The sequence below is a fragment of the Dromiciops gliroides genome, chromosome 2, assembly GCF_019393635.1.
Source record: "Dromiciops gliroides isolate mDroGli1 chromosome 2, mDroGli1.pri, whole genome shotgun sequence".
Lineage (NCBI taxonomy): Eukaryota > Metazoa > Chordata > Mammalia > Microbiotheria > Microbiotheriidae > Dromiciops > Dromiciops gliroides.
This window is the reverse complement of record NC_057862.1, coordinates 350,386,769-350,675,126: the sequence shown is the minus strand read 5'-3', so window position 1 is coordinate 350,675,126 and position 288,358 is coordinate 350,386,769. Positions and strand designations below refer to the sequence as shown.

General features: G+C 39.2%; 1 protein-coding gene across 1 annotated transcript; it reads right to left on the bottom strand.

Annotated features, from left to right (window-relative positions):
* Positions 1-46,340: 46,340 nt before the first annotated feature.
* JAKMIP2 (janus kinase and microtubule interacting protein 2) lies at positions 46,341-287,295 on the bottom strand. Its single transcript, XM_043987296.1, is given in 27 exon segments — positions 46,341-50,082; positions 67,253-67,323; positions 73,502-73,567; positions 79,885-80,088; positions 85,307-85,384; positions 86,866-86,934; positions 90,899-90,964; positions 92,455-92,508; positions 96,126-96,224; positions 97,370-97,468; positions 105,846-105,908; positions 106,623-106,706; positions 112,315-112,443; positions 115,481-115,600; positions 116,745-116,801; positions 120,724-120,864; positions 122,094-122,240; positions 126,879-126,977; positions 128,343-128,417; positions 128,419-128,451; positions 128,453-128,511; positions 128,514-128,538; positions 135,079-135,093; positions 139,519-140,016; positions 148,075-148,373; positions 182,433-182,589; positions 286,965-287,295. Coding segments are annotated over 24 exon segments (2,460 nt in total). The 5' UTR covers positions 148,204-148,373; positions 182,433-182,589; positions 286,965-287,295; the 3' UTR covers positions 46,341-50,082; positions 67,253-67,272.
* Positions 287,296-288,358: the final 1,063 nt, after the last annotated feature.

The window sequence follows — 288,358 nt, the reverse complement described above, 5'->3', positions numbered from 1 at the left end:
TTGTGATTCTGTGCTTATATGTCCATAGACACAGAGCTTTATGATTTCCAAAGCACTTTCCTCATAGGAGCTCTGGAAGGTTGGTAGTGCAGATATTATCACCCCATTTTACAGATGAGGAAACAGACTCAGAGAGGGGAAGGGACATCCGGTATCATTCTATTAGTCCAGCAGAGGGCAAACAAGATGGCAAAGGGACCAGAAGATGTCATATGAGGATTGGTTGAAATATCTGGGGATAGTTAGGCCATAGAAAAGAAAACTTAGCAGGGTTTATGCTTATTGTTTTCATGTATTTGAAGGTGAATTATGGGAAGAAGGATTATCTCTGTTCTGTTTGGCCCAGCAATAGGAGAAAGTTGCAGAAAAATAGCTATGGGCCTGGAGTATTTTAGTGGTTGAACGGGCCACTTCAGGAGGTAGTGAACTTCTCATTATCAGAAGTTTTCAAATGAAGGCTCACAATTTACTGTGGATGGTGTAGAAGGGGATCCTACTAGGGTCTAGTTTAGACTTGATAACATATCAAGCTCATTTCCAGTTCTGAGGTTCTACAGCTCAGCCCTTGATTTCATTATATCTCCATGCTACAGGACAGGAATTTTATCCTTATCTTAATATCAGGTAACTGGTCCAAAGGTACACAGTAAGGTAGCAGTAAAACCAGGGCTAAGACCCTCACCTTTCATATATTTCTTAGGTCCCCTTCTTTGCTTGCTATCTATTGTGATTGCTTTTATAAAATAATAATAATAATTTTATAAATTCATCCATAGTAGTTACTTACCTAAGGTCACATAGGTGGTAAATAATAGAATCAAGGCTCAAACTCCATTTTTTCTCACTCCAGATCCAGTCTCCTTTACATGTTGCCCCCTTGCCTTTCTTAACATTGTGGGAACCACACTTGTTCTATGCAGCACATGTCACAAAAGCTGTTATGACCTTCTCCAAGGGGTAAGGAACTCTGAGGATAATGAGAAAGTCCAATTCACACACCATCCTCCAGAGGGAGGGTGGGAAAATCTGATTTAGGTCCTGTCCCCAGGGAGGAATGTGGAAAAGCTGCTTCAGGAACCATTCTCCAGAGGGATAGTGGGAAGGGCATCTTTCCCTTGGACTTTCCTGCTCTTGTGTGTGAGAATTGTGTGCCATGATGAGAATAAAGTGCTGAACTCTTGCATTGTGTCCTGTTTCCTTCTTTAAAGGCTTGGGATCTTGGAATTATTGGGGTATTCTATTCCCTCTATTCCCTCCCTTTCCCAAGGTGCTAGGTGAGAGAAAACCTTGGGGTGAGTGTGTATAGATTCTAAGAGATTCTAGAAGGCATATTGATAATCTGGGCAACCCAGAGTGACTGCCAAAGAAATTTGGGGTCCAAGTTGGAAAGGATGCCTGGAAGGTCTTCAGGTGCTTATATGCAAATGAACATGCAATAATAATAACTACATAGCACTTTAAGGGTTGTGAAGTGCTTTGCATATATTATCTCCTTTGGTCCTAACAATAACTCTGTGTAGTACGTGCTCTTATTACTTCATTTTGTAAGTGAGGAAATTGAGGCTGACAAGTTAATTGATTTTTTCCAGAGTCACAACTATTAAGTGTCTGATTCTGGATTTGAACTCTGTTCTTCCTGACTTTAAATTCAGTACTCCAACCATTCATTCATTCATTCATTCATTCATTCAAGAAATTTGTATTGAGTACTTACTATGTATAAGTTCCAGTTGAGTGTTCAATGTAAACCAGATGGGAAGGTACTTTCTCAGCCTGCTTAAGACAGACTCATTTGGAAATGGAAGATGTATTTAAACCTTAAATGAATAGGTTTTTGAAGGTGGGTGGTATTTGCATGTGTGTGTGTGTGTATGTGTGTGTGTGTGTGTGTGTGTGTGTTGGTGGTGGGTGGTGGGTTTATTTTAAATGTCGCATATTACCCTGGCCATCTGGCTAACATTCTACATTAGTTGCAACATTATTCTATGGATAGTCATGCATAGAATACTCCACGAATGCCTATCCTTTTATCATAGCTAAAGCACGTATATCCTTAGCTTTCATATTTACTAGATCTTTTCTTCCATTTTAAGAATAAAATCAAGAAAACATTTCCCTGGATGATCTCCCTCCGACTCATTCTGCTGCTGGTTTTTGCTTTTGTTTTTGTTGTTCCTGCTGCAAAAGAGAGACCAAGCTTGGCCTCCCTTAAACTGAAAGGGTTCTAAGCCCTTGCCTTTTCACCAAAAGGTTAAACTGAAGTCTGGTACCTGATAACACACACACACACACACACACACACACACACACACACACACACACCTACCTCTGAAGCAGTAACTGCTTGCTGGCCACCTTGGGATTCCCAGGCCCTATAGGATGTTCAAACCTTCCCATTTAAAATCCCTGATTTATTCAGTGTAGGTCTTTGCTCCACTGATTGTAGATCACAGCAAATTAAATCAAAGCAACACCTCCAGATTATCTACTAAAGTGTATGCTTTCATTCATACATTAGCAGCATTGATTTGATGAAAGTCTTATATCCTGCAGCAAACTGGGTGATTTACCTGTATCTGTCATTAGAAGACAGAGTCCGCAGCTTCTGGTACTCAAAACCAGACCTTTAGTTCTGCTGGCTCAGCCTTATGAACGTGCATATTTAGCCTTGATCTGAAATTTAAAAATTCCTCACAGTCAGAGATGTTTCAATATGACTGCTCGTAGGAAGAGTTTGTCTCTAGAAGTCTTCAGCAAAGGATAGTTATCCATTTGTTAAGGTTGGGGTAGAGTCTAGTTCTGTTATAAGTTAGACTCTGTATTTTACTATGAGGTTTTTTAGAGCAGTGGTGTCAAACTCAAGTAGAAACAGATTCCTTTGGGCTTCATATTGGCTAAGAAAACCACAAATTAACATTTTCTAGGTTTTATTGTATTTTTGGGTTTTTTTTTTTGTTAGACATTTCCCAAATACATTTTAATTTAATTTGGCTTTTGCCACATGCCACTAAATTTGACATCTGCCCTAGATAGACTTCAGAGGTCAGTCCAATTTACAGATGAGAAGACTAAGGCCCACAGAAGTGAATTGACTTGCCCAAGGTAACACAGGTAGTGATTAAGTGGTAGAGGTGGGATTTGAATGTAAGTCCTTACTCCAAATCCATTGCTTTCTGCTGTCCCATACTTGCCCTTCTACAACATTAGAGAGGCAGCATGTTGCATTGGACAGGTTTGACTCCAAAATGTGATGAAGTGTCAGTCAGTCAACAAACATTTTTTTTTTGTGGGGCAATGAGGGTTAAGTGACTTGCCCAGGGTCACACAGCTAGTAAGTGTCAAGTGTCTGAGGGTGGATTTCAACTCAGGACCTCCTGAATCCAGGGCCAATGCTTTAGCCACTGCGCCACCTAGCTGCCCCCCAACAAACATTTATTAAGAGCTCAATATGAGCCAGATACTGTGGAAGACCTGGAGATACAAAGAAAGACAAACAAACAAACAAAATGATTCCTGCCCTTGAGGAGCTCACATTCTAATAAGGGAGATAACATGGAGATAACTGAATGCCTACAAAATACATACAGCATAGAAGGAAAGCAACTTTAAAGGGGAAAACTCTAGCAGTTTAGGGACATGGGGAAAGGCTTCCTGCAGAAGATGGGCTTTGAGTTGAGTCTTTTAAAAATATTTATTTATATATCTTCATTTATCTGTTTATTCATTCGTTTATTTTTAATATTCATTAAAATTTTTTTGGAGTTCCAAATTCTCACTCTCTAGCCCCTTGGTCATGCACTGAAAAGGCAAGCAATATGTTATCAATTATATATGTGAAGTCACGCAAAACATATTTCCATATTAGCCATGTTGCAAAAAAAAAGCAAGAAATAAAAGAAAGTTTAAAAGTATGCTTTAATATGTACTCAGATTTCATCAGTCCTCTCTCCCTCTCCCTCTCCCTCTCCCTCCCTCCCTCCCCCCCCCTGCCCCCCCTCTCTCTGGATGTACATAGCATTTTTCATCACAGGTCCTTTGGAATAGTCTTGAATCACTGTATTAATCAGAGTAGCCAAGTCATTCACACTTGATCACCATCACACACTGTGTTTCCCTGGTTCTGCTCACTTAACTTAGCTGAGTTTTGAAGGAAGCCAGAGAGACTAAGAGGAGGGGAAAGGTTAGGAGTTAGAGCTTTCCAGTTATTGGGAACATCATAGAAAAAGTTTGTTGAATACCAGTAAATAAGTTGTGTTTTTATCCATTATAAATGACTACACACTTCCCTCAATTGCATGTGTGTGTTGGGATAATTTCCAAGCAGTGTCCTGTGAATAGTAACTATTCTACATCTTTAGCAAAATTAGTAAGTCCTGGCACTGTCCTTGCAGAGTCTCTTTGGCCTTTAAGAGCTTAATTACTCACTAAGAGGTGGCATAAATAGGAGATTTTGCATCTCCAAATTCTAGACCCCCTTGAGATGGAGACTTATGTTCAGGTCGCTCGGATCCCTGCTTCCCCCTGCAAAGATTCAGGGTCTAGGGAGCAATGTCACAACTATGCCAGGGAGGTGGCATGATGTAGGGGATGGAGCACCAACTCTGCATTTAGAGGCCCTTGGTTCAAATGCCAACTCTGATGCCCACATGTGTGGCCTTGGGCAAATCCCTTTTTTCCTCTGGACCTCAGTTTCCCCATCTGTAAAGTGAAAGGAGTGGGCCAATTGGCTTCTGAGATTTCTTCCAGCTCTAGCTTGGAGATCCTGTGTTTATAACAATTATCCCTCTTTCTCCTGTTATCAGGAGCTCTGCCACTCATGGGCAAGATCCCACAGGGCTCTAATGATTGGGTTCCTGGTCTGGTGAAGAGCCTGTCTTGCAAGACAGTGAGATTAAATGTGATTTTGAGGGTACTTACAGATGCCATGGCAGGGATCAGGAGAACCCACCAAGAAGGCACTGAAGCATCTTGGGTCTACTATCCCCTCTCTTTACATCTCAATTTCTCCATCTATAAGATGAGAGATTTAGGCTACATCAGGGGGTTCTTAACCCGGGTCCAGAGTCCCCAAAGGTTTTAGGAGGCCATTGAATTTGGATGGAGAAAAAAAATCTTTATTTTCACTAGTTCCTATCTGAAATTTAGTATTTTCTTCAATTATTTAAAAACATAATTTTGAAAAGAAGTCCATGGGTTTCATAGGTCTGCCAAAATGGTTTGTGACTGAAATAAAGGAGGGGAATCCCAGGAGTAGATGTTCTCTAAAATATTTTCCAAAAACAAATTCTTTATCTGACCTCTCTCAGTTATCCACGCCTAAGACATTTTTACTCCAAACTTTTATCTACTAATTTGACCAAAGAACATTTTTGGACTTAGTATATTGATAGAACCCCAAAATCCTGGTCTGGAAGGTCTTGGGGATAACTTGTGGTGGGAGAGAATCTGAAATATCCTGGGTATAAAGGGTTAAAAGGAGAACTTTGGGCAAGTCCTCTATTTTCATAGAGAAGAGACAGTGTGATTTAGTAGCTAGTGTGTTGAACTAGATTTGGATCCTCCCTCAGAAACTTGTCACAGCTTCTCTGAGCGTCCTTTCCCTTATTTGTAAAATGAGGAGAATAACAATACCTACTTTGAAGGATTGTTGTGAGGGACAAATGAGAGACTACATGGAAAAATGCTTGCAAATCTTAATGTACCATTTAAATGTTACTTTTAGATATGTAGATAGAAAACCCATTATGTGTAATTTTGATAATGCACTATTTCATATTTTAGAGGGATATTTAGAGAAACATTTAAAATATTTCATATTTTATCTTTTACTGGCATCAACATTTTCTCACAGAAGCTTAACCAAATAAAAGTGTTGGGATCATTTCCTCACTTCATGTTCAAAGTCAGGGTTCATGGAGCTAAGCCTGGGAAATTCTAACTTCCCTGGAAGACCTCTGAACTCTAACCCAGGATGCCAGATTGAACTGAGTGGTAGCTACTGAACTTACAGGAAATGCGATGGAAGCCATTACTTCCTTTGCCATATACACACTGTTATGGCACCCCTCCCCCCTCCCAGGCCCCATCAAAGCAGGGGTTCTTAATCTGGGGCAAGTAGTCTGTCAATAGATTTCAGGGGTCCCACAAACTTAGATGGGGAAAAAAGACATCTTTATTTTCATGAATTTCTCACTAAATTGAGCATTTCCATCAATTAATTAAAAACATTATTAGATTCCATCTGACTGCCAAAGGGTCCCACATCATACAAAGGTTAAGGATCTCTGCTCTAGAGGATGTTTCGCTGAAAATTAGTTTTATTACCAAAAGAAAAGAAATGTAGGAAGATCTGATCTCTAGGAACTGCCTGGTTCAAACCTATTAAGAAGCATAGAATTCGGGGCAGGTAGGTGGAGCAGTGGATACAGCACTGGCCCTGGATTCAGGAGGACCTGAGTTCAAATGTGGCCTCAGACACTTAAAACTTACTAGCTGTGTGACCCTAGGCAAGTCACTTAACCCCAATTGCCTTACCCCCCCCCAAAAAAAGAATCATAGAATTCACACACAATCCTAGTTTAATCTTTTTTTTTAAATTTTGGAGCTGGAGGAAAACTTAGAAATACCTACAGACTCATAGATTGAGAATTGGAAGCTATCTGGTTCACCCATTTAGTCATTTTTGCAAATGAAGAAACTGAGGCCTTGAGAAGTGAACAGATAGCAATTGTTACAGGCAGGCTAAGACTTCAGACTTCAGAGTCAATGATTATACACGTACAGGCACACACACACACACACACATCTGCTCATTCTACAAGTGAGGAAAATCACACCTAGAAAAGGGGTGTGGCTGATCCAACATCAAACAGTGAGTGAGTGAGTGAGTAGCAGAGCCAGTCCCAGGGCTTTATTCAGTCCTCCATGTTGCCTCCTTTATCTCCATGCCACTGACATGGTGGGAATGCTGGAGCCTGATGTGAAGCCAGGGCTGGGGAGAAACATGCTAAAGAACAACATCATCTTGCTTCTCTTTCCTGCACTGCTGGTCCAATGGTCCTCGTCTTGATCAAGCTGCTTTCTAGCCTCCTGGACAAGTGATTTAAAAATGGGCAAATGTCAGTGTAGTATAATGGACTGTATTTGGTGTCTATGGATCTTGGCTCATAGTCTGGTTTTTCTTCTTTTTTTTTTTTTGGTGAGGCAATTGGGGTTAAGTGACTCGCCTAGGGTCACACAGCAAGTAAGTGTTAAGTGTCTGAGGCTGGATTTGAACTCAGGTACTCCTGACTCCAGGGCCAGTGCTTTATCCACTGCGCCACCTAACTGCCCCCATAATCTGGTTCTTCTACATAATACCTAGGTGAAATTAGGCAAGTCCTTCCTTGGGACTCAGTTTCCTCATCTGTAAATGAGGGAATTAGGTTCAATTATTTCTGAGATCTCTTCTAGAGCTAACCTTTTATTCTATGTTGCAAGGTCCATTACAGAAATTTTCTAAAATTTCTTTCAGCACTAATATTATATGCTCTTACTTACCTTCATGGTTTAAACCCTATGACTCTATGAAATACACCTATAAGATTTAAGGAGGTTTTGAAGGAGCTGCTCAGCCTGCCTCTAGTGGTTATACTCAGGAAGAAGAACCTAGGAAACTGATAAAGTGAGCAAACCTTGAGGTCATCAAGGCCAGCACTCTGCCTGAGCAGATACCACCTAAGAGGTGAAGGTGGGAGAAATGGATGGTCTATTTGTGTTCTTTGAGCTCTTCCTGGGGGATAAGTGCTATCTTCACAGGACAGGTTGGGGGAGAAAATCCTAAGAGACCTGGATCTTCCATGGAACCTCCTGTTAGCTTTTTTTTTTTTTTTTGGCAGGGCAATGAGGGTTAAGTGACTTGCCCAGGGTCACACAGCTGGTAAGTGTTAAGTGTCTGAGTTCAGATTTGAACTCAGGTCCTCCTGAATCCAGGGCCAGTGCTTTATCCATTGCACCACCTAGCTGCCCCTAACTCCTGTTAGCTTTTTTTTTTTTCTTAGTGAGGCAATTGGGGTTAAGTGACTTGCCCAGGGTCACACAGCTAGTAAGTGTTAAGTGTCTGAAGCCGGATTTGAACTTAGATACTCCTGATTCCAGGGCCGGTGCTCTATCCACTGTGCCACCTAGCTGCCCCACTCCCGTTAGCTTTTAAAAGCATTCAGATCCAATAAAAACAATCACAATTGTCATGTAGTTATTTCCACATAACATTACAAAAACAAGTGTTTTCCCATCTCTTTGTCAGAGAGAGCTGGGTTTATATCTTACACCTGACATAGCTTAGCTGCATGTCCATGGATAAATCATGTGACTTTTCATCTGAATTTATCTTTAAAAAGTTGATTTGTGAGTATTTTTCATGCTTCTTACATGGAGTTTCAGAATTCCTAGTTACGGCTCTTGGTCAGGTTTCTAGGTTTTGGTCTGCCGCTGACTAGTTGTGTGACACAGAACCAGTCACTGAATTTTTCTGAGCTTCTGTTTCCTTATATATAAAGGAGTAGGGATTGGATTTGTGGTTTAATTGATAGAGACAACTCCTTTATGAAGAAACCCTCTCTACCAATGCAACTCAGAAAGTAGGGATCATACTTGCATTATCTATATCATCTTGTTTGGTCTAGATCAGGGTCCTTAACCTTTCTTGTGTCTTGGATCCTTTGGGCAGTCTTGTGAAGCCTGTGGATCCCTATTCTAAATAATGTTTTAAAATGTATGAGATAAATTACACAGGATTAGAAAGGAATTCAATTATATTGAAACAAAATTATCCAAAAAATATTTTAAACCAGGTTTAGGAACCCCAAGTTAAAAACTCCTGGTCTAGCTTTTATCAGTGCATAGTACTTTGGATAAGGAAATTCCCTCCACTGAATGTGTGTCAGCAACTTATCCATAACTTTGAGAGTTAGTTAACATAAAATGGCTATAAACATGTGGGTTATTATTATTATTATTATTATCATGTGAGTTATCTGATTTTTCTCTGATTATCATCCTTGCAATCATCCTGTTCTCATGGGTAGACTTCCTCTCTGCTCCCATGGGACTTTTCTTAGTTTGAACTGCCAAAGGAAATGCTTCTACCTCTGGTAATTCAGCAGACTTTTATTAGATTGCAGCTGTTCCAGTCAGTTTAAATTCAGATCTACTGAGAGGAGAAATATTTTTTACTATTTCTTATATATGGATGGGTTTCACATCATTGTAAGGAAGCCAGGTTTTTTGTTTTTTTTTTGTTTTGTTTTTGTTTTTTTTTAGTGAGGCAATTGGGGTTAAGTGACTTGCCCAGGGTCACACAGCTAGTAAGTGTTAAGTGTCTGAGGCTGGATTCGAACTCAGGTACTCCTGACTCCAGGGCCCGTGCTCTATCCACTGCGCCATCTAGCTGCCCCAGGAAGCCAGGTTTTTATGGGGTAGAGAATATAGGTACACTGGCCACCTCACCTATTATTGAAACTGGAAGGGATCTTTCTCATTTTATAAAGGAGGAAACTGAAACCCAGAGAGGGGAATGGACTTGACCAAATCATATATGTAATGTTAGAACAGGACTTCCAGTGCTCTTTCCACTACCCCATGAGTTGAAGGACTAGGGAAGAGAGTGTCTTCAGGGTTGGAGCAGGGATAGGAGGTGGGGCAGGGAGGAAGGACACAGGATGGGGAGTATGGGGATGAAGGAGAGGAAATGAGATTATTTTATCAGTAGTGCAATAAAATCTTTTTCATGCATGGAGGCAAGGGAGTGCTTGTTGATTGATTAGGAATATTTAGTTCTTTCCTCTCTATACACTTACAAGGTAAAGGATACAACCTTAGGCAGTTTGAATAACCCCACAGGACCTTAAGGGAGAAGGGACAATGTGGGGGCAACAGGAGGTTCTACTGATCTTTTGGACCTCTGGTAGTATTAATGCTTGCTGGTGGGAAAGATAGAAAGATGATGCTTGGGCACTGGGGTAAAAAGGATATGAAAATGTGAATTTCATTCTGGCTCATACCAGTGTCAGTGACACAGATCAATTGGAGGTATGAAGGATAAGACGTGTCTCTGACCACTGGGTATACTTCTGTAAAACTAGGTGTTAGCAGAATGGCAGAACTATAGTTTAAAAGAAGAAATTCAGAGCAGATTTGGCACTATGTTAAGGACTGGATGCAGGGTGACCAAGATGGACTAAGTGACTGTGAGGACATTCATAGGAAGAGGCAAAGGGAGGAAGCAATGATCAGTATATCTAACAAAGAGCAAACCTTCCTCAGAGGCCATTATAATCTCAGAAATTTGTAGCACTTCCCAGGGTAGGGGTCCCAAGAGCTCTATCTCTAGTGTAGTTCCTCAGCACATGTCTTTTACTACATAGCCCTGGTTATATGCCTGTGGTCATTCCTAGTCTGGGTTTCACATGTACTTCTGGCTGTCTAGGCATTGCTATTTTGCCTAAAGCTCCCCATTAGCTGATGCTAGTCCTCTTCATGGGGCAGGTAGGTGGCAAAGTGGATAGAATCCTGGGCCTGGAGTCAAGAAAACTCATCTTCCTGAGTTCAAATCTGGCCTCCGATATTTACTAGCTGTGTGACCGTGGACAAGTCACTTCACTTTGCTTGCCTGTTTTCTCATCTGTAAAATGAGCTGGAGAAGGAAATGGCCAACCACTCCAGTATATTTGCCAAGAAAACCCCAAATGGGGTCACAAAGAATCATACACAACTGAAAAACAACCAAAAGTCCTCTTCAGCCATCCTCTAAGGTTCCTCTCCTCTATGTCATTCCACCTATAATTCTCCTTAGTTACCGGTATATGCTACACATTGCTTCCTTTCTCCTCTCCCATGGTTCTCCTTTTAGCCATATTATACAACATAGTCTTCCTGTGGCTCCCTGTGGCTCCCTGTGGCTCCCATACCTATTTTTCTTTAGCTCCCAGACGGTGATGTCTCACTCCTAGGCTTATTGCTAAGATGGTAGGGAGGGAACTTTGGGCAAGGCACTCTCAGATGGTGAGAATAGGAAAGGCCTTGCATGGAAGATAGCATTTGAGCTGAGTCTTGAAGGAAAATCAGCTTTCCCAAGAGGCAAGAAGTAAGGAAGCATGGGAGAGAGCCAAGCAAAGACATGGAGAGGAATGTAATGTGTGAGATCAGCAGGAAGGTTGGCATGCCTGGACCATAGAGTTCTGGAAGGGAAATGTGTAAGAATGCTGGAAAGGTAGGAAGGGGCCAGGTTCTGAATAGCTTTGTAAAGAATTAATTGTTATTTGAGGTTTTTATGCCTCAGCAAGCTGAGGCCTGGAGCTCTGCAAACCGCACTGGTTTGTAGCCTTTGCCAGGGCTCTGGCACCTCACGTCATCACCACTCCCGACACCTACATGGGCCTGCCAAAATTATAATGATTGGAAGCCTAGTGAGGGCAGTCATGTGACTGTCAGAGTGGCCATCCCATTGGCTGGGACTGTGTGGGGTGTTTCTAGGTTTGGGGGAGGAGAATTGGGCATTCTAGGTGGAAGCTGGAATTCGACAGGCGTTCTGCTGCGTATTTTCAGCTGATTCTTGGGCGGTGGTATTTTTCAGGTATTATAATTTCCCTTTCCCCATTTTATTTCCTTTCCCTTGATCCTACTGATCCTGTTTGTGTGGTTTTTTTTAAGTTCATTCTTGTTAAAATAATCTCGTTCTGTTATGGCGGAGGCTGCCGGTTTCCTTCCTTGCCCCAATATTGTGGCGAGCCGCTTAGCTAGCACTCCCCAATTAAAAATTGGTCCCCACAGTTTTAAACATCAAACAGGAGAATTTGTATGTGATTCTAGAGGCAATATGGAACTTCTGCAGTTTGCTTTTGTTTTTGTTTTTAATAGGGGAGTAGCAAAGTCAGACCTGTTCTTTAGGAAAATCACTTTGGCAGTGTGTGGAGAATGGCTTGAAATAGGTAGAGGTCTGATACAGGAAAACCATTTAGGAAGCTGCCTCGATGGTCCAGGAAAAAGGTGATAAAGCCCAGAACCAGGATGATGACTGTATGAATAGAGGAAAGTAGTGAGAAGGGAAGATTGGGTACTGTGTTAAAGATTTGGTGGAGATAGAAGCAGTAAAATCTGGTTACTGACTCAATGTGTGGTGTGAGCGAGAACGAGGGGTAGAGCAGGACACCAAAGTTGCCAACTGAGGTGATTAGAAGGATGTTTCTCCATAGAAACAAGGAAGTCTGGAAGAGGGGTGGTCTTAGGGAGAAAGAGAATGAGTTCTTTTTTTTTTTTAATATGTTGTGTTTGAGATGCCTTTGAGACTTGGGCTGTTTATAGGCATTTGAAAAAATGCTCCAAATGTCTATTAATTAGAGAAATACAAATTAAATCAATTCTGAGATTCCACATGATACCTATCAAAGGGGCAAAGATGACAGAAAAGGAGAATGGTGAATGTTGGAGGGACTGTGGAAAAACAGGCACATTGATGCACTGTTGGTGGACATGTGAATGAATACAATTATTCTGGAAAGCGGTTTGAAAGTGTATACAAAAAGTTACTAAACAGTACATGTCCTTTGGCCCAGCTATCCATCTAAGAAGCCTATACCCAAAAGAGATCAAAGAAAGAGGAAAAAGATTCGTTATATACAAAAATATTTATAGCAGATCTTTTTTGTGTTGGCAAAAAAACATTAAACTAAGAGGCTGTCCAACAATTGAGGAATGACTGAATAAGCTGTGGTATATGGATTGGATGGCATACTATTGTATTATAAAAAATGAGGAAACAGATTATTTCAAAAAGACATGGAAAGACATATGAATTGATTCAGAGCGAAGTGAGCAGAACCAGAAGAACAACTTATACCATAACATAAATGTTATAAAAATGAAGAATATCAAAGACTTTTTATAAACTGATAGTGAAGGAAACTGAACAGTGAAATGAACAGACAGGAGATCAATTTCTATAATACTGTGAAAACAAACAACTTTGAAAGCTTTAAGTAATATGATCAATCCAATGATCGTTCATGACTAGACAATTGATGATGAAACATTATCCATTAGGGAGAGGTCATGGATTTAGGATGAGTAATGTTATTTATATATATATATATTTATACACACACACACACACACACACACACACACACATACACACAAATATGTAAAAGGAACCATTGGGGGAATTTGTTTTGCTTGACTGGAATAGATATTTGTTACAAAAAATTGTCTTTTGTTTTTTTTTTTTTTTAGTAGAGTGGGAGGTAGCAGAGAGAGAGAAAATAGATTTCTGTTAATTTTTTTTAAAAAATAGAGGGGCAGCTAGGTGGCTCAGTGGATAAAGCACTGGCCCTGGAGTCAGGAATGCCTGAGTTCAAATCCGGCCTCTGACACTTAACACTTACTAGCTGTGTGACCCTGGGCAAGTCACTTAACCCCAATTGCCTCACTAAAAAAAAAAAAAAAATAGAGAGGTGGGGGTGCCACAGTTGTGAAACGTTACAAGTACTTCCAGATGAGCTTACTGTATTATTAGTTTTACTTAACCATTTTATTTTGTTACAAGAGAACTCTCACAAAACAGGAATAATTGGTAAGTGTTTGTAATGTCAGAACAAACCACAACAATATAATATTTATAGCAGCTCTTTTTCCAGTGGCAGAAAACTGGAAGCTAAGATGATCATCAATTGAGGAATGGCTGAATAAGTTCTAATATATGAATGTAATGGAAAACTATTATTGTACTGGAAAAAATGGCTAACTCAAATTGCCTAACGGGCAATATGTTTATATGTATATATGTATGTATTTCTTGTTGTCATGCAGTGGTTTCAGTTGTGTTTGACTCTTTGTGACCCCATTAGGAGTTTTCTTGGCAAAGATACTGGAGTACTTTTGCTGTTTCCTTCTCCAGCTCATTTTACAGATGAGGAACTGAGGCAAAATGTAAAGTAAATTGTGCAGGATGACACAGTAGTAAGTATCTGAGGACAGATTTGAACTCAGGAATATGAGTCTTCCTGACTTCAGGCCCAGCACTCTATTCATTGTGCCACCTAGCTGCCCCATATGTATTTGTACATGCATATATGTGTGGATTTGCAAAGATCTTTCTCATTCTAGAATCAAGCTGGGATATTGCTTGGATTCCCTTTCCAATTCCACCTAAGAACCTATTCTATTACCCAAGAGGCTGAAGGAAGTACCCTCAGTAATTTAGATAACCCTCTCCAATTTGCCCTAAAGGAACTTGATGGCCTAAAGGTAAAATTTGGTGGTGGTAGAGTGAATGGGAACTCTCTCAATATTCCAAGTGAAGTACCATAATAGAAGAATTGGGGGAAAGAAGAATCAGACTCTAAATTTCACCTGGATCCAATGCAATATCAATGAGAGAGAACTAGTTAGAGATTTGAGGGTGATTTGTGTTCCTGACCAATGGGCACATTTTATAAGGTCAGAGGCTGCACAAAAAATTTTCCATTTCATTTGGAAGTAGAAACAGGGAAGCCCCTGAAAAAGATTTCTGGAGAATGTCCACATATTTCTCCAAAGTTTTCAAGTTTACAATTCATAGATTTGTTGGGGTAAGTATGATCATCCCTATTTGGAATGTTAGCAAAATGAGGCCTAACTAATAAATGGCAAAGCTGGAGATTGAACCCAGGTTTTCTTGCTCTAAGTATGAAGCTATTTCTATTATACTATAGTGGAAAGTACTCTTTCCCATACCTCAATAGTGAAGATACTTGGGGATAGCAAGATATAGGAGACAGCAACTTCTGAAAAGTTAATGCTTTTTAGAAGCTGATTGTGTCATTCTCTTAGTGTTTCATTTGCCAACATACAAATCAGTCTTTTTTTTTTTTTTGGATGGGAAAAAAATGACACCTTTATTTCAATAGAATTTGTTTCCTTTGTAATCCTATGTAGTTTATTTTATGCATTTAAAAACTTTCTTCTGAGAAGGGGTCCTTAGGCTTCACCTGACTGACAGAGGGGTATGTGACACAGAAAATATTGAAGAATCCCTGCTCTAGACCAACCTATAACTAATCCCCTCTATATCTTTGCCATCTATCCTCTACTCAAAGACTTCCACTTATGAAGAACTCACTACTTCCTAATGTAGTTCTAATTATTTAAAAACATTTCCTCATGTGGAGCTGGAGTCAACTGGTCTGCCAATGTCTACCCATTGGTTTGGATTTTGTCTTTAGGGGCTTAGCAAAGCAAGTCAGATTTCTCTTGCTCCTGACAGCCTTTTAGATAGTTAAAGAAAACAGTAATGTCCCACAGGAGTATTCTGGAGCTCCCTACTTCCTTCAGCTGATTCCCATGTGATAGAGGCTCTAGTTCTTTCATTATTTGGATGTATTCCACTTTGTAGGTGTCTTTTCTAAAACATGGCACCCAAAACTAATTCTAGGTGTGGATTGACTGAAGAAGACGTAGGATAGGATGGGTACTCTTAACTTCGTTTGGTTTGGTTGTCTTGGTTCTCTCTATTCATTCAGCCCAAGACCACACACCAACTCATTTGGCTATATTATTACAATATTGACTCGTATCAAACTTCCAGGCCACATGATCTTGTCATGCTGTTCTCCTCACCATACACATTCAATTCATTAATCTTATTTTTGAACCGGCTTTTGGCTTTTACATTTACCCATTTTCTGTTTCCTTTGATTGGATTCATCTGTTATCCTAGCCTGCAGAGATCTTTTTGGATCTTGATCCCCACCCCTGACCCCACTTCAACCTTTCTAGTTTTGTGTCATCATATAAGTTTGCCATCTATGCTTTTATCCAAGTTATCAATAACAGTGTTAAAGAGCAGAGGAACAAGGGCAGATGCCTGGGGGGTACTTCCTTGGCAGTCTTCCTTCCAGAATGGAATCCATTGCCTTGGGAGGTAGTGAGTTCATGCCCATTCGAGAGCTTCAGGCAGAGGTTGGATGTCAGGCATGTTGCAGTTTTCAATTTAGCTCCCTTTCAATTCTTTTTTTTTTAAATAGAATTTTATTTTCCAAAATATATGTAAAAACAAATTTTTAATATCAATTTTTAAAAAACTTTGTGTTCCAACTTCTCTTCCCCCCTCCATTCCCACCCCCCACCCACAAGAACTCAAGCAATTCAAAATAAGTTATACATGAGTAGTCATGGAAAAATTCCCATATTAGCTAGTTGTGAGAGAAAACAGTCAAAAAAACCAAAACTTCAGATTAAGGAATTGTCAAAGAGGAAACGAAAAAAAAAATTTAAATGTCTTTCCATCTGTTTTCAGATACTATCAGTTCTTTCTCTGCAGATGGGCTGCAATCTTCATACATCTTTCAGGGTTATATTGGATCATTGCCTTGCTGAAAATAACCACATGCTTCCCAGCCGATCATCCCCCACTATTGCTGTTATTTTATAGACAGTACATTTCACTCTGCTTCAGTTCATGTAGGTCTTTCCAAGTTTTTCTGATAGTATCCTGTTCATCATAACCATTATATAGTACCTTAAGATTGACAGAGAATTTCCTTCATAAAAGCCCAGCAAAGTAGGTACCATACATTTTGCCATTATAATCAATCATCATAACTATTTCCCTCTGTCCCACTCCCTTCTCATGACATTTACTCTATCTTCTTTTTACCTATTCCTCCTCAGAGGTGTTTTACTTCTGACTATCCTCTCCCTCGCTCTGCATTCCCTTTTTTCACCCTTCCTTCCTTATCCTCTTCCCCTCCTATTTTCCTGCAGGGTTAAATAGATTGCTCCTCCCAATTGGGTATGAAAGCTGTTCCCTCCATGAGCCCACTCCAATGAGATCAGGGTCCCTGAGCTAATTCTGTTTTCTAAATTTTTCTTCCTCCCTCCCTCCTCAACCCTCCCTATGAGATCAAGCAATTCAATATGTCATACTGGTGCAGTAATGCAGAACATCTTCATCTTCCTTGAAAGCATTTTGCTTTTTATTGCTCTCTCCCCGAATGTGTCCTTTCCTCCTTCCCTTCCCTTCCCCCCACTCTTTTCTCCCTCCCCCCCTCAGGGCAAAATATATATTACTATACCTACTTGAGTATGTATGTTAGTCCTTCTTTGAGCCAATTCTGATGATATTAAGGTTCACTTACTCCCCAACTCCTTCCCCCTCTTCTACTTTCCTCCATAAGCTTTCTTCTCGTTTCCTTCATGTGAACTACCTCTCCCCAGACCATCTCTCCCCTTCTCCCTTCCCCAGTTTATTCCTCCTACACCTCAACATTTTATTAATGATGCCATCATGGATTAGTTAGGTGGCACAGTGGACAAAGCACCAGCCCTGGACCCAGGAGGCCCCAAGCCCAAATCCAGCCCCAGACATAAGACACCCCACCCTGTCTGCCCTACAAAGAACAAAACATAAATGCTTTACAGATATCATCCCTTCATATTCAGTTCAGTCCTGTCTTCCATGAATTTCTTACTGAGATAGTTCTTATGATTTCAAAGTATTATCTTCCCATGTAGGAATGTAAAGTTTGATCTTTTAATATCCCTCATGAATTCTTTTTCCTGTTTACCTTTTTATGCTTCTCTGGGATCTTGTATTTGAAAGTCAAATTTTCTATTCAGTTCAGGTCTTTTCATCACAAATGCTTGAAAGACCTCTTTCTCATTGAAATCCCATTTTTGCCTCTGAAAAATTATACTCAGTTTTGCTGGGTACATGATTTTTGGCTGAAGTCCCAGTTCCTTTGCCCTCTGGAATATCATATTCCATGCCCTTCTGTCCTTTAATGGCTGCTAGATCTTGCTTTATTCTTACTGGGGCTCCACAGTATTTGAATTCCTTTTTTCTGGCTTCTTGCAGTATTTTCTCCTTGACCTGGGAGTTCTGGAATTTGGCTATGATATTCCTGGAGGTTTGCCTTTTAGGATCTCTTTCAGGAGGCGATTGGTGGATTCTTTCAATTTCTATTTTAGCTTCTGCTTCTAGAATATCAGGGCAATTTTCCCTCACAATCTCTTGGAGGATGGTATCTAAGCTTTTGTTTTGGTCATGGTTTTCAGGTAGTCCAATGATTTTCAAATTATCTCTCCTAGATTTATTTTCTAGGTCAGCTGTTTTTCCAAGGAGATATTTCACATTGCCCTCTATTTTTTCATTCAATTGGATTTGCTTTACTGTGTCTTTGTTTCTCATAAGGTTACTAGCTTCCATTTGTTCAATCCTAATTCTTAGGCATTTTCATCAGACAGTTTTTTAATCTCCTTTTCCATTTGGCTTTTCAAACTGTTGACTTTTTTCTCATGACTCTCCTGCATCGCTCTCATTTCCCTTTCCATTCTTTCCTCCTTTTCTCTACATCTTCTTTCTATTTCTCCTACTTTCTCTTCAAAGTCCCTTTTGAGGACTTCCATGGCCTGAGACCAGTTCATATTTTTCTTGGAAGCTTTGGATGTTGGAGCTTTGACCCTGTTATTATCTTCTTCTTGAGGTTGCATTGTGGTCTACCTTACCCCCAAAGAAGTTTTTGATGGCCTTCTGCTTTCTCTGCCTACTCATCCTGGCTTACTATTTCTTAGCTTTTAACTCCTTATTAAAGTGTGTCGCTGCTTCCAGGACACACTGTTCAAGCTACAGTGTGGCCCGGGGCATGGTTGGGCTTCTTCTCAACCTGCCTGGCCTCACTTTCATTTGATTTTAAACTCTCCACTGGGGGGTGGGGCTGCTTCTGGGCTCCACTCCTGATCTCAGCTTCAGAGGGTCCCAGATATTTTGGGTTGAGGGGAGGCAGGCTTTAATTTCACCTGGCCTGTTCTCAGGTCCGGAGATAACATCAGGCCTTCTTTACTAAGCAACTAACCAGCAAGCTTTCTGTGGTGTGGTTCTCAGCTTCTGATGAGATTCGTCCCCTGCTCCCCTCCCCCAGCTGGGTCTCCCACCACTCAGGATTTCTTCCTGGTTGCCCGCTGGGGTGGGACAGTTGAATCCTTCCCCCCAGTCCACTGGTACCCCTGCACTTACCACCCCGGGCCAGCCATTCAGTCCGATCGCGCGCTCGATTCCAGAAGACTCCAGTGCTGCTGCCAATTCAGAGGCACTGGGGCAAATTTCTCCGGCGGGTGTCTGGTGTGTTGGCCCAATTGCAGGGTTAGGCTTTATTCGTGGCCCAGCACGGCCCCCTGAGATCTATCTATAGCTGGAGAAAACTCTCAGCCCATATTTTTGTGTGTTTTTCTGCCCCAAGGGTTCTTTTATTGCTATTTTTGGGGTGGTTGTATCAGGAGCCCTGTGCATTTAATGTCTTTCCTCCGCCATCTTGGCTCCCTCCCTTTCCCAGTCTTTTTTTTTTTTTTTTTAAATTATTGGTGTGGTCCCTGGCAGCAAGAAATGGTTGCACTTGAGTTGATAATATTTTCCTTTCAAACTCTTAATTTCAGGGGCAAGCAAGCAGTCCCTTAGGCTCTGGTGTGGCTGTCCAAAAAGCCTGAGACACTATCTTAATTTTACTTCCTTTCAAAAAGCTGTAGCCTTTAAACTCAATTCATTTTGATGAACATTATTAAGTACCACAGTAGTGTGCAGGACACTGGACCAAGATTTGAACTCTAAATTTAATTTAATTCCAATTTATTTCATTTCACCTAGCACTTAGTATAAATCTACCATGTGGTAGGCTTTGAGATTTGAACTCATTTTAACAAATATTTATTATATCTATGAATAGTCTTTCAGTTTTTGCCACTCTGACTTAATTTCTTCCATAGTTCCTAGGCTCTTCACAGACCCATTCTTCCTTTATAGCCACTTCCTGTCTCTCTCAGATCTGCTCAGCTTCCCACAGTGTTTTCTGAGAGAGGTGGCACTCACTAACCCCTGGCTCATGAAAGATAACCCCAGGAAACAGACCAATAATAATCTTTTTTTAAGGCAGGGGACAAGTTTGTCACTCAACTCAATTCAATAGCTATTATTTTGTATGGAGTTGGTGGAGAGTGAACCGAATTTGGAGTCAAAGGTCCTGAGTTCAAATCACTACTCTGCTACTTACTACCTAATGTGACCTTGGGCAAGTCATTTAACAGAGATATACCTCAGTTTCTTCCTCTGTGAAGTAAAGCAGTTGTAAAGCATTACTTCTAAGGTCCCTTCTGTCTTTCTAAGATTTTGTTATCTACAGATATGTCATATCCCCATGAAAACAAGAATTGTCTCTTCCCTAAGACATATCTAATCCAAACTCAATTCAGTTGGGTAAACATTTGTTATTGTGTTTAGAACCTTTATGTTCAATACAGTCCTCTCTTAGGAATATGAGCACTGGCACGAGGAAATGGATAAATTCAAGCCCATTTAACCACTGGTGAAATTGCTAGCCTTTATCCTGACCTCATTCACCAAAGGTACCAGGCTGAGAAGTCCTATGTTCACTTTAATATAGTTTCTACAGCAATTTTTTCGGTTCTAGATTTTCCCTTTTGTTTATCTTTCTCTTGAGCACACACAAAACTCAAAGGGGAACTCTGAAAATTCCTGCAATTATTGTTACTGTCTATTTCTTCTCATAGTTTAGTTAATATTTCCTTTATGCTAAGGCATTTAGAGCATTTGAGTTTAATATTGATATTGGTTTGCTATCTGTGGTTCCTTTCAGCATAATGTGGTTTCCTTGTTTATTCATTTTTATGTTTTGAATGTGTGTTTTGGCTTTGCCTGATGGCGTGATTGCAATTGCTGCTTTTTTGGATTCACCTGATGCATAATAAATTTTGTTCCAGTCCATGGACATGTTTATATGTCTTTGTTTTTTTTTTTTAAATGTGTTTCTTGTAAGCAACAGATTGTGGGATTTCATTTTCTGTTCCAATCTGTTACTTCATCATTTTATTGAATTGTTTAATCAATTCACATTTAAAGTTATGAGAATTATGTTTATATTTGTCTCTATTTATTGTTAAAACTGTTTTTTTTTCCAGTTTAGGATTTTTCCCATCTTCCTCTGTAAACACAGTACTATGTCTCTTCAGTTATAATGATTTTTTTTTTAAGGAAACCCTTTCGCAACCAGGTTCCGGGTTACATTGCTACTACTAAGTCTCTGACTCTTACGTTTAAGCTCTTCTCTCTCCCATTTGTTAACTGTACCCTAGTTTTGGAGTTTTTCTTCTTGGGTCCTTTTTATTTCTTGCTTTTATGTTGTTGTTCAGTCATTTCAGTTGTGTTGGATTCTTCATGATCCCATTTTGGGGTTTTCTTGGCAAAGATACTGGAATAGTTTGCCAGTTCCTTCTCCAGCTCACTTTACAGTTGAGGAAACTGAGGCAAACAGGGATGAGTGAATTGCCCAGTGTCACATAGCTGGTAAGTGTCTGAGGCCCGATTTAAACTCAGGAAGATGAGTCTTCCTGACTCTATACCTGGCACCCCATCCACTGTACCCCTCTTGTTTTTTCTATGGTTATTTAATTCTTTCCAACTTTTCCCTCCAAATTTATGATATGAAGGCCATATACCATTCTGTTATTACTATCTTTCCAGTAGTTTTATCTGTCTATGATCAAGGTCATAAATTGAATTTTCTTCTTCCTGAGATCTTTGGGACTTGGTTTTTTATTTTCTTATTTTACTTACTGTACACTTCTGATTCCTTCTTTGAAGGCAATTTTTTTTTGTGAGGCAATTGGGGTTAAGTAACTTGCCCAGAGTCACACAGCTAGTAAGTGTTAAGTGTCTGAGGCCGGATTTGAACTCAGTTCTTGAATCCAGGGTCAGTGCTTTATCCACTGCGCTTCCTAGCTGTCCCTTGAAGGCAATTTCCATAGGGGCTGAGACTGCACCATCTCAGGCTCTTCCCAGGTTGGGCAGTTTATGGTTCACCAGCCTTGCTCTCTACCCAAAATGACTCCAGTGAGGACAGAATTTAGCCTGGTTGGATGCTGGATACTCTGTGGAGTGCCACACAGCTAAACACATATATTCTGTCCCAATTCCTTTTGTTCTCTGGTTGAGGTCTGTTGTAGATTAAGTTCTAGTGCACTGTTGTTCCAGTCTAAACAAGTTTCTATGGTTTGGATTTGCTTGGAACTGGGGTGAGGAGATAGAGTTAAGTTTTTCTTTAAGCCATTGGGTTGGCTTGTGCAGTTATGCTGATGGAGCATGATGGTAAGTGGGTTAAGGGGTGTTCTGTTAGAACATTAGGGATTAGAAATTATTAGTTTTCTCTGTTGTTAGTTCATTGGGCTTTTATTTCTTTTCAGTTCTTGGTGTCCTACACCATGGAGAGATCTTACATTTCTTTATCTCTTATGCATAATTATAATTTTGGGGCTGCTGGAGAGGTCATAAGGATTGGAGAAAATGTCTAATCCTTTACCTTGTTGGTCATATGATATAGAAGTACCTGATACCATTAATTCTTTTTTTTTTTAAAAATAAACATTTTTATTTACAGTTTTGAGTTTCAAATTCTATCCCTCCTTCCCTTGCTCCCCTCCCTGCTCCCTGAGGTGGTAAGTAATCAGATATGTGCAATTATGTAAAACATTACCATATTATTTATTTTGTATGAGAAAACTTAAAAGAAAAAATGAAAGAAAGTGAAAAATAGCATGCTTCCGTCTGTGTTCAATCAATATCAGTTCTTTGATAGCATGCTTTATCAATAGTCCTTTGGGGTTGTCTTGAATCATTGTATTGCTGAGAAAAGTTAAGTCATTCACAGTTCTTTACAAACAATATTGCTGTTACTGCACACAACATCCTGGTTCTGCTCATTTTGCTATACATCAGTTTGGATAAGCCTTTCTAGGCCTTTCTGAAATCATCCTGCTTGTCATTTCTTTGTAAAGCCCTTAGCACAATGCCTGGCACACAGTGGGTGCTACACACACACACACACACACACACACACACACACACACACACACACACACACACACACTGACGCATGCGCGTGTGCACGCACACACACGTATATGCGTTCTCATTTTTTTTGCAGGGCAATGCGGGATAAGTGACTTAGGATCACACAGCTAGTGTCAAGTATCCCTGCTTGTCATTTCTTGTAGAATAATAATATATCACCATCATATACCACAACTTGTTTAGTCATTCCCCATTTGATGGGTTTTCCTTTGATTTTCAGTTCTTAGCCACCACAAAAAGAGCTGCTATAAATATTTTTATACAAACAGGTCTTTTTCTCTTTTTGGGGATGTCTTTGGGATATAAACCTAGCAGAAGTATTGCCCTTTCCATTTTTTTCCTTCTTTTGTCAAATTTTTCCCTTGTGCTCTGATTCTTCTTTCATAATATGACTAATGCAGAAATATGTTTAATGTGATTGTACATATCTAAACTATATCAGATTGCTTTGTGTTTTGGGGAGGAGGGAGGGAAGGGAGGCTGGGAGAAAAATTTGGAACTAAAAATCCTATGAAAACAAATGTTGAAAACTATCCTTACATGTAAATGGAAAATAATAAAATACTTTAAAAAAAGTATTGCCTATTCTTTTTTTCTCTGGTTTTTTGTTTGTGGGGCAATGAGGGTTAAGTGACTTGCCCAGGGTCACACAGCTAGTAAGTGTTAAGTGTCTGAGGCCAGATTTGAACTCAGGTCCTCCTGAATCCAGGACCCGTGCTCTATTAACTGCACCACCTAGCTGTCCCCCCATTAATTTTTTTTACTTGAATTCTTTCTTTTTGCCAGCTTGCAATATTTTCTCCTTGACCTGAGAGCTCTGGAATTTGGCTATAATATTCCTAGGAGTTTTCCTTTTGGGATCTCTTTCTGGAGGTGATCGGTGGATTCTTTCAATTTCTATTTTAGCTTCCTCTTCTAGAATTTCAGGGCAATTTTCCCTGAGAATATCTTGGAAGATGGTATCTAAGCTCTTTCCTTGATCATGGTTTTCAGGTAGACCAATAATTTTCAAATTATCTCTCCTGTACCTATTTTCCAGGTCAGCAGTTTTCCTCAGAAGGTATTTCACATTGCCCTCTATTTTTTTATTCATTTGGATTTGCTTTATTGTGTTTTGGTTTCTCATAAAGTCACTGGCTTCCATTTGTTCAATCCTAATTCTTAGGCAATTATTTTCATCAGAGAGCTTTTGTACCTCCTTTTCCATTTGGCCAATTTGACTTTTCAAGCTGTTGACTTTTTTCTCATGTCTTTCCTGCATCACCCTCATTTCTCTTTCCATTTTTTCCTCTACTTCTCTAACTTTATCTTCAAAGTTCTTTTTGAGCACCTCTATGGCTTGAGACCAATTTGTATTTTTCTTGGAAGCTTTAGATATAGGGGCCCTGATGTTGATATCTTCCTCTGAGGGTGCCCCTCAGTCTTCCTTATTACTGAAGAAACTTTCTATGGTCCTCACCTTTCTTCGTCTGCTCATCTTGCCTTTCTTTTACTTGACTTTTAGCTCCTTAAAGTGGGGCACTGTTTCCAGGCTGCAGTATCCCAAGCTTAAGAAGTCCTAGGTGGAATGATTTAAGGAGGATCAGGTTCTTCACTTGCCCGGCCTGTTCCCTGGTCCTTAGATGACCCCAGACCAACTTGCTAATCAACCAGCTTTGTGTGTTGTGGTTGTTAGCTCTGATGAGCCTGTGCCCTTCCTGCACCTGGGCCACTGATACTTGAGCCTACCTCCTGGTTCTCAGCAGGGGTGTAAAATCCAAGTTCTGCCTTAGCACCAGCATAGACCCCTGTAGTCTCCCCACTGCCCAGGGCTCAGCCCACTCACCAGACTGTGAACTTAGTTCCAGACAACACTGGCACTTCAGCTGATTCAGAGGCTCTGGGGGTCTGCTTCTCTGGTGAGGACTTTCTGGGACTGGATCTGTGTCAGGGTGACTGTGGGGTTGGGCTCAACTCCTGTATTAGCACAGCATCTCCCTCCTTCTGACCTTCCAAGCTGTTCTTGGTTAGAAGATGATTTCAGCACATTCTTCTGTGAGTTTTGCTGCTCCGGGCATTTTCCTATGGCGTTATTTGGATGTTTTTTGGAGAGATCGTCCCCATTAATTTTTAAATATAAAACTAACTAAATGATAAGAAAAAGCAAGCATAATCTTAACATTTACTCAGTAGAAGGTGAGAGCACAACTAATCAAAACATGCTACCCTTTGTCACATTCTCCTACAAATGCAAGGTAGGCACACATTTATAGAAATCTAGCAAGGAGGTACAAGAGTAGGCAAATCTGTGTGCCTAGGGCAGCCTATGACTCTGGATGGCAGGCCTTGATGTCCTGGGTCTCTTCAGAGAATAATCTGTTGTTTGTCTTTGTCCTTCATTTCAAAGAAAGACCAATGACATTATGGGCTATGTCTTGATTAGCAGGCAAATTGGATTTAAATGAGGCAGTTGCACAAAATTGTCAGCCTCACTCTCTCTTCCAGAGCCATCAAAGCCTAGTGGCAAGACAAAAGTCAGGATGACTGGTCATGGCAGGGGATGTAATGAATGACCTTGGAATCTTTGATGCCTGACTGAACCTCTACGAGCTCTATAAAGCCTGCTTTAGCTGCCTTCATAGCTATTGGGGATTTTTTATTGTTTGTTTGTTTTTTTTTTTGGTGAGACAATAAGGGTTAAGTGACTTGCCCAGGGTCACACAGCTAGTAAGTGTCAAGTGTCTGAGGCTGGATGTGAACTCAGGTCCTCCTGAATCCAAGGCCAGTGCTTTATCCACTGTGCCACCTAGCTGTCCCCACCCCCTCCCTTCATAGCTATTGTAAAGCCTTTCTGTCAGCTCAGCTCTGGTCACTTTTTTCATTTATTTTTCTAAAAGCAGTTTTTTTTCATGGCCTTTTCTTCCAATCTTCTTTTGATTTCAGTTTTCTCTTTCTTTCTTTCCCATCTTCTTCAAACTTCTTCTGATAACTTCTCTGGTTTTTAATGATTCAAATCAGTTTTTCTTTATAAGCAGTGACTAATCTCTTACTCATGTTTTAAAATTTAATAATTCCATTTTTCTGTCAATATGACCCCCGCAGACTCTATAGTCTCCCTATAGTCTCTAAGAGGTCTTTGATCTATAATTTCTCTGTTATAACCTTCAGAACTGTAAAAACATCACATAAAAATGAACTATGGACCACAATGCCCTTCAGTCACCATTATCTTAGTCACTGGTCTATTTTCAAACAGGTACATGCATCTTATGGGCAGTTCTCTATCTTGTTCATAGAATAGTTTGTGTCATTTTTATCTGAAAGGCTATAGTTCAAGTTTTTTTTTTCAGTTTCACTTACCCAATTTCCCCCCCATAATTTTCAAGAATCAAACTGTTTACATATGAAAGGAGTGGTACTTTGTACAGATATGAAGGGGGCTTAGGAGAGGTTGGTGTAGTTAGGTTGGAAGACCCCACTAGGAAGGGAGCTGTTCTCTCAAATTTTAGCCTACTAATGGCCCTGTCTGTCTCTATCTGCTAGATTGAAGTAGTTTTAGAGCCAGTTCTTCAAAGAATATGCATTAGTTCATAGGCTATGGAAATAGTTTGGTGAGCATAAAGCCTTACTCTTAAGCAGAACTTCTAAAACTTTCTCCACTCATAACTCCATTTCACCCAAGAAATTTTTACATGACCCCCGATATATAGGTACATAAAATAGGTATACATAACCTCTTACTTTAGGTTACTTGACATATTTTCCATGACCCTCACATTCAGTTACACAAGCCCACATGGGGTCACAATTCACAGTCTAAGAAGCTTTGCTCTAAAGTATATCCAGATTGCAACCTGGTAGTATTTGGGTGATAGAAGAGAGGATAGTTCGACTGAACATATTCAACATGAGATATGGACTTCTGGCCCTGATTCCTGAAAAGTGTGGACCTAGGTTCAAGATGCCCAGCTTAGGGAAGACAGTGCAGCATAATAGGAACGGCATTGACCTTATAGTCAGACATGAGTTTGAACTCAACCTCTGCTATGGATGGATGATCTATTTGATCCTAGAAAAGTCACTCAACCTTATGGGTCTCAATTTCCTCTTCTATAAAATGAAGAAGTTGGATAAGAATCAGGCCCTCAGTCCTTTTTGTGTGTATGTAATAGACCAATTTGATAGCTTGGTGAAACCTATAGACATTCTTCTTAGCAAAAAGTTTTAATACATATATATGTGTGCATGGTATGGGTATATATATATATATATATATATATATATATATATATATATATATATATATATATATATATATATATATATATATATAGTAATAGTATCTGCATGTATATGTATTTGTTGTATATGAAACAAGTATATGGACCAAGCCCTGGGTTAGATGATTTTTAAGGTCCATTCTGGCAATAAATTTTATAAACCATACTTCCCAATCCTATGACTGGACAATGCTGCTATCTTGTGGTCATAAAGTAGAATGCAGAATGCTTGGAGGCAAAGCCAAGATGGCTGAGAGAAGCCAGGAGGTTGCCTGAGCTCTCCCTCAGAAACAACATTAAATCAAGCTTCTAAATGGATCCGGGAACTACAGAACCTACAAAAAGACGGAGAGAAACAATATTCCACCTTGAGATAATTTAGAAGACTTCAGGAAAGGTCTGTCCCACTTGGGCGAAAGGGGAGCGCAGTGCAGCTCAGTGTGGAGGGTGTCTGGGCAAGTCTGTAGGAGGCTTTTGGCCACAGCACAGATCCGCAGCTGAGGCCCCTCAGCCCTAGCTCAGGAGGCTAGTGGTAAAGCAGGCCAGTTGTAAGACTCCCCAGCCCCAGCTGAGAGGGCAAACAGCCAGCTAGAGAACCACCCACAGGACAAGTGTGACTAGGTCAAGCTGTCCCAGCACCGAGAGCAAGTCCAGAGTGGTGAGGAATCTTTGAGCCCCAGAGGCCTCAGGGCAGAAAACCATTGATTCCTGGCCCCTAGCACAAGAAGCTTGCAACAGCGGCCTCTGTGCCCCAGGAGAAGACCTCAACTTCAAAAGTCACAAAATAGGCTAAAATGTGAATAAGAAACAAAAAAGAGCCCTTACCATAGAGAGCTTCTGTGGTGACACAACTCAGATGAGGACAACACTATAAAAATGCCTCAAAGCAGAAGATGAATTGATCTCAAGACCAAAAAGTCTTCTTAGAAGAGTTCAAAAAGGATTTAAAAAATCAAATTAGAGGGGGCAGCTAGGTGGCTCAGTGGATAAAGAATTGGCCCTGGATTCAGGAGGACCTGAGTTCAAATCCAGCCTCAGACACTTGACACTCACTAGCTGTGTGACCCTGGGCAAGTCACATAACCCTCATTGCCCCCCGCCCCAAACAAAAAATCAAGAGAAGTAGAAGAAAAAAAATAAGAAGAGAATTGAGAGTTATGAAAAAAATTATGAAAAAGAGTCAACAGCTTGGAAAAAGAAGCACAAAAATTGATTGAAGAAAACAATTCCTTAAAAAATACAATTGCCTAAATGGGAAAGGAGGTACAAAAGCTTACTGAAGAAAATAATGCCTTAAAATTTGGAATTTGGAATAAGGTGAAAGGGACCTCACCATTCTATTGCTGCATCTGGGAAATCTGACTCGAATTTAAAATTTTATTCATTTACATTTTAAATTGATACAGCTTATTTGGACCCAAAAGACAAATCTACCAGTAAATGCCATTCACCAAAACAGTTTAACACTGGTAACAGAAAGGGGAGTTACATCCTCCGACTTTGATGTATGCTACTAACATTGGCTGTTGTATTTGACAAGGGTTTTGTTGCTGCTCTGTTATTGTAGTCATTGAGTATATCATTCTTGTGGCTGTGTCTCACTCATGTAAGCTTTCCCTTGTCTCTCTGAATATTTTCCTTACATTTGACTTTATTCAATTATATTTGTATTCCTCAGTTGTTGGGCAAATATTTTGTTTTCAGTTTTATGTTATCATAAATAATGCTGCTAAGATTGTTTTTGTAAATAAAGATATTTTCTTACCATTGATAACTTCCTGGTGTCAGAGTCTCTGTAATGGTATCTCTGGGTCAAAGAATATGAAAAGTTTAGTAACTTTTCTTGCATGATTAAGGCAATGAGGTGGAGTAGTGGATAGAGCACCAGACTCGGAGTGAAGAAGATCTGAGTTCAAATCCAGTCTCAGATGCTTATTAGCTATGTGCTTCTGGGCAAGTCACTTAACCCTGTTTGCCTCAGTTTCTTCATTTGTAGAATAGAGATAACAACAGTACCTGTGCTGTTGTGAGGATCAAATGAGATAATAATTGTAAAGCATTGAGTCTAGTGCCTGGCACATAGTAAGCATTATATAAAATGTTACCTATAATCATCATTATGATGATGTTGATGATTCCAACTTATTTTCTAAGAACAGTTCAATGGATTCACAACTCTACAGCAGTGAAATTTCATTTATTTTCCAAAATGTTCTTCCTATATGTGTCAAGTATCTTTTAAAAACAATTTCAGAGGGCAGTTAGGTGGCACAGTAGATAAAGTTCACTGCCCTGGATTCAGGAGGACCTGAGTTCAAATCTGACCTCAGACACTTGACACTTACTAGCTGTGTGACCCTTGGCAAGTTGCTTAACCCTCAATGCCCCACAAAAAACAAGAACAAACAAAGCCAATTTCACTTTAAATGCTGCTTTTCCATGATATCTTCCCTGCTTGAGTTGTAGAGAGGCAGCGTTGTATTGGGGAAAGCACTGGGGTTGGAAGCTAAGCCTCAGTGGTCTTGTGAAAATTCAGTGATGTTTCTTCCATTCTGATGCTCCTTTGCTCCTCTCCAACAATGTTGATCACCCTCTCCCTTAAACAGTCTTTCCTTTGAAGCTTTTTCTGACATTACCTCTCCCGAGCCTCTTCCTTCCTGTCTTATCACTCCTTCTTGGCTTCAAAGGAAGCCATGAATGTTTTCTCCCCATGTATGGGCAGACCCCAAGGCTTTGTAAAGGACCTTCATTTTTCCTCATTTGACTTTTCAAGGAAAGGATTGTTGGTGTGTTAGCCAATGAAGCCAGTCCTCAAATTGTTCTGGTTACCTGGATAATTGGGGGGCTCAAGCAAATCAAGGTAGCCATTTTCACAATCTGTCTATATCTTGTATGGCAGATAGGGATATGGATTGGACTTGTGATTTCTTTGACCTGAGAAACTCCCAGTAAGAAAACTTCTTCTACAAATGAAGGTTGGCACTTTCTCTGCAACTTATAGTCTTAGAGAATTGGCTAGAACACTGAGGAGTTAAGTGACTTGTTCAGCGTCACACAGCCAGCATGTGCCAAAGGCTCTCACCTTGAACCTAGATCTTCATGGCTTTGAGGCCAGCTCTGTAGTCATTATACCATCATGATGGTATATGGTGTGTTCAGGGAGGAATAATACCTCCAGTGTGAGGGCTTGCTGAGTGATGTACACCCGATTTGCCCAACTCTTGCCTGTGGCTCCAAGAAGCTGTAGCATGCACAGCAGCCATGCCCCAGCAAACCATTTCAGCAGACTGTAACTGAGGGGTTTCAAACCTTTTGGTGAGCTGGAGGGTGATGTATCTATTCCAAGGAGGTGAAGACGCCCCTTGGCAGAGACATCCCCCATAGCATTTTATCATTTTACCTAACTCAAAGTCTTATGGTGACAGGCAAGTGATGAAGTAGCAGGTGTGGATACACGGGAGGTATAGTCACAACCTAGCACACAGGCAGCCCAGATCATAAGGTTGTTTTTTCACTGGAAATAGTAGTGAGATTCAGGAGCCCTTGGGTGTCTGAGCAACCTTTTTTAATTACCATACTCCTCACCTCTTGGTGTAAGGAAGGGGCTGGAAAAGGTGCCTTAAAATTGCTTCACCCAACACTGGGCTGCTTACCTTAAGAAGCAGGAATCCCACCTTGTGGTTGAAACAAAGCTCTTGCAAAAACAAAAGCTACAAAAACTTTTGCAAAGATGATTCCAGTCAATATTGGTACATGGGATGGTGCATGCTTTTGGACAACCCAAAATCCAATAAACCTGAAAGATGAACAGCTTTTGTTGTGAGAAAACTCAGTAGGTTTTCCATCCAAATAGCAGTCCTGAGTGAAACAAGGTTGGCAAATGCAGCCGGCTTACCAAAGTCAGATTGGATATACATTTTTCAGAAGTGACCACAGTTAAGGGGAGTGCTATGAAGCTGGTGTAGGTTTTTACAATCAAAACAAATCTAGTCAAGGGGGCAGCTAGGTGATGCGGTGGATAAAGCACCAGTACTGGATTCAAGAGGACCTGAGTTCAAATATGGCCTCAGACACTTGACACTTACTAGCTGTGTAACCCTGGGCAAGTCACTTAACCTTCATTACCCTGCAAACAAACAAAACTAATCTAGTCAACAAGCTTGTATACCTACCACAATGAATGAATGACATACTCATGGCAAAGCAATCACCACTTGCAGGAAAGCACCATGCCACCATCATCAGTGCATATACTCCCACCATGATGAACTCTGATAAGGTCAAAGAAAAAATTTCATGAAGACCAGCTGGAGAACATCATCATCAACATGTTGAAAGAAGATAAGCTTATAATTCTGAGTAACTTTAATTCAAGAGTAGGCATAGGGGGCAGCTAGGTGGCGCAGTGGACAGAGCACCGGCCCTGGAGTCAGGAGGACCTGAGTTCAAATCCGGCCTCAGACACTTAACACTTACTAGCTGTGTGACCCTGGACAAGTCACTTAACCCCAATTGCCTCACTAAAAAAAAAAAAAGAAAAAAAAAGAGTAGGCATAGACTATGAGACAGGGAAAGGAGTCCTTGGGAGGAGTGGAGCCAGAAACAGCAAGAGCAATGGTCATTTACTACTGGAAACTTGTGCATCTCAACCTTCTCATTAGCAACATTGTCTTCTATTTACCTAAACGAACTTTGTGAATGCACCCTTGGAGCAAACGTTAGCATTTAATAGACTATATCATTGTAAGAAGAGACAGGATGTGAGAGTGACAAAGGCAATGTGTGGCACAGAGTGCTGAAAAGATCATAGATTTATCCTTTCCAAGCTAAATATTTGCATTCAACAAAAGCAGTGGCCCCAAGGCAAGATGACCACCAGAAGACTTAATGTCAACAGATTAGAGTGCTTCTCCTAGGGAAATAGTTCACTGCTTACTTGGAGAGAAAGCTGAGCCAGCACATGGTTGGCAACAGTGGAGCAGAAAAGGAGTGGGATTTTTGGAGATTTAGTGTACAGCACTGTATTTACTCATTTGGGCCAGAACATCAAGATTAGTTTGACAAAAATTATGAGGAAATTCAATGAAATTTGAAATGAAAAATGAGAACTCCACAGGGTTTGCCAGCAGAATAGTTCTTCTGTCTCTAAGTAAAGTGCAAGTGAAGCCTAGAGAGATGCAGGATTCTCAGCTCAGTAAGAAATCAGATGAAATTCAGTTTTACACTGATGGTAATGATCCAAAGTGCTTTTATGATGTCCTGAAGGATATTTATGCACCTATGGTGCATCTCAGTTATTGAGTTCCGATGTAGCCACATTGATCAGTGATAAGGGCATGATCCTCTAGAGATGGGCTGAACATTTTCATAGTATTCTCAACAGAGCATTATCAATCAATGCTGAAGCAATTGACTACATACCTCATGTTGAAGTCAATCCCTCTCTAGTCAAATTTCCAACCAAAGAAGAGGTTTTGAATGCCATTAGGCTCCTCTTGTATGGTAAAACACCTGGTGCTGGTTCTATTCTAGTTAAGATTTAACAAGGCCTGGGGTGTGTGTGTGTGTGTGTGTGTGTGTGTGTCCATTGCTCATTGTGGAAATTTATTTTGATTTGGGGACCCTACCTTTGGGCTGAGATTGGAAAGCCTTAGGCCCTCAGGGTCTCTTCTGTGTGAGAGGGGCTGGTGCCCCTCCCCCTCTGCTTCAGCTGAGCCCAAAAGCCCCGTGGGCTATACAAGATGCCAGGTCAGACAGCTGGGGGAAAAAAAAGCCCCCAGCTCCCTCCGACCTGAGCGAAGGTATCCGAAAGATCCCGGATAGCCTGTGCTGAGGCACGAGCTGCTCGAGCACCCCCCTCCCCACCGCCCCAACCAGCCACAGCCCTGGCTAGCAGATTAGCTTGGTCTGTGGGGGCGCAGGAAGCCCCGAGATTTGAGTGGAGAGAAGAAAAGGTATATATAGACCTGGGGATTAGACTCAGGGGGGTTCGGACAAGGACAGGCGAGAGAGGCTGAGAAGAGGTTCAGACAAGGAGACGGGGGACGAGACGAACAGTAATGCAGGACTAGGAGCAAGGAGGAAAGGCTGGCGGAGAAGATTAGAGGGGCAGCAAAGGCAGAAGAGGGCAGACTGACGGAGCAGACAGACAGAAGGTTGGTGGGAGAAAAACACAGGGGTTCAGCGGTGACAGTAAGGAGAGGAAAGTTAGAAGCAAGGGGATTTACAAAGTGAAAGGGGCTTGGCTAAGGCCCTTATTATATTAAAAAGGTTACAGGTCTTATTACAAACCAGGGAAAGTGTAAAGTGCCCTGAGGCCTCTTGCAGTCAAGGCCCTTATTGTATTCAAGAAGTTCCAAAGAGACATAGTGGAAAGAGAAGTGCTGCAAGGCAGTCAGGTTGTACATTTTATTTCCCTGTATTCTTTTTTTTTTTTTTAATTTTTTTTTTTTTTTAGTGAGGCAATTGGGGTTAAGTGACTTGCCCAGGGTCACACAGCTAGTAAGTGTTAAGTGTCTGAGGCTGGATTTGAACTCAGGTACTCCTGAATCCAGGGCTGGTGCTCTATCCTCTGCGCCACCTAGCTGCCCCCTCCCTGTATTCTTAATTTAAATAGTATCTCACAAATAAACTCTGCTTTGATTATTTAGTTAAGAGGCTTCTTAATATTTTGCTTATCAATTTGGGAGTGGAGCAGTGTGGTGGAACTTTGTATAAACAGCCCACATTCAATTAACAAAGTCAGATAGCCAAATAGTCAAAAGTCCCCAAATTAGTCCTCCAGTCAAATTAGCCCCCCAAATTAGGCTAGTCATTTAAAAATATTTCTGGGGACAGCTAGATGGCACAGTGTATAGAGCACCGGCCCTGGAGTCAGGAGTACCTGAGTTCAAATCCGGCCTCAGACACTTAACACTTACTAGCTGTGTGACCCTGGGCAAGTCACTTAACCCCAATTGCCTCACTAAAAAAAAAATATTTCCATATCATATAAGAGTTGAATAAAATGTTCCAGGTTATATGGCTAAGAAGAGGTTATCCTCCAAGAGTTCAAGGATGCCTCTATTGTTCATCCATAAAGGTAAAGGAAATAGATTGTCCTGTGACAATCAAGGTGGTGGGGGAGGTCTCTCTCTTAGTCAATGGTGGCAAGATTCTTGCCAGAGTCCTCCTTAATAGGCTGATAACTTCACCTAAAAGGTGATCGTTTACATGAGAGCCAGTGTAGCTTCAGGAAGGGTTGTAGAATGGTTTGTATGATGTTTTCTGCCCAACAACTCCAGGATAAATGCCAGCAGCAGAACAGAGTTCTGTACACACCATTTGTATACCTGACCAAGGCCTTTGAGTCTGTCATTTGAGAGGGCTTGTGGAGAATTATGTAAAAATTAGGTTGCCTGGAGAAGTACATTAGTATTGTATGCCAGTTTCATGACAGCATGCTTGCCTGGGTTCTGGATAATGAACAATGCTCTCATGCTTTCTCAGTCACCAAAGGAGTGAAGCAGGGCTACGTGCTTTGTTCCCATGCTTTTTAGCATGATGTTTTCAGCAATGTTGTCAGATGCCTTCAACAAGGATGAAAATGGCATCAAGGTCAGCTACCACACTGATTTTAAATTACTTAAATTGAAAAGGCCACAGACCAAGACAAAAGTAGAGGGAGAGTTGGTGCATGATTTTTCATTCACAGAAGATTGTACACCCAATGCAGCTGCTGAAGTTGAGATGCAACAAAGTATGGATGGATTCTCTAATGCTTGTGTTAATTTTGGCCTAACAAAACCAAGAAAACAGGGTTTCTACCATCCAGCCCCACACCATCCATTTGTAGAATCATCCGTTACAGCAAATGGAGAAATTTTGAGTATTGTGGATAAGTTCACTTACCTTGGCAGTATACTTTCCAGGGATATACACATAGATGATGAGGTTAATGCACACATTGCCAAAGGTAGCTCAGTGTTTGGGAGGTTCCAAAGGAAAGTGTGGAGAGAAGAGATATTAGATTGTCTACAAAACTGAAGTCTACAGAGCTGTTGTGCTGACCTCATTGTTGTATGCCTGTGACACCTGGACAGTCTACCAGTACCATGCCAGGAAACTTATTCACTTCCATTTGAATTGTCTCTATTGCAGAGAACACAACTCTGATGGGCTGGCCACATTTGAATGCCAAACATATGTTTGCCTAAAAGACTATTTTATGGAGAACTCATGCAGGCAGGCACTAACATAGTGGTCAGAAGAAGCAATACAAGGACACTCTCAAGGCCTCGCCATAGGAGTTTGGAATCAATTATGTGACATGGGAAACACTGTCAAAGGACCACTCACCATGGCATGCCCGCATCAAAGAAGGCTGTGCTCTAATGAGTGAGCCAGAATTTCAGTATCTCAAAAGAAACCCAAGACATGTAAATTTAGAGACATCTTCCTCCCAAATGTTCATATGGACTACTTGTGTCTAATCTGCGGTAGAGTTTTCAGAGCTCATATTGGTCTGGTCAGCCACAGTTGGACACACTGTATCTTGACTCTAACATAGTGATGTCATTTTGGTCTTCTTTGAGAATGAAGGGGGACAGTTGGTGACACAGTGGATAAAGCACTGGCCCTGGATTCAGGAGGATTTGAATTCAAATCTGGCCTCAGACACTTGACACTTACTAGTTGTGTGACCCTGGGCAAGTTACTTAACACTCATTGCTCTACACACACACACACACACACACACACACACACACACACAAGTTTCTTGAGAATGAAGGACAACAAGCAACCAACAAATACCATCATGATATGAAGGATCACTATACCACATTTCCTCTTTCTGTTATCTTGTATATACCTATTTACTTACATGTCATCTCCGTTAGAAAATGTAAACTGGGGCAGGTAGGTGGTTCTGTGGATAGAGCACCAGCCCTGGAGTCAGGAGTACCTGAGTTCAAATCCAGCCTCAGACACTTAACACTTACTAGCTGTGTGACCCTGGGCAAGTCACTTAACCCCAATTGCCTCACTTAAGAAAAGAAAGAAAGAAAATGTAAACTGCTTGAGTGATGGACAGTTTTAAACTTTTTCTTAGAGCTAGGACTTAGAATGGTGGCTTACACGTAGTAAACACTTTATAAATTCTTTTCAATTGCTTGATAGACACTTCCTTCATTTCAAGTTTTTGCTACAAGAAGAAAGTATTTCTATGCATATTTTTAAACACACATATCCTTTCCCTCTTTCTTTTATTCTTTGGGGCTATATGTCTAGTAGTGGTAGGGATGGGTCAAGGAATACGTGTAGGTTATTGACTTTTGAGGTATTTTCCTGAATTGCTCTCCAGAATGGCTAGACTAATTTAACAATTTGCCAACAGTGCGATAGTTTGACTATTGTCCCATAGTCCATTCAATAATTGTGACTTCCCTCTTTTTTGCCATTTTTTTATGTCATCAGATGATTGAGATGTGGAGGCTCAGTTCTTTTAATTTTCATTTCTCTTATTATTAGGGTACAGCAATCAACTTATTTTGAATTGCCTGTCATATCTTTTGACAATTTATCTATTAGGGAATGCCTCTTGTTCTTATGCGTTTGATTCAAATCCCTATATATATTGGATCCTAAACCTGCAGAAAAGCTTGGTGCAAAGATTTTTTTTCCCTTCCAATTTAAATTTTAAAATTTTAATTCTAATTTTGCATTGTGCAAAAGATTTTCAGTTTTGTGTAATTAAAATTGTCTACTTTACCTCCTATAATCCTCTTTACTTCTTGTTTGATCAAGAAGTAAACTACTCCCCTATTCATAGTTGTAAAAGGTAACACCTTGCCGCTCCTCTTACTTGTTTATGATGTTTGTGACATGACCTACATCATGTCTACATCACATATACATTTGGAGCTCATTGAGGTATATGAGGTGAGCTGTTGGTATAAATCTAAATAGAATTTCTGACAAAATTGCTTCCCATTTTTCCCAGCAATATTTGTCATATAAGGAGTCCTTCTCCTGTTACCTGCAGTATTTGATTTATTATATATTATGTTACTATGTTTGTGTGCTTCTGGATCTTGTGTACCTAATCTGTTCTACTGATCAACCGTTTTATTAATTAACCAGTATTAACTGGTTTATAATATCATTACTTTATAATATAGTTTGATATCTGGTACTGTTAGGTCTTTTTTTCCATTCCCCCCTCCCCCATTATTTCCCTTGAGATTCTTGATCTTTTGTTTCTTTAGATGAATATTATTATTATTTTATCTTACTCTACAAAGTAATCCTTGGGTTGTTTGATTTATATGGCATTGAAACACTAAATTAATTTAAGTAATATTGTCATTTTTTTTATCATTTTGGCATACTCTAACCATGAACAAGTAATATTTTTCCAGTTATTTAGATCTGTCTTTTTACCTGTAAAGATAATTTTATAGGTGTGTTCATATTCTTCCTTTTTATTGATAGGTAGACTCCAAAATAGTTTATACATTTTATAGTTATTCTGAATAGAATTTTTCTTTCTCTTTCTCCTGGGTTTTGTTGGCTGATGATTTATATTAATAAATATATGATGATTCATATTCTGATACTTTGCTGAAGTTTTTGTTTTAATTACTTTTTTTTTTTTAGTGAGGCAATTGGGGTTAAGTGACTTGCCCAGGATCACACAGCTAGTAAGTGTTAAGTGTCTGAGGCCGGATTTGAACTCAAGTACTTCTGACTCCAGGGCTGGTGCTCTATCCACTGCACCACGTAGCTGCCCGCATTTTAATTACTTTTAATTGAATCTCTAGGGTTATCTAAATATACCATCAAATCATCTGCCCAAAATTATGATTTTTGTTTAACATTCTCTCCATGCCTATTTCCTCAATTTCTTTTTCTTCTCTATTTGATATAAGTAGTATTCTAAAACAGTATCAAATATAGTAGTGAGAATGAATATTCTTGCTTTACCACTGAGGTTACTGGAAAGGTCTTTCATGTCTCTTCATTATATATCATTTTAGCCTTGGTTTTAGATAGATATTATTTTCCATATCAAAGAAATGTCTAATCCTGTTCTTTTTAATTTAAAAAATTTTTAAAATTATTATTATAAATTATTATAATTATAAATAATTAAAAATTATTATTTTTAAATGCCAGAAATGGCTATTCTATTGTGATAAAAAGCTTTTTCTACATCTGTTGTTATAATCTTATCTATTTTGTTTATAGTACTAATACTCAACCAATCCTTCATTCTTAGATAAGTCCAGTAGGAATAATGTATAACATTTTAAAAGCTGCAGCCTTTTCATTAGCATTTTATTCAATTTTTTGTGTTGATATTAATTTATTATTGTCTAGAGTTTCCTTTTTCTACTTTGTCTCTCAGAAATTTATGTTTCAAGACTCTCTCTCCATATATATGTGCATATATATATGTGAAGCATCCTTTCTTTTCCTACATTTGTGAACATTTTATATAATATCTGAATTAATTGTTCTTTAAATATTTGATGGAATTCACTTACAAATCCATCTGGTCCTGGATTTTTTTCCATTGGGAATTCATTTAAAGGATGTTCATTCCCCTCCCCCCAACAAGGTTATAGAAATGGTATATTTCTTGTTCTGTTAATCTGTATATTTTATAAATATTAATTCCTTTCATTTGCAGTTTAATGGGCAAATAACCAAGCAACATAGTTGTTAATAATTTCTTTTATTTCCATTTATTTGTTGTAAATTCTACTTTTTTGGGTTTTTTTGTGAATATTTTGATTTCCTCTTTTAAAATCAGATAAGTTAATGGTCCATTTTTATTAGTTTACTTTTTAAAAGTTATTTTAAAATTTAAATGAAAAATACTTAAATTATTTTAAAAAGTTATGTCTTTTTTGGGGGGGCTGGGGTGGGGCAATGAGGGTTAAGTGACTTGCCCAGGGTCACACAGCTAGTAAGTGTCAAGTGTCTGAGGCTGGATTCAAACTCAGGTCCTCCTGAATCCATGGCCGGTGCTCTATCCACTGCGCCACCTAGCTGCCCCCCTCATTTAATATTAATATTCAGAGGATATTTCAATAAAACTAGTACTTGTCAAGGATTCTTACATGATTTTAACATACACACAGAACATTTCTCGCCAGAAAAGAACTTTATTTTATTTGCTCTCCCAGGTCAAATACCATAGACACAGCGGAATCTTGTATCCTCCCTACCTTTTAGCCAATTGTGTGCCTGAAAATCTGATCTAGTTTAGGGAACCATCTATGAAAGTCTGTCTGATCCGTGTTATGTTTAGGTCATTCTCATAATTATTTCATAGAGATAAGAAAGGGAATTACTGGTGCCCTCTTGATAATTTTTGGTAATGTGATTTTCCTAATCATTTATTTATATTCTCTTTTTAATCTTGAAAAAAATGGCCCATCAAATTTTTCAAAGCAGTGGCATCTCCAACCCATATTTCTTTTGGGGTTATTTGTTCTGGCCACTCCTCCTGGCTCAGTTTTCATGACTGTTATTTCCACTTAGTGATTCCTTTACCATCAATAATGAAATTAGATAGAGAAAGCCAGCATATGTTCCTTTTTCTACCAATGTTTAACCATCCTTCTAATGTTATATCTAAATCCTTTTGGGATACCTTGACTTAGTTGGATCTCATGCCAAACATTCTGCAGACTCATCTCATTTTCCCTTCCATTACGTTACACTCTTGTGATGTGTACTTATCATTAGCTTTCACCATTCTCCTCTATAAATGTTCTACAAATGAGTTTGCACTTTGTACCAGTGCTGCCCTTTTCTTCTGAGTATCTGCGTGGCAGGGAACTCATGTTCATTGACTAGGACATTTTCTGGGTTCTTTGGACTTTTTCATTGTGGTGAGGATTTAACATTGTTTAAGCTTTTGTAAGAAATGGAGACCATCAGCTAATCACTCAGATTCTCCTTTCATCCTTTGTCAATGTCTCACTTTTAAATCGGAACAGCTTGAACTGTTGTATCTAAGAGTCTTCTTATCTTTATTGTTTCTTCCAATTTGGTATTGAAATCAATCTTTCCAATAACTAGTTGGTGGTTTGAGTGAAAACAAACAGAAATGACTCCCACATCAGTAACTAACCATCTCCTGTATGTTAAGATAAAGTAAAGAAAGTATTTAAGATATTTAGTCTTCTAAGCAGTTTACATAATTTGGACTCATTAATTTTTAATCCCAAATATTTTTTCAACTTATTTTTCACTATCTTCCCTTGCTCATCAAAGTGCGTATTGACCCAGTTTGGAGGTGCTTATCAAGTTATTTATAGAATCTTTCTACTTTTTTACCTTGTCAAATCAAGTTAACAAGCATTTGTTATCCACTTATGTGCAAGGCTCTGTAATGAGTGTTGGCACATTAAATTCAATTACCTTCATGGTGGTACTCTTGTTTGTCTTCATCAATGGTAATATAAGGTAAAAGGACCCAATGTCCCATGAAATGATTTTCTTACCTCTTTAAGGAACATTATAAAGACAGTTCTCTTATATTCCTCTCCAAGAAGAGCATGTTAGACATTAAACTACAACTTCCTTATCCCTTCTGGTTTATTTTATAGTGAGAATGTCAGTGTTGATATGGTTCAGTTCTTAAAAACAGATCTATGAATGCAATAAACAAAGACTCACATTTAGAGTATTAACATTTGCTTCATTCAGTCATTTCAGTCATGTCTGATTCTTCATTACTCTATTTGGGGTTTTCCTGGCAAAGATACTGGGGTGGTTTGCTATTTCCTTCTCCAGATCATTTGATAAGTGAGGAAATTGAAGCAAACAGGGTTAAGTGTCTTGCCCATAATCACACAGCTAGTAAGTGTCTGGGGCTAGATTTAATCTTAGAAAGATGAGTCTTCCTTATTTCATACAGGGTACTCTATCCACTGTGCCACCTAGCAGCCCTATAATAACCCAAATTAATGTTAATAGATGGAATAAAACCTAAATGACTCTTAGTACCCTCTGTACTTTTTTTTCTATCAGTTTGCTACCATCATTTTAAACCCACTTGAGGGCATCTCACAGGACCAATGTTTATTTTTGTTCCTTTGATGTATTATTATAAATAAAGAATTCATGACCTAATGGCCAACCTGTGGGTAGTGAGCATCTTCACATTTAGACTGTCCATTTTCAAAAGACCACCCTAGCTTTCATTGGAATTGTACTTGAAATATTTCCAGCTAGGATATGTATATAGATAGCAAATATAAAATCACAAATGTAATGCATATTTCAAAAGGAATGGGGAAGAAGCCCCCAGTGGTTTTCTTTGTTGGGAATACTACCTTGCCTTACAGAGTTGTTGCAAAGGAAAGATTTTGCCCCACTAACATCTAGATACCACAATATCACTCATCCCTGTGGAGTGGTAAGGGAGAATTTGTTGATGCTAGCAACAAACTAGTCTAAGGGCATATATTTGTTCTCCTAGTAATGAAATTTGACAGGAGTCCTTGTATTTTTACTAGATATGTCCATAATGTGTTTGGAGTTCTTTGGCAAAAGATGCATAAGGCACTATTGATAATATGAATGCTAGCTCCTCCTCAGCCCAGGTTTGGCACAAACCTATTTGAGACATTATCCTATGAGTACCTTGTCTTCTTTTTCCTAATCAATGTCAGTTCTTTCTTTGAAGGTGGATAGTGTGCTTTATCATGAGTCCTTTGGGATTGTCTTAGATCATTGTATTGCTGAGAATAGTTAAATCATTCACAGTTCTTCATTGAATAATATTCCTGTCACTGTGCACAATGTTCTTCTGGTTCTACTCAATTCACTATGATTCAGTTCATATAAGTCTTTCTAGGCCTTCCTGAAATGGTCTTGTTTGTCATTTCTTATAGCACAATACTATTCCATCAAAATCATATACCACAGTTTGTTTAGCCATTTCCCAATTGATGGACATTCCTTTAATTTCCAATTCTTAGTCACCACAAAAAAGAGCTGCTATAAATATTTGTGTACAAATTGCTCTTTTTCTGTTTGGGGGGATGTCTTTGGGAGATAAACCTAGCAGTGAATACCTTGTCTTAAACGTTTGTTTTCTTTTGTTGTTTTTTTGTGTGTGGAAGTCAGCTTCCCAATGAGACCATAAGCTCTTTAAAGGCATTACTGCCTTTCTATTTTTAATGTCTTCCATGGTAATGGTGAATAAAGATTTTAAGATTTTTAGTTCTTTATTTCTGGGGTGGGATAAGATGGGGGAGGGGAGAACTCTTAATCCAGTGGTTCTAGGAAGAGGAGCAGGAATTAAATGGAGTTCAGGAAACTGAGTGAAAAGGAGCGCCTCAGAAGTATTAAGGAGTTTGGCCACAGACAAAACCCAGAAGTTTGATCTGTTACAGCTCAAATTAGGCATTTGCCTGACATAGTCAGCCTTGAACAGATTAGAATCTAATTACAGACAGGCAAGAAATGTAAGCTGAGGTTTTAAAAAAAATGCAGCAGTTTTATTTTTATACAAACTTAAACACCAGAGTTCATTGAGTCCTATAGTAAATACATAAATTAAAAATAACCATTCATAAAACTTTACAATAAGAAGGTTCCTTCTACATGTTAATACGTACAGTTCATATACATCTCCAGTGTACTTTAAAAGGGTCATTCTGCTGATGAGGGCAATTTACATTTTTTCTTCCATTAGGGGACAGAGGATGGGACCAGTTCATGTAGGCATGCGAATGAGAAGGATAAGAAAGAACCCAGTTGGCTCCTCCAGCCTCCCCTTGAGGCAGTTGATTAGATGGAAGCTCTGAGAGGTCAAACCAACTGGCTATTTCAATGCAATAGGCACCTGCGAAACCATAGTTTCAAAGCAATGGAAACATGCCAGAAATCTCCTGTGTGTATGGGATGTGCAAACATGCCAAGACTTCCCTGCATTTTGAGGATTTGGAAGCCTGTGGGAGGAGCTATGGGCATGCTGACCTGCGCCAGACCATCTAGTTTTCCTTCTGAAAATTGCGACCTTCCTCTTGTACCTCCCCTAAGCATCCAAAACACTGGCAAGGTCATCTGGTCGATAGATACGGTTGGTTAGGGACATAATTGGCTGGATACTGTTTGTGTAACCCTCTGGGACTACCAGCTAGATGACAGAAGCAGAGAAAGGGATGGAAGGCAGGGTACTTACCACAGGAAGAAAAGGTTAGAGGCAAAAATCAAACTGTGGTTTATCTAGCAGCATCAGAAGAACTCTTTCCCTAAGTCCTTGACTCCAGGACTGAAGTACACTTTTGTAGGTGCTAACACCATCCTACTATTTACATCTGGACAAGCTATATACAGAATGGGTGTAAAAAGGGAACTTACTTCATTCTGGCTAATGGTAGAAAGTTAATACAGCTAGTAAGGACCAATGAATTAGAGGCACAGTTTGTGCAATGCCACAGCTAGGTAAAAATCTTTATTGTAGTTAGGAGCTAGGGCTCAATCTTTAGAGGATGATAAGTTTTTTTGCATTGCTAGCATAGATTTCCCCTCTCTCCAAACATACTGAATAAAGATGACCACATGCAAATGCATTCTCAGAGCACTATACATTTTGTGGTGCACACTGGGACGCTCTAAGTTTCTACGAGGGGCTAAATCTTAGACAAAATTATTTTTGTCACCCTTTCCATCTTCTCTCATTAAAGGTACCAGCAAATATCATAATTTAGCTTCTGCTCTAAAGACAACAGAAAATGGATTTAAAGAGAGCACCCAAAATGAAAGATATCATACGGGTGAAATTGTGTTAGGCAGGTGACCAAAATAAAAGCTTTCTCTGCCAAGGTCCCGCTATCCTGTCTTACCCTTATAAGCTAAGGCTACCAAGGAAGGATATAGTTTTATTAATGTTTACAAGGTTCCAGTGAGGAAGAATTAATTAATATCAAACTAAATCAAGATGGTGGTATTTATGTTGTTCTCCACCTAGAAAGGTAATTCCAAATCTGTAAAATATAGTATTATTTCAATAGACCTCATAATCTCATAAGTATGTAACACAAATCTCCCCCTTCTTTCCCCACCCTAGAGATACAGAGCATATACCTTACCCTCTCATCTCAAGCAACTCTTGTCCATATTTTTATAAATCTTTCATAAAGGATCTACCCAATGTGCTCAAGACCTTTTTCTATTTTGTGGATATCTAAAAGTATAAATGAAAATGTGAACAATCCGAAGTCACAGAATGAATTTGGCAACTGTAAATCTAGAATAGTACAAAGTAGTCTTTCAATAAAAAGTTGTTGAATGAACAAAAAGATGTATAGTGGATCATACAAAGCCTACTTGAGACAGATTTCCCTTCTTCCTGTACTTCAGTGCTTTTCTTTTGCAGTAGGAATGGTATGTGATTAATGTTTAAAAAAAAAAAAAAACAACACCAGAATATGTACGATGCTAAATATTTGGAAAAGGAACAAATCACATACATTTCCATGCATCTGGGGATGCAAATTAAAATGATAACTCAAATAATTTAAAGAGGAATGTGAGAATGCTAAGGATATCCTTTATAGTTTCCATGAACATACACATATATTCAAAGGTGTGTTCTCATATTCAATATGGAAGGAAGAGAAACGCTGGGGATATACACAGACCACTTACAGAAGAGACACAGAGTTGACAACTTGAAAGAGACAATGGTGGGTATAAGAACAAGGGCACAAATTGTACAGAGATTCTTCCAAACTAGTTGAAAAGAAAGAAATACTGTTATCGGCAGATTCATTGGCAATTTACTAAACAGTCAGGCAGCTAGGTGGCGCAGTGGATAGAGCACTAGCTCTGGAGTCAAGAGGACCTGAGTTCAAATCTCACCTCAGATACTTACTAGCTGTGTGACTCTGGGCAAGTCACTTAACCCCAATTGCCTTAAACATCCGGGGTCATCTCCAGTCATTTTGATATATATCTTGCCACTGGACCCAGATGGCTCTGGAGGAGAGAGTGAGGTTGGTGACCTTGCATAGCCCTCCCTCATTTAAATCCAATTCACTACAAATCATGGCCCTCTTTAAAAACAAAGGACAAACAACAACTAAACAATTATTTATGTACTTCCCCTATCGATAGAGAACAAAACATAAACACACTGCTTACTGAAACCCATGTGCAATTTTCACTTGATCTCTGACACATGAAACTGGGAGAACTATGAATGATTGCTTCTAATACCATCTGGGTAATTGATGAAGGCATTGAGGAAGGTGGCATTTCAAACCAAACCAAACAAAACTAGTCTCTCTTTAAAAAACCAAACCCATGCTGCTGCCAATGGCTTTAGTCATATGGCACTGATTAAAGGAGACTTGGAAATTCTTTCTGCAAGCTCTAAAAATAGCTATGAATAGAATGATCTGGGTATCATTTTCAAATGGTTTTTGTAGGCAATTGATGTAATGTGAGCAATGCTTTTCAGTAGTGCAGTAAAGTGCAATTACTTTAAAAGGTTTTCCTCTTCCCTCACTTTAAAATATGCTGATTTGAGTGCTTCATTTATGTGCACGTGCAATGCTCCCTTTAACTAATTACCCCAGAGCTTCTTTTCTTTTCTTTTATAGAAAGTATGATTTGCTCACTAAGAAAAGAGAAGGGAATGAATGCTGAAGAGAAATGAATGCTGTGAACTCAGTGGCACACATGTCAGGAGAGTAAGAGATAAAGAAAAAGAGATGAGCTACAAAGAGCAGGGATAGATTAGATGATTTAAGATTGGATATGGCCTATATAACAAGAGATGAGAAGCATTGTGATATGGTGTCTAGAGAGTTGGACCCCAAAGTCAGAAATATCTAGGTTTAAATCCTCTGATACACATTAGCTCTGTGACCTTAGTTAAGTCATTTAAAATGCCAACATTCCAAGTAACTCTCTGAGACCATGAAGTTATAGAAAGTTACTGAGCTGCATCACCTAGAGTTCCCAACACTAATGAAATTATACATATGAACTTAAAAAAAAGAATGAAACCTAGCCAACTTAATGTAATTGACACTATCTCTCCACATTGTGGCAGAAGCACACATAGATCAAAGATTCATTTGGCCGTAGTGCACTTCTGTATTGCTGTGAGTGGCCAGGAGAGGCAGGGGGGGGGGTGCGTTGTGAGGTATGGAAAACAGGCTGGAGTTAAAGAGGCTTGACCAAATCTTTGGGTCATATATAATATTGTAAATTTAATTTCTGGCTTTCCAAGCAAACGTCTTTAAAGGGGAGACAATTTTGAGACCACTGTCCTGAGAAATTCCCTAGCTATGTTAGGGAAAGTGTCCTTTCTTGTGAAAACCTCCAAGTAATCCCTAGAAGGCTTGTGTGGTAATTTTCTATGGGCAGGTCTGATTCTACAATATCCATAGAGATAAATTCTGCATGTGAGTGTCTGTGTGTGTGAAAAGTCTAAGAAGGTTGAGACATATAACCATGATAATTTCTACACAGGAATAAAGTGGACTCATGTAGAAGAGTGAGGGAAAAGAGATGGATGACTTGAATGTCAGGCAGATATTCTAATATTCCAATGGATCCATGATCTCATCAATATGGATATGCCCACCATGGATGCTGATGGTAACTCATTCATAGCTGTCCATTTTGTGCAATTCTTGTCCACGACCTTCCATAAATTCAGTGGATTGCAGGTCTAATCAACATGGTCTATTCTTTAAGAGAGCCATGACTTTGTCCATCTGGACATTCTCTTCAAGAGATTGGAACCTATGCATGCCACCTAACCTTAGTGCAATGCTCCTTTATGTCTTTCCATAAATCCTCTATAAGATACATCTGATGCATTGGAGTATTTCCTCTCATTCATTTAATATTTTAGAGATGCCAATTCAAGATTCAAGTTTCCCATCTGCTATATACATATAGATGACCAAAATCACATTACTGATAGTATAAAGGTTAGAGCAACAGTACAAGGCAAAACACTGATTTTATTTTTTCTCCTTTTACCATAGTCTATCTCAACTGGCAAGGTCATTGCTTTGACTCACTCCTTGGTGAGGGCTTATAGTGGTAGACATAGGAATAATCATAGAATTAAAGTTGAGTGGGATTTCGCATATCGATTTTCCCCAAAACTCATCTTATAAATGAGAAAATTGAAGTTCTACAGAGAAGTAGAGTGACTTATCCAAGGCCACATAAAAGTAATGACTAGAAGTTCTGGGATTTGAATCCAACTGCCTTGACTTCAAGTTCAGTACTGGGTACAACTTGAATTTTCACTGGATTCTGTAATATCCTTCATGGATCAGTGAGAGGATAAAGGCTGAAAAGGAGTATTAAGATAATATCCTACTTTATTCAAACACAAATGGAATGAGGCATTACTAGGACATAGGTTCTGTTGAACAGAGAATGAATTTCTCCAATCCCTCATCCCCAATGATACATCAGCATCACTGAAATGGTCTTTCAAGTAGTCTAGAGAAACTACATCAACCTCTGCTATGGAAACCATTCTTTTGAGGAGAAGGGTAGGGTTGAGTATTTCCTTTCTTTGTATCCAGTATTACACATTACTTGACTTTCTAGGTCTGGTTCCCGCCTCACACAAATCAATGCTTTGTTTGTTTGTTTTTACTTTGTCTTATACAAGGTAAGTTTTAAAAAAAAAACTTTATGAAATTATACACACATAGCGAAGGAAGACTAGGGAATGAGGAAACTTATCATTATAGTGACAAGCTTTTCTATCCTGTCCAAGAACATGCATGGCATATATGTTATGGGTTGATAAGGATTCTGACATTGGGTCTCCCATAATTTATTGCTAGCGACACCCTTAGTCAGTCTCATGGAAACACTTCAGTACTACAGTACTTTGGCTGACATTCAACTGATGCTCTGACTCTAAAAAAGGCGCCTCCCTCTCAACCCCAAATCAAATGATATTGCATTTAGAACAATTATATAGCACTTGGTACTTTTTAAAAAGCACCTTTTTGTCCCAGGGACTGCAAAGGACTTGATAAACAAGCACAATTATTATCCCCATTTTGCACATGGGGAAACTGAGGCACAGAGAGGTTAAGTGATGGGCCAAGGGAGCCTGAGAAGGTGATTGAGCTGAGAAAAAAACCACAATAATAAACAAAAACTCCAGATTCTCAGGAATGAGCTCTTACTACTCACATAGCTATCTGTCCTTTCTTTCTTTTCTGCCTCTATACTGATCTGAATTAAAGCTGAGGAGCTAGACACTTGTCCCATGCAGCACTAGGAGAAAAGAGCATTTTGCAAGAGAATTCTGTAGAGATCTCAGCCCAAATATACACCATCTCTGTATGTGATGATTTTAACCCCTTAAATAAAAACTGGGTGATTTGAAAAGTTGAGGTTGTTTTGTTATATACAGTAAACAAACTATAAAATTAGCCTCTCAAAAGCATTCATGTGATTTTTAAAAAATACCAAAACCCAGAGCCCAGAACTATATGACCTGGAAGAACATCTTGATCATCTGTTTGTCTCTAGGATATTGAGCTACTTAAAATGTCTTTGAGAATGCATTTTTCCATACATTCTCCAAGATGGAGCCACCTGGAGATGGTGGCTTATCTAGGTGAAGTATCATCACTCCAAACAGCAAGGGAACAACATCTCATAGTTGAAGCAATGACGCTTTTAGAAGGGTATGAGTTACCTTTTCAAATACCTTGTTTCCTCTTTGTAGTAAATTCCACTGTGTGTAGAATCCCCTCATCCCAAAGGTTTTGTTTCTTTGCTTTTACTGAAATGATTGAAATTTCTTCTTAGCAAACTAGCTTAAACAAGTATCCTAACAGCCATCATTTGGGTTTCAGATACACTGAGATGATTTCTGACCTTGAAGCCCGTGCTTCCATGATCATATTAAATAGTTGTATTTCGATTATGAATTTTTTAAACCATGCTGGCGGAGTAAGGATTGGAGGAGTAAGAATTCAGGGTCTATCTTCTTTGATCTTTAAATCGGAGGTTCAGATGTTTAGTCTGTTCTTCCAGGAAGGGCAATGAGGCAAACATTATCAAGAATCCCCACACTGTAGCAAATGTCCCTCATTGGTGATGTTGGGGGTCTTTAGTTTGGTGGTGAGTTTGGCTGCCATTGCCTCAATTTGCTTTCCAGCTGTCTCCTACACAGAGTACAGGATCTGTCTCTTGATGTGGAAGGAAAAGAAAGATTGAGTTTTTCTTTATGTTCACATTGCAGCTGTCACTGTTCCTGAGTTTAAAATAAAAAAAAATGGTGGGGAGTGGGAAGGAAAGGAAAAAAGAAAAGAAAAGCAAATCCCTATAGTAAGAAACCAGACTTTTCAAATTTAATATTTTATTGTAAATAGCTCCTCATAGTTTGTAGGGTATTCGTCGTGCTTGTTACCTCCCCTCCACCCTCCCTCCCCTTTTTAAAATGGGTTTTTTTTTCTTAATTATTATAACTGGTTTTTCGTGGGGTATTGGTGTTACATTAAAACGACCTCCCTGCACAGCAGGGGAATGAATATTGTTCCATTGTAACTTTGGTTCCATGCCCAAGACACATCTTTGCTTGACCTGCTGAAAGTGGTTCCTTGATTTTGCTTTTTAAACAATATATGTTCATAGTTCTTTCCTTCTAGTTCGACATCTACAGTTGTCATTAAATGCAGCATATATTGTAGATTTTCGACAGGGTCATGTAGGAACTGTCAAGTAAGAAATCTTGAATAATGGCTTTAAAATACATGGGTGTAGTCTTGGCTACTGGGTAGTTCTTGTCTGATTTATTCCCCCATCGGTGTAAACAATTTTTTTTCATCTTCGCATGTTTGGAAGCATGTCTTGTCTAAGGTCTCAACCATGGTGTCTGTTACTCTGTAAAATAGAAAGAGGGAAAAATAACACTGAAAAATTATTTCAGCCAAAAGCTCCTCTAAGTGATTGATCTTTGTTCTTTATCCAAAGGGAAATTTTACCACTTTGATTTCCTTGAGGCATAATCTTTAATGCCCAGAGGAAGGGTTTTAATTTCCATACATAATAGGATTGTGGATCCAGAGCTAGAAGGGACCTCAAAGACAGAAATCCAGTTCAAGGATTCTTATCCTTTAGTCTATGAAATTGGTTTTTAAAAAATGTTTTGACAGATCCATTTCAATTTAGTTTGTTTCCTTTCTGATGCAAGGCATATTATTTCCTGCATTTAAAAATATTATTTTGAGAAGGGGTCCATGGGCTTCATCAGACTGCCCAAGAAATTGAAAAAAAAAAGTTTAAGAAGCTCTGCTCTTGTTGAAATGTCACTGGTATAAGTACTTCCTGCATTCATGCAGACTGTGACCCTCTACATGGTCTTCTAGCATGGTGGTAGAACAAAAAGTCATTAGGGTATAGTCAGCCTGATGATGAGCTTTTATAAATTAGGATTATTGATTTGGATCTGGAAGGGATCTTAGAGGTATCTAGGCCAACACTTGTTATATAGACGAGGAAACTAAGCTACAGAAAGGTTAGGGTCCCACAACTAGTAAGTGTCTGAGGCAACATTTGCATTCAGGTCTTCCTGACTCCAATACTAGAACTCTATGCACTTCACGACACAGATATAAGTCCAATAGAGGACCTGTCCTTGAAGCAGGCCTTTTTAGCTGGGCAAGAATTGCTAAAGCTTATACTGTACCATCTCATCAAGACCCCAGTGTCCTCTCCATACTATGAGGAGGCCTCAGAGTAGGTCTTTAAGTAAAGGTTCTCTCTCTCTCTCTCTCTCTCTCTCTCTCTCTCTCTCTCTCTCTCTCTCTCTCTGGCAATGAAGATTAAGTGACTTGCCCAGGGTCACACAGCTAGTAAATGTCAAGTATCTGAGGTTGAATTTGAACTCAGGTCCTCCTGAATTCAGGGCCGGTGCTTTATCCACTTCGCTACCTAGCTGCCCTGAAAGTTATCTCTTAAAGCAGCCACAGAGGGTGGCTAGGTGGTACAGTGGATAAAGCACCGGCCCTGGATTCAGGAGGACCTGAGTTCAAATTCGGCCTCAGACACTTGACACTTACTAGCTGTGTGACCCTGGGCAAGTCACTTAACCCCCATTGCCCCACCAAAAAAAAAAAAAGCGGCCACAAATGCTGTATTTTCAAGTATTCATTTGATAATCTTGCCTCTGTCTTTTCATGATCCTTTCCTTTTTCTCCCTCCCTTCAACCCAAACAATGGTCACCCTCCCCCACTGGACTGCTTCTATAAGGATGCTAGGTTACACAGTAGATAGAGCTCTGGGTCTGGTCAGGAAGAACTGAATTCAAATGTGAAATCAGTTATAATTAACTATCTTTGTGATCCTGGGCAAGTCACTTAACCTCTGTTTGTCTCATTTTCCTCAACTACAAAATGGACATAAGGTATTCTAGGTGGTGCTATGAATAGAGTACCCAGACCTAGAGTCAGGAAGACTCATCATCCTGAGTTCAAATGTAACCTCAGGTACTTGCAAGCTCTGTGACCCTGAGCAAGTCACTTAACACTTTTTGCCTCAGTTTCCTCATCTGCAAAATGAGCTGGAGAAGGAAATGGCAAACCACTCCAGTATCTTTGCCAAAAAACAAAAGGGGTCACAAAGAGTCTGATGTGACCGAAAACAATTAAAACAACAATAACAACAAAAAATATGGGTAGCAACAGCATCTACCTCTCAGGATTGTTGTGAGAGTCAAATGCGATAACATAAAGGCACTTAGCAAAGGGAATAGTACACAGCAGGCTCCCCCATCTCCCCTTCATTATACAAGCTTGTTGTTCAGGGTGATTCCTGCCCATGCATCCCTTTGGCCTTTACTCTCCAACTGGCTCTGCAGACATTCTTAGCTGCAAAGTAACAGCATGGAGAAGTTACAATGTGTCCTAGCTGGGAGCATTCTTGCCTCTCTGTCCTTCTTCAGGACTAGATCTGGGTTTGTGCTTTAGGCTCAGAAGGCTGAGAGAAATCCTTCCTTTCTGAGAAAGCCCAGAAAGCATGTTGAGGAGAGAACTGTTTCATGGGATTCTGAGAACCTGGTCTCCTCTCCTATGGAAGAATGGGCCTGAATATACAGCTTAAGAAAGATCTCTATGAAAAGATGATGTGCAAACATAAAACAAATAGTTTTCTTCCTCCTATAATTCTGTGAATTCCACTGATCCTTTTGGATAAATGAACTCACATTTTGATTGTATTTTAAGGCTTGAAACATGATCTTGCCACGAAAACCTTATGAGGTAGGCAGTATTAATATTATTATGCTCATTTTATAGATGAGGAAACTGAGGCTCAGAGAGATTCAGTGACTTTCCCAAGGTCACATCGATCATAAATGGCAGAGCCTGGGTTTGAAGTATGGTTGAATATGTCTAAGTTCAGAGTTTTCTCCATTGCACCATGCTCTTCAGAGAATGGAAAGGGCACTTGATGGCACCTTGAATGATATGACTTAAAAAGCTATTTCTCCCAATTGTTACATCTGTGACCTAGGGAAAGTTTGTCTCTCTGGGGCTCAGTTTCCCTATGGGTAAAATAAAGAGGTTGAACTAGATGACCTCTAAGATCCTCCTCAAGCTCTAGGTATGTGATCTTATGATTGAGAGTAAATGTACATTTTAGACATTTTATTGTCAATCTTCAAGTAATAACACATTACACTTCTACTACAATCTCTTTACACCTGTACATTACTTTATAGTGATATGGAGACTTGGCACAGTGGCAGTAATCCTACTTTTGATAATATTTGTTTGGACTTGCAAAGAATCACTTAATCTTTATGGGTCTAAGTTTCTTCATCTATAAAAAGAGGGGTTTGGACTACATAGTCTTTGAGGAAGCTAGGTGGCACCATAGATAGAATGCTGCACCCAGAGTCAGCAAGATCTGAATTCAAATTCAGCCTCAGACACTTACTAGCAGCATGACTCTGGCTGTCAGTTTCCTCGGTTGTAAAATAGTGTTAAGAATCGCCCCTGCCAGGGTTGTTATGAGATGATACTAAAGAGTTATTATGAATGTTAGCTATTTATTATCTACTTCATGGGAAATTCACCAATGTACTCCCTTAGGCAGTCCATTTTTTGGTTTTGGACAACTCTAATAATGAGTCAGAATTTGTTTTCCTACAATATTGTAGCTCTGTTCTCTGGAGCCAAACAGATTAAGTTTAATCCCTTTGAAAACCTTAGGGTACTATGTAAATATCATCATCATTAATTTGAAATCTCTTCCAGGTCCAGATCTGTGTTCTTATGGCCCGGAGTCCTCAAAGGCTTTTTCTGTGAAGTGCAAATTCTGGAAAATTCTGCCAAAATGGAAGAGGTTTAAGAGCAGACTCAGTCATGGGATGATTGTCTATCATCTAGAGATCAGGACTAATTTTGGAAATGCTCACTTCCAAAAGATTGGTGCCTACCTGATGGTGATTCTTGGTCATGGCACTCATGAAGGTTATCTACCAAGGTGTGGAGAGGTTGCCATTTATATCCATGGAAAAAGTAAGGACACTGATGAAATATGAACTACTTGATATATTGAAGAAAGGATTTAAATATTTCAGGGATTCATGATTGTATAGGTGTGGGTCTTCCCTATTACAGATTATAGAATTGATCATCTTATACCTTTCTGTGCACTCTGAAATGTTTGTTACAGAGGAAAACAAAAACAAAACCTCAACCTCCCCTAAATCTTGCTTTTTATCTTAGATCATTTCCTTTCCCACTCCTTCCATCTTTTGGTTCTCATTAAGACTTGACCCCAGGAGGGCAGCTAGATGGTGCACCAGCCCTGGATTCAGGAGTACCTGAGTTCAAATCCGGCCTCAGACACTTGACACTTACTAGCTGTGTGACCATGGGCAAGTCACTTAACCCCCATTGCCCCGCAAAAAAAAAAAAAAGACGACCCCAGTCACCTTTTTTTTTTTTTTTCACTACTGTCTTCATTTTCACTCATTTCACCCAATTCACCGGTCAAGGTTGGAGAATATTCTGTGCTCCCCATTGGTACTTCCTGGTTTTCTTCCTAAAACCATCACTCAATACTCTCTCCTTTGAGGTCCACAGAAGCTACATCTAGCCACTCAATCAAAGTCCTGATAGCTATTGTCTACAGACTTCTGGGAGACTCTCCTTCTCTCCTGAATTAGTTCAGTGCCTGGCTGACAATCTTTCTCTCCTCTCTAAATCCTGCCTTCTTATTAGGGGACTTCAAAACACATATTGATATTTCCTCAAACACTCTAACCTCTCAGTTCCTAAATTTACCCATTTCCCAATACATACTCTGCACCCCACTTTAGCTACACAGAAAGATAGTGATATCCTTGATCTTGCCATCACCCATAAAAGTACATCCTCCACAGTTATGAACTTTGAAATTCCATAATCTGATCTCAATCTATTGGATTTCCATCTCTCCCTCTGACTTCTAATACCAAACTCTATTATTTATCCATTCTGTTTGTTACCTTTAATCCCTTGACCCCTCAGTTCTCTCCTGGGCTATTCCCCTTACACTAGGCAAATTTCCCCCCTTTCCCCATTATGGTTCATTGGTGAGCCAGTTCAGCTCTATATGGTCCTTTCTTCCCTTGCCAATATCATAGCACCAATTGTGCCCCACAAAGCCTCAGCCTTGGATCACTCCCATAATCTGCTGCTTTTATTCCTATACTGTTACTGCTGAATGAAGGTGAAGAACATCATATAAAAACTGTCCTGAGTAGGTACACTTCCAATTTCTGTTACACAACCTCAATGGTGCCCTCATTGCTGTTAGATAATCCATCGATAAGTCCCTAATTAACTTACAATTCCATAGCAGCTCTTTCAAACTTTTTAACCCTCTTCAAACCTCCCATGGATCCCTTTTCCCCTATCATCTCATTGAAGAACACCATTTGCCAAGAGCTTCCTCTTTTCCTTTCCTCCTTATCTCACATCATCCAGATGTCTTCTCCCACTATATTTTCCTTCACCCATCTCACATGGTAAGGTGGCATTTCTCTTTGTCAAGGCCAATCTCTTTGCATGCACAAGTGATCCTCTTCCATCTGATCTCTTCCAGTAGATTGTCCTCGCTATTATCCCCATTTTCTTATTTATCTCCAACCTCTTCCCATGCACCAGCTGCTTCTCTTTGCCTACAAACATGTCCATGTCTCCCCCATCCTCCAAAAACCTTTACTTGATCCTATTATACCATATCTTTCATGCCTTTTGTACCTAAACTCCTTAAGAATGTCCTCTACAATAAGTACTTCCACTTCATCTCTCTCTCTCTCTCTCTCTCTCTCTCTCTCTCTCTCTCTCTCTCTCTCTCTCTCTCTCTCTCTCTCTCTCTCTCTCTTTTCCCCTCCCTCCCACCCCCGTCTCCATCTCTGTCTCTGTATGCCTCTCTCTAGTCCCAAAACCCCTCTGGAATTTGGGGGGGGGACTATCTCCAACAGGTTTCATATGTTCTAGAAGTGACCCCCCTCTTGTCTAGTACCCCCACCATGTCCCTTTTCTGGAACTCTCCGAATCCATAATCTCTCTGGTTGGAACTTCTATGCCCTCACCCTTATAGCCTTGTTGATTGGGATCTTCCTGGCTCTATCAGGCTGATAAACCAGTCTGATATACTCAAGGGAAACTACCCCTCTACTTATAAAACATTTGACCTTCTCTTGCATCAAAGAGAGTCACCCTGTTGTACAGGACAAACCAGATGATCAGCAATGAAGGACTAAGGGAGTCACCAAGAGCCTGGCATCTCCTGCATGCAAGAGCAGGAGGGTATTTCTTAGGAGTCTTCTTCTTCCTTCTGGTTCTAACTATCATCTCATCCAAGGCTCAGAGTTCCTGTTGATGCATACTACCTCATCCCAAGAATTGGTTATAGCCTTGCCTTTCTGCAGGAATGATGCTTGCTATATCCTTTGTCCCTTTTCCTTTTCCATTGCCATGTCTTCTACCCCTGATGAGGTTGGTGGATGGGGTAGAACAAAGCAGTAGAGTGGGGGGGGGGGATCCTAGGCTTGTTTTTGGAAAAGGCAAGTGAACAATTGTTCTCTGAATAAGACCATTGGCTGCCATATAAGATGGGGGGAAAGAGCCATTGTTAGTTAGCAAACAGTCTTGGCAACCACACTGAATTTTAGATCTATGAATAATTTTGATACCCCTGGTTGCTCCAGTTCTAAGACAGTCAGTTCTCAATTCAGAGACCAAGTACTTCAGAGTTCTGAAATGAGAATGACTGTCTAACCAAAGCAGAATTTTGCTCTGAGACTGACAGCATCTCAGAGTGAGAGAGGACCTCAGAGGGCATCTAGTCCAACCCACATTGGAACAAGTATAACAATATTAGCTAACATTTATATATTATATGCTTTATAATTATTATTTTATTTAATCCTCATGGAAACCCTGGGGGAAGGGGGGAGGGGGGCATTATTATTCCCATTTCACAGATGAAACTGAATTTAAGTGTTTTGCCCAGAATCACACAGCTAGTAAGTGTTTGAGGTCAGATTTAAGCTTAGGTCTTCCTGACCCCAGGCACAGCTCTCTGCCCTCTCTACTACCTCCCTGCCAAGAATCCCCTCTACAACATTCCCAATAAATAGGCACTCAGCCTGTGTGTGTGTGTGTGTGTGTGTGTGTGTGTGTGTGTGGCAATTGGGGTTAAGTGACTTGCCCAGGGTCACACAGCCAGTAACTATTAAGTGTCTGAGGCCAGATTTGAACTCAGGTACTCTTGACTCCGGGGCCGGTGCTCTATCCACTGTGCCAGCTAGGGGCCCCTCAGCCTTTTCTTTATGAATGACTTTGATAGATCATGGGGAAACCCTTTTAACTGAGACAATGGTTGAGTCCTAGCACTGAAGTCTGAAGATAATGATTTGGAGGGGAAAGAAACAATCAGAACCATTTACTTTACCTGGAAACATTTATTTAATGTTAAAGTTAAAAAAATAAACAACAACAACTCAATAAAAGTCAAAACCATAATTTCCGCTCCTCTGCCACTCCCCCCTCCTCCAATACTTTGAACATAGAATACTTAAAATGCTAACATTCATTTGGATGTGAAATTGAATATAGTCCCAGACTCTATGAGCACCACAGAGGACTACTTAGAGGCAGCGTGTGGTAGTAGATATACAGCTCTAGCCTCAGAATCAGGAAAACGTGGCTTCAAGTCCCAAACCTGGCACAAACTGGCCGTGTGACCCTAAATACATCACTCAGCCTCTCGGAGCTCTGGGCTAACTCTCTAAGAAATGATTTCAATCTGTATTGGCAGAGGGCATTTCCTCCCCCGCAGTTCTCTATACCAATGGAATCTTAGGCTCAGATTCCCACCCTCCCCCCAATTAAAACCACAGAGTCTTATACTTTGAGGGGCATTAGATGTTATCTTAATGTTTTAAGTTGTATTTCTTTCCCATCTGGGGTTTGATTTAAAATGACAGCTCAGGAAAAAAAAAATTAGGTTTAGCTGTTTTGGTAATAACCTAATTATGGTTGCTCAAGGCTTGGATCAACTGAATAGTTTTTTGCCACACATTTGGTATCAATTACTTGGTCTGATTTTCTGAACCTCAATTCAATTTGATATAACAAGCATTTCTTAAGCTCTTGGTATGTCCTAGGCTCTCTAGGGATATAAAAGCAAAAATTGACAATAATTCCTGACCTTAAGAAGCTTTCATTTCCTGTTTGGAAGGCACATCCTATTCAAGTCTTCCTTTGACAGCTCATTGGAGTGTGGAAGGAGTCTTGGGTACTCTAAAGCTATGTGAGCAAAGCCCTTGACAGGTCTCACCAAATTGTAAAGGCTTTGAGTTATTATTGAGTCATTTCAGTCATGTCCAACTCTTTGTGATCCCATCTGAGGTTATTTTTGGCAAAGATACTATAGTGGTTTGCCATTTCCTTCTCTGGATCATTTTTGTAGATGAGGAAACTGAGGCAAACAGGGTTAAGGGACTTGCTCAACGTCACACAGCTAGTAAGTGTCTGAGGCTGGATTTGAACCCATGTCTTCTTGACTCCAGACCCAGGTCTCTATCCACTGTGCCACTTAGCTGCCTAAAGTCTATAAGTACAAATGTATCTATGCTCTAGGCAATCTGTACTATCTATGGAAGTGCCTAGTAGCTAAGGGTACAGAAGATGATCAGCAAACACATTTTCTTTTTTTTTTCTTTCTTTTTTTTGCAGGGCAATGAGGGTTAAGTGACTTGCCCAGGGTCACACAGCTAGTAAGTGTCAAGTGTCTGAGGCCGGATTTGAACTCCGGTCCTCCTGAATCCAGAGCCAGTGCTTTATCCACTGTGCCACCTAGCTGCCCCAGTGAACACATTTTCTTCAGCAGCACTTGAAGACTGTTTACTAAGGTAGAGAGCAGTTCTTGACTTTGATCCCAAGAAGGAGTAATTACACTGATGCAATCACAGATGTTTGTTCTATTGGAATGAGGATGAATGCATAGGTGGAGGGAGGTAAAGTTATTTTAAACTACAGTAAGGGAGTTGCATGACTTTTGATTACCTTCCCTTCTGGCAGTATGTGGAACTCATAGGATCATAGATCTGGAGCTGTAAGAAACTCTAGATGCTCTCTTAGAGGACCTTAGAAAATGGAGGATTTTGATTGCAGTACAAATCCATCCCCTCATTTCAACATACTGGATACTAAATTCTGCTGTTATTATACACAGGCCACTTCTGTAGAGTGGAATAAAGTGGGTCTGAGAAGCACCACAGGTTAAAATCACCATGATGCCATTTTTCAGAGCCTATCTAGAACAATTATTATATAGGTATGGCAATGGGGTCAGCCACAAGTGATATCTTTAGTGACACCATAGGGGCCCTGGAGTCAGGAGGACCTGAGTTCAAATCTCACCTCAAACACTTACTAGCTGTGACCCTGGGCAAGTCACTTAACCCCAATTGCCTTAAGCATCAGGGGCCATCTCCAGTCATCTTGATAACATATATTGCCACTGGACCCAGATGGCTCTGGAGGAGAGAGTGAGGTTGCTGACCTTGCACAGCCCTGCCTCACTTAAATCTAATTCAGTGCAAGTCATGACATCACCCTGATGTCATGGTCCTCTTTGAGAACAACAAATAAACATAGTAACATCATCAAGTGAACAGTGTAATGATGGCCATAGCCTCCTGACATTGAGCAAGTCACTAAATCTTCTTGGGCTTCAGTTTTCTTATCTATAAAATGTGGTGACTAGCTGAGGTCCTTTCCAATTAGGGATTATAGGATCATGGATTAATAGCTGGAAGGGACCTTAAAGGCCATTAAATGCAACATCTCCATTTGTCAGATGAGAAAACTGAGACACAATGGGGGTATAGTGACTTGGCCAGGGTCACACAGCTAGAAAATGTCTGAGGCAGGATTTGAACCTAGGTGTTCCTGATTCCAAATCTAATGATCTATCAACACTACCATCTTGCCTCCTTCTACTTCTATGATCCTGTTTTGAGTGGCTAGTAAAACCACAAGAGAATATAGTGACATAAGAAGCCTTTGGGTGACTTACAGGTTGTTGAAAGTTCTCTCTTCTCACTCTATTTTGGAGTATCACCATCACACAGATATAAATATAGGAAGTCATAATACGAGAGAAAGGTGAAATGGAGAGCAATTCTCTTTGATGGTGCATTTCTGTTGCTGTTGTTCAATCAGGTGACCCTATTGGGGGTTTTCTTGGCAAAGATGCTGGAGTGGTTTGCCATTTCCTTCTCCAGCTCATTTTACAGATGAGGAAACTGAGGCAAACAGGGTGATTTGACTCATTCAGGGTCACACAACTAGTAAGCATCTGAGGCCAGGTTTGAACTCATTAAAAATGACTCTAGGCCCAGCGCTCTATCCACTGCACCATCTAGCTGCATTTATATGAACACAGAAAAGTCAAATGGCCACTTTAAGTCATTAGAACTTTGGAAGAAAATGCTCAACTTTGCTGGTGTAGAAATTCCATCACTGACTCTCCTTGTGACTAGGTTAGTGGGTACCTACTTCCCCAAGTATTAAATACTAACTTAAGTTAGTGTGGTAGACATTACTCAACTAAAACATAGTAGTTGAATAGTTTTGATAGTAGGGATGAAGGGTACCAGAGCCCAGATATTAAGGAACTATTATTATTTTTAGTAATAAAGAATTTGCTTCTTGATTTAGAGCTTGGGAGCTAGAGAACAAGCTATGTAAAGGGAAAAGTATGGGAATGGAAGGATCCTTGGCTTTGGGGTGTTAGTGAGAATTTAATAAAGTATGTTTAGAATTCTGAGCATTGTTTAATTCAAGCCAGTTTAGCAAACATTAACTAAAGCATCTTCTGGCTGGAAGACATTATTCTGAGTGCTGCTTGGCCCTGGGGATGCAAAGATGAGAAATTACACAGTCACTGTCCCCAAGTAGCTTATGATATAATGACCAGGGATGGGGAGGGAAGAGAGAGGAAGATAAGTAATTTCTGTTAATCAGCATGAGACAAGGTAGAAGGGATAGGGGCAATGTACTCTAAGAAAATTAGAAAAATCTAATTGATAGATTAGCATGTTGAAAACATGAACGTAAGGAGAAATAGAACTGGGAAGATAGGTTAGAATGAAATGATGTTTGTATTTTATAATTTTCCGCAATAAGAGGCCACCCAAGACTTTTGAGCCCAGGAGGTCATGAGCTAAGTGTAGAGAGCTCATGATCACAGGCCTGGAAATTGGATGATACGTTTTGTTTTTTTTTAAATTAAAAGCCATAGCAGCTCATGACCCTCTGCAAAGGCATGGGGGTAGGGTGCGATCTCACTGAATGAAGGGGAGGATGGAGTAAGTACCAACATTGTCATTTCTTATTCCAAGGCTTGTTCTTTTTATCCTTCAGAACTGAGCTGAACAGCAGAGCCTTTTACTATCAGATCATCCAAATAGAAGACTAAGGATTTTGACTGCAGGACAGGACAAGAAGCTACTGAAAGCTGGTCATCTAAGATTGGTTATCGATAATGAATAGGACAAGAGAATGTGGAAAAATATTCAAGATCATCTGGTCTTTGGTCCTTATTAACTTCAAGAAAAGCTTTTTCTTAAGTTGTCTCTTGCAAGACCTTATTTAGAAAAAGAGACACAAATGAGTCACTATCATTTAGCTGCAAATGGTAATATTTTGCTGCTGTTTTTGTTGTTGCTCAGTCATTTTTCAGTTATGTCAGACTCTCTATGACCCCATTTGGAGTTTTCTTGGCAGAGATGCTGGAGGGGTTTGCCATTTCCTTCTCCAGCTCATTTTACAGATGAGGAAACTGAGGCAAACAGGATTAAGGGACTTTCCTGGTGTCACACAGCTAGTAAGTATCTGAAGTCAGATTTGAACTGAGGTCTTCCTGATTCCAGGCTCAGTGCTCTAAACACTGCACTAAACTAAAAATGGTAATATGGTAAAAACTATTTGCTTATTTTCCCTACCCCCTCAATCCCAGCCATTGCTTTGTACATTCATCATTTGGCATGAAAGTGTTATTATAGTTGGGCTATTGATTTTGACCATTTGTTCTAAATTCCAATAGTCCTTTTGCATCTCTCATTGTACTTTTAAAAAAAAGTCTCATTGTACTTTCACATGACTTTCTTCCAGTGAAGTGGTAGTTTGATTGGCATGAAACTCCCTTCAATGATCCAGATAGCAACTCCTCCACAACACAGGATCATAGATCAAGAGTTGTCAGGGTCCTCAGAGGCCATCTAATTCAATTTACAGATAACAAAATAGAGGCCCAGAGAGTTTAAGTGACTTGCCCAAGGTTGTTCAGGTAGTAAACATCAGAGGTAGGATTTGAACATGGGTCCTCTGGTTCTAGAGCCAGTCCTTTTTCTAGTTCTGTACCACCTCATCCTTTGTCATCCTTTTTCATGTTTTTCCATGAGTTTTCTGTAGGGATCAATCCAATAGGGGAGGGGGTTCTTCAGGACCAATGAAAATGACACTTAAGCTTTACTATTTTTACCTTGTATGATAGATACCTGTTTTTGTCTTATAGCCCCCTCCGGACTATAAACTCTCTGAAGACGGCGATGATGACAATATGCATGTCTGCTACATTAAGTGTCTGCAGATGGGAGGTAATAGGTAGAAAGTTGGACATAGAGTCAGGAAGACATGAGTTCAGGCACCACCTCTGAACATGTACATGTATAATCCTAGACACATTCCTTAATGTAGTGCTCGCACATAACTGTAGGATTGTAAATCACAGAGCATGAGCCAACCTGCCTGACAGAGGGAGTTTCTTCATTGTTCCTTACACTAATGAAGCCACATGGGCTAATTTACATATATGCATGTGTATCATGCATAGACACATGTATTATGTATATACATAATGCTTAGGGAAATTATTCTTCCTGTTATATTAATAACTAATTATTAAATTAGGACTAAGGTTTTTTTTCTCTTTATTTCTTCATTCAGGGCCTAGCCCCTATAGTTGAGTCAGCCAGTCTCTCAAGGACGAGGCTGATAGATGAGATTGCGCAAATCCTCTGGGAACACAATCCTCAATGTTGGGTACCCAACTAGAAAACCTTAGTTCTGTTTAAAGTGTAAACAGAATCTCATTTAGGGAATTCAGCCCCAAAGCATTAAGCCCATGTCCTTGCACCCTTCCATTAGAGTTTAGGGTAACCCAACTCATGAAAGAAAAAAACAACCAAGTGGTCTGGGTAGAGATGTATTTCTTTGTCCAGATTTCTGGGGGTGACTTAGTCTCATGATCAGGTCACATTCTCAGCAGGAGGAGCTGAAGACTTTTAGCCCACCCCCTCATTAATTGTTCACCAATCAGGGTTAACTTCTCTTGCCGGGGCATTCCCTTTCTTTTTTTATTTTCTTTTTATTTTTTTGCGGGGCAATGAGGGTTAAGTGACTTGCCCAGGGTCACACAGCTAGTAAGTTTCAAGTGTCTGAGGCCAGATTTGAACTCAGGTACTCCTGAATCCAGGGCCAGTGCTTTATCCACTGTGCCACCTAGCCGCCCCCAAGGGGCATTCCTTTCAAAAAAATATTTAAGGCATTCAGTGTCTCCCTTAGGGGTCTTTGGATATCTAGAGAATCCACTGACCATTAGTTTATTGATTATCAGCTATTCTAATGAATAAATTGATTATTAATTATGCAGAAACTCTGTCTCTGGGGCTTTTCATTCATCTCAACACATACACATATGTGTATGTGTAGGCAACTCTAAAATTATAAGTTACCAAGCAGATACCAATTTGTATTGGTAGAGTTTCTTCATTGATAGTCCACTATGTTGATAAAATCACAATTTTTGTGTGTATATATGTATGTGTGTATGTATACACACATACATACAAACACATGAGTTTATACTTCAGTGCTTCAAAGGTTTGTGATTGGTACTACAGGGCCTTAGTCCAATGGTGCAGTTACTTATCCAATAGGTGACAAAATTTTCAGAAGCTACTCCAACATCACCACCACCCCCTCCCTCCCAATTCTAACTCTGCTTCCCACTCTGGTTAGAGAAGTTAGATTGTAAGCTCCTCGAGGGAAGGTATTGTTTTTTGCTCCTTTTTTATCCCTAGCATTTAGCACAACTCCTGACACTTTTTGTTGTTATTCAGTCATTCTGAGTTGTGTCTGACTCTTCATGACCCCATTTAGGGTTTTTTTGGCAAAGATACTGGAGCGGTTTGCTATTTCCTTCTCCAGTGAATTATACAGATGAAGAAATGGAGGCAAACAGGGTTAAGTGACTTTACCAGAATCATACTGCTAGCAACTGGCTAAGGCCAGATTTGAACTCAAGAAGATGAGTTTTCCTGACTCCACTCTATTCATACACCACCTAGCTTCCTCCCACCAGGCACTTAATACATGTTTATTGACTGAGTGATTGGTTAAGTGTCTAAAGGATATTCCTTTAATGGAAGCCTGGCAGTGAACCCATAATCCAAGCCAGAATGGCTTGGTGGGACCTACCACATCTTGGGCTTTTTAGGACTAGTATTTAGAAACCTGGGATTATCTCTATACCATAGTGAGACATCAGAGGAGGATTTCAGTGGAGGATCTGAATATACTATTTAAAATTTGGTAGACGAGCTAATTCACCAGGTTGACCATTTCTGTTCCATTTGCAGCAGGTAGAACAAATTCATTATCAGCAAGTAGTTAAGTGACAAGATTAATCAGCTTGCCCAAAGTCCCACAGGTAGTAAGTAGAATTTTCTTTCCTGAATTTCCTGTCTTGTCTTCATCTCTAAATGAACTTTATCACAATTGTTGGCAATATTTCTGATGGCTTTTCCTTTTTGTGTATGTCACTTTTACTTTAGACTCATCTATCAAGATGAACACCCTTGCCCCAGTTGCTATTTTGGAATTGTTGAGCAACTTCAAGGCTTAGGGTCCTTTCTTTTGTCTTTAGAGGATGTTAACAAACACTCTGAAAGGAGAATAGTAAATGTGGATAAGAACGTTCCTTAGAATGTATGAGTATAATCAGTTGACCACATGGGGAAATTATTTTCCCAGAATATTTCCAAGTTCTGCTCTGCATTTTTTTTCTGCATCTGGACTAAAAAACATCTCAGAATGCCCTCAGGACAGTTAATTCCATTTCCAGGCAGGAATGACATCATCCATGGGGTGGAGAGGGCATGGTTTTTCTCTTCCATTGTATAAGTCATAGACAAAGATATCAAACAGCATCCAACTCAGAAAAATCTCTGCCTAACATAATTTTGTAGAGCAGCCAAGATTGTTCCAGAATCATCATCTTAGAAGATGAGCCTTCAACCAGCTTGGCCTCCCTGCTTTATTCAATCTCGATTGCTCTATTGATGATGTCTCCACTAAAGTCCCTTTCTAGTGCCGCATTAAGTCATCAGTGGGACCCTGTATTCTCAAAATCAATCCCCCTGAAGCACAATATCTGGCAAGTCCTAACAAGTTATAACTACTTTCACTATTGGTCTCATGATTGGTTCCATGACTTTATTTTAGATATGTTTTATATTTGTTTTCCTGTTTACATGTTATTCTCCCCAGTAGAATGTAAGCTCCTTGACAGCAGGAACTTTTGTATTTGTCATTGTATCAGCTAAGTGATTAATAAAGGCTTTCTGAATAGAGTTACTAATCAAAAGAGTAACCCATCTAAGGGTGAGGAGGCTATTCACCAGTCTGGATGCTCATCAGAAGAGGAAATTTTTATAGCCATCAGTTCCTGAAATCATATACTTAGGTATAGAATAAATATGACTTGCATCAGTGGAAGGATATGTCCTAAGATAATTTCAGTATTGATTTTGTTACCATTATTTCCTTGACAGCAAGTCATGTGACTAGGTAGTGCTTGCAGAATTTAGCTGAGATCAAACTTTAGCTCTGGCAGTTTATTCATAAAAGAATTTCTGGCTCAGCTTTATTACCTCTATTCACTTAAGATAAGCAGGTCAAGTAATAATTAAGTATAGCTCCTTTGTTAATGGTGAGTCTGCAAAATAGAGTTTATCCCTTGTATTTACTGACTAGTTTATAATTGTACCTGAGTAGATTTTTCCCATTCTGCTATCAGTTCTTTCATGTATAAATCCTTACCTTCCCCTTCTGTCAGCTGTAAAATTCCATTGTATCCATCCTGACTATATAAAAGATATATAAAGATGCTACAGTGACTGCTTGGGGCTCACTGTGTATTTTTTTAATACCATGGGTCTTTTTTTTTTTAGTGAGGCAATTGGGGCTAAGTGACTTGCCCAGGGTCACACAGCTAGTAAGTGTTAAGTGTCTGAAGCCAGATTTGAACTCAGGTCCTCCTGACTCCAGGCCTGGTGCTCTATCCACTGTGCCACCTAGCTGCCCCCAATACCATGGGTCTTTGCTAAGTTAATAAATTGGTTATTAAAATGTCTCCACCTGATGATAAGTATTATTGACAGCAGTACCTATTAATGAATGTTTGCACAACTTTTATGTCAGTTTTATTAATGAAATCAGATTTTAAGAAAAAGGTCTTGAAAAAGTTATCAATAAATGTAGAATGTTAAACCCCTACTAAAATCACAATAACTATTATTTCCTCCATCCAGGTCAGTCAGTCAGATATAGGGGATGTCAATGTATCGCTATGACCAATTATTCTTAGAAGAGATATCAGCTTGAAATTTTGCCCCAGTTCTACTTCTTTATATTCCTAATCTGGAAAATAGCAGATAGGGAAGAAGAATAAGAAAATAGACATAAGATCTGTTCCCAGAATAGTGGAATTTGAAAGCTGGAAGGAAACAGAGATCATGTCAAACGATCTCATTTGAAAAAAGCAAAATCAGCTTGTTACTTATGGTGGGAGGCCTAGATGGGGAAACAGACTGGCAGAGATTAATTGTCTGAGGTTCACATTGGTCATGACTCCTTACTGTCAAGGAGCAGAGATACCTTTTGTCTATCTGACCTTCTTAAAAAGCTGTACTGTGTCATTTTACTTCCCAATAAAATGACTTGGTGTGGGTAGGAGCAGAAGAAAGAAGCACAACTAGGATACAACTCTTGGCTCCCATATCAATACTGTTTTCTATATACCACCCAATTACCTTGTTTTTTGGACATTACCTAATGGCTTTTCCTTCTGATTATAGGAAGTTCAATATACTAGGGCAGTGGTTCCCACCTTTTATTTTTCTGTGAAATTCTTTCAACAAAAACAACAAAACCTGTTATGAGCCTCCAGGGTAACCTAATATATTCTGCAATTATTTCCTACTTACAGTGCCATTAAAGACATTTTAGTGTGAAGCCCCTAGAGGCTCATGGAACCACTTGATGGGAACCACTGTAAGTGAGCAGCAATTTTTTTATCACCTTGCTGTTGTTGGTTAATAAGTATGAAGTTGAGCATCAACATCATAGCATTCAAATAGAGCTGAATTTCTCATCCACTATCCCCTTGGTACCATATTTTGAGAACTAAATAGCATCTTACCTTTAAGAGGCACCTTGACATCAAGGCCAAAGAATAAAGGCAAGAGAGAAGAACAAGAATAGGAACAGAAACTGTAGAAGAAAAAGAAGAAGATTATGTAAATCCCACTTTTTGCCATGCCTTTCAGGAGGTGTTAAATCTGTCAAAATTCATTTACTATGCAGTTGGCACCTTTGCTTAAGGAGATACCATCTTCCCTTTCAACCTGAGAGTATATTCTTTCATCTGCCAGCTCAAGTAGGGATATGAACACTGTGGGACCTTAAAGTTAGAAGTCTGATGTTTATTCACATAGAACAAGGAATATCAGAATTGTCAGAACTTTAAAAATCATCTGCACTTCTTAAACAACCTATTCATTTGACAGCTTGGAAAACTGAAACTCCCAGAGAGAAAGCAATTCATAGAAAGCCACTGTCTCATTAAATAGCAGAGCCAGGAGCAGAACCCAGATTTTCCTAACCTTTTTCCTAACCTCTTTTCACTTTGTCATTGATTAGCGTTTATTTCTATTTTCTTTCTAAACAATTTTTTCTTTATCTTTATTTTGTTTTTGTTTTTGTGGAGCAATAAGGGTTAAGTGACTTGCCTAGGGTCACACAGCTAGTGTCAAGTATCTGAGGCCAGATTTGAAATCAGGTCCTTCTGAATCCAGGGCCAGTGGTTTATCCACTGTGCCACCTAGCTGCCCCCTATCTTTATTTCAAATTAAAATTTTCACCATTCTTTCTAAATTCTAAACTGCACATCAAATAAAATGAGCATTTCTATACATTTTGTAGAACAGAAAATTTGTATGTGAAATTGAATCTCTATTACATAGACCTTGCTTTTCTTTTAAATTAAATATTAGGCAGGCATGGTGACTCTCACCTATATTCTCTGCTTCAGGGAGGCTGAGGTAGATGGATCACTTGAGTATGGGAGTTGTGAGCTGAAGTGGGTTAAACCTTAAGGTTATCTGCACTGTCTGGGACCAATATGGTGAGCCCCCTGGGAATAGGGCACCACCAGGCTGCTAGAGAAGGAGCAAATTGACCTGAGTTAGAAACAAATAGGCCAAAGCTTCCATGCCAATTAGTAGGAGGATAAATTGAACTTATAGGCTTGGAGAAATAGGAAGATCCAGTGTAAAAAAAAGTATATAATATATTCATCATGTAACTTTCAAAGCTGTCCTATTTGTCTGTGATTCCTTCTCGCATTCCTTCTATTCTCTTCTTATTTTTCTTTTTTTGTTGTTATAGGGGAAACCTATCTCTACCTTTCTCTTCCCTAATTGCTAAAAAAAAAAAAAATCCTTGTAACAAGTATGCTTAGTCAAAACAAATAAGGCAAGTACTGACTGTTCCAAAAAGGTATGAGCTCATTCTGCATAGTTCACGTCTCCATCAGGAGGTGAGTATTATTTCTGATTCTTAAGAGTTAGCCTATAGAACCAAGAACTAGACCCTTAGAAATCATCTTGTCTAACCCTATCCTTCCCTTTTATAGATAAGGCAGCTGAATCCCAGGAAAAAAGTGATTTGTCCAAAGTCACACAGGTAATAAATATCAGTCAGAATTTGAACCCTGATCTTTATCTATTCAGTACTGATTCCCCCCCCCCCCCCCGCCAAGGTGCTAGTGCCTTTCTCCCAAAATTTTCTTGTAAATGTACACACACACATGTATGTATGCATACATATTGACATACATTCACACATATACAATCTGTATATGTATATATGAATATAGAGATGTTATCTATTTCTATAGTTAAATGTATATATCTATCTCTACATTTAAATATCAAGCTTTACTTTTCTTTTTTCTCTATATACATACACAAGTATATATGTGTATATGTATACACACGTATATATGTATGTGTGTGCACACACATACATGTGTATGTACATGCACACATATACATATACATACACTATCTATCTGTCTGTCTGTCTATCTATTCCTATGTCCTTTGGCTAGATTGGAAAGCTCCTTAGAGTTAGGGACTGTTTTTGTGTTTTTTTGCTTTTGTATTTTTATCTCCAACACTTACTTGGAGTTTTGAAACTGCCTAGAATATAGCATGTGCTTAAAAATGTGGATTTACCCTGGCAAATAATCACTTGATCTTTATGGGCCTCAGTTTCCTTATCTACAGAAGGAGGCAGTTCAGTTAGATGGCCTTTCAGGTCCCTTTGAACGCTAAATCAATGAACCTATGATTCTGTGATCAATTAATTATTTGATTTTCTGCTTCACCACTAGGTATCAGAGATGAGGATAGGGATAGGAGTTATGTTAATTAACATTGTTACCAAAAGGCCACCAATTATAATTCACATCAAAGGTCAGATCAACATCCTCAAATATGCATCTCAGCCTTCCAAAGACAAATGATTCTGAGATTCCTAAATGATAACAATAAAGAGATATAGGCATTCACCAAAAAATAGTTTTAGGCTGTTCCCATTGAGGAACTTAATGCCTTACTAGACTGTCCCTTAGTTTTATACTGGACAAATATGCTGTAAAACACCCACTGAATTATGGCTCCATCAGGTGGCCTCCTATTCAGTACAAAATCTGTATTTTCCATTTCATACCGTGCCTTCCTTAACTCTTCACTTTGCCAGAATTAAAATGCCTGCTCCTCTTCCCTTTTCCCTGTCATTTTGTAAACATGTGATAAATGCCTCACCAGATGCCCAATTTTGGTGACCATTCTAATTATCTTTGAAGATGTCATGTCCTCTAGGGAAAGCCTTTGCTTAAGTTCTTTGGACCTCAAAGGAGTAATTTTGGTGTAGATATAGCAAACATTCCCTGCATTGCCCGGTTGTGGGTGGGATTGGTAAGGAATGTGCTGTTGTCATCAGTGAGGGGATCTGGAATGGGAAGGGAATTAGAAGTATTACCTACATTGTTCATCAGAAGATCAGAAGCTAGAACCACAGGTTTTGGAGTGGGGCTGGTGCCCAAATAGTTGTATGAGGATACAACAAGGACAATCTGCTTTATTTGAGAATCAGAGTGCTACATTGGAAAGAACTATCAGTCATTTTAGGCCTGGATTCAAAATCCCATTTCATCCACTTAATAGCTATGTGACCTTGGGCAAGTCTCAGCTTCTCTGAGACTTAAATTAAGGAGCTTATATGAGCCCTGGGGTTCTTTCTAGTTCTAAGTGTATGAACCTAGGTGCTGATGAAGCCCTTGGACATAACTGAGCCTTAGCACCCTCATCTGTAAAATCAAGAGACTTAATCTGCCAAGGCCTGGCAAATTACCTGGCCCTATCCTAGAGGGTGGTAATGCAAGCATTTGCCCTTGGACCTAATTCTTCAGTTCATGAGTTAAGAATGGTTTTTATGCTTTTAAATACAATTTTATTGTATTAAAAATATATATATATATTTTTAAAATTGGCCTTCTGGAGATAGTTTGGCAATCCTGTATTTCAGTTTAAATCTTATTCTCATATACCTTAGGGCATATGACTGAGTGCATATTGTTTTTTCTGTTTTTTAAAAGTGACGTCCAACTCTTGGTGACCCCATTTGAGGGTTTTCATGGCAAAGAGAGTGGTTTGCCATTTCCTTCTTCAGTTCATTTTACATATGATGAAACTGAGGCAAACAGAGTTAAGTGACTTGCCCAGGGTAACACAGTTAGTATGTACTAGAGGTGAGATTTCAATCCAGATCTTACTGAATTTTTTAGTCCAACCACTACAAATATATATATATATATATATATGTATATATGTATATATGTATACAGTATTCCACTGATTATGATGGATGAGCAAATTGAGGCTCAGGAAAGGGAACTGATATGTCTAAGGCTGCACAATTACTTGGAGTTATTAGTATATTATTATTATTATTATTATTATTAGTTATTAACAAAGGACACAAGATTTGGAACTAAGAAGACCTGGATTCAAATTCTGTCTCAGATAGGTAGTAGCTCTGTGAAAGCCTGGAAAAACCACTCAATATTTTTGGTCTTCTGTTGTTTTTTCACCTAGAAAACTTGGTGGCCCTTCTAGATCTAAAGCTATGACTCTCAATAGCTGAACAGGAATTTGAACTTGGGTAAACTTGACTTCAAAGTCAGAACTTTTTCTTTAACACTAGTATAGTTTCTGTAGTGGTTAATGGACAAAAAAATGCTAATCTTCTGCCAAACTTAATTTTCTCATTGCATTTTAGGCATGGAGAGATGTGGGTAGAAGGTGCTGTGGAATCAGATCAGTCAGTTCTTGGATTGGTCTAGGGAAAAGGACCTCCTTCTTCTTTGATTTTCTTAGGTGGTTATTCCAAGAATGTTTGGCTACCTGCCATTTTATGGCTATCAGAAAACCCATTTGACCTGTTGCTTTTTGAGTACAGAGAGAGACTCCTGGGGTAAAGGAACTTGATTGAGGTGAGAGGAGCTGACTCAGCTGTGGGCTCCCTCTCTTAGTCATTACATCGCCCATGGCCCTAAACCAGGCAGCGTAAGCTTGAACATGTGCAGGTGGAAAAGATGTATCATGACCCTGCTCCAGTCATGCAAAGGGAAGAGAGTGGGAGTCTTTCCCCTTCACCCTACCTATACTGTAAAAGTCTTCAGCAGGACCTGCCTTTCACATGCAAAGAGAGAGGGAGCTTCTGTGATTGGTGCATTGTCAATACTTTTGTACCATATAATTTTGCAGAGTTGAATTTCAAACATCTAGCAAAATATGGGCAAATCAAACTAAATATTTTATACAAATGACATACTTCTATTAGAAGTATGTGTTTCAGGGCAGCTAGGTTGGCACAGCGGATAGAGCACCAGCCCTGGAGTAAGGAGGACCTGAGTTCAAATCCGACCTCAGACACTTAACACTTACTAGCTGCGTGACCCTGGGCAAGTCACTTAACTCCAACTGCCTCACACCCTGCCCCCAAAAAGAAGTATGTGTTCCTGAGCTTTATGTACTAATAAAACCTTACCATCATTAAGTGTAATAACAAGAGCTCACATATTTTATAGCAATTCAAGGTTGACAAAGTGCTTTCTCTTCTTGTAAGACAGGGAATACAAGTATTATTCTCTCTAGAGATGAGGGCAAATGGGACTTAGAGACTTTCCCAGATCACAAAGGAAGTAAATATTGGGGTCAGTACTTGAATTCGTACCATTCAATAATTAAAAATTCATTAATCTCTACTCTGTTCCAGGGAATGGACTTTGCACTGGGGATAGAAAGACAAAACCAAAACAATCATTTCCCTCAGGGAGCTAGTATTTTATAAGAGGACATTAGGTATTTTTACCATTATATCACTTTTACTTTTCAATGCATTTTCATACACCTTGGTTCATTGAATTCCAGTGAAAGGGAGGAAGTGGGCACAGGCCCTTTTTTATTCCCATCTTACAGATGAAAAAAACTTTAAAAAGTTGGGGAATTGTGCCTTGTGTGAGGTCCCTCAGTTAGTGGCAGAGCCAATACTAAAACATAGATCTCCCAGTCAGCACACATTAGTTTTTGATATAAAGACCAACCTTAGCTCCTCATATGTGGGACACCCCCTCCTCTAGTCCCCCCCCAACACACACACACACACACACACACACACACACACACACACACACACACATACACACACACACACAAAAATGCAGCCTGAATTTTGGATGAGCTAAAGTCCCTGGGGTCAAAGCTCCTTCCTGGGCAGTTTGGTGCTTAGGAAGATGGATTCATTATTTTGGGCCACTAGGGGGAGCAACAGTCCACTACTTGCTTAGCCTAGTGCATAAATTGGGTCTCTTGTTCCTAAGGTGAAACAATTAACATTGAACTCTTGAAGTTTCTAACTTACTGCCCCAGGAGGGGAAAATAATATTTTATTATAGGTAATGGGAGTAGGGAGAGGAAAGAACGGATTAAAAAGGGAGGCCAAAATTATAAGATTCTGAAAAGCAAAACGCATGCATACACAAACATACATACAAAAATCAAATGTATAGAAAGCTTTTAAAGAATAGGAAACATAGGAAAAGCGAAGATTAGGGTGAAGAACTGAGTAAGGAAACAGTTGTTGAAAGGGATGAGTGGACACAGGGACAAAGTAAGGGTTAGAGAAGGGAGACTATTCAAAGGCCACAGGATAAACTCCAAAATCATAAGAAATGAGAAATTAGACAGGAAGGGGAATGCATATTATATCTGTATTGGCTAAACATATCAAGACCAAAGCCACTACAGAAATGAACACATACCTTTTCTTCTAAATCCTTTATTTGTCTTTTCTGGATATCAGTTTTGTCTTCTAAGTCTCGGATTCTCTGAAATCAAAGACAACAAGCTTAGCTCCAGTGAAGTTTAACAGTGCACATATTAAAACAATGCCACTCCTTCACTCCTGGAATTGTGGAGTAGGGAGGGGGTTCAGGGGACATGTCGTCCAATCCCGGAGCCCTTTTACAATATTCCTGACATCGTTGTCCATCCTCTGCTTGCAGACTTTCAGTGACCTCCCAAGGCAAAACATTCCCCTCTTGGACAGCTCCAATGATCAGGGACCTCTTCTTCACATCAAGTGTAAATCTGTCTCTGTAATCCTCACCTATTGCTCCTGGTTCTGTCTTCTCAGGACAGCAAAAGAAAGACAGTCTATGTTCTACAGAAGAACACTTAAAATAATTAAGGACAGCAATCATGTCTTTCCCTTCCTCCTCCTTCCTCATCTTTTCTTCCAGTTAAACACCCCCAGTGCCTTCAAACAATCCCTTTACCATCCTAGCTGTTCTCTTCTGGGCATGCTCCAGTTTGTCATAAAGTTATTAACAAAACCACAGCTACCAGCAGCTGGAAACTACTTAGAGCCACTGTTTCTCTACCTGGAAGGCACTTATTTGATGGGGAAAAAATCATGGTGATTATGAATTAGCACCAATTGGAATGGGTTGTCTCAAATGCACGGTGAATTCTCCATTCCTTGAGGTATTCAAATGTAGATGAGATCATACAATCATAGATTCTGAGGGAGAAGGAACCTTAGGAGATGCATAGCCCAGCCATTTTTATTTATTTTTATTTTTATTTTTTACATGTTAGGAGGCCCAGGGAAGTGAAGTGACTTCATGGTCAAATACATAAGAGCTTGAATGTCAGAAGCAGGGTTTGAAAGCAGGTCCCTAGACTTTGATTCAGTAATCTTCCCTTGTACCAGATGGCCTCTCAAATGTACAAGAAATTCTTGCTCAGATAGGGGACAAACTACACGACCTCTAAGATCCCTGCCAGCTCCAAGACCCTTTGAAAGTAGAGACAACAAGGCCTTTTTTTCTCGTCATTTTGTGACTTCCTACACTAAGCAGTAGAGGTAAAGCCTCATAATCCTAGGATTGGAGATATATTTATGGGTAAGCCTATAGGTGATAAGTGAATCCATGTGAATGGATATGTTTTTTCTGGGATAATCTCAGTACTTAATATCTGCAGTGTTCATGAGTAAGAAGAACAATTGATCTAACAAGAATTCTTTGCCTGGGGACTATGAATTTGCCTTTCAAAATATTTTGATAACTATTTCAATAGAATTTATTTTCTTGGTAATCCTATGTATTTTATTTTCTGTATTTTAGAATCTTATTCTCAGAAGAGGCCCATAGAACTGCCAAAGGGGTCCACGACACAAAAACAGTTAAGAACCCTTGATGTTCATATAGATGTATTATATGTGTATGTGTGTATATAGATGTATATATTATATGGGTGTATATGTACGTATGGGTATATATGCACATACATATATATTTATTCATATACATGTATACACACATATATGCATAGAAATATATCTACACATAAATAAGTAAATAGATAGATAAACAAATAAACAACCAAAAAATAAATAAGTAAACAACCAAATAATTAAATAAATAAATGGGTAAATACATAAATAGATGGGTAGATAAATAAATAGATTAATGAATGAATTAATGAATAACAAATTGGACTTTTTACTAATTAGGAAAGGCTCCCATCTCGATTCTGAATGGTCAAAGTTTTATCCATTAGAGAAGTCCATTCCAGTCAGAGAATTCTTCATCCCCTGATCCTGGGGGGCTGTGAAAAATTTCTGTACCGCCTGACCATTGAGGGAAGCTACAAGGGATGGGATGAAATAGAAGCATTCTCTCCTGCTATTTCTCCCCTTCAGCCTCTCTAGGAAAGTATCTATTGCTATCATCATAATGGCATTTTAATGTTTACAGAATATTTTCCATGCAACAGTTCCACAAGGTAGAGAGTACCTTATCATCCCCATTTTATAGAGGAGTTTATATTTTATTCTAGAATCAATAGCAATTCAATAGGGAGTGAAGGTCTATGAGCAGGGGAGCGGCATGCCTAGATCTGGGCTTTAGGCAGATTTTTTGACAACTGCGAAGGATGGACTACAGAGGGGAGAGATCAGAAGCAATAGAATCAGTTAGGAGGCTTCACCAAAAGTCTAGAGAGAGGTGACATAGACTTGAACTAAGTAACAATTTGAGTGGTGAGAGAGTGTATATTTATGTATATGTATGTGTGTATATACATATACGTATACATACATACACATGCATACATGTATGTGCATTGTAACAATTGGAATGATGCCACCTGCTGGAGACTTACTGTAGGAAAGCTCCAACATGAGGAGAGGGCCTCTGAGGGCAGGACCATGCGGCTTTCTTTGGCGTCAGGAAGTGACGTTGGCTTGTGGAAGGAGGAAGGGGGAGGCTGGCATGCTGGCTTGCTCTTTTTCCTGAGGACTCTGGTGGAGAAGGGAGCTAGAAATGCACTCTCCCTTTAATAGTTAGATGAATCTAGGCCTTTCTCTCTCTCTTTACCAAATTCTTATTCTCCTTAATAAATTCTTAAAAGTCTAACTCTTGGGGGCAGCTAGGTAGCGCAGTGGATAGAGCACTGGCCCTGGATGCAGGAGTACCTGAGTTCAAATCCGGCCTCAGACACTTGACGCTCACTAGCTGTGTGAGCCTGGGCAAGTCACTTAACCCCCCATTGCCCCACCAAAAAAAAAAAGAAAAAAAAAGTCTAACTCTTGCTAAAACTTATAATTTATTGGCGGCCACTCATTAGATATTTTAGACAGACTAGCTAGAATTTTAGCCCTTACAGTATATATTATATGTGTGTATACATATACACATACATGTATATGTGTGTGCATCTAAGTGTGTGTGTGTGTGTGTGTGTGTGTGTGTGTGTAAATCTCACTGTGGGCAGAACATTCTGTTGGGCACTGGGGAAAATAAAGATTGGATAAGACCGCCTCTGCCCTCATGAAGCTTCAAGTCTAGTAGAAAAAATGTGCTGTATACATACAAACAGATAAACACTCAGATCTCACAAAGTATCCCATAATTTTGCATTCTATTTATTTAGAAAAAATACATCTATAACGTGTGTGTGAGATGTACAAAACAAAGGGCTCTATAAATTCCTGGGCCTCGGAAGGTCATTCTCACACATTTAAGTGATAGTCACTTACCCGAGAGGGCCTACACCACTTCCCACTAAGAATTATTCACATTTCTGTGATGCTTTAAGGGGAGTGGATAATTTCACCTGTGAGTACCTGGATTCCTGATCTCCTGGCTGAAGATAACCAAGTCTCCTGCTGCCTAGAGCCTCCTACTTTGTCACTACCCATAATACCAGAAGAGAGAGTGATTACGATGATGATTAGTAGTTCGTTGATAATAGATTTGTCTTGGGGATTTGTGATTTATTTTTTCTTGGTCTCCCCTGTTAAAGTACTATTCCTGTATCTCCCTGTGCCATGGAATTTGCCCTGGCTTCTCTAACACCATGACAGAAGAATGTAATTTTGACAGATTTTCCCCAGATGGTTGGGTCCAGTGATGAACCACATATCTGTGACTGGAGTTCTAGACTAGGTGTTTGGGCTGAAGACAGTTGGCAAAGTGGTCATTGGTTGATGTATTCTATGGCCACAGCAACTCTCAAAAGCTGTCCATTAAGTGGTAAACAGATTGTGAAAGGGAATGAAAGGAGTACCCGTACCAGAAAAATTACAGCTCTTTGAAGTATTATTTATTGCTTCAATTACCCCCTTGTGTCACAGATATCTCAAATCACTTCTCTTCCTGGCCACAGATAAGAGAAAGATATGTCTGATTTTCTAACTTTCTGTCCCTGTCTCTTTGTTTCTCTTTTTCTCTGATCCCACTCAGATTCTCTGAGGCTCAAACTGGGCTTATGAGTGGATGATCATTTGCCAGGGAAGAAGAGAAGGAAGAGGTAAGGGAGAAGAAGAGAACACTCCCCCTGCCCTGTGGAAATCTCCAAACAACAGGGTTGGAAAAACAAGGCAGTGAATTTCAAAGACAATTTTACAATTGCTCACTGTATTTGGAGCTTAACTGGCAATGAAGACGCACAAACGAAGAGCAGCTTGGAGTGTTTAGTCTCACTGAACCATATAATCTGTGAGTTGGTGGAGTCCTCAAATTTTCCCTGTAATATTCTCAATAATACAAAAGTCATTGGCTTAATTAGTCATCTAGTTAAATGACTCGTCAAGCTGGTCATTTCGCTAAGGTCACCCATTCCATTTGAGGGCATGTCCAAGAGTTGGGGAGTTTTTCTTATTCATGGGGAAATCTTCCTCTCTACAGCTTGTGCTCATTGCTCCTAGTATCCCCTTAAGGATCAAACAAAATGAAGTCTAATCTATCTTTCACCTGATGGCTCTTTAGATAGAAAAGGCAGTTAGTTCTCTTATCCTACGCTAAGCCTTTTCTTCTCCAGGTACCTCCTCTCCTCCCCTACCACAACCCTTCACCAAAACATATTACTGGGGCTAAGACCCAGACTGGTAATATCATCAGTATCGGGAACTTTTAGATGAGAAATATCTTTCTACCAAATCAAATTGGTACCCACTCTGTGACTTAGAATCTTCATTGCCTAGAATATTAAGATCTTAAGTGATTTGTCCAAGCTATTGAGTAGGGCAGGATTTGAATCCAGGTCTTCCTGGCTTTGAAGACAGCTCTATAGCCACTACACCAATCATGCCTGAAAGAAATGGAAATGTTTAAGAAGAGGGGAGGACAGTTGGTGTGATCTCTTCCTTCATGTATTCGAAAGACCACCATATAGGAGATGGATTAAGACTCCTTTTGAGGGGGCAGCTAGATGGCGCAGTGGTTAAAGCACCTGCCCTGGATTCAAGAGTACCTGAGTTCAAATCCAGTCTCAGACACTTGACACTTACTAGCTGTGTGACCCCGGGCAAGTCACTTAACCCCCGTTGCCTGCAAAAAAAAAAAAAAGACTCCTTTTGATTGGCCTTAACATTGAAAAATGAAATGGAGTCTTTAAAAATGTATCTAAACACCACATATTCCAGAAGATTTTTTTAAAAGTATACTCATTTTCTCATTGGAACATAATAATTAATAACAACAATAACCATGACTGGCATTTATGTGCTATTGTTGTTTCCCCTTCCTTCTGGAAGAGGACCATGACATCAGGGTGATGTCATGACTTGCAGTGAATTGGATTTAAGTGAGGGAGGGCTGTGCAAGGTCACCAACCTCACTCTCTCCTCCAGAGCCATCTGGATCCAGTGGCAAGATACCTATCAGGACAACTGGAGATGGCTCTGGATGTTAAAAGGCAAATAGGGTTAAGTAACTGCTAAGGATCACACAGCTAGTAAATATCTGAGGTGAAATTTGAACTCAGGTCCTCCTGACTCCAGGGCAGTGCTCTATCCACTGCACCACCTAGTTCCCCTGGGGGCACTTACTTGCTGTATAACCCTGATGTCATGGTCTTCTTTGAGAAGGAAGGACCAACAACAACAACAATGAAAACAACAAGGGCACTGTGCTAAACACTCTACAAGGATTATTTCATTTGATTGCCATCATAACCCTTTGAAGTAGGTGCTATTATTATCCCTATTTTATAGTTAAGGAAATTTAGACTGATAGGGGTTAAGTGACTTGCCCAAGGCCACACATCTAGTAAGTATCTGAGGTCACATTTGAACTCAGGTCTTTCTGACACCAGGCCCAGTGCTCTATCCATTGAGCCACTTAGATACTTCAATAGTTTGGTATCTGCACTATGTAAAGAATACACATGAAATTATGGTCTTTTATTTCAGGGTTCTCTGTGTGTTTCTATGACTAGATAGTATTGTGGATAAAGCATTGGGTCTGGAATCATGAATACCCGAGTTCAAATTCAGTCTCAGATACTAACTTAGCTGTGTGATCTTGGGCGGGCCACTTAACTCCTGCCTGCCTCAGTCCTCTCATCTGTAAAATGGATTTAATAATAGTACCTCCCTCCCAGGGTTTCTGTGAGGATCACTTACTAGGTGAACGACTCTGGGTCAGCCACTGCACCCTTGCTGGTCTCAGTTTCCTCATCTGTAAAATGGGGATGATAACAACACTTTTCTCCCAGGGTAGTTGTGAGGATCAAATGAGACAATGCTGTTTCTAAAGTGCTTTGCAAACCTTAAAATGTCGGATAAATGCTAGCAGATCTTATCACTGTCAGTGGCCCTTATATGACTTAGGATCCTCGTCCTTGTCCCCCTTACCTGGTGGGCTTGTTGTAGCAGCTCCATTCTCTCCTGAAGTATCTGACAGTCATATTCTCTGCTCTTTCTCAGCATCTGCCTCCGTAACTTCTCTACTGCTGTCCTTAATTCTTCTTGTTGCTTTTCGCTCAGTAATTCCCCAAACTTGATCACAGTTTCTTGCTGCAAAGCATTATATAAAGTGGCTTCCAACTCCTGGATTCTCTGGTAACACAAGGAGAGAAGTTTGTTAGGCCTTGCTTGCCTTTGAGCAGCACGGGCTGGAGGTACTTGATGTCTATTTCTGAGACAGCTGTTTTGAACTTTATCTCTGTGAAATTCATCCCTGGGAGGAAGGAGGAAGCATCCTTATGCCTCAGGAGGAGAAAGGGGAGCAGGTGAGGAGTTCCTGTTGGTCTCAGCTTTGACCTGAAATTATAATTGAGGGCAAAGATTGCTTCTTTCTTTGCATTTATATACCTAGTGCCTGACACAGAGTAGGTACTTCATACTTGTTGATTGATTTGTTGATCGACCAGCATATCTTAACCTTTATAGTCAGGATGATATCACATGGTACTGTAGAAAGAGCCCTGTTTTTGGGGGCAGAGGACTTGGGCATAAATTCCAGCTCTGTCATATACTAGCTGTTTGACCTTGGGTAGATTAATGAACTTTTCTAAGCCCCAATTTCTTCCTCTGTAAAATGAAGAGTTTAAAATCGATGTCTCCTCTAGCCCCCAATCCAAAGACTCTAGGCTTTATTCTTGATGTGTATGACTTGAGTATACATACTTATAGTCCTTGGGAATGCTCAAGTGATTTTAAAGTTTCAGGGGTCCCCCTTTTAACTTGGGGATAAGAAGGGTAAATATATAGAGAGAATGGAAAACACACCTTTTTTGTGTGTTTTTGTTTTTGTTTTTGTTTTGTGAGGCAATTGGGGTTAAGTGACTTACCCAGGGTCACACAGCTAGTAAACATTAAGTGTCTGAGGCCAGATTTGAATTCAGATCCTCTTGACTCCAAGGCCGGTGCTCTATCCACTGCACCACCTACTGCCCCTTTTTGTTTTGTTTTGTTTTAAAATGACAGATTATCTATGTTTTCATCCTATTTTAAAATTTTATTTTGTTAAATATTTCCCTGTTACATTTTTTTTTCAGGGCAATGAGGGTTAAGTGATTTGCCCAGGGTCACACAGCTAGTAATTGTCAAGTGTCTGAGACCAGATTTGAACTGAGGTCCTCCTGAATCCAGGGCCGGTGCTTTATCCACTGAACCACCTAGCTACCCAGAAAACCCACCTTTTAAAAAATAATCAATTCTGTTCTATGATCCTCCCTTAATCTTTTCTTCATTCATGTACATATTCAACCTGCCTCTCTCACACAAAAAACATTATTCATAATTCACACTTTATTCACATTATACAAACCTAAACACATTAGCAGGGTGTGTTGCTATATTTATATCTCAGAAGTATTGTTGTTTTTCATTTTTTTCAGTTGGGTCTAACTCTGTGACTCCATTTGGGGTTTTCTTGGCAAAATACTAGAGTGGTCTGCCATTTCCTTTTCCAGCTTATTTTACAAATGAGGAAATTGAGGCAAACAGGGTAAAATTACTTGCATAGGGTCACGCAACTACTAAGTGTCTGAAGCTGCATTTGAATTCAGGTCCTCCTGACTCCAGGCCCAGCACTCTATCCACTGCATCATCTATTTGCTCCTCTAATAAGTACTGAACACCCATAAAGTTCTTCTCCAGTGAGTCATCGAGGTATGGGGGTGATTTGGGGCTCTAAAAGGCAATGCAAGTGAATACAAACTCTAATTGTTCTCACCAAGGAGGAGAGTATAGACATAGTTACAGGCTTGTGTGTATCTAGCCTAGTAAAGTAAAAGAGAAACTCCCTTTTCTCCACTTCTTAGAATTCCTAAGCTGACTTTAAGGCTCAGCTTAAACATCATGTCCTACTAGACAGCTTACCTTATTCTAGTACCTCTCCCACAAAATAATAACCTCTCTGTTTCTTGTGTGTGTGTGTATATATATATATATATATGTGTGTGTGTGTGTGTGTGTGTGTGTGTGTGTGTGTATAATTTCTGTCCCCAGTAGAATATAAACTCTGAGAGGCAAGGAACCGTCTCATTTTTGGATTTTTTTTCCCCATCATCCAGCAGAATACCTGGCCTATGGTAGAAGATTATTTAATAATGCATTTTGGTTGATCAGTGATACTTGCAGAGAAGTCTACCTCTCTACAAGAGGCTTCTCAGCCTTTTGGCAAGGATCAAGGATAGACCATTCCCATACCAATGAACAAATAAACCTGCAAAGCAAATAGTTCATCTGTAAGTTCCAGAGCACATAATTTTCTCCCCAGGAATTATTCAACCTACCAAGGAGGCAATTAATGGCAACCAGAGCTAATGGAGAGATCTATTTCAGACTGGCCCTCTTCCTTCTGAGTTGTCATGGGGCCATGCAGGGTCAAGGGAATGAAAAGAAGAAAGACAGAGCCCAACATCTGGAATTAGGTATCAACCTGAAGAAGGGGGGAAGATTAGGAAAAATAAAACCCTTCACTGCAAACTGTGACTATTAGTGTGGGGAACTAAGCAAAGTGGTCTCTTCTCCAACACTGGCATCTACTCAAAACAATTTTCTAGTAGAGTCCCAAACACTTGGTTGTCTTGAAAAGCTATCATTTGATTTCACTATTTATCCCATCGAATCACAAATTGTAAAGGCTAGAAGAATCCCTGGAGGTCATCCTATTCAACCCCTTATTTCACAGATGAGGAGACACATCCAGAGAAATAGAGTGACTTCCTAAATTCCCATAGCAAATGGCAAAGTTGTGATTCAAACCCAGGCCCTGGGATCATAGTTCTAACACTGGAAGGGACTTCAGAGGCCCATCTAGTCAACCCCCCCCCCCACCCACTGTGTGTGTGTGTCCCAATTACATGCTAAATCAGTTTTTAAACATTTGTTTTTATAAAGTTTTGAGTTCTAAATTCTATCCCTCCCTCCTTCCTTCCCCTACCTTCTCCTTGATGCAGTAAGCAATCAGATATAAGTTATGTATATGCAACCTGGTGTTATGGGCCCAGAGCACCCCAGAAGTTCTGTGGGGCACATCAAAGAACCTTCTCCTTGAGAAACTAAACCAGAGAACAGACATGCCTACAGAGATAAGTAGAACTAGATCAGACTGAGCTAGCTCCAGGACCCCCACCCTTCATTCTAGTCTCCCTTACTCCTGGGGAGATAAGTTTGGGTGTGGCTGCTGCCTTTGTGTCCTGAGGAGAGAGATGGCTTGAGAGATCTGCAGCCATCCCTCACCCAACTCCTCCAGCCACCACCAGTGGGGGATGATCCTCCCTCACTAAGGGAACTTTCCATAGTCAGATGGTCATCCCCATCAGTCCTCTATAAAAGTACCTGCTGGTCTCCTGCTCGAGGAGATTGGTATCTCAGAGCCATGCTCTGTGCCATGCCTTTCTCACCATGACGCATGAGAAGTCCAATGATTTCTCTCTTGGTTCTCCTTCTCTTCCTCTTTCTCTAAATAAACTACTATCTTATTCTAACTGCTTTTGTGTGCAAGAGAGTGTAATTCTTTGTTTATTTTTTTTTAAGTGGGGCAATTGGGGTTAAGTGACTTGCCCAGGGTCACACAGCTAGTAAATGTTAAGTGTCTGAGGCCAGATTTGAACTCAGGTACTCCTGACTCCAGGGCCGGTGCTCTATCCACTGCGCCACCTAGCTGCCCCTTGTAATTCTTTAAAGAAGAATTCCTATAGACTCCAAACCCAAACTCCTACTTCTATCCCCAAAACCCCTAACCCCTACCCCATCCAACCCCCCTACCCTATTTTCCCCACAACACTGGTAAAACATTTCCACATTAGTTATTTTGTACAAAAAAAAAAAACTTGGATAAAGGAAAAAGAATGAAAGTAAGAAAGTAAAAATAGCATGCTTCATTCTGTGTTCAAACAATATTAGTTCCCCCGCCCCCAGGCAGATGGTATGCTTTATCATTAATCCTTTGGCATTGTCTTAGATCATTGTATTGCTGAAAATAGCTAGGTCATTCACAGTTCTTCATCAAACAGTATTGCTATTACTGTGTACAATGTTCTCCTGGTTCTGTTCCTTTCACTTTATACCAGTTCATGTAAGTCTCATCAGGTTTTTCTGAAGTCCTTCTGGTTGACATTTCTTATAGTATAATAATATTCCATCACAATCATATACCACAGCTTGTTTAGCCATTCCCCAATTGATGGGTATCCCTTTTCTTTGACACCACAGTAAGAGCTGCTATAAATATTTTTGTACAAATAGGTCCTTTTCCCTTTTTTGATGTCTTTGCAATCCCCTTCATTTTTACAGATGATCAGAGTGAGGTGAGGAAGCGTAGGTGACATGTCCACAGTCATACATGAAGGATTAAAGGTAGGATTTTCTGACATTTCCCACATTTCTGACTCTAGATATAGAGTTGTTTCTACTCTGCCACAATCCTTCCATGTCATTAAGCTGTCCCTTCAGTTCTGTCCTACAATTCCATGTTGGATGTTTTTTCCAAAGAAAATGAAGTCAGAATTATACATTTTTTTTTTTGAAAACTAGTCTTCTGAGAACTTTATGATACTACTTGGTATAATTGTAGAAAAAAAAGATTTAGATCTGCAAGGGAGGGGTAGCTAGGTGGCGCAGTGGATAAAGCATCGGCCCCAGAGTCAGGAGGACCTGAATTCAAATCTGGCCTCAGTCACTTGATACTTACTAGCTGTGTGACCCTGGGCAAGTCACTTAACCCCAATTGCCTCACCAAAAAAAAGAAAAGAAAAGAAAAGAATAGAATAGAATAGAATAGATATGCAAGGGACCTTAGAGATAATCTAATCTCATTTTGCTAAACTCTGATGAATTTAAAGTGGTGATATCAAATTCAAATAGAAATGAGGGCCACCAAAAAAATACTAAGGATCCCTGTGGGCCACATATTGATTTAGAAAACCATATATTAACATTATATATATATTTTATTACATTTTTATTTATCTTGTAAAGTATTTCCCAATTACATTTTAATCTGATTCTTCTGCACTGTCATATACTAGTGCCTCATGTTTGACACCTCCAGTTTAAGGAATTGGCCCAACATGATATGTCACACAGATTAGTGATTATAAGGAAAAACAGGATTTTAATTCATATGCTCTCTCTCTCTCTAGATCCAGTTCTTTTCTGAGTATAACACTGGTATTATAAAACTGGGGTTGGGATTCACTGTTATGGAGAGCAAATATGCTCAGTTACATGCCACAGACCATCAATTATAGCAAAGAAATTAAGTTTTTCCTTTATTAAATGTGATTGGAAAACCATGACATTTGTCTGGCTGATTTATACTTACCATATAAGCTTGATCAAGTGCTTGTTTCCTATAGTCTAGTTCTTCCTCCAGGTAACCTTTGATCTTGCAGAATTGTTCCTATAATGAAAGTCCATTTCAATAAGCCAAAAGAGACAGGTTAGTTAGCTGAAAAGTGGTGGGAAATTATCAGCTTATCCGAAGATGATGGCAAAAAGAATGACCATATGGAGTCAGTGAGGGGATAGGGAATATTTCCAAATATAGCAATAGAGGACCCAACACACCCCTAAAATGCACAGAATGTCCCAAAGTATTATATAAACGATCAATATGAGTTCCTTTTCTAGATTCATAACTAGGAGATCATCTTAAACTCTTACCTCAGGCAATGGGCATGTTGTCTATAAGGGTTGTCATAAAGGGATTGTGAGGATCAATGAGAAGACACTTAGAATAATAGAATCATGGAACATCAGAATTGGAAGGGAATTTAGAGCACAGAGTGTTAAAACTAGAAGGAACTTTAGAGATCTTTAGTCCAGTGGTTCTTAAACTTATTGGTGTCAAGATCCCTTTATACTCTTAAAAATGATTGAGGACCCTCCAAAGAGCTTTTGTTTATGTGGGTTATACTTATCTGTGTTTACCATATTGGAAATTAAAATGTCTTAATATCGTTATTAAAATAACAATATTGACTTTGTGGGTCCCCTTAAAATGTGTTGTAGACACCTGAGGGTTTGGGGGCCACACTTTGAGAATCACCATTCTAAGTCCAAATCTCTCATTCTACAGATGAGGAAATTGGCTTAGAGAGGTTAAAGGTTATAAGTGGCAAAATGAGATCTGAACCTAGGTCATAGAGGTATCGATTCAGAACTTGAAAGGACATAGGAAACCATCTAGTCAAACCCCTTTCTTTTTACAGAAGATACCAAGACTCATAGAAGTTAAGGGACTTGACCAGCTAGCAAAGGACAGTTTTAGGATTTGTATTTATAAATTCTGATTTCAATTTCATACCTCTTTAAACTATACCATGGTTGTCTCACTTCAAATTTAGTTCTTTCCCATTGTACCTGGTTGCCTTTTTAAGTTGGTTAAATTTGACCCAGACACAATGTTTGCTGGGATGATGATAAAAATATAGAAAAAAGTATTGTTTTCTTCTGAAATCCTCTTTCTTGGGCTGAGTTAATAATGCTGAAGTTAATAGTGTCTGAGAAGTCTGAGGCTTTCTAAACTACAAAGTTGCTGAAAGTTACTTTTTGATAGGTAAAGAGGACTTGAAGGATAATTTTGCTCAACTATCCACAAAGACAACCACTGGGTCTATTTTCTTCATTTCAGTTTTTAGAAAAAATAAAAACAAAATTTTGTCTTACCTGAAAGGGTGTAACTTATGGTTGTTACAAATCTCTGCGTGTCTGATTCTAAGGTGGGTCCATAATCACCCCCATGCACCAATGCACATTATAAAGATAGAAAAATGTTCAACATATGTGCAAAGATCAGGTGAAACTGGCCAGGGGCTAAGCAGTGGTCAGCCATCATTTGATGATCTTTCTTGCTGTAGAATGAGCCATCTCTGTGCTTACCATGTCACTCTCCAACTCCATCATCTTCTGATGTAATGCAGCCTCTGCCCCTTCAATCTGCTGGATCCACTATAAGGCAAATAGGTTAGAAATCTATTACCCACAATGCCATTTGATATACTTCTTGAGCAATATGCTCATTCTTTTTCCATACCCCTCCTCCTATCTATCTCTATCTGTCTGTCAGTCTGTCTCAGAAACAATTCAGGGAGTACCAACTCATGTACATTGGAACTACTTTTTGGCAATGGTATCAACACCTTCCTTTAAATAATACAATAACCTCTAAATGGATACATGAGCTAAATACAAAAGATCACATCATAAAAAAATACATCATCAGGCAAGGATATGGATTTAATTACTGTGGTTAGCAGCAGAATTCTTAACTAAGGATAGCATTAAATGGAAAAGATAAAATAAATTAGAGTAGAAAAATAGAAAAGCTTTTGCACAAACAAAAAGCAGAAGAGAAGCAGTCAATTGGGATAAATCTTTGAGCAAACATCTTTGATGAAGCTCTGATATTTAAGATATATAAGGAAATGATAGGAATGTATAAGGAAAATGGTGTCCATTGAATTGCTAACTCTTAGAGGTGAAAAGTACTTCAGGTATCTCTAATACAACCTATACCTGAACAGGGCTCTCCTCAGCAACATCCTGAATGAATGATCATCTAGTTTCCACTTGATACTCAGGGCAGCCCATGCTACTTTGGCACAGTTCTGATAGGAAGTTTTTTTCTCATGTTGAGCTATAATCTGGCTCTCTAGACTCTCTGCCTATTGTTGTTCTTTCCTCCCCTTCTCACTGCAGAGTTGAATAAGTTCTATGTGATAGCCCTTCTTAAACACTTAAGGAGAGTGATAGTATCATATCCCAGTTACGTCTTCTCTACTCCAGACTAAATATCCCTAATACTTTCCACTAGTCCTCAAATAGCTTGGTTTTCAGTCACCATCCTGGGTTGAGCGATGGAAAGTATAATTTATTTGGCTTTTATGTGAAATGTACACAAGTATTCTTTGGGGCAGCTAGGCAGCACAGTGGGTAGAGCACTGGCCCTAAAGTTGAGAGTACCTGAGTTCAAATTTCACTTCAGACACTTACTAGCTGTGTGATCCTGGGAAAGTCACTTAACCCCAATTGCCTTAAACATCTGGGGTCATCTTTAGTCATCCTAATAATATATATCATATATATATACATATATATATATATATATACACATATTATAATAATAATATATCTTGCCACTGGACTTCCTTTCTGGAGGAGAGAGTGAAGCTGCACAGCCCTTCCTCACTTAAATCCAGTTCATTGCAATTCATGACATCTGTCGTCATCCTCTTCCAGAATGCAGGACAAACAACAACACAAGTACTCAATAAAACCACACGTCTTCTTGTTCTTGTTCTTGTTCTTGTTCTTGTTCTTGTTCTTGTTCTTGTTCTTTTCCTTTTTGCAGGGCAATGAGGGTTAAATGACTTGCCCAGGGTCACACAGCTTGTAAGTGACAAATGTCTGAAGCCACACTTGAACTCAGGTCCTCCTGAATCCAGGGCTGGTGCTTTATCCACTGTACCACCTAGCTGCCCCCCAACACATTTATTCTTTATGATTTAGGTGAAATGATTTCATCTTTGGAATCTCTAACTCCATTCACTAAAGTTCCCCCTCTAATGGCTCACATGACACAGGTAACTAAATTCTCAAGCGTCAGATTGGTGCAGGAAAAAGCTCTGAAAGTTGCTATCGGCTCTAGAAGCCTCCAGGAATAGGCCTGGTAATGGGTTGTACATCTTTTATCCGAAAACACACCTAGCAAAGCACAGACATAGGCTCATCACCTCAACGGTGGCTAACAACTGAGGAGCTTTTCCAGCTCATTTTACAAATGAAGAAACCGAGGCAAACAGTGTTAAGTGACTTGCCCCAGGGTCACAAAGCTAGTGCCTGAGCCTGGATTTGAACTCACGAAGATCAGTCTTCCTGATTCCAAACCCAGTACTCCACCCACACCATGTAATTAAAAAGTTTAATCATGGAGAGTTTGTTGAATTACACAACTTTTTGGAGCTAGAACAGAACTTAGAAATCATCTATTCCAATGTCTCCATTTTGCAGGTGAAGAAACGGAGACAAGTAAAGTCAAGTGACTTGTCCATGATCATACAACTAACTAGTAGCAGAGCTGGGTCTAGAATCAAGATATCCTATCTACTTGTTTAATGTCTTTTTAATACTATCAAGTCCTAACAGGGATAGAACTGTAATAAAAGTGAATTTATCTCACTAATCATTGATCTTTCTATATTCATTTGTGGTGTTTTCAATCATATCTGTATTTTAAGAGAAATTCCTCACTGACCAAAGTTCGCCTCTGTCTCAGGAAAGCCCAGAAGAATTCGAAGCAGTAGAATCTGTGATGTCACACAGTTTTGTGACATACCACACGTTCTCATGCCTGCAAAAGGACAAGGGTTCCTGTCCACCCTTTAGTGACCACAGCTTTGTTCCCTGTCAGGGAACCCGAGGGAGCCTTAGGGAATGTCATCCTGCCCCTGCCCCAACAGCCCCTCCTCTCTCTGTACCTAATGACTCTGACTTTTGGATGAATGCCATTGTGCCTATGTGGGGAAGGGGGGGTGGAGAGAGAAGTCCCTTCTGTTTTAGTGCATTTGAATTGTGCAAGGTGTCCTTGAAAACTCTCATCCTGCATTTCCCCCCCCCCCCTTAGCTAGTTCTTATCCCTTTCCAAACTTCATTCCACCTAGTCCCTTCTAGAGTATCACATTCAAATGCAACTTTGCATGTAGCAAATCCATTTCTATTCTTTTTGGCCACCACCACCACCACCAAAAGTGTACACATCAAATCCCCTGCAGTAGACTGTGTTTTTTGAGGGCAGGGGCTGTGTTGCTTTTCATCTTTCAGCTTATTTTACAGATAAGGAACTTAGGCAAACAGGGTTAAGTGACTTGTCAAAGGTCACATGGCTAGTAAGTGTCAGGTCAGATTTGAACTCAAATCTTCCAGATTCCAGGCACGGAGCTCTATCCACTGCACCAACTAGCTGCTTGTATAGGGTTTTTGTTGTTCAGTCATTTCAGTTGTCTTCATGACCCCATTAAGTTTGGCAAAAATATTGGAATGATTTGTCATTTCTTTCCTCACTGCATGGGGTGGATATTTAATTAATGCGTGTTAAATTGAACTGAATTAAACTATATCGTGCTAGTAACAAGGGGTCTTTTATCCATGTGACAGTTGCAATTATGTCTTTTATATATTTAGGGCTCTAGAAAATACCTTGAGTGTCCATACTCATGTGTGTACATCTAGTCAGTCTGTCTTCTTGATAGTATACCAATCTTGAAACACAGTGAATACAATTCAACAATTCTTGTTTCCTAATTCTACATTCACATTCAAGGCAGCTAGGTGGCTGGGTCTAGAGTCTGGAAGACCTTTGTTCAAATTTGGCCTTAGACATTTACTAGTTGTGTGACACTGGACAAGCCACTTAACTTCTGTCTTTCTCAATTTCCACAACAAATACTTAACAAATGCTTATTCCCTAGAAAGGTTCTATCATCTCTCCTTCTTAGTTACTGATTTTTGACACACAAGGGATAGAAGCAAGTTTGGATCTACAGATCTAAAATTTTAGTTGTGGAAGGGACCTTTAAAAGGTCATCTAGTCCAACCTTTCCATTTAGTTGAGAAATCTGAGGCCTGAAGACAGGAAGTGACTAGTCCAAGGTTCACATAATGAGTTAGAGACAGATTTTGTTCATCCTGTCATGTTATATTCCTGGCATTCTGAATGTCACTGTTATTTATAGAGTTAAAGTGGATGTATTAAATTTGTGGCATAAGTTTATGTTTTAAGGTCCAGTCTCTGCCTCTCCCATCCCCCATCCCCACCTCCTCATCCTTAGCTCCTGAATGGAGAGGAAAGAGTGTCCATTTCACAAGGTGAGACATTGAGAATATTAGAAAAATTAGCATGAGCTTTTTTTTTTACCTTTTCTGCAAGGGAAAGCACTGTGCTGGCCTGAATAATAGCCACTTGCTCTTCATTTCGTAAATTCTGCAAACAAAAGCAAGAGGGATTAGAAAGTGAGAAAGATCTAGCAGTACCCACCCAATTACTATGTAATTGACAACAACAATGGTGGCTGGAAGTCCTGGTTAAATAGCAAGGAAAGAAGGTCCAAGTGGGTTATGGAAACAAGCAGGATACCACAGGATCATAGCCTTAGAGAAGGAAAGATCATGGGATTTTGAGCTGGAAGGGAATTTAGGGAATGTATCTAGTCCAACCCTCTCATTTTATACATGAGGAAACCAGGGGTAGAGAGAGAAGTGGTGAATTACTTAAGGTTATACAGGTGGGCACTAGAGACAGGGCTGAGATTTAAACTCAGTCTTCTAACTCCAAGTCCAAAGCTCTAACTTCAAATCCAAAGCTTTAACTCCAAGTCCAAAGTTCTAACTCGAGGTCCAAAGTGCTTTTCCACTGTGTCAATCGCAGCTAAAGTCAATATATACATCTTCTGTTTGGGCCTAAATAACAATCTCTTGTTGAGATTTTGTCTTTCTTATTTTCTTTTCTTAAATTTTGGTTTGCATATTTTACCCTTTCTACTTGCTAACGAATAGTAAAATAAAATGTGTACTGAAATATAAAAATTCTGAGCAATGATGATATCTGTTTGCATTGAGCTCCAAAATACTACTGTTTGCATGTAACCTATTTATACACCAGCCTCCAGTTTGTACTGATCCTTGACAAAGACACAATCCGAAACATTTCCAAAGTGCCTTTAAAAGTGATTATCTTTCTATCTCTGGGATTTTGCCCTGGCTAAACAATATTCCATAAACTGACTTTATTAATAGTCGAAATGGAATGTTATGGGGAAAAAAAACAGAATGCAAAGTAAAACAAAGAACAAACATTCTCTTGATAAAAGACTGATATCGTTCTAATTGAATCTGCTTTCTCCTTTGACAATTTTTCAAGGAGAATTAATGCTGGTCTGGGGACCAAAGGGCATTATTCATCAACAGACGATTCAGTCCCCTTACAGACTCCCCCCAACTGAGCTAATTCCTCTTGACCTTGCCCAGAAGGGGTTTTCAGGAAGAAAAAAGGTTTACAACCTACTGGCCCATTTTTTTTTCCTCCTGGGGCTGCCATCAACCTGACTACTTAGTGTCATTTGCAGGGAGTACAGCCAATTAATTTCACACAGGGTGCCCGGAAGCAACTGTCAGATGGTAATTACCTTTAATCACTGCAAATGTGGCCCCAATCAAACACAGAACCTTCAGATGAAGACCTCTTTATCCAGAGCTGTTGATGCCACCATTCCCTTGTCTCCTGAGTACCTTCACCCCTCTCCTACTCTTGATTCTAGGGTTTGCTAAAAAGTAGTCTCTTCAGGAAGCCAAACTTCTCTGTGGCCAAACACCACGGATCTGATAGTCCTCTACCCATGCTCTCTTGGTAAGGTTTTCTTGCATATTTGTTTGTAAATCCTTACTGAATTTAAAAAATGAGTTGTTTGCACTTACCCCATTGTCACCCAGAATGTCAAGCTGTTTAATGAGGTCTGGGATGCTCACATCCTGTAATGACAAGACACAAAAACAACACATATTGTTGTGGTATTAAAAAAGGAGCATTCAAAGACCATACTTTCTTGAAGTCTTTTCTAAATGCATTTTGTATTACTTTTTTTCTTTTTTGCAGGGCAATGGGGGTTAAGTGACTTGCCCAGGGTCACACAGCTAGTAAGTGTCAAGTGTCTGAGGCCAGATTTGAATTCAGGTACTCCTGAATCCAGGGCCGGTGCTTTATCCACTGTGCCACCTAGCTGCCCCCTCATTTTGTATCACTTTACTTCAGTACTTTTACGAGCTGTAATTTCCTCAGTAACATTACTCTTTTGGCAGCGGGGAGTGGGGGGTGGGGGGTGGGGGAACGAGGGTCAAGTGATTCACCCAGGGTCACACAACTAGTAAGTGTCATGTGTCTGAGGCCAGATTTGAACTCAGGTCCTCCTGAATCTAGGGCCAGTGATTTAAATACTGCGCCACCTAGCTGCCCCCAATATTACTCCTTCTACAGAGGTAGATGACAAGCCCTTTGGCATCAGAGGATGAGCTCTGGGAGCTGCTGTGGCTAAAACACTTTTCGCCCTGTAGTCAATCTGTTCATGAATCTCTTAGTATTTCTATTCCTCTTTGGGTAAAAGGTACACTGTCCATCACCAAGGCCATATCTCATCTTTTCCATCTAGATGGGACCTGCCAAAGCTTGTGCTTCGTTGGTTTAGCCTTTTGAGATCCATAGAGTCCCTGGATGATATGATGAGCCATTGGAGAAGGACGTAATTGAGAGAGCGAGGATGGTACCAAGGGCAGAAATAGAGGGGTCAACCTTGGCCAAGAGAAGGGCCATTTCTATGTCAGAGATGAATAAAGGAGAGGATAGAAGATGACTAGAAATCCATGGATAAACATTCATCATTATCCTCCTCCTCACTGCTCACATTTACAGAAGTTTTAAGGCACTTGGTTGTTAAGTCATTTTCAGTCATGTCCAATTCTTTGTGACCCCATTTGGGGTTTTCTTGGCTAATGTAATGGAATAGTTTGACCTTTCCTTCTCCAGCTCATTTTACAGATGAAGAAATTGAGGCAAACAGGATTATGTGACTTGCCCAGGGTCACCCAGCTAGTAAATTTTTTGAGACCATATTTGAATTCAGTAAGATTCATCTTCCTGATGCTCTACCAATGGCACCATTTAGCTATCTTCTAGATGTAATATTATTTCATCCTCACAAACTCTGAGAGGTTATTCTTATTCCCATTTTTACCAAGGGGACTGAGAGGGGTTAAGTGACTCACCCAGGGTATTAGAATAGGGACAAGGGACAGATATTGGGCCTGTGATTTTATTGATATGAGGGATTCCCTTTGCCAATGCCAGTTCTCACCTTCTCTGCAACTTATAGTCTTATTGAGTTGTCTAGAAAGCAGGGGTGCCAAACTCAAATAGAAACCAGGGTCACTATACCATATACAAGGTTCTCTGCAGGCCATGTATTGGCTTAGAAAACCACATATTAACATTGTCTATGTTTTATCATATTTTTATTTATTTCATTAAATTTTCACAATTTCATTTTAATCAGATTTAGCAGTATTTGGGAGTGGTGTGTGTGTGTGTGTGTGTGTGTGTGTGTGTGTGTGTTGCTCTGGGCAGGTGTGTTTGACTCTTCTGATCCAGAACACAGAGAGGTTAGCTGACTTGTCCAGGATCACACAGCTAGTATATGGCAGAGGTAGGATTTAAACTCAGGTTTTTCTGGCTCCAAGGCCAGTTCTCTACCCATCAAGCCATATTTCATCTCATATGTGTTCAAGGTTACACAACTAGGGAATCAGGATAATATATTTAAACTTAGAAGGCACCTTAGAGATTTTTTGTTGTTTAATCATTTCAGTTGTGTCCAACTCTTTTTCACTTCCCACCTTTTGGAAGGGGAGGTTTCTTGACAAAGATACTGGAGTGGTTCACCATTTCTTTCTCTGGCTCATTTTGTAGATGAGGAAACTGAAGCAAACAGAGTTAAGTGACTTGCCCAGGGTCACATAGCTAATAAGTGTCTGAGTTCAGATTTATAACCTATATATATGTACATATATTTTTATTTCATATATTATACACATTATAGATCATATATATATATATATATATATATATATATAAAAAATGTTTATATATAACCTTAGCAATTACTAAGTCAAATTCCCTTAACTTAAAGATGAAGAAACTCAGGTTAAGGGAAATGACTTGTCCGAGACCACACAGAGAGTAAGGAAAAGAACCAGGATTTGAAGTGCTATCCTCTGCTTCTACATCAATACATTGCATATAGTAAACACTGAATAAATTATTTTCAATTTATTCATTACAAATTCAGTATTATCTCCATAGCACTCACCATGTGGCCGAATCAGAATTCAGGGTGGCTTTCCTGACTCAAGGCATAGTTCTTTGTTCACTCTCACACTGCCATTTTATTTCTTTAGCCTTTTGGCAAGGATGACAGACAGCCTGAGATATTGTACTTTTTCATTGGGTACTGGATTGCATTTAAATTCTGATGTTTACATAGAACTGGGTTAATTTCCAGAAAATGGCCACTATCTAAAATCAAAGAATTCTTATTAGGTTAGTTCAAGAGCCACCTGGGGCCTTGAATAAACATCTCTGGTAATTACTTCCAGTGGATTATGGGTTTTGTGGTTTACCCAGAGGAAAATTTGAAGAGGAAACAGCAGGTTGTTTTGACATTCAATTCGAAGTTAACTTGGTCATCTCTCCTTGGGTTACCTGCTCCCTACAGCCTATATTGATAATGGCAATAATGACAAAACAATAATAGATATTTATGTGGTATTGTAAGTATTATATAAGCATGGAGCATATATAGTTTCAGAGCATTTAATATCTGATCCTCATGATGATCCTGTAAGGTGATATTATAGGCATGTTTGTCCTCATTTTTTAGAAGAGGAAACTGAGATTCAGAGAGGTTAAGTGACTCGCCTATATTCAAATAAGTTGCAAGTGTCAGAGGTGGATTTTAATACCCTAGACTTCCCTTTTTCTATATTTTATCTATCTATCTATCTATCTGTTCTCATGAAGGTATGAGCTTATATTTTCATTGGAGTCTTTGTATTTCCAACACCTCTCTAAGACTATAAATTACAGAACATTGGCAGAAGGAGTTTTCCTCTATCATGAATGAAATCATAGATCTGAACCAGAAAAATAAATTCTCAGCACCTAGTACAATGCCTGGTAAACAGTGGCCATCTATAGAAGTGTGTGGAATTGAATCAAATGTATTAATGAATTCATTTGCCACTAGATGGAGTCATTTTCATCAGCTTGTATAGTTAGGGCTAAAGTGGCAGGCAGCAATTTAAAAGCAATAGAATCAACACAGATATGGAGATGGAAAAGACCCTGAAGAAGTTATGTGCCAAACATTACACTGAGAATGAATGGCAGAGCCAGGATTTTAACCCAGGTCTCCTGAATCCAAATCCAACCCTTTCCACAGTTCCTTGCTTCCCATCCTCATCATTTCCCCAAATTCCAAGTCCCTGACCTAGCCCCTCATTCAGTTTTGGAACAAGCAGAAAGGTCTTGAGTAGCATACCTTGACACCTTCTTTCATGCAGTATATCTGTAGAGCGCTTACGCCATCGGAGAATGGGTGAATTTGTAGATTAAATGGAGGTGATCTTCTTTCTCTTTCCTTAAAACACATAGGAAGAGGAAAAGAGGGAACATACATTGCAATTAATCAACTGATTAAACACTAAATCATCTGTGTAGTGTCTACAATCCTCTAGTAACTTATTGATATTTGCTTGTGAGAAAGTCTAATGAAAAAAAGCCTAGGATTTAATTTCATTAGAAAGCAAACAGCTAACCTATAAAGTGAGAGGGAGAGTGAGAGAGTGTGGGTGTATTTATAAAAGGTGACATTCATTCTTGCAAGGTCTTTCAATCATCCATATATATCCTGGAAATGCAGGGAGCAGAGTGGAACGAGGGCTCCAATTTAACTTGTATAAATATTTAGGGCCTTCCAACATCCCAGAGAGTGAGCTGTTATCCTTGAGAGTAGAGCTTTAGAGTAAGGGGAAATTCAGCTGATGGATCTACTCTAGCATATTAAATTGGTCTGACTTTCTGAGTCAGCCATGTGGGCTATATACAGGAAAGAGCCTAGCACTTAGACTTTTCTTTAGTGTAAGCTAATCAAGCATTAATGAAGATCCCTAGGCTAACGGGAAATAACCTTAGTGAGTTATTACTGGCCCATCACAGAAAAGTAGAGGCTGGGGTAGGGAAGGGTGTTTCTTAGCTTTTACATGCTGGGATGCTTGACATACCTGTCAAAGCCTAAGGCATATAGCCCATGGAGAGGTGAAAATCAAATTTATTCTTTATATTTAAAAAATATTGAACTCTGGTCAGGCTAACCAAGATACTTCCTGATACCTGACAATATGCTTCCCAGCATTCCCTTCCATAAATAGGTTCAGGACCAGGTGATTCTGGGGTTTCTTTCCCTGTACTATTTCTATGGCTTTTTAATTATAGAAAATGTTCCCGCATTCTGAACTTTTGGGGATCTTTGGATTATTTCCAATAAGATTCCCTCTCCCTTCTCTGCCTTGGCTAAATCAGAGATTTTCCCAGTGTCACACAGCTAATAAGTGTCTGAAACAGGATTTGAGCCCATGTCTTCCTGACCATATCCACTACCTCAAGCCACCCCTGTCTAAGGTTTATCTGAAAGACACAGAATGGATGGAATTGAAGTTCAGGTCAAGGACTTGAGTTATGTTCAGTGGTTCTTCCACTATGTGGGTGGGTATTGGTCATCCTTACCTCCAGCTCTAGGTTTCGGAACTCCAGCAGCTCATTCTGGTCTCTGGCATCCTGCAGTTCCTGTTGCAATCGGTTGTTTTCTGTCTCCTGTTTTTCTATCTAGTAGAGTAAAGGTTGAGTTAGAAGACCATCTTAAGAGCATTATTACTGCAAGTAGGCATTTTATTGTCCCTTCTGGTTTATAAAGCAGCTAACTCCCAAGGACCCTGTAAGGTGGTAAGTATAAGGATAATGATTTCTGTTTTCACATATGGAAACAGAGGCACAGAAAGGATGGGTGATTTGTCCCCAGCCATAAAGAGGGAGAGTCAGAATTTGAACTCAGGTCTCTTGATACCAAGGCTACACAATAGACCCTATTTTTGAAGAGTTAGTACTTTCACAGCATGCATTTCCTCCCCCTTCCTTAAAACAAAAACAAGCAAAAACAGGTGGGTGACTAGGAAGGAAAATTCCCAAATGATAATAAACTTTCTGAGTGTAAGCATGGATTTTGTTTGTTTTTGTTGTTGTGTATTCTTTTAACCCAGAACAGTGCTTTATACATCTTTTTGGGAGGGGAGTCCAGATTGTGACATCACTGTTGGGGGAACTCTTGGTGTGGAGAATCCTTACACAGTTTAAACTCATCTGTAACCTGCAATTTTGAGAGTTGTTAGGAGCACCAGGAGATTAAGTAACTTGCTAATGGTCACATAATAAGGAAGTCTAAGAGACAGAACTTGAACCTAGGTCTTCCTAAGTCCAAGGACAGACCTTTTATCTACGATGCCAGAAGTTCTCAAACTTTTTGATCTTGGGACCCTTTTACTCTCTTAAAATGATGGATGACCCCCTTTTAAGGGCTTTTCTTTACATAAGTTATATCTTAATATTTACTATGCTATACATGAAAACAACTTAATATTATTATGAAAATAGTTTTGATCTTGAGCACTTCCTGAAAGGTTCCCAGAGGTCCCCAGGGGTCCCTGAACCAAGCTTTGAGAACTTCTGCATTATGTCATGCTGTCTCTTACTTTGTTGGAATAGATTAGTAGTTATGAACACAAAGCATTTAGTTGTTTTTACATCTAGAAGTTGTTATTTTTGTGTTGTCTGTTGTTATAGAAGAACCAAGAATAAATCAATCAAGCATTTATTATTTATTAGGTTGTTGGCACCATGCTAGACTCTGGGAATACAAATAGAAAAATGAGACAGACTCTGCCCTCAAAGAGCTGATATTTTACTGAGTGGGACAACATGTGTGTGTGTATACACACACACACATACATATACATATATACATATATACATATATACATATATACATACATATATATATATAAATCTGAGATATATACAAAATACCAATCCAGAATTCCAGTGGACCAGAGAGGAAGAACTGGATCCACTTTCTGATGGAGAGGTGAAGGACTTAGGAAGCAGAACGAGGCTTATCTTTTTGTACACTAGCAATAAGGGAATTTGGTTTACTTGACAGTGCATATATGTTACAAGGTATTTGGGTTTTCCCCCAATGAGGTAGGAGACAGAAAATAGGTTTCTGTTAATTAAAAAATAACTCTCTCTCTCTCTTTCTCTGCACACACACACACACACACACACACACAGAGAAATGATTTGTGAGGGGATGACACAGTGGGGTTCAGTCAAGGCCTCATGTAGCAGATGGCACTTGAGTGGAGTTTTGAAAGAAACTAGGGATTCTAGGAAGCATAGATGAGGAGGTACTGCATGCCAGGCATGGGGCATAGCCACTCCAAAGGCATAGCAATGGGGGATGGAATTCTGCATGTGAGAAGCAGCAAGAGGGCACATTTGGTTTTTTGAGACACAGACCACCCTCTCCATTCATTGGGATGAACTCTAGAGGCAGAAGTACAGGAGGTGCATGCCAGAAGACATGGGGAAAGCAGGCACAATGACAAAGGCAAATCTGGAAACACTGTGCTGACCTTTGTTAGGTAAGTCTCATTAGCAATTCAGCTACAAGTTGATTGTACTTGATTGTATTTATATCTACTCTACATAATATACATCTCTTGCTTGGAGTAAAAAGGTATTAAGAAAAGTATATCTGCAGAAAGTAAACATCTTTCAGGAAGAGAGACAGAGAGACAGAGACAGACAGAAAGAAGAGACAGAGAGACACACAGAGGGAGAATAGAGGAGAGAGAGAACAGGGCAGAGAGAAGAGAAGAAACAGGGAGGGAGAGAGAAACAGAAAAGGAAAGAGACAGAGATATACATCTATATATATGTATTTATAGAATGACAGAAGAGAAGAGAGAGGGAGACAGAGAGAAGAAGAGAGAGAGAGAAGAAGTGAAAGGGAGAGAGAAAAAGACACAGACACACACACACACACACACATATATGTATTTATAGAAAGTGAGAAAGGACAGAGACAGAGAGAATGAATAGATCATTCTACTAATGGTGATTGTTGTCCTGGATTCCTGCATCATTGTCTATATCGGGTGGCCTGTACAGTTCATATATTCAAAAAGATAAGGAAGTTTCCTATTAAATAAATCTCATCCCTACTGTTCCCTGTTTGGTGCTCTTTCTATCATGAAGTAAAGAACTCTCCTTTTTACTGGGTTTCTGCACTTAACCTCTTCCCCTGGGAGACCCAAATGAAAATTTGTGCCTCACAAAAAATGAAGCCTGAGGGAAAGCTGTTACACTTAGGAAGGGCCCTGACAAGACAAGCTAGAGAGCATCCAGAGGAAGACTCTAAGGAGATGGAAAAAACACATCATATGAAGATTAGTTGAAGGAATTGGAATATTTAGCCTGGAGATGATTTCAGCTTGATGTCAGGCAGTAATCAGACAACTTCAAATTGGAATGCTTTGCTTTGAGAGACAGTTCCCTGATACTGAGGTTTCTAAGGTCCCTCCCAACCCTGAGGTTCTGTGACTCTGTGAAGGTAGCAGGTCTAAGCTCAGCCTTTAAGAGGAGATGGAAAAATGCACCTCCCTTTCTTCATCGTAGAGGAGGGGGACTATGGATGTGGAACACTGCACATTAAGTCTGATTCAATTGATGCATTGCTTAGTTTTGTTGAACTGATTAAACATTTTTCTTTATTATAAAAGAATGGTTCATTGGTTATGGGAGGGGGAAGTAGTATGTTCAGAAATGAAGCCGATGTAAGAACAGAAGATATCAATACTTTCTTTTTAAAAGGAGGTCTAATGGAAATCAACTATTGGGCTTAGACATACTCTGTCTCTTCTATTCCCAAGGTGAAACTGCGTGGAGAAACTCAGTGATAAGTAAGTAGCTGAAGCTTTCCTGGCCAAAAGAAACAGTATGGAATGTGTATAACCAGGAAGGATGGAAGTGGGAGTGTGAAGGGAGGTGACATTGAGTATATGTTAGTGGCTGTATTTGAGGAAATCAACAAAGTCTCACCTTTCAAGGCTGTGCCTGGACCGAGAGCAAGACTAAGACCAGAACCATAGCTACTGGGGAGGGTCAGAAAACCAACATCTCCTCTACCTCTATTACTACTAAGCTAGAGTCACAGGGAGAGCTGCTATTACTTCCTGGAAAAGGTAAGAAAATGAGCTGTTTTATGGCTAACAAATTCCCTCATCCACTTTTTTTTTTTTTAGTGAGGCAATTGGGGTTAAGTGACTTGCCCAGGGTCACACAGCTAGTAAGTGTTAAGTGTCTGAGGCCGGATTAGAACTCAGGTACTCCTGACTCCAGGGCCGGTGCTCTATCCACTGCACCACCTAGCTGCCCCCCTCATCCACTTTTATCCCCAATCCCCATGATTCAAGATTACAGGCTACCTAGACAAAAATCCTCTTAATTTTCTCTCTTCCTCTAAACCCTTCATTCCTACCCCTCTCAACCCTATTCCTCCAAAGACCCTCTCCCTCCTAAGATCTTCCCCTTCCACGGTGCCCCCCCCCAAATCTGTTCCATCATTAACAAATTGTCCTTTTTATTTAACAGCTTTGTCTCAATCTTCTTCCATTTACTTGTAATTACAGAAAGTTGACTCTCTCTAGAAGACACTGTAGACCTGTTCACACTCTCCAATACGGAATCTGCCCCACTCCAGCCCACTCTTTAGGTAGAGGAGACATTTTGCTTCTTTGTTCTCCCTGTCACTTCCAGTGGCTTCTTCTGCCACCAGTATGTATTCGTCATGTATTGGGTGATATTCTATATCACCCAATTCAGATTCAGGGTACTGTTTTCTATCAATTAACCAATCAATCAACAAATATTTATGAAGCATGTATGATGTTCCAGGCACTGTGTGTGAGACTAGGGACACAAGTACAAAGAATGTGAAACAATTGCTACTCACAATACATTTTAATGGGGGAGACAACTACACAAATATCTATATTCCTAAAAAAATAAAGTGGAAATACAGATACACACAAAAGAGTTCAAGGTAGTTTGGAAAATAGGGCATGTGGGGGGAGGGGGTCAAGAAAAGGCCTCATGCAAGAAATGGAGCTTGGGATAAACAAGTAAATCAACTTCTCTGCCCTCCACTATACCACCAAGATGGAGTCACAGATGCAGCTCCCATTGCTTACTGGAAAGGGCAATAACTCATCAGTTCTATATCTGATAATTCCTATGGCAAGGCCATTTTCTTCTCCAATCTCAAGGAGTTCGATATGGATGTCCCACTCTTCCTTTCCACCCTACTCCCTGAACTAATACATGGAAACTTTAATATACATGTTGATGTCCTCTTAAGCATCCTGGCCTCAAAAATCATCAACTTCTTCAAGTCCCACCATCTTTGCCTTATTTCCCCCTCTACACGCAGGGATGGTCTCATCATCACCCCTAACTGAACCACCTCCATGATCTAAAACTCTACTCTTCCTTTCTTAGATCACCATCTTCTATTTTTTCCATCTCTTCCTGTCCTCCACTCTTCCTAAACTTGTTCTTAATCCTTATCGTGATCTCCATTCACTCCGCCCCTTCCTTCTTCTTCCAACTGGTCATTCTGGCTCTGGCCTTATTTCCCCCTCTACAAAATCTTGATCCTTCAAATTTACACTGTCCCCTTACCTTAAATCCCCCCTGTCCATATCCTATTATAATCCATTTCTTGCCAAAGCCCAACCCTGGGCCTTCCCTGACATCCTCCTTCTTTTCCTTTACTCATTTGCTGTTGAATGCCACTGGAGGAAGTCTCACAACTAAATGAATCTGCTACAGATTTATGGGCTTTTCATCTTTTCTTTATTGATTTTTCATTCAATTCCCCACATTGGTTGTTCTGGACCTCTCTTTTTTCTCAAGCCCCCCCCCCCCCCACTGCTCTCCCCTTTCAGGAGAGAACTTTACCTCATATTTCATTAAAAGCAAAGCCATCCATTATGAGCTCCTTCTCCCAAATTCAATATCTCAAAAATCTCTCAATTCCCTCCATATTCTCCTCCTCTGTACCTCTCTGACAAAGAAGTGGCCCCTCTCTTTCCTAAATCTGACCCCTCTATTTCTGCCAATGGTACCATTCTCTCCTATTTCCTCTGGGAGCTTACCCTACCAAACCCTTCCCCCACTTTTAGCCTCTCATTATTTACTGAATCCATCCCTGTTGTTGTTGTTCAGTCATTTCACTGCTTTACAAATATTCTCTCATGTGGTCCTTACCCCAACCTTTCAGGGAGGTACTATTATTATCCCCATTTTACAGTTGAGGAAACTGAAATAGATAGAGTTTAAATGACCTTGTCCAGGGTCAGAGAGCTAGTAAATGTCTGAGGCTAGGTCTGGACTCAGGTCTTCTTGCCTCCAGATTCAGCACTCTGTCTACTCTGCCACCGACCTGTGGCTATAGGACTACCATGTTCTCATCCACAGCTTTGACTTGTACCTTTAAATGTAGACAGCTTGCAAATATGCTGTAGTGAAAACAGCTGTTGGTTTTGTAATCAGATCACCTGGATTCAAATCCTAGCTCTGCTATTTATTATCTGTGTGACCTTAGGTTAACTCACTTAACTTCTCTGGATATCTGCTTCCTCACATGTAAAATGAGGGGATTAAGTTGGATCATACATAAGATAGATCCCTTCCATATTTATTTTCCCTTCCCTCTCTGTCAGACTTACTCAATGGGTTTTAAGCTGCAATGAAAGGGGAAGGCAGAAAAATGCCTACATCTATCTACTAAGTTATAAACCATAGCAATAATGAATGAAGATAATTCCAAATGACTCATGGAAAATGCTCTTCACATCCAGAAAAAAGAACTGTGGAATCTAAATGCAGATTGAACCATACTGTTTCTACTTTTTTTTTCTTCTTTGAGGTTTTTTCGCTTTGTTCTGATTCTTCTTTCACAACATAATTAATGCATAAATGTGGTTTTAATGTGATTGTACATATATTGCTTATATCAGATTGCTTGCTGTCTTAGGGAGGGGGCAGGGAAGGGAGGGAGAAAAATTTGGAAGTAGAAATCTTATAAAAATAAATGTTGAAAACTATCTCTACATGTAACTAGAAAATAAATTATTTTATGATAAAAATAATGAATGAAGAATAGCAGCAGAGTTGCTCAGAAGTTCACAGAGGATAAAATCTAAAAAGAAATCTGGGAAAATGTGCATAGATATCTCTATGTAAGTATTCAAAACATGATTATAAGCAAAGGGCACTAACGAGTCTAATGCAACAGGAAAAAATGACTTCATAAGTAACCATGAGAATTGGATAAGTTCCATGATGGAAATATTATACTGGAAAAGTATACCTTATTCAAAAAAGTAGGGTAAATAAGGGGGGTAGGGAATAGCATTGAAGAAAATACAGTCATATAAGGAATCCAGGTACCAGAGGGGAGGAAGAATGATGGGGAACATTTCAATAAAGATAAATAGGGCAGAAGTAGAATTTATATAGTCATAGGAGTATATTACAGGCTACTTGGACAGAAAAAGGAAATAAATGAAGAATTCAGGAAATATCCCAAGACTTTCAAGATACATGGTATTGTACTGATGGAAGATGCCAATTATTTAGCTATCTGATGGCTGGCTGGCTGGCGCTCTCTCTCTCTCTCTCTTTCTCTCTCTCTCTCTCTCTCTCTCTCTCTCTCTCTCTCTCTCTCTCTCTCTCTCTCCCTGTCTGTCTCTGTCTGTCTGTCTTTGTCTCTCTCTTTCTCTCTCTCTTCCCCTCCCTTCCAAGAGGAGTCAATAATCACTATCAAAATGAACAACCTATGTATTCCACTGGTATCCTCATAATGTCAAGAGAAAGCAAGAAAGACATAGTATGTTGGGTAGATTCTCCATGGAAAATTTATGGGAGGACATTGGCAAGAGGCACAAAGGATAGGCAGCCATGCATGAGTTGGAATCTGCATTGTTGGAGGGAATATCCATATAAATGAGATAAAAAAATCAATGAAGTACTAGAGTATTAGAATTGATTTATATATTTTTTGTTTGTTTTTTGGTGAGGCAATTGGGGTTAAATGACTTGCCCAGGGTCACACAGCTAGTAAGTGTTAAATGTCTGAGGCCGCATTTGAACTCAGGTCCTCCTGACTCCAGGGCTGGTGCTCTATCCACTGTGCCACCTAGCTGCCCCCTAGCATTGATTTATATTTACAAAGTATAACCGCTTGTTGTTGAAAGTAAATGGCTCAGGGAAGCCAATGTCGGATTAAAAATCCACTCTGCTTAATATGCCCCCGATAGATCATCTACATGCTGATAATTGAAAGTTGGCTCCAATTATTTCCTGGCCTTAAGCCCAGATTTTTTATTTGCCTGATTTGGTTTCCTGAACATGCTGGCTTGATAATATTTTGGATGCGGCATGTATCAATGCTACCTCTGCAATATCTCTACATTTGTCCCTCTCAGTTTCCATCAACACCACCCTAGTACAAATGCTCTTTTCCATGAGTACTGGTCTTGCAGTCAGTTATCTATTTTTGTAGAAACTCACACTCATAATGGTCATTACTATTAGCAGAACCATCTTCAAATACAAACAGTTGTAGAATAACCAGATTTGAATTTATAGGACACTGAAAAGTTTGCAGAGAAATTCCTTCCTTCCTCTCTCTCTTTCTGTCTTTGTCTTTCTCAGTCTCTCTCTCTCTCTCTCTCTCTCTCTCTCTCTCTCTCTCTCTCTCTCTCTCTCTCACACACACACACACACACACACACACACACACACACACACACACCAATCAAAGTCCATAAGGTTTGGGGATTACATCTCTTCTAAAATAATCTGCACCATGCCCAGCAGAGAGCCATGCACACAACAGCATTTAATTAATGGTGATGATGGTGAAGGGGATGAGGATGGGTAAGTAGCCAGTAGACTAGCACTGGTACAGCCTCCCGCTTCCCCGAGGTCCCCTGTACCACTCCTGAGAATACCCCCTGCTGTTCCTGGATCCCTCATCACTTCCTTGTCTGCCCCCTCTAGGAAGGTGCACCCCACATACCTTTTCTAAAAGCTCCTGGTTTCTCTTAATGAAAAGTTGTTTATCTTCTACCCAGTGTGAATCCTGTTTGACAAAGAATAGTGTGCAGTCAGCATTTCAAAGAGCAGCCCTAAAGATCAGTGAAGCCAAACCCCTTTGTGAACCAGCCCCTTAGCCAGCTGTCTTTTCTAATCTGGATGCCTTGCCTGCCAAAGCTAAAGAATGGCTGACATCCCCCACCCCCATCCAGCCACATAATGAAGAAATTGGGGCTCAGCTAGCTAGGAAAATCTAAGAACCTTTCCACAGTCCCCACTAGTGCTTTTAAAAAATCAGTCTATAGAATCCAGGACCAGCCTTTGGGGGACTCAGTGGTGATCACAGAGGAAAGAGGTGAAAAGGGTTCATTCCACCAGGACAGATGTGTACAGGCTAAGGACATGGGGATGGAAAACATTGCAATGCAAAGCTATAGATGCAGCAGGTTCATAAGGAGCACAGTGGAGGGTCCTAGGTCTAGCTTCTTAGCAGGTCCCTGCAAAGCTAGTGTGTCTGTCAGGACTCTTCCTTGGCCATCATTTCTCTTGTATGGCCTCATCCACTGTTGAGGCCCAAACTGTTGACTGTTTAGGGGTAGGGGAGCAGTCCAACACAGCGTAAGAAAGGGCATTGGGTTCAGCCAAGCAGCCTTTGACCGGGTGTGGAGAATCATGTGTAAATCAGTGATTTGACAAGAAAATTACATGGAATAGTTTGAGACTGAAGGGAAAAAAAAAGTTCAGTGAACCCTTTACCTACCTGTCCCTTCTGAGCCAAAGTTGCCTCCAGGTCTTCAATTTTGGCTTTATACCTGAGCACTTCTGCTTGTAGCTGCTCCTGGGCCTAGTGGAATAAAAATTCCAGAACTTATTTAACAAAATGAATAGCCAGTCACATTCTCCCAATACGCCCTTAGTTTTAAAACTCAACAGACCAAACCAGACACAGAAGCAACTAAGTTTGCTGATAGATAAGAAATAATAATCTTAAACTACCACTTTCACCATGCCATATGCTCAAAAATTTTCGACACCTCCCTGATGCCCACAGGATGAAGCTGAAAGTACTTAGCTGGGCACTTAAGATCTTTAGTGATCTTTCCGATTTATTCCTAATTATCTTCTGTTCTTCAAATGATGTGGATATGCTCCAATCCATCTTCCTCCCAGCTGCCAAAATGATGTTCCTAACATGCATTCTAAGTGCTCAGTAAAGGTCTGTTGGTTTGAGTTGGATTGGATTGGATTGGGTTGGTTAGGCTGGTTGCCTGGCACCAGATCTGTATTCAAAGCAGCAATGTTGTTTTGAGAACAGCTTTGAGCAACTAAATCATTTTAACTATTATAAAGACCCAAATTAACTACAAAGCACATATGAATGAAGACACTGTCTGCATCCAGAGAAAGTACTGATAAATAGTCGTATGTATAAAGTGAATTTGCATATACATACATATGTGTGTATAATGGTAGCTATCTCTAGGATGGGGGAAGAAAGAAAAAAAGAAAAAAGAAATTTACATGATACCTTTATTATCTATTTAAAAGGAATAGCAAGTTGTACATAATAGATTTGCAGTTTTATGTGCAGGAATCTTTTTATTATTCTACTGTTATAGAAATGCTTCTTTGATGTTATACATTAAAAATAAAATAAATAAAAATTTTAAAATGGACAAAATACCAAAGTAATTCTAGTATAGGAGAACTTGCCAGAACTTGCCTTCTTTAGCATAGAATTCAAGGACCCAGAGTTGTTGCCCTACATGTATGTAGAGCATGGCTTAGTTAGCTTTGCCAGTACACCCAGTCTAAAATCTGTATAAGTCCATGAATTATTGGAGAAAGACTTTTGGTTCTGGAATCAGAAGACCTGAGTTCAAATCCTGCCTCTGACACTTAGCTACCTTTGGAACCCAGGTCAAGTAATTTAACTTCCTTCCCTAGGCTTCAGTTTTCTCATCTTTAAAATGAGATGTTGGACTAGATCTAACTAAAATGAGAGGGTTAGAGTGGATCAGTGGCATTGAACTCAAATAGAAATGAAGGTCGCTAATGTACACATTTTTTTTTAGTGAGGCATTGGGGGTTAAGTGACTTGCCCAGGGTCACACAGCTAGTATGTGTCAAGTGTCTGAGGCTGGATTTGAACTCCGGTACTCCTGAATCCAGGGCTGATGCTTTATCCACTTCGCCACCTAGCTGCCCCCTGCTAATGTATACATAAGGGCAGCTAGGTGGTGTAATAGGCCTGGAGTTAAGAAGACTTATCTTCAAATCTGGCTTCAGACACTAACTAGCTATGTGACTCTGTGAAAATCACTTAACCCTGTTTTCCTCAGTTTCCTCATTTGTCAAATGAGCTGGAAAAGGAAATAGCAAACCACTCCAGGATGTTTGTCAAGAAAACTCCAAGTGGGGTCATGAAGAGCCATACACAACTCAAAAATAACTGAACAATAACAATCTCTACATAAGGATCCCTACCAGTTGCATATTGACTTTTATAATGTAATATTATCAAGGGTTTCTTTTAAAATTTTTATTCATTCTGTTAAATATTTCCCAATTAAGTTTTAAAGTATTTTGGGCTACAGTCAGCTGGATCATATGTTTGGTTTCTCTGGACAAGATGACCTCAGGGGTCGCATCCAGTTCTAAATCTGTGTGTCTCTGATTCTCTGAATTTAATGCAATATTTCTACCCCTCACTCACCAGTACAAATTCTTTACTCCAACCAGATCCATTTGTTCATTGCCTGAACACTCAGTGTACATTCTTTTCTCTGTGTTTTTGTTCATACTGTTCCCTACACCCACCATGCCCTTGTCTGCTCTCTTTATTTATATAAATCTCACCCACCCTTCATGACTTTCTCCATGAAGTATTCCTTTGTCCACCCAGAACAAATTTTTCTCTGAACTCACATACTTGAGAGCCATTCATGGTATAGCAGAAAGACAGGCAACTTAGTGTTATGAGATTTGGATTAAAATCTTGCCTCTGACACTTACTAGTCATTATGTATGTGATCAAGAACAAGTCCCTTTAATTCTGTCTCAATTTTTTCATCTATAAAATGGAGGAGAGGTTATTTTCCCTGCCTACTTTATAGGTTTATTATGGGCAAAAGACTTTTATTGACTCCATCATTGTAAATCATTAAGTGTATTTTGAAGCCTTAGAGATCAACTACAAGAGATTTCAAACTTGGCCACTCCCAAATATAGTTAAACCACATTAAAATGTAATTGGAAAATATTTAACAACATAAAAATGCACTACAATATAATGTTAATTTGTGATTTTCTACATTAATATGCAACAATAAGGATTCATTTCTATTTAGGTTTGACACTACTGAAGATCAACCTCATTCATTAACTTACATACAAGGAAAATGAGGCTCACTGAGGGTATATGATTTTCCAAAAGCTACATAGCTAGCTAGTACATAGCAAAGGTGAAATTTGAACCCAGATACTCTGATACTAACAACCAGCGCTTATTTTCTTATATCAGAGAGGCTACATGCAGCCCACAAAACTCTCAAATGTGGCCTGAACCCGAGTAAAATGTAATTGAGAAATATTTAACAAAATTAATAAAAACACAATGAAAACCTAGATAACATTACATTTCAAAATTAAGTCAATATGCAGCCAAGGGCAGCTAGGTGGTGCATTGAGTAGAGTTCCCAGTCTGCAGTCAGAAAGGTTCATCTTCCGGAGTTAAAATCTGGCCTCAGATACTTATTAGCTGTGTGACCTGGAGCAAGTCACTTAATCCTGTTTGCTTCAGATTTCTCATTTGTAAAATGAGCTAGAGAAGGAAATGACAAACCATTCTAGTATATTTGCCAAGAAAATCCCAAATAGGGTCAAAAAGAGTAAGGCACAACTGAAACAGCTGAACAACAATGTACAGCTTGCAGGGATTCTTATGCATGCTTTAGTGGTCCCTCATCTTCAATCATGTATTTTTTTGTTCATATAAAATCATGTAGATTGAAGAGATCCACGAAATCATTTCATTTTTATTTTGCCAATTTAAAACAGAGACTTGAAGAGGAGGAGACATTGGAACAAAGTCATACCTATTGCCTTTATAGTCTGTATCACCAATTTGCCATTTGATGTTATTATCTTTTCATGTTCTGGTATTATCTCTTTACTTAGACCCTAAGCTCCTTGAAGGTCCTACACTTCTTAGTATGCCCTATTGATTCAAGCTGAATTGTTGAAACAAATTAATGGATTTAAGACTCATGTGGATCAAATAACCTTGCTTCATTACATATAGCTCAGTAAGCTTGCCCAAGGTACCCTGCCCCCAACACACAACTCTCTTCCAACTCTACTGTGACTATTGACCTCCCTGGCTTCCTTTGAGGCTGAACTAAAATCTCACCTTCCACAGGTAGCCTTCCCCAACTCCTCTTAATTTTTTTCCATCTTTTAGTTTTTTCCTAGTTATCCTCTATGTAGCTTGCTTTGTATATATTTGTTTGCATGTTGTCTCTTCCATTAGATTGCAAGCTCCTTGAGGGTAGGGACTGTCTTTTTGTATCCTCAATGCTTAAAAAAGTTGCACAAAGTAGGTGCTCAATAAGTGTTTATTAATTGATTGATTGACAATGGAAACCAGGTAAGAAAGAGTTTGTTAGTAAGTACAAACCTTTCACCACTATTAGAAAAGCATTAGAACCTACTAACACTTGACTTGTGTAACCTTTTTGTAGGTATACACACAATAGACACAGAGATATAAATTTTAAAGAATAGATTGCAAGTTCCTGTAGGCTACTTTTACAGTGCTATACTCAAAGGAATGAGGGAAAATATAAAATCCTATATTTGAGTTTTTAAAATATTAACTAGGCTAAGTACAGAATAGTGGTGGCTAGTGGTTGAACAGTAGTTTGTGTAAAAAATATCTGGGGATTTTTAAGGGAGTTGACTATGGGCAATGCTTGCCCCCAAAGCTAATAAGGTCATAGACTACAATAATGGATAGGGTCCACAGTAAGGAACATGCTTGTTCTGATATCCTCTGGCCTGATCAGATTATACCTTAGCTTGTGTGCTCCCTTTTGGGGACTATGTTTTAAGGATGCTGGCAAACTGGAGTATATCCAAAATAAGGTGAACAAGATGGGGGAGGGGATTGGAAATCACTTGGAGAAACCAGGGGTTCATTAGACTAAAGGAGGGAAGACTTGGCAGAACATGATTAATATCTTTAATTAAACCTATCTATAGGGCTACTGTGTAGATATGATATCAGAATTGTTCTGCTTGTCCCCAGAGGACAGAACTTAGAACAAGCTGGAGAAGTTACAGAGAGGGAGATTTTGGCTCAATGCAGGGAAAAACTCACTACTAAGCCGAGTTGACCAAATGTGTGATGGGCTGCCTTTAAATGTAGTCAGCTGTCTCTTACTATAGGCCTTCCAGTCTCAGACTCTTGCTAGCTGTGTGACCCTGGCAAGTCATTTAATCTGTCTGTCTAAGTTTCCCCAATTTTAATATGAGGATAATAATAGTGCTACCTCACCAGTAAGGACTGTTGTAAAGATTAACTGAGATAATATGTGTAAAGCACTTAGCACAGAGCCTGGTACTTAATAAATGTGCCTAATAAAATAGTAGGCACTTAATAAATGCTCATTTCCTGCCTTTACCTTCTCTCACATTTGCAGGATGAAGGATGACCACATGTTGGGAATGTTGTTGAATGTGTTAGAGATTGGAATTGATACTCCACCTCTAAAGTTGCTTCCAACTCTGAGCTTCTCTGAATGCTTAAAAATACACTTAGAAGACTTATAAAACTATTTTAAATGTACTCTAGGCAAATACAACTACCAAAACATATGTGTATTAGTAGTATAGAAAACCCATGTAATTTTTTACAATATTATTTAAATCACTGTGGCTACAAAAAATCTAACTATGGGTTCCTCTCTTATTTGTAAAGTAATTGAAGGTTAGCTAAAGATAGTCACTGATGAAACCTTTACCTTCAAGTAGCAGTGGTTGTTCCCCAACTGGAAACTAGGAAAGGTAGATTCAAAAATCCAACTTTGTATGAAAATATACATTTTCCATCAAAGCAAGGATGAAAAATGTTTCCTGAAAGGAATAAAGCCTCTTTTGACTCTCTGTCTCTGTGTGTATGTCTCTGTCTGTCTCTGTCTCTGTCACTGTCTCTGTTGCTCTGTCTCTTTCTGTCTCTCTCTGTCTCTGTCTCTGTCTCACTCACACACACACACACACACACACACTCAAACAAGCACACACACACATATATACACACACACATGTGCAGGCCTTAAAGAGAAGCACAGTATATAAGGAAGTTCTCTTGCTCCTGTGGTTTCCTCTCATAATGATTCTAGGCTACTCCTGGCCTGAGCCAACTTGAAGCCCTCTCTCCACACCACACTAACCTTTGCTTCTCTTTCAGCATCTATGATGCCTCCAGTCTGCTCCTGTAGAAGGGCATATGCTCTCTGGAGAGCCTGGTATTCTTTTGTTAACTGGCGAAACCGAAGTTCAGATTCTTCTGCTGCTAAACTCTTGAGATGAACAGAAAAATCAAAGGATTAATCACAGATACAGTGTACAGTTTGGTCAGTGGTGGGCAGAGAGGGCTGTTGGAAGGGGGCACTGAAGCAGTTAAAAAAAAGTTTAACTCCACATAACACTTTGCATGCACAGACAACATCTTGACTAGATTTTGTATGGTAAGCTTTGGCCTCTTGGAAATACTTTTTTTTAGAAAGGAAACATTTGATCATTTATTATTTTTAAGTATATAAAGTAATGTTTATATAACTATATATATAATTTGTTATCACTATATATAAACATATTTTTTTGTTATGTAGGTTATAATTCTGTTACACCATAGACTTTAGCAATTCTAAAAGTCATTCTTATGTATAAATTAAGAGACAACGTAGTAGTGTATGGAGAACTGACCTTGAAACCAAGAAGACCTGAGTTCAAGTCCCATGTCTAACCCATACTAGCCACGGGACCCTGAACAAGTCATTTAACCTGTTGGTGCTCTAGAAAACTCTGTTAGGCTATGAATTGCAGAAAAGGTGGAGTCTGCATTGGTAGAGGAAGTTTCTTCACATTAGAGTTTCCTGGGAATCTAGGTGGTAAAATGGATAGAACACTGGGCCTGGAGTTAGGAAGACCTGAGTTCAAATTCAGCCTCATAGACTTGCTAGTTGTATGATCCTGGGCAAGTCACTTAACCCTGTTTGCCTCACCTGTAAAATAAGCTGGAGAAGGAAATGTCAAACCACTCCAGTATCTTTGCCAAGAAAACCCCAAATGGGGTCACTAAGAGTTGGCCATGACTGAACATAACAACAAAGAGTTTCCTATGCTAATGACAACATAGCCCTCACACTAAAAGTCAGGGATTCTCACTCTAATTTCCTTTAATATCATTATTAACAAGGTGGGTAAGACCACAAATTTCAGCATTTCACTTGTACTATCTGATATATTTCCAGTATGTAGCATAGTGTCCAGTACATAGTATATGCTTCAAAAATGCCTGTTGATAGATTAAAGGAAATGGTGCTGACAGTTATGGCCTCACCCACTTTGTTAATGAATCAGTAAAAGAAGCAGATAGAATAAATCTCAGAGAATTAGGGGAATTCCTTATGTCAGAAAATGAACCTATGAGAGGACTTAAATCTTCTCTGCAATTTTATGGCCATAAAGAATTTTCTAGGGCACCAAGAGGTAAAGTGCCTTTTTCAGGGTCACATAACCAATATGTGTCAGAGGTAGGACTTGAACCTAGGGACTTTGGAAATATTTTGTCCTCCTTTCAATGATATGGTCCATTGTACAAAACTGAAAAGTTTTAAAATATGGTCTGTCACCTGAAGATTAGCCTAGCAAATTCTCAGGCTCAAAGCAATTCAATTCAGTTCATTTCCGTTTAATCCAAAAAAGATTTCTTAAGACTAAATCAGATGAGTAACAGTTTTCTTGGTCACAGTAACTTCTGAATGGGGATGCTATCTGCACTGGTGGAGGGAGTACCCACACTAATAACATGGTAGAATGCATTTGTAGACTGTTAGTACTTATAGTAAGTATTGCAAATATTTTAAGCAGTCACATTTTTACTATTTGTGCAGATGGAGAGAATGCTTTACAAATATTTTAAGACAATATATTTTAGCAGATAACCTTCATGATTTGCTTTGGCTAAAAAAATATGGTCAACCAGAGGTCAGTCATCTGGTGATAATGATGTACTTCAAAGTTAGCTAGTGTAGTCCTTAGACAACAAGCATCAAGTTCATTGGGAGGTCTGCACTCAAAGCCTTTCCTGATTGAAAGCACCTGCTAGGACTTAAGGCCTGCTTTTCAGAAACTGGTATCACCTACACACCACAATGGACATCAGAGAAAGAGTTTAGTAGAGAATAGTTCATCATACTTAGCATAACATAAAGATATCATACTGTGAAGATTTACCTTGGTAAAAAAAAAAGACCCCTATCCATTTTTTTCATCATATTCCTCTACTCATCTCCTTCCTGCTCCCCACTACATGCTAGGAATAGACAGCATCCATTCTCAAAGAAATTCCCACTAGCCTGATTTTCTCCTGTCTTCTCTCAGAGCCAGTTATCAGGCTCACATCTTTGGATGAAGTGTAGGGGAAATAACCATTTTCTAATGAAAGCAAAGTTTTCAGATGGCTGAGTTGAGGTCAAGGTGGTAAAAATTTGGCTCAACTCCAAGAAAGGACTTTCTATGGAGTTAGCAAGAGGTTAGAAAATCCACAGTGGCCTTTACATTTGCCACACATGTATGTTACTGAATATTGATTGCAAAGAAACTATAATAGATGATAAATGAAATTTTATTTTGGGGGGAGGCTTGAAATGCAAATTAATGGTGACAATCTCTTTAAAATGACAGAGCAGATTTTGTGTGGTGGCAAAACCCTGGAAACTGAGGAAATGTCCATCGGTTGGGAAATGGATGAACATGTTGTGGTATATGAATGTAATGGAGTACTATTGTGCTATAAGAAATGATAAGCAGGCAGATTTAAGAAAAAAAAAATTGCAAAGACATATGAACTGATGCTGAGTAAACTGAGTAGAACCAAGAGACCATTGTATACACTAACAGCAACATTGTGTCATGATAAATTGTGATAGAATTAGCTCTTCTCAGCAATACAATGATATAAGACAATTCTGAGAGACTTATGATGGAAAAATGTTCTCCATATCCAGAGAAAGAACTATAGAGTCTGAATGCCGATGGAGGCATACTATTTTCTTTTTCTTTCTTTCTCGTGGTTTTCTCCTTTTGTTCTGATTTTTCTTTTGCAACATGACGAATGTTGAAATATGTTAAACATGATTGTACACTATAACCTATATCAGATTTCTTGCTTTCTTAGGGAGGAGGAAAGGGAAGGGAGGGAAGGAGAAAAATTTGGAATGTAAAATCTTGCAAAAATGGATGTTGCAAACTATCTTTACATATAATTGGGAAAAATAAAAGAGTATTCAATGAAAAAAACCACCCCCCAAAAAGAACAGAGATAAGGCTTACCTCATCTAAGTCATCATCTGGAGTGGCTGGCGTTCTGTCTGTCCTAAAGGAGGCCATGGATGATGTCTCTGAATCCATGGAGTCATCATCATATCCAATAAATGGGTCCAAAATAGGCCTCTAAAGGAGGAAACAAAACAGCAGTTTGCCTACATGATTTGGGGAAAGTTAGTTTGAGTGCAGAAATATTTATTGTTATTATTTTCTCAAATACTGAAGCCTGAAATGAATAAATGAAAATATCGAGTATGAAAAAGTCATTGTCAGTGCCCAGATCTGTCTTAGGGGAATACAGATGGGAGGACAGAATGGGAACACCACTTTTCTCCCTAATATGTACCAAGCAGAACTATTGACTTGGGGTTGTTTACCTTATAGAAACACTGGTGGGCTCACAGTGGGCAGCTCAACAGGGTTCAAAGATTAAGTGTTTCATGCTCTAGTCCGAAGGTTCTGAGATCCCAGATGATCAATGGAAAGGGAGGGAACTCTGGACCTTGGAAACCTCTGAATTTAATATATGTAAGTAGTTGTAGGTTACTAACAGATCCAAAGAAGTATCTATTTCTATTATGGAACTTCTTGGCAAAAAAAATCATAATCATGAGATTTAGAACTAGCTTATTTCTATTATCTATTATGGGATCTCTCAGCAAAAAAAAAAATCATAATCAAAATCATGAGATTTAGAGCTAGGAGGCACCTTAAAGACCTTCTAGTTTGACCCCTTGTTTTTACAAATGAGAAAAGTAAGGCATAGGGAGAGGAAGTAATTTTTGCAAAGCCAATGAATGGCTGATACCTCAACCTGTCTTTCCAGTGTATGGCACGACTTACTCACTTTTTTTTTTTTTGGTGAGGTAATGATGGTTAAGTGACTTGCCCAGGGTCACACAGATAGTAAGTGTCAAGTGTCTGAGGTCAGATTTGAACTCAGGTCCTCCTGAATCCAGGGCTGGTGCTTTATCCACTGTGCCATCTAGCTGCCCCTGACTTACTCACTTTTGAACTGAGCTGCCTCTCAAAATTATGAGACAGAACGAACATGAATTAATGCAAATGCATTAATGAAAACATACATTTTTTTCTTCATTTCTGAAAAACGTGAAGAGGAGAGCATACCTTCTCCCCACTCCCCTAAGGCAGCACTACAGTTTTGTTCAACAACATCTGGCTTATCATATCAGTGCAGGACAATTCCCTGGCAACCCCAGTTCTATAGCAGCATGTGCCAAATACATAATAACCTAGTTTTCATTTTTACCTTAATTGGCTTGGAACTTCTTTTATGTTTTCGGCGACGGATAAGCTTTTCCCGGTCCTGGATAATAAGATTAAGGAGTTTGTCAGACCCACTTGGTACAGGTTGTCATATTGTTGTATTATGAAGACAGAATTATTGTTCTTCTAGCAAATTGAAAGCCTTTTTTTTTTTACAAAAGCTCCCAATATTCTTTGCAGTCATTTTAGAACACTATCCTACCTTGATAAAGTTTCAGCTATTTTCCAAGCAACAGAAATAAATATTCTGGCAGCAGGGATATGCTTCTTGCTTTAAATGGTTGTTCTGTATATAAATCTATTTCAGTTCCTTTATTTGTGAAATGATTGGGTCGAACTTAAATGACTTCCAAGGTTTCTTTGTTGTCGTTATTGAATTGTTTCAGTCATGTCTGACTCTTTCTGATTGTATTCGGGGCTTTCTTGGCAAAGATACTGAATTGGCTTGTAATTTCCTTCTCCAGCTCATTTTACAGATGAGGAAACTGAGGCGAACAAGTGATTTCCCCAGGGTCACATAGCTAGTAAGTGTCTGAGGTCAAATTTGAACACAGGTTCTACTGACTTTAGGCCCGATGCTCTATGGCATCTAGCTGCCCCAAGGTCTCTACCTAGCTTGATATTTTATGTGTTTATGTCACTTGCAGCTCTGACAATTAACATACTATGTTCTAAGGTCTCTTCTAGCTTTGGCATTCTCTATGTTCTAAGGGCTATCCTAGGGCTAACGGTCCATGTTTTCTTCTTCTAAAGTCCCTTACAGCTCTGTTTCATGTACTAAGGCCTCTATCATCTCTAATATTTTATATTCTAAGACCCCTTCTAGCTCTGACCTTCTATGAATTTGCTATGATAGTAGTGGCAGGGAGTAGCTGAAGGCTTCCCTGAGAACCCTCATTCCTGTTCTCACCATTTAATTCCTTCCCTGGTCCCCTTGCTTTATGGCATCCCAACAACCTCATTCTATGCATCTCTTGAACTCTGAGGGACAAAAATTGTAGGCACCTTAGAACAGGCCTCCTTACTTTATTTGTATTTTACATACTGCAAGGTAATTGCAGTATGAAGAACCTGAAGGGTATTTCATTGCAGGATGATTAATGATAGGTTGATTTGTGTTCTGTTGTAGCATTTTTGCTATTGTGAGAACTCATATACCCTGATTTCAGCTCTCCCTTCCACATCTCCTGAATCCAGTTTGGGCACAGACTAACCCTACAGCAATACAGAGTATGGAAAAGGGTATATGCATCCCCTAAGTTATCTGGAACCTCTGAAAGCATCCTTGAAATATTTAAGAAATTTTCAGGGAAGACCAAAATCAGCTTGGTTTTACAAGAACTGAAACAAGTTCTGAGTAGATTGATCAAGGAGATATATCAAGATGTCTAGAGACATCTTGGACCCTTCTCTTCCTGAAACTGAACCTAAAGATGGCCTCGAGGCTATAGAAAAGTCACTGAACCCCACTGAACTTCAGTTTCAGAAGTTGCAATTTGCACAAACTCTCCCATAGAATCTAATATGACTCAGGAATCTTCAGGCCCCTCTGGGCTGTCTGCTCTGTGCCAAGACAACCTTGGAATACATCTTTGAGCATTCCAGTCACTCCAAGGTGAGAGGTGGGAAGGGATCTCACAAGACTTTATTTACTATATAACAACTTGGCTTATACTCCAAATCACCGTAGCATCAAGGATGTAAGCTGATGAGAATAATTTTTACTGGTATGGATGGCCCCAGTCTTCCTAGGATGTATGTTTGACCCAAAGACTATGCATTCTTCAACACTCCCTTCTCTGTTCTCTTGCTGGATGGGACAGTTAAAATTAATTATCCTGTAACCCTACTCCCAATTCTTTACTCCTTTAAAAATTTAGAAAATGATCTCATGTTATTGGTCCCATCCATACTACTATATTCCTGTAAGGGTGATTGGGTAGTCTCTGATAATTGTATTCTTTTTTAAAAAATTTTTGCAGGGCAATGAGGGTTAAGTGACTTGCCCAGGGTCACATAGCTAGTGTCAAGTGTCTGAGACTGGACTTGAACTCAGGTCCTCCTGAATCCAGGGCTGGTGCTTTATACACTGCGCCACCTAGCTGCCCCCAATAAGTGTATTCTTTATCTAAAACGCTATATAAATTTGGGCCCCGAGAGTCTCTGGCCTTTTACTGGGCTGCAAATCCTATTGTGTAGTGCACATCTGAAGTGACCACCCCTAGTGTGTTGCCTGTGCATTATAGGCAATAGAGGCCACATATTAAGACTGTTCCCCATTGGTTTCTATTCTCTTCCTTCCCTTATAAGTAGTAGTAGAATGTTAACTGCTATCCCTGTGTGGTGCTGTTTGTTTATTTCAACTCTCCTGTACTACAAAGGGGTTCTCTAGATTTCAAGGGTTTGCCTGATTTTAAAGTAAATCCACCATTGCAATCGATCAGTTCTTTGCCATTCAACAAACATTTATCAAATCAAATACACTCTAGTAGATACTAAAGATATAAAGGCAGAAAGGAAATAGATTTAGGACTCAGGGTATCCAGTATCCTAATGGATGGTATAATATGGAATTGGGACTTATGAGATCTTCATTCTGCTAGCAGGTCTGTTACTAATTATAAGGCGTATGGCTCCCACTGGGGACAATGAGTGGTCTGCATTAATGATACCCCCAACCAAAGTTGCCCTAAGAGGCATCTAACACAAAGACCTCCTGACACAAAGACCAATGATCACACACTGAGTTAATGACTAAATCATCCTTTCTGAACTTTAGTTTTTTTCATTTTAAAATGGAGATGGTCATCACTGCCTTACCTAATCCCCCTGACAGCCCTTTGAAAATATAAGACATGGTACAAGTTAATTTATTTTTGAAATTGAGTTCTTTGAGTATGCTCTATGTTATACTAAGGCCTTACAAAATCACTTTAAAAATATTATAAGTCTAGGAACTCTGTCTTCTACTTCCCTAAATGACTTTAGGCAAGCTTTTTAGCTTCCTTTCCCCACCTAATATCTATATAATGAGGGCACCAGACTGGATAAGTCTCCAAGGTTCTTTTAAACTTTTATGACCTCCTCGGTCACGACAGAATAACAACTTTCATTTGCATAGGTAGTGCTTTAAGATTTTTATCACAATAATCCTGTTGAGTGAGGTAGAACAAATCTTTTTTGATACCCAGCTGACAGAGGAGGGGCTGGAGCACAGAAAGGTTCAGACACTTGCTTATAACCATGAAACTAGGAAATATAAGAACCAAGATCTGAACACGGGTCTCTCAACTCCTAAATCTGGTGCTCTTAGTATTATAGGAGTCACCTTAAAGCAGGTATTTAATAAATACCTTTTCTTTGAATGATAATGAGTCTGAGGACCAAAGGGCACTTCATGACAAGTTTGTGCTTAATGGTAGGAACACACTGACCATTGTATGCCATCTTGATGCTTACTAAGTCAGTGTGTGACCTCTGGTCTTTCTACCAGGATACTAGGTGAATCTTGGGGGTAAATTTGTTTCCAATTAAATAAGAATTTATTAAGGTCCAAGTGCTAAACAAGTGCTTGGGATACAAAGTTAAAAATGGAACAGTTCCTGCCCTCAGAATTTATTTTCTACTGGAAGATAACAATACAAACAGAGATTAGTGAAAACAAAATATTTAACAAGTAGTTTGAGGGAGGAGGATCAAGGCTTCTTGTACAATGTAGTCTTTGAGTTGACCTTACCATCAAGGTTTATCTTTGTAGGCTACCTACTCTTTTTTTTTTTTTTTGCAGGGCAATGAGGGTTAAGTGACTTGCCCAGGGTCACACAGCTAGTTAAGTGTCAAGTGTCTGAGTCCAGATTTGAACTCAGGTCCTCCTGAATCCAGGGCCAGTGCTTTATCCACTGTGCCAACTAGCTGCCCCCAGGCTACCTACTCTTGACAGGTAAGGTGTAATTATCACTTACCCTAGTTAATTCATCAATGATGTTTTGTTGCTCAATGACTTGAAGTTTTAAAAATTCTGTCTCCTGCTCTTCATTAGCTTGGTCAAGGTCATTCAGAGACTTTAACTTCTTCAAGGGAGGATGTGAAGTCATTTTATCCCTCTAAGTTAAAATTACAACACAAATAAGGTTGAGAAATAGACATTAATATTTTTTGCCTTTTGTTTTTACACCAAGGTTATTTCTTCTTAGACACCCTCCCCCACCTGCTCAACAAACCTTCCATTCTAACAAGGAAAACCATTTAAGCAAAACCAACTAACAAACTCATGTGGTCTAATATTATGTAATATATTTCACATCCACAGTCCCCTACCTCTGTCCTGAAAGGAGGGAGGAACATCTCATCATTAGTGAAACAGGAGACTTTTGAAAAACACAGAAAATTCATGGAGAAGGTAGATTCCCCTAGGTTGGGAGATCGATCCTAACAGACCCTCCTAACTATATTTTATCTGCTATAGAAAATGAAAAGCAATGCAATTATAGTTATTTATATAGTTGTAGTTTTTATTGGCCTATGTAGACTGTATTTGGCCTGGATTGTACACCTGTCAACTTCATGGTAGCATAATTCTTAGAAAGAAAGCCCTGGACATAGCTGGCTTAGGGGCTGGGCTAAAGTTTTGCTGGGGAAGCTCTGCTGGCATTGGCATTTGCCTATGACTCAGAAGAAGATGCTCTGAGTTTCCTGGAAACATTCTTATTGCTCTCAACATTAGAAAGGCCATGATCTCAAAGTGAATAATCTCCGGTACTAGCTTATATCACAGGTAGGTTCTGCTCAGTGTGAACAATGAATCCCCTGAAATGGTCACATTGTTCAAATCCATATAATGTATCTCCACTGATCTAGAGCCAAGTACCATATTTTACATAATTATAAATTCAAAACGTGCAAATTCAAATACATGTGACCACTTCAAGTGAGTCATTACTTGCAGTAATCTATTTGGGACTTAGCTGTAGAAGAAATCAGACTTGCAGAAAATGAGTTCATTTTTCTGCTTTGGCTAATGAGCCAACTTTATGGAGTGACATTACTTCTGTTTACTATAGCTATGGCTATTATGACTGTGGATGAAGACCACTTTGTATCTTATAAACCACTTTCCCTTCCTCTTAACAGCTCTGTGAGGGAGATTGTACAGTTATTGTCACTTCCATCTTCCAGATGTGGAAACTGAGGCTCAGGGAAAGGTAGTATCATGAGCTCAAGAAGCATCAGAGCTAGACTTGGAGCAGTGGTTTCCTGAAACTTAGAACCTCACCTCCTTTGCAATGCACTATTCTCAGAGAAAGTGCTATTCTGCACTTCTGGTGATACAAACCATTTCAGAGTTTTCCTTGGTGACAGCTTTTAGCTTTTCCTCCATTCGCTGAAGGGACAGCATCAGCTCGTCATTTCTCTTGGTGAGGCACTTGTTCCTTTCCAGGAGAGGCTTACACTGTTTTTCAGTTTCTCGTACACGTTTTAACTGCAAGAAGAAATAAGCAAGGAGGTTTCACTTAACTTCACCCCCACCTCTCCCACTAAAAAATAAAACAAAAACAAAAATAAACAAAAAAAACTAGACAAATAATTCCTGACTTTATCTTGGCTCATTGTCCTTGAAACATAATATTTAGTCTCATCTCCAAACCTTTGCGGATGTTATTTCTCCTACTTGACATGCCCTTTGTCTCTTCTTCCCTCCATTTAAGTCCTATGGATTCTTTAAATAATAGATCAAGTCTTATCTCCTGAACAAAATCTGTTCTGGCTCCTGCCCACCTTTCACTCATTCCCTCACACACATTCACATATGTAATACATAGATACACAGACACACACATTCTGTCTCTATTTCTTTTTCTCTCCAATTCTTTCTCTGCCTCTATCTCCTCTGCCTCTGCCTCTGTCTCTCTTTGCATCTTTCTTCTTCATCTGTCCGTCTCTGTTTATCTCTATCTTAGTCTCTTTCTTTCTTTCTCTGTCTCTCCGTATGTCTGATTTTCTCCCTCTGCCTCTATCTTTTTCTGCTTCTCTCTCTCTCTCTCTCTCTCTCTCTCTCTCTCTCTCTCTCTCTCTCTCTCTCTCTCTCTCTCTCTCTCTCTCTCTCTCCCACCTTCCTGTGATGCCTGAAGAGAGGACAAAAAAGAACTTGCCTAATTTATTTCTTGGAAGTCTCCATTTAACTCTTATCTTGAGAGGAGAAATGTAAAAATTGTTAGGAGACTTTAATCAGTATATGGAGTGAACAAAATGGTGAAATTATGTTTTAAGAAGTGAAGAGAAGGGGCAGCTAGATGGCTCAGTGGATAGAGCACTGGCCCTGGAGTCAGGAGTACCTGAGTTCAAATCTGGCCTCAGACACTTAATACTTAACTAGCTGTGTGACCCTGGTCAAGTCACTTAACCCCAATTGCCCCACTAAAAAAAAAGAAAGAAAAGAAGTGAAGAGAAGCTATTATACTGAGGATTTGAGGGGACTTTGACTATGCACTTTCTCATAGCCAAAATATTATATTATTTATGTCTTTGCTTTATTAATGATTTTGTTAATAAATATGAGTACTATTTGGAAAAGAAGTTTCTTTAGTCTATTCAATAAATAATGATAAATGAACTGTGATGGAGGTTTTAGCCAATTGATTAATTAGTGAGAAAGAAATTACAATTGTATTAATTAACAAGAAATTATTCAACCATACTCCTAGATTGCTTTTGAGCTCAGGATAATAAAAATTAAATATAACAGTGAGTCAAATGGTAGAGTGAGGGGTGACATACAAGGAAATGTGATTGACCTCAATTAACCTTACTATATAAGCATATCCAAAATACATATAAAATAAGCGTGAGGTAAAAAAAAATGGTGGAGGAGATGCACTAGCTTATGAGAGATTCAGGAAAGGTTTTGTATAGAATCTGGAGCTTATATCTTTGCTAAGTTTTGAAGAAAACTAGGGATAATGGGAAATAGAATTGAGGAAGAAATAAATTCTAGGCATGAAGAATAGCTTGTGCAAAGGCTATGGAGGAAAAGGCACATACAAGAGATGGAATGTTGTATCTCAGGAATACCAGGACACACCATTTGGTTGGATTTTAGGGTAGTAGAAGGGAGAGATGTATATAGCAAGGCTGGAAAAGTAGGGAAGAGGCAGGTTGTCAAAGGTTTAAATGCCAAAAAGAGAAGTTGATGCTTTATCCTATAGACAATAGGGAGCCTTAGAAGTTTACTGGGGGGGGCAGCTAGGTGGCGCAGTGGATAAAGCACTGGCCCTGGATTCAGGAGGACCTGAGTTCAAATCCAGACTCAGGCACTTGACACTTACTAGTTGTGTGACCCTGGGCAAGTCACTTAACCCTCATTGCCCCACCAAAAAAAAGAAGTTTACTGAGGAAGGGAAGGAAATAGTCAGACCTGTGACTTAGGAAAATCTCTTTGGTAACCATGTGGAAGATGGATCAGAGGAGGGAGAGACATGAGCACCATTGCAGCAGTCCAGCAAGGAGTGGTTAGAGTTTGAACTAGGATTGTGGTTGTGTGAGAAGAGAGAAAGGCACAGATGCTAGAGATGTTGAGGAGGCAGGATCTATAAGACTTGGATTAGATATGTGGGGTGAGGGAGAGGCTGGGGAACTGTCCTTGGTTCTGTGATGTTTACCATTTTTATCCATGTTGACACAGATTGCCATCTGTTTATTAAACTTGTAAAGCTAGGAGGGAAAGCGCACCCCAGTGGATATAAGGATCAAGAATCAAAACTATTTCAATAGGATGAATTCTATGAGATGACATTTAAGAGATATCAGTGTAAAGTTCTACACTTAGATTAAAAAACATCAACTTTATAAGTACAAAGGGCCCCACAGGGCTAAAGAGCAGTTCATGAGAAAAGACGCTTTGGTGGGGGGGACTTCAAATTAAATAAGAATAAATTCTGCTATAGCAGCTGATCCTGTTGATACTATTCTTGACTGTATTAAGACAGGCACAGTATCCAGAAGACAAGAGGTGGACAGAGCCCCACTGTACTCTGCCTTAGTATGAACACATTGGAAACCTTTTTCAGGTCTTTATGCCCCACATTAGGAAGGAAAAGCTGAAACATATCTAGAGACGGGCGGGGGGGCAGGAAAGTGAGAGGTCTGAAGACCCTGCCATATAAGGATCTCTGGAAAGAATTGGGAATGTTATCATAGAGAAGACTTTGGGTGATATGAGAGCTATTCCTAAGTATTTAAAGGACTTTCAAGTAGAAGAGAGATTAAGTTTGTTCTTCTTGGCTCCAGAGTCTGGGCAGAGCTGGGAACAGATTTAGCCTTGATCAAAGGGGAAGGGAGGAATATTGCTCACAGTTAAGTTGTCCAAAAACAGATCGATCACCTCAGAGGGGTAGAATCTTCCTCACTGGAGGTCTTGAAGCAAAGGCTGGATGGGATTCATGTGCAGACAGAGATTGGATTTTGAGGCCCCGTCCAATGTTGTGATCCTGTGAGGTTACTTTCTACCAAATTGTACTTTAGAGTGCCCCCAACTTCTTAATATATCTTCTTCCCAAATGGCAAATGTATAATTTAATTTGCATGAGTAAATTTGACTGAGGTCACAGGCCATTGCAAACAGGGATACCAGATATTTAAAGTAATGCTTCAGAGAGAAATGATTTTATCAGCATGGATATTCTCTCTGGTCATGCATATCACAACAATTCTACATGTTAGTACATCAGAGGATAATAGATTTATTATAGCTAGGAGGAATGTTGCAGTATACTCATGACTTTACAAATGAAGAAGCTGAGCCTGAGAGGTGTTCACCTCTCCCAGGGCACTCAGCTAATGAGTTTCTGAGCTTGTATTTGAACTTAGGTCTTCCTTATTTGAAGTTCAGTTCACTGAACTTTCTCGATGCCATCTAGCTTCCTCAGATGATTTAATAAGTTGCTGTTACTGAAAGATTCTTTATTTAGTAGGCAGACTTCTAGCTTTTCTTTTTGTTTCTTTTCTTTCTTCTTTTTTTTTTTTTTGAGGCAGAGTTAAGTGACTTGCCCAGGGTCACATAGATATTAAGTGTCTGAGACCAGATTCGAACTCAGGTCCTCCTGACTACAGGGTCACTGCTCCATCCACTTTGCTGCTTAGTTGCCCCTGACTTCTAGCTTTTCTAAACTTAGCTAGGATGGTTCCTAGAATACAAGCACATAACCCGTCTAGCTAGAAACCTTTCTAGCTTGATGATGATGATGATGATAAAGATTTATTTTAAATTAACATGTTAACTTTAATGTTTACAAATCGCTTTATTCATGATACCTCATTTGATTGTCACAACAACCTTGTGAGGTAGATGCTATTATTATCCCCATTTTACTGATTGGGAAATGGAGGCTTAGAGGGGTTAGTAGACTTGTCTAGGGTCACAAAGCTAGTAATCATTCAGAGCAAGCTTTGAAGTTAGGTCTTTCTGACTCCCAGGCCATTTGTTTGATTGACTGTGTCACCTGGCTTCCTGGTAGGACCTCCCAGTACTTCCACGGACACAGGTTTTGAGAGTTTAAGGTCCCATTCCTAATATGATAAGATATTGGGTAGAAGTCTACACTGGAGGATTTAAGGGAAAGGGATGGAAAATAGAAATGTACTAGCAGCTATATTGAATAGGAAAGGGCAGGCACTGTGCTGAACACTTTACAAATATTTATCTCATTTAATTCTTACAACCACTTTGAAAGATAGGTGCTGTTGTTATCCCCATTTTTGTTGTTGTTGTTGTTGTTCAGTTGTTTCAGTCATGTCCAACTCTTTGTGATTCCATTTGGAGTTTTCTTTACAAAGATACTGGAGTGGTTTGCCATTTCCTTCTCTAGATAATTTTATAGATGGAGAAACTGAGGCAAACAGGGCTAAGTGACTTGCCCAGGGGCATGCAGCTAGTAAGTGTCTGAATTCAAGTCTTCCTGATTCCAAATCTAGTGTTCAATCCACCTAGCTTCCTTGCCTAGCTGACTATTATGGACACTAACTCTTTACAGTGACTACGAGATTATGGTTTGTTCTTTCACTATTCAAGCTGACTTGAAGCATCCGAGACTCCCAAGAGAAGCAAAACTGGCTTAATACACACCAACTCATTTCTTTCATCTCCAAGCAATGTATTTCTATCTTCTAGCTTCCTTATAGTGGCATTCAACTCAGCTATTCTCTTCTGGTTTCTTCGTAAGTCCTGTAAACAAAACAAAATCAAAACACTTTTCATCAGTCCTCAGGAAAATAAAATCTTTGTGGATTTCTCTTCCCAGACTGGAAGACTGATAACCACATATTTTCTGGGTCATTCTCCCATCCATTCAAGGTCAGACTTGGACATCTGAAGGGGCGGCTAGGTGGTGCAGTAGATAAAGCACCGGCCCTGGATTCAGGAATACCTGAGTTCAAATCTGGCCTCAGACACTTAACACTTACTAGCTGTGTGACCCTGGGCAAGTCACTTAACCCCAATTGCCTCACTAAAAAAAAAACAAAAACAAAAACAAAAACAAAAACAGACTTGGACATCTGGGAGAAGAAATTCCCTACTATGTGTCTTAAGAAAAGAGGAACTACTAGGACAATTTCAATATAAGACAGTCCTCCCATTGGTACAGATTACAACCTTTCTCCAGCTTGGTAGACCATCTTTAGGAGTGATTGTGACCCACAAAATTCTTACCCTATGGCTAACTTGCTGATGAAACTCCTTCAGCTTAACTAGGCTGGTCATCAGATGGCAGACATACAGACTTCTAGGGACTTTTTCATCTTGGTTAAACTCTGCCTGAACTTGTGTTCCTTTGCCATAACCTTGAGAACCCAAGGTCAAAGCCAACTACCGTGAGACCTTAAAGTGGAACTCAAGTTGAGATACTGAAAATAACAAAATTTTTTTAAAATTTCATTTGAGTTATTCAGTGTATGATAGGTTTTAAATAATTTGTCAGATGAGCTTGCAGGTCTCATATAAAAAAAATAAATCATGCATATATACTCATTTCCATCACTGTAGTCCTAAAAGTAATTTCTCTACTAATGATAGACATTGAGGGAATTTAGTGGGTAGTTAAATTGTACTAGAAGCTTTTAGGCAGCCATTCCAAAGATTTCAATCCACTAATGGCTCTTTTTGGAATCAACAATGGATGATAAATGTTGACCCCTGTAGATTATGAGTCTCTATTCTGACTGCTCCCACAGGGGAAAATTACCAGTCTTGGCTGGAGGCAAAGTCTTTTTCCTCCAACTTCTGATTCTGACCACAGGTTGGAAGCCAGGCAGGTGTGCTGGGGCTAAAACCACAGCTATAGGAGATAGGAAGAGAGATTTGTGAGTCTCCTGGGGCAACGCTAATGGGATGCCAACCAGAATGTTGCTTGGAGTTTAGAAACCCCCATTATCTGGATGCTAGTGGTTTTTGTAGGGGGAGTAGGATTGATTTTCTCTGAGGTGAGCTGAGGGGGAGGAGGGTGGGGAAGAGCCTAACAGGCAAACTATAAAGTTGGATAGAGCAAATAAAAGATGGCACCAGGGTTCACCTCCTCGGGAGCAGACTTACAGGGCTGCCGCAGTGGTCAGAGCCGTCTCCGGCTCTTCCTGGAATTTCTCGTTTGGGGCTGCTCATGTTGCACTCAAGCCTCCTTCACCAGGAAGAGCTGCTCATCCAAAAGCCTCCTTTTGCAGCTGGAGTTTCTGGACGTAGCCTGTCTGGGTCTCCAGCTCTTTTCCAGGGAAAAGATGATCCTGTCCTTGGCCTTGATTCATCCATCTAAATGAAAGGAGAAACAAGTCAAGATCATAGCACCACAAGATGATAGACCTGGAAGAGACCTTGTGGATCTATGCTGCGAAACCTCTTTTTTTACAGAGAGGAAATTGAGGCATTGAGACAGGAGGAGATAGGTCATGGAGATAGTAAATAGCAGAGTCACAGACAGTGAGAGAAAGACTAAGGACTTGGTCTCAAGTCTTATGCTGCCAAATGTAATTCTTTCCACCACATTATGCTTCTCCCATTCGATGAGAACTAGAAGGGCAGTAGCAATGAGAGATTAACCTGTTTTCCTGATCACCAGTCCTTTTGCTACTGATAATGTGCAGAGTTTAATGGATAATATTCATCATTCATCTGATAGGATTAGAGAATTTAACAATTAGGGGCCCTTAGATATCAATAGGCTTGAGCTCTGAATTTTACAGAGTAATAAAGTGGCCCGGAGAGGGGAATATACCCACTGCTTGCAAAACCAGTTAGGAATTGGCCCAAATTCATATTGGAAGTGACAAAACTGGGACCTGAATCCAGGTCTTCTTACCTGAAATTCAAATTGTTTCCCCTATACAAGGTGTCCATATTATGGGACCATGTAGAGTGGGAAGGGTCTTTTGAAAACTATTAATCCAACTCTTTTCATTTTATGAATGAGGAAAGGGAACAAAACATTTATTAAGTGACTATTATGTACCAGGGATGAGGAAACTGAGGCAAACAGGACTAATTGACTTGCCCAGGGTCATAAACCTAGTGCAGCTTGTGGTCATAGAAAATTGACAGAAGTACTGAGAAGTTTAATGAGTAGAGGTGGGAAAAGTAGGGAGGAATGTCATAGCCAGTATGTGTCAGAGGCTGGATTTCAATCTAGGTCTTCCAGACTCTGAGGCCAGGTCTCTATCCACCACATGAGAGGCAGATAGATAGATGATAGCACAGTGGTTAGGATGCTTGGCCTAGAGTCAGGAAAACTTGATTCAAAATGGAGCCTCAGATACTTACCAGTTGAGTATGCCTAGGGGAATGACTTAACTTCCATTTGCCTCAGTTTCTTCAACTAAAAATTGAGGATAATAATAGCAGGGTCATCATGCGGATCAAATGAGATATTACTTGTAAAAAGCACTTAGCACAGTACTGGCCACATATATAAATGCTTATTCCCTTCCCTACACCTTGCTGCCTCTCATCTCTAGTTGGGTATAATAATGTGTGCACAATTTACCTCACTTGGTTGTTAAGATCAAATGAGATAGAGATGTAACACCCTTTATGACTCTACAGGGTTATGTGAATGTTAACAATTAGATTGTAAGTTCCCTATTAAACCATGAACTCCTTGAGAGCAGGGACTGTCTTTTGCCTTTGTTTGTATTTTCTGTGCTTAGCACAAAGTCTGGAACATAGTAGATGTCTGCTAAATGCTTATTGAGTGACAGTAATAACCTATATTTTGGCATTAATAAGATGTTCTAGTGATTATTATAATGAATATAACCCCCCAGAACCTGTTGGAATTTGTCTCGGGGCTACCTTATGTGGAACATCCTCATTGGCAAGATCACAGCTCTGCCCAGACTCTGATAATTGTGAATAGATTATGTGGTGTCATGGAAAGGGCTCAGGTCTCATAGTCAAAAATGAGGTTTGAAGCCTGCCTCTGACACTTATTGGTTATCAGGGAGCCAGGTAGCACAGTGCATTGGGCTTGGAGTTAGGAATATTTGAGTTTAGATCTGCCTGATTACCTGTATGACCCTGGGCAAATCATTTAACTACTGTTGTTCCAGTCTCCTCAAATGACAAAATGAGGATAATGATAGCACCTATTCTTATGGTTTTGTTGTGAGAGTGAAATGAGATCATATTTGTAAAGTGCTGAGCACAGTGCCTGGTCCATAATAGATGCCTGACAAGTATTTGATTCCTTTCCTCCCTATGCATCTGTGGTCAAATCATCTCATTTCTTTGAGCCTCACTTTCTTTGCTGGTCAAATAGAAATAGTGAGTATCAGTATTGGGGTTAGAGAGCCTGCCTCAAGAAAGACTGGGGTTCAAATTCAACTTCTAATACATGTTGACTGTATGACTCTGGGCAGGCCACTTACTTCTCAGTGTCCTTGGCCATTTCCAAGGACTCTAAGTTAGAGGACAGTGGTAGATCTCCATTGATAGAGTGCATTTCCTCACTGGGAGGTTCTTTCACTGGTGAAATTACAGATTTAGATAAAAAATTCTTTATACTTATAACATCATAGAACTGTTATAAAAAACATATTGCAAAGTTTAAAGAATTATAGAAATGTTGGCCATTTTTTATTTGAACTTAGGAAGGTATAGTTTGATTAGAGTCACATTCTTAAGCCAAGATGGCTTAATATGACTCTGGGCCCCACAAAAATTCCGAGTCCTGAGAGCTGAGAGAGATCTTGACATGTGGTCTGCTTAGCAACAACCTTAGCACCAATGCCACAAAGCCAAGGTAGAGGTAGTGGTTATCAGGGGGTGGGGTGGGGGGTGTTCCAGACAACATGGTTCAGTTTGGCAACAGTTTAGGAGTATGGATTTAGAGTTGAAAGGAACACTAGAAGCCAGAAAGAGCAGTGGTCTCATTTTACAGCGAAGCTAACTGAGGTCTGGCTAGTGTAAATGACTTTCCAAAGGGCACATAGGTAGTGAGTGACCAAGGCAGGATTTGAACTCAAGTCCTCTGATTACAACTTCTGTGTTGTTCCCATTGTACTAGACTGGGATATCAGGATTATTTGTGTGTGAGAGGTCTTTTATGCCTTGAAATATTTTGAGAACCACAAGGAAACTGAGTCCCAAGGGGCTAAAATAACTATGCCCCAGGTAACATGGATAGAATAGAGCTGTCACTCAAACCCTGGTTGTTTTGAATTAAACACAGGGCTCTTCTTATTACATCACACTGCTGTCCTTCATCACATAAAATTTCCTGTATTCCATTATTTTCTAGAGATGAAGTACAGTAATATCACTATAGCCTTTGAATATTAACATCTCTGAGGCACTGTCTGTGTCCAAGTCACTTTTATCTGTCCCCTAACTCTATTGCTACTTACTACACTATTTCAGGCCCTCATTTCTTCTTGTGTGGATTATTATAAATAGCCTTTTGACCTACCTCTTTGACTTCCTCCTCCTCCCCTTCAATCCCTCTTTCAGAGAGCTGTTAAAAGAATCTTCCTGATGCACCACTCTGACCATATCAGTTCCCCCACTCCAAAATCTCCCATGATTCCCTTTTGCTCTTTGGAGCAGGCCTTCCTGACTCAGAGTCCAGGTCACTATCCCCTCTACTACCCTATCTCTTATCTACAATAAGCGATAATAACCATGAGCTATTAACATCACATGGTTGTGCAAATCTAATGAGAGATTATATAAAGCACTTTATGAATTCTACAGGGCTATGTCAAGGTCAAACCATTGGACTCTAAAAATTGGAAGGACATCATTAAGCTCCAATTTCTTAGCCTGGTATTGCACACTCTACTCCCTTCACAGATTCTCCATTATAGCTAAATTAGACTCTTTATTCTCAGTCTCATTACAACTTCTACTGCCTCCATGCATTTGCAGAGATCTGGAAAATACTTGGGCAGCTAGGTGGTACAGTAGCTAGAGCTGGGCCTGGAGTCAGGAAGACTCATCTTCCTGAGTTCAAATCCAATCTCTGACACTTACTAGTTATGTGATTTTGGGCAAGTCATTTTACCTGTTTGCCTCAGTTTCCTCATCTGTAAAATGATCTAGAGAAGGAAATAGCAAACAAATCCAGTATCTTTGCCAAAAAAACCCTTAAATGGGGTCATGAAGAATCAGACATGACTGAAAAATGATTCAACAACAACTGGAAGATGCTCTATAGTCTGCTGATTAACATCCTTTTCTTCCTTGAAGGTTTAACCTCAGTGCTCCTTCATCCATTCATTTTATTCAATTAAACAAATATTTTCAAGTGCCTAGTATGTCAGACATTGTTCTAGGTAGTAAGTATACAAAGAAAACTTTAAAAGAGTCTCTGCCCTCAAAAAACTTGCATTGGAATGGGAGTTGACTTTCTCTATGATCTTTCCTTCTTCTGACTTTCCCAGACTACTTTGGCTCTCTCCTTTACTGCTACCACGTTCTACCTTGTACCATACTCATTTGTGGACAAGTTGTATTTCTGCTATTAGATGATAATCTCCTTGAAGGCAGGACTTGTGTCATTTTTCATGTTTGTATCCCTTTTGGAGCCAAGTTCAAGGCCTTGTGAATATTGTCATTGTAGGATAATAGACTTAGAGCTAGAAGGGACAGCAACCTTTATTGATTCCAATGTCCTCATTAACAGATAAAGAAAACTGAGGCAAAGAGGTTAAGTGACTTGTACAAGGTCACACAAGTAGTAAGTTTAAAATATTTATTGAATTCAAATGAAATTTATATGTTTGGGAGGTGGCTTCATGCTTTAAGACCAATGGGGCCAGATTTGGTGCCTGGATGGTACATTAAATAAAGCTTCTTAAACTGTGGGTTGTGACCCCATGTGGGATCACGTAATTGAATGTGGGGGTAGTGAAAAATTTGGCAACAGTAAAAGATTATGTATACCTATTTTATATACCTATATATCTGGGGCTGCATAAAAATTTCTCAGGTGAAAAGGGGTCATGAATAAAAAAAGTTTAAGAAGCCTTGCATTAAATGATGCCCCACTGACTTAAAAGAATATATATTGTTCATTGTATCACTAACTCCCAGGTGGTACGTGGGCATTGGAAACCAAAAAACCCAGTGTTGCTCTTATTTGAATCACACATTCATTTGGCAGAATGGTGACTTGGAGTTTAATTTACAGTTCTCCATGGCCCCTATTTATATTTAGATATGTATTGATATAACCTACACAGTGAACATTCAGGTAAAACATCTCTGCTGTAACTCCTTAATACAGCGAGTATTTTGCTAGTGCCCATTGAAGGACAATTTGAGAACCAGACAGATCACTGACAATTAGAGAGGACATAATGCATTCTTCCCCTGCCCCCCTGCTCCACTTCATTGATAATGAGTTTTGCAAAGCAGATGTAGTATAATGATAAAGGTTATAGATTTGGAGTCAGGAGATCGAGGTATAATCTCAACTCTCCCTCATACTAGCTACATGACCATAAGTAAGTCACTTTTATGGTTACAGTGCAGAGGACTGGCTCTTAAGTCAGACAACTTAATTTAATTTAATCTCTCTGTGCCTCAATTTCCTCATTTGTAAAGTAAATGGTTTGACCAGATGACCTTTGAGGTCCTTTACAGCTCTTAATCCATCATTTTACATCCTTTTTCAGGCCTCAGTTTCCTCCACTGTAAAATGAGACCAGAGTATGTCATCTCTATAGCCTTTTCCAGTTTGAGCAATCTTTGATTTTAAACCAACTATTTTTAAAAAAATTTGGTGAGGCAGTTGGGGTTAAGTGACTTGCCCACGGCCACACAGCTAGTAAGCGTTAAGTATCTGAGGCTGGATTTGAATTCAGGTACTCCTGACTCCAGGGCTGGTGCTCTATCCACTGTGCCACCTAGCTGCCCCAAAGAAAAGGTTTTTTTGTTTGTTTTTGGTTTTTTGTGTGAGGCAATTGGGGTTAAGTGACTTGCCCAGGGTTACACAGCTAGTAAGTGTTAAGTGTCTGAGGCCAGGTTTGAACTCAGGTCCTCCCAGCTCCAGGGCCAGTGCTCCATCCACTGTGCCACCTAGCTGCCCCTAAACTAACAAATTTTTTTAAAAATGTAAATCTCCTTTAAAAAAAAAATAAAGGACTAGGTCCTTAAAAAAAAAAAAAGACTAGGCACTTCTAGGTCCTGTTTAAATTTTTAAAAATTCCTCAACTGTAACATTGGTGGTTTTAAACTTTTGACTGCTACAGATAATTTATTATTTTTACTATTATAGTTATTTATTGATGATGGTAATAATAGTTTATATGTATGTATATTATATATATATATATATATATATATATATATATATATATATATAAAACATATGTTTATATATGTAGAGAGAGAGAGACAGAGAGAGAACTCACTATTTGCCAGGCACTGTAGTAAGTGCTTTAGAATTCTATCACAAGAATCCTGAAAGATAGGTGCTATTATTACCACCATTTCATAGATGAGGAAACCTAGGCAAAAAGAAGTTAAATGGGGGCAGCTAGGTGGTACAGTGGATAGAGCACTGACCCTGGATGAGGACCTGAGTTCAAATCCGACCTCAGACACTTGGCACTTACTAGCTGTGTGACCCTGGGCAAGTCACTTAACCCCAATTGCCTCACTAAAAAAAAAAAGAAGTTTAATGACTTACTCAGGGTCACACAGCTAGTAAGTGTCTGAGGTTAGATTTGAACTAGTCATCCTGACTCCAGGCCTAGTGTTCTATCAACTGAATCACCTAGATTGTGATGATGATTATGATGGTGGTGGTGATGGTGGTGGTGATGATGATGTTAACAACGATAATCTCATCCAACTCCCTTATTGTAGAAATGAGGACCATGATATGCAGAGAGGTGACATGTCCAGGACCATTATACTACAACAAGAAAGGATTCTCCAAAGTCATCAAATCCAACCCTTTCATTTTATAGAGGAGGAAAATGAAGCTTAGAGAAATTCAAGTACTTACTCAATGTCACACAGGTAGTAAGTGCCAAAGGTAGGATTTGAACCCTGGTCCTTGAGCTGCAAAGGCTGATTTTTTTCCACTCTACCAAGCTATTAGGTTTTCTGATTCCACACCCAATATTATGCTCCATCATAGCTTTAAAATTCTGTGGCACTTTAAAAATAGCTCTATTATTTCAGTTGGTTCTCACATAGCCCTAGCTGGGTCAGATATTATGATTCCCATGTTCCAGATACCAACACATTGCTGGGGGCTCAGTGGGATGACTTCATGATTACAGAACTAATAAATGGCAGAGCCAGTATTAGAACCCACTTCTTCTGCCACCAGTCAGTTCACTTGCCACTCTACCATTTTGCCTGATGCATATTATTCTGGTGGAATGGGCAACCAACTCCTCAGGATTCTATCAGTGGTGCCAGGAAGCTCCTTCCTCTGCCCACAGGCTAGCACCATTCTGAGGGTTTCATTACCTTAGCCTGACTTCCTTCTCTCTTTATATTCAAATGCAAGAGGGAAAGAAGGGGAAGGAGCTAATACTTTAAGTTTTATCTGTCATTTATACAAATGTAAAAATTATTTTAGGGATTGAATTAAATGGCTTCTAAGATCTCTTCTAGGTCTAAATGTGAGATGGGTTTTGAGTGAGGAGAAAAGAAGGTAGCACCTGTGTATGGGTATGTGAATCACAGAATGGAGACAGTGGGGCAGACAGATACAAACTTTGACTTCTATAAGCCTAGGCTTGTCTATAGGGGTTATAAACAAACAAACAAACAAACAAACAAAAAAAACCCTCTGCTTTGATTGTTAAAAAAAAAAGTACTGATAAGGAACAATTTCCATTATAAAAGTAAGCTAGAGTATCTATCCCACTGGTATCATATGCCAATGGAAGGAAGTCAGCAAAAAGAAATGCTTTGGGTGGCAAATCAATGGCAGAATCCATTTGTGGATTTGACCTCTAGGAAGGTCTGACTCGTAAACCATTGAACAGTGCTGCCTCCATCCTCCCACTTACCTTATATTTTCAGAGTTCATGGTCCTGCATTCCTTTCTTTTTATTCTTTTTCTTTTTTTTCAGGTTAAACATTTCTATTTATATTTTTTCTCTATTCCTCCTCCCTCCCTTCTATCAGCCAATGTAGTTAGAAAGGCCAAAGGCAGAGGAAAGCCCATGTCATCTACATGTCTTTGAGGCTTTGGGAGTGTTAGCAATTGTATTAAATGGAATCATGGGTGGAATAGTTAGAGAAAAAAGAATCATAGCTGCCAAGCTAGAAGGGAACTCTTGTCCCTGTTTTGTTTTGTTTTTCAAATGAAGAAAATGGTACCCAGAGAGAGCAAGGGAATTGCCCAAGGTGACATGGGTACTAAGTAACAGAGCTAAGATTCAGACCCAGTTCTCTAACTCCAAACCCAGTGCTCCTTCCACTACACCAAAAAACACAAAACAAAATGAAACAAAAAAATTCAAAAATGCCAATTCATCTAGAACACAGTAGGGCTGGACATGTTTGGGTCAAAAAAAGCAGATTGGCTCCATGGTAACTATGTTTGTTTCATGACTTCAATCTACAGTTTCAGTGGCTTGGAAGTTCCCTCAGACCAGTATAAATCCCAGTTCCTCCCTGATAAAGGAGATTGCCTTTATGAGTGGATGTGGCCCCCAAACCCCAAACAAACCCACTGGGCTCCCCACTTCTAGGGAAGAGCCTCTCTGTACTTAGCTGGGCTAGTCTTCGGATGAAGGACTCACATTCTACCACTGAACCTGACCAAGGCAAATACTCCAGCCTGGTAAGGCATGCCAAAGCTAGCATTCTGCTGCAATGGCCTCAGAGATGCCAGGCTTGTCTCCATGCTGTGGTATTACATTCCAGGAGGACATCAGGAGGGGAAAATCATAATAGTCACTTTACAGTTTTAAAATTTAAATTTTAATCCAATAGAGCTCCTAATTACTGTCTTGAGTGCTGGTCTTTCAAATTCCTCATTTAAAATCTATAGGTATCATCCAGGGAATGGGTTTTCCAAAGAAACCAACATGTTGGGGAGACCATCAAGTACATTCTAGTGACTGAGGGCTAATTTGATTTTACTCTAATTTTCGATTTCACATGCTAAACACTCTGGTACTGGGTGCTTAAAGGGCTTCTTTTGAAACTGTTGGTCAAGGTCACCATGGGCTGCAGTGGCTTTTGCTTACATTGGTTCTGTTGTCAAATAAGGGTAAGTGACCCACATGCCTCTTTCTTGGTGAATCAAATTAGCAAGAAAGAGCATCTCTTTAGGAGTATAGCTAAGCCTAGAAAACACACTACCAGATGGATGGCTGTTAAAGATTCTTTTTGTTTTCAATATGGCTCCAATCTTGGAAACCTTCTTTGGGGAAGGCAATTTCTATTTTTAAATCATTTGAGCTCATCTATTTTTGGCTTCTGCATTAAAGTGTGAGTCCTTGGACAGCTGACCAGGAAAATCTACTGAAGACATTCCCAGTGGCATTTTGAAAGTCACGGGAGTGACCCTTAAAAACAATCCAACCTGAATAGCTCACAAAGATAAAATGATTTGGGAAGATATAGCTATATAATAATTGCTCCCGGGGCAGCTAGATGGTGCAGTGGATAAAGCACCGGCCCTGGGTTCAGGAGTACCTGAGTTCAAATCCGGCCTCAGACCCTTCACACTTACTAGCTGTGTGACTCTGGGCAAGTCACAACCCCAATTGCCTCACAAAAAAAAAAAAAAGAATAATTGCTCCCACTTATAAAGTACTCTAAGTTAAGTAAAACACTTTGTGTTTTTGCAGGAGCCTTGTGAGTTAGATTACAAAAGTATTAGTATTCTGTAATTAAAACTAACATATGTATATTATCCCCATTTTGCAGATGAGGAAACTGAGGATGAGAGAAAAAGGGTGGCTCATATAGCAAGTGTCAAGACTGGGATTCAAGCCCACCTCTCCCGATCCCAGATTCAAACTTCTTGGCTACTTCTATTTAGACAAAAACTTATAGACATCTGGGCCAAAGAGAATCAATTTGTAAATACTTGTAGAAGCATCATGGTACAGTGGAGATAGAGCTAGACAGTGAGCGGACCCTGTGTTAGTGTTTTAGCTCAGCCACTTAGCAGCTGGGTAACTCTGAGCAAGTTAAAGTCACTTCTCTTGACCTTGATTTCCTTATCTGCAAAATGGGGATAATAATTCCAGTACTAGATATCTCATAGGATAGAGGAAAGCAAATCATGAACTTTAAAGGTTTGATAAGAATGTACTCACGGGGTCATAGGATCATGAATTCATAGCACTGTAGGGATTGTAGATCTAGAGATGGAAGAGGCCATCCAGTCCAATAATTTTACAAATGAGGAAACTGAGGCCTGTAGAGGTTAAGTGACTTGCTTAGGGCCAGAGAAGTAATCGTTTTCAGAGACAACATAGGAACTGAAATCTTCTGACAGTAGAGTTAGTTCTGCTGCTGTATTATTGACCTCATTTTGATTGAGTTGGAAACTGAAACCCAGAATGAAAGGGAGTTGACCAAGGTCATATATTAAATTATTATGCAGTTACGTGGTACAGTGGATAGAGCACCAGGCCTGGAGTCAAGAAGACTCATTTTCCTGAGTTTAAATCCAGCCTCAGACACTTCCTAGCTGTGTGACTTTGGGAAAATCACTTCACTCTGTTTGCCTCAGTTTCCTCATCTATAAAATGAGCTGGAGAAGGAAATAGCAAACCATTCTAGTATCTTTGCCCAGAAAACCCCCAAAAGGGGTCACAAAGAGTCAGGCATTACTTAAAAAACCTAATAATAAGATTTGAACCCAGGTCTTCTGCTTCCCAGTCTGATGTTATTTTTTTTATCTTCCATTATAGCTACATTTTCTATTATTATTTAGGATAACTGTAAGCCTTTAAATCCTTAGGTATTTTTATCCTTTGTAAACCTTTAAGCATCATAGAAATGTGAGCTCTTAGTATAATTAAGCATCCAGAGAGCACAGTTTCCAGGACAGAAAGGTGAAATCAAAGGACTTTAATTCCACAGGCCCAATTTTGGTGTGTGCGCGTGTGTGTGTGTGTGTGTGTGTGTATTTCATGCAATTCCCTTGTGTTTTCAGGGAAGGTTGTACATTCACCAGGTGATAGGAACAGTGATAGAGAGACACGTTTTCCAATGACCATAATATTGTGGTAATACAACAATCTCAGGAACAATGGGATTCCGTCAGCCCCTGCCAAGTAGATCTACTAACCAGTCTTCGGATGTCCCGCTCACATTCCCATTTGATCTTGGAAATGGCTTCCTGGTGGGACTGGTGCTCACTCCGCAGGTCGCCAGCCTTGATTTTGTCAGCCTGGATCATATTGTTCAGTGCCTCATCCACCTGCTTTTTGGCTGACTTGAGGTCAGTGATCTCCTGTAGAAGCTTGAGGCGTTCTGAGTCAAAGAGTTTCCGGGCCTCCTCACGGGCCTCAATTGTCAACGCTGTCCTTACTTTGTCACTGCTGCCATCCCGGAGGGCAAACAGGGCTGACTTGAGCCTCTGGATCTCCCCATCACGCACTTTGACCGTCCGTGACATCTCCTGCTCATGCTGCTTGATCAGGTTCTCTCGGACGGCCTGCAGTTCCTTCATTTTTTCCTCATGGAGTTTGGCCTTTAGCTCTGTGACCAGGACTGTGTGTTTGCGCTGCTCCAGTTCGCGGATCCGTTTGGTTTCTTGGGTTTTCTCTCTTTCGAGCTTTGCCACCTAGAGCAGAAAAGGAAGAAACGAATAAGAGAAGAACATTTATGGAACACGTTAAGGTGTGCGAGGTTCTTTATATACATTATCTGAACTTCATAGTGACCCATGAGATTGGCTCTATTGTAATCCTCATTTTACAGATGAGGAAACTGATGCTCATAGTGATGGAGATTGGATTTGAACCCATCTTCTTCCTCCACTAACTTCTTCCTTTATGCCGCCCTCCCCAAACCTCAAACTAGAAAGAATCCATTCAGGAGGGTTGGGAGGTGAGAAGTCTTCCCCACCCTTGACTTCCTCTTCCCTTGCATTTCTCCCCAATCCCAGGCCACCTAGAACTCATATGGGCTACTTGACTGCTCACATGGCTTAGATGAGATAGGAATCACCAATTTCTTCTACATAGATGGAAAGTCATTAGGCATTACCAACTGCTCTGCCACTGCCTTGCATTGTTCTTCAGGTAGTATATCTTACCATCTGCCCTGTGTCTGTGCCCTGTCATCTGACTTACTGATGTAACCTTGGGACTCCTGTAACTCGCCACCAAACTCTTAGTATGTTCAGGATTTTGCATCATATAGCCAGGCTTTCTTTTATATATTGACTCTCCCAGTTATAGTGTGAACACCTTGACAGCAAGAATTGTCATACTTTTTCTATTTGCATATCCAGTGCTTAGCACAATTCATAGCACAACCTAAACCCTTAATAAATGTTCATCCTTCCTTCCTTCCTTCCTTCCTTCCTTCCTTCCTTCCTTCCTTCCTTCCTTCCTTCCTTCCTTCCTTTCTTCCTTCCTTCCTTCCTTCCTTCCTTCCTTCCTTCCTTCCTTCCTTCCTTCCTTCCTTCCTTCCTCCCTCCCTCCCTCTCTCTCTGTTCTCTCTTTCTTCCTTCCTTTCTCCTTTTTTCATTCTCTCTTTCTTTTCTTTTCTTCCTTCCTTTCATTCATGCCAAACTATCCTGCTTTCTACTTCACAACATTTAGCAATAAATACAAAAGACAAGACAAAGCTTTTTAAAGAACTGCATTGGGGACAAAATGAAGATCAAAGAAGTAATTTAACCACAGCCTGGGGTAGAAGGGAAAACTACAAGAAATGACTGAGAGAGAGCAGAATTATTCAATTCTTATTTTGCTACTGCTATGTTTTAAACCAAAAAGAATGCTCTCTGGTATGAGAGGAATAGAAAAAATAATTAACAGGGAGTTGAGAGCCTGAAAAATTGGGAAGCATTCTAAGGCAGTGCTTATCTGTTCTCAATGAGTCTAAGTCAGCATCCCCAGGCAAACTATACCCCAAAGTGCCCAAAGAACTTGTAGATGTGATTTTCTGAGCCTCTGTCATTTATCTTTGGAAGCTCATTGAGAACAAACAGCATCACAGGACTGAAGGGAATCATTTGACTCAACTTCCATTAAAGGCCAGTGAGCTTGACTCCCATTCCTGGCAAATGGTAGAACACATTAGGGAAGGGATGATTTGTGAATATTTTAAGAAGGAAATACCCATTAAAATCCAACAGGGATTCATCAAGAATAGGCAATGCCAGACTAAATTAATTTCCTTTTCAACAAGGCTAATAGTCTGGTAGATGAATGGAATGCCATAGATGTAGTATTCCTGGCTTTCAGCAAGATGTTTGCTACAGATGCTTTTGCTGTGGTGATTGACAAGATGGAGAGATGTGGGATAGATGAGAGTAAAGGATTTGGAACTCATGAATGACTAGACCCAAATATTAGTCATTTATGGATCACTGTAAACCTAGAGGCATGACTCTCAATAGAGGGTCCTCCATGTTACTGGGGGGAATGAAATGGTGCTGGAATGAATGGATGAAGTGCTTTAAAAGGAAAACAAATCAGGGCAGCTAGGCGGCACAGCGGATAAAGCACCAGCCCTGGATTTAGGAGGACCTGAGTTCAAATCCAGATTCAGATACTTGACACTTACTAGCTGTGTGACCTTAGGCAAGTCACTTAACCCTCATTGCCCCACCAAAAAAAAAAAAAAAAGGAAAACAAATGAAAGATAAATAATACAGAGAAGCAGAAGGGAATCTTTTTTTTTTTTTTGTGGGGCAATGGGGGTTAAGTGACTTCCCCAGGGTCACACAGCTAGTACGTGTCAAGTGTCTGAGGCTGAATTTGAACTCAGGTCCTCCTGAATCCAGGGCCAGTGCTTTATCCACTGCACCACCTAGCTGCCCCCTGCAGAAGGGAATCTTAACCTGAATTAGGAAGTAGGAAGGTAGAAGAGTGTGATGCAGAAGGACATGAATGAAGACATAAGTTCATAGATTATAATGGGGCTGGAAAAGATCACCAACACAGTTGATCAAAGTTAGAAACCAAAAAGATCTAGACAAACTAGAACATTGCGTCAAATCTACTAAGATAGAATATAAAACAGATGATGGCAAAGTCCTATAAAGCATTTAGGTCCAAACAAATCAACAACAGAAGTAGAAGATATGTACAGTATAGACAAACCGTATTTGATATAGAAAGTATTTGTGGGCTTTGGTCACTATTATCAATGTGCCAGGGCAGCTCTTAAAACTAATGAAATCTTGGGCTACATTCATAGTAATTCAGTGTTCACAATGATGGAGGTGATGATTTCACTCTACTCTGGATGGCATATGGAGTATTATGTTCAGTTCTGGGTACCACAAGTTAGGAATGACATCAAAAAGCTGAGGCATGCCCAGGATAGTGAGATACTAGGAGGTGATGTCATACAAGAATTGATATAAAGAATTAGGGGTATTTAATTCGTAGAAGACTGGAGAAGCATGATAGAAGATTTTAAGTATTTGAGCTAGTATTATGGCAATTTCTTACAGCTCCTAAAGTGTTTTTATTATTCAGTTAATTTATTCCCTTTATCTCTATAGTCTAAGAGAGAAATGTGGAGCCCAAATTAATTTCTTGGCTTAGTTTATATTCTCCCTCGTAAGGCCTGGTCCTTTGAAATCATAACTCTAGTTATTTACAATGACACTACTTTATTGCACAGGCCCTCTCTATTTCTTTTGCCCTTGATAGGGCTGCAATTAGAATGGTGAGCCACTATATATAAAACTACTTTAGTGGGATTCTTATTTATTCACACATTTAATGTGGGAAAGACTAGGAGAGAAGGAAGTGGAAAGGAAGAAGGCAAATCTGCTCATTCAAAATTCCTGTCACCACACTCATGTTCTCTGCTAATATTACCTAGTTTGGTTAGAAACTGATGCCAAGAGACAGATTAAACATTTCTCTTTTTCCAGGTTTAAGCTCAACCTGTTTTCAGAGTTTGTAATTTGTGAAGTGGATAGAACATGTGTTTTTGATACTTTTGCTTCTTTTCAAATTCAATCTATTGGTTAGGTTTTAAATGGGCTCGAATGTAATGGCACAGATCCTGAGACGGAATGTTAGCCAGATGTTGGCTTCATCCTTTTGTCCCACCTTTTCCAGAGTTAAATTGGTACCCCTCAATCTGACCAATAAAGTTTTCATAGACTGTTAGTGAAGTCACTTCAGAATACTCCACTTTGCATCTGCTGCCTGCACTTGGTTTCCATTCCACAGAAAAAAAAGATTTCCCCCCTTCTCCAGGATAAGCTCATCACTTACTTCTAAATTTACCACTCATGCTGCTAACCTATTGATACCACCTCCCTTAGCTTCCTCTCCCCTCTAATTGGAGGGTAGCGGGGGAGGTGGGCGGGGGGGGGGGGAGATACCAAATTCCTTCCAATGCCTTTCTTTATGGAGGGCAGAAACTGGACTCTCAGCTCACTCCACTTTGCATCTATTGCCCTTTCTGGTTTCAGTAAGATGACCCCTGGTGTTCCATCCCTCTCCTCTTGTGTGTTGTCTCCCCCTTTAGATTGTAAGTTCCTTGAGGACAGGGAACATGTTCTTAATTTTATCCCCAGCACTTAGCACAGTGCCTGGCACATAGTAGACACTTAATAAATGTTTATTGGATTGAATTGGATTGAGAACAAGAATACTAGAGCTGAAAAGTGTCTTAGAACACAGAACTTAGAGCTGGAAGGGACCTTAGAGCTCATCTAACACCATCTGTTTCCCATCTCCATTAAGATACTAGCTGTGTGACTGGGCAAGTGACTGAACCTCTCTAAGCCTTACTTTCCTTATTTATAAAAAGGGGTTAATTATGGTACCTGTCTCATGAGGTTGCTATGAGATTAAAATGAGATAATGACTATAAGTCATTTTGCAAACCTTAAAGCACTATATAAATGGCAGCAGCAGCAGCAGCAGCAACAGCAGCAGCAGCAGTAGTAGTAGTAGTAGTAGTAAATTGTTATTTTTATTATTACTGCCTGTTCATGGGCATTACAGATTTATGAAGGAAGTAAAGAGGCTGGGAACACAGCTTTATTCACTACTCAGGTTGGAGAAAAATTGTTTCCTTAAAGTAAAATTTTACGGTTCATTGAACTGACATTTATTAAGCTCCTACTGGGAACAGAACACTGTGCAAGATATTGGGATGGGAGGTTAGGAGAGATATGTAAAGTTTAGCTAAGATATGGTCTCCATTCTCAGAGAACAATATTATGCAAAGAATGCATGTTGTGTGTGTATGTTTGTGTGTGTGAATGTAAATCTGTGATTTTATTGGTAAAGAGATCTCTTGTTGAGGAAATTTTCTTGTCTATGCTATTCTTTGAGATTTTCCTGGTGCATTGAGGGATTAAATGACTAATCCAGGGTCACAGAGCTCACTTGTATCAGAGGCAGAGTTTTCCTGACTACAAATATGACCCTTTTTCCATCTTTATCTGATCCTTTATGCCATGCGGCCTCTGATAAACACACTGGAGAAGGGAAAATGAAGTGCTATGTGAGATCATAGGGAGAAGATTGTTACCAATCTTCTAAAGGGGTTGGGGATGGAGAGAGGGCATGGGAAGTCAGGATAGATTTCATCATTCCTGCAGTGGTGGGGATCAGAGAGGAAAGCTTCTTTAGAGAGGACATGGAGGTGGATATTTGGATATTCCCTGGAATGCTTATCCAGTTCAAGATATGACAAGTTTTCGTATTTGATTCAAAGAACTGAATTTTCCCAGTCTCTTTTGCAGCAGACTTGCTAAAAATCACATGGGAATGATTGTCTCATGGTTCAGGGATAGGGGAAGGATGGACGTAGCCCCATGTAGCACACTGTTGTAGAGTTAAAAGAGTACAGTTAAAATAGGCTTAAAAATTCCTGGGAGGCCAATTATTCCCTCTGTGATGGTGGGCAAGCCATTTGACCTCTCTAGGCCTCAATTTCCTTGGCCATAAAAAGATAGAATTCAACTATATGATCTTTAAAATTTCTTCCAGCTCTAGACCCTGCTTCCTCACCCAGGGCTAAGATAAAACTATTGGAGTATAAATCCTAGAGTTTAGAGGAGGACAGAGCTTAGAGGTCATCAATTCTAATTTCTATCATTTTTCAGATGGGAAAATGGAGGCCCAGAGAAAGTCATATAATTAGTGGCAGAGTTCACAGGATGATAAAATCTCCACAATAGAAAGGGTCTCAGAGGGCACTTAGACCAATCTTATCACAAATCTCAATTCTGAATCCCAAATTCCCTATTCTTTCTACTATACAATAGTTTTATGTTATTTTATTTTAAAAATGTAAATAGATTTGGGTACATGGTTATCTTGGGTTTTAGTTGCCAATTTTGTTTGTTTTTTCATTCCTTGAAATTTTTTTAACAATAAAAATGATTTCTTCCTTCCTGTCTCCTTCCCTTCCTCTTTTCCTCCTTTCTTTCCTCCATCCCTCTCTGTCCCTTTTTCTGACTCTCTTTTTCTTTCTTTTTTCCCTTCCTTCTCTCCTTTTTTCCTTTCTTTTCTCCCTCCCTCCCTCCCTCCCATCCTTCCTCCCTCCCTCCCTCCCTCCCTTCCTTCCTTCCTTCTGCGTGGGACAATTATGGATTTGAGTCAGATTAAACTATGAGGATGGAGTCTGAAAGATACCTAGCCCCCCCCCCCCAGACTAGCTAGCCTCTCACTTTGCCTAAAAGTTAATTGCTTGTCAAATTCTCACTGTCTCCTTTAAGTTTTATTGTTGAGATAATGGATTTGGGACAGTTCTGTAAACTTTGGGGATGGGGTCTGGGAGATATCCAGTCCCCCAGTAAGTTTTATTACTTGTCACAGTTCTATCAATTAGCACTATTTACTTTACTTCTGCTTAGTTCCCACATGCCAGCTACACCTTAGTTTAAGGCTTGTAATAAACCAGTCGGCTTACTCCTCTCTCACATGTCAAAACCCCAATCCCTGTCATGGATCAATTGCAGTCAGATAAGGGGGTGATTTCTGCCTTACTCTTTCTTTGACATTCCTCAGACTTGTACCCTTTCCCCTTCTCCCCTTTGTTCTTGGACATGTCTCCATACATGGATCACGAGATGGGTACGCACCTTGAGTGAGACAGGATTGGATGTTAGATTGTGAGCTCATCCACCCTAGGTGTATGTGGGGACAGTCCTTTTCAAGATTAGTATAAAAACCTAGAGGATTGGGCCTATCTTTGCAAGACTTCAATGTGTAATTGGGTTTTGTCCGTCCTCATGAGGATGTAATAAATCTGTCTCTGCTTGACTTGTTGGTCTCCTCGAGTTATTTGGGTAAACTGAGGCAGTTTGTCCCAAACATTTCCTTCCTTCCTTCCTTCCTTCCTTCCTTCCTTCCTTCCTTCCTTCCTTCCTTCATTTCTCCCTTCCTTCCTTTACAGGTTCCTATTAATATAGTAAAAAATCAGTAAATTTGGAGTGTTTGTACCTGGGTTTCAACTCCTATTTTCTTCTGTGTGAGACTTTGGGCAAGTCATTTTAATTCTCCACTATAGGACCCAAGGACTTAGAGCTGGAAGGAACCTTAGATTTAATCTATTTCAATATTCTCATTTTATAGATAAGGAAACTGAGTCTTGGAAAGGTTAAATGACTAATCCAGTGTTTCTAAGCTCCGGTTTCCTCACCGTGTTATAAGGGACACACTTTGTAAATCTTAAAGAGCTACATACATGTAGGTAAAAGTAATATCATTTATATAGTGGCTAACATTTATAGGGCACTTTAAGGTTTGCAAAGCACTTTATAAATATTATCTCATTTTATCCTCACAACAACCCTGAGAAGGAGGTACTGTTATCGCCTCCATTTTGCAGATGAGGAAACTGAGGCAGGCAGAGGTGAAGTGACTTGCCTAGGGTCATACAGCTAATGCTTTAGGTCAAATTTGAATTCACTTCCTGAGTATTACTTAGCTGTAGAGGAGAAAAAGAAGTAGCAGGAGGAGAGGAAGAGGAGAAGGAGGAAGAGTTGTTATATATATAAATTGTTCAAGTTGAAATGGATCTGAGAGAACATCCAGTCTATCCTGTGAAGCCTGCATGGTGACAAAAGGCATGGAATTAAATTCCACTACCCATAATTATGACCTTTGTGACAGTAGGTAAGTCACTTAATTTTTTGATCCTCAGTCTCCTCATCTATAAAAGAAGAATTGGAAATAGATGAAGTATAATTATAATAAGATGAAGTATGAAGTAATATACATATATGCATGTATGCATATACATACATACATATGCATATATACATCTATGTGTATATAGATAGGGAGACAGAGACAGAGACAGAGAGATAGAGATCTAAATCTTAAGATTCTTAAAGAAGCTGATTATTTGTAAACCAAGACCTAGAAAAGCCTAGATTTGCCCAAGGGCATAAAGCTGGTTAAGGTCAGTGTGCTTTTCACGATGGCATAGCTATTGGTGAGTGGCAGAGTCAAGAAATAACCCAAAGTGTCCTGGTTTCTAGTTCACTGCTCTCTTCATTGTTCCATGATGCTTAGGCAGTGATGCTCCACCTGGGAGAGGTCCATGGTGACGATTGATGCCATGATGCTCTTAAGAAGGCGTGGAAGAATTAGACATCACTGTGGGTTAAAGCCTTTAGTGCTCCCTGGAAAGATGGTCAATGGCCCCCGGGACCATCTTGATCTCCTTTTCAACTTACCTTAGACTTCTCCTGGTGCAGTTCTATCTGAATGTCAGTGAGCTTGGTCCTGAGGTCTTCATTGGCAGCCTGAAGAGCCACGATCAGCGCCTCAGGCTTCTCGCCCTTACTCCGTCCTTTCTTGGACATTGTTCTTTGTGGAATTGAGTCTATGAGGGTTTGAATGCCTTTCAAATAGGTGCTGCCATTTCATTCATTCATTTAGTTATTTCCCCCCTCCCCCCTCTAGTCCCAGTCTTCTCAGCACCTACAGTGTAGCATTCCTTGGTAAGGTCTCCTCATTAGCTGCTCTGGATACCCTAGAAAAGAGAAGAGGCTTATTTATTTGATTTGAAAAATAATTGAGGTATATACAAGTAAGTACATGTTAGAGTAAGTTCAGACAGGCTTGAGAGAGCCTGTTGTTAAAATTTCAGTGTAAGCACTTAAACCTTGGGAATTGGCCAACACTAAAAGCTGTTGTTCAGTCATTTCAGTTGTGTCTTGACTCTTCATGACCCCACTTGGGTTTTCTTGGCAAAGATACTGGAGTGGTTTGCCATTTCATTCTCTAGATCATTTTACAGATGAGAAAACTGAAGCAAATAGGGTTAAATGACTTGCCCAGGGTCACACAGCTAGGAAATATCTGAGGCTGGATTTGAACTCAGCAAGATGAGACTTCCTGATTTCAAGCCTAGTGCCCTATCCAATGGCTCACCTAGCTTAATTTATTGTTTTGTTTATTGTATAGACTTAAGAAAATGATAGAGAAAATGTTAATAATTCAAGTTAAACTTGAAAGTGTATCCTGCATTCTTTTTTCCCTTTTTTGGTAGAAGGGAAAAGGTTTCCAGTTTTCTGTTAAACATTTGCCAGCACATCTGTGCAACAAATCATCCATGAAGTAACTCCTGAACATAGGTTTGCCCAGCCTTAAAGAGAAACAATAGGAAAATCCAACCTTACTCATGAGATAAATTAGTGGGTCAAAATGAGGTTGGGTGGTGGAAAGTCAAGTTATTTAAAGCATAAAAATTATTTGCTTTACAAAGTCAGCAACAGGATGTAGTGGAAAGAATACTGGACTTAAAGTCAGAAGATCCTGGTTCAAATTCTGACTAACAACTAAAACCTGTGTGACCCTACTTAAATCACTGGAGCTTTCTGAACCTCCATACCTCATCTAAAGGATACAGACAGTTTTACTACATAAAGGTCATAAAATTAGAGGTAGAAGAGACCTTAGAGGTGTAGTAGCTAGTCCTATCACCCATTTTACAGATGAGGAACTGAGGCCCAGAGAGGTCAAGGACTTCCCCAACCTAACTAACACAGGCAGTAAGGAGCAGACAGAGGATCCAGGTCTTTCTACCTTCAATTCCAGCACCCTTTCTACTCTACCACTCTGAACTCTTATCTGCTTTGCAGGGGTACTCTGGGAAAGTGCTTAGTAAACTTCAAATAGCTATAGAAATGACAGCTATGACTACTGCCAGTTTCATCCATTTAGTGCTTTTTGCACTGCCCCCCCCCATACATTTATCAGGGGCTGGTGGTAGTCACCAGTGCCTGTCTTCCAGCCCCATGCTGGATGGATTTGGACTATTTTTGTACAGAGAACTTGGGAGGTGGGGAAGATAAAAAGGGAGACTTGTATAACTCTGGGAAGAGAAGAAAACTCCACAAACCTTTTTAAAAGTTCTAGCATGGATGGTAAGAGCTTTGCAGGAAGTTCACAGAATTCTTTACCATAATACTTATTTACTAATTCATTCATGCATGCATGCATTTATTAGTTCATTTATTTGTTTGTTTGTTTGTTTTATTTTGCATTTCCATGTGCTTTTAAAAAATCATTAAAAGTATTTTATTATTTTCAAGTTACAGGTAGCGATAGTCTGAAAAATTTGTTTTTATAAGATTTCTAGTTCCAAATTTTTCTCCCTCCTTCCCTTCCCTCCCCCCTTACCAAGATAGCAAGCAATATGATATAGGTTATATATGTATAATCACATTAAACATATTTCTGCATTAGTCATTTTGTGAAAGAGAATCAGAACAAAAGGGAAAAACCTTAAAAATAAAACAAAACAAAAACAGTATGGTTCAATCTGCATGCAGATTCCACAGTTCTTTTTTCTGGATGTGGAAAACATTTTCCATCATGAGTCCTTTGGAATTATCTTCGATCACTGTATTGCTGAGAAGAGTTAAATCTATCACACTTGATTATCACACAATGTTGTAGAAGAGTTAAATCTATCACACTTGATCATCACACAATGTTGTGGATACTGTGTACAATGTTCTCCTGGTTCTGCTCATTTCACTCAGCATCAATTCATGTAAGTCTTTCCAGGTTTTTCTGAAAGCCGCCTGCTTATTGTTTCTACTAGGAGAGGTGAGATAAGTCCACAATTAACTACATATATAAACTTAAATCAATGGGAAAATAGAACAACTTACAACAGGAAAAGTCTGAGGAACTACCATTGTAAGGTAAACTGAGGCAGAGAGCACTGAACTTTTGATAGCTCCCAGGATGAGCCCACATGCCATAGCATCTGTCATCCTCCAAATTCCCTTAAACTCATTAAGCTTCAAGGAATCCTAAGGTTGCTCAGGGATCCCAGCATATTGCCAGATCATCATAGATATTTCAAGGATGTTTGCACTTTGTTGGGGCTGGAAGAAGAGCATCAGCGGGGCAGCCCATATATGGCAGCAATAGGTTGCAGTGATTCCTTGCTCTATTTTCATTCCCTTTCCACAGTTTGCCTCAGTCTCAAGATAAGCTGTGTTGGTCACAGAATTATCCAACCTACAAAAGCTGTCAAATCACAAAAATGCCAGCTTTGCTAAAATCTTCGAGCAGGGGTTCTTAACCCTTTTTGTTTCATAGGCTCTTCCAGAAAGCTGGTGATGGCTTCGTAGCCCTTCTCAGAATAATGTTCTTAAATACATAAAATAAAATCTGTAGTATTTCCAAGGAAACCAATCATACTGAAATACAGTTATCAAAATATTAAAAAGAACAAATTCACAGAGCCCAGGTTGAGAACCTCTGGCATCTTCCCTATTCCTTTAGCTTCAGGCAGGACTACTTTTACATTGGAAGGTGAGAATATTCTCTGTTTTATCATATTTTTATATGAATGTTATTTAGTATATTATTATTGAGCATATTATATTTCAATTCCCCGAAGGAACCAAAATTTGATCAGTGTGGGTGCCCTCTCTGGTGCTTCAGCTGCAACACCCTCCCCACCTCAGCACACCCCCTTAGTACACCTACATTTAAATATTTTTAGGGAATTGCTGTAGCTGAAAAAAAGTCATCACCCTATGGTTACCCTGGTGATCATCATCTTTGTACTTATCTAGGCTGATCCTCAAACAATACATATGTAATTCATTGTTATGTTCACACTTTAAAATTAAATACTATTAATAGTCTGAACACTCTTCTCTGTGTTCTTGGCTAAGCTCATTTAACCAGGTAGAGGTGTGACAAGTAAGCAAAATCTGATCAAATAGCTCCCCTTATCTGCGTATATGAAGCTGATATTCCATATAATCTGTTCTTTTTGCTGCTGCCCAAATATATGTGCCAATTGGATCCCAGCCTTTGGCATGCTGATTTGGGTAAAATTAGGGGGGAGCTGAACAAAATTACTCTGGCTTATGCCTACTCCTAGAGAAATGTGAAGAATGTCAATATCTAAGGTTCCTTTGCTCTCTCTCTCTCTCTCTCTCTCTCTCTCTCTCTCTCATTCTCTCTCTCTGTCTCACACACACACACACACACACACACACACAAACACACAGAGGAAAAACAAAACAAAACCTTTTGGTTCATACCTACAATCAGGAAAAAAATCCAGAGAATATCAATATCTGGCTTATTTTTCTTCTCTGAAAGGCTCTCAGCTCCCCTGCAAGTACTCAGGTTAAAAATACATTGAACATAGGGGGCGGCTAGGCGGCACAGTGGATAAAGCACCGGCCCTGGATTCAGGAGTTCCTGAGTTCAAATCCGGCCTCAGACACTTGACACTTACTAGCTGTGTGACCTTGGGCAAGTCACTTAACCCCCATTGCCCAGAAAAAAAAAAATATATATATATATATTTAAAAAAATACATTGAACATAGTGTGGATTTTTTTCACCCAATAGTAAATAGAGACTGGGTCAGTAAATCAGTCTACAAGAATTTATCAAGTGCTTGTTCTGTGTCAGGGACTATGCTAAACACAGAGAATATAAGGAAAGGCAAAGAAGAAAAGAAAGAAAGAAAAGAAAGAAAGAAAAGAAAGAAAGAAAGAAAGAAAGAAAGGAAGGAAGGAAGGAAGGAAGGAAGGAAGGAAGGAAGGAAGGAAGGAAGGAAGGAAGGAAGGAAGAAAGAAAGAAAGAAAGAAAGAAAGAAAGAAAGAAAGAAAGAAAGAAAGAAAGAAAGAAAGAAAGGAAGAAAGAAAGAAAGAAAGAAAGAGTCCCTGACCTCAAGGAGTTTACATTCTAATCTGGGAGACAAAATGTAAGTAACCAGCTATATGCAAAGTAAATGGAAGATAGCTGAGAACAGAAGGCTGAAGAGTTAGCACAAGGCCTCCTGGAGAAAGTAAGTTTTTAATTAAACCTTGAAGGAAGCCAGGGAAATTAAAAGGTGGAAGTCAGGGAGCAGAGCATTCCAGGCATGGGTGACAGTTAGTCCAAGGGCCCAGATGATGAATAGAGAGCATTGTATTTGAGGAACCAGTTCTGCTGGGTTTTAGAGTTTGTGGGGGGAAGTAATATTTAAGAAGACTGGAAAGTTAGGAAGAGCCAGATTATGCAAAATTTAGAGGAATTTCTATTTGAGCTTGTTGGTAACTAGAAGCCACTAGATAGAAGGGTAACAGATATTTCTTTAGGAAAATCAGGACAGCTGAATGGATGTTATGTTAGAATGGGGAGACACTCAAGATAGGGAGGCCCATTTGAAATCTATTTCAAGTGCTTCGGTCAGAGGTGATAAGGTGCTCTATTAAGGTGGTGGCTTTGTGAGCAGATCGCAGGGAGATATTGTGAATATGACTTGACAACATTTTGAATACATGGGGAGTGTAAGAACAAGAATGACATTGAGGTTTCAGGCCTGGGTGACTGGGAGGGTGGTGATGCCCTTCACAGTAATAGGAAAGTTTAAAAAAGGGGAGGGTTTGGGGTAAATGATGAGTTCTGTTTTGGACATGTTTGGTTTAGAATGTCTATGAGGCATCTGGATTGCTTCTTGATGCACAAGGTTCCCTGCTGTGCCAATCCTACATACAGATGGTCCAGGCTATGGGCTTCTTTCCAGGCCAAAGTGAACATGGGCTTCTCTGTCTCCTCTTCTGGCTCTTCTGATCTAGGCTCAGACTTCCTTTCTTCTTCCTCTCTTTTCAAGGATCTCAATCCATTTCTCTATTGACCCTTCCTCTGCTTTTAATCTTTCTCTTCTCATTGAGACACAAAGTCATTTGGTCTCATTTTCTCATCCAGGCTATGAATCCCTCGACACCCTACTCTTGTCAAGGCTCCATATCTCTTTGTCACTTTTTTTTAAAAATGAGGGTTAAGTGACTTGCCCAGGGTCACACAGCTAGTAAGTGTCAAGTGTCTGAATCCAGATTTGAACTCAGATACTCCTGAATCCAGGGCAGGTGCTTTATCCACTGCGCCACCTAGCTGCCCCAAGGCTCCATATCTCTTTCTGAATTTCTGTCTGGCCCTAATTCTCATTGCATATGGCCTTGTAAGGGCCCCATTTTCCAAGTCCACAAACTATTCTGTAGCTCTCCTCTTTCCTAACTCTCCCCCAACCTACCTTCTCTCTCTTTCCTTTTATGGACCCAAGGCCAAGGGCCAGCTCAGGTATATAAAACCTTATTCCTGAATTGCAAACCTGGTGGTCCTCACTGCTGCTTCTTCAATTTTAAAGTTGTGAATCTGAACCATTATCAAAACAAAAGCCAAGTCAGGGAGGTAATGAAGATCCAGAACAAGAATAATTCATGCTTTGTAGAGCTAGAGGAGAGGGCCTTCCAAAATTCCTCTTAGTGCATTACTTGGCATGTCCCTACCCATTTCTCACCTCCATGTCTTTGCACTGCTATTTCTTCTACTTAGAATACATATCCTCTTCACTCCTCTTTCTCCAGTTCCCTTTCTGTCAAAACTTTATGCACTCTTTTGTTCTTTCTTTTAAATAATTTCCAATGCTTAATTATTTTACAATATTTCTGGATACATCCCTTCTCTCACCTAAGGAAAAAAACACTGAACCCTCCCTTTTTCCTTTCTTCATGGACCAGTTTGTATTGGCTTGGAGTGATTGATGTCATAGTTCTAATACTCTGTAGAAGGTAGTGGAGTGATGCAGTAGCCCCTCTTCCCAACCATATTACCTTTCCTCAACTGCTTCCTAGTCTTATCTTTCAGAAGGAAGCAGCAGTCCATAAAAAATTCATATCTTTCCTTTCAGGAACCCTAAGGCATTCCTGCTGTGTTTCTGCCTGAGAACATAAAGGATGGTGATTAAATGTATCCTGACAGGACAGTTGAAATGTTTTAACATCACCCAAGGAGCCCTTTGTAAAGGAGCAAATAACATATTGACTACGTTAGGGGACAGGGACCTTATTTAGCTTTGTTGGACCTTCACAGTGTAAAAACATAAACAAGCAATATTTTTTCCAGTTTTCCCTTCTGTGTCCTAGAAGCACAATGACATGTAGCAAGTAAAGAGAGGGGCTTGGAATAAAGAGACCTAGGCTAACATCCTGGATCTACCACTTAATAGCTGTGTGACTAGGAGTAAGTCAGTTCATTTATCCATATCTTAGATTCTACATGTATAAAATATGGATAAAAATATTTATAACACCTATCTCCCCAGTTTATTGTATCAAATGAGCCAAGGAAAGTGAAGTACTTTGCAAATCTTTTTTTTTTTTTAGTGAGGCAATTGGGGGTTAAGTGACTTGCCCAGGGTCACACAGCTAGTAAGTGTCAAATGTCTGAGGCCGGATTTGAACTCAGGTACTCCTGACTCCAGGGCCGGTGGTCTATCCACTGCACCACCTAGCTGCCCCCCTCTTTGCAAATCTTAAAGCACAAATTTATGAGAGAATGATTGTTTTTTGTATGGTTCTTACCCTCCTTCCCTTCCCTAAGTCTTTTTCTTCTTCCGCTGAAGAAGCTTCCCTTTCCCAAGGAGTTGGATACTTGCAGGCAACCAGATCTCTTCTTAATTGAAAATGAACTGATGAACTCATATAAAATTAGGTATTAGAAGCTTAATAGCTACCTTTCAATTCAATTCAAATCTAATGAATTGAATTCAGTTAACAATAACTCTTTGGCATCCCTAGATGCCAATCTTTTCTTAATACCTCTGTCAGAAGTCTCATGATAACAACAATTTATGTATAGACCTCTTCTCTCACCCAAGGGGAAAAAATTAAGCCCTCCCCTGACTCATTCTTTAAGGAATCTTTGGGTAGTAGGTGAACTATTACATGGAAGAGGGATTAGATTTGGTCCACTTGATTCCACATGGACAGAAATGGGAATGACTGGTGGAAGTTTCAAGCAGACCATTTGTAGCTCGAGTTTAGGAAAAAAATCTCTCACAGTTAGGGCTGACCCAAACTCGAAAGGGTCACTTCTGAGGGGGTGGGCTCTTCCCCCTGGAGAGCTTCAAACAGAGATGGATGACCACGTGTTAGTGAATTCATGTTAGTGAAGTCATTGTGCAGATTCCTGGTCTGAAGTGCTTTGCAAAGGTTGGTCTTTGAGCCCCCTTCCCTTTCTTAAACTCTATGGCTCTATTCTTTACAGTGGCTCTTAGGTGCAATTCAAATTCTTCTACTAAGCATTTGAGGCCTTCCACAATCTGGTGCTACCTCGCCTTTCCAGTTTTATCTCATGTTATTTCTCTGAAACCACGTGTATATTCTCTGATCACCAAACATGGTAGATATCCCCTTTGACACAGGCTTGGAATGCCCTTCTTCATTGCCTGTTGAATTCCTAGTCATCCTTTAAAGTCCATTTCACCTTCTTAAGGAAGGCTCCTTGATCCCTCCAGTTAGAAATAACCTTCCTTGTGTGACCCTGGGTAAGTCACTTAACCCTCATTGCCCTACAAAAAAAATTGAAATGTCCTTCCTCTTTGGGCTTCCCATAGTAGTTTGTTTTGCATTTTTCTAATTCTTTTTTCATTTTGATGTTAATATTGTCAGTTGTAATTGTTGTTCAGTTGTTTCAGCTATGTCTGACTCTTTGTGGCCTCATTTGGGGTTTTTGTGGCAAAGATACTGGAGTGGTTTGCCATTTTGTTCTTCAGATCACTTTACAGATGAGAAAACTGAGACAAAGGATTAAATGACTTGCCCAGGGTCACACAGTAAGTAAGTCACTGAAGTCAGATTTGAACTCATGAAGATGAGTCTTCCTAACTAGGTCAGACACTATCTGCTGAGCCACCCGGCTACCCTATCAGTTGTAATTATCTATATTTATTATTCCCCTGTGAGTTCCAAAATTTCAGAGACTATCTTTGTTGAACTTTGTATCCCCTCTAACAATAAGTATAGCAGCTAGGTGGACTAACAGAGTTCTGGATTTGGAGTTAGGAAGACCTAAGTTCTCAGACAAGTAGATCTGTGTAACAATTGGAATGATGCCACCAGCTGGAGAGCTACTGTAGGAAAACTCCACCATGAGGAGAAGGCACCTGAGGGCAAGCTATGTGGCTTTTCTTTGGCATCAGGAAGTGACCTTTGTTTGTGGGAGGAAGAAGGGGCGAGACTGGCTGTCTCGCTCTCTTTCATCAGGACTCTGGTGGAGAGTGGAGCTAAAAAATGCGCTATCCCTTAGATAGATGAATCTAGGCCTCTTTCTCTCTCTCTTCACCAAATTCTTATTCTCCTTAATAAATGCTTAAAAGTCTAAACTCTTGCTAAAGCTTATAATTTATTGGCAATCACTCATTAGATTTTAAATTGTATAGCTAGAATTTTAGCCCCTTACATTTGTCCTCCTTCTCTATCTCTTTTTGAGTGGCTACATGGACTAATAGGGATTTGCCCGATCAGAATCAGCTTGGAGCACCCATCCTAACAATACCCTGCCTCCTTCCAGAACTTTCACTGAGTCCTAGTCACATGACCTTGACATAATGCAGTTGCTTTGTGGAGGGAACAGACAAAAGATGCCTAACTCTAGATAGTGCTTGACTCTTGGCATAGAATCAATAAGAGCAATAAACAATACCTATTAAAATATCTACTACATGGCTGCAAGCCCACAGCCTTTCCCAAACCCAGGCAGCTTTCCAGACAATACATACTTTCCATCAACTCCCAAAACAGGCGTTATAGGAAAGGCAGTTCATTTCATCATTTCCACATCCATTTCACTTGTGAGTAGACATAAAATTGCAGACAAAACAGTGATGCTCACAATTCATGTTCAACTCAAAATCCAATAGAACCAGTCTTACCTTTTGGGGGGAACTGGAGAGATTATTTCATTCAATTCTTATTTTACTGAATAGGAAACTAACTCAAAGAAAGGTTGCTCAGCTGGTGCAAGTACACTCAGTCACTTTGTTCCAGAGCCAGAATTAAGGCTCAGTTTTCTAGACTCCCCAGCACAGGGCTCCTTCCACCTACATGCAGCTTTCATAGTGAGTTTGTTATTTCATATATATGTATGTGTTCATACACATACATATATGCATATATTTAAATTTTATTATTTATTTTTAACATTCTTTTAAAATATTGAGTTGCAATATAATAATAATTATAGATGTGAAATCATATAAACATAAATACAAAATAAATAAAATTTAAATATACATATATAATATACATGTGTATATTACATTTATATAAACATGTGTATATAGGTATGTATTGTGATAAAATAATGGGATTTGGCAGACACCCAGGGGCCCCACGTGAAAATTGATTTGGAATTGATTGAATTGGGTGAGACTAAAAGACTGACTGAGAACCTATTTAAGGATGATTAAATCAAGACCACACCTGGCTGGTCCTGAGTGGGGTGTTGTTCTCAGAGGCTGAACCTACTTAAGGTTGATTAAATCAAGACCACACCTGGCTGTCCCTGAGTGGGGTGGTGTTCTCAGAGACTGTGGACTACCACATCAACAGGAGACCACCTTCAACCAATGAACTTGAAGGACCTCCCCTTTTGGGGAAGGAAACAGGAAGTAGGAAGGTGAGGCTTGCTTGCTGGATCTTCCTCTTTTTGGTTTGGAAACCGGCTGTTGGTGGCAGGTGATTCTGTCTCTTAGATAGCTAGGTGAAGGTGGCTTTTCCTCTCTCTCTTTGCTAATCCCTAATATACTTTAATAAATGCTTAATGCCCAAAGACTGGTGCTAAAGCTTTTAATTTAAGGCGACTACACATTAGATTTTAAATATCACAGTTAGAATTTTTAAGCTTCACAGTATGTATATGTACACATATATATATATATATTTAAATTTTATTATTATTATTATTTTTTGGTGGGGCAATGACGGTTAAGTGACTTGCCCAGGGTCACATAGCTAGTAAGTGTCAAGTGTCTGAGGCTGGATTTGAACTCAGGTCCTCCTGAATCCAGAACCAGTGCTTTATCCACTGCACCACCTAGCTGCCCCTTTATTATTTATTTTTAACATTCTTTTTAAAAATCTTGAATTGCAACATAATAATATAAATGTGAAATAATGTAAACATATTTCTATATTAGTCACATCACAAAAAAGCAAGAAAAATAAAGAGAAAATTATACTTCAATTTGTACTCAGTCCATCAGTTTTCTCTCTGGAGGTAGATAGCATTTTTCATCATAAGTTTTTTGGAATTTTCTTGGATCATTGTATTGCTGAGAATAATTAAATCATTCATGGTTGGTCATTGTACAATATTGTGGTTATTGTGTACCCTGTTCTGCTAGTTTTGCTCACTTCACTTTGTATCAGTTCATCTAAGCCTTTCCATGTTTTTCTGAAAGCATCCTGCTTGTCATTTCTTACAGCACAATAATATTTCACAACTTGTTTAGTCATTTCCCAATTAATGGGTATCACCTCAATTTCCAATTCTTTGCTACCACAAAAAGGGTTGCTATAAATATTTTTATACATATAGGTCTTTTTCCTTAAAAAAAAACAAAACAAAACCCCTCTTTGGTATTGCTGGATCAAAGGGTGTGCACAGTTTTATAGTATTTTGAGCAAATTGCTCTCCACAATGGTTGGATCAGTTCATAACTCCACCAACAGTGCTTTTAGTGTCCCAATTTTCCCACATCCCCTCCAAGATTTGTTATTTTCCTTTTCTGTCATATTAGCCAATCTGACAAGTGACGTGGTTTTATCAGAGGTTGTTGTATCACAGTTGTTTTAATTTGCATTTCTCTAATCAATAATAAGAGGTTTTTTTTTCACATGACTACAGATGGCTTTGGTTTCCTTGTATGAAAACTGCCTGTTCATCTCTTTTGACAAGTTAGCAATTGGGGAATGTTTTGTATTCTTATGTTTGACTTAGTTCTCTATATATTTGAGAAATGAGGCCTTTTTCAGAGACACTTGTACATTTTTTCACAGTTATGATTACTGTGTTTTCACTTCTTCCAAGGTGATATGATATAAGGAGGTGTGGTCTATGCCTTCCTGACTTGTGCTCTGATCTGTGAGCGACCATTCTTTTCTAGTCTGGAACTATGACTAGGGTTCCTGCTCCTACTAGTACTCCTCTTCACCCTGGAACTGTGATCTGGAACTGTATATGGGCAATGTAACAGAGTCCTGCATGAAATGCCTGGAAAGACTTCTATGAATTGATGTATAGTGAAGTGAGCAGAACCAGGAGAACATCATACATAGTGACAGCAATATTGTTCAATGAAGAATTATGAATGAATTTAACTATTCTCAGCTATGCAATGATCCAAGACAATCCCAAAGGGCTAATGATGAAGCATACTATCCACCTCCAAAAAAGAATTGATATTGATTGAACACAGACTGAAGCATGCCATTTCTCACTTTCTTTCTTTCATTGTTTCCTTTTTTGCTTGTACAATTCTTATACAAAATGACTAATATGGTAATGTTTTACATAATTGCATATGTGTAACTTCTATCTGATTGCTTACTGTGTCAAAAAGGAGGAAGGGGAGTGAGGGAAAGGATAGAATTTGGAATTCAAAACTTTAAATAAAAATATCTTTTAATAAAAGTGGAGTCCTGCACCCAGTGCCATCAAAGGATCCCCTTCCCATTTGTGGGATGAGGACTTCCAAATTGCTGGCCCCTAAGGCCTGCTGCTGGCTTGCTGGGATGAGGCCTGCACTGAACTGAGCTTCACTCTTACCCCCATGAAACAGACCTTTCTTTCTAATCTTCTAAGTTTTCTAAGTTTAGGCTGGAAAATTGTTTCACTCTATCCTTTTGTTGCTTCTGCCAAGTTGTTTGGAGGGAAATTTGGGAGAGTTCAGGTGAATCCCTGCCTTTATCCCACTATCTTGGCAGCCTCCCCTTTTCCCATTATATTCTAGGGAAGATAACTCAGTCACTCACAATGTGGTGAAAGCCCAGAAACTGGGGTATAATAGGATGGTGATCTGGTGCATATCTCCTGAGAGGACAAGATATCAATGATGGCTATCTCTAGTTCTTCCCCTATGGTTACTGAAACTCCATTTTTTTCTGGCACATCTCCAGCTCAAGCTTTTCCAGTCCAGAAAGAAAACCTCAGAGCATTGCCAAAATGTGAGAAACAAAGGAGAAGTTGATTCTAAATGTCCATGAGCTCAGGCAAGAAGGACCAGTGTCTGGCAAGAATCTTCTGATTCTGTAAATCCATGTCTGGGCTGTGATGTCACTAAAGCATCACCAGAAATGTCTTAGCAATGGCAACTGCAGGGAGAACTCCATTCAGAAATTTTAGGGCTGCATCATTTAGAAACCTCTTACATATGCGGGCAGTTAGGTGGCGCAGTGGATAAAGCACTGGCCCTGGATTCAGGAGGACCTGAGTTCAAATCCAGCCTCAGACACTTGACACTTACTAGCTGTGTGACCCTGGGCAAGTCACTTAACCCCCATTGCCCCACAAAAAAACAAAAAACCAACCAATGAAAAAAAAGAAATCTCTTAAATTTACAAAAAAAATCCAAAAAAACAGAAAACAAACACACACCTATATGGTTTATAACATATTTCATAACAACCCAGTGTGGGAGGTAGTATAAGCTTGAATTATTCTCATTTTCCAGATTAATAGCACCATAGACCTTTCAGAATTGGAACTATAGAGATCTTCCTATTCGACCCTTGTTTTGCTGGTGAAGAAACTGGGAGTCATTGACATGAAGATAACTTGCCCAAGGTCATACAAACTAGCAAATTGGCCAATCTGACAGTAACCTAAGAGAAATAATGGAGATGGAGCCAAATAGTTCCACTGAATCACAATTTATGTATTAAGGAAAATTAGGTCAGCTCCATCTCCCCTTGACATTTCCAAGTAGAAGAGCAGGTTTGATTTTGCAACCAAAGGTGAAGGCAATATCACAGACATGCCTGGGTGAGAACCATGAAAGGCTAAAGGGGAATAAATAGAGATGAACAACAGATAAGGGTGGGGAAGTGACAGCATAGAGAATGATGTTTCAATGACAATATTCAAGTTTTGGATAAATTATATTGGACAAATTGATTGCTGTGAGAGAAAAGAATGAAATGGCCTCATCTTAAATCCTATTCTCTCCTCAGGAAAATGCCATCTGTCTGCTAAAGTAGTTGAAGAGCCATTTGTGGGAGGTAGTTAGCATAAGGACAGGGATAAAGAAAGGGAAGAAATAAGGGAAATAAGGGAAGAAAGATCTGTGCATTATTGTTGTTCTCTCCTTTGGGGCAGCTAGGTGATACAGTGAATACAGCACTGGCCCTGGAATCAAGAAGACCTGAGTTCAAATCTTACCTTAGATACTTACTAGCCATGTGACCTTGGGCAAGTCACTTACTCCCAATTGCCTTAAAAAAACGCATCAGAGGCCATCTCCAGTCATTCTGATATGTATTTTGCAAGATGGCTCTGGAGGAGTGAGGTTGATGCAGCCCTCCCTTGATTAAATCCAATTCAGTGCAAGTCATTTGTATTGTTAGAAATGGAGACTTTAGAGTTTATCTAATCTACTATCCTCATTTAATGGAGGAAGAAATTGAGACCCAGAGGGAGGAAGGGATTTTGCCTAAAGTTATATAGTAAAGTACTGAGAGAGCTTCAACTCTAAACCAGATCTCAAGTGCCAGGTCACTATTATTGCCTTAGTTTAGGAAAGCTTAGTTTAGGAAGAACACAGGGCTTGGGCTCAAGAGAGTTAGATTTGAATATTGGTTCAGACAGTTATTAGCTGGGTGACTCCGACTCGACAAATTACTGCTCATCTCTGAACTTCAAGTTCTTCATCTTAAAATGGGTATATCACAGGGTTATTATGGGGAAAATGCTTTGTAAATCTGAAAGTGTTAGGAAAATGTGAATTGTTGTCTTAATTATCATACAATGCTGTCTCCCTGACTTCTAATTTCCTCACAACAGCATTCTGCCTGGCACAGGTGATAGGAATTTTAAAGAGAGAGGTAATTTTAAAGGCCCTTATAAGCCCCCAAACCTGTGATTCTTTAGACTCCAATTCATTCTTGATATTATTGGATACAGTGTTGCACATGAAATCAAGAAGATTTGGTTTCAAACCTTGCCTCTGATATGTGTTAGTTATATGAGCATGGACATACCACTTAATTTCTCAGTTTCCTCCTGTAGAGCAATTTGGAATTATGGCCAAAGGGCTATAAAACCATGCATACTCTTTGACCTAGTGATACCACTACTAGGTTGGGATCCAAAAAGAGATTAAAAAAAAAAAGTTGAATGCAAAATTGAGGAGATGCCCATAAATTGGGGAATGGCTAAACAAATTGTGGGATGAGATTATGATGGAACACTATTGTGCTATAAGAAATGATGAGAAAAAAAAAAAAAGAAATGATGAGCAGGATGCTATCAGAAAAACCTGAAAAGACTTACATTAACTGATGTAAAGTGAAATGTACTATATAGAAAATAACAAAATATTATAAGATGACCAGCTGTGAATGACTTAGTTATTTTCAGCAAAACAATGACCCAAGACAAATTTGAAGGACTTATGAAAAATGCAATTCTTTTCCAGAGAAAAAACTGATGGTATCTGAATACAGATTGAAGAATGCTTTTTTTAGTTTCCTTTTTCTAAATTTTTTTGTCTGTTTTCTTTCACAACCTGACTAATGTGGAAATGTTTTGTATGACTACACATGTATAACTTATATTGAATTGTTTGAGGTCTTAAGGGGGGGTGAGGAGGGAGGGAGAAAGAGAATTTGGAACACAAAGTTTTAAAAATCAGTGTTAAATTTTTTTTTACGTGTAATTTGGGAAAAAAAATTCTAAAAAAAAAAAAAGATAAATGAGGCTTTGCCTCAGGGTGCCATATTTAGTCTTTCAGCAGAATAGAAACAAGAAAATTCAGCTCCAAGTTAGCAAACATAATTAGTTAAAATAAGAAGCTACCAGATTATAGTTTGGAGTGATATTAAATAAAGATTAAGAAACTGAAGCCCAGAAAGAGGAAGTGACTTGTCATAGGCAAAAGGCACAGTGGATGGATTGCTGACACTGAAATCAGGAAATAAAGAAAATCTGACTTCATATACTGCCTGAGACCCTATGCAAGACACAACCTGTATCCCTTAACTTCCTCAATTATTAAATGGAGATAAGAATAGTACCCACCTACCTACATAGTAGGTGCTTAACAAATGCTTATTCCAATCCAAGGGTCACTGAGTGAGTCAGTAGCAGGACTGAGACTAGAGTCCAAATCTTCAGTTCTCTGTATAAATTAAATGTTCGTAATTTGAACTGATTATAATTTATTGAAGGAACTTACTCTTTAAAGGAAACCTTTCTTAAAGCAAGGCAAGCAATTTTTTTTTTTGCAGGGCAATGGGGGTTAAGTGACTTGCCCAGGGTCACACAGCTAGTAAGTGTCAAGTGTCTGAGGCTGGATTTGAACTCAGGTATTCCTGAATCCTGGGCCAGTGCTTTATCCACTGCGCCACCTAGCCGCCCCCAAGGCAAGCTATTTTTAAAGAAAACAATTGCCCCTTAATTTATTCCTGCTGCAACTCCAGATTTTCATGTCTCAGACTTACATAAAGTAAAGCACCCTTGTACATATGAGAGAAGACAAGACCCCGGAGGCATTTGTGAATTGGCCAAGAGTTAACTGTCTTATGTAACTGGTAAGTGATCTGAAAGTACCAATTATGAATTCTTACCAGAGTCCATATGAGATCGTGGATGTTAAGATGTTATGAGAAGAAGAAATAGCAAGAACACTATAGGAATGGGTTGTTGTGAATTATTAATACTTAATCCTCCAATACTTCAAAGACTCATATTTTTATCAGTGGGAGGGCTCACTCTGTGGATGTGGAAGGCATTAATTTCATAGAGACTCTTTTATGAATGTCTATTGCCAGAAAAACCTATCCCCTAGTGTCCAACCCTCCAATGATTAGGCTTTCTGCTCTCAGCAAAGTTGGTCTGGGGATAACAAACTCATAGGTCGTTGTTAGGTCCATCATCAAAACCTTTTCAAGTTCTTGGTAGAACTTGCCACAATATGTACTCTACTTTCATAGACTTAAAGAAAATCCAGGGTCACCTCCATTCTATAATAAGACTCCAGAAAAAAAGATGAGTAGAGCATTAACTGCTATTGCTAATAACAACAATTATCCTTGCTTCCATACTTCAAAAAGAATTTCAGTTATATGACTACTCTCTCTACTTATAAAGGTGGTTAGGTGGCACAAATAGAGTTCCATGCTTGGAGTCAGGAAGACTCATCTTCCTGAGTTCAAATCTGGCTTCAGACTAGGTGTCTGTATGACCCTGGGCAAGTCACTTAATTCTGATTGTCTCAGTTTCCTTATCTATAAAATGAACTGGAGAAGGAAATGGCAAACCACTCCAGTATCTTTGCCAAGAAAACACTAAATGGGGTCACAAAGTATCACACATGATTGAAAACGACTGAACAACAGCAAACAACTACCTACAAAGTTGATGACCAATCCATACCTCAGTACAAAGTATCAGGAATTGCTGTGGTAAAAAAAAAAATCACTATATCTGGCTAAGCATCTAGCTATCATGAATAATGGTATTTTAACTTCTCTTTTTTCAGTGAGAGCATGGGAAAAAAGAAATTCTGAGAGATCTGAAGGACTAGATCTTCAAGTTCCTCCAAAGGCAGTGTAGCAAGGATCTCCCTGGGACATTGCCTTAAAGTGGCTTGGAGCCCAGAGGGGGGGTGGGGAGTGAATAATTACTTAGTTTTGCATCCCAAACACTCTGCTGCTGGTCATGTGAGAGAATTTTTATTTAAGCTGCTTACTGAGACTTCGCAATTTATAGCTTCTTTCTATAAGAGTCTCTGGGCTTTGTTCTTTGTCCCAGCACTTGGTAACTTATCTTGCCTGGAACTATGTTGTCAGGGATTTATGATACTTCCCACATGACAAAGTAAGCATAATAAAGCTCTTAATACTTTGTACTCATTCCATCTCCCTGTCAAAGACCTCAAAGTACTTCCCAGATGGTGTGTTGTGAAAAGTTCCATCTCCACAGCATGTTGTAGAGGGAGTTACAAAAGAATATACAGAATAATTATGCCATGCTTAAGGTCAACAGAAGGAGGAGTGAACCTCAAGTTTCTGCATGCACCACGTAGACTTTCCACACATACCGTTGTTGTACTCAGGCAAGAATATCAGATTTGGAATCAAAAGACATGGGTTCATAGGGTAACAGATATAAAACTGTTAGGGACCTTAGAGACTATTTAGGCCAATACCATTATTTTATCAATGAGGAAACTGAAGCCCAGAGAGATTAAGTGGATTGCTCAAGGTTACTAAGGAAGTCCAAACCTCTCCTCTTTGCTCTTGGACAAGTTATGTCCCCTTTTGTACTTCAGATTTCCCTTCTGTAAAATGAATGAGATGGACTGAATTGGAAGTTTCTAACTAATGAGCCTTAGACCACTGGAGGGCTGTGGGGGTACTGCCAGGAGTCTGAAAATCCATCTGCTCAACAAACATGTTATTGTCCTTTTTTTTTTTAACTTAACATCAATAAAATATGCAGTCTGAATGCAGCTATTATCACATGGAGGTCCCACACAAAGTTTTGAGATTAAAAAGGTTCTCCCCAGATCCGACACATCTATATTCCACAGCCCCTTTCAACTCTGACATTATATCCAGTGATCAAAAGCTTGCATTGCTCAATGAAACTATGAGCTATGCTGTGCAGGGTTACCTAAGATGGATAGGTCATAGTGCAGAGTTCTGACAAAAGATGATCCAGTGGAGAAGGAAATGGCAAACCACTCCAATATATTTGCCAAGAAAACCCCATGGACAGTACTAAAATGATTTTTTAAAACCCCAGAGGTTTAATTTTGGGGAGAAGCTACTGTCACTTAAGCATCTTGAGAAAGAACTAATAAATAGAGGTATGTATAGAATGATTATATGTATATATGTGTATATACATATATCTGCACATACACACCATACATATATCTACACATACCCCTATTTGTGTCTAATGGTAGTCATCTCTGGGGTGGGGAGAAGAAAAAAAAGGAAAAAAAGGGAAAAAAAGAAATTTACAGGATAACTTAAGAGGAATAGCAAGTTGTATGTAATAGATTTTCAGTTTCATTTGCAATCATCTTTTTTTAATTATATGGTTATGAAAATATTTATGTTATTCCATAAATTTAAAATTAAATAAATTTAAAATTAACAAAAGGGATGAAAGAGCTGATTGGATGCATCAATGTATTGGTATGTGCCCATTGTCTCTCAAGGGCAGATTAAGGAGAAAAAGATTTAGACTCCAGATCAGTGTTACAGTTAGGTACCATCATCTCCAGTTACTGACCTTTTACCACCAATGGAGAGGTGCCAAAGACCCCACCTTCTCAGCAGTCACACCTACTGAAGACCCAGGAAAGAAAGTTCTCTCTACTTGGCATTGTCAAATGGTACAATACCAGAAATGAATATGGGTGTATCGGTGGAAATAGTATAAAAGAAGATGAACTGTTATCTGTTTTGTTGATGTATCCTAAGGACCATAGGCCTTTTCCACCTGAATTGCAGCTGAAACCTTTTATGTGTTTCTTCCCACATTAGAATATGAATTCCTTGAGAATTGAGACTGTCTTAATTTTCTGTTTTTATTCCTAGCATTTAGCACAATGCTTTGTATATAGTAAGCACTTTAATATGTGTTTTTTATTTATTCATTCATTCAATCAATATTCCACATCCCTTTCTATGTAAAAAGGTTCCTTTTAGCTCTGACATTCAGTAATTTTGTTACAAAATGCCACCTTCATTGCAGAATTAAATCTTTGAGGCTAAAACAATATAAAAATGTAACTTGGACTTTCTGTTCCTAGGGCAAATATAATAGAGTTTGGGTGGACAAGAGGAAAGAGGCTTGAAGGTAAGAGCACTTTTTTTCTTTTTCAGGGCAATGGGGGTTAAGTGACTTGCCCAGGGTCACACAGCTAGTAAGTGCCAAGTGTCTGAGGCCAGATTTGAACTCAGTTCCTCCTGAATCCAGGGCCAGTGCTTTATCCACTGCGCCACCTAGCCGCCCCAGTAAGAGGACTTTTGTGAGAGTTTGAGGTAGACTGGAAACAGAGGTGATAAGAGTGGAGAAAGCTGAGGAATTCTAGCACACAAGGAGGCAGAAACTGAAGAAGAGAAGGAGACTGTAAACTGGATATTGAACTTAGTGGGGAGGAAGGAGAGTGGCCTGGAATTCTACAGATGATGATAGCAAGGATGTGGGCAGGAAGGTGTGAACTTTAAAGGAGAAAAAGTGGTTGCTGAGACAGGATGGCAGAGAAAAAGTCTGAATGTGGCGTTAGGGTAACCAAGAGTATGTCAAATTCTTCCTTCTTGCCTTATATGACCACAGGTATGAGAGAAGGAATAGCCAGACTTGGAGAAGGTGCCTAGAGATCTGGTATCTTCAGGAGAAAGCTAATGTTTTTAAAGCAAAAACCAGAAGATGGAAGAAGAGAGACAGAGAGAAAGAGAAAGAGAGAGACAGACACAGACACAGAGACAGAGATATCATCAGAGACACAGAGAAAGACAGAGACATAGAAAGAAACCCAGACAAAGACAGAGACACAGAGACACAGACAGAGACAGAGACACAGACAGAGACAGAAAAGGTGAGGGAGAGGGAGAGGGAGAGAGAATGATGGGGACTTTATTAACATTAGAGAAAAATAATAAAGGGCACATTATAAAGGTGAGACAGAGAAGAATAAGGACTGGGGAAGGTTAGGGCTGAGTTGATTATTATGACGTGGCTGGACGGGCAATGACTGGCATGGTTGCTTTTACTTCTGATCCTGCCACTGGCATTAATAATCTTTGGGACACCACTGCATATTGCCAGCCTGGAGCAAAAGAAGGCTAAATATAAAATGATGACAACTTGTACCTGCTAAACAATAATACCAGTCAAAGGCACAACACTCAGAATAAATATTAGCAATGAACATTTAGTAATTAGATTTAATAATAGAATACAGGCTTTTTGAGGGTGGAGTACATTTTGGTTTTGTCTTTGTAACCCTAGCACTGAACACAGTGCCTGGGTACATGATGTTTAATAAATAGTTTATAAATGAATAAATGAATGAACACCTTTTGTGTCCAGAGCCCTGTGCTTCATTCTTAGAGAGATATAAAGTTTGTAGAAACTGCAGTTCTTGCTGTCTTGGAGGTTACAGTCTCATAGATCAAGAAAAGTAATGAAATTAAATTAGATCATAGGTAAAAGGCATTTATCATGCACCTACTATATGCAAGACTCAGTGCTAGGCACCAGTGATACAAAGCCCTGCTCTCAGGCAGTTTACAGTCTCCTAGAGGGAAATAGGTAAGCACACAGATAACTAACACAGAGAAAAAATGAGACAAGTTTAAAGGAGAGATAAAAATAAGGAGGAGGAAAGAGGTCATATGGAGGGAGCACATCCATTTCAGGCATGGGTGATGATCTGAGCAAAGACAGGAGAAGGATGAATGAAAAGTGGGGATAGATGTTTTTATATAAGAGGAAAGTAAAAACAACTTTAATCTGTAAACAACCACATTCAATAGGGAAAAAAGCCACATTTAATTCGTCCATGCATTGTAGATCTATATTATTATATTGAATATCATAATATATCCATTTGATCACACTATTCCTCTACTCTAAAACCTTCAATGGGTCCCTGTTGATTACTAAAGAAAAATATAAACTACTGACTGTTATTTAAGGCCCTCTAAAATCTGGCTCCAACCTATCTGTACTGCCAGCCATATCTCATATTATTCTCCTGCACATATTCTAAGTGCTTACCAAGCTGGACTTCTCATTCTGTTGTATCTCCATTCCTGTCTTGCTATCTCCCATCTTCATCTACTGGATTTCAATGCCCCACTAGGTTGCCATCTTCTAGATGAATGAAGCCTACCTTGAGCCCCTTCTCACCAGCAGCTGAATGTAATTTTCTTCCCCTCAAATTTTTCTGAAAACTTTGTCTGGTACCCACTCTGCTTTGTACCAAGGTTATTTATATGCTTGTCTTCCTACCCTTCCCCTGACCAAGACTGTAAGGTCTTAGGAGAAGGGCCTGTATGAGTCTATCTTTGAATCTTCCCACTATCAAACACAAGAGTTTACACTTAATAGATGCTTAATTTGTTAGAATTCAACCTCACCATAATCATTCAGAGTTCTACTTCAAGCTCCACCCTCAGGGATACCATTTTAAACAGATTTCTAATTCTAGGATTTCATAGTTGAAAGGTATATGTGAGAAAATAATTATTAATAATGGATTTCTTGGGGGGACCCTGAGATAGGTTTCTCAGTCCTTTCTCTCCACCCCACTCCAGGAAGTTCAGATCTCATCTGAGATAAACCCAAACGAACAAAAGAAATGGATATAGACTCTTGTCTAGCTAGGTGAAGGACTGATGGGATCAAACCACACCTAGATAATGGACTTTGCCTTAAGCAACTTGAACCAGGGTCTTTTCCCTGATGTTATTTGTAGAATTCATTTTAATTTAGACCTCCTTCAAATCATGTCAACCAACAGAATTGAATGATGCTAATCAATTACCTTTGATCAATGTATAATAACCCGCCTCTATGGAAAGAGGATAAAAATCCTAGGAAGAGGCCAGGAGCTCTCTTGGCTCCTTTAGCTCTCTCTTTTAGGACAGTGTAGGTCTAGTGAGTCTTCTGAACTCTCTTGGGTCTCCTTGAAAACAGGTGCTGTCTTTCTGGGAGACAGTATGTGTCCTCTGGGGCTTTTCTCCTGCTTATACTAGCTGCCATGCTGAACCTTTCTCCCTGATTTCTCTTCCACATGGCCTGAGATCATGAGAAGTTAGGGAGACATGTGGTCAATTCTTTACTGGTATATAATATTAATAAATTAAAATATGCTTAATCCAAACAGGTATCAACAGCAATATTAATTATTTTTTAAACCACAGATATTAGTGGGAGACTAATATAATCCGTAATTCAATAGGCATCTTAAAACATTTAGTTACCCAGATTCTTTTTGAAGACCTTCAGTGAAGAAGAACTCACTGTCTCTTGAAAGAGTTTATTCTACTTTGGGGCAGCTCTGCTTTTTAGGAAACTTTTCCTTTTTTTCAAGCTAAAATATGTCTTCCTATACCATCTGCCCAGCACTACTACCACTACCACTACTACTACTACTACTACTACTTCTTCTTCTTCTTCTTCTTCTTCTTCTTCTTCCTCCTCCTCCTCCTCTTCCTCCTCCTCCTCCTCCTCCTCCTTCTTCTTCCTCCTCCTTCTCCTCCTTCTTCCTTTCCTTCTTTCTTCTTCTTTTTCTTCTTCTTCCTTTCCTTCTTTCTTCTTTCTTCTTCTTCTTCTTCTCCTTCTTTCTTCTTTCTTCTTCTTCTCCTCCTCCTCCTCCTCCTCCTTCTTCTGGCAGGGCAATGAGGGTTTAGTGACTTGACCAAAGTCACACAGCTAGTAGGTGTCAAATGTCTAAGGCCGTATTTGAACTCAGGTCTTACTGAATCCAGGACCAGTGTTCTATCAACTGTACCACCTAGCTGCCCCCACTGCCCATTACTTCTGATCTCAGAGGACAATTAAAACAAATTTAATCCATATTCCTCGTGACAGCCCTCAACTGCTTGAAGAGAGTTCTTGTTCTTTCCCCTTTCCCACTCCAAGTCTTCTTTTTTTCCAAACTAAACATCCCTAGTTCCTCTTACTGACTCCTCAGAAGTCACATCTTCTTGTTCCTTGCCTTTTGTGGAGGAGCTTCCAAAGGTCATTCCAAAGGTGTAGTGAACAGAAATAAAGACAATGATGTGGAGGAAGATGAGAAAATAGAAGACTGAAGAAGAGGAGGACTGGCGGGAGGAGAAGGAGAGACTCAAACTGCATAGATTTTTATTGGTAGAGGTAGTGTGGTAGGAGCACAGGGCCCTGTGGGAGGGAGTCAAGGGCCTAAAGAGGGATGTGGAAGGAATTGAGAAAGAGGACATTTCAGATTGAAGGAATAAGTTGACCAAAGGCACCAAAGTCAGAAATTGTGTTTATAATCCAAGAAACAGATTATTTTGCCTGGAGCATAGTGTGGACATTGAAGAATACTAGGAAATAAGGCTAGAGAGATAGGTTGGGGCAAAAATGGAGAGGAGATGAATGCTAGACTAAGGAATTTAGATTTTAGATTTTATTCAATAAGTGTTAGAGAATATTTTTGATTAGGGAATGATGTTATTAAAGCAGTTATTTGGGAAAACTATTCTGGAAGCTCTGCACAGGTAGAATTGGAGGTGAGGATGGGGAGAGATTGAGAAGCAGGAGGTCCAGTTAAGAGGAGATTATAATAGTCAACACTTAAGGCAGTAGTTAGGATAGCAGGCAAAAGGCATATGTGAGATAAATTGTAAAGATATTATTTGTTGCCTTTTGTAACTGAGTATAGGAGGAGAGGAAGAAGAAAGAACCAAACATGTCTCACAAGTTTTGAGGACAAGTAACTATTAATGGTGATACCATGAACAGAAACCAGATAATAAGTAGGATGAAAGTGTGGTTCCAAATATGCGGAGTTATACCTGGCAGTGGAACAGTGCTTGCTTATTTATCAGGGGATCATAGATTTAGGGTTGGAACAGGACCTTAGAGGCCAGGGTCCAACTCTCTAATTTTACAGATAAGAAAAACTGAGGCATGGAAAGGTTGCTGAATGATTTACTCAGTGTCACACAGCTAGTAAGTGTCTGAGCTTTCTTTCCACTATTCCACGCTGCCTCTCATGTCAAATAAGAATGAGGTTCATGTACACATGTAGGACTTGATCTTAAATATAATTTTACTTGGGTTTTGTAGAGTTGGCTGAGCCTAATGAAGACCCTGAAAGACAGTATGATTTTGTAGACTCAGATCAGGCCTCTGGGCCCAGAAGATGGGCATTTACATCCTGCCTCTGACACATACAGACTTGCATATGACCCTGAACAGGTTATTCAACCTTCTGGTATTCTACGATTATCAAAAGGGACTTTCCTCACAGTAGTTTCTCACATGAAAAATCAAAGGTCTGGTTTCCCCAGAAATCCCAATAATAACAGATGTTATGCTTGAGGGGAAGCAAACTATTTCTGAGAGCAACTCTGACATTTATATCTGCGTGACCATGGCCAAGTCACTTTATCTCTAGGAGTCTCATTTTCTTATCTATATATAGAGAGATCCTATATATATATAGGCATGCACTTGGCATCCTCCAGTCACCTAATATGGCAGCACACTGCATCCTGTTTTCCTCCCATGAATAGGTATAGTCTCCTTTGATTGGCTGCTTAACTGAAACAGGCTGTGTCTTTGAAACTGGCCAGACAAAGTTTCTCTCTTTTCTGTTGCTTCAAGGGGTTGAAGATCATAGTTCACTCATAACATTGGCACCATGAAATGAACTCTTCTCTTTTACCCTGGCTGAGAAATGGGCCTAGAGATATTTGTATTTCTCTTCTGTTTCATTTGTCCTTCTCAGTTTTAGAGACTGACAGTGATCCCACTGGACCTGGGAATTAGAGCTATGATCTAGTAACATTTATTAAGGGGGTTTCTGAAACTTTTATGGATCATTGTTACATCTGGGCAATTATGAATACCAATATTATCTATAATGCTCCACTTTCAGTACAGTTTATTTGTGTTGAATTCTCAAGGACATTATTATTGTTGTTGCTGTTGTTGTCTGTGTGACTTCATCTGTGTAGGGAGCTCCTTCTACCCAGGCACATCAGCTATCTGGTAACTTAAGAGTCTTAGAGGGTTGACTGGGAGATGGGGACACTAGGTGATTTTCTCAGGGTCACATACCAAGTGTCATAAATGGCACTTGAGAACAGGCAAGCCCTCCACCCATTGTTCCATGCTGCCTTTCATTATTGTTTTTATTATTTTGCATTTGTTTGGAAGTGTACCCTCAAGTCACTATAGTACCCAGTAGTAATTTAGACTAGATCTGAAAAAAGTAATTACTCAGTTCTCTGAAATCACCTTGAGGGCTGTACGTCTGTAGAATTAGAATGCAAATTACATCAGCCTGCATAAAACACAAACACACACACACACACACAAACCACAAGTGCCATCTCCTTAATGACACCATTTATTGTACCCATTTTGATTGGCTGGGAACGAGGGGGGAAAAGAGGGTACAGTACTTATCTCCAAGTCAACACTCATGGTATTTTGCCACATTTTGGACCCTGCCACACACCAAATAGTACCTAAGTGCCTATAAAAATGATTTTTAAATGTGGCTATTTCTATTTACATTATGAATGATTCCCAATAGTTTCCCCTGATATACTACATCTGGAATATTTAAATAACAACAACAAAAAAACCCCTAGGAGTTGCTAATCATAGTTTGGAATTTAAAATTTTTAAACATCTGTATGTTATAGGAAAAAAATGGGGTGTTATTTGATCATAGATTTACTCTCCATAAGGGAACCTCCAAATCCAGTGCATCTTGGCCTCTATTACCACTTTTGCACTTGGCCTGGCTAATATAACACATGACCTTTCTGTTTTCAAAACTTGGTGCTGAACTCTCAATTGTCTCTCCTACAAAGTCATAGGCTTTAGCAGATGTTGCTTTTATTCATTGCCATAATCTTTCCATGGATTTAATTTGCTTTTCTTTATGTCTACATGTATCTGGATATAGAGGGTTTTTTTTTTTAATGGAAGATTCCTGAAAATGATAAATGCTGGAGGGGATGTGGAAAAACTGGGACACTAATGCACTGTGGGTGGAGTTGTGAACTGATCCAACCATTCTGAAGAGTAATTTGGAACTATGCCCACAGGGGTATAAAACAGTGCATACCCTTTGATCTAGCAATACTACTGCTATGTCTATATCCTTACATAAAAGAGGGGAAAGGACCTATTTGTACAAAAATATTTATAGCAGTTATTTTTGTTGTGGTTAATAATTGGAAATCAAAGGGATGCCCATCAATTGGGGAATGGCTGAATGAGCTGTTGTGAGAAAATAATGTGGTTCTATGAGACACAGAGAGCCTGGCCAGGCCTTTATTAAGGTCAGCCCAAAGTTAGGAGAATTTCAAAGTAAATGTAGTTGAACTTTGGACCATGAATACAGACAATAGAAGTTACCTCTCTAAAAACCACACCTATCTGAAGGCTTTTTCCCCTCAGAGGGCTCTGTACTCTAACATCAGCACATACTTGCTCATGGACCACTTTCAAGTCCAGTAAGCCAATAGAATTGAATGGTGCTAGCCAATTAGCTTTGAACAGTGTGGAAGGGCTGCCTCTCCTCCAGACCCACAGGAAGCTTCTGCTGCCACATGCTCTCATGTGCTCTCTTGGCCTGAGACTTGGAGGAGGTGGCCATGCCTTACTCTCTCGCACTCTTTTATCCTAGGTACATAGTGCTTCTGAACTTTCAAAGCCACGTGTTCTATCTTTATTAATATTTAATATGCTTTAATAAATGCTTAATGCCCCAAACTGGTGCTATAGCCTCTAATTTATAAGTAGCAATAAATTAGAAACCCCAGCTAAGTTCCCTAAAACTTGGGACATAGATAGGCACCCCATATAATTTTAAATGCCACACTGTGATATATAATTGTAATGGAATATTATTGTGCTGTAAGAAATGACAAGCAGGATGATTTCAGAAAAACCTGGGAAGACTTACAAGAAATGATTCAAAGTGAAATGAACAGAACCAGAAGAATATTATACATAGTAACAGCAATATTGTACAATGAAGAACTGTGAATGACTTAGCTATTCTCAGAAATACAGTGATCCAAGACAATCCCAAAGGACTAATGATGAAGCATATTATCTGCCTCCAGAGAAAGAACTTATATTGTCTGAATATAGTCTGAATCATGCTATTTTCACCATCTTTCTTTCATTTTTTAAAATTCAAGTCCTCCTGTACAAAATAATATAGAAATGTTTTACTTGAAAAAAGAATAAATTGATTAAAAAATGGAAGACTCCTTTCTTCTAGCATCTAGGTAGCACAGTGGCTAGAACTCTGGCCTTAGAGTCAGGAAGTTGTTGAATTGTTTCAGTAATTCACAATCTTTGTGACCTTATTTGGGGTTTTCTTGGCAAAGATACCTAGCTGCTCTGGAGTCAGGAAGAACCAAGCTCAAATGTGGCTTCAGATACTTACTAGTTGTGTGACCCTAGGCAACCTCTGTCTGCCTCAGTTTTCTCAACTGTAAAATAGGAATAATGATAGCACTTATATTGTAGGGTTGTTATGAAAATCAAAAGAGATAATATTGTAAAGTGCTTTATATGCATATGCTTCCTCTCCCCCCACAACCCCTTACTTCTTCTAACCATTCATCAAGGGCCTTGGTAGGACTGAAGAACCTTTGGCATCTCTATTCTCTTAGCAGTTATTAGAGTGAAGTGTCAGCCAAAGACAAAATTAATCTGAGTTATCTCTAAGAGAAATATAATGTCCATGAGAAGAGATGGAGCAATTCCATTGTCCCCTGCCCTAACTAGACCTCATCTTCAATTGTGAGTTTAGTTCTCAACTACATATTTTAGGAAGGACAAGGCAAACTGGAACATGTACAAATCTGGGAGACCAGAGCAGTGAGGAAATCGTAGAGTATGTTTTAAGAAGGCCTAGAGAATAGAAGTGTTAGATCACCATCTTCAAGTGTTTGAAAGTCTGTAGGAGGGAAGAAAGATTAAACTTGAGATACTTGACTCCTTGGTAGGGTGATTGGGGTGGAGCAGAAAGAGGGAAAGACATTGCAGAAGGCAAATTTTCAGAAGCGATCTGCCTCACAAGATCATGAGTTCTCTGTTGGTAAGGGTCTTCAAGTAAAGACTGTATAATCACTCATAAAGATGATGTGGAGGGAATTATTCCTGTTCCACCATGGTTTTGTCTAGGTGACTTTGGAGGTCTTTTCTGAATAAAGTCTATGAATCTTTAAGGGTGAGTCCATCTGATCTTATTTAATTCTTTTCTTTCTATTTTAGGTTGTTGTCATTGTTCTTAAACTGCACTTATATTTCTTTATCAGTATAGGGTAATCCCCATGAGGAACTTTATTCAATTCAGATCAGCAACTTTTCTACAACTTAAAGAGTTGAAGTCACTTGGGGCATTGAGAATTTAAGTGACTTGCCCAGAATGACAGAGCCAGAAGTAAGACTTGAACTCAGGTCTTCCTCATTTTGTGGCCATCTCACTATCTAATATATTATGCTGTCTACTTCATCATTTTAATTCTCATAGGATTTTTATTTAAAAGATATTCATGCTTGTATATTACTATATACTCTCTGTATAACATATGCTGTATATGATTTATATATAGTATATGTTGTATAGAGAGTATATAGTTATATAATACATGATTATATAAGATACAGTTATATAAGTTTATATATAGTTGTTTGTGCTATATATAACATATATATGGTATATATCCACATGTATAACTGCATATAACATATAAAACCATATATAACTGCACATATATACACACAGAGACACACACATATATATGTATATATATATGCACACACAGAGACAGGTATATATATGTATGTATATACACATTCACAACCATGTATATATTATAGGGCACACAAATAAGAAATTTTTTTAGAAATGTTTACAATGACATTACTTAGAAAATAAATAGAAATAAAGGTTATTTCCTCAATACTGTTTTTTTAAACCCTTTCCCCTTTCTAATGAGATTCTTTGATTCTTTTACACATCATTTTTGGGGAACTACTAAGAGTAACTTTGAATCTAAAAAAAAAACCCACTTCTCTCCTGACTGATTCTATTAATTGCCTCCATAGTAATATTGTTATCCTTTCCCATCAGTGAGTATTTTCTGCTAGCTTTCCTGAATAGCCTCAATTCCCTAGCAAGCTGTATAACAAACTCATATATTATAAATATCGACCATGGTGACTGTCCCATAATGCTTTCATTTATAATACATTGATCACCTGTTAACTCCTACCTTTTTTCTCCCATGCATTTCAAATCTCAAAGGATCTATGATTTCATTAGTGTAAGTGCTTTCTCTACCAATGAAAAATATACCACCCCTTACCCACTAATAGACACATTTCTAAGTAGATGGTCTCCAGAAGTTGCTAAGGCAAAAACAAATGATAATAATAAATCTCATGGTCCTTCTTTCCCATCCTCCAGATCCTGAAGCTCTTTGGCCTTAGCTAGTCTGGTCCTCAAAGTACAAGCACATAACCTATTATTGTTATACATTAGAAATTTTTTTGCTTGGTAAGATCCAACAAAGCTTGTCTTTTGCCCACATAGCCATTGAGAACCCACTGTCACCTATCTACCTTGATAAAAGATCAGAGGAGGACTTCAATATAGGTTTCTCCCATAGAACCATTATTTATATGAAAAATGACAAATCTATGGCATTCAAGGATCCTCCATTAATTTCTCTTGAACTCTATTATCTGATTTGAATTTTTATAATCACCCAAACAACAGGACAATCATATTAAGCATGGTTTCTTTGCTTTCCTCGTCCTATATTCTACATTCTCATCCATTGTTTGTTCTGAAATGAGATTAGTTAAGTGGGAATACAACTGATAGTACAAAAACTATTCAATTTTTCTCAATTAAAATGAACTATGTTCTCTTTTGCATTTACCTTTAACTCTTTTGTGATTAAAAACTCTCCCCTTTGCTCTAGTTGTGAAAGGACCCTGATCTGGTTCTTTTCTATTTTTTCCAGTGACTTTAACATTCAGGTCTCATGTGCATTTTGAGTTTATTGTTATACGTGGAATAAGATGTTGGTCTAAACCTAATTTCTACCATACTGCTTTTCAGTTTTCTTAACAATTCTTATGAAAGAGACTTTTTCCCAAATAATTTATGTTCTTATGTTTTCTGAACTAAGTTTCATTGTTTCTGATTCTACCTCATAGAATCAATCCCACTGATACACTTTTTTTATTTTTAAAAATCAGTACCAAGCAATTTTGATGATTACTACCTTTTAGTATAATTTGAAGTCTGGAAGTGTTATTTACCTTTCATTTCTATTTATTTTCATTCATTTCCTTTGAGTTTCTAGGTCTTTTGTTTCTGCATATAAATGTAGTTATTTTTATTTTGTCTACCTTAATTATAACATTGGTAGTTCGATTAGTATGGCATTACATCTATAAATTAATTTAGGTAACATCAACATTCAAATTATATTGGTATAACAAGCACTGAGTATCTTATTTCTTTAAGGAGAATTTTGTAATTATATCTATATACTGCTCAAATGTGCCTTGGTAGGCTGACTTTAAGATATTTTATTCATTTTTTAGTTATTTTGAGTGTGTCTTCTCTTTCTATTATTGCCTCCTAGATCTTGTTATTGCTATATATTGCTTTGTGGGGGTGGTGGTAATGGTGTCATAGAGGGAAAGCAACAGCACAGAGTGAAGTCTAACTAAAGGTACAATTCTTCTAGGAGAAAGTGTCAGTCATTCCCCCAAGACACAAGTTTGAACTCTGAAGATGACTGGGAAGAAGAAAACCCCCAGAAGAGGAGTGAGTTCAGAACACTGTGAATTGTGCAGAAAGTGATCTTTGGGAGAAGACATGGGGATGAAATGACATCCATACCCCTGGATGTCATAGTCCTGTGGAAGTATCTGAAGGGTCCTGTTCTGATTATTACGGTGGTGTGGGAGGGGGGAGAGAAGTAGACTAGTAGCAAAAAAAAAAAAAAAAAAAAGAAACTGAGTTCTAGCCTACCTTCTACTAGTTTTGTGATGTTGGGCAAGTGATTTTTTTTTCTTACTGGGATTTAATTCTATCATTTATATAAAAGGAGATGATTGGATGATAGGATTACTAAGGTTCTTTCCAGTATTGGTATTTCTTGTTCTTTCTTCTAAAGTCTTTGTTTACTCTGACATTACATCTCTCTTTTTTTACATTATATCTTTTAATGTCCCTTCATCCATGATAGCCTATATCCTAAGGACGATCATACATACATACATGTCTATGAACACTTATGTTTCTAGAGCGGGGAGTTTCGGTTCTGATGTTCTATGTCCTATAGTCCAGGGTTCCTTCCAAATATCATAATGCCATGGGTTTAAAGATGGAAGTACCTTAGAAATCATCTAGCTCAACCCTTTCATTTTACAAAAGAAGAAACTGAGGTCCAGAGAGGGAAGGGTCACATAGGCAGTACTAGAAGAGACTTCAGACCCAGGTCCTCTGACTCCAAATTCAGTGTTTTTCTCACTGTATTGCTCTGCCTCCCTTTCTGACATTCCATGCCTTAATTCTAATATTCTATGAGCCAGTGGTTCTAATAGGTATTGTAAATGAGTTTCCTGATGAACCGCAACCAGCTCAAGCCTGTGACTAGGAGAGTCGAGAGACTTGACTTTAATTATAGATACATTTGCCATCTTCCATGCTTGTCAGTATTCGTGTAACACTTGTCTATCATAGAACTGCTGCAAGTAAGGAACCTCAGGCAACAGGCCCAGAGTCTATATTGGAACCTAAAGGCCAGCCCCACTGACTGACTCTCCACAATAAAGTAGTCAGTGACAGAAGTTTTGGATAGCCTGTGGAATCACAGAAAGGAGGCTTGTTCTTCCTTCTATTTTCATTCTTTCTCAGCTTAGACCTCACCTTTAAAGCACTCAGAGAGCTTAGAAACAAGTTTGCTTTATAGGAGCTCAGTGTGTAAAGAATGAGGAAAGCCAACTCTCCTTTGGCATGCCTGCAGCCTCTGCTTTAATGGAAGGCTGTAGCTCCATATTTTATAGTAGTGATGTTCCCAGTGCCTCTTGAGTCTAAACTCTGGGGTATTTCCACTATAAATCCTGCTTTTCAGGGAGCTTAGCATTTTTTCCTTAGCATGTAGCTCAGCACAATAGGGTCTAGGAAAAGAGCTCCCCCTGCCCCTTCCACAAACACACAAACTAGTTAAGTACAAAAGGATCACAAGGGACAGGCAGTAAAATGAAATGAGATATGGGGGGAGCTTACTCTAGTCCAGGGCTGCAGTTTAAAAGTGAGTTATTGTCAACATATGGTATGTATGCTTTGTTTCATTCAATTCAATAAATACCTTTAAAATGTCTATGATGTGCAGCACATAATTGTGGGCATAGTGGGCATTGAAATCTATTTAGTCAGGGAATTTAGAGCTGGAAGGAACTTTAAGGTTATCTAGTTCAACACCCTCATTTTAGAGATGAGGAAACTAAAGGTTATATGATTCATCCAAGGTCACATATAGGTATTAAGAAGGAAAGCCTAGGGGCAGGTAGGTGGCACAGTGGATAGAGCACCGGCCCTGGATTCAGGAGTACCTGAGTTCAAATCCGGCCTCAGACACTTGACACTTACTAGCTGTGTGACCCTGGGCAAGTCACTTAACCCCCATTGCCCTGGAAAAAAAAAAGAAGGGAAGCCTAGTCTGATAACTCCAAATATAAAATGCCCTTATCTCTGTACACAACATCCAATTAACATTGACCAAGGACCTGTTGTGTTCAGAGAATTGTGCAAAGTATCAAGGACTGAATTAATTTCAAGAAATATTTAATTTGCATCTACTGTGATCTTTGCTAGGATAAACTGGATGGGGGCTTGACTTTGAGGATGGTGAGGTACCAAGTTTAGAAACTCTTGCTCTTCGCAGAGTTTAGTCTATATCACTTCTTTTCCTCTTACCACCACCAGCACCACCATTACCACCTCCACCACCACCACCATCATCATCACTATTGTTTATATGGTACTTTAAGATTTGCAAAGTAAGTTATATGTTTTCATTTGATACTCACAATAACCTCAGAATGGCCCTATTATTATCCCCATTGAATAGATGAGGTAGCTGAGGCTGAGTAAAATGATGTGATTTGCCCAGAGTCACCTAGCAACTAAGTGTCTGAGGCAGAATTTGAACTCAGATCTTCCTGATTCCAAGTTCATCAGTCTATTCACTATGCCACCTCCCCATACACACACAATGGTCCACTCAGCACTGAGAGTATGTGATTGGGATAGCCACTCTAAGCCCTGAGTTACTCACTCCATACATTCAGACTGAGAAGGAATAGATAAACATGTAGGAGAACCAGGAGAGAGCAATGTCACCCAAAATCCTCCTCCAAGTTTACATTGCTTTCTGCTTTGGGTCTCTCTAATGCCTTCATAATGTTATTCTGTTTTGTAGTTTTCTGTAAATATTTCTTATACCTGTGCTAGAATTCTCACCTATCTAAAATAATTTCTACTTCAGTTAGAAGTTGCTTTTCTACTGAGTTATCATCTCTTTAGGTGCCAAAAGTCTCAAAAAAGTACAGGCTCTTGTGGGAGATTTTTAGAACAATAAAGAACATGGGCGTATTTGTGTTTGTATATGGACTCTCACTGGCTCTGTTGAAATCTGAAGGAAAGCAACATTGGAGAACCAAGTACAAATATGGGCTAAAGCCACCGTTAAATTATGAATTGAAGGGAATTAATTCATACCTCTAGATTAAAGATAGGAATCCAAAGAGGAGGGAGCGTGGCACAAGGGAAAGCTCACTGGGTCTGGAGTCAGAGGACTTTGGTTCAAATCCAACCTCTGGCATTTGCTACCATTCAGAACTTGGACAAGCCTCTTCCTGGGTCCCAGTTTCCTCATCTGTAAAAAGAGGGGATTGTATTAAATGGCCTTTCAGCTTTAGGTCTATGATCCTGTGAATCCTAGAAAGCATTAGAGATGCCTTGAGCACACTCAGTTGGTAGCCAGCAGGAAGACTGCTAGGAGAATTGTAAATTCAGATAAAACCTTCCCCACAAATCCCTGCCTTGATGTCTTATCCCTCTTCATCACACATTGGGGACCCTTTTAGTAGAGAATCAGAGAGGCACAGAATGTCTGTGCTAAAGGAGACCTTTGGCCACAGAACATCGAAGTTGGTAAAAACCCCACAGAGCTTTATGGTCTAATCCCTTCACTTTACACATAAGGAAACTAAGACCCGAGGTCTCCCTTTCATGTCTCTGACATTCTATGTTCTGCTTGCAAATTTAACTTGGATCCTTTTACTTAAAACTCAGAAATCTTTTTGCCCCCTTTCTGCAGCCTGGGTCTCCCTATCTTTCTTAGGTTGGAAGAACAGGGGTCATTTCCCACAGGCCCATACCTACTCTGGTCAGCATGAGAGCTTTGACCTCCTATGTTTATTGTATCTGGGCTGGTTTGACCTTAGCGACTCCCATATTAATGCCAAATTTATTGCAGTTACCTGATTGACTTACTTAGGCCACTGTAGCTCCATTCCCACCCTCTTCCTGAAACCAGTTCTCTATTTCTCTCCATTGTATGCCTACATCTAGATGACCTTCTGACACCTCAAATGCAACATGTCTAAAACTCAATCCACTGTCTTTTCCCATAAACCTGCACCCTTCTCCAAACTCTGTTATGTTTGGTAATATGTCCCTGTCACCCTAGGCCATGATCTTGGTGTTGTTTTTATTCTTTCCTGTCCCTCACCCTGAATATTTACAGTTTCTGAGTCCTTTAGATTTCATCTCCACAGTATTTCCCACATTTGGACTCCCTCTTCATTCCATCTACAATCACTTTAATTCAGGCCTTCCAGCTCCCTTTTTTGCTTAGATTATTGTAATTTCTTCTTTCTTAAAGTACAGAAACTGTACTTCATATAATAAAACATGTAATTAACATGTTATATATATATAGACATATGTTTAATATATTATAAAAACAATTCTACCAGCCTGTATTCTCTACTATTTCTATGAACATTTCCAAGTCATCCCCTCTCCAGCCCATTCTCTATCCCAGTGTCCAAGTAATCTGGTCCACCCAGACTGAAATAGACAGTTTCAGGAGCTGTCCAGCTTCTGTTTCCTTAGGTTATGGGCCATCTAGACTGTACAGAAAGCTTCAGGAGCTGTCCAGCTTCTGGAAATGAGCCTTTCTGCATTTATCTAGGCTATTTGTTCTTTGCTGAGCCCACATTCAAAACTTTTTCAGCATGCAAGATATTATACTCCACTGGCAATACATTCAAGAACATAGGGTCACCTCCATGCTATGATATTAGTGGAGGTGGGGTAGCAGATTGACTTTATTTTATCTGATTGAAAGAGTAAATTATTTATGTGTGCTCAGCCTTGCTAATTTGCCGTGCACAGTATTTCTGTTGGCTCACAACTTAGAGGGAATACTGCTGGCTGTTGCTATTAAGGTTCATTATACTTTTATTAGGGTTATTATTAAGCCTCTACATTTTGCACTTCTGTCACTTAGCCATTTCAAGTTAAATTTTCATGGGAATATTGAAAAATGTAGGCTAGAAATCTTGTCTCCCTAAATAGACTTTCTCTAGTATAAGAAACTATGGGATTGTACCCACTACTCAGACAGGTCTCCTTTTATTGAACATAACAGGAGTAGGGCAGTGAGGCTCTGCCTCTAGGCACTAAATTTAGAGGGTGCTGACATCACTCACGGTCCTTCAACAGCATAGGAAAAAAACAGAATCCAGGTTGCAAAAATAATTAGTTAAAATAGGAAACTAACTCCTGGTCATTCATTACCCACTGTCATTGCTCAATACCTTTCAGCAATGGCCTCACTAACAGCAGTCTTGAATTTGTTTGCTGGGGTGCCTGAATGTGTTTTGTGAATGGTTTTACTGATAAAATGCTTTTTACAAAAAGTTCATGGACATCAGGCTAAAACCCCTAATTCTTGTCCAACTCTCTGTTTTCCAGAAGTGGAAACTTACGTCCAAATTTCATAAACCATACTAGTTCAATTAATTTATCGTTCAGGGAACTTGCAGCAGATGAAGAATTTTTAGTCAGGACTTTCTTGGTGGCCCAGGTTTGGAGCCTTTATCACCTGGGCTCTTGTTCTACTGATATAGCTCTGGTGGACCTAAGGTCGCCTCCATCCCATGATGAGACCTTGGAGGAGAACTTTAAGACCTCTTTGGAACTTAGTTTCTTCCTCTAGAAAAGTGAAAGCGATTTGGATTAGAATCAGAGATTTTTAACCTGGTGTCCCTCAACTTTTTTTTCTAAATTTAATAACATTTCATTACAGTTGCTTTAATTTTTATTACACTTGGTTTTGTAATTTTCTTTTTTAATGTAATTTTATTAAATTTTTATAATTTTGCAAATTGTAATTTTCATTAAGATTGGGGTTTTTTGGTAATCCTTTAAAATAATTTTTTTTCAGGGCAATGAGGCTTAAGTTACTTGCCCAGGGTCACACAGTTAGTGACTCTCAAGGGTCTGAGGTCGAATTTGAACCCAGGTCTTCCTGAATCCAAGGCCGGTACTTTATCCACTGTGCCACCTAGCTGCCCCCTTTGGCAGTCCTATATATTTTACTTTATACATTTACAAACATTATTCTGCAAAAGGGTCCATAGATTTTACCAGAAGAGGGGAAAAGGAGAGAAGTCATATTTAATAAGATAGTAAATGTCTGAGGAGAACTCTGAGTTTATCTCTTCCTGATTCCAGGCCCAGTGTTCTATTCATTGCAACACTTAGATAATCAAAGGGGTCCCTGATACAAAAAAGCTTAAGAACCCTTGGACTAGATGGTCTCTGAGATTCCTTCCAGCTTTCACATTATATTTTCTGGGTTCTAAAATCCCTTCAAACTCTGATGTTCTCTATGACTCTTACTTCACTATGATTCTAGGAACACACTATTTATTTGCCCTTGACCAATATAACTTCCTTTTCACAGCACCTCAAGATAATTTCATTTTCCAGAGAATTGTATAATCAAAGTAATACAATTAAACTGACCATGAGTTCATATAGTCTGGAGCCTAGCCATCTTCCCTGTGTCAAACATGTTCCCTCTAATTCAATCCCAGATATCCCCCTGTTGAGGTGGCTGACCTACAGTCATGACCAAATGCATCGGGAGAACTGGACATAGTTTTTGTTTCTCCTGAAATCCTCTGGGAACTTTTCTTGGCTGCCAGGGGTGAAGCAATGCTACAGGTGTGACAGAAGACCTCCTGGGCAATGAACATTACATTAAAGGAAGTTACATTAAAATGTAACTGGTGGGGTTATAACTCTCTTAGGTCCACATACCATTAGAATTGCTTTTTTTTTTTTTGCCATTGTTCAGTCTGGTACCAGAGATGGATCATTTTCACAGATCAGGCTAGTCTATGAAGCTCAGAGAAATGACTAGAGAATCTGCTTGAAATGCCACTCTAAAAAGTGGGGATCTAATTGATATGATGAATAGAGTTTTGGATTTGGAATAAAGAAGGATCTGAGTTCAAAACTTACCTCAGACATGTGTTAGCTGTGTGACACCAGGTAGATCATTTAACTTTCATTAGTCTTAGTTTCCTCATTGGCAAAATGGGGATAAAAATAGCATCTACCTCAGAGGGTTATTGTGAGGATTAAACAAGATAAAATATGGAAAACACTATGTAAATGCTAGGTAATATTAGAGTAGCTGCCCTTTATATATTTCTTTAAGGTTTTCAAACCATTTTACATTAGTTATTTCACTCACCCTTCTCAGTAGCCCCATAAGGCCAACATTTTTTCAAACAGTATGATTGTCCCTATTCTACAGATGAAGAAACTGAAATTAAGAATGGGTGGATTGGGGCAGCTAGGTGGCACAGTGGATAGAGTACCGGCCCTGGATTCAGGAGGACCTGAGTTCAAATCCGGCCTCAGACACTTACCACTTACTAGCTGTGTGACCCTGGGCAAGTCACTTAACCCCAATTGTCTCCCCCCCCCCAAAAAGAACGGGTAGATTATTCCAAGGTCTCACAGCTAGTACGTATATGAGCTGGGATTGGAACCTCAGTCTTTCTGACTCAAAGACCTGCCCTTTTTTTGGCCACTTATCCTCTCAACATTCCCATTGATTCTTTAGTAAATCAAGGCTCCAGTGCTACAAAGATATGGGTGCTTCTCTCTAGGAAAACTTCAATCATTCCACATCATTCCTCATCCTCCTAGAAGATTCCATGAATTGCTGTGGCCAAGAAGTTTACCCTCTAATGGTCAGCATTGTAGGGAAGACTCCCTCTGCATTAAACTGATCCTTATGAAATTCTAAGATTATAAATCTAGAGCTGGAAGGGTCTTCAGAGAATATGTTGTCTAGCCAGCAAATTTTATGAAGGAGAAAACTGAGACCCAGGTGGCTTAAGTAGCTTACCCAAAGTTTCTCACTTAATAAGTGTCAGAGGCATAATTTGAGGCCAGACCCTCTGATTCCACAGAAAGTTCTCTTTCCACTCAGATGACACATGGCTTCAGTCACTATGCCTTTACCACTTGGGAGGATCTGCTGGGGCTTGAGTTCCATAACCTTTCAGGACTCAAGGTCATTTTCACCCCATGACAAGACCTGGGGGGAGGGAGAACTTTAGCAAAATTAAAATTCTATGCTTGTCAAAATTGCTGCTTGTCATTTTTGCTGTGATTGTTTTTGGTCTGTTGGCAAAATTCCATTTTCAGAGTGCATAGTTTGAACTTTGAGATGGGGCCTGGGATCCCTCATTCCCAGCATTTTGTCTTTTCATAGATTGACTTCTTTCTCAAACATTTCCCAACCACTCCTGTTAGGCCTATACTAATTTATTTATAAACTGCTAAAGATGATCTTTCAAACAGTGATATGATGCCCAGAGCTCTAGGTCAGGAGTTGAGAGACTTGGGTTCAAATCCTAGCTCTACTCTTTGGAATTTCTATTACTCTGGGAAAGTAATTTCTTCTCTCTGGGCTTCCATTTCCTCCTCTGAAAAGTGAAAGGGAGATAGGTATTTTCTTCCTCTCCCCACATTCTAAGAGCTGCTACATATATAAGATTCTAAAAAAAATGGAAGCAACTACTCCAGAGGAAAAAAAAAATGTGTCAAAGACTAAATTGAATTGACAGGCATATAAATTAGTCTCTATGAGTCCTTTCCTTTTCACTAGCTAAATTCATGAATATCTTAAGGACTTATTGTGTTGTTATATTTGACTTATAATTGTCATTTTTATGCTTTAGATTGGAGTCTGAACAACAAAGGATAGCTAAGGGAATTTGGGAAAATGGGTGGGAAAGAGGGTGATTGGTACAGGGAACAGTGTGATATAGTTGAGAGAAGGTTAGATTTGGAATTAAGATATTGGGGTTCATAGGATCATAGATTTAGAGATTTAGACCACTCCAAGTTGCCTTTAGGGTGGCCATCATCATGGCTACCTCCCTTTCCCCATCATGCAATTATTGACCCAGCCCCCAAAGCCTAGATTTTGGATTATCTTGCCCAGAATCAGGCCACCTCCCCACTCCTCACTCACATAATGCTGCTTTCTCCCACCCCCTTTCCAGCTTCCTGTTATATGATGTCTTCTGTCAAGAGAAAGTAAACTTCTTGAAGGCAAGAAATTTCTGACTTGTAATGAAACAAAAAAAAGTTAAATGATCATGAGGTCACAAGTGGTAGAGCCAAAAGTCTCAGTCTCTTTCTACTATAACACTCTCTCTTCCTGGCTAGGTCCTCTCTTATCCCCACAGGAAGAGTCATCCCTGTTGTTAAAAGAACAAAAGTGGGGGCAGCTAGGTGGTGCAATGGATAGAGAACCGGACCTGGATTCAGGAGGACCTGAGTTCAAATCCAGCCTCAGGCACTTGACACTTACTAGCTGTGTGACCCTGGGCAAGTCACTTAACCCCAATTGCCTCAGCAAAATAAAAAAAAAAATCCAGAAGCAAAATGACTTGTTTTCCTATATGTGACTGGAAGAACTATTGTGGTTTTCTATCGACACTAAATTGGCGCGAAACCTTTTCTTTTGAGACATACTGAAACTGATTTCTAATAAAGTACTTACTGAGCAGCTGGGTTGCACAATGCTGGTCCTGGAGTCAAGGAAGACTCATCTTTCTGAGTTTGAATCTGGGCTCCAACACTTACTAGCTGTGTGACCCTGTGCAAGTCACTTAATCCTGTTTGCCTCAGTGTCCTCATTTGTAAAATGAATTGGGAGAGGAAATGGCAATCCACTCAAGTACCTTTGCCATGAAAACCCCAAATAGGTTCATGAAGAATCAGACATAACTGAAATTACTGAAAAACAAATAAAGTACTTCTATGCTAATGAATATATTGAAAAAAATATTTTATTAAAAACATTTATTAAGCACCTATTATATGCCAGGATCTATGGTAGGTGCCAGGGATACAAAGAAAAAAAGAACAACAGTGCCTACCCCAAAGAGCTTATTTTCTACTGGGCAGCAATGGTGGGGATGATGATTGGATACAAGCCCAGGCTGGACCAACCATACTGAAAAAGATTCCAGTACAGACCTAGTGAGGGACAATGCATCTCCTGACTAAGGACCAGAGTAGCTAAATGCAGCAAGGTCTAATTCCAGAGAGCTGGCCTACACAGGGAGAATGCTACTGACTCTGACTAACCATAGAAGCCTGCTGATAAATGGAGGATCATGATGTGTATTAGTAGAGGAAATAACTATACTGAAGAAATCTTGGACCCTTGTGAAGTGTAAGTAATCATTAAAAGACTTCTGAGGCATACCAAAGTACGAGGAGAATTGTGGGATTTAGAATGAAGAGTGACCTTACCAGAGATTTGTAACCTTTTTTTGTATTGTAGAACATTTTGGAAGTCTGATAACAAAGAATAATTAATAATAATAATAATTAATGATAATGATAACCTAGCAATTACACAGTGCTTAATATTTTCACAGTCCAAAATGACTAATATGGAAATGTTTTATGTGATTACACATGAATAACCTATATCAGATAGCTGTCTCAGGGAGGGGGAAGGATGGAGGAATAGAATTTGGAACTCAAAACAAACAAATAAAAAGAATGATAAAAATTGTTTTTACATGTAATTAGGGAAAAATAAAATATTATTAATGTTTGCAAAGTAGTTTACATATCTTATCTCATTTGGTCCTCTCAAGAATCCTATAAAATTGGTATTATTACTAATTTCCATATTGTAGATGGAACTGTGGCTGAGGATTAAGTGATTTGCCTACTTTCACACAGTTAGAAAGTGTCTGAATCAGGATTTGAACTCTTGTCTTCTACTGGACCCTTCTTAGAATAATGTTTTTAAATACATAAGACAAAATTACAATTATATTAATATATGGTTAATAAAAATGTATCAAAAGTTCATTGGTCCTAGGTTGGGAACCCCTAGATCCAATGTAGCCTGATGGTCTCATTTTATAGAGAAGGAAATAAGAAGCCCAAAGGGATAAAGTGATTTGTCTAAGGTTACACAAATAATAAATGGCATATGTGGCATTTAAGCTGAGGTCCCTAGACTCCTTATCCAGGATCCCAAGCTTTAGATAAAGAAAAACTTCCCAACTATCAGTGGTTTGGAAGAAAAGAATGGAGTGCCTTAGGAGGGCTTATTGGAGCTCTTCAAGCAAATGAACCGATGTCAAGAAAGTCTTAGAGAAGATTCCTCTGCAAGGCACTTGACACTTACTAGCTGTGTCTAGGTTGCCTAGATTGCCTGATATCATAGCATTTGATCCAGAAGGGCCCTTAGAGGTTACCTAATACAAAGCTCCTATTTTATGGGTGAGGAAACTGACCCAGAGAAAAGTGATTTTCCCAGGGTGATGAAGGCATTAAGAGTCAGGATTTGAATCCAGGTGCTCTGTCTTTACATGTACTATTCTTTATATTGTCATCCTCTCTGAGAAACTGGGTTTAAGAGCTAGGATTACAACCACAAACGGTGTACACCTACTGTGTGCAGAACAGTGCCTTAGGAACTCAGATGTGAAGCTTAAATAAGACACCATCCCTGCCTTTGAGGTGTTTATTATCTAAGGAGAATAAAAAGACATACACCATAGGTCTAATATGTGATATTACAAACCCCAGAGGGTTACAAAACAAAGTGCTACATTTGTTTCATAAAAGATCATTTCCTGAAGCATCATGGCCACTGAAGCAGAGAGAGAATAGTAGCAGGACTTTTTTAAAGGGTGATGGTAATAGATCCAGTAGACAGAGAGAAATAGAATGCTAAGCTTGTAGTCAGGAAGACAATTTCTGGACTCAAATATTTACAAGCTGTATGATCCTGGACAAGTTACTTCACCTCTGCCTCAGTTTCCTCATATGTAAAATGGGGATAATTATACCACCTAAAATTCAGGGTGATTGTGAGGATAAAATGAGATACTACTTGTAAAGCACTTTGCTAACTGTAGAAATGCCAGCCATTGTTATGAGGGTCTGCATTACCTTTGTCAGTGAGAACAGAGAGGAGAAAATGGATGTGAGAGATGGAATAAATGGACCAATTGACAGGCTATGAGAAGAGAAGGAAAGAGAAGAGTCAAAGACTATTTCAAGTTTGTGAAAGTGGAAGGCTGGGAGAGCAAGGGGTCACAGACAGAAATAGTGGTCAGAAGGAGAAGCAAGTTCCTCGTCTGCTAATGTACTGGATGGAAAACACACACCCACCTGCAATGTTGCTCACCATTGTTCCTTTTGCAGAGATTCACTACCCTTCCCCCAAATCTGGGGGCCAATTTCAGACACAAACACAGACTTAGAAACAATCTGCTTTAATTAGCCCATGGGGAAAACCAGTTAGAGATCCCCTTGAGCGGCATTGTTAACTTTCTGAAAGGCACAGAATTTATGGGGCTGAGAGATGGTGAGAAAACAGCCCTGGTGACAGAATAGACAACAGCAGAGTGGGAAGAGCAGAGCAAAAGACTGCCATCTGCACGGGAGCCTGCCAGACCACTCACTGACTGCATCTGTCTCGTGCTCACAGGGTACTTTGTATGAATCTCTCTAAATGCAATAGCTGGAGAGTGCTGCAGACTGTAGCTCTCAGGAAGACCATATTTCTCCTCTTCTTGATTAGACTGTGAACTTCAGGAGGGTAAGGACCTCAGGAAGGCAAGGCCCTTCCTTGTCTTTGGTACATCTTTTATTATCTCTCCCAGTGCCTAGCACAATACTCTGCCACCAATAGGTTCTTGGTAAAGGTTGGCAAATGAATGGAATGGATTTGGGATGCCCTGAGAACATAGGGAGAACCTGATTTTTGTAATCTATTCCATCGATGCCAGGCATATTTACATTTTTGCTACCTAATGTCAGTCATCTCATCTAACAAATTCAATTGAACAAATATTGTATTAAGCACTAACTGTGTACAGAACACTGTGCTAATCCTGTAAGAAATACAAAATGTAAATGAAGTGCTTAAGTTTTCCCTTATCCATGATCCTTATCCCAATTAGCGATTCCAGTTTCTAAGGCCTCTTACTGATCTGAATCCTGTCCAAACCATAGTCTTTGAGCCCCCACCAATGTATTTATTTTTATCAACTGGCCTTAATGTACAGCTCACAACAAAGGCATTTAACTAAATAACAACATAATAACAGTATCATCAGAACCTTGAGCTCACTCACCAAAGTCACATTCAGTGGTGGTGAGTGGACTACTTAGGAATGAAGTACAGGGCATATATACATGGGGAATCTATTCAGTTAGGGGCACAATGCAGGGAACAAAGTGAACAGGACAGGTGCTAAAGGTTAACATACCTATATTACTGAAAAGCTGCTGATGTTTTCTATTGAAGTCATCACACTGCTTTCTGCTGGATCACCTCCCTTATAAATGTTGCTCTTTGTTATCTCATCGGGTTTTGCAACTTGGCTTCTTACTGGCAAGTGTCTCTATGTTTCATTTCCAATTAGTCTTATGATATTCAACTATTTTCAGGATCATTTAATTCCTTGTCCAACATCTACTAGAGACTCTATGGTTCATAAGCCTTCCCAGAAAGGGCTACATCTCTGTTTACCTCCTTTTTTCATCCCCTTCCATAAACAATGGAATGTTATGTTGAATAAGTCCCTTCCCTGCAAGAAAAGCTATGAATCTTTTAGCCTTTTACTATGATTCAGTTGATGTGTTAGATGCAGGGTTACCTTCTTCTCTGTCCTCTAGCTACTGATATAATGATTAACAAGACTTTCCCTTGCAAAGGAAGCTACAGTGAATATATATGCAGTTCTGTTCACCTCTCCCCAGTCAGCCTTCTTCCCCTTCTCCAACAGAGAGATAAAAGCAAAGTACTCTGTCAGATCCTGAGGAAAATGTGATTACTGACCAAAGGAACCAGGGCAGGCTTACTGTAGAAGATCGAGGAAGGTTTTCAAAGATGGGTAGGAATTCAATACACAGAAAAAGAAAGGAAGGACATTCCATGTAGAAGAAATAGCAAAGTCACAGAGTCAGACAAGTATAAGGCATTAGAGAAACATGGTATCCAGGATGGCTGCTGTGTAATAGGACTGATTATTACTTTGACAGTGGTGCCATATTGTGGAAAGCTTCTAATTCCAGGCTCACTAGTTTGAATTGTATCCCAAAGGAACTTGGGAGTCATCCCAGAAGGGAACTCAGAGGTCATCTGGTCTAACCTGTGCCTTAAAAAAGAATCCTTTCTACTACACAGCTTTTTGTAAGGGGGTGGTATATGGGTAGAGGGATTGGACCTTTGATTTCATTGGTTTAGGGAAATCGCAGATGAGGAAACTCCTTCCACTAATACAGGTTGGTACCTCATATGAAATGTATAGTCCTTGAAGAGCTACCTAGAACATTGAGAGGTTAAGTAATTTGCAGAGTCAATATATATCAAGTTGGGACTTGAACACATCTTCTCCATTGTGAGGCCAGCTCTCTATCCACTATGCAATTCTATCTCTATTGGTTTGTTATAATAAAGAATATAGGTAAATAAAGAATATAGATTAACTCAAGATTTTAATTTAGGAACTCTGAATGGTAAAAAAAATGATAACTTTAAGGTTAAATACAAAGTAAGGTTTTCTTTTTTTTTTAATCACAGAAATGTACCATATTAGGTTGTCTACTAAAATAAGATAGGGTTACATTCTTCACTATGGGAAGGAATACTTAATGGATGAAATCATGAAGTTTTTATTGAATGATAATCTCTTACACAGCATTGTGGTTCTTGGAGCAGATATCAGTGATGATTTAACTGAACTCCATTATCTGACAAACAGGGATATTGAGGTGAAGTAGAGAAAGGTTAAGTATCTTATCCAGGGACACATAGCTAATAAGTATCTCAGTTGAGACTGAATGTAGGTCTTCCTGACTCTAAGTCTGGCATATGCTGGTAATAATCAGCTCTCTAAAGAAAATAAAGTTCACACAACACACTTTTAAGTTTAATCTAGATTATTAACCTTTTTTTCCATCACTTTCTTAAGTCTAAGCAATCAACAAAATAATAAATGATACCTAGTTTGTAGCATTCACTGATTTCTGAAGTGTAAATGCACTGTAAATTCAACAATTGGCTCTTGTGAGCCTGTTTGAGTTGCCTCCAACATACCTCTGCTTTGGAGCTATGCCTCATTTGCTATATTGCATTTCCTCTCTTCTGAGATATTGAGTTCCCCATCACTGAATGTCTGCAGTTGGAGACTGAGTGACTAGTTATCTTAGGTATTATAGAGGGGATTACCATTCCAGTATTGTAGGTTAGCCTGGATTCCCCCAAGATTCCTTTCATCTCAGATTTCCTCCACAGTGAAAATTGCAACATATCTACACATTAGAAGACTTAATCATCACTCAATAAATATTGATTAATTGACTGATTAGTTAATTAAAAGCATGGCCATGGTGATAAATTCTAAGTCTGTTGTCAAAGGATTGCCCTAAATAGGTTCACAGATTGGCATCATCAGGTGGACTATACAGTGATGAATTTTCCAGCCTTTACAACTAAAAAAAATTGACTAATTTACTAAGTATATAAATAACCCACACTGATGAAATTACAGATTCTTGATTACGGTGACGTATTGATTAATTGTGTCTGAGTTGGAAAAATCCCCTGCAGGCAGAATGCACATGGTCAGCCATTATTTTCTAGACCTTGTAAGAAATAGAGTCCATCCTCCAATTTTTATGTGCATTGTAATTATATTTCCCTTCTGGTGTTGATTCCTTTTTTTTTCTTTCCCCAGTTTCCCCCACCTCCTGAAATAGATGTTTTAATCACATTTATATGATACAAAATTACGGTTTTTGAAGATGCTAAATTATCAGCAGACCATTATTATTGACTGATAGTCTACTGAGTATGATGAATGTGTAAACTGGGTGCAAAGAGAGTAAGGAAGGAAGCACCTTGAGTAGGATTGGGGGAGTTCCAACAGGAGCTGAGAAAAAAACTGTTGGAATAGGATCTTGGTCTGGAAGCCTAGAAGATAGAGTGGAACAAGGATATCATTTGATCATGAGGACACAGTTAGGTTTGTTTAGCTTTGCTTGGTCTTAGAGAGCAGGATTAGGGCCAAGGAGTGTAAGTTTGGAGGTTGATATAAGTATAAATTTGGCAACATGGTATAATGGGGAATATGCTAGACTTGGAATCAGAGGAACTGGGTTCAATTCTTGGTTCTGCTCCTTTCTACCTGTGTAACTTAGAATCAGCATGGCATAGTGGAAAAGGGCCATGCATTCAAAGGAGCAGAGTTTGAATCCTGGATTTGCCAATTTTTAGCTCTGTGACCTTGGGCAAATCACTTAACCTCTTTAGACCTCAGTTTCAGAGCCATAATTAGGCATTTTGGCTCCTGGACCAAACAGCACAACTGGAAGCTGTTCTTAAATCAACTTTGTAATTAAGTATGTGAAAATAGTACATAATGTAATTAAGACAAATTTGATTGAGTTGGAGAGGGAATATACTACTATAGTGGTTCACAGATGGGTGTTATTAACCATGTGGACCATCTGGTAACTTCCTATTTCATCTCATTATTCTTGAGAACTAGGTGCTAAACTCTGTTGTTTCTGTGCTCATGAAAGGTGCTATGTGTGGTCAATATATAAATGTAACAAAATTTTCAGTTAGAAAATCTTTTAAAATGGCTATTTGGAATTGTTTAGCCTCTAAGTTTCAGTGCCTGGGGGGAAAGCCCCTGCTTGTCCTACCTTAGTTAGGGTTCTACTGTTTCCTGTAAATAAAGGGTATGACTAATATGACTAGATTCTTTTCTAGTGTCCCTTTCAGCACTAAATCCTATGATTCCATGGTTTCTTAATAATTACATCTGTTGATGAAGAACTGTGAATGACAACTATTCTTGGCAATACAATGATCCAAGACAATCCCAAAGGACTAATGATGAAGCATAATGTCTACCTCCAAAGAAAGAACTGAAATTGATTGAACACAGACTGAAACATGCTATTTTCACTTTATTTCATTTTTTCTTTTATTCTAGTCTTCTTATACAAAATGACTCATATAGTAATGTTTTATATAATTGCACATGTATAACCCACATCTGATTGCTTACCACCTTAAAAAGGGAGGAGGGGAAGGAAGGAAGGAAGGAGAGAGAAAATTTGGAACTCAAAACTAAATAAAAATGTTTATTATTAAAAATAAAATAATAATAATTACATCTCCATGAATGTAAAATTAGCTACCCTACTAGGGAGTAAACTCCTCATCACCGGAGGTCTTCAACTGGAGACTGACTAATCACTTTTCAGGGATATTATATAGTGTATTCTTGCTCAGGCACTGTTTGGACTAGAAGCCCTCTGAGATTCCTACCAGTTCTGAGAGGCTGTGAATCTACTCAATTCTATAACATTTCTTTAGCTTCTACTCTGTGTCAGGAGCTGAGTTGGGTGCTGGGGATACAAAGACAAAACAAAATGGTCCCTGCTTTTAAGGAGCTCACATTCTATTAGGGTTAAGGGGGTACAACATGTACTCATATGAGTAAATACAAAATTAATAGTAACTAATTTCTGAGTGACTGCATAGGGCTGATATGAGGAACAATTTGTTAGCACCAGAAGAGGCATTTCAGAGGGCACAGTGAAAAGATAGAGAAAACTGGAATAAGAACACTGAATTTATGGCACTGACAGGGATAGGCATGAGAACACAGGGGAATGGTGAGAGCTTTGCCCCGGGCAAAGGTCACAGACAGGCACATGCTGGTAAATAGTTAACAACCAGGTCTGGGGGTGGGGTGGGGTGGGGTGGGGTGGAGATATTCTCACAATGTCTGTTTAAGTTTAATATGCATTATTAACAATATCTCCATTACTTTCTTAACCCTAAGAAATTAACAAAATGATAAATCAAGCTCTAATTTGTAGAATTTACCTCTTTCTGAGATGTAAATGCACAAGCTGAAAGTTTAACAATAGGCTCTCCCAAGCCTGTTCAAGCTGGCTCCAACAGTACAGACAGGCCATCACCCTCCACAGTGGCAAAGTAATGTTGATTGCCAAAGGTAATGGATGATCCTGGTTGTTGGAGCTATAATGAGCAGCAAGGATGGGCTAATTTATTCAAAGAAAAATCAGTAGAGAAAAATGTTTAAGAGCCAGGAATAGCCAATGGGAGACATTTCCTAGATTGAAAACTTGTTTTACAAGGTCCTGGGTTGCATTCCTAGGGAACTGCCAAACTAGGATTGAGGTAGTTGCTGAGAGGGCACTTTCAGTCCCTATTGGACTTGGAGCTGATCAAGTCTACTCCACCTCAAAAATTCTCCATTTTATCTAGGGCATCACCATCATTGCATTCATTCATCCAGGTCTACATCTTTGGGATCATCCTCAACTTTTCACTATCCCTCCCCACTCTCCCCACATCTAATCAAGTTACCCAGTCCTGTCCATTCAGTGTCCACAGATGTCAAATCTGTTCCTTCGGTTCTTCTGACAGTTTCCATCCTTGTTCAGACCCTCATCACCTTCTGCCTGACTTGCTATCATAGTCTATCCTAATGGACTACTATTGAACAGCCTAAATGTTCTTCCTGCCTTCAATCTCTTTCAGGGAGGCCCAAGGAGGTCAGGTGCTTGGCCCATGGTTAACAAAGAATTAGCCAGGATTTGAACCCAGGCCCTAGAACTTGAAAATCAATCTTCTTTCCACCATGCCACTCAGACTCTCAAGTAATAGACCTAAGATTCTGGCCAAGGCCCTCTGATCCATCAATTCCACACAGTCAAAACATTGATATTCCTCAAGTACAGGTCTGCCTATGTCACTCCACTACTCAAGAAGCTTCATTGGCTTCCTATTGCCTCTAAGATAAATGACAAACTCCTGCAGGGCATTTAAATTCTTTTGTGACCTGACTGCAGTCTTTACAGACTGATCACACATCACTTCCCCTCATGCATTCTATGTTCCATCTGAACTGACAATGTTCTCCCCACACAGTCTTTTTTTTTATTGTTTAAAATTTTATTTTCCAAATTATATGTAAAAGCAAATTTTGACATCAATTTTTTAAAACTTTGTGTTCCAACTTCTCTTCCTCCCTCCCTTCCCACCCCCCCCCCCCAAGAACTCAAGCAATTCAATGTAAGTTATACATGAGTAGTTATGGAAAATATCTCTACATTAGCTAGGTTGTGAGAGAAAACAGATAAAAACAAGACTTCAGATTAAGGAGTTGTCCAAAAAAAATGTGTTTTAGTCTGTTTTCAGATACCATCAGTTCTTTCTCTGTAGGTGTATTGCAATTTTCATAAGTCCTTCAGAATTATCACACACAGTCTTTCATCTGTCTCTCAATCTTTTATGCCTAGAATGGATCCCTCCATCACCTTTGCCTTATAGAATTATTAGCTTCCTGCAAAGCCCAGTTCAGGTGCCTCCTCCACTGGGAAGTCTTTCCTGATTCCCACTTCTGGCTACTGCTACCCATTCCAATAACAACTTTGTATTTTACTCAGTATACTTTTTTATATCTACTTATATGTGTTCATGTCATTTTCCTCCAGAAGAATGTCAGCTCTTTAGGGCAAAGACTGACTTTGTACCTCTAGCACTTTGAACAGTACCAGGAACTTAGTAGGTTCTTGAGAAATATTGATTATTATTATTATTATTTTTTTGCAGGGCAATGAGCGTTAAGTGACTTGCCCAAGGACACATAGCTATTAAGTGTCAAGTGTCTGAGGCCGGATTTGAACTCAGGTCCTCCTGAATCCAGGGCCAGTGCTCTAGCTACTGTGCCACCTAGCTGCTCCCAATATTAAATTTAACTAAATTGAGTACATAGCTTTTTACAGCACAAAACAAACATTGCTACTGCCAACTAAAAATGAAATTACCTGGCCCCGAAGGAGACCACAGGAACAGAATTTTTTAGGTTTGGAAGGGATTTTTAGTAATCATCTTGTCTTATTTATTCCTTTTTTTTTTAGTGAGGCAATTGGGGTTAAGTGACTTGCCCAGGGTCACACAGCTAGTAAGTGTTAAGTGTCTGAGGCCAGATTTGAACTCAGGTACTCCTGACTCCAGGGCTGGTGCTCTATCCACTGTGCCACCTAGCTGCCCCCTATTTATTCCTTTTTAAGATAGGGAAACTTTAAACCACCTCATCAAATACTGAAGCTAAGGTTGGTCATGTTGAGAGCATTCTGATATGGGCATGGGTTGGACCAGGGGATGTCCAATTTTGAAATTCTGGGATTCTGTGTTGGAGGTAATTTTCTTCTTTAGCAAAGTATATGAGAAGGACAAGAAGAAAGCTCTCTTCTGCATTTCACAGACAAGGGACATGACACTTTTCTTGGATTGGGTTCAGCTGGATTGTGCATCAAAGGACCCGGATTGGAATCCCTGGTCTGTTCCTTGAGCATCAGAGTGGTGTGGTGGGAAGAAGACTGGCTTGGGAGTTAGTGGGCCTGGGTTCAAATACTAGTCATCATTTATTATTTGTGTAACTGTGGGCAATATATTTGACTGGACCTTTGTGTCATCATCTGTAAAATTAAGCAGTTGGATTGAATGATTTCAAATGGTTCCTCCCGTCTCTAAATCTGAGAATATGTTGTTTTGGGTACAGTTTTCTCAACTGTAAAATATAAAATAGATGGCCTCCAAAATCCCTACAAGTTCTAAAATACTACAAACATTAAAGCACCTATGTCAGAGTAATGTGCAAAGTTGTCCAAATACTTTTTTAAAGTGTTAAGGGATGCTTAAGATGTGGTAGATCTGCTAGAACTGGAGGTCTTGAAGCAGAGACTAGATGATCACTGATCAGAGGTTCCTGATCAGGAAAGGTTAGATTGGAGGATGTTTTGGTAAATAGTATTTTATATTTTTTCCGATTACATTAAAAGATAGTTTTTAACCTTCACTTTTTATTTATTATTTTTTATTTTTAGTATTCTTTCATTATTATTATTTTTATTATTATTTTGTGTAGGAATGATGGTTAAGTGACTTGCCCAGAGTCACACAGCTAGTAAGTGTCAAGTGCCTGAGGCCAGATTTGAACTCAGGTCCTCCTGAATCCAGGGCCAGTGCTTTAACCACTGTACCACCTAGCCGCCTCCTCAACATTCATTTTTTATAAGATTTTGAGTTCTGAATTTTTCTCCCTCCCTCTCTTGCCTCCCCCCTCCCCAAGATGGCAAGCAATCTATTATAGGTTATACATGTGTAATCATGTTAAACATATTCCCATATTGGTCATGTTGGGAAAGAAGAATCAGAACAATAGGGGAATACCATGAGAAAGAAAAGGAAAAAAAAAACACCCCCCCCCCCCCGCCAAATCTGAAAAAAGTAGGTTTTAATCTGCACGCAGACTCCATAGTTCTTTCTCTGGATGTGGAAAACATTTTCCATCATGATAGACTAGATTATTTTTAAATGACTTTTAACTCCTGTGAGACTATGAGACTATGAAACAATTGAATGGAAGCAGTCAGTGCCCATCTAAATACCTGAATCTTATGGGTGAGAGTTATAGTTAAATTAAACTCTATCTCCTTCCATGATAATTGTCTATACAAACCAAGAAAATATGTTCTTTTTCACAGCATCAAAGCACCCCAAGCACAAGGGTGATATAATTAAAATATTAAATGGCAGATTGATAGACCAACTAGGTAGCTAGGTGGCACAGTGGATAGAGTGCTGGGCCTAGCTCATCTTCCTGAGTTCAAATCTGGCCTCAGACATTTACTAGTTGTGTGACCCTGGCAAGTCACTTAACCCTGTTTGCCTCAGTTTCATCATCTATGAAATGAACTAGAGAAGGAAATGGCAAATCAGTCCAGTATTTCTGCCAAGAAAACTCCAAATAGGGTAATAAAGAGTTGGACATGACAAACAAATAAACAACAAGGTTGTTAGAAGGGAGAGCCTCAATGCTACCACTTGTAGAGGATGTTATAAAGGCAATTCATATTCGAAGTTCTGCCCCTCTGTGATATTTATTCCTCTTCTTTTTTTCCTGTATGATTTGTCAATATGATGTAATGTAGGGACAACATGGCACAGTGTAGGGGCAATGTGGAATAATTGATCAAGTGTAATACCTGGAGTCAGGAAGACCTGGGTTCACATGACCATCTTGGACACTTAATAACTCTGTGTGATCCTGAGCAAATCACTTCATGTCCTTAGCCCTCAGTTCCTCATCTGTTTAATGAGGAGGTTGGACTAGATGACCTTCAAGGTGTTTTCCATCTCTAAATCTATGATCATGTGAACTTTTAATACTCTCCTTAAGATATGAAACTGCCACACAAAGCAGAGAAAATATCTATAGGTAAGGGCAAGAATTCCAGTCTTTCCACTGAGACTGTATTTTCCACTCAGCCAGTATTCTACTGTACTTTATCCAGCTTTTGATGCATGGTTGAATGTCTTTGCCCATATGAGACCATGCATTCACTAAGGGGAGGGCTTTCTCAAACACAAGGACTGGATGCTCTACTATATGGCTCCATCATCCATCTTGATTTAGACAACCAGAACAAAGACCAATGACTTCAAGGTTTTAGAGGATGCATTGTTCTTCCTGGGAACCCTTGCAATGCCAAAGAAGGATAGGAACTTTGGTTCAGACATGGGCTTCCTCAAGGTACTTTTGAAGCAGAAAGCTCAGGAGGCCCTCCTTTGATGCAGCCAGGCTCTGAAGTGTTTTTAGAAGTTGGGTTTGTACATGAAACCAGCCTCATTTATATATCCCTCTGTAAGGGAATGGAATTAGGAGATACAAGTATGTGGTGGAAAAAGGGAAGGGGAGTAAGTTTGAGATGGGGAAGAAAGACAAAAGGAAGCTTGAAATGCTGGCCACCTCCTGCAGCATGACTGGAATTTATCCCTTTTTTCATTAGAGCAGTTCAAGAATTAGTGATTTTGGAACCCTGGGCCAAATACTATGAACTGGGCCCTAGGCAACTGGTGCAAAGTTTATAGTCAGTTAAAGGAGACAGAGAGACAATGGGCTGGCTCCTTTGGGGTATGGAAGACAAGAGAACTTGGGACAACAGCCGCTTCATGGGTAAGGTAAAGCCAAGTAGTAGCTCATTCCAGCCCACCATCTGGCAGTTCCTACTTTAACCAATTTTTCTCACTTACTAGGTGCTAATATCTGTTGTTTCAACTCTACTGAAGGAATACAAGTACTGTTGGTGCTTTCTGAATCCATCTTCCTTTAAATTTGGCACTATGGAGAAAAGCCTCAGTTGATCCAATCAATTCACATTTATTAAACACCTACTATATCCTTGGTACTTTGCTAGGAACTGAGGGATGAAATAAAAAACAAGTCTATGAGTAGTTTTTATTTTGAGGGGAAGAGCAAAAGGGTTAGTGTGGTGAGGAAGAGAGATACATAGATACTAGGTGTGCCGTCAGGAGAATGCTTCAGATACTGGGCAAGTTATTTAACATCTCTAGGTCTCAGTTTACTCATCTGTATAATAGGGACATTGGAATGGAAGATCTTTAAGGGCCCTATGATCCTTTGATCTTGTATACCTCTTAGTTCATAGTAGGTAATTTTATGGGGCAAGTAAGGCACTAGCAGATAGGAGAATGAGGAAGGTTCATTCATTCGCCCTGCCTCAAGTCCCTCCCTATTCCAGTACTTTCTCCACTCAGATTCTGAAGCATCTCCCACCCCCACTCCCACTCTGTCAACTCCAGTGGACTCACATTATTACCAAGATTACATAAAAAATCTCTGTTTGTCCCATAACAAATTGATTCCTTTCTACCACTACAGTTTTCATACCCTTTATTCCCTCCCATGCCTTCTATAATCTGGTAACATTGGCTTCCTTGTTGCTACTTGCACATGTCACTCCATTACCCAAGTCCATGGCTTTTCACTTGTTCTCTCCCATCCATAATTCTCTCCCTCCTCACCTCCTCCTCTTGGCTTCTGCAACTTCTGCAAGAGGCCTTTCCTGGTTCATTTGCACATAGTGCCTTCTCTCTGAGATGATTTCTCCTTTACAATGCATATGTCTTCCCCATCAGAATATGAGCTACTTGAAGGCAGGGATACTATTTTGGCCTTTCTTAGTACCCCCAGTGTTTAGGACAGTGTCTGGCATACAGAAGCAGTTGATAAATGAATTCTGAGTGACTGTAGAAGGTGTCATTTGAGCTGAGTTTTGAAGGAAACAAGGAATTCTAAGAGGTGGAAGTGAGGACCACTATGAATGATTTCTCTTAATATTGGACCAAAACAGGACTAGGTTTTTTTATAGCTTTTTCAATACTGGAATTTCAAAGTCTTTTGTTTTGGGGGCAATGAGGGTTAAGTGACTTGCTCAGGGTCACACAGCTAGTAAGCATCAAGTGTCTGAGGCTGGATTGGAACTCAGGTCCTCTTGAATCCAGGGCCAGTGCTTTATCCACTGCACCACCTAGCTGCCCCCTCCAAAGTCTTTTAAAGGTGAGATTTACTTAGTTGTTAAATTCAGTTCAGTTCAATAACAACAACAACAACAAAAATGCTTAGTTACCCTGTGCTTGGTGCTGGGGACTCAAGGATGAAAACAAATAACATAGTTCTTGCCTTCAGTAAGCTCACAATCTATTATAGGGCAAGTGACATATGCATAGATTTGTCAGCAGCAGCAGCAGATCAGCTTGATTTGGTAGGATTTTAAAAAATCACTTCAATAAAATTCTTACCTTTATAGAGGAAGAAATTGAAATCCAGAGAGATTAAATGACTTGCCTAAGGTCACAAATCTTGGAATTAGTGAGCCAGTATCCAAAACCAGGGCTTTGGACTTCAAATCCAAAGAAATTAGCCAGGTGGACTAGAACTTAGATGAATGAATGTAGTGTGAAATAAGGTTAGAAAGATAAGTAAGGGCCAGAGTGTGAAAGGACTGAAATACCAGGCTAAGGAGATTACATTTTATCTTATAGATAATAGGGAGTCATTGAATATTTTTGAGCAGGGGACCAACATGATTTTACACACACACACACACACACACACACACACACATATACACATACACATATATATGTATGCATAGGGACAACTAGGTGGCTCAGCAGATAGAATGCTAGACCTGGAATCAGGAGGACCTCAGTTCAAATCTGTCCTCAGACACTTACTAGCTATGTGACTCAATTTCCTCATCTGTAAAATGAGCTAGATAAGAAAATGGTAAATACTCCAATATCTTTGCCAAGAAAATTTCAAATGGGGTTATGAAGGGTCAGATATAACTAATCACCACCACAACAAAATATATATTATATACATATATGTGTGTAAAAACATTATTTTAGTAGCTATGTAAATATACCATAAGCAATTTAGGACCCACTTCACACAAGGGGAAAACTGAGGCAAAGATGATGATCAGGCCCTTAATAAAAGTTTGGTGGTGATGTGAGTAAGGTGTTTTAGAGATAACCTGATTTCAGAAAGCAACAGTAAAATAATTTTCTCTGCTTCATCCCCTCTGTAACGTTATCAGAAGGTCACGTCTATGTATATGACTTATTCTATTCTTAGCATTACAGAATATCAGAGTTGGAAAGGAGCCCAGAGGTCATCTGTTCCGTATCCTACCTCTGCAAGGTCTCTAATACAGGGGACTTCACCATCTTGTGAGGCACTCCTTTCATTTTTGAACAATAGTTTGGAAGGAAATGGGCAAAGAGGGCTGGCTTTGGAATCAGAGCACTTGGGTTCAAATCCTCATTCTACCAGGAATTGATTTAGGAATCCTTGAACAATTCCCTTAACCTCTCTGGGCCTCAGTTTATTCATTTGTAAAATAAAGGGGAGGGGAGATGACCTAAGTGGCCTCTAAGGTCCCTGAAGCCATGATCTTGTCATCCTAATGTGGAACCCAGATCTTCCTCAGTTTAATTCATTCATTTCTCCTAGTGCTGCCATTTTGGGTTGGCAAAACATGCTTGAGGTTTTTTTGTTTTGTTTTGTTTTTACCATATGACTGCTCATCAAATACTTCTTGGAAGAGACTTTATATGTGTTAATAAATCACTTCTTGGTGTGACATTTGATTTTTATCTCAATTTTTAAAAAGGTGGTGGCAACTGAATGCCAATCGGCAGGAGCACTACTATAGGATCACACAGAGTTATTAAGTGTCCAAGATGGTCATGTGAACCCAGGTCTTCCTGACTCCAGGTATTACACTTGATCAATTATACCACATTGCCCCTACATTGTGCCATGTTGTTGGTCAGTCATATAAGGGGGAGGAGATTTTAGAGGGGCTATGTTTAGGACCATCAGATTTCTTGACTGTTTCTGCCTTTAAGAGAACATTACGTTAATGTGGCAACTTCTTGATGTTACCTGGGAAAGACAGGGCTCTGACCTAGAAGTTTCCCAAAATAGAAAACTGAGAGACTGCAAAAGGAGCAGCAGCTGGGACTGAAGCTTCAGAAGTAGAACAATGCATCCAGAATGTGGACAGAAGGAGAAGACTGGGATGAAATGGAAATTAAATGAAAATACATGGAGAAATTCAGGATTTTGAGCCTGGGAGAGAGATTTCTTGGGTTAGGTCCCTGTCCTCAAGGAACTGATATTTTAGTTGAAAAAACAATTCAATTCAGAAAGGAAGGAGTACTTGATTTGGAGTCAGAGGACCTACATTTAAATACTGGTTTTACTGTTTACTAGTTGTGTGACCTTGGGCAAGTCACACCCCTTTTCTGGGCTTCACTTCCCCTATCTGCAAAAAGAGAGGGTTGGGGGGGAACTAGGTGGTACAGTGGATAAAGCAACAGCCCTGGATTCAGGAGGACCTGAGTTCATATCTGACCTCAGACACTTGACACTTACTAGCTGTATGATCTTGGGCAAGTCACTTAACTCTCCTTGCCCTGAAAAAAAAAGAGAGGGTTGTATTAGAGCTGAATTCTGAGGTTCAAATCATTAATCCCAGCTTTTAAAAAATGGTTTTACTGTAGTTTATTATTTTCCCTCAACAGTACTTAATTATCCCTAATTACATGTAAAGATAGTTTTCAACATTCATTTTCTTCCCCAATAGAATAAGATAGTAGTTTATTTAGGGGTTGGGGAAGGGAAACCAAGAGAGAAATCCTTGCACTTCTCATGGGGAGAAAGGCATGGCACAGAGTGTGGCTCTGAGATACCAGTCTCCTCAACATTCATTTTTGTAAGATTTTGAGTTCCAATTTTTTTTTCTTTCATCCCTTTCCTCCCTCCTCCCCAAGATGGCAAACAATCTGATACAGGTTACATATGTGCAGTCATGTCAAACATATTTCCATATTAGTCATGTTGTGAAAGAAAAATCAGAACAGGAAGGAAAAACCACAAGAAAGAAAAAAACCCCAACAACAACAACTAAAGTGAAAATATTATGCCTCTATTTGCATTCAGATTCCATAATTCTTTTTCTGGATGTAATTCTTGTTTTTTTTTTAAAGGAATAAACATGTAAGTAAAAAGGCAAAGGCGGTTTAAAAAAAGTAATAACAGTCGAGGAACAAAATCAATCCCACATGCATAGATATCTTTACTACAGAGCCTTGAGAAATAAAGAAATCAGTGGCAAGAGAGAAACCACAAAAAAGGATGTGGAAAATGTTTGGTGATAGCTATGGTTAAAAGAAGTCTAAGACAAAGAAAATGCAAGTTGGATTGAATGAGAAACAGAAAGCTTACATACTGTTAGTATCATGAATGACAGAACAGTGATTACAGGAAGGCTCTTAGCTTCTCTGCCAAGCCATGAAGCATGGGGGCTCAATAAGATCCATGACGATGGATCTTCACAGCAGCTCATCAATTATTGGCAAAGGATCTTACCAACTTTCTCTTAGATACAAACACAATTCTGCCTCTCTTAACAGAAAGTTATCAAACATCTATTACCAAAAGATAAAACCATCAGCAACACCTCCAAATACAGACCAATCAGCTGTCTGTGAACTCTATCTAAAGCATTCACAGTTTGTTTCACTAATGTAAAAATCCATAAACACTTATAAGAAAACAATATATTGACTGAGGAGCAAAATGGGTGGGACAGAAAGTCCCAAGGGTATACATAGCAACTTAATATCAATTCAATAGCTATTAAACAAGCTACTCAAAATTGCTATAACAGTCATATGACCTTTTTAAAAAATTATTGCAAAGCCCTGACTAAATTTCATTCTCATGACTTATTCATGAACTGTCAACATATACAATAGACACAAATATATATGAGCACTAGGGTATTTGATTCCCAAATGGAAAATTGTTCCTCTATGTAAAACATATCACTAACACAATAAAGTACAATTCATGTAAAATATGGTATTTTGGGGGAAACCATTTAAGTCCATTACACTTCTAACTTTAATTATAGCTTCTCCTAAAAAGAACTAAATGTGACTCCCAAATTAAACAGGAACTGAACTAAAGCATTTTCTTAATTTCTTCATGTACATGGATTACACCAAGCTACATGACTACACTGAAAAGCACATTAAACAACTCCTTCATGTCATGGAATCTTTCTCCAATGATAACCAAGTGTCATTTAGTCTTTAAAAAATAAAAATTCTTAACATATACCAAAGAAAGATAGAGACTGAAGACTCTGAGCTTGAATCTAAAGGTCACATTGAACTAATGGATGAAGGTAATACCTACGAATACTTTGGTCTCCTACAGACAAGACGTATTGAACATAAAGCAATCAAAGAGAAGTTTGTGATTAAATACCTCAAGAGATTTAAAGGAATCCTAAAATCAAAGCTGAATGGAAGAATACATTTAAAGCAATTAACACCTATTCAATACTAGTTTTAATGTACACTATAGGAAACTTAAAACAGACCATAACAGATTTGGAAAGTACCTAATAAAAATCTATGCAGCATTAATGAAACACAGGGCCCATCATCTACTTGCTTCCCTCCCCCCACCCCCTGCCAAAGGAGGAAGGATAGATAACATTTTTACAGCATATTACAAGTAGGTAAAAAAAATTATATATCTATATCTATATCTATATCTATATCTATATCTATATCTATATCTATATCTATATCTATATCTATATCTATATCTATATCTATATCTATATCTATATCTATATCTATATCTATATCTATATCTATATCTATATCTATATCTATATCTATATCTATATCTATATCTATACACACACACACACACAGAAACACTTTTGAAACAAATAGATAACACTTTCCCAAGCAAAATAAAAAGCTATTGTAGGTACATGACAATATGTCAAATATAACCAAAAAGAATCAAAAGACCCTTCAGGGGGCAATAACTTCATCAACTTGTCCAAAAATAATAACCAAGAAGCATCAGACAAATGGCTGAACCATGGGGATTTGTTTGTGGAAATGGAGGGGTTTATGATAATAATTTAGGAACAGATCATTGCCCTCCTGAAATTGAAGAAGTGTTATCCTTAAGGAACCCAGAATTAATGTTCAATGAAAATTATTCAAGGAAATAGTAGAAAGGAATATATCACTGTAGGCTATGAAAATTTATGACCTACTGAATATTTAGCAACCTAATGGCTAGAATTAAACATCATAAGTTCGCTATCTTTAATGTACTGACAGATGACTAATCCTCATAACCATAACCAGTATATTCTGGAGAACTCAGCCAATAAGTCATAGTGGGGCCAGACCACTTTCATAGACCTAATTGTTGTACATAACCCCCTGAACATAACATTGATGCAAAAAACTTGAGAACAATTTTTAAATAGGAGTCACTATACCAATGCAAATAATCGCCAAGTGAACGAAACAAAAACTTTTTAAAATGCAGTGATCTAGTAGAGATGGAAAATGTGGGAACAAGATGAGGTACACATTATACCTACTATGCTGTTTGCTACTGGAGTTGTACCACAAATGTTTTCAGTGAGCCTACAGAACATAACCTAATTTTCTTCAACTACAAAAAAGCATTATTTTATCTACCTGTTAAATAGTTCTTAGAACATTGTATACAAAAGAATAATAACAGGATAGCTACTTGTCCCAGAACCATTTCTTTCTGAGCCCCATAGAAAAAGATGAGGAGAATGAGATAATAATAACAATAAAATTATTAAGCATCTACTACATGAAGAGCTCTGTCCATGGGGGGGGGGTACAAATTTAGATAATATATAATCCCTGCCCTCATGGGGCACAGTCTAGCAGGAGGTTGAAACATCCACTCAGAAAACTATTATGAAAAATAGAATTATGTATATATGAATACATTTACATATATGTACAAGCATACATATGTAAATATGTAATATACATGTGTGTACCATCCTTTTTCTATACATATACATAAATACACATATATTCATTTATATATGTGTGTATATATACCCACATAAATAAGATATTCATTTGCAAATATACACAGATATATATTCATTTGTGTGTGTATATATCTCATCCTATTTTGCATTATAATTTTCCATATTGTGTATATGTATGCACATACATATACATAAATACATATTCATAGATACACTCACATAAATGAAAACTAAGACTACCAGGAAGTAGAGGGAACATGGTGTGGGCAAGATGTTGCTACAGGAGCTGATTGACATAAGGTGTGACTATTTAAACTTAGTACAATTTCTGGTAGACAATAACCTTTAATCTAAGGGCAAAGTAATGCTAATTCTCTCTCTCTCTCTCTCTCTCTCTCTCAATGCTAATTCTTAAAAAGAATAAACAGAGAAAGTTTTCACACTGATTGGGCTTATGGAAGTTTTACTCAATTCAGTTCAATTTGATTCAAGAAATATTTATTAAAAACCTAATGTGGGCAGCTAGGTGGCTGCCACATCCAGAAAAAAGAAATGTGGATTCTGAATGCAGATTGAACCATACTGTTTCTACTTTCTTGTTGTTTTTTCTTTTTTGAGGTTTTCCCCTTGTGTTCTGATTCTTCTTTCACAACATAACTAATGCAGAAATATGTTTATTGTGATTGTACATACATAACCTGTATCAGATTGCTTTCTGTTTTGGGGAGGGGGAAAGGAAGGGAGGAAGGGAGAAAAATGTGTAACTAAAAATCTTTTGAAAACAAATGTTGAAAACTATTTTTACATGTAATTGGAAAATAATAAAATACTGTTATTTTTAAAAACTAATGTATTCGGGGCAACTAGGCGGCGCAGTGGCTAGAGCACCAGCCCTGGATTCAGGAGGACCTGAGTTCAAATTCGGCCTCAGACACTTGACACATACTAACTGTGTGACCCTGGGTAAGTCACTTAACCCCAACTGCTTCACCAAAAAAAAAAACCCCAAACTAACAACAACAACAACAACAAAAACCATGAATATATTCAAGGCATTGTGGTAGGCACTGGCAATTTCAAAGTGAAAGTGAAATAATCTTTTACTTCTAAGAGATTAATGTATGTATAGTTTGAAAAACTGACAATTGGTATATTTTTGTGTGATATTTGAATGATGATCTAAGTCCCTTCTCTTCCCTAAGGGGAAGGCGAGTCACTGGCACTTTAAAACCAGTCCCTTCAGGCAGGTGGGGCTCATTAGCCTTGGCAGGCAACCGGCCTAGGTGAAGGAACCCTGATTTTTAAACCTCCGCTGCCTTGCGGCTATACCCATATATGGGAAAGACTTCCAGAGTTAAACCCCCCCCCCAGGAAAAATCAGGAGTCGGAGTCCCTTAGGCAGTTGGATGTCGGACATCACATCCCTCTGGCAACTCCTGGGCAGCACTGGTGCCAAACTGTATTGGCTCTGCCTCTCCTTTGGATCCACCAATGTCATGGAGAGGGAAAACCTGCTGCATGGGCAACAGCTTGTTTTCCATATTGATCTGCCCAGGCCAGCGCCCTGGAGAGGACACTCCAGCTACTCCTCATGGGGTAGGTACAACATGGGATGTGGCAGTTACCGGTTATAAGTCACTCAGGAGCTGCGGCTCCCATATTGGACTGCACAGCCTCACTGTGGCCTGTGGCTCTTCAAGGAGCTGATCCGTGGTCGTCCGCAACTGATGGAGGCCTACATGATCTAAGTCCCTTCTTGATGTCAAGACCTTGGTTTCTGATGTGCTTAGCATTTATTCACCATCTAGTTCTGACTTGTATCTCCAGATTGATTACATATTCCCCATGCCCCCCATACTGCATGCTATATTCCAGCAAAACTGGCTTGCATATTGTTCTGCAGAGATGTTTCTTCCATTTCCTTGCCTTGGTACAGTTTGACCCACAATAACTAGAATGATCTCCCTCTTCATCTCCATTTTCTGCAATCCTGAGCTTCTTTCAAGGTCCAACTCAGGTCCCACCTCCTGTACTAGGCATTTCCAGAGCCCGAAGATGTTACTGTCATCCCTCCCTACTCTGAATCATTTTGTAGTTAATTTATCTTTGTATGTAATTCAGAGATGGCAAACTTGCAGCAACACAACTCCCCGTGTTTTGAACTTGATTAAAATGTAATTGGGAATTGTGTAATAAAATTAATAAAAATATAATCCAACATAAATAATATTATTTTGTGTTTTTAAGTCTATATGTAATCAGTAGGGATACATTTCTATTTGATACCACTGGTGTAATGGCTAGTGTTGGTCTTGGAGTCAGGAAAACCTGAGTTCAAATCCTGCCTCATATCCTTATTAGTTATGTCAATCCAAACAAATTATTTAGCTTCTCTGGGTCTTCTCTTCCTCACCTGTAAAAGGAGAGAGTTCAACTCAATAACCTCTAAGCTTCCTTCTAACTCTTCATCTATGATCTTAGACCTTGTATCCTTCATATAGAATGGGTGTCCATCAAGGTCAGGGGATATTTTGTTTTTGTCTTTATATTCCCAGCACATAATACAGATCCTGGCACATAGCAGGCACATAAATGCTTATTGGTTTGGATTTAATTAAATGCCAACAGAGAAAAAAACTCTGCCAAGTCTTACCAAGTTGCAAAGACTTCAAAACCAGGCTCAGTGATGAACTCTGTTTGTCATGAGGACCAGCCTTGCTAAGAGGAGAGAAGCCTGTCACAAGGTGGTGGACTGACACTTGGAGAGGACTTTTTTTCCTTAGCACCATATTCAACTGTCTACCAAGGCATGGAGAAATGATGATTTGCATCAAGGATATGCCCACATTGAGAAAATTTCAGGTTCTTGTTATAAGTATTGGATTATAATTTAATGATGGCAATTTAATTAGTTCAACAAATATTCGCTGAAAGTCATGGCTATTGGAATAAATTATTCTCATCAACTCATGCACAAGTCAGTATATCACCCAGTGATGTCACTGGTCTTCTTTGAAATCAAAGGATGAAAGACAACTGAGAGCCAACCTGGTGATGTTGGGAAAGTACTGGATTTAGAATCAGAGTAATTGGGTTCAAACCTTATCTCTGCTACTCATTAGTTGTGTAATCTTGAGCAGATTATTGTACCTTTCTGGCTCTCACTTTCATAGTCTGTAAAATGACATGGTTTAACTAGATGATATCCAAGGATCCTTCTAGCTCTCAGTCTATGATCCTATGAGTTTATGACCTACTACCTGCTCAGTGACTAGACATAGACACTGAACCTATAATTTTATTACTATAGGAAATTCCTGGGAGGGGAATGTCCCTCAACCAATGCAGACTGATACCTTTCCTAAAATGTATATTCTTCAAGAGTTGCCCACAGCACTGAGAGGTCAAGCTATTTATCCAGGATCACATAGCCAGAATATGTCAATAACAGGACTTGAACTCAAGTCTTCTTAGCTTTAAGGCTGGCTCCCTCTACACTATGCCACACTGCTTCTGGGCTAAATGAATGGCTTTCCATCTAACTACATGCCATAATCTTGTTAATATTCAATTCAATAATCATTTATTAAATACCTACTGTGTGTGGAATAGATTAGATACAAATTACATTATAGTAAATAATCATAGTAATCTGATATATGATAAACCCAAAGATCCAAGCTTTTGGAACAAAAATTCATTATTTGAGAAAAACTGCTGGGAAAACTGGAAAATCAGTATGCCAGAAACTAGGTATAAACCAACATCTCACACTGTACACTAGATAAGTCAAAATAGGTACATGATTTACACATAAATAGTGATATCATAAGCAAATTAAAAGAGCATAGGATAATTTTTCTGTCAGACTTATGGATAAGGGAAGAATTTAGGACCAAAGAAGATATAGAAAGCATTACAAAATGTAAAACAGATAATTCTGATTACATAAAATTAAAAAGTTTTTGCACAAACTAAACCAATGCCACCAAAATCATCAGGAAAGCAAAAAATTGGAAGGGAAATTTGCAACAAGTATCTCTAATAAAAGCCTAATTTCTCAAATATATAGAAAAATTAATCTAATTTTATAAAAATACAAGTCATTCCCCAATTGATAAATGATCAGAGAATATGAACAGATAGTTTTCAGATGAAGAAATCAAAGCTACCTATAGTCACATAAAAATGCTCTAAATCACTATTGATTAGAGAAATGCAAATTAAAACAACTCTGAGGTATCCCCTCAAACCTATAATATTGGTTACTATGATAAAAAAAAGAAAATGTTGGATGTTGGAGGGGGTGTTGGAAAATTGGGACACTAATGACACTGTTGGTAGAGCTGTGAAATGATCCAAACATTCTAGAGAGCAATTTGGAACTATGCATAAAGGAGCTATAAAACTGCATGCCTTTTGATCCAGCAATACCACTGTGAGGTCTACATCCCAGACATCAGAAAAAAAGGAAAAGGACCTATTTGTTTGAAAATATTTATAGCAGCTCTTTTTGCGGTAGCTAGGAATTGGAAATCAAAGGGATGCCCATCAACTGGGGAATGGTTAAACAAGCTGTAGTATATAATTGTGATAGACTATTATTGTGCTATAAGAAATGACAAGCAGAATGATTTCAGAAAAACCCATAAAGACTTACACGAACTGATGTATACCAGATGAACATTGTACACAGTAACAACAATATTGTTCGATGAAGAACTGTGAATGACAACTATTCTCTGAAATACAATGACCTAAGACAATCCCGAAGGACTAATGCCTCCAGAGAAAGAACTGATAATGTCTGAATACAGACTGAAGCATACTACTTCTCTCTCCCTCCCTTCCTCCCTCTCTCTCACTCACTCTCCTCCTTGCTCTTTCTTTCTTTCATTTTTCCTTTCATTTGAGTCTTCTTGTACAAAATGACTAATATGAAATTGTTTTAAATGATTGCATATGTATAACTTATATCTGATTGCTTACCATCTCAGGGAGAGGGGAGAGGAGTAAGGGAAGGAGGGATAAAATTTAGAATTCAAAACTTCAAATAAAAATGTTAATTAAAAACTACCTACTATGTGCATCTGGCACTACGTTAGGAGCTAGGGACACAAAACAAAAAAAGAAACCTTCATCTACTTTGCCACCACATCCCCATCCCCATCACATTCAAGTATTTGAAGTGGGGCTTAGGGATATTCTATTTTAACCCTCTCATAAAAGGTAACTGACATGGTGAAAAGAGCACTGGACTTAGAAAGTTTGGGTTCAAATTCTGGTTCTGATGATTCTCAGCTATGTGACCATGGATAAGTCACTTCACTGTTGTGAGCTTTGGTTTCCTTACCTGTAAAATGATGATTATTCTATTTTCCCTACCTACCTCATGGAGTTATTGTGAGGAAAAGAGAGATGCAGATGTGGGTTTCTGGAATTGCTATGGCCCCAGATCCAATCACCAGTAACTGGCTTAATGAAATGATTGCTTTGAATGACTCAGCTTAGTTGTGTACAGTTGGGCATCTGTTTAAGTAAAGTGATACAATCCTGTCCTTTTCCTTTTGGGAGATGTGGTCTGGTGTTGCCAACTTCAATAACAAAATGGTTGAGGGCACTAGCCCAATTCTTATCGATCAATGTGAAAGGACAGATGTCCTTTCAAAGATCAATAGAAAGTCCAAGGGGAACAGAAGGGGAAATGATAGCTCAGATACCATATTATGCTAATTAGTGCTACTCAGTAAGAAGAGCACAGTAATTTCCAATCTGACATTCTTCTTTTTGGGGAAAAATTAGAGTCAATTTAGTTCAATAAAGTATAATCACACCTAAGTCTTCTGTCTTTGTCCTCTTAATCTTCGTGACAAAATGAAGAAAGGAATTCTATGTTAGTCAAGGGGCATGAAATGATGCATTGGGTGCAAAAAATCTTGACAAACTCTCCACAGAAATCAAGTTTAGTACTAAACTGCTTCCCTTTTTGCTAATTTCTCAGAACCTATTGTGCTTTTGTTTCAGGGGGAAAGATAGCCCTGCAAATGGAGACCTTACTAAAAGGGCATGCTTTGGGGAGAGTAGGGAAGTAGGTTGAATTTGGCAAATGATCCATGTGTGTTTATATCAAAGGCACGTATTTTGTCAAAAGCAGATGCCATCATCCACATTCACCCTTTCCTTCTGTGCAGATGTAATTAATATATTTTGAGCTCCTACTTGCTTTCAGTTCAGTTAACTATTCCTTTTCCAGCAAATAGTATGCTGCTGAACTGAAAATACCTGGTTATTTTAAGTTGAATATCTATGTATAAATTGTTTTCTACCAATAAAATGTAAGATTCTTGAGAGCAGGGATCCTTCTCATTTTTGTCTTTGAAAGCAGCACCTAGCACAATATCTACTACTTGGAGGATGGGGTCTGGGGGATGGAGATCTGGACCTAATTTCATTGGCATAAGATCTCCCCGTATCAGCAACTCCTTTGTAGTGTATAGTCTTTAAGAATTGCTTGGGGCAATAAGAGATTAAGTGACTTGACCAAGGTCACCTAGCTAGCATGTGTCAGAGGCAGAACTTAAACCCAGGTCTTATTGATGCCAAGCCTACCTAGCCATGGTAGGCACTTAATAAATGTTTGTGGAATTTAATTGAATGGAGTAAGTATCTTTCCCTTTCTGAGGGAAAGCATCTGTAAAATGGGGGAAGAGGAAATTGGATTAGGTAATTTCTTCCACCTCAGATGGTCTGTGATTTGTGACAAGATTGTAGAAGCTCTGTCCCTTAATACTAAAATTTATTTGAAACGGGGAAAGAGTGATCATCATATCTGTGATTGCATAGCTGTGTTCCAGACCCCCAAAATACATTTTTAAATAATCTTAACAGAAGGTTTATAAAAATGTAAGCTTTGTGGAATTAATCTTTGGGTAATTTCATACTGTGGAACTCCTAATTTCAAGGTAGGGACTGGAGGGAGAGGTGTCCTTAGGGTCTAATTTATTTGGCTCTGTCCTTCTACAATACTCCACTGCTTGACCACTGGCGGGGGGGGGGTGTCCTTACTGTAACTTTGGGAGACAAAAGAGTGAAGACAAGTGTGTGGCAATCTCTGCCACACAATATGCTCTCTCAGGCTACAAGTTTTCTTTATTGTGATGTCTTTTCTCTTTTCCTTTTCAAGTTTTGCTGGATATTCAACCAACCAATCAATAAGCATTTATTAAATGCCTGGAGCTGGCTGCTGTGCTGGGCACTGGAGATGCAAAGATGAAATTGAAACAGTCTCCGTCTTCAAGGAGCTTATAGTGTACAAAATAACATAAACATATCTAAATATATGTATATATTATATACAAAATATATAACATATGTATAAAGGTAAATATTTCTATACTCTATCCATCTATCTATCTATCTATCCATCCATCCATCCATCCATCCATCTGTCCATCTGTCTGATTAGATAGTTTTAAGAAGAAGGAAACTAGCCAGAGGCATCAGAAAAAGCTTCACTTTATTAAAATATAATGAAACATTAAGGAAAGTAGCATTCAAGAAACATGAGAGGCACTAGATTGCTTACACAATTGCCAGTAGTTAGAGAAATGCTGCTTTCAATACTCTGGCAGAGGCTTTGAGAGTCTGTGGTAATTTCCTTGTAAAATGAGGCCTTGGAAGAAGACTTGTGCAAATGATTATCAAGCAGTTATTTTTATTGTTGTTTGAATTCCTGTTTCAGATGGCTTTTCTTTCTCCCTTTCTCCCTCTCTCTTTTTCTCCCTACCTCACTTTGCAAGAAGCTCCCTTCTGCTCTAAATCTCATTATCCTTAGGATGTACTTAAAATAGAAATTCCCTGAAACCACTACTCCTCAAAGAAGAAGGCATATTTCTGTATGATAAAGAGTTGTTGTTGTTGTTGTTTTTAAAGCAGGTAGATAAACAAGATGGCTTGATATGATTCAGTTCCCACTATGGTTCTTTCTGTTGATAGTATAACTTGTTATTATGTTTCTTGTTTGTCCCAAATATTCCAATACATTTGTAATCACAATGATACAGCTTTTCTTTCTAATAACATAGACCATCATCCATTATACACCCGCTTATCCTGTGAGACTCTTGTCCATGTTCTTCCATAAGTTTACAGAAGGAGGGTCACTCAACATGATGAAGGCATTCTTTGATACCACGAAGAAACCATGGAACACATAGATTGTTCATTAGCTATCTATTATTCTCACTATATGACTAGTTCAGATCCAAATTGATAACTGGACGATCAACTCATCTTGTTATCTACCTGTTCTCTTCCCTCCCCCTTCTCCTCTTGCTTCCTTTCCTTCCTCTCTCTCTCTCTCTCTCTCTCTCTCTCTCTCTCTCTCTCTCTCTCTGTCTTTCTGTCTTTGTCTCTTTGTCATTCTGTCTCTGTCTATTTCTCTGTCTCTGTCTCTCTGTCTTTCTGTCTCTGTGTGTGTGTCTCTCTCTCTGTGTCTCTCTCTCTCCTAGTTTTTCTTATACATACATATGCCTTTTTCTCAAAGGAATGATAGTTTCATAGAAATCCTCTTTGAAATGCTTCCCAGATATCATAGGATATAAACTGAGAGATCATGTAATCTGATCATCTCATTTTATAGAAAGGAAACTCATGTGCAGAGTTGTGAAGCAACTTGACAGAGGTCAAATGGATAATAAAGTTAGGAGGCAAGATTTGGACAAAAGCTTCATAACTTCACATTCAGTGCTCTTTCTATTACACTAACCTAGCTATGCCAATTGCGTGCTCCAATTCACCACAGATAGAGCCTTTCTAAATCCTGGGTAGATTAAAACAAACAAACAAGAATCCCCATAACATGATGTGCTTTGACCTAAGGTCTCTTTAAAGATATCCAGTCCCAATGGATTAGCCACTAGCTGAAGGGACAACATTGGGACAGTCTCAGAGATCGGGTTATAGTATCTGATTCCATTAGAAATTGAATGAAGAGGAAACTATAAAGTCTGTTACTGATGTCAAATTTGGCCTCCTGACTGATGAACACACAGCTGCCATTATTCATGAATATTCTGTATGTGTGCCAGGTGCCTTGTTTTTTGAGATCCCTTCAATCCTCTATTTTTCACAAAATCTAGACTTGGTAGTTAGATATTGTCTCTAGAAGTTTCTCCTCTTCTTCCTCTCTCTCCAACTGCTTTCCCCCTATTCTCTTATAACCTTATACCATTTTTCATTTTGAGACGAAACACAAAAGAAATTTTACCCACCTTGAGCTCTGGACATAAATGCTAAACTAGAAAAATATTGTGGAAGTAAAGAATATAGTATCTAACTGACATTTTCTGTATTTTTTTTCTCTGACATTCTATGATGTAATTATTGAAGGTAAAGTAGCAAAAGGTTGAAACAATGATCCTCATTTATTCTAGGAGAATACAGCACAGAAGGGCTTAGTGCAGTTGTTGCAGTAGTCTATGAAAGGAACTCCTGCTTCCTCCAACTCAATATTCAATCATATTAAACAACTTAAATGAAGGATAATTATAGGTTTAGAATCAGAAGGAACTTGTTCATTATCTACTCAAACCTCTTATTTTTACAAAGGAGGAAACTGAGACCCCAAAAGGTCAAGTGACTTGCCCATGGTCACACCTGTCTTGTGGCAGGGCCTCAAGGTGGCTTGATAACTCCCTCTTTAATATTCTATGACATTCCATTTCTCCCTTATGGTTTTCAAAAATTTGCTATTTTTAGTACATCTACAGCGCTGCCTGGCATCTCGTTCATTATGCAGTCAATATAACATTATTAAATCTTAAAGGGAAGGAAAGAACACCTACAAAGTCATTAGCTTCATCTCATCCACAACCAGAGTGTTGCTTTTACTACTTTAATAGTAGTAAATAATAGTCTCTTGCACACAGTAACATAGGGAGGATCAATACCACAGAATTATAGAATGTTACAGTGGGATGGATCCTTAGACCATAGAATATTAGAACACAGAATATAGAATGCCAGAGCTAAAAGGAATCTGAGAACACAAAATTTCAGGTTTAGAAGGGCCCTTACAGATTACCTACTTCAATTCTTCATCTAATTCTATACTTTCTTCTGCTTTTAAATTCCTTGCTCTCTTGATCCAGACTCTTTATTCTTTGCCAAGTCCCAACTCTGGAATTACTCCCATCATTTATGTGTCCTCTTTTCCTATTGCTGTTGAATGGAGTTTGAGAAGAATCATAAAACTGTGTTGATTTGATCCACTACAAATTAATGTTACCTAATCTCAACTGGGCCTTCCCTGTGGCAAGGCATTATATCGCTAATTGATTCACTCTTTCACTTCCTACAGAGACTGTTCTTGTCTCTCCTCAAGGCATCTGCATCACCCCCATCCCCATCTTCTCAGCCAATGACTTTGCCTACTATTTCACCAAAGTACTGAGGTTATTCCCCAAAAGTTAGCCCTTTCCTCTTCTCCCCCCTCATCTCAAATCATTCAGACATATTTTCACATGTCCTCCTCCACTCTAAAGGAGAAATGCAAAAGATGAAGAGATGTCAAAGCCAAATCCTCTCCACGTGTTCTTGATCTCATGCCTTCCTGACTTCCCCATCCTGAAAAAATAAACCAAACAAAACCCCTTCACTTGATCCTACTACCTCTGCTACTTAGCATTCTAAGTCTTTCCTCCCCTTCATGACCAAACGTCTTGAGAAAACTGTTTACCCTAGGTGTCTTCCCTTCTTCTGGACTCTCTTCTTAATTCTGGCTTCAGTCTGGCTTCTGATCCCATCATTCAACTGAAACTGTCCTTTCCAAAATTAACAATAATTGCTTAATTGCCAAATCTAAGAACCTTTTCTCATTTCTGATTCTCTTTGACCTTTCTACAGCATTTGATACTATTGATCTTCTTCTTCCAGATACATTGTCTTCACTAGGTTTGTTATTTTTGAGATTGATCTCTCACAATTCTATTTGTCTAGCCTTTCCTTCTCAATCTTCTTAGTTGGTTCTCTTTCCCTGTCATGTTCACTAATTATATCCTTGGATATCCCCCAAGGCTCTGTCCTGAATTCTCTTCTTTTTTCTCTCTATAATATCTCATTTGGCAATCTCTTTAGCTTCCATTGGTTTATCATCCCTAAGCAGATCATTCGTAGATCTAAATATCTTACTCTAGTCTCTCCTAAACTTCATCCCCATATCTCCATCTATCTTTTGGACATCTCAAATAGCACATCCCATAGGCATCTCAAAGTCAATATGCCCCAAACAGAACTTATTATCTTTCCTTAAAAACCATCCACTCTCCCCAAATTCCTTATTATTTTTGAAAGCCCCACCATTCTTTTAGTCACCTAGACATACCTTCTTGGTGTCACCCTCAAATAAGTGTCTGAGGCCAAATTTGAACTCAGTAAGTAAAGTAACTTTCTCACAATAATGCACCTATGAAATGGCAAAACCAAAACTATAATCCAAGTGTCCTGACTCCTAGTTAGTCCCAATAGAACATGGTCATAGTGTAAAAATATAATGAATTGCCTAAAACATGAAAGAATAGAGGGATTTGGCAAGCCAGATAAAAATAGTCCTTATAAAAAAAACTAGAGGCAGCTAGATGGTGCAGTGTATAGAGCACCAGCCCTGGATTCAGGAGTACCTGAGTTCAAATCCGGCCTCAGACACTTAACAATTACTAGCTGTGTGACCCTAGGCAAGTCACTTCACCCCAATTGCCTCACACAGAAAAATAAAAGGAAAAAAAAAGAAAATCTATTTTCTGCTCACTAGCTTTTGTTGGGCAAAGAAATTACCTATGAATTATGGTTCCCAAATATACAAAAATGATCATTCAAATATTTTAATTTTTTTTGTCTAGGCACAGCTGTCATCAGAGGTTTGCTGGAGCCATCTCAAACCAGATCATGAAAGCCGATTATTAAACCAGCCTATGAGAGCTAACTGTTAAATCAGTGTGAGTATTTTCAACTGAGAAATCAGTAAATGATAAAAATTGGGGCATGATTTGTTGTTTTGATGATTATCTAGACTTAAGAAAGTGTTGGAGAAAATGTTACTGATGAAGATTTAACTTTCAAGTGTGTGGTGCATACTATTTTTCCCTCAGAGTGCCAGTTGTTAAACATTTACTAGTACATTTTCGTCTCCAATCCTTGCTACTGGGGAAGCTGAGTTTTGTCGCTCTCATGAATTGAAGAGTTCAGAAGCAGCATTAGAATTAAAGTCAATCTGATGTGCACACTAAGTCTAATACCAATAATGGTGAGTCCTCAAGAGCAGGGGGCCACTAGATTCCCTATGGAAGGACAAATTGGCCTGGATCAGAAACAGCACGTTAAAACTTCTGTCCTGATCAGTAATGAGATTGGGTTGTAAGTGGCCACCACACATCTAGCATTGGCAAGATGAAGTAAAAAAAAAATTCCATGATTTCATTTGTATGGGCAATTCATTTACTGATGCAAATCTTCCACTTATTAGGAGTTACTCTTAAAGAGTTGATCTGGTTAATAATAATAATTTAAATAACAAGGTAAGGCTTGTTATCCAATTTTTATGGTCACAACAACCATAGGAGAAATTACTTCCATTTAACAGATGAGGAACCTGAGGCTGACAGAAGTCAAGTTATATTCCTAGGATCATGCAGCTTATGTTTCTGAGGCCAGATTTAAGCTCATTTTTTTTTTCCTGATCCCCAGACTGATAGACTACCTAGCTGTTATTCATTATTTGGTCACCAAGAATCTTGTGATGAGCTAGTCTGAACTTAGCTGAGCTGGTTCTTAGGTGGCATCCATCACTATGCCTATACTCAAAACTTTTCTACCTTGGTAGGATCATCCAAGGTCATCTCGTGTTATGGTAAGTTATGAGCACTGGGCTTCTGTGCAGAAACCTACTTAAGTATTTGTGAGGGGAAAAACAATCCTCTCCTCAATAATTCTCAGGAACTCAGCAGCGATGTGACAAAGGCTCTTTTATTTCCTTCTTGTGCAAAGGAGGCACCCTAGTGTGCAGCTAGTGGGTGCAAAGAAAGGGGGCTTGCAGGACCTGTTTTATACCCCAGTCCCTAATGGGAATGGACCCTCCCCTTTTTCATCATTGGTCTGATTACTCAAGGGTTACAATCTACCTGCAAAAAATAGCTAATTGGAACACAGTTTCCCACCCCTCTTCCTTGTATGGGCATAACTCAGGAGTGGACCTTATACTTCCTTATATGGATACAACTCCAGAGTGAACCTTATTGAGACCAGGGCTCCTTGAACCCTGTGATTTTGTTAGCCTGAGGGGGAGGAGAGAATCTGAGACCTTTGTTCTACAGACAGGTCAGGAGGAGTATGATTGCCTGTTATATCCTCATTCAGAGGAGACAACTACCCATTTTCTCACAGTATTTTATTGTTATGTTTGATTATTAAATTTGTGACAACTTTATAAATGTTAATTGCTTGGCTCTCATATAGGTAAAATTGCCAAGTGAGAATTAAAATTTCCCACCCATCCTTGCTGGTGACTCTTTGTACTCTGCCTCAATGTCCCAGCTACCTTCTCACACTGAAACTTCTCAGCACCAGGGCCCTTCTTATCCTGAGCATTCTTATACTCCTATGGTCCCCTTCTCTCATTGTAAATCATTTCATTTTAGTGAGAGGCCTAGCCAATTATCCTTCCTTCTCTTTTGGCTTTGGTTGTGAATCTCTGGACTTTGCCACCATACTTCTATGGTACTCCCACATACACTTTTCACTTCTCTTGTATATGTTGATTTCTCCCATTATAATATAAGTTTCTTTAGAGCAGGAACTATCTTTTTGAATTTGAATCCTCATTGCTTAGCACAGGGTTTGGCACACAGTAAGCACTTAATAAATGCTTGTTATCTACAAGTGGCCAAGATTATATCAACTCTACCCAAATAGAGGAACAACTTTGGCAGGGGCGGGAGGCACAACGGGGTTAAGTGACTTGCCCAGGGTCACACAGCTAGTAAGTGTAAGTGTCTGAGGTCAGATTTGACCTCAGGTCTTCCTGAATCCAGGGCCGGTGTTATCCATTGAGCCACCTAGCTGCCCACCGAAAACATGTAATTCTGGTGGTAATGTGCTCCAAGAATTGTATTTCTTATTTAGCAATTGTCTAACTTTGAGTTTAGCAAAGAAGATATTAAAAGAGAAAGCCCCTGTAAAAAGTTAAGGATACTAATACACTGTTGGTGAAATTATGAACTGGTATAGGTATTCTGGAAAGTAATTTGAAATTATATTAAGGAAGTGACTAAAATGCCCTTATGCACTGACCACAGATGTCATTGCTACGCATAAAGACCTAAAAGTCAAAGACAAAAAAGCTTCAAACACCAAAACTTTTACATAAACATATACATGTTTGTCTGTATGTGTATACATACATAGGTACACACATGCATGTATATTTGTATACGTATATGTATAATGTATATGTATAGTTTGATAACTGCAATTTACTGAGAACTGACTGATCTCCACCTACTCCCCTTTCCCAGGCCAATGAATTGCCTGGGGCTAACCAATCTTTGCCAATTCTAGACTCTTATGGATCTCCTCCAAACAAACTATCCCCTTCCAAAGATTCCCCATCTTACTCCTTGGACTTAGGGTTATTATGTAAAAGGATCCATTTACATTAAGTAGTTTCTATTTAGAGTTAAGTAGCTTCTATTCTTAACTAAAGGGTAGACTCAAAGCTCCCTTCCTTAAAGGTTCATTTATATTAAGTTCGCTTTATTCCATTACCCCATATAAACCCTGTCTTCAGTCCCCCATCTTTGGGTATTCCTAGCATCTTGCTTTGTGATACCATGAGCTATAGTTCCTCTACCCTCATTAAAGATCATTTTCTCCTATATTGATTGTTTCCTTAATTTCCAGGTTAACAAGTTGTAGTAGTAGCATAGAGCCTGAGATGAAGCAATACATCCATCCATTGTCTGGGGAATAGCTGAAAAAATTGTAGTATATAAATGTAATAGAATATTGCTACCCTATATGAAAATATAAATTCAGAGAAGCATAGGAATATTTAGAGGAACTGACGGAAACTCACAAAAGCAGAACCAGGAAGATAATCTATACAAGGACTATAGTAAAAATGGAAAGAATAGTCAACCAGGCAACAAGTATTTAATATTAAGCTCTTACTATGTGATAGGCATTGTGCTAAGTACTTAAGGATATAAAAAGAAAAGAAAGAAAACTATATAGTTCTTGCCCTCAAGGAGATGACATTCTAATAGGGATGACAACAAACAAAAAAATGGATGTAACTGATACATGCAGTGTAAATGGAAGGTAACCTCAGGGGTAAGACACTGGCCCTGGAAGGGGAATAGGGAGGTTGGAGTAGAGGGAGGCAAGAAAAGGCCTCCTGCAGAAGATGGCATTTGAGCTAAATTTTGAAGGAAGACAGTAGGCAGAGGTGAGGAGGGAGAGCCTTTCAGGCATAGAGACAGCTGGTAAGAAGGCAGAGTGGATAAGAGGGAGTATCTTATGTAAGACACAGCAAGAAGACAAGTGTTACTGGACTGTAGGGTAACAACATTTGTTGTTGTTATTCAGCAGTGTCTCTGACTTTTTGTGACCCTGTGAACCATAGCATGACAATAATGTCTGTGGGGTTTTATTGCCAAATGATACTGGAGTGGTTTGCCATTTCCTCCATTTCATTTTACAGATAAGGAGACTGAAACAAACAGGGTTAAGTGACTTGCCCATGGTGAAACAACTAGTGTCTGAAGCCAAATTTGAACGCAGGTCTTTCTGACTCCAGGTCATTGGTTTATCCACTAAGCCATCTAGTTGCCCTAGAGTACAAAGAAAGTACTAAAGTGTAAGAATTCTAGAAAGGTATGAAAATAATAAAGGCAGGAAAGGTAGAACTGAAAAAATGCTGTATAATTATATTGACCAATCTTATGCTTGAAGATGAGTTAGGAGAGATAATAGGTGTGGAATATCCCACATACTATAAGACTTGGTTGATATGTTAGTTTTTCTCAACTGCTTTTTTGTTGCCTTAAAAAAACCTTTTTTTTGTTATAAGATCATTTGTTGGGTAGGGTTGGAAGTAAATATTTGGAAATTAAAAATGTAAAAGCAGAAAATATTGATTAAAAATTAAATATTTTAACAAAAAAAATAAAGAAAAATCCCTTAGGAATAATGATGATGATGATGATATGTACATAGCACTTTGAGGTTTATAGAAAAACCAAAAGTAAAAGGATAAAATGAGTAATCTAATAATAACATCAGACTCCTGCATAGAGCTTTAAGATTGGCTAAGCACTTTAGACACCTCGTCTCGTTTGATGTTTAAAACAATCTTATATGATAAGAACACCAGATTTCACCACTGCCTTTTATAGAGGAGGAACCTCAGGTTGGTCCACTTGCCCATATGGGTAACGTCAGAGGCAGGATTTGAACCCAGATCCTCTGACTCAAACTCCATCTCTCTTTCTAAGGTACTATGCTTTCTGTGTGAGGCCACTTGCCCAGGATTACATAGCTATTATGTGCTAGGGCCAGGTTTCTAAATCAGGTCTCCTGATTCTGAGTTTCCTGGTCTTTCCACTACTTTGTGCTGGTTCTGTTCTCTCAAGTAGAGGACACATCTTGGGATCAGTTGAGTCCCCATGTTAGGCGGCTGGCATAGAAGTTAATGCTCCCTTTCTATTATCATCAAGAAACTTTTCCCTTAAGCAAAAATCCAACAATTTTCAGGCAAAAAAAATTAGGTCACCTGGATTTCATAACTATTTTATAGCAAACCATCTGGTTCTGGGAAGAATTTAAAAAATGAATTGTTTTTGGTATCATTGCAGAAAACTGATAGAATCTGTTGATTTGCATACATGCCAGTATTGTGGTGCTGTTCTGAACACTTAGTATTCAGGAGATGTAGCAAGAATTCTAAGCTCACATAGCAACAAACTCGTCAGAATTTCAATTAGGGTTTATGTGTTATGCATATAAAACATCATTACAGCCAGTCTTGGAATGCTTGGGAGAAGTTTGTGGTATTTAAACTTCATGTCACAAAGTAATTGCAAGATAAATATGATTCTGGGTATATTCTATTTCTCTCTGCATGACCTAGTTCTTCTTGGAGTGTGTGTGTGTGTGTGTGTGTGTGTGTGTGTGTGTGTGTGTGTGTGTGTGTGAGAGAGAGAGAGAGAGAGAGAGAGAGAGAGAGAGAGAGAGAGAGAGAGAGAGAGAGAGAGAGAGAGAACTGGCTCAGCAGTAACAGCACACACATATCATGCATTGTCTAAGATGAATGGCTAGAAGGGGTCCCTGTTTACATCACTAAATGGCTAGCACAGTCTCTTCAGTCCATGCTTAGTGAATTATATTAGAGTACCTTAAAGATCCTTTTACAGAGGAAACAAAGGTCTGAGGGGGTGGAAGAAATTTGTTTCAGGTCATATGGGCAGTAAGGGGCAAAACAAGTTTTCTGAAATCAAATCTGATCTTCCCATGGCACCACATTGCTTCTCAATTATTCTCAGGACGTTTTATATTTTAGGCACACTTAATGGTTCTGTTGATTAGCAGCTCATTAAAGTGTCATGCCTGAAAGGGAGACAGGTGGCTCAAAATACTCCTTAACACCTCACAATAACTAGAAAGAGGATTAGTGGTTTACATTTCAAACCACTTTTCCTTCTTATTCCTGGTCATCCACCTAGGGGAGGATTCTTGACATCTACACACCTCCAGCACCGGGTCATCAAAGGTTTTTTTTTTTTTTTATTATTATTCATTTGATACTATTGGTATCACAAAAGATCACAGGATTTAGATCTAGAAGGATCCTCACTGGTCATATATTCCAACCTCCTTCTTTTTATAGAGGAAGAATAATTTGAGTCCAAAAGAGGAAAGTGATTTACCCAGAATCATATCAGCCGCATATAGCAGACCTGGCTCTTTGAACTCAGATTCTCTGAGTCCAAATTCAATGTTTTTTCCAGTATAATCTTTTGGGGAGGAGGGAAAAGAGGCTGGACCTATGGGTTCATTGGTATACAGAATTTCTTATAAGGAAATATTCTCTTCCAAGAAAGATCCACAACCATTTTACAGCTTGCTCTCTTAGAGAGCCTTAAAGCCATAGAGTTCCTGGGAACACTAAGGTTTAGTGACTTTTCTAGTGTCACATAGCCAGGATTGTCCAGACTTGAGCCCCAGACATTCTGACTCTGAGTTTGGCTTGATGTTATGCCATACTACAAGACTACTTCAACTCTCTCACTCAAACCGACCATTTGGATTCCCCAACAAATAATTACTATGTTCCCATGAGGTTCTAGTGTTAACACTAAGGGGCCGGGAGTTGTATATCTCATGCTATAGTTCAAGAACCACCACTGGCATGCTTCCTGCTATGGTTGTGTGTCAGTTGTGAATTTAGTCAGCTAGCCTTAGTTAGCTTTAGAAAGAGGCATTTACTAAGGTAAGAACAATTGATACAATGCAGCACCTTCAAAAGTCTGTCACACTCTTCCACCAATGTGTAAAGTACAAAGTAAAAGAGATTCATATTCAGAGACTGCATGTATAAAAGGGGTAGTTCCCAACTTCTGAGATGCTCCAGGAGTTTCCCTTAGCAGAATGTACTTTCTTATGAGTCTACATCCAGTCTGTACTAGGCTTTCAATGCAGTCATAGCTGTCAGCTGATTCAGAGATGTTGACAGGACATCATGGGAAGATGGAGAGAAAAATAGTGATTGCTCTATCTCTCTTCAATTCTATCTTGTGAGGTGCAGTATCTGAGAACATTTACCTCTCTAGGCCTGCTTGATTGGCTTGGCCTAACCTGCAGAAACCATATCTCAAACATAAGGTACATTATGTTATGTTCCATTAACCAGCTCTAACCATAGTGGTCCATAAGTACAATATTCTTCCTCTGTCTTGAGAGGCATCTCTGAAGGAGGGATGCCCAAGTTTAAATTTATCATGACAACTGGAGAATTTATAATGGAGAAGGGGACTTTTTCTTCATGTCTTATATTTTGTCAAAGGCTGTTTCTAGGAAAGTTTTCACCTGTACCAACTAACTTTTGACCCATGACAACAACCTCTGCGCCGGGTATGGAGCAGATCTAAGGTAAGAATGTCGACAGGCTTCAGCCTGTACTTTAACTAGTATTTGGCATTCTATGTTTATATGGGTTTCATATCATTTTATACACTCGAATCTGTTGGGGTTATTCTGGAAGGAGGAAAATAAAATTATTTAACTTAAATAACTATAAATCTTTTCATTTTCTTTCTATAGAAACAGGGTTTTGTTGTAATGAAAAAATAACACCCTTTCCCTAAATTAACTTTGGATGATTCAATTCAATTCAATAACTTTGATTAAATGCCTATTATGGACCATGCTAGTTCCCCAATGTCAAATCAGCAGTAGCTTCTTAGGATGATAGGACTATAGCTGAAACAGAACTCAGTGACCATCTAGTCCAAATCCTGTATTTTACAGATAAGAAAGCTGAGGCACAGAGGAGGTTATGTGACCTCCAGAAGAGCCCAACTGTAGGAAAGATCAAAGGTAGGATTGGAACCCTTGTCCTCTGAGGCCATAGTGCTTTCTCCATTGCACCATGCTGACTAACTGGTCTTCCTAAATCTTCTCTCTTCCTTCTTTTATATAACTTTTGCACAGCTGCCAAATTAATATCCCTAAAGTACAGATCTGACCATGTCACTGCCTCACTCAAGAAGCTTCATTAATTCCCACTTGCCTCTACAATAAAATAAAAATTCCTTTATTTGGCATTTAAAGCCCTTCCTTCATATTCCAGTTCCAACCTGTCTCTCCAAACTTATTTTACTTTACTCATCCTGATGCACTCTGAATTTCAATGAAACTGGCCTAGGGCAACAGTCTACCTCTTGCCTCCATGTTTCTTTGGGGAATATTCTCCCTCCTCAGTGCCATCTCTTGGAATGTCTAGCTCCCTTCAAGGCTCAGCTCAATCACTCAATTCTCTCCATTTGTTAGTGCCCTGCCCCACACTGCAAATTACTTTGCATTTATTCTATTTCTTTTTTTGTTGACTTATGTATACACAAGTTATTTGCTCCCTATAGAATGTAAGCTCCTGAGAGGCAAAGACCATTTCATTTTGATTATTGAATCTCCAGAGTCCAGCATGTGCCCAGAATGTAGTAGACATTTAATAAATGCCTATTGAACTGCACAAGCACCCCTTCATGGGTGATCTAATGTCATCAACATTCCACAGAGAAGGCCTGCTTTACTGGGAAACTGTTTCCAGTGAAGCAGAGCTCTCTCTATAGGTTCATCAAGCAGTTCATTCCCATACAAACAAGGAGATAATTCAGACATATTATTGTTAAGGCTAAAATTCTAGCTAGTCTGTCTAAAATATCTAATGAGTGGTTGCCAATAAATTATGAGTTTTAGCAAGAGTTAGACTTTTAAGAATTTATTAAGGAGAATAAGAATTTGGTAAAGAGAGAGAGAAAGGCCTACATTCATCTATTAAAGGGAGAGCACATTTCTAGCTGCACTTTCCGCCAGAGTCCACAGGAAAGAGCGAGTCAGAGTGCCAGGCTCCCCCTTCTCCCTCCCACAAGCAAATGTCACTTCCTGACGCCAAAGAAAAGATGCATGGTCTTGCCCTCAAAGACCTTCACCTCATGGTGGAGCTTTTCTACAGTAAGTCTCCAGCAGGTGGCATCATTCCAATCGTTACATTATTCCTCCCTAGCAGACTTGGGTTTTTGCAGGTAACTACACGGTAAAATTAATTAACACTGCCTTTTACATTTAAGGAGTCAAGTGAGTGCTTGGAGATCAATTCATCCTTTAACCAAGACACTAGATAGAGATGGGGACAGTTTGTTCTGATTGTCATTTTAAGGATATAGGTGTCTGCATCATCTTGATTATTACTATTGTTAGGGTTTGATAAGGACTTCTCATTTATTCAAGGGCTTTCTAGTTCATTGAGAGGGAGAGAGAGAGAGAGAGAGAGAGAGAGAGAGAGAGAGAGAGAGAGAGAGAAAGAGAGAGAGAGAGAAAAGAGGGATTGGTATAGAGCAAGACTTCTTAAACTTTTTCCACTTGTGACCCTTTTTGCCCAAGAATTTTTATGCTCCCCTGGGTGTATAAAATTAGTAAACATAACCTTTTACTGTCGCCAAATTTTTGATGAAAACTACATTCAGTTACATGACCCCATATGGGGCCACGACTCACAGTTTAAGAAACTTTGGTGTAGAGACATGGAAACAGATAAAAACAGAGTGAGATTTATGATATAAAATTTTGCAGATATTTCAAAGTAGGCAATTCGTCTCCTTGAGGAGCTCACAATATAATGGTAGAAACACAGATATTTTCTATTTCAGATGCATATAGAGTAGGAATGTTGTTGCAGTAGAAACCACTTTTGGCTTACATGGAAGACCTGGTTTGATCTGTGTGACCATGGGGAAATCACTTTACTACTCTGGGCCTCAATTTCCTCACATGAAAATAATCATAGTCACTGGCACTATCTCCCACACTTGTTGTGAGGATCTAACAAGACAATAGATGTAAAGTCTGAGGAATAATGAGGCTAATGAATAGAAAGCTGTCCCCAAAGTCAGAAGACCTGGGTTGAATGCCTGGTTCTGACCTAAGATATAATGGCTATGTGACCCTGGACAAGTCACTTAACTTTGCAAGTCTGCTTTTAAATTTCAACAGTTCCCAACCTTTCCTAATAGAAGGAACTTCCTCCTGGTGTACTCACTATGATGATGCAATTACAGGTCTGAACAACAACAAAAAAGAAAAAATAATAATTTTTTTTAAAATAGAAAAATGATCCAGCATATAAACACAAAGCTACTGTGGTGTAGGAGAAAGAGCATGGATTGGTAATCCAAAGACCAGAAAATCTGAATCCTGATTTTGCCCCTGACTAATTCTCTGTGTGATCCTAGCCAAATTACTTCTCTAAGATTCATTGAGATGAAATTGGACTGTATCATTTCCAGTTCTAAATCATGTGATTGTCATATCACAGAAGCATAGATTTCGAGGTGAAAGGAGCCTCAGAGGTCATCTCGTCCAGACCTTTTATTTTACAGATGAAGAAACTGAAACTCAAAGAGATGAAATTATTTGCTCAAGGTCACACAGCTAAATAAACAGCAAATCTGGGATTTCGACTGAGAACCCTGAATACAAACTCAGTTCTCTTTCCATTTTACTCTGCTAGCTATCCAAATAGCTGATAAAAAAATGAAGAAAAAGAAATCATTGCTTTTACATTCTTTTGTAATGCAATATCTCAGATTTCATGGCTGACTTAGACTTTTAGAAAAAAATAAATCAGGAATAATACAATTTTTTAAAAAAATTGAGTACAGTTTTCCCACAGGCTGAAGAAAAACAGAAAAGAAACACAGACTAATAAGCACCTCTGGGATTTTTAATTGCTCTCAACTCAGGTGGCGCTCATACATTTCGAGACCTGAGGCCCTGAAAGGTTGGAGATGTTTCTCCTGAGTCTCCTTTGTTTTCTCACTCCCCAACTCTTACAGGCTCTTATTGCCAGGATAAATTCATAAGGTAGACATTCTACTAAGAATGTGATTAATGAAAGATATGTAGTGACTTCTTGCTTTGGCTATATTTACATAAATAATACACAAGGTTCAGTTTTAGCCAATGTTGGATTCTGTCCATGAAACGCATTCTTTTTATAATTACATTCATATTGTCATTAAAGGTGGGATCCTTCCTGATTGATTCAGTGGGAGTGACTAAGACACCCCACTTAATACAGTTTCCCTATTGACATCTATGCTGCTGCTCAGTGTCAAAGGAATGGGTTCACATGGCATCTTCTTGAAACCAAGAGGTTATATAGAATTATTCCTCATTATCCAGAAATTCAATAGATGGAAATTCATGGTTAAAGGTCAGAGAGGCAGCTGATTCAATATACTAAACAGAAAATTCTCTTTACAGCTCCCTGGTATAATTACTTCCATACTTCAAGGATCTGTCATTGCATTGTTGGGAGTGCCCCCTCCAAACTTCAGTGAATGAATTCTAAGAATTTCCATGGCTATAAAATTCATCACTCCCCTGTCTATAAGTCTCACCAAGAAAGGGAGGAGCCAAGATGGCGGAGGAAAGGCATTAAATGCTCAGAGCTCCTGATACAATTACTCCAAAAACAGCCATAAGACAACCCCAGGAGCAGTAGAACCCACAAGAAAATGGGCTGAGATTAATTTCCAGTCAAAGAAAGCTTAGAAGCTCAAAAGGAGGGGCATCTTGTGCTAGGCTGGGAGTGAAGTCCAACCCCCAATTGCACTGACACAGATCTAGCCCCAGGCAGGCTACACCAGAGAAACTTAACTCTGGGCTTCCAAATCAGCTGCAGCACCAGCATCTTCTGGAACTATGCTTACGGTTAGGTGAGAGGGCTGAATGGCTGACAGGGGCTGGTGTGTGTGTAAAATACAGGGGTATCTGCAGGACTTAAGGAGGAATTCAGCTATCCCACCCCAGTGGGGAACCAGGAAGAAATCTTGAGTGGCAGGAGGCCCAGGTGGGGGAGCAGTGAAGGCTTGTCTGAGCTAACAACCACAAGATACAAAGTTTTGCTGCTTGGTTAATTAGCAAGTTGGCCAGTTATCTTCAGACCAGAGAGCAGGCCAGACATGAGAAAAACCTGCCATTCCTTAAAGTGAAACACCTGGGACCTTCTGAAGCTTGGGGCAGTGTAGCTTGGAAGTAGGGCCCCACTGTAATAGGGAGTTAAAAGTCAAGTAAAAGAAGGGTGAGATGAGCAGGCAGAGAAAATTGAGAATCATAGAAAGTTTCTTTAGTGACAAGGAAGATCAAGGTGCACCCTCAGAAGAGGATAGCAACATCAAGGTTCCTACATCCAAAGCTTCCAAGAAAAATGTGAATTGGTATCAGGCCATAGAGGTGCTCAAAAAGGACTTTGAAGAAGAAGTAAGAGAAGTAGAGGAAAAAATGGAAAGAGAAATAAGAGTGATGCATGAAAGTAATGAGAAAAAAATCAGTAGCTTGAAAAGTCAAATGGAAAAGGAGATATGGGGCAGCTAGGTGGTGCAGTGGACAGAGCACCGGCCCTGGATTCAGTAGGACCTGAGTTCAAATGTGACCTCAGACACTTGACACTTACTAGCTGTGTGACCCTGGGCAAGTCACTTAACCCCAATTGCCTCACTAAAAAAAAAAAAAAAAGGAGATATAAAAGCTCTCTGAATAAAATAATTGCCTAAGAATTAGGATTGAATGAATGGAAGCCAGTGACTTTATGAGAAACCAAGACACAAAAACAAATCCAAATGAATAAAAAAATAGAGGGCAATATAAGTCTCACCAAGCCTGCTTACTACCGGCATGCTTCTGGGGACATCATTTAAACCTCTGTCAGCCTCAGTTTCCTCATTTGTAAAATGGGGATAATAATAGCAACCTACCTTCCAGGGCTGTTGTGAGGATTAAATGAAATCATATTTGGTGTTTTGCAAGCCTTAAAGTACTATATAAATTTGCACTATTACTATTATTAGCCTGGTGCGTAGGCAGAAAACATAGTCTATTGCCAGGCTTATATAGAACCTCAGAATTGGAAGAAAACTTAGAGGCCACCTGGATCAAACCATACCTGAACTAAATCCCCTCAACAACTCTGCCTAGCAAATGGTCATGCAGTCTTTGCTTGCAGATCTTCAATGAGGAGAAGTTCATGAACTTTCTTGGTATCTGTTCCACTTTAAGACAGTTCTAATTGCAAGGAAGTTTGCTTTTTTCCCCCTTGAGTTAATCTTAAATATACTTCTTTTTAATGTCAACCCACTGACCTTAGTCCTGTTCTCTGAAGCCCAGCAGGCCAAGTCAGGCCCTTCTTCCCTATCCATCGCAGTCACTGTCCACCCTTTCAGTCTTCCCAGGTCCAGGTTGAAAATCCCTACTTCTGGGGGTCAGCTAGGTGGTGCAGTGGATAAAGCACCGGCCCTGTATTCAGGGGGATCTGAGTTCAAATCTGGCCTCAGACACTTGACACTTACTAGCTGTGTGACCCTGGGCAAATCACTTAATCCTCATTGTCCCACAGGGAAAAAAAATCCCTAGTTCCTTCAGATGATCTTTGATATGACAAGATTTGAGGCCCCTCACCATCCTGGTTTATATCCTTGGGACATTTTCCACTTTCTGTTTCTTTCCCATGGGTATGCTGGTAAATAGTTAACATTTCCTTCTCTATCCCTACACAGACTTTTAAGCTTAATCTGTGTTTATAGCATTTTCTCCTTTACTTACTTAAACCCAGAAAACTAACAAAACTATAGTAACCAAATTAAAATGTGATTGGGAATTTTTTTAAAAAGTCAATAAAAATATAAAACAACATTGATAATGTTAATTTGTAGTTTTATAAGTCAATATGTGGCCCCCAGGGATCTATTTCTATTTGAGTATGATACCACTGTTATAGTATTTGCTGATTTATGAATGCTCACACTAAAAATTTAACAATCAGCACTCCTAAGCTAATCTGAGTTGGCTTTAGCATACTCCTGGTTGTTCCTAAAAGGAAGTATCTAGAATGGAACATAGCATTACAGTCCTGATATGACCAAGGAAGATCTGGTATAATAGGACTACTACTTCCCTAATTCTGGACACAGTGCCTTTCTTAATGCAGTCCAAGTTTACATGAACATTTTTTAGCTTACGTGTTAAATTTGAAGAGCTTGAGGTATATTAATATCCCCAGATCTTTTTCTGAAAAATTGACTCCCCATATTAGTAGAAGCTGCCACAACTTGTGCTCCATGGGCATTGCCCTCAAGATGCTAGACTCATCTCCAAACCACTATGAATCATCAATGAAGGTATAGTTTTCAGTATTATAAGGGACAGCAAAGATCATCTTGTATGATCCTGTCATCTTCTAGATGAGGAAACTCAGGCTTGGAATTTGTCTTGCCTGATGTTATATAATAAGTAGCAAAGCCAGGATTCAAACTCAGCTCCCAAATCCAGTGTTCTTTTCACTGTACCATTTTTCTCCAGGCTCAGATTTTAGAGGAGACTTGAGAGAATTTAGATGTGCCAAGACATACTAAACAAAATTCTTTTCCCTTAAGGAATATCTGAAGCAGAGCTCCAACTTCAGGAAAAGCTTAGCTCCCTGCACTGTGCTTAGGGACTGAGTTACCCTAGCAGGGTCCCTGGGTTTAGAATCAAGAGCACTATTAGCTGATAACTGTATTTACAGTAGGTAAGTAAAAATGCTGAGCAGGCTCAATTTGCTTTGCTAATTCAGCTGAACATTAACAACCAGGGAAACTGCAGTGTTCCTGACAGCCAAATGGAAATTGCCAAGTGGAAATGAGATTTCATTTAAAAACAAAACACCAGCAAAATGACAGCTTTCAAAACCAACAGCCCCATTTGTCTGGTAACCAAGAATTTAATAATGCTTTATGGCAATCATTGTTTTGATTTTGCAATATTTTCAATCTCTTCACCTCCTTACAAGTGATATATACTTTAATACATCAAAGCATGATATAATGGTAAAGGATTCCGAAGACATGAGTTCAAATCCTAACCCCGGCATTTATTACTTGTGTGACCTTGGGCAAGTCATTTCAAGGAGATTTGAGCTCCTTGAGGACAGAGAATGTTTTTGTCTTTTTTTATATGCATAGTAGTTAGTATAATATCTGCCAAATAGTAAGCACTTAATAAATGCTTGAGTTTCTCTAAAGCACTCAGTTTCCACATTTGTAAATTTGAAAGGGTTGAACTAGATCACCTCTAATGCTCCATCCAGACCTCAGTCTAGAACCCTATGAAAGATCTGTGATTTCACTGGTGGGTGCAGTTGCCCTCACTAATGGAAACCCCTCTACATTTTAGTCGATGAACTTTATATCCTGTGCCCCCCTCAAAAATATCATCACACAATGACCAACCCTTTGGTGAAAACCTGTTCATACCCTCCTGGGTTAGCATTTTTATAGCAGTAACACATACTGTCCCCATGTACATAGTTGTTCACATGTTGTCATCCTCATTAAATTATGAGCTTCTTGAGAACAGGAGCTGGGTTTTTTGCCTTTCTTTGTATCCACAGTAGTTAGCACAGTGCCTGAAACAGAATAGGAGCTTAACAAATGCTAGTTGACTGACCTTCAAATTAGGGTAGGAAAGAGCAAAGGCAGAGCAATCTATTATTGCCTCTTACTTCTTTGGGAATTCAATCAGCAATCCATCTTATCCACTTGGATACTCCTTCCAAATATGTACTGAACCCATTCTCTTTAATCTGATGTAATAATTCTCTATCTTTCTGTGAATTCTTTATGCAATATCCACCCCCTCAACTCTTTCAGATTCTTTTCCTAATTCTTTAAATATATCCCCCTTTCCTCCAAGGGGGGAAAAAAAACCATAGCCTAGTCCACAGACCACCTGGCAACCAGCCAAATTTCCTTGGGACTGGTACCACCTCATACTTCAGTTTCTCCATGCATGTGTTTCAAAGAGCCATACATATCCACAAATGTATGAAATCTGCAAAAGTGCTTCTGTTCTTCCCAGGCCAAAGGGGTCTGATTTGGTTCTCTCTGGGGTTCTTGTCAGATGGCATTTGGATGCATTTGGATGATTTAAAATGTCCCTTGCCCCAGTCAGGATAGCACAAGATCTAGCAGCTTCTACATTAAAGGACCGGAGGGCATGGAATATGATATTCCAAAGGGCAAAGGAAATGGGATTACAACCAAGAATCACCTATCCAGCAAAACTCAGCATAATCTTTCAGCAGAAAAAATGGGACTTTAATGAAAAAGAAGACTTTCAGATATTTGTGATGAAAAGACCTGAACTGAATGGCAAATTTGACTTTCAAATACAAGACCCTAGAGAACCATAAAAAACTGGAGCTGGGAAACATAGTTGCCTGCTGTATGACCCAAGGTGTTTTGTGTCTGAGGCCGGGTTTTGGCTGGGATTCCCCTGGGTCCACTGTGTCGCTTAGCTAGGTGATGATATCTTTAGGGTTAAATTGAGGGGTGAAGGGAATTCACTGGAGAAGGGGGAAGGGCAGAGGTGAAATCCTACGTGAAAGTAACAGAAAAAGGCTTATGGAGTGGGGGAAGAGATAGGAGAGTATCAGGGCAGTAAATGAATTTTGCACTCATCAGAAAAGGCTCAAAGACCTTAAACTCATCAGAGCTGCCTCAAGGAGGGACTAACAGACACACCCAACTGGAGGTAGTAATCTATTTAATCTGGTCAGTAAATGAGCCTAACACTCATCAGAATTGGCTCAAAGACCTTAATCTCATTAGAATTGACTCAAGGAGGGAATAATGTACACACTCAATTGGGTGGAATAATCTCTCTAACCCTGCAGGAAAATAGGAGGGGAGGGGGATAAAGAGAGAGGGGCAAAAGAAGGAAGGGCAGAGTGGGGGAGGGGACAGACAGGAGCAAATCCCTTTTCAAGAGTGATAGGATGGGGGGCGGCTAGGTGGCGCAGTGGATAAAGCACCGGCCCTGGATTCAGGAGTTCCTGAGTTCAAATCCGGCCTCAGACACTTGACACTTACTAGCTGTGTGATCCTGGGCAAGTCACTTAACCCCATTGCCCCATAAAAAAAAAAAAAAGAAAAGAAAAAAAAAGAGTGATAGGATGAAAGAAGATGGATAATAGAATAAATATCATGGGGAAGGGAATAGGATGGAAGGGAAACAGTTAACAATAGTAATCATGAAAAAGAGAAAAGGGGGAAAAATTGTACAAAAAATATTTATAGCAACTCTTGGTGGAGGCTCAGAATTGAGAATCAAGGGAATGTCCATCAACTGAGGAATGATAGAAAAAGCTGTGCTATATGATTGTAGTGGAATGGTCTTGTGCTACAAGAAATGACAAACAGGATGATCCCTGAAAAACCTGGAAAGTCTAATGAACATCAATGTATAGTGAAGTGGGCAGATCTTGGAGGACATTGTGCATAGTGACAGCAGTATTATTCAATGAGCAATTGTGAATGACTTAACTACTCTCAGCAATGCAATAATCCAAGACAATCCCAAGGAACTAATGAGGAAGTTTACTATTCACCCCTATAGAAAGAACTGATAAAAAGAACACTTGTGGATTGTACATATATAACCTGGTTGCAATCTTGTGGAGGGGGGAGGGAAGGGAGGGAGGGAGAAATATTTGGAACGCTAAATCTTATGAAAATGAATGTTGAAAAGTACCCTTACATGTAACTGGAAAATAAAATAAAGACAGAAAGATAAGGGAAAAAAACCCCAACAATTAAAGTAAACCTGAGGCAGGAGTAAAAAAAAAAAAATTTTAAATGTTCCTTGATTCTCTATTCCCTAGAGGTCATCTTGCCCAAAGCACAAAGGCAACTGTATAGTAAAGTTTCCCTAAAGGGAGGATACTGATGCTTCAGAAACAGTCATGGAAAGCCAAATTACTCTATCAGAGTTTGGATTGCAAAGTAACATTAGAAATAATGAATTTCAAGCCCCTCCTTCATCTTACAGATGAAGAAACTAAGAGGTTGAATGATTTAACCAAGGTCATAAGACTAGTAAGTGACAAAACTAGGATTTGAACTCAAGTCTTTCAGTTCTGAATCCAGTACCCAGCATCCTTTGTGATATCACTAGCAGCAGGAGCAGCAGCAGTAGCAACAGCAACAGCACCACCACCACCACCACCATTGTACTTTGAAAAAATATGGGCTGATACATAGAGTAGCAGATACCTGTGTGATGTGACTAGAGTTGTGCTCCCCCACTCCATTTGCTCAAGGCATGTGACTGTTATAACTAAAATGTGCATTGGTTATGGCGTATTATTTCTGTGTAATATCCCAAAGGTATGTTTCCATAATTATTTGTAAAAGTCAGTGGCTAAGACCATGGTTTTCTGTTCTTGGATCTCTGCAGCTCTTCTCCATAGCTTGAACATCCAATCCATTGAATGTTATAGTTGAAGGGCAACAGGACATAGTAGACAGAGAGCCAGGCTTGGAGCTAGGAAGACGTAGGAACAAGTCCCTGCTCTGACACAAACTGGGAAGGCAGTTAACCTCTAAATTCTCTAGGCAATTTTCTAAGCTATAAGTTGCTGAAAAGACATCAACTTGCATTAGTAGACTTTCATCATCTGAGAGTTCCCTACATCAATGCCATCACAACTTCAATCCCTCTCCCATAGTACAATTTCCCTCAGTTTCCAAAGTAAGAGATTAAAGCACGGAAAAATTAAGTGATTGACCCAAAGTTAAAGAGACAGTGAATAACAGAACAGAGATTTCAATCTAGGGCTTCTAACTCTTAAGTCCTACTGCTCTTTCCACTCTTCACAATAGACAAGTCACATTGTGTAGGTGACTTAATTTGATTCTCTGCCATAAGGATAGAAATTGTCATCATTAAAGTTAACTCTTATGCGGCTTTGTAAATAAAGAAAATGACACTTTAAACTATTAAAAGACTTTTTTACTTTGAAAGTCTAACATAATAGCTTATATCTGCCACATTTGTACAGTTCAGGAAGAGAATTCATGGGAGGAAACCTGGGTTGCACTGAAGGGCCCTGACAGGTACCAATTCTCCAATGAGTGTCTTAAATTTTTCATTTTTGTCCAGGTACTTCCTTGTCAAGCTATCTCAGTGTTGCCTTTGTCTCCCAGCCTGGTGTTACTAGAAAATTAATGAGTGTACTTAATAAGAATGGCTTAGAAAATATAATGAAAATGTTAAATGGAATTATTTCTATATTTAGCCCTATAGAATTCTACTCCTCCCCTCCATCAGGTCATGATCTGGGAATAGCTGTCCAATCATTGCTCTACCTTCCCAATAGTCATGTGATCTCAGCCATATTTTGCCATTTAGATGTGGACTGAAATAATAGATTAGTTTCCTGGATTTATGAAACCCTTCTTCACAATTTACCTTGTACACATCTCATAGATGTAATTATTTACATGTTGTCTCCCCAGTTAGAATATGTTCTCCTGTAGGCAGGGACCCTGTTTCTGCCTTTCTTTGTATTCCCAGTACATAGGAATGTACTTGGAACATCAGAAGTGCCTAATAAATGCTAATTGACTGCTAAGAATACTGTAATGTAGGTTGTATTTAGCATTATCTCCATTTTACATAGAAGGAAACTGAGGCTCAAAAAGTAAAGTGACCTGCCTATACTATTGCACAACAAGTACTGGGGCCAAAACAAACACAGAAAGCATCTATACAAATCTGGAGACCCACCTGTCAAAGCTACTGCACAAGGGCTTCCTGCACTGGAGGTAGCAATTGGAACAATAACCAAAATTAAAATGACGCCCGACCTTTACATACTGATTTAAGGATTGAGTTATTCTGTTTGATCTGCACAACAACCTTGCGAAGTAGGTACCAATGATTTTAATAATCCCATTTTACACATGAAGAAACTTAAGCTCAGGGAGGTTAATTGCTTTGCCCACAATTATATAACTACCACATGTCAGAATCAGAATTAGAGCCTAGGTTTCTCTTGACTCCAAGTTTGGTGCTGTTTCCATTCCAATAAAGATATCTAAGAAATAGGCTAAGATTCTTTGGTTCTATCATTCTCTGTTTCTAACCATGAGAAAGGCTAGGAATGGAATAGATGAATGAGATTGAATAGAAAAGCATTTATGGAGAACTTATTATCTGTGAGGCACTGTGTTAAGTGTTGGGGATATAAACAGAAAACCAAGAAAGGCCTTGCTCTCAAAGAGCTCTGATTATAATTGGGGAGAGACCTCAAATAAAGGTGGGCTCATGTTTATGCTTAGTTCATGGGAGATGGAAAGCAAATCAATGTTTCACTATAAGTCAAATCTCTAAAAATAACATCCACTCTATCCAAACAAGGATTTCTTGTCTCAAGGACAATTTATAAGAGTAAAAGAGAGAAGCTACGGCACTGGGCACAGTTAGTGCTGGAATGTGGAGATTCTGAGCCCAGTGCAGCTATGAGAAAGGCACAAGGGAACATTGTGTAGATAATGAGCCAAGATATGCTTTTCATTACTCAACTAGTTTATGTCCTGTTGATTATTTCCCATAAACGGCACACATTTAGGAAATGAATGAAAGACTTATGAGGATTATAGGGTGTTTTGATGCATTATTACACTTAGTAGGGAAACTCACCTGGATGTATAGCTAATGTTATACTTTGGGGTTCACAGAGTGCTTTCCACACAACTACCCTGTGAAATAGGTAGTGCTGTAATCATTAATCCTAATTGTACAGATAAGGAAACAGAGTCCCAGAGAAATAAAATGGCTTGTTCATAGTCATACAACTTGGAAACACTGGGATCTGAAGCTAAAAGGGACCTTGGAGATCATTGAGTACAACTCTGATTTGTTTTGAAGGCAAAAGGAGAGAAAGGTGCTCTGGCATGTTAAATTCAGGGGAAGTGAGACCAGTTTTTCCTTTGAATGATTAATGATTAGGTTAAAGAGAATAATATTTGAAGGAAGTCAGGTTGTTCTTAATTAGCTGTACCTACAAGTCTTCAGAAGAAAAACTTCCCAGTAGAGAAATCAATCAACAAACATTTATTAATCACCTAGTATACTGGGGACACAAAGGCAAAAATAAAATAATCCTTGCCCTCAAAGAACTTACATTCTGCATTCACATATAATTATGCACATAATGTGTTCAAACTAAATTCAAGGGGGCAGATAGGTGGCACAGTGGATAAAGTGTCGGCCTTGAATTCAGGCAGACCTGAGTTCAAATTCGGCTTCAGAAACTTGACACTTAACTAGTTATGTGACCCTGGGCAAGTCACTGAACCCTCATTGCCCTGCCAAAAAAAAAAAACCCCAAAAAACCACCACCACCAAACTAAATCCAAGCTGCTTTGGGCAGTGGAGGAAGAGGTGCTTACCCTGGCAGGGAAAGATTGATGTAGGATGTGGCACTTGACTTCAGCTTGGAAAGAAATTAGATCCTAAGCCAGAGAACTGAGGAGGGAGTGCATTGCAGCTATAGGGTTCAGGATTTTACAAGGCATAGAGAAGGAAGGTAGAATTTCAAGTTTGAGAATGATAAGGAAGGCCCAAGTGTCTGGAATGTAGAGTGTAAGAAGAAGAATTATGGGAAAAAAGGCTGAAAACATAATGTGGAAGCAGGTTGTGAAAGTCTTTAAATGCCAAAAAGTTAAGTTCGTATTTGATACTAGAGGATCTAGTATCTAGAGCTTCTAGTGCTTTTTGAGTAGAATTGTAACATGGTCATGTTTTAGGTATATCATGTTGTGTGACATAAATTTGAAAGGAAAGGGACTTGAAGACAGGAAATATTTCTTTTTTTTTTTTAGGAAATGTTTTCTTTGAATACATAGTACCTAATACAGTATCTAGTAGGTACTTAATAAATGTGTTAATTGATTGATTGAAGCCCAAGAACCAATTAAGAACGTCAGTGTTATAATGCTCAGCCCTTTAAGAAAGGAGAATATAGAAGAAAGACCTCTGTGATGTAGCAGCCATTTTAGACTAGCTTCATGGAAAATTGTAATAGCCAATGCCATAACTAGTATAGGGTAGCCTGGACTTGGCCCTAGGGTGCCGACATTTGTTGGAGGATGCTTCATTCCTGCACTCTCTCCCCAACCTCACTCCTTGCCTTGTTACCCTCCATCAGCCTGTGTTATTATATGGTATGACTATGACACACCCACACCTAAACTCTTTTACCAGGGTTTTAACACCATAGTGATTTTATTTGAGGGTGTATACTTTCCCCGACTACTTAAGGAATATAGACCAGAGTTTCTGTGGGCACAAACTGCTTCTTCTCCCAGCTGGACTCTTCCTACAGTTAGACTCTGCTCTCTGTCCCTCCTCCCTCAGTGAATTAGCTCCAATGTATAAGAATTTCCAAGTATAGCTAAGGCAAGAAGTATCTATCCAGTGGATCTTGAGTTTGTGCCTTTCAGAAACCTAACTAAGGATACTTATAGGACTTTTCCTTGTCCTTACTTACTCAGTAAATAAACTCAATAAAGGAGACAAATTGAATAATAAAACCCACAGAATCTTAGAGTTGGAACAGAGCTCAAGGAGTTCAGTCATGTGTTGTTCTTTGTTGTTACTTCTTCAAGGGTCAAGGTCATCAGTGATTCAGATCACCATCCCTTCCATTCCTTAGGAATTTGTGATGTGTGAGTGACTGTGGTCAGTCAGTCACTCAACAAGCATTTATTCAGCTTTTACTATGTGCCAGCCACTGTACTAAATGGGAGGGATATAAAGAAGGGCAAAAACATGGTACCTGACTCTCAGTCATATATTCTAATGGGAGAGACAATATAGTCCAAAAATTGTACATGTGAGATAAAAAACAGTACAAATGGCCAGTAAATCAGAAGGAAGGCATTGGTGATGGGGATGGAGGATGAGGAAAGGTCTCTTGAAGAAGGTGAAATTTGAGCTGAGTCCTGAAGGAAGCCAGGAAAGAGAGGAGGCAGGGGTAAGGAGGGAGGGCATCCCAGGCATAAGGGACAGCCAATGAAAAGGCATGGAGTCTGGAGATGGAGAGTCATGTGTTGCTGAATAAATTTCACAACTTTACTCCTTTACTGGAAGGGACACATTAATTAATTTTTAAAAAAGAAACCAGGGGCAGCTAGATGGCGCAGTGGATAGAGCACCGGCCCTGGAGTCAGGAGTACCTGAGTTCAAATCCAGCTTTAGACACTTAACACTTACTAGCTGTGTGACCCTGGGCAAGTCACTTAACCCCAATTGCCTCACTAAAAAAAAAAAAGAAAAAGAAAAGAAAAAAAGAAACCAGAATGAGAGTACAGGGGGGAGGAAATTAGGAAAGCCTTCATGTGATCACCAAGATGAGCTTTGAGGAAAGCTAAGGAAACTAAAGATGCTAAGAGGTGAAAGTGGACCTTTGGGCTCTATGGCTAAGATGCTAGGATAGTATGTTGTTGCTCCTGATAGGATGTAATCTCCTTGAGGGCAGATACTGTTTCAAAGAGGGAAATAAAGAATAAAATGATTAGAAAGGTCAAAAAGGTCCAGGTTGTGAAGGGATTTAAAAACACATAGGATTTTATACTTTATTCTGAAAGAAATAAGGAGGCATAAGACTTTATTTAGTCAGAAGGTGACACGATCATGCCAGCACTTCATGAAGATCACTTTGGCAATGGAGTAGAGGATGGACTACGATAGGGAAAGACTTGAGGCACATAGATCAAATAGAAAACTATTGCAATAGTTTGGGCATGAGGTGATGAAGGTCTGAATAAGGGTGGTAGTTGAGTGAGTGGAGAGAAGGGGACATATGGGAGAAATGTTGTGAAGGTAAAAATGACAAGATGTGTCAAAAATTAGATTTGTGGAACAAGAGTGAGAGAGAAGTTAAGGATAAATAGAAGTTGTGATACTTATTGGATTGTGACCCTGGGCAAGTCATTTGACTCTGCCTCAGTTTCCTCATCTGCAAAATGAGCTGGGAAAGGAAATGGCAAATCACTCCAGTATCTCTGACAAATAGGGTCACAAAGAATCAGACATGGCTGAACAACAAGAAGAGGTCGTGAGGTTGTGTACTGGTAGGATGGTGATACCTTCAGCAGTAATAGAAAAGTTGGAAAATTCAGAAGATTTAGAGGGAAAGACAATGAGTTCTGTTTTGGACTTACTGATTTAGAGATGGTTATGGAGCATCCAGTTCTAGATGTCAAAAGGCAGTTGGTGATGTGAGAGTGGAGGTGAGGAGAAAGATATATAGACATGGACATGATAATTTAACCCATTTCAGTCAATGATATAACCAATGGAGACAGAGAGAAAAGAGCAGAGAGCCCAGGACAAAGCCATGGTTGGGGTGGGGGGGGGGGCGCGGGGGATGGTAGCCAAATTATTGACTGTGATTAAAGATCTAGCAAAGGAGAAGGAGAAGAGGTAAATCAGGGAAGAGAAGAACCAAGGGAAGCAGAAATCAGTGTCACAGGCACATAGTCAATTGCTGGCCTTATAAAAATTTTCCAACTTGGTAGGTTAAGCCAAGGTTTGCATGTGGCTAATATAAGTTTTTTTTGGGGGGGGGGGTCTGGGTGAGGCAACTGAGGTTAAGTGACTTGCCCAGGGTCACACAGCTAGTAAGTGTCAAGTATCTGAGGCCGGATTTGAACTCAGGTCCTCCTGAATCCAGGGCCAGTGCTCTATCCACTGTGCCACCTAGCTGCCCTGCTAATATAATTTTTAAGAAACTAGGGTCACCCTTATGAGACAATGAAGTACTAGAAAACTTGGGATCATTGCATCCTAGATGTAGAGTTAGAGAGGATCTTAGAAATCGAGTCAAATCCTTGTGTTTTACAAATGGGGAGACTGATACCTAAGGAAGTTTTGCCTGCCCATGTTTATCTAAATATTATGTCAAACCAGGATTTGAACTTGTCTTTTGATTAAAAATCCACCATCTTTCTACCACACCATGGAGAATATTATTGTTTTTGCTGTTAATAATACTGTCTGTGGTAATGTTAATGCCAACTCTGAAAGCTTACTAAACACTGATTCTCTTTTAGATCATGTCTACAAAGAACACACAAAGGGAAGACCCCTTACCGCAATAAGAATGAAAATTGTTCAGCTTATGAAAGAAATGCCTTTGCAGAGACTGTTTGTTCTATGTGGAATATATTACCTCCTCACCTCTATCTCTTAGAATCTTTTCTTTTTTTTTCAAAGCTCAGCTCAGTGAACATATAAACGTTTTCCTGATTTCCTCTTTCCTCCTCCACCCACCAATGCCTTTCCTCTCCAATTATTAGTCATTCTGATTTCTTTTCTTCTGTGTTAACCTGTCCCTCCCAGTATCTTTCCCCCACTGAACAAATTTTTAAAAGGAATAAAAAGCCCCTCAGTACATAACTACATAATTGGCCTTGTTCGAAATTGTATGTCTCCTTTTGTACTTAAATTTCATCATCCATTTGGCAGGTGGTGAGTAGTATATTTCACCTTAACTCTTAGACTCATGATTTATCATCATGTCGATGAGAGCTCGAAGGTTTTCTGAGTTGTTTTCCTCTATAATTTGTTATCACTGTATAAATTGTATTCCCAGTTGTACTCACTTCACTAAAAATCATTTATTTATTGTGAATATAAGGTTAGACTGGATGGTTTCCAAGGTCCCTTTCAACTCTCTGGCTATGGTACTAGGATACTCTGTTGTCTCTCCTGATAGAATGTAATCTCCTTCAGGACAGATAATTTTTCATTTTATCTTTGTATCTTCAGCACCCTTGACAGTGCATAGCATATTGGTAGGTATTCAAATAACAGAAACTACCATTTCTACAGTGAGGAAGTTTTGTAAAGCACTTTCCCTATAAGTGTTGGGTGATTGAATTTATTTTTCTTTTGGCTAAACTCTAAATCTCACTGGTGTATGACACTCCATAATGAAATTCCTACCCATACAGTCTAGCCATTATTCTGCTCCTTACAGTATATTTGGGAGAGTTGCCTGGGACTTTGAGTGGTGAGGAGACTTGCTCATGGTCACATAGCCAATATATTTCAGAATAAGGACTTGAAATCAATTTTACCTTACTTCTAGGCAGGATATTTATTCACTACACAAAGCTACCTTTCTACAATGGTAATATTTGCTAATATTTATGTGGGGTTTGGAGGGGTTGTTGTTACTGAACAATTTTTCAAATACATTACCTCATTTGATTATCAGAACCCTACAAAGTAGGCATTAATTCTTAGCTCTATTTTAGAGAGGAGGAAGCGAAATCCTAGAGAGGTCTAGAGGTTTGCCCAAAGTCACATGGTAAATAAGTAGCAAAACTAGAATTTTACCCCATGCCTCTGGAGTCCAAGTCCAGAAGTTTTTCCCACAATTCATGTGCTTCTGAGAGAGGCAATCCTTATAGTATACACTTAGTAGCAGCACTCAACAGTTCTTTTCCTTTCTTGGAACCCTCTGGCCATTTTGACCATCTGACTGGAGTTCTGGGTGAAACCCCAAATCATATTGCCTGGGAGGTCTAATGAATTCTTGTGATCCTTTCAGTGCAATGATAACAACTCAGATTACTTCGCTACTTCAATGACTGATATTACAGCCACCAAGATCTCTATTTCTTCCTTTCAGATAATGAAATGCTTTAAGGAGAATTAAATTTTCCTTGCTTGGTTTGATACTTGGAAGCTGTGTAAAATATGGATGGTCCCATTGCACATTAATTTTGTGGAAATGAGACATTAGAGGATGATCTCACTGTCTCATTGTTTCTACTATGAAAATATTTAGCTTCCTCTGAAGCTCAGCTCAAGAGTCACATCTTACAGGAAGCCTCCCCCATCCCTACCCACATTGCTAGTACCCTTCCTACAAAGAGGGTTTTTATTGTTGTTGTTGTTGTTTGTCTATTTCTGACTCTTCATGACCCCATTTGGGGTTTTATTGGCAAAGATACTCAAGTGGTTTGCCATTTCCTTCTCCAGTTCATTTTACAGATGAGGAAACTGAGGCAAACAGGGTTAAATGACTTTCCCAGGGTCACACAGCTAGTAAAAGTCTGAGGCCAGATTTGAACTCAGGAAGATTTCTTCCTAACTCCAGGTGGTGATGCTCTATTCAATGTGCCACTTAGAGGCACCCTCCTCCCCCAACTCCAAAAATAGTACTTTATATGTTTAGTTTTCTGTGTATGTGTTTGTTCTCCTCCATAAAATACAAACTCTTTGAGGGGAGGGGCTATTTTATTTTGGTTGTTATATCTCTAGTACATAGCATGGTGTCTAGGTACATAGTAGGCACTTAATTAACACTTTTTGAATACTTGGATGAATTAGGGTAAGGCTTGTAAATAGTATAACTGGGATGGAATGTGATTTTAAAAGTTGGAGTACAAAGTCAAAAATAGACAAGGATTACATATATGCAGGGCTTCACAATAACATTTAAATATAGAAGGCACAGTTTTCTCAGTTACAAAGTACTTTCCTGCTAGTTAGTCTAGTGTCTGCCAAAATGCATTAACTCTTTCAGGCCCATCAGTCAAATTTGAGTGAATGTTTTACATTGTGCTATGTAGCACCTAGTATCTTATAGATGTATGGTCCTTAATAAGAGCTGGAATCAACAGCCATTTTGTAATCAAGATTTATCCTCTATTAAGTACTGCTGAGGCCACATGGTAACATACTGTTGACTCCAGTTTCTCTTTGAAGGGTATACCAGTGGAGCCCAATCTCTGGGAGGATCTGTTAGACTAAGGAATGGGCCTGGTGACAGACTCTGTGCTGGGCATCCAAAGACCAGTTTAGCTTAATGCCAAGAGGCTCATCAAAAAAGAGCTTAGTCTCCAGGTGGTGAATTGTTTGACAACAGAAATTCATTAAGTCCCATCCACCAAAGTGGGGTGGAGTTGTTACTGGCATTGATGGAGGGAACACCCATTATAATAAAATGACAAATCATTGATGTATTTAAGTATGAAAGTCTCTAGCTGAATAGACACATTTTACTAATATTTCTTTTTGTCTTAGTCCCTGAAATGAGAAGCCTTATATAACTCATCTCATAAACCAATTAATCAGTCAACAGGCATTTGTTAAGGACTTAATACCTGACAGACATTGAGTGAGGCCCTGGGAATACAAAGACTAAAATTTAATGGTCCCTGCTCTTGGGAAGCTTACATTCTATACATTCTATTAGGGTAAAACACACACACACGCACACACACACGAGTGATGGTATGCATTATATGTGTGTGCCTGTATATGTGTGTGTACATACATGTGTATAGGTATACTTGTGTATGCTGCATGTATGTGTATATATACACAGTTATATGTATATATGGTATGTATGTATGCACATACATATATACATCTAGTTATATATACATATGTGTGTATATATAGTTTCAAATACAACTGTGTATACATATATAACTATATGTTTAGTTATATTTGTATATGTATGTATATATATAGTTATCTTTGAAACTATATATACACACATACACATATATAGTTGTATTTGCTGATACACACACATATATACAAGTATATGGAAAATACATGCTAAATAAATGCTGATAATGTACTTAGTGACTGAATATCCCTAACCAAAGGAGGCAGAAAACATTGTAAGTCATAAGGGAAGTAAAGGGAGAAAAAAGAGCAGTATCAATAGACTCAGTTACTACCTAGCAGCTCAGGGCCTTAAGAATCAGTCCTGTGGCATAAAAGCAGCAGATAATTTATCTTAAAATCTATAGTACCTGATTGTTATTTCTGGACCTTTGTCATCTACCAACACAGTTGATCAATGAATAACAAAAAGTAGAGTGGGTATGGTAGTAAAGGAACCCACAATTTCATTGTAGCAATACCTAGTAAACTACAAGTATTATTTAAAAAGAAAACATAAAAATCACTTTGGAGTCAGGTGATATAGTAGAAAAAGACCTGGGGGCAGCTAGGTGGCACAGTAAGTAGATAGAACACCAGCCCTGGATTCAGGAGTACTTGAGTTCAAATCTGGCCTCAGACACTTAACACTTACTAGCTGTGTGACCCTGGGCAAGTCACTTAACCCCAATTGCCTCACCCAAAAAAAAAAGACCTGGACTTGAAGTTAGAAATCCTGAGTTTGAGTCCTGACTGACATTAATTATATGACCTTGAGTAAATCCCTAAAATAAAAAAAAGTTGGACTAAATAATCTCTGTGGCTCCTTCCAGCTCTAAATTTATGGTCCTATGCAGTTCTCTGAGCCTCAGTTTAAACTTCTGCAAAATGGAAATAATGATACTTGTATAAGCTATTTCATAGGGTTGATGTGAAGAAAATACTAAATAAACATAGGTTGTTTTTATCGTTTATATTGTTATATGTGAGGACCTTCTGCCTGACAGGAAGCTGTCAGATAACTTCTGAGCAAAGTAACATGAGGTTTGTATATGCTGGTGGGTCCCACTAGCCATCTGTATAGAAAACATTCAATTCACTTAGAATATTTTTGTTAAGAAGCAGCCAAGTTATACAATACTACACATAAAACAGGTGCTACTTATAAAGAAGAGACTTAGAGAAATAGTAAATATATTGACAAAAACTGGCTTACTGCCCCAGCTCTTGACTGAAGTGTGACAATTGGGCTACAATATGGCAGAGAACAAATGGAATCCTAATATCATAAAATGTCAGAGTTGAAAGATATTGCCAGTCACTTAGTCCAAGCCTTTCCATTTATAAAAGAGGAAACTGAGGCTCAGATATGTGAATGACTTTCTCAAAGTCATACAAGGTAGTATTTTCACAGATCACAGTGTTATTAGTCACATGACTCTTACCCACAGAACAAGAAATATACTGCATACAAGTAAGCCTTTAACTGTAGCTGTCTTTGAATATTTGAATAGCTGTCATTCAGAAGAATTAGACTCATTTCTTTTGCCCCCAGAGGCAGAACTGGGCGCAATGAGGGAAAGTTGCAGGGAAGCATATTTTCAGCTTGATACAAGGAAAAACAAACACTTTTCAAACAATTAAAAGTTGTCCAAAAAGAAAATACACTTCCTTGCAATGTAATGAGTTCCTCAAGTCAGGAAATCTTCAAGTAAAAAGCCTCATGACCCCCTGATGTTGCAAAGAATATTCTTGCTCAGGTACAGATTGGACTTAGATGGCCTCTGAAATTTCTGATAGTTCTGAAATCCTTTGATTCCAGCCCAATATTTCTATCCAAGTATGATAATGGCCTGCTGTGCTAGCATTATTTCAATCTGGCACTCAAAACCTAATCCATCCCCCACTGTTCATTTTATTCTCAGTAATTTTCTGTGTGTGACAGAAAGAGAACCAATGTGATATTTGAGAATTATATGATTTACCATAATCAGCAAATGCTACAGTTGCTGCATGTTCCAAGTACCAGTGTTGATTAACTCATCTTTCACTGAAAGCAGGATCAAATGAACATTTTTTACAGATTGAATGCACAAATCATCTCATGGGTCACTGAAATTTTGTTGTTTGGCTTTCTCTATTGAAAGGCAATTTTTCATAGATTCTATTTAGGTACAACAACCATAATTAATCAGGAAGACAGATCTTCCTGAGTTAAAATCCAGACTTAGACACTTAGTAGCTGTGTGACCCTAGGCAAGTCACTAAATCTCTGCATTAATCCACTGGAAAAGTAAATGGTAAACCCCTCTAGTATCTTTACCATCCTATCCCATGAGAAGTTTAATGAAGATTCATATATTAATAAATGATCATTGGAATTTGAAACCTTTACTCAAAGCCCTGATACACCAAAAGCTGGATACATAAGTGCCAGAGGAAGAAAAGAGGTTGGTAGCCCAACCAGCTACAAAGAGTATTATATCAGCAAGAGTAATGAACTTGAAGTCAAGAAGATGTGGTTTCAAATCCTGCCTCAAATTGGCTCAAAGTTACTAGCTGGATAACTGTGGGCAAATCCCTAAACCTCTTCATGGCCTCAATTTCCACTCTTAAGCAGAGATAATAAGGGCAACTACCTCTCAGCATGGTGGTGAAGATCAAATATGAAAGCATCGCATAAATACGAGCAATTGTTACTATCAGGAAACTCATTTGCACATGTAAAGAACTGCAGCTTATTGATGGTGATGATTTGTGCATGAGAAGCAGTATCCAAAACACTGCCAAGGATGGGTGTGACTGGAAAAGATAATAGGCTAGTCGCATAGAGAGAGTGAGAGGTAGCAGATGACAGGCCTTGAGCTGCACAGGTTTCCGTAAAATACTAAAAGTCCTGCACGTGGGTCTTCTGCACACGGGCAAGTTTTTCTGTTCACAATTCTTGGGGAGTCATGAATATAAATGCCACAGTATGAGAAAGTGTGGAGAGATTGCTATCTACATTGGTAGAAGGAGATCCCACAGTGAGACCATGGATCAACTGAAGCAATATTTCTATTTAGAATGAGACCCTTAGACAAGTCACTTAATTGTTGTTTTTCAGTTGTTCAGTGGGTTTTCCAGTGGATTGATGCAGAGATTTAGTGACTTGCCTAGGGTCACACAGCTACTAAGTGTCTAAGTCTGGATTTTAACTCAGGAAGCTCTGTCTTCCTGATTAATTATGGTTGTTTTACCTAAATAGAATCTATGAGAAATTGCCTTTATAAGTAGAAAGAGTAGCCATGTAGCTGCCTCCTTCCACTTAATCATAGTTAATATTTATATAGTGCTTTAAAGTTGTCAAAGGGACTCCAATGCTTTCTCATTTGATCCCTGCAATAACTCAAGGAGTTAAATACTATTATTATCTCCATTTTACAGTAAAATGGGGAAACTGAGGCTAAGAGAAGATAAGTGACTAACCCAGAGTCACACAATGAGTAAGTATCTAAAGCAAAATTCAAACTCAGGTATTCCTGAGTCCAAGTCCAACAAAACTTGCTAGTTGCCATTTAATCTCCTGGCATTCAGATTTCTCATCTATAAAATGAGGAATTTGGACAAGATGACCTCTTTTTTTTGTTGTTGTTTTGTTTTTTGGTGAGGCAATTGGGGTTAAGTGACTTGCCCAGGGTCACACAGCCAGTAAGTGGTAAGTGTCTGAGGCCGGATTTGAACTCAGATACTCCTGACTCCAGGGCCTGTGCTCTATCTACTGTGCCATCTAGCTGCCCCTGGACAAGATGACCTCTAATGTCCCTTCCAGAAATAAATCTATGAACCTATGAAATAATGAAAAGGAAAATAAGGAATTTCTGTTGCCACACCAATGACTTGCTGCCTTCAATCCTTCCCATAGGATAGAACAAAGGTAAGTGCAGAAAAAGAGAAAACTCCCCTGAAATATAAATTCCAAACTGATGTTTTAGAAAGGATACTACAAAAAAGCACAAATCCATTGAGCATCTAAACATTAACATTGTCATGGAAGTTCTGTCTATATTATAACAAAACCTTCTCAATTTTGTCACAATTCATGGGACGGTTGTAGAAAACAAACCACCTGGGGGCAGCTAGGTGGCACAGTCGATAAAGCACTGGCCCTGGATTCAGGAAGACCTGAGTTCAAATCCAGCCTCAGACACTTGACACTTATTAGCTGCGTGACCCTGGGCAAGTCACTTAACCCTCATTGCCCCGCAAAAAAAAAAAAAAAGAAAAAGAAAAGAAAACAAACCACCTGGATCATTAATGGCCTTTTGGGGCAACATGATGGTTTGATCTGGCATCGTGTGGACATCAGACAGAACAATAAGGAGGAGCCCTGGTTTTCTCCTGTTGGACTACAATGATATCCAAGCTCCCTTCCTGCTCTAAATCCTCCCATACTAGTTTCAGTACTTGAACAAGGTAGACTTTCTTCATAATGTGGATGAATGTGGGAGAAGGTTGTAATAGGAATTAAGGGGATAAAAGAGGATTCTTTTTTTTTTTTTTCGGGGCAATGGGGGTTAAGTGACTTGCCCCGGGTCACACAGCTAGTAAGTGTCAAGTGTCTGAGGCTGGATTTGAACTCAGGTCCTCCTGAATCCAAGGCTGGTGCTTTATCCACTGCACCACCTAGGTGCCCCTGATACTTTTTTTTTGAGGGGCAATGAGGGTTAAGTGACTTGCCCAAGGTCACCCAGCTAGTGTCAAGTATCTGAGGCCAAATGTGAACTCAGGTCCTCCTGAATCCAGGGCCAGTGCTTTATCCACTGTGCCACCTAGCTGCCCCAAAGAGGATGCATTTTTAATAAATTTTCCCCTGGATTATCACATGGTTTCCTTGCCTAAAGGAAGCTGGCTTTTTTATATAAAACATGTTTGTTTAAGGAAGATACAAGTACAGTGTTGCACAATAGTACCACACAGCTTGAAAGAGTGAAGGGAATGAATGAGAGGCAGGGGATCCAAAGAATCTGATCTTATTAAGGTTATTTAGTGCCATGAAAGAGACAGGTCAGGAGACCTGGCTTTACATCCTGGTTGGGTAATCTCAGTTTCCTCATCTGTAAAATTAGGGTAATAAAACAGACTTCTTCACTAAAGTCCAACTTTTATTTCTCTTTGTGGCATTGAGGTGACCCTGGGTTCTTGAAGGCTGTACCCTGGCAGATACCAAGCTGAACAGGCTTCAATTATGGGCCCAGCTATGGATTCCATATCTGGTGCATGATGACCAACCTAGCTGAACCTGAAGAGGTTCAATGCCAGGTTGGTCATGGGAGAATGAATATAATTGCTATGGCAACTCATGAACACTATTATGAAGACCATCCTTAACAGACATATAATCAGTATCTTTGCAGGGCACATTTACCCTAACAGAATCATAAAGTAAAATTATTGGATTATTGGTGTATTATTGTTTTTGGTTGTTCATTCTGGTAAATTTCCATAAATGAATCATTGAGTGGACTGGATGTCACCTTTCCTGCTCTTTCACTTCATTCTCTCTCATTATGTCCCTTTGCATTAGTCAGAACAAAGAGACGTGTTAGAAATTTAGAAATGTAAAAGGATACATGACTGGGAGAGGGCTGAAACAGAAGAAAGATATGCTATCTTGAAGTCCAGAAGATCCAGGTTTAGGTCCTGCCTTTGATTCCTATTAGCTGTTTGACTCTGGACAAATTACTTCACCTTTCCATGATCCAGGTAACTCTTAGATTCTAAGTTATGGAGGAGTCACTAATCTATATTGGGAAAGGCATTTTCTATAGGAGGGGCATTCCCTAGACTGGTGACATTTGAGGTCTCCTCTCCTTTCTCCAACCCCCCCCCCCCACCCCAAATAAAAGAGCTATGTATTCAGCATCCAGGTGGTAGAGGGCCTAAACCAAAGACAGCAAAATTTGCTTTGATCATTGTAATCCTGACAATTACTCTACCCACATCCTGCAGGGAATTGTGTCAGATTTCTAGACTAAAACACTTAAATCTTAAAAGCAGCATAATTGCTACATTTCAAAACCAGGATCATGGAGCCCAGTCTCTCTTCCTCTCTTATTTAAGAGAGTCCTGAGCTCAGCCTCATCTGAGGTTTGTTCTCTAATCAATCAGGCATCCAGTCAACAAGCATTTACTCTACAATATTAAGCACTTATTATGTACCAAGCACTGTGATAGGTATTAGCTATATAAATACTACAGTGAAGCAGTCCCCATCCACCAGGAATTTATACTCTACTGGGGGGTTAGGTAGGTTCAACAAGATCTATACAAAACAAATGAAAAACAATTTTAGGTGACGGGGCACTAACAGTTTGGGGAATCAGAAAGGGCTTTTTGAATGGAGGTGATGGTTCAGCTGTGACTTAAAGGGAGCAGGGAGTTCCAATAAACAGAGGGAATAGGGAGATTAATCATCGTAAATGGCTTGGAGGTAGGAAATGGAATATTTATGCTGGGAAATTATAGGAAGGCTACTTTAGCTGAAGCTAGAATGCAGAATACAGAATAAAGTGCACAGTTGTCAGCCTGTAGTAGAGATGGCCGAAGACAGCAATAGAAGTGTAATCCCATTTAATACTGAGCTGCCCTTGAGCCTAAACACCAAGAAGAGGAATTGTAATTGCTTTCTCTGTTCACTCCCCCAACTCCAAGAACTACTCTTAATTATACTGGTACACTTGCCTAGGAATGTGTGTGATTGGATATTTACCCAGTTATTTAATTAAAATAAGCAATCTAATCCACCCTCTACCACTGCTTCACCTCCCCTCCCATGCCAAGGTGAGTCTTTTTGTCTCAGTAATTGGGTATATCTGATTACATACTGCCCATTCCCTTCTTGGATGGGATGACATTTGTGTTCAAAGCAAGTTGTCTACTCTTATTGCCACAGATTAATACTGCATTTCTATAAGGAAAGTAATGTAAATGTGTGTATGTATGTATATTTGTGTATACATACACACATATGTATGTATATGTGTATCTACATATCTACACATACATATCTACACACACTTATATAGACACACATACATGTACACATGTGTGTGTGTATGTGTGTGTATGTGTGTGTGTGTGTGTACTAGCAAAGTGGATAAGGCACTGGGCCTGAAGTTGGGAAGAGTTAAAAGCCTGAGTTTAAATCCTGCCTCAGGAACTTACTTGACATGTGACCCTAAGCAAGTCACTTAACCCAGTTTGATTCAGTTTCCTCATGTGTAAAATGAGCTGGAGAAGGAAATAATAAACTACTCTAGTATCTTTGCCAAAAAAAAATTTTAAATGGGGTCATGAAGAGTCAAACATGGCTGAAAAATAACTGAATAAACAACATATCTATCTATCTATCTGCATACATATATGATAAAGTTAGAAAGAGAGAGAGAGAGAGAGAGAGAGAGAGAGAGAGAGAGAGAGAGAGAGATGGAGCCTAGAGAAGTTAAATGAATTTTTCATGGTCACTCAGTAGAATTTGAAATATCTTCCTTTCTCTTAAGTCCACCAGGCTCGCCATTATGGTATGCTGGCTTGCTCAGGGTAGTAAATACCAAAGCTAAGGTTCAAACCTAGGTTTTCAGACTCCAAGTCTGGTTCTCTTTCCAGGATGCTAGGCTGCTTCCCTTAATATTGTTTTTAAAAAATTCATCTAGGGCAGCTAGGTAGCAAAGTGGATAGAGCACAGCCCTGGAGTCAGGAGTGCCTGAGTTCAAATCTGGCCTCAGACACTTAACACTTACTAGCTGTGTGACCCTGGGCAAGTCGCTTAACCCCAATTGCCTCACTAAAAATTAAAAAAAAAAATTAATCCAATAACAAGTCCTTGGTGATGTGCCTCTATAAACCTAAAGAATTAGTCTTTAGGTAAATCATAGGTGACTGGGGACCTATCCCCAAAGTTCTCACAGCTTGAGAGAAGCTGCAAGGTCTTATATTCCACTGATCCATCCTTCAAGGACCAGGGGCACCATGATGAGGTGTCAGAGAAAGACTTTGTTGTCTCATTACTCCCAAACTGGTGGCTATGTAGCTAACTGTCCTTCTCTAGTTATATTCAATTCAGTTCAATAACCATTTATTAAGTGCCTACTATGTGCCAGGTTATGCACTAAGTAAGGTACTTATTTGACCTTTTCCTTCATAGGATCATAGATTGAGAGTTGGAAGGGGTGTTAGGGGTTGTTGAGTACAAGCCCTTCATTTTTCAGTTGAGGAAACTAGGAACCAGAGACCTGCTCAGGCTCATATGGCTAATAAGTGTCTGAGGTATAATTTGATCCCAGGTTTTCCTGACTCCAAGTCCAATGTTTAAACCAATATATATACTATGGAAAAGCTTGTTATCAGGAATCATGAAACCTAGTGCAGAGGGATAATCATTTGTATCAACAATGGGTATATCTATGCCAAAGAAAGGACCAAAATGTTTAAGTATTTTTAAAAAGTCATGTTTTAGGTATAAAATAAAATATAGGGGCTCAGGCCTTTCAGGTTTATAAGACTTCATTAGGAACAATGGTCTGTGATTATCATTCTTTCAAATTGGGTTTCCTCCTCTAAAATGGAGATGCTGGAAGGATACATTGGAAGAGAAGAAAAAGGGATGAGAGGATAAGAAAAGGAATGAGGGCAGATGGGTCCAGAGAAGTAGTGTGGGGGAGCAAGGAAAGGAGAGCACATTCAAGGAAAACAGGGTCATATTCCCAAAATATCGCAAGCGCAAACTTCAACCCCAGAGGATACTTTCTCTATTATTTATATATATACATATATACACATATACATATACATATACATATATATATGTATATATAAATATACTTTTTTTTTTTGCGGGGCCATGGGGGTTAAGTGACTTGCCCAGGGTCACATAGCTAGTAAGTGTCAAATGTCTGAGGCCAGATTTGAACTCAGGTACTCCTGAATCCAGGGCCGGTGCTTTATCCACTGAGCCACCTAGCTGCCCCCTATATTTTCATATATTTTAACTCAAAAAAAACCCCCACCAAAAGTAAAAGTATGCTACAACTGGTTCTGAGAGATATATTTTAGGAAGAACTTTGAAGAACTGAAGAATGAACAGGAGAGGGCAACCTATATGGTCTTCATCTTTTCCCCTCCTCCTTATCCCCAAGGGTCAGAAGTAAGAGTGATTGGTGGAAGTTGCAATGAGAAAGCTTTAGGCTTAGTGTAAGAACTTTCCAGCAATTAGAGCTGCCCAAAAGGGAAATAGGCAATTTTAGGCAGTATTTCTCTCTCTGGGAGATATCAATCACATGTTTCATGACCACTCATTAGGAATTTGGTAAAGAAGATTTCATATTTAGATATGGGTTAAATTAGATGGCTGTTGATGTCCCCTTTTAAGCTAATTTTCTGTGATTATGTATTTTTCCTGTATAAAGAGTGGCACAATGAATGACATTCATCTTATAAAAGGGAAAGGCTTAGGGCAACACTGTTACAGCATGCTGGCATCAGGAAATCATCCATTGTGGGGGTGGGGGGTGGGGATGGATACATTGTACGGAGAACAGAGTGATGCAGACAGAGGAGATGCTGGGTAGCAATCAATCAGAAAATTTCATTGTAACTTTTGTAGCCCCAAGAAAATTCTTAAGTAATCCAAATCGAGAAGCTTCTATTGAATTGTGTCCAGCACCATACTAGATGCATACAAGATATAACCATTGATGTCAAGAAGTTTATAATGTAGTTGGAGAGACAAGACATCTCTACCAGAATCTTAGGGAATGAAATATGACATGGTGAGGACAAGCAAGCTGCCACATATTACCAATGATGACTTTCCCATATAGAAAATATAGTAAGTCCTTACTTAATGAATTGTGAAACTACATTGAACTACCTGGTGTGCAGAGTATGAGAGGGGAAGGAAGACAGAGATTGAGAAAAAGAGAAAAGAAACAGAAGGGAGGGAGAGAGAGAACAAAAAGAGACAGACAGAAAGAGACAGAGACAGAGAGAGAGCAGACTTTCTTATCTTTGCTAAGCATATGGCCAAGGGCTATGGAAAGGGCTGGGGTTTCCTCAGGCATCTCTATTACTGGTATCTGGTTAGGTATTACTGAAGTCTGGGAGAAAATGTAGAATTAATCAATAAAGAAATTACAGTAGTAGAGAAGCTCTCCAGCTCTATAGCAGGAGAAGAGAAGAACCCAGCAGAAGTGACAGCAGGCACCCATGAATCAATATCCTCATTACATACTTGATGACATTTATTTTCTTAAGGTTTAAGCTTTTCCTCATTTTCCAGGCAACTTCCCCTTCACACCCTCTCCAAACAGAAATAAAGAATGAAAAAGTCTCATGATAAAAACTAGAATCAGTATGTTTGGATATAGTTGCCAGTGTTTGTTCAGTCTTTTCTTGTGGTTATGATGATAATAATAATTTATTTTAAGATTTATAAAACTCCATCTTCACAACAACCCTTTGAGGTTTCTAGTATTTCTGAACTACCTATTTCAAGTAGGTAGTTCAGGTATTAGGATTTCCACTTGACGGATAAGAACATAAAGGCTCAGAGCCTGAGCAAAAATAGAGTTGCTCAAATGGCACTGGGGCATCTACCAAGTCTGATGTCCCTTAAGCCAATCAGATCTTGAGGATGGTTTCAATGCTTTTTAAGTAGGTGTACTAATACTACTACTATTGTGCTGGTCTAACTTGACTGGGGAAAAGCCAACCCAGTCCTTCTAACAGGGGACCTTTATCAATAATATTGCTCTGACCACACCAAGGGAGAACAGAGAGTATATCAGAATCATTATTGATACCTAAGCAATGTCAAAAAAAAAAAAAAAAGCAGAAGAAGACCTTAACATGCTAGGTAGATTCTCGGGGGGGGGGAATATATGGGAGAATATGGGCAATGATACAGTAGACTTAGCACACATGGATGGATGACTGATATTCTGCATTGACAATGGGAATACACACATCATTGACTATATCACTGATCCATTCATTAACATATGGAAACTATTGGAATTAACATCTGGCCACTGGGGATATACTTCAATACTTTGATCTATGATATCATCAGTGTTAGTAATCCTTTGCACTGGTACAGATCATGCATCATCCCTGCTTTCTCATACTGGTTATAGGGTGAGAGGACCTGAGTTCCAATCCTGACTCTGCCACTTACTCCTGTATGACTTTAGGCAAGTCACTTTACCTCTCTGTGGCTCAGTTTCCTGAGCTGTCAAAAGAGGAAATTGATCCAGATGGCCTTGAAAGTCCTTTTCAGGACTAAATCTATGCTCTTATAATATTTTCCTTATAATATTCTTGTCAGTGTCTTCACATGGGTTTTCACGGCAAAGATACTGGAGTGGTTTTCCATTTCTCTCTCAAATTCATTTTACAGATGAGGAAACTGAGGCAACAGGGATAAGTGACTTGCCTAGGGTCACAAAGCTAGAAAATGCATTAGGCAGGATTCAAACTAGGATCTTCTCAATTCCAAATCCTGCATTCTAACCCACTGTGCCACCTGGCTGCTCAGATCACAGTCCATTACGCTGAGCACTAGCCCTGGAGTCAGAAGTCTTCCCAGGTTCATATCAACATTGTAAGTTCCTATCACCTATAACACTACCCACTGAGTGATTCTAGGTAAATCACCTCATCTTTCTTGGCCATGATTTCCTTATCTGTAAAATGAAACTAGTTGTATTTGTGATTACTCCCACCAAGGTTGTGAAGGAAGTGCTTTGTGAGACTAACAACAAAAATGTAAGTTATGATGTTGCTATATATACATCCTACTGGAGGTTCATTTCAGGGCTCAGCCAATTAATGTTTTATTTCTGATCTTCAGACTGAAATGTGCTATTCGATGTAGCTTCTGAGGTCTAGGAATGGGAAAGTCATTAACAGAACTATTAATAAGCATCCTCTTTATAATTCCATTGTGATTAATAAAGATGTATTATTAGATTCACTAAGAAAGAACCTACAACTTGGTTAGTTGATGAAATGAATGATTGATGCTAGCTTCTTGCTTTTATAATGCAAAAAGTGATTTAAATATAGCTGTGGAAATTCACCTGATTATTTGTTAGTAGGCAACAATGATTTTAACCTTAGTCAGAGAACTAAGTGTGGTGTTAGGAATGAGTTCCCTGGTTTTGTATCCAGAAGAGCAATGTTGGAGTACCAAGTTAACCTTGATTGCTACTAGTTATATGACCCTCAGCAACTAACTATATTTGAGTCTTAGTTTTCTAATATATGAAATGGAAACAATAGTAATTATGTCTACCTTATAGGGTTGATATGGAGAAGAAATTTTAAGGTAGTAAAGAAAAGATTTAGAGCTCAAAGGGACCCTTAAAGATTATCTTGTCCAGTTCCCTCATTATATATTGGAGAATATGAGGCTGAGATAAGTTTAAGGAAGTATTAGAGCTGAGGCTTAAACCTAGTTTGTCTGATGCCAAATTTCTAGCTCTTTCTACTATACTACATTGCCTTTCCCAAATTATAATAATTATTATTAGTTCAAATGAGAAATCACTAAATACTTAGAGTTGGCAACAGAATTACTAATAGAAAACGTTGTTAATTGTTTTTATGATTCAATTATGCAAACATTAAAGACCTACTATGTGCAAGGGGCTATGTGAGTATCAGTTAAACAAAGATAATTTGTGTAAAATGCTTAGCACAGTTCCTGGTATACGGCAGACACTTAATAAATGCTAATTGCCCTGCTCTTTTGAGGGGCAAGGTCACTTTCCCAATTTCACATGATAATAAATGAAAGATCAGTGATTTGAACCCAGATCCTCTGAATCCAAACTCATTGTTCTTTCCACTACATCACAGTACTTCTCTTTACAAAGAGCTGTAAATGCTATGATATGCAGATGCCATTAGTGGACTCTTCTACTCCTTTTAGCAAACATTGATTAAACATCTCCCTTGAATAAGGTGCTGAAGAAGCAGGGTAGTATAATGGATAGAATGTGGCACTTGAAGTGAGAAGGCTCTGACTTGAGGTTCAGACTCTGACACTTGTTCAGAGTGATGATTATGGACAAGTCATTTAACTTCTCTGGGTCTCCTGTGACTGTCTAACACTTATGTCCTAAATTAAAGATAGATTGCAATCTGTATGGGTGGAAAGGGTACTCCATCAACGAAATCACAAAACCTTAACATAATAAAGTCTCTCTCTCTCTCTCTCTCTCTCTCTCTCTCTCTCTCTCTCTCTCTCTCTCTCTCTCTCTTTCTCTCTCTCTCTCCATCTATCCATCCATCTGTCATTGGCAAAAGTACAGAGCTGTGTTTGTTATTGTTGTTGTTGTTATTTTCATTCACTGAATGTGTCTTATGTTTTTGTTCCATGGGAAGGGTGGGCGGTGGTTATGGAGGGAAGGAATGATATATTTGGAAAAGAATGCTAATAAAAATGAAAGGCATCAATGACAAGTGTTTATTGAGCACCTTTTAAGTACTGAGTTATAAGGATACAATGGTAGGTACACCACAGACCTTCTTCACAATCTAATCAGCAAAACACATCACAACAACTATGTACAAATAAGATATACACAGGACAAGAAGGAAGCCCTAACTAACATTAAGGGAGATTGGGAAAGACTTCTTTCAGAAGGTGGGTTTTTAGATGAGTCTTGAAGGAAGCCAGGAATTAGAGGTAAGGAAGACACATTCCAGGCATGGGGGAGGGAGTGGGGAATTTCAGTAAAAAATGGATAATCAGAACATCAATTGTCTTCTGGAAGAAACAGCAAGGAAGCCAGGATCACTGGATTGGAGAGTATAAGGTGAAACAGGGGGCAGGTAGGGAGTGGGGAGTAAGAGTAAAGTGGGAGAAGACCAGAAAAATAGAAAAGGACCAGGTTATGAAGGACTTTAAAATCCAAATAGAAGATTTTATATTTGATTTGGAAGTTAATAGGAGGCTGTTGGAATTTATTGAATTAGGGGATTTTTGCAATTTTAGTGCATTGGAATTTTGAAGTCATATTTGCCTGCTTGGACACCTTTCTTGTTTACTTTCTCATTCTCAATGGGAGTTGAGATTGCAAGTTGGACAAAGGGCTTCTGTATTTGAGTGACTTTTCCCAGCTTTAATATAGCTATAGAGCGTTACAGAAAACACAAGTTAGTCACTTCTTCTTGCTTCTCCATAAGAGGTATTTAATATTTATGGAATCAAAATCATTTCTCAGAATCATGGTGGCTACAGATTGTGCTATTCTGAAGACAATTCTTTTCAAGATTTATAGGTGTATGACCAAAAAAATCAAAAGCCATCCTTTCCCATCCCTTCCCTACTTCTTTTCTGCCCTCCCCCCGTCTCTGCCAAGATGGTTGCCATTGGCTATACTTTTAAAATATGAACAACAACAACAACAACATCTTGAGATGCATTCAGCACCATGGAAACCTTCAGGTCCATAGAAGCATCATACTTAGCATCACACCCCAAAGCTTTAGGCAAATTTACAATTGGGGATTTGCCAACAATGAAATTACTCTGCAAGGGCAGCTTGCTTCTCTTGGGGGAAAAGAGAAAAAACCCTGAATTTACAGTACCTTTAAAAGTGCATTTTCCTTTAGAGACAAATGTTTTTCTTTTTATTTATTTATTTATTTTTTTTGCGGGGCAATGGGGGTTAAGTGACTTGCCCAGGGTCACACAGCTAGTAAGTGTCTGAGGCCGGATTTGAACTCAAGTACTCCTGAATCCAGGGCCGGTGCTTTATCCACTGCGCCACCTAGCCGCCCCCTGTTTTTCTTTTGTAAAAAAAAAAATATGAGGAAAAAACTCTAGATGGGGAAAAATAAATAGTTTGTTTCCTGCTCAAAAATTTGGTGATAAATATTTAAAGAATTTGAGATTACATTGTGATAGGAAACATGAGTAAGACATTCTGAACACTTGACACACTCAGCTTTAGAATTTGTGAGCCTAATTGTCTGTCTAAGAAGTGTGTGTGTGTGTGTGGGGGGGTGAGTGTGTGTGTGGAGTGTGGGGGGGTGAGTCCTTGGTGTCTTTGCTTGTTCCCATCAATCAAATGACTATAAATCATAAATCCCAGGCATATGGTATAAAGGCAGTACTGTATTTGAGAGCCCTGCTCAGTTACTTACTACTGGTGTGACCTTGGGCAAGACATTTTTCCCTCTGGGCCTCAATTTCCTCCTCTGTCAAATGAGGGAGTTGGATTAGACCATCTATGTAAAGTCTCTTGCAGCTCAATCTATGCTTCTATAAACTTTAGAGTCGGAAAAGATCTTAGAGATCATCCAATAACCATAATTATAGCCCACATATTTATAAAATTTTGGGGTTTGTAAAGTGCTTTACATGTATTTTATCATTTGATGCTCATAGTAGCCTTGTGAAGCAAGTATTATTATTTCTTCCATTTTAATGATGAGGAAACTGAGGCTCAGAGAGGTTAAGCATACTATCTAGGGTCACACAGGCAGTAAGCAGCTAACAGTTTATTGACTTCCCTGATCCTTTTTTTTTTTTTTTTTTTAGTGAGGCAATTGGGGTTAAGTAACTTGCCCAGGGTCACACAGCTAGAAAGTGTTAAGTGTCTGAGGCCATATTTGAATTCAGGTACTCCTGACTCCAGGGCTGGTGCTCTATCCACTGAGCCACCTAGCTGCCCCCTTAATCCTAATTTTTAAAAAATTATTTTTAATTTAAGGAATAAAATGAGCATTTTCCATAACATCATATAATAAAAAGATGATTGTACATGAAACTGAAAATGTACTATGCACAAATTGCTATTCATTTCAAATACATAACAAACTTATCATGTAAATTTCTTTTTTTCTTCCCTCCCCCACCCTAAAGATGGCTGCCATAGAACAAATAGGTGTATATATATATATATATATATATATATATATATATATATATGTATATGTATATATAATATGTAAAATTATTCTCTACATACTTCTATTTTTCAGTTCTTTCTCCGGATGCAGATAGATTCTTTCTTCACATGTCCTTTATATTTAATTTGGGTATTTATAGTAGACAAAATAACTTATTTGCTCAGTCTTTCTTAGAACAATATTGCTATTATGGTATACAATGTTCTCTTAGTTCTCCTCTTCATTATTTTACACATCTTTCCATGTTTTTTCTAAGATCATTGAGCTCATCATTTCTTATAGCACAGTAATATTCCATCACAATCATATACAACTTCTTCAGGCATTCCTCAATTCATATTGCCAACCCCACTTTTTGCAAATGAGGACACAAAGGACCAGAGACAGGACATAGCTTGTCCAGGGTCATACAGAGAGTGGGTACCACAGTAATGACTGGAATCTGCTGTGACTCCTTCTGGCAATGTTATTTTTACCACACCATAAAATTGTTTGAATATTTTGATTGTATAGATTTGCTTCAAGAATGTCCACGTCTTAAGTCTATTTCTACACCCCACCAGAGGTCGAGGCATTTGATTAATATTCAGCAATAAAAGTAATCTTACTCCTAGGCTTCATTTGGGCATGGAAGTAAGTAGGATTCTTGTAGGTCACACCAAAGGAACTCAAGGTTTGGCAGATCCTGACAAGCTAGAAAGGCTTTGACCACAGTCCTGGTGACCAACCGTGATAGCCGTCTGGAAGCCTGCTAAATATACAGAGCTACAAGACCAGCAGTTTGGCAACTAGGTGATGAATTCTTTGACCATGGTGACTCATGAATAATAACAATAAGTAGAATGATGTATCAGGTCTCCAGTCCCCTTAATTGTGCTGCCTATCTTTAGATGCATGTTGAAGTCAGTAAAGTAGGGAATTAAAGCTAAGGTCCCCCCTGGATTGCTGCCTTGTTGGAGGGGCCAACAACAACAAAGCTAAGGTAGAGTTGGTCCCCACAGATGTGTGACTCATTGATCTGGACTTATTCCAGAGACTAGATTGGCCCTTTTGGTTAATTTTATTTAATGGTGCAAATAAAATATGCATTTTGCTCATCAATGCATATAGTGGGAAAATAGCTATTTGTGAGGAAAGATGATCCTAAGTGAAGTTTTAAAACCTTCCTTGACAACATTTTGCTTTCAGAATTTAGGCCCATTAGTGAGAAGCAGCAAAAACCCACTTAGAAAAAAAAAGGGTTTCTTTAAGCAAATGTAGTATAGTACATGTGGCCATCCAGATTGAAAGATTACTGGATTGGAGTCAGAGGACCCCTTCTCACATTTCTTTGGCACCTTATAAAGTACATTCCCTCTGTAGACTGCAAATTCTTTTGTCTTTGTATTCCCAGCATTTAACACAGTTCCTTGTGGGTATTTAAATGTGTTTATTGGATCTAATCAAGTAGGTAGTATAGGTACTAAAATTCCCGTTTCATAGATGAGGAAATTGAAGCTCAGAGAGGTTAAGTGAGTTTCCTAAAGTCACCCAGCTAGTAAGTGTCATAGCTAGAATTTGAACTCCAGGTCTTCTGACTCCAGAACTAATAATGTTCATTCTACTTTATCACACTGCCTCATTTGATAAATGGGAAATGCAGTTTCTGCAAGTTGGTTCAGTGTTGCATTCCATTTAATGTGATTTTTTTTTTCTTATTTGACTGTCACTTTCCAATTTCCCTCTTCCCTCAGCTAGAAGCCTCCTTTATAACCAAAAGATACAGTTAGGAGAAAAATGAATCTTCACTTTGCCCAGGCAGGTCTGAGAATTTCAACCTTATTCTGTATGTCTACTACTTTTCTGGATTTCAAAGTATATTCTATAAGTGTTTGTAATGTAAAAAATGAGAGAATGAGAGACAGAGAGAAGGGAGGAAGAGGGAGAAGGAGAAGAGAGAGGAAGAGGGAGAGAGAGAGAGAGATATGGTGGAAGGATGAACAGAAAAAGAAGAAAATAGGAAAGAGAGAGGGGGAGAGCAAGAGAAGTTGGAGGCATAGTTCACCATCAGACTATTCACTTCACTGAGGAGAGTTCAGAAGATTTTCTGTGTGGTTTTCCTTTGCATTATTGTGGTCAATTTGTGTTCTCTTAGCTCTGTCTGCTTTGTCCTATGTCAGTTCGTATATGATTTCCCACGTTTCTCTGAATTCTGCATAATATTCATTTCTTATTAGTATAATTTTATTCCACCATATTCATATACCACAATTTGATCAGTCATCCCCAAATTGATGACCCTCTATACTTAGCTAATACAAAAATTTCCGCTACATATTGAAAGGCTATCTTGGCAGACTGATTCCATAATGATCACCCTTATAGAACATGCATTATAAGGGCAAACAGCTGAATATTTCTAGAAGAATCAAGTTTGTCTTTGGTTCTTTTCTCCCTCATGGGGTTAATTTGGCAAAAAAAGGTCATTTATTGGGGTTTTTCCTTACTAATATTAGTGAAGCCTCATGAAAGACTTCTTACAGACCTCATTATGGTGTTGACAAGACTGTGAGGTCACAAAAAACTGTCAGCAAAGCATGGGCTCTGGCACCTTTCTACCCATCTGGAAAGGCCTCAGATATTGGTCCCACAAAGAGCTGTGTGCCTATTGATGAAAGCTTAGCTCAATCCAGAAAGTTTCTTTTTACCAGGAGGCTAACTAACACCAGGCCTCAAAATGTTGTTGTTCAGTCATTTCTCAGTCATGCCAATGCTTTGTGACCTCATTTCAGGTTTTCTTGGTAAACATACTGGAGTGGTTTTCCTTCATTTCCTTCTCCAGAAGCTGAGGCAAACAGGGTTAAGTGACTTTCCCAGGATCACACAGCTAGTAATTGTCTGAGGCTGGATATGAATTCAGGACTTCCTGACTCCAGGCCTAGCACTCTATCCACTGTACCACCTAGCTGTCCTAGACTAAGTATGGTCCTCCCTCAAAGTTTTGTTAAATCAAACTTGGCATAGCCTATCAAAGCTCTTGTCCCACGTCCATTGCCTTCGAGAATCCAGGATTACCTCCATCATAAAAAGAAGTATTGGATGATGTTGGTGTTGGGTCTCATTGATTATCAGAATAAAAAGGCTCCAGTTTAATGCTAAGAAGAAAATGTTACTTGCTGAAGTTTTCATTTCTTTTAAAAACTAGAAATGATGAGTCAGCATCATGTCTGGGCAGAGTTCCATATCAACTCAGGGGGCAAACCATTTATCTGTTTGCTGAGATGCTGTCTCCTGAAAAGCAAAAATACTTTGCAGTCTTCCTCATCAGCTATTCACCAAGAGCTATGCACATTACTTAGATAGCCACTAAGAGCTCTGATGGTGAGCATAGACTAGTATAGTATAGCATCATCTGTACTAAGTGATGTTGCAGAGTGAATTACAGTGATGGATTTCGCCTTGCCTATGGTTGTCTATAGAAAGAGATCAATATTTGAGAGTAAGATAATGCTAGGAAACACTTTTTAGTTCTTTAAATAAATTTCAAAACTATCCAGACATCATCAAAAGTTGGTGGTGCAGCAGAAAGAGCATTGGCCTGGGAGACAGAGGGCCTGGGTTCAGATCACAGCTCTGCCAATTGTTACCTTTGGCTTTATCACTGTTTCCTCATCTATAAAGTAAAAGTTAGGTAAGAGGAACTCTAAGGTCTCTCCCAAGTCTTATTCTATGATCCCATGATCTTCCTATTTCTAAAACATTTTTTAATGTTGTACAATCTTAGCCAAGGGAAATAACTTACCTTGCTTTCAGTTTCATCACTTATAAAAGGTAAAGGAAATAAAACAATGAAATTTAGTCCATAATAGCTAAAGAGATCTTAGAGATTATTAAGTCTAAATGGGTGAAGAAGTTCAGAACCAGAGAGATTAGGCTTGCCCAATATCACACAGTTAATAAGTAGGAGAACTGAAATTCAGACAAAGATCTTGCCAATTCAAATCCCTTGCTCTTTCCACTATGCAATCTTGTATCCACCGGTCATTCAGAGATAACTGAATCATAGGATTTAGAGGGAGAAAACCATAGGAAATATCTAATCCTACTCACTCATTTTATAGATGAGATAATGGGGTAGATGAGGAGAAGACACTTGTGTAGAGCCGTACTAGTATGTAATAAGCAACGAAATGGGGATCCAATCCAGGTCCATGCATTACAAATTTAGCCTTCCTTATAAATCTATGAGGCTCTTTTTTTTAGTGCAATATACCTATTCCATTTCCCATCTCCCTGCCTTTGCACAGGCCATCCCCAGTGATGGGAATGTACCAGGACCTCAGGTTTTCTAAATCCTTAATTTCCCTTAAGCCTCAGCAAAGGTATCACCTCTTCCTTAAGGACTCATGCTCTGTGTCATCCTTGTCTTTGTATTCTTAGTTCCTAACACAGAAACTTGTACATAGTAGGTGCTTAATAAAGGATTGTTGAACTGAATTACTCTTGATGAGAAAATACCAAACTATTACTGTTCAAAGAGGGACTCCTTCTCCCTTCCTCCCCTTCCCCCAAAGTATAGAGGAGACTGTGGATCTCCTCTACATGGGTCATGGTGAATCCAACAGCTATAAAATAGTAAAAATAGTTCCCCCTTCCATAGCACATTAAGGGTTACAAAATGTTTTTCTCACAACAGCCCTGGGAAGTAGCTACAGTACAAGGATTGTTATTCCTGTTCTACAGATGATGAAGCTGTGACTTAAAGAGAGGCAGTGACTCATACAGTCACACAGTCCTTGTGGGAGCTAATATTTGAATTTGGGTCTCCTGACTTGAAGTATAGTGTTTTCTCCAGAGTTATTCCCTATGTGTAGGGGGAAAAAAGTTGCATTGTTATTTCATTTTGAATGGTCTAGTAAACTAAAGATTTAAAAATTTGGCCCCAAGTAAGTCAAATCAACCAGCATTTATTAGGCACTTACTATGTGCCAGTTACTGTGATAAATGCTAAGGATGCTAAGGATACAATGAAAGAATACCACCCCCCCTTCCCAAGACATAGACCCTGCCCTCAAAAAGCTTACATTCTAAGAGGGAAGACAACATGTACATGACTATATACAAAAATATGCAACAGACCAGATAAACTGCAGATAATCAACAGAGGGAAGGCACAAGCATTAAGGAAGATTGGTAAAGTTTTCACATAAAAGGATTTTCAGTGAGTTAGAAAGGAAGTCAGGGAAGCTAGGAAGCAGAGATGAGGGGGGTGATTCTAGACATGGGGTATAGTGAGTAACAGTGCTTAGACATGAGAGATGCAGTATCTTGTGTGAGAAATGGCAAGGAGGTCAATGCCACTGACTTGTGGAATATTTAGTGGGGAAAGGGAGAAGGGGAAAGAAGACTAAAAAATAGGAAGGCGCCAGAGGATGAAGAGCTTTAAGAGTCAAAGGATTTTACATGTGATCCTGAAGATAATAGGGATCCTTATTACTAAACTGGAGTGTATTAAATAAAGGAGTGAGGCAGTCAGACCGATGCTTTAGGAAGATCAATTTGACAGATTGGTGAAGGATGGTTTGGAGTGGGGAGAGCCTTGAGGCAAGAAGAACAAGCAGAAGACTAAAGCCATAATCTAGGTGTAAGATGATAAAGGCTTGCAGCAGGCTGGTGCCAGTGTCAGAGGAGAAAATGGGAGTATTTATGAAAAATGTTGCAAAGAGAGAATTAATGGGGACTTCAGAAGAGATTAAATATAAGGGTCAGAGAGAGTGGGGAACTGGAGAAGACAGAGTGTGATCCTTATTGACTGGGAAGATAGTATGGCCCATGACAATAACACAGGGGGAGGATTTGGGGAAAAGATAATGAATTCAGTGTTAGACATGTTGAACTTAATGATCTCTATGGACCTTTGAGTTTGTGATGGCTAATAGGTGGTTAGAGATGTGAGTCTGGAGGTTAGGAGAGACCTTAGGGCTGAATTAAGATCTGATCAGCAGCAGCATAGAGATGGTAATTAAATCCATGGGAGATAAGGATATCACAAAGAGAAATAGTTAAGAGGGAAAAGGGAAGAGAACCCTGAGGGACACCCATGCTTAGAAGACATGAACTGGATGAATATCCAACTAGGAGACTGAGAAGGGGTGATGGGAGGATCTGACAGATAAGAGCAGATGTAGGAGAAAATAATGTGATGATAAACTAGGAAGAACAGAATGTCAAGTAGAAGATACTGTAGAACTATGGGTCTGGAATCTTGGAACAGACTGTCAAAGGCTGTAGAGAGGTCTGGAAGAATGAGGGTAGAAAAGAGACCTTTGGGTTTGGGAATTAAGAGATCACTGGTAACTTTGGAAAGAGCAGTTTCAGTTGAATGGTGAAATTGAGCCATACTGTAAAGAGTTAAGAAGAAAGGAAGTAGAAAAAAAAAAGAAGAAAGGAAGTGGAGGAATTGATTTTAATGGTTCTTCTTAAGAAATACAACCAAAAAAGAAAAGAAATAGAGCCAAAAAAAGAAGGAGAGGTTTAGGATAATAGCTACCAAAGATGGATTGATTAAGTAAGAGGGTTTGGGAGTTTCTTTGAAAGCATTGGGCTTAAGTGACAGTGACTTGCCCAGGGTCACACAGCTAGTAAGTATCTGAGGATTGATTTGAACTCAGGTCCTCCTAACTACAGAGCCTGTGCTCTATCCACTATACCACCTCACTGCCCCTTAAATGAGAGTTTTTTGAGGATAAGGGAGAAATAGGAATGTTTGTAGGCAGTGGAGAAATGGAAAAAATTGAAGAACTTTTACTTTTTCAATTTTCTGAGACTCTTATTAAGTGAATAAACTTACTGGTTTTAGTGTTCATTTCTTTACTTAAAAAATCAGGCAAATAAAGAATGCAGCACTTAAAACCAAACAAAAACCAAACCAAACCAAACCAAAACCCAAGCCATGTTGGGCAGCTAGGTAGCCCAGTGAATAGCATACTGGCCCTGGAGTCAGGAGGACCTGAGTTCAAATCTGACCTCAGACACTTACTAGCTATGTGACCTGTAACGATTGGAATGACGCCACCTGCTGGAGACTTACTGTAGAAGAGGTCTTTGAAGGCAAGATCAGGAGTCTTTTCTTTGGTATCAGGAAGTGACGTTGGGTAGTGGGAGGAAGAAGGAAGCGCTCTGTCTGACTCTCTTTCCTTTGGACTGGTGGAGAGCGGAGCTAGAAATGTGCTCTCCCTTTAATAGATAGGAATCTACGCCTTTTCTTCTCTCTTTACCAAACTCTTATTCTCCTTAATAAATGCTTAAAAGTTTAACTCTTGCTAAAGCTTATAATTTATTGGCGACCACTCATTAGATATTTTAGACAGACTAGCTAGAATTTTAGCCCTTAACAGACCTGAGGCAAGTCACGTAAACCTGTTTGCCTCTAAGAAAAACAAAACAAAAATAAAACAATCCCACCAAGCTATGGAATTCAAATTAAAGTTAGTACTCTGCAAATAGCACAAAGCAGAGGCAATATGGTTGGTTCTAGTTCTACCTCTGCAACTAATTTACTGTGTGTCATTGGACAAGTCACATTTTTCCTCTGACCCTTGGTTTATCCATTTGTAAAACACAGGACTTGAAAGGGAAGAATTCTCAGGTCCTTTTCATGTTTAACTTTTCCTGATTTAATATTGTGTATTCTAAGAATCTAATTTTATATTTCTACAGGATATCCTATGTTCTAAGGTCTCTTCCAGTTCTGACATTCTGAGTCAAATCTTGTCACAGAGATACCAAGGATGGGATAGCTGATACTCTGAGGTAGCCCTTCCTCTCAAGTCTGAATAAATATATCAGAGTAGAGTGTTAGGAAATGAATTGTCTGGTGGATCTAGGTAGTATAGAAGCTACTATGGGGGAGATATGTTTAGAAAGTCATTTTTGTGAATGTGATATGAGGGTTCTGGTAGACTATAAGCTTAAACCGAGTCAACAGTGTGATAGCAGCAGTCCCCTCTCCCCAAAGAAAAGTTTACCAAGTCTTTTTGTTGTTCATTTTTCAGTTGTCTGACTCTTTGTGACCCCATTTGAGTTTTCTTGGCAAAGATACTGGAGTGGTTTGCCATTTCCTTCTCCAGCTCATTTTAAAGATGAGGAAACTGAGGCAAACAGGAGTAAGTGACTTATCCAGGTTCACACAGCTAGTATGTGTCTGAGACCAAATTTGAACTCATGAAGATGAGTTTTCCTGACTCCACTCTATCCACTCTACCACCTAGCTGTCCACCCAGTCTTTGGTCTGTATTAATAGAAGGATGGGATTATCTTTCTGTTTTCTGATCTGTTAAGTTCTCATCTGTAACACTGTATTCAGTTCTGGGTGTCATATTTTGGAAAGTCTATGATAAACCAGAAACATCATGGATAGAGGGGGTGTCCTTGGAGTCAGAAAGACTTGGAATCTGATATATATATAAACTGTGTGGCCATAGGTGAGTCACAGAACCTCTCAATGCATTCTAAACAACTTTGAGGCTATAAGTGATAATTTGCTCATTGTTTTGGTGGAAAGGACTTCCACATTGGAAATTCCTTTAGCAAATTAGAGTATAGATATGGACTTTCCCAATCCTACTTCCCTTCCCCTGATTCTGTCCCCTAAAATAGAGAGAGAGAGAGGGGAGAGACAGAGAGAGAAAGCTCTGAAAACCTATAGATCAAGCCAGAGGATGGTTAGTTGAAGGATGCAGGGATGTTTGTCCTGAAGAAGAGAAAACTTAAGGAGAATCTGGTAGCTCTCCTCAAGTATTTAAAATCTAGAAAAGGAATTAGATTTGTTCTGCTTGACACAATTCAAAGCAATGGATAGACATTTTCAAGAGGTAAATCTCAGTATAAGAAAAAGCTTCCTAACAGCATATACTAAGTATTAAGCACAGTGATCAGCATTCAATGAGTATGAATTTCCTATCACTAGAGACCTTTGTTCAGGGGCAAAATGACCACTTGTCTTTTCTATTCATATCTAAGCTGCACTACATGCTCTTTGATGATTACTCTGCAGCCAAGATTCTGTGATTCCAGGAGCTAGAGGTTCTAAGAGATGAAAGTGAGTAGAATGATGTTCTAGGGATGGGGCATAGTCTGGCCTAAGGCAGAGAGGAAGGAGATGCCATGTGCAGGAAGAGTGGAGACAGTTTGCCTGGAGCTAAGAATTTCTGAGGGGGAGCAATGTGTGATTGGCCTAGAAAGATAGCCTGGAGGCAACTTATGAAGGGTTTTAAATACCAAATGGAGCAGGTCATCTTTTATTCTAGAGACAAGAGAGGTACAAAAATTTATTTTTTGCTGTGTGTGTGTGTGTGTGTGTGTGTGTGTGAGAGAGAGAGAGATGTGATGTGATTCGAACTGAGCTTTTGTGATATCAATTTGACACCTAGCAGATGGATGGATGAGGAAATATGGGAAAAGAGGAAATAAGCACTAAATATCTAGTATGTGCCAGGCACTGTGCTAAGTACTTTACAAATAGTATCTTTGAGCTTCAAAAGAACTCTGGGATATAGGTGCTATTATTATCTCTTTTACAGTTAAGGAAACTGAGACAAACAGAAATTAGATGATTTTTCCAAGGTCATACAGCTAGTAAGTGTCTGAGGCCATATTTGAACTTTAGTCTTCTTGACTCCAGGCCCTGAACTCTATCCACTGGGACACTTAAAAATAAAAAGATACAATGCTGTGAGAGATGACAAAATGATTTCACACTGGAGGTTTGAGGTTGGGGATAAGGAAGAAGAGGTGTTTACGGAGGAAGTAGATTTGACCTGGACCTTGAAGAGTAGATAGGATTTCAACAGGGAAGAATGGGGTCCTGAGGGAAAGCATTCCAGGCATGAGGTGAAGCATGAATAAATGTATGGAGGTGGGAATATGCAGGGTATGATTTGGGGAAAGTAAGTAATACAGTATGCCTGGAATATAGAAAATACATTAGAATGATGAGATAAAGTGGAGAAGTATAATTATAGAGGTCCCTGAATCCTAGGCTAAGCAATTTGCACATTCAGTAGACAACAAAAGGTCAGGGATGGCATCATGAAGATCACTTAAATTTGTTTGGCTTTTGCTTTCCAAGTGAGATTTTTGTCACATGAAAGTCAAAGAAAAGATAAAAGTAAATGTCTGAAATATAAAGCTGGTGAAAATAGTAAAAAGGGACATACACAATTTTTGTTTTCTTTTCTTCTTTGGTGTGATAGGAGAACAGTTGTTTGTGCGAACCTGGGCTATCAACAGGTTGTGTGGCAAAAGTGCAGGACTTAGAGTTTGAAGATCTGAGTTTGAATCTTACCTCTGCCATTTACTAGTTGTGTGACGTTAGCCGAGTTTTAGTCTTGTCCCTGAACCTAGTTTTCTCCTTTCTGAAATCAGGAAACTAATATAAATGGTCAAACTGCAGTAAGACTTTTGGAAAATGCTGTAATTTTTCTTATCTGCTGCACAGATTTGTTATGAAGACATCTGTGAGCTATAAAATATTCTATAATAAAGCTATCATTATGTTGGTTGCAAAATGCTATCTTCCCAGCAGCACTGAAAGGAAGAGAGGATCAGTATTGCTATTCCCATTTCAAAGAGAAGGAAGTTGAGGCTTAGAGAGTGATCTGTATCAAGTGTATGGAAATCTGGGTTACCAAGGAGAACAGGCCATTTCTCAGACATGGGTACAGATGACTTTTGTTTCAGGCGACCTTTATAAATCCTGAGACATCAGGATTTAGGTTCCGGGGTAGGGATCTCATTTCACTCTTCCTCTCTTACGCTCACTGTAAAAGTAGTTCCCTAGAAAGCATGGCTCTTTGACCCTAGCTCTATGACAAGCCTGATGTATTCAACCCGCTCTTTGGTTCTGTTCCAGAAATAACATGAAAAGTGACTGATTGCTTGTTTATGACTACTCCATCTGACAATGTTGACGTTGAAAAGATTATAGGATCGTAGAATTTGGAGTCAGAGGGGAGCTTAGAACAGAGTGTGTCCCAAAGGTCTTAACGCAGTTTTAAGCTTTAATGGTTTAAATAGTATCCAACTGCACAAAGACTTTTGGGACACTTTGTATAAAAGAGAATGTCAAAACTGGAAGAAACTTTAGAAGAAAGGATATGGTATGCTAGAACTCATAGGATTTATATATATATGTGTGTGTATATGCACATAAATATGTATAAATGTATACATATATACATACACACATACATATATACATACACACACATATATAAAAAGCAATTAGTCCACATCATTGATTTTGTAGACAGGGAAACTGAGGCTCAGTGGGGGGTAAATGACAGTTTCTCCAGCAGTCACAAACCATGAAAAAACAATGGCTGCTGAATTAGTTATGGTTGGACTATTCCTTTGATCCTATTTGTCATGGCTCCTTGAGCTGGTCAGATGCCAGCATGTTATATTGGAAAGAGCATGGGCCTTGGAGTCATGAGCTCAGGGTTCAAATCCCGACTCTGTCTGTGTAGTTTAGGCTACCTTTCTGGGTTTCTCTTTCCCGATCTATGAGACAAAGCCATTGAATTTCATGATCTCTGAGGTGCCTTATAGCTCTCAATTCTATGAACCCCTCTTTATCCCTCTATTTCTTCATTTATAAAACAGAACCAAGAATCCTTGTACTGCCTCTCCAGTGGGGTTGTTGGGTAAAAAAGTACTTTGTAAGTCTTCAAGTTCTATAGAAATGTGATTTGTGAGGATGTTTTTTTTTTTTTTTCTCTGTTGTTCTATGAGTGAGAAAAGAACAGAAAATTCAAACAACCAAATCTTCCTGTCATTTCTGGATCCATTATGATTATCATGAGTAACAAGTTGGAATTTTCAAAGTGTTTTCCTGCAATCTATGAAAATTCAGAATGAAATTATGAATTAATGAAATTTGGGGTAGTTTTAGCCAGGCTTGAAAATACTTTGTTAATTTGAGGATCTATTAAAATATTAATTTCAAAATATTATATATGACTATAATATTAAAAATGAAAAAAGAAAAATACATTAAGTTGATGGTTTAGTTACATCACTTAATGACTTAACCTTGCTCCTGGATAAAAGATGAAGAAACATACCACCCTCCTTTTGTTAGAAAGGGGTGCCTTTGGGGGTACCTATACTGTCAGACTCAATTTTGCTTAAGTGTTTTTCTTTGTTAAAGTAAATGGCTTAGTGTTGTTTGTAGGGGAGGAAGAGGAATAGGGTAGAGGCATGTCTAGAAATTACTGTGATAAAAATAAAAAATACTAATGAACACCCTCCCAAAAAGAAAGAAAATATTAATCTTGGTACTGAGTGGTTGGCTTAAGCAAGGCTACAGGGACACCAGAATGTTCTCATCAAATACCTCCACCCTGCCTCTGGCAATTTTCCCCCATTTCACTTTGGGAGAACTGCACAAAGACTTTATTTGTTTGGCTTTTGCCATGAACATCAAGGGAGTTAGTATTGGATAAGCAGGATGAAACAATGGATAGAAGACTGGACTTGGAAACACAAAGACCTGGATTTGAATCTCACCTTCCATACTGATTAACTATGTGGCCTTAGGCTACATAGTCTCTTTTTACCTCAGTTTCCCCGTTAAGAGTTAAGAGTCAGAGTTCAAAATCCATTTCGGGTACATGTATGACCATGAGTAAGTATATCACTTGGGCTTCAGTTTTCTCATCTATAAAACAAGGGAGTTTATCTAGATGTCCCTTAAGATCCTTCATGATGCTCAATCTAAGATGCTAGTAAAAGATGATTAAGTCCAACACCCTCACTTTACATGGGGGGAAACCTCTGAGGTGAAAATGACCTTCTATGCCCAGGGCCATAGAAGTCATAAGTGGTAATGTTTAGATTTGAGCCCATTGGCTTTGCTCCCTGATTCAGGGCTCTTTCCACTACACTTTGCTGCTTCATAATATTAACATCATAAAAAGGGAAAGACAGATATCATTAAGGAAGGGCTTTCCATTCATCTGTGATTACAGGTGTACAGGCCTAGAAAACCTTCAGAATCAAACTACCATCTCATTGATTTGGATGTGAATGCTCATTCATTATAGGCACTCAAACACACAGATTAATTGAATCCCCACTGTGAGATGCAATGGCAGGTCAGAGTAACAGGAGCTGGTGTTTCCACTGGTAAAAAAAAAAATGAGTCCCAGCTGCTATAAATCAAGAAGGTTCTACCTGTAGATTAGTAAGAATTTTAAAAGGAAAGGATGAAGCCCCCAGTTGTAAATATTAATTGCCTTAGGATTGATAAAATGTAGTCAATGATTTAAATTTAATTTTGTTTGATAAAAAATGGTTATTCATTCAATACAGTTTTATGCTGGTCTTAGTGTTACATGATCAGATGAACACATCAATTACAGACTAATTGTGCTGTCAGGTTTTTCCTATGTACAGTAATCATGTTTAGAAGCATTGTTAGGCCTGCAGTATATCCAATTACATATACAACTGTATTTATGTTGCATATTGGTATTTTTTAAAAAGTTCTAATTCAAATATGAAAATTGGTGCAAATTATTGGTATATTTGATATGTAAATATGTATGTGTATAAATATATACATACACACGTATGTATATATACATACATACATATATATATGTATATATATATGTCAGTTCTCTCAGTGTCTCATGTCTTGTTACATTACCCCCACAACTAGACTGTAAGCCTCTTGAGGGCAAGGGCAATATCTTCAATAAATTTTAAGAAATACAGGGGCAGCTAGGTGGCGCAGTGCATAGAGGACCGGCACTGGATTCAGGAGGACCTGAGTTCAAATCCGGCCTCAGACGCTTAACACTTGCTAGCTGTGTGACCCTGGGCAAGTCACTTGACCCCAATTGCCTCACCAAAAAAAAAAAAACAAAAAACAAAAAAAAAAGAAATACATAAACATCAGGCACTGATGAGAGGACTGGAGATGATATTACCATATATGGTCTTCCTAAAAGAAGTGGGAAAGCTTAACCTAGAGAAAAGAAAATTTAGAGTGGGGGTAGGAAACATAATCTATTTTCAAGCTTTTGATGGACAGTCATTTGGAAGAGAAATAAAATTTGTTCTGATTGGCCCCAAAGGGCAGAACTAGGAATAATATGTAGAGATTGCCAAAAGGCAAATGTAGGATGAATATAGCTGGCCCAAAGTGGAATGGGACCCCTCAAAAAGTTGTGAATTTCCCATTGGCGGAAGTCATCAAGCAAAGAGGCTGAATGGGCTATTTGAGAAAACTATAGAGGGGTTCTCTGTTTAGGTAGGGGCAGGACAATCTGCCCTCTGAGGTTCCTTCCCATTTGGACATTCTATCATTCTAATATTTGCTAGGTCAGGCCAACAGGGTGAGAAATAACTGACCTTCCTGATTAACCTGCAATCATAACCTAGCCCTTTCATATCAATCTTGGTACAGAAAAGCTGATTCTCTCTGTTCTCACTGAAGGCTCCTATTACAAATGAGACAATGAGGCATGCTCCTTGGGCCCAGGCTATAAAAACAGACAGCACAATCCTTTCTTCAAAGTCCCTGAGAAATGGAGTAAATGCATTTGTTTCTGACCTTTTCCCCTCTGGTGTCCCCAGTAAAGAGGGAGAAATAAAGCACAGTGTATAAATTGTCCTTATAGTATTCCAACTCCCTTGAAAGGAGGGGGAGCAGCAGGTCATGGCAGGTAGAAGATGTGGCATACAGTGTATTTTTACCCAATTCATCCCAATCCTGATGAAGGTTTAACTTCAGTCAAAATATTTAATTTTAACTTTTCTGATGAGTCTGACATTTCTAAGAAAGTAATTCGGATCTGAGAGTAATTAGTGCAAAATAGCTGGGTTTGTAAATGGCACGGCAAGACAAGAATTTGAATGCAGCCTTCGTGGAATATGTTCTGCATAGATGCCATTTGCAGACTCAGACAATCTTGCAGCTGGAAGGACCAGAGATTGTTCTAGTTCTGCATGTACATGAATGAGAATCACTCTAAAGCATCTCTAGCAAGTGGTCATCCAGACTCCAATTAAATCAACCTACAGCGAGACAGAACTGACTACTTTTTATGGTAGTCCATTTCACCATCAGGGGTTGTATCAAGGACCCTTTGGCCATCTCATAAAGCCTACGGACCTGGACCTCTCTCACAATAATGTTTTTAGATGCATAAAATAAAATGTAATTGTAATAGGATTGCAAATAACACCAATTATATATAAATATATTTATCATTTTTTTTAAAAGTTCATGGACTCTATTGGATCTCTGCATTAATTGTTAGGAAGTTTAGTTTGTTCCCCCCCACCCCCCCCGCCGCCCCATCCTTTTACCACATAAAGAATTGACTTTTCTGCAAACTTCTACCCATCCCTTTTAGTTCTACCCTCTGGAGCCAAGCAGAGCAAGTCTACCCATGTGACTTTAAATGAATCATTTAACCTCTTTGGGCCTCAGTTTCCACTGTCAAATGAGGGGATTGAACTAGGTGGCCTCTAAGAGCCCTTCCAGTTCTAAATCAGTGCTCCTATGAGTCTATTATTTCTTCTCCATGTCACCCCTGCAGACTCTTGAAGATAATGACCTTTCACTAAGTTTTCCCTTGTCTAGTCTAAACATCTCTACTTCCTTGCAACTAATCTTTAGTTCAAGATTGCTTCTCGTATCCTAGTCACCCTCCTCTGGATGTGCTCCAGTTTATCAATGTCCTTCCCAAATGCATCTTCCAGAACCAGACAAATTAGTAATGTTTTGGAATCCAGAATCTATTTTTAGATTCTTAACAAAGTGTTTCGTTTTCTCACGATAAGCATAAAGGAGGAGGGGAACATGTTTTATTTAGAGGCTCTGCTCAGGGTCACTTGGCTTCAAAATATCACAATGATAGAAGAGACTTCAGGAGGTCAAATAGTTCAGTCCTCTGACTCCAAGCAGAGTCTTGTTAACACCATCCAAGAGATATGATTGTAAACCCTTCTCTTTAAAGAGTTCCAGATTCAGTGACCTGATTCCATTGCAGTGTGGAATCACCTTGTGATCTATCTAAAAAAGACCCAATATGAAATTGTCCTGTATTTCTTTCAAAGGGCTGATTTTTAAATAGGATAGTCTCTGTCTCAAAAGGCTCTGAGTTCCTGAGGGGGTCATCCAGTGCATCCTTCTGATTCAAGGACTACAAACATTCTGAACTCACTGGACATTAATTGTAAGGAGGGGTATCCAAGTCCTATTTTTAAAATGGCAAAAAAGAGTCTGGGGCTTTCTTAGGTAATCTGGTCTCCCCCTCCATCAAATATAGCAACAGAAAATCCTACCTTCATTCCCCCTCCAACATTCTTGCCCAATATTCTCTTGGAGGATCATGGAATCTAAACTGGAAGGATCACATGATCACAGATCTAAAACCATGAGGGCACATCAGAGATTATTCAGTCCAACCCTTTCATTTTATAGCCGAGAAGACAGAGGCCAAGGATGTTAAGTTCCTTGCCGAAAGTCCCACAGTCAGGAGGGAACCCAGAGGAAACTGATCATAAAAAGTCAACACTGGATGGAACCTCAGAGACTATTTAGTCCAACTTCTTCATTAAGAGTTGAGGAAGGGGGCAGCTAGATGGCTCAGTGGTTAAAGCACTGGCCCTGGATTCAGGAGTATCTGAGTTCAAATCCGGCCTCAGATACTTGACACTTACAAGCTGTGTGACCCTGGGCAAGTCACTTAACCCCCATTGCCAGCAAAAAAAAAAAGTTACGGAAAATGAGGAGTATGAGTTAATGACTCATCTAAGGTAGCATAGGTAAAAATAACATCATATGTGTATACATACATATGTATGTATTCATATATATATATGTGTTTGTGCTGATAACTATTAAAATTTAAAACAGCAGATTTTTTGGATATTACTTGTGTGGAGGGGTGGCAGAAAGAGATAGAGAAAGAGACAGATAGAGACACAGAGAGTGACAGAGATAGAGACTCATAGAAAGAGCCACAGAGAGAGATAGACACAGAGAGCAAGATAGAGAGGGAGAGAGGGAGAAAGGGAGAGACAGAGACACACAAAGACAGACACAGAGAGAGAGACAGAGACAGAGAGAGGAAAGACAGAGATAAACAGAGACAGAGAGTAAGAAAGCAAGTAACCACATTGAAATTTGTAAAGTGCTTTCTTCACAATGATTCTGTGAGGTAGGTAGGATAAACATCATTATTGTCTTAAATATCATGAAATCGAAACTCTTGGAATTTCCATGGTGTGCCTTTAAGTGCTCAATGACTGAGGTAGGATTTGAACTCAGGTTTCCTGACTGCGAATCTACAGTTCTTTTGTCCACTATGCCACCTTGCTGCCTCTGTGGTAGTGAGTACCAAATCCAATACTGAAACCTACATTTTCTGACTCCAAAGTCAGTGTTCTTTCCACTCTCATACACTTGCCAGCCACCGCACCATCACCTCAGGACTTCCAGGCCTTTCTGCCTAACTTGCCACTGAACTGACTTTTATGTGTTTTCTCTCCTAATCAGAGCTTGAGCTTCTTCTGCTCAGGGATTGGCTCATTTTTCTATTTGTATCTCCCGTTCCCAGCACATATGTGGCACATGGTGCTTAGTCAATGTTTATTTCAATTATTTGATTATCAAATTCAACCTCTACTTGAACGAGAATATCTTTAGATGACCTTTAAATTCTTTTAATTCCAAGGTTCTAAGTTCCTCTTCTTGATATAACTCACCCTAGTTCTTTTAACTTTCCCTAAGAATTCTGAACTTCCAATCCATTAATCAGGCCTACTGTGCTCCTCAGAACCCCCCTGAAATTCTCAGCAATCTTACTTGGTTAGAGAACTGAAGATTAGATTCAGGACTCTGTTCAAGGACTCACCAGAGAAATTCAATCTACACTAGCATCAGCCAGCAGGTATTTGGTGACCTGTCTTTTCCTCAAATATAGAATGTCCCTTTTAAAATAAATGCCCAAAGAAAACTCACTGCACGGGAAATAAAAGACAAGGAACCGTTGTGTAAATTTCTGACAAACTCACAGACACTTTCCTACTCTGGAACCATGTACATGACAATACCAAATTTTTAATAACAATTTGTCTCAGACATTATATTTGTTGGCAGTGAATTTTTTTTCAGTCGTTTTTCAGTCATGTCCAACTCTTCACGATCCCATTTGGAGTTTTGTTGGCAAAGATACTTGAGTGGTTTGACATTTCCTTCTCTAGCTCATTTTGCAGATGAAGAAACCGAGACAAACAGAGTTAAATGTCTTTCCCAGGGTCACACAGCTTGTAAGTGTCTGAGGCTAGATCTGAACTCAGGTCTTCCTGACTCCAGGTCCAGCACTCTATCCACTGTGCCACATAGCTGGCCTAGCAGTAAAATTACTAAAGGATTTAATCGCAAATTAGAAATTCTGATGGGACACAGGAGCTGAGACCCCCCCCCCCCCCGCTTTCTTCACTTTGCCCAATATGTACATAGCACATGGCAATATAATAATGTTATATTCCTTATATCCATTCCTTAACACTTTAAAGCCTTTTCCTCATGACAGTCCTACAGGACAGGTGGTGCAATTCTTGTTAGCCCCACTTTAAAAATGAAAAAACCTGAGGATCAGAGAAATGATGTGATTTACCCAGGTTCACACAACTAAGGATTATGGGATTTTAAATTAGAAGGGACCAAAGAGATTATATAGTTTAACTCTCATTTTAAAGAGGGGCAGCTGGGTGGTACAGTGGATAGAGTGCTAGGTCTGGAGTCAGGAAGACATAAGTATTAGTTGTTGTTGCTACAGTGAAGAACATATAAAAGGCAGAATTGAAACTTTAGTCCCCCAATTCCAAGTCCATCTTTCTTTTTTTACTAGACAACATTGGTCCTACACTGATTTGTAGGGTAATAAACTTAACTAGTAGAAGATATGAAGTCATACATGTAATGTAAGTACATATGCATGTGTATATATGTATATATAACTAATTCTTCCCCATAAGTCCCCAAATATCTTTTCTAGAAAATATCTTGTCTATAAATAGTCCCAACCAAGACAATTATTATGTACAAATAAAAAATAGACACAATCCAAATAGATTTTAAATATTTATATAAAAGCTGTGATATAAATAACAAGATATAAAGCTTTTTTAAATAACAAAGAACAACATTGTTTTTAGAGCATCGAGGATTGTTGGCAGTATCTGCTACACAGATAGCGGGGAGCAGGTTGGAGAAACAGAGCCCTTAAAAATGAGGATTACATTTAACACATGATGCTACCTAAAAGAGCTTTCTGGCTTTAATTCAGTGAGCTCCATTATCCTGGGTAATAATGTAGGCCTGTGTTGTACCCATCCCTGCCTTCCTTAGTCTCTTGAGCTACCTTAAACCCTTGATAGTAATAAAAGGCCAGGCAGAGCCCAGCATGCATTTAAAAACTACAATAGCTTGCCATCCCAGTCATGCTTCTTCACATTTGTTGGCAAGGCTTCCCTCAGCCTCCTGCTTAGTTTCTTTGTATAAATAAGCTAATTGGGAAATGCATAGGTTACTGTGGACACCTGGATGCAAAAAAACAAGCTCCAGTGAGGACAACAGACACACACACACACACACACACACACACACACACACACACACACACACACAGTACCTAATCTGAACTGATTGTAAAATGGTGCCTGGAAACTGAAGGAATGAACAGGGCATGGCAGGATTGGACAAAGTAAATTCATTACACCACACAGTACAGTGGTGCTGCCCAGAGGGGGGACAGCCTGGCACACAAGGCAAGGCCCAAAACAGGATTTTAGGCTAAGTGCTTTGGCCAAACTATTCATTTTGGAGAAAAGCTTGATGTGAAAACAGCACACAAGCTGCCCATCCCTCTGAATCCAGTGCTCCAGAATTCCTCACCCAAGCTCTAATGATCCCTTCCCCCCACCAAAACATGAAAAGAGACAAGCTGTGAAGTAGAATTTAGTCCCCAAGATATAGATCAAATGATAGGCATCTGTCCTAATTGGTCACAATGAAACAAGGGAGCAATGATAAGAATAAATCATACAGAATGCACGAAAATAGAGGCCCATCTTAAAAAAAAACAAAAAACAATTAGCTCCCAAACTCCCAGAATGGGTTTATATTTATCACCAATAAAAACGATTATGTAGTACTTTGTGGAAAGAAACACAGTGTAAATGCTGGATAATAAAGCCCACATTTTGTGTGTATTATGTGGAGAGAAGCTCCAGTCCCACAGTACCCCTGATCGACAGACACATTGCACACATGCAAATCCATATCTAGAAATATGTTTTTATGCATAAATGCTCATTGCCATTCACACAATGTGTACACTGCAGGAAAGAATGGAGATCTTGGCCAAAGAGGCCAACCCTTTCCCCAGCCACTACGGGAGAAAAGTCATTTAGCTGCGATGTGTTTCAGTGGTCTGGGGGGGTAGATATTACTTGCAAATACAAACAATAAAGCACCCAGCGGCACCACGAACCACCACCACCTGCATTGAGCTGCTCTCAAGACGCTCAATGTTATTTTGAGAAGGCTCAGCTATAGAGATGAGAACCGGAGTGGAAGCGATCCCTGCTCGGAACACAATTCTCCCTGTTCATTTTCTTAATCCCACACCCCAGTTCTAGAGCAAATGCTGGGCAAAAGGAACCAGATCCACCGAACTATATTCTCAGCCTCGCTGGGATAGAATTGGCACACATTTTTGAACCAAGAAGGTTCCTCCTCCTCCCTTCATCCTCCTTGCGTCCTTTCCCTAGCTTCCCTCTTTCCCCGTCCCTGGCTCTCTCTGTCTCTGTCTCAATCACTCCTCTGTATCTCTGTCTCTGTCTCTCTATTTCTCCACTCCACCCCCCCGCCCCCCCCCCCACTCTACGGTCTCCCTCTCTTCTTCCTTCTCTTCCTCTCTCTGCTCCACCTTCCCTCTTCCCCTCCTCCATCTCCCTCCCTTCTCTCCTTCTCCATCCTCCCCCCCCCCCCTCCATCTCTGTCTCTCTGGCTCACCCTCTTACCAGCCTCAGGGAGAACATTCATTGTATTGTTCCAGCCCAGGCTACAGAAAGGATTGACATGCCTGAATTACACTATTGATGGGAAAGCCAACCAAGCAAAAATATATACCAGCTCCTGCAGCCGCCACTTACCCCGCGCAGACTAGGAGAAGCTGCTTCAAGGGGGGAGAAGTACCAGTCGAATCCATCTTCCCTGGGACTGAGGAGGAGGAGGATGCTGCAGAGTCCAACATCAGCAGCAGATGCTCGAAGGAGGTCCTCCCCTCCCCACCCCACTTTCCCCAGGCGGTGATGCTGAGAAGTGGAACCACCCTCCCAGCCGGAGTAATAGCAGTAGCGGCAACAATCAGTGGTCCTGGCCTCCTCCCTCTTGGAGGAGGATGGGATGAGCTCAGAGAGAGAGCGCCTGGAACTTGCAGCGGGCACCGCGCCTGCCTCTTCCGGACTCCTCCTCTCCATCCCTCCCCCTCCCCTCCTGCCAGCTCCACCCCTGCTGCGGAAAGGAAGAGGCAGCAGCGGCAGCAGCTGGTTGTCATGACAACGGCCACAAGAAGGGAGCAGGGAAGATGAGCCAAGGAGAGAGGCTGGGGGTAAATTGAACTGGAGATCAATCCCTGCTGCCCTCTGGGAGGCCCCCAGGACATCCAATCTAGCTGCAAAGGGGGCAGCCACTTAAAATGAAGAGTCAGAGGAACTGGATTGGAATCCCAGTTCTGCCATTTGCCAGCAGTGTGACCTACGGCAAATTACTTATCTGCTCTGGGACTCAGTTTCCCCACCAGGAAAATGGGGATCATATGGCTGACATTTCTGTAACGCTTTATCTACATTTTCACCCAAGTGAAGCAGGCAGGGCAGATACTGCCACGCTTATGTTTTAAGTGAGACGCAGAGAAGGTAAATAATTTATCTAAGGTCACACAGTAACAGAGCAAGGCTTTGACGTTTAACTGCAGAGTTAAGTCCCTATTTTCATCAGATTAATATAATACTCACAACCTACCTACAGGACTATTCTGCAGGTAAACGGACAGAATCACAAAATCTTGGTGCTAGATGGATTCTCAAAGGGCAGCCTGTCTATAACTGTATATGTTCTTCACAGAAAAGAATGAAAAACAAAATAACAAAACTTGATTCTTAACACATTAAACTAAAAGTGCTTTTAAAAAAAATACTGGCTTGTGACCCTGGGTAAGTCACTAAGCAACTCTTAGGATTTTAGGTAACTCTCTAGGCTTAAAGACTTGAAGAGAAAGTGGCTATCTGCATTGGTGGAGGGAGTTCTGTCATCTTGGAGTTCCCTATCCCTTATCAATAAAAAATGTTTACAACTTTATTTTTTGTTTTTGAATGCCAGGGATTGAGTCTGGGCTTCCCTTTTGTAATCCAAGATTCAGTGTGGCAAAGAAGAAAGAAACATGGACGGGCAGTCTTGCAGAATTGGGTTCTAGTCTCTTTCAATAATTCCTTGGGTAGCTTTGACTGAGATACTCCTTTACTCTCTCTGTTTCGGTTTCCTCAAC